Genomic DNA, 248,511 nt, shown 5'->3' with positions numbered 1-248,511 from the left:
AACGTTCAAAATCTCCTGACGCACATTGGTGCTTTTCTCGAATTTTTCCAATGATCTAATAATAATTTGTAGATAACGCGTAGAAGAGAAGCTAGGTGTGAGACGTATGATATATATATACATATATATATATGTATATGTTAATGTTTACTCGACTGGAGGAACAAAACATAGTTTTGTTCCTCCAATCCAATAATCCACTTATCATTGTTTGAAATTAAAACTTTCCAACTCCGCTCAAACGGGCCAAAAAAAAAAAACAAAAAAAAACACAATTTTTTTTTACATATCCTGCATTTTTATTATTACTTTGTCTAAACTATATACACATGGCTACTTACAGGGGGAAACATTCATGATACATTTGTCCAAATTATAATTATAATTAGCACCTAATCTGTGAGCATATCCAATGAAGAAAAATTTTGATTTATTTACAATTATTTACATAGATGTGAGTGAAGTAAAAAAAAATTTTCTAGAGGTATGTTGACCAAAAAAACACATATACGTCTCAGGTGGTTTTAGGGTGGGTAAATGGAAAAGAAAAAAACATATCAATGTGATATGGTGAGTAAGTTTATGCTTTATTTTGATGTTAGTATTTTGCGTAGTTGTCATGCCCAGGTAATTAGTTTTTTCCAGTTTTTTGGATGTGTAATTGAAAAATTTATGTGTTTGGTTGTGTATTATTTCCTGGATGGTCTCAATATTTCCGGCTGAACGTAATTTTTTTGATTTCGTGTATCTTGTTTTATCCAGAATGACTCGAAGAAATTTATTTTGTATTATTTGGAGTTTTTTGTAGTTGGTTTTCGATGTGTTGCTCCAAATGGGATTTGCATATAAGTATGCTGGTCTAATGTCTTGTTTTTCCCATTTTTCACTTTTTAAAGAGTTTGTTATACCTCTAATAAGATTAACTGAATATCTATATTCCTGATATAAACCTACACTGTAATTTCTTTGCAGTCTTTTCCTTATCTTCTTTTTCATTTTAATGAGTTAACGCACATACGGGGTAATTCTAAATGGTTATTATCCGGGTGAGTACTCTTGTTTGTCTCTTGTTGTAGACAAAGTTTTATTGTTTTCGTGAGATTCATAATGTTTTTGTTTATGTCATTTTCGGAATTCATGTTCGAATTTAAATTTAGATTTTGATCAACTAATTGTTTGAAAAGTTTCCAGTTTGTGAGATAACTTACTTTTTCTTTATGCAGCTAGGTTGAATTCATTTTGGGAATTGTCGCCAATACCGGAAAATGGTCTGAATCTAATGCCTGAATAGTAAAAGGTTGAGAAATCTGCAGGTTCTTTGTTAACATCAAGTCAATTGTGGAGGGTGAACTTTGATGGGTCGGATAATAAGTGAAAGAATTTCTCGGGAAGTTTAAAATGAAATTTGTTTTGTCTAAGTAATCCTTAATGATGGTGCCATTACGGTTAGAGTTTGTACAATTCTAAGGGTTTCTTTTGTTGAAATCGACCGCTATTATTACTTTGCTACCTAGGCTCATGAGATAGTCAATTTCTGAGGTATCCATGGGTGTTTGATGACCTTTATAAAAATTTATGATGGTAACATTTTCAATTTGAATAGCCTGTGATTCAGAATTTACAGTGTGGGTTGGAATTTCAATAGATTTGAGATGTTTCCTGTAATGAATTAAGAGCCCTCCACTAATTGTTCTCGGCTCATTCATGAAGTAAAAATTTTGAAATTTCAGGTGGTTTCCGTTTATTTAGTCTAGATTCTTTTATGCAAATAATTTCCGATTGTATTTCATTAGTCAAGATTTCCAGTTCGTTAACTTTGTTTGTAATGCCATTATGCCACAAAATTAAGTTGATGTCTTTCTTTTGTGCCTTATAAGCCATATTTTTCAGCCAATTTTTGGAGTATCATGATTCTGTCTAATGGCGAAACGGTGGTTTTAAAATGCTGTTTAATTTCTCTCACGATTGAGATTAAATGAGTTAAATTGCATATTGAGTTCAATTCGCGGATTTCTTTCAGGAGCGTTTGAAATTCATCTACATTATCTAATCTAGATAATGTAGATGAATTTCAAACGCTCCTGAAAGAAATCCGCGGTGAAATTTTTGTTTGTTGAGAATAATATGTTGGCAGGTTTATCTTGACCATGTCTACATGAGATATTTCTTGATTGGGTTTTTTGATAGAATTAATTGAAAGGGATGGCGTTCGCTTTTCAGTAATTTTGGAATTCGATTCCGTATTAATATTAGACGATTTGTTTTCTATTAATTCAACATATCTTAACATTTCGGGACACTTGGAGTAGTTAGCTGTGTGCGGGCCTCCACAATTCGCGCACTGGATTCCATCGTTGGTTCTAGTTTTAATTGAGCAATCTGTTGTCATGTGGTTTTTTCCACATTTAACACATTTCGGTCCGTGGTTGCAGTTTGATCCTTGACCGAACTTCTGGCAGCGGTAGCATTGCGTTATTCTCGTTTTTTTGGAGTATTTTTCCCAATGTACCTTCACATGGTCTATTTCCTTGACTTTTTTCAAATCTTGGATTTGACCGTCCTTAGGTATATTCACTGAAAATGAGTGTGAATTTGGATTTCTTCCTTTCATTTTTGTGCATTGAATGTCTTCGGCTTTAAATTTTCCGTCTCTGGCCAATTCTTGTATGATATAATTATCCATCATGAAACTGGCTGCTTTTAAGACTATTTTTTCCTGATCTGATCTCTAGGATTGTGGGAGAAATACTCCATGTCTTCTTCTTTGAGAGCTGCTAATAATGCTTTGTGATCTCTTTCTTCTAATTTGGTGATTTAAAGTCATTCTTGTTGTACCTTATTGTATATTTATTGTTCAATACTGATTTCAATTTCTGATGAAATTTGGTATAATAGTATATTTTTTGTGTGATAATCACTGGTGGACACTTTTTCACTACTTTTTGGATTATTTTTGGGGCTGGAACTGAAGCCGAGATTACAACTTCCCTTCCATTTCTGATTCGGGTTCCAGTACCCCAAATGAATTTGTCACTTTTGTTGATATAATTTTATCTGGTTTAGGAGGTTTTGCCGTTTTAGTTGGAGTTTGCAACTCCGAAATTTCATTCCAGTTCACCGTCAAAGACGTCATGTTATCCATTTAGGTTGTCTTGTTAATACGCGCTAGGCGTTCAACAGAGCTTTTTGTGAGGGCGGCCCCTCGATATACGGATTGTAACGTATATCACTAATTCTGATCACTACTTGAAACTTCACTTAGTCGAACTCTACGACACCAATATACCTACTGATCAATCGCTCAAGCGTGCTACTATACGTGTATTATTAGATCTAGGAATTTTTCTGATATCGCCTAAATATGTATAATACATAAATAAGGTGTTCAAAGGGAAATGAGAGATTCCTTGAATAATTTTAAGAAAAGAAGTCCTATAAACATGGACCCGCGAACGCTTTGTTTTCGAGCACAGGGCGATTCTTGTAGTCCTACTTTTTTGGGATCATTATACTAGTTTGCCCAAGATAGGGAGTCCTGGTTGCAGCTCGTTCAAAGAGTCGCGACATGATGTCACTACACCCTTACGAGGGTTAGATTAAGAGAGAGAGAGATACTAGTTTATCGAATTTTTATTAATCTTCGCTAAATATAGGTTAAATAAATATCAGAACTTTTAATTAATTTATTCATCACACCTCGTGAAATCTCACTAACTGGATCTTCATAATAATTTGGATTCTCTTGAGGATTACTAGAAAATTGTTTGAAATTTTTTTATAAACTACCAGTGGTCCACAAAGTAAAAAGTTCTGTAGGAAAAAAGCGGGCACTGTTCCAGAAAAAATATCACCTTGTTAATCCGCATTCAAAATTAGCATATCACATGAAAACTTTAATAATGAAAGAAAATAAATAAAAACACTTGACTATATACGTTTCACAATTTATTTTCTTTTATTATTATTGAAAGAATGTTTCACCAAGGGATATGCGAGGAATCAATTTCGAATATGAAAACTTTAAATTGGAAATCAACTTAAATTTAAGTTGATTATCTTGTGAGGGGAACGCACTATGAGAAAAGAAAATAAAACTTAAACACCCGAAAACAAAGCATTTGCTTCTTTAATTTTTCTCAAAATGATCCGAAGAATCAACATTTTTGTTGTTGTACCTCCAATTTAAGAAAATCTGTATAGTTTGTATAAGTGCTACCTAACTTAAAAACACAAGTTGCTGAAAGAACATCAATAAATAGAAACAATGTTATTTTGAAATCTACCATTGTGTTTTATGACCCACATATAAGGTTCCTCTAAATAGTCTAAATAATGGTTGAAGGATGTACCGGGGTTTTCACTATAATTTGACCCCCCTTTCAAAGAGGAAAAAAAAAATTTTTCTACAATAGTTTCACGAAATCGACTAGTGTTTTTTAAAATGATTTCACAAAACGAAATATACATAGGGTGGGCAACATATTGAAAGCTACTTCATTTCTTCAAATGGAACACCCTGTATGTTTTTCTATATTTGACTAGCTCTTTTTCCCCTAATTTCGAAGGAAAGAAAATCTGTTGAACAATCCTATCCAGCACTATATTTTATTTATTTGCTTTGTATAGATTTCATACAAAGATGGTAATTTGAATTGAGAACACAACTGTTTTATAAAAATTATGGAATTTATTTAAATATATTACAATATTTAAATCAGACAGAAATGTCTATTTACCATTCCTTTAAAATAAAAAAAAATAAATGTCTTTCTAAATATCTTGAACAGTCTTCAACATGGCAAACTCTTGAAAAAAAAACACATAAATACAACTTAAATTACACAACTATTTGAAAACAATATGGCAAAAGATCACAAAAATTTTTGTTCACAATCTTAAACTAGGGACTAAGTAAAAAAATTTCTATTTAATTAGATGACTAGATAAATGACAAAATTGTATGAACTACCTGTAATATAATTTTTGAACAGGTCTAACATTGGAATGTAAAGTAATAAGTAGAGATGATTTTCAGTGATATGTATGAAAAAGAAATTTCCAACGATGAAAATTCTATTTTGGTTTCAAAGAGAAGGAAAGAAATCGGAAGTTGGTAAAAATACCATGTTTTTAAAGTTGTAATTTTGACAGTTGCTGCGGCATAGTAAGATTATTGATAGATCAAATAATGGAAAATTTTACATCAACAAATACATCTAAGTAATTCTTAAGAACTCGATTGATTCAAGTTTCAAAGTTCACAATATGCTTCCTACAGCAGACTCAATTTCTCCATCATTCAAAGCAGTGCCCATCGATAATTCACAATATTCTATATCCGAATCTTCTTTAACCTGTGTCCCACACTCTAGACTGATACTTTTCACCGCCGAATCTAACTCTTCTGTTTTAAAACCTAACAAACCACTATCATCAAATGGTAAAGAATCACCCATGGAATTCACTACAATTGCATTACTACTAGAATTAGTAAAACCGTTAACTATTAGGACTTCATTAGAGGATGTAGTATTAGATCTCTCCTCATTTCCTCCAACTGTATCTTCATCTTCACTGCTGCAACTTTCAGAACTTGAATTGTCACTTTCAGTACTTTGGAATTCCGTTGTAACCTGAGAACATTCATTATTTTTATTTATCATATCTCCTTCTCCATAGTTTTCAGAGGAATTGTTTCGATAGTGTTGTTTAGTATCGTTTTGATTCCTGTTAGAATCTTCAGAGATAGAATCGCTGTCACTATCATTTATTTCTGAACTACTTGAATCATCGTTACCCTCTTTTTCTACTTTATGCTCATCTTCTGTTTCTTCATCTTCGTTCGAAGAACACTCTACTTGTTCTATCAAGCTCTCAAAGTATGTTTCGTTATCTTCAGTTCTTTGTAACATCTTTTCACCATCATTTGTAGTTTCTAATATAGACCAATTGAAATTTTCATGTATTGCCATGTGTAATTTCAACTTGGAGCTTGCATTATGGTATCTTCCGCAAACTCTACATATAAAGTTCGAGCCAAAACCTTGTCCATGAAGCAAGGTGGGATGGTTCTGTTTAAGATGTTCCTGTAAAGTTACATAGTCCACGTTGGTTTTCAAACAAATACCACAAACTGTAGCAGCAACGCTTTTGTGACAACGAATATAATGTTGCCAAAGATGCTTTTTCGCCGGCCATGTTTTGAAACAAATCTCACAAAGTGATGGAACATCACTATTGACATAAACCGTTCTCTTTGAACTGCTTTGTTGAGCAACGTCATATTCATATCTCGGCGAATTTGCAGATTTCTTTGTTGTCGCAAGTTTTGATTTTATTGAAAGGAACTTAGGTTGTTCTTCACTGGTTTTGTTTTCTTCCAATTTTGGGCAAGTGTCTTCTTTTTCTATTTTTTTACCCATCAACCTCTTTTCTAGCATTGATATCTTTACTGCAGATATGTCTGGGGTGAAATTATTGAACGTTTCATCACTGGGCTGATCAATTTCTTCCACTCCTTCCATTTCTTCTTTGCAACTTTCCGATTCGTCAATCTCTTCTGCTTCTTGCTTCACATAAGTGCTTTGTTTGATGCTGGATATATTTTGATTATTCAAAGAATGCATTTCTTCACAATGTAAGTTCAACTCCTCTTCCGAATTAAATACCTCCAAACAGGTTTTGCAAACCTTGAAGATGCGGCCGTGAGACTTATTCAAATGGTCATAGGTTTTCCATTTTGAGCCATAGTTTTTACCGCATACAGTACAAGAGGTCAAAGGTCTGAGATCATTTTTATGTACTAACTGAACGTGGTCTTTCAGGATGTGTTGGTTTTCGAACAACTTCAAACAAATACCACAGCTTAAACTCAAGATTTTCCTATGTAGACTTAAAATATGCATTTTCAGTTTAATTTTGGAAGGTAAAGAGTCTCCACAAAATTGACAAACATAAGAATTCGAGTGATCATTAATGTGATCTGCTAGATTTTGCTGGGAACGTAAAATGGTTCCGCAGATCTTACAGAAGAGCTTACATTTAGGGTGAGTGAATCTTATGTGAGACACTATCTCACATTTACTCTGAGTTTTTTGTGAGCAAATTTCACAAGTATATTCAGAGTGGTAATTGACCAGATGTTTTGCCAGACTTTGTCTGTCTTTGAATATCCTAGCGCAGGATTTGCAACGGGTCAGAAGGTCTTTTTGCAGCTTGGGCCTACAGTTTTTTTTGTGTTTCTTCAGTAATATTTTCTTAGAGAATCCCTTAGAACATTTCGGACATTTGAAATCTCCCCCATTTGGAGGAGGTGTATAATTTGTTATAATATTTGTGTACAGATGACTAGAAGCATCAACCTCTTTAGGAACTGGGACATTTGCTGCGAAAACCTCATCCAACATATCTTGATCTGAGGCTGCATTATTTGAGATATCATCGAATTCTGAAGAAGTACTTTTCTTTTCCCTTTTCATAAAATCGTACTTTCCGAACACAGAATGATCATTCCCCAATTCAAAATTCATGTCATCAGTGTTAAGCATATCGTTAGTGTTTTTTGTGTGTTTAGAAGAATGAATTTTGGAGAAATGTTGTCCCAAATGGTATTTTGAAGCACTGGTTTTTTGGCAAATTTGACAGGTGATGCTTGGATGGTTTTTGTGCAGTCGATTGACATGTTTCCAGAGGTGAGAGTTTCTTCCATAAAATTTGTTGCATAAGTCGCAATGGAATTTACTGTGCTGCTTGCGTCTATGGTTGCTGAAGTCTTCAAATGACTGGAAGTTTGACTGAAAACATAAGCTGCAGCTTAGGTTTTTAGATGATGGGGAAACGGGTCCTGAAATGAAACAAGAATTCATTTCTGATATACCTCTACAAAAAGTATTTAGAAATTTTACTTTTTATTGATGTTGTTATAATTGTCTTCTTCTTGTCCTTAGATTAAATTGGAATAATGGGTTTATGGCTTGAGGACCAGGCAAATCAAACAAATCCTTATTGAATTGTCAAAGTTTCGATCCTAAGTTTGCTTTTTTAAGACCTTTTAAATGGATTTTTGTAGTAGTTCACTGTGAATATGATGTTAAATTCAGATTTCCACTATTTTTGAGTTTATATGACAGTGATTAGTTTTATATGAAATAACTTATGGGTTTCATATCCACAGTGTACTAAATCAGAAATCCATTTGAATTAACTTGGAGAGGATCCAAACTTGGTACCAAAACGTCGACAATTCAATAGAAGAAAAGAAAAAGAAGTTCTATTTCCAAGTGTGTAAATATCTTATCTATCTGGTTAATGTTTCGGCAAAATGCCATCTACATAACCATTGTCAAACAGAAGATTTCCACACTATTACGTAGGAATCAAAATCGAAAGTTACCCAAGGAGAATGCACGCCATCGTAGCGATATTTTGACGAAACATTAACCAGATAGATAAGATATTTACACACTTGGAAATAGTACTTCTTTTTCTTTTCTTCATTCATTACCATCAGCCATTTTTATTTATTATATTTCGCGCTGTAAGTCGATTCCTAGTTGACGTGGGAGTCTACTTTTTCGAGGTGCCCGTGGAGGAAGTAGTTAGGTTTTTGTCCGCTGGGTGGCGCATCGCAGTAATCCTACTTACAGTGACTGTGTATACTACAGTGACGATACGGCTCGTCAGCGTTTTGATTGGTTGGAGCCCTGCCCGCCATTAAATGTCGAACTTTCACCGGAGATCTCTGATTTTCACTATTTAAATTCGAGTGCCGGGCTGTTTCACATGCTTTGAAGTATTCTGGTTTGTCTTGTTAGTGATTGTGACTGGTTTAGGGGCTTCAAACTCCCCCAAAATGTGAAAATGTTATCAAAAGAAACAACAAGAAACGAGCGGTCAATCAACCTTCACGCATGCGCAGTCGATCATATGAATCTTGAAACACCGGTTAACGTTTGAATCTATCGTTTTCCGCCGACATTTAATGGCGGATGGCCGAAGCTGTCGTCACTGTAGTATATAGAGTCACTGTCATCCTACTGCTATGCGTCTGCCAGCGTTCAATAAGGTGCCTGCTATTTCGTTTGTTCGTCATCTTGGGTTGAGTTATGCGGTACTGATGATCCCTATCAAGGGTGAAACCGGTATATCGCTACTCTCCTTCGATGGCGTGCATTCTCCTTGGGTAACTTTCGATTTTGATTCCTATGTTATATTGTGTGGAAATCTTCTTTTTGACAATAGTTATATCGATGGCATTTTGCCGAAACATTAACCAGATAGATAAGTTATTTACACACTTGGAAATAGTAATTCTTTTTCTTTTCTTCATTCATTACCAAGTGTCAGCCATTTTTATTTATTATAATTCAATAAAGATTTGTTTGATATCTCTGGCCTCAAGCCACAAATCTATATGTTGTAGTTATATACAGGAAACAATAATGTTAGGAAAAAACTGAACATTTCAACAAAAATTTGATAAAATGAAACGTAATAGTAGCACATACCTTTATATAAAAAAAAAATTGAAACTTACTTTACTTATATGATTGACATTCTTGATCTTAGTTAATTCGTGCATTCTCTAGTTTGAAGTTTGAAAACAATTTCATTTAATCAATTTATTGGAATTGTAATCCCCTATAAATTGATTAAATTAAATCATCCACTTTGAGGTTAGGTTAGGCCAAAAGTTTTCTATGTGCACAGACAGTTTGGAATAATTGATCAGAAACTTTTCAGGCAACTGCCACAAAATTTTTGGAGATTTGCTATAAGAACAAACCTTATACCGATAAGGTAACCAAACCGCTACAAAAAATTCATTTTCGAGGTTACGTTAGGTTTCCTGTTCATACAAACAGTTTGGTATTATCAGAATATAGACATGCCAATTCGAACCAGTTTGGCAACTGCCATAAACTTGTTGGAAATTAGCTTCAAAAACAAACCTTGTGCCGATAAGGTAACCAAACTTCCACACAAATATTTTATTATATTATAAATAAAAAAAAAATTACTACTCGAATATACTAATGATGATCTGTGCAGGAATCTTTCGTATTTCTGGAAGATAGAAGTAATACTTTTGGAACAAAACCCTGCTTTCCTCCAGCTTGTAAAATTAATTTTTTTTCGAGAGATTTCAATATATCATTTGTTATCATGAAGGATAAATATTCGTACTGAATTTTATATTACATACATTACTGATATAAAGTATAACTGATCAAATAATGAACCGAACATTGTAATAATAAACATTTCATTGGTTTAAGGGAAGTTGTTCCTTGATTCAATGAAAACAATTCATCAATATTATGAACGAGTTTTCATTTTATTATTACTGATTTTTCTATTAACTGGTTGGAAAATGATGACTGAATTCATCAATATAATCAACTCTTTCATGTAATTTATGTATACTTTTAGTTCATGCTATCAATTGTAATTTGCGATTCAAAACATTAATTTCTTGTTTAACAACGGTACCAAATAAAATGATGTCATTTCTATCAAAATAAAGATATCGTGATAAATTTAAAAAAATGTTCAGAAAAATGAGGCAACATCTGACTCTTCTAACAACAAACCACTCCACAGGTTATTCTGAATAAAACCTTACTTTTCATGTTTTTTGTTCACCCCTGTTAATAACAAAAAAGGAAGTAAATGAGGACGGAAACTGAACAGTTATGTTCCCGAGGATTCAAGCTACAATTAAAAAATAACTTCTAAAATCGGCCAAAGGGTTCAAAAGAAAATGAACTACAAACTTCCTTGATATTTTGTCTGTTTCCCTAATTTTGCTGGTATGTATGTATAAAACTTTTCTATTTCATTTTATGGTCAAATCTTTGTTTTATAAAATGTGATGAAGTCTTCCAAAAGCTGATTTTCTTTTCCTAATGCCGTCCTATACATATAATAATCTTCATTATTGAAAATTAGTACAATATAAAATAAATACTTAACAATGAATACAATTCACAAGATGAAAGCAAAAGAAAAATACTCACCAAATTCACAAGAATAATTAAGCTCAACATAATCTGCCGGATCAAACATCCTCACCTCCTTGTTGCATCTGTCCTTTAGAAATTCATGTATCAAAACATGATTTTCCATTTCTCTCATTCCATCCTCACCATACTTACATATAGTGCAGAAATACCTTGTTTTTACAGGATACTCGATAGCACAGATCTTTAGATGGTTTCTTAAATTTACGAGAGATGTCATGGGTTGGAAACATATCCCACACATAAGTGGAACTTCTGCAGAATGTTCTGATTGACAATGATGGTATAAATCTTTTTTGGTCAAAGACGAATAGGTACAAATATGACAGGAGAAGTCAGCTTGATGATTTTGGGGAGAACTTGAATCATATGGATTGTCATCTGTATGAGAAAATAAATCAAATAAAGCTAAAGAAACATAAGATTGAGTTATTTCATATAAATATTGAAACTGTTTTCATGAAATATACATACCAGAACTGCTATTCCTCTTGATATCTGATATTTTCAAAAGATTAGGAATCTTTTTCTTTTTATCAGAGAAATTTTCCATTGTTTTATTGAGATCCAAATTGTGTATTTCGAAAACGTGTGTTGCTAGTTCTGCAGGTCCACATAATTTTTCATCACATAAAAGGCAATTTTGGGGTAGTATTGGATCTAGTGTCGTAATACTCTGAAAGTAAATGTTAAAATCTTATTCTGAAATAAATGAATAGCCATTAGTTCACCTGGGAGCTAGCAATTCCTAGGTGATTTCCAATTTTTTTGTCATTGATTTCAGCTTGATTTGATTCTTGTACAAAGTCAGAAATTCCATTATTTTGGAAACTAATATTGCTGGGAAATTTTTTTGGTACTTTATTTTTCCTGCGATTTCCACTATCAACTTTAAAAATTTTCATTGGATCGTTCTCAATCGTTTCTAACTTTCTTTTTACTGCCCTTCTGTGGGTTATTTCATTTATAATATTATTTTCAAAGTTATCGAAATACTGTTTAGTGAAAGGTGTCTTATTTAAGAGATCACTTAGTAAATCATCAATTTTCTTATTATTTCTCCTATTTACAAGAACAACTCCTCTATTGGGAGAATCATTTTCAGGTTCTGAATTATCAGAATCAACCTCATAAGCAACTAAATTTTTATCACAACCATGAATTGGTAACTTAACATTTTTTGAATTTTCTTCATATTTTGTAAATAATATATCGTATGTATCATCAGTTTGAGTTTCTTTAGCTTTATTATGTTCAGAAATATTCACCAGGCAACTTTTATCATGCTTTCTTCTTGACTTTAAGCAAGATTCTGTGACATCGTACTGAGATTCCAAAATTATGATATTTTGTAGGCAGTTTTTGATGAAATGATAGAACTTTGTGATATTTTCCAAGCATTCGTCGCATATAGTATCTGGTAAGAGGCAATGCTGTGTCACCTGAAAAATACCTTGTAATTCTTACTCAAAAACAAAGATTTGAACTTACAAATATTGGAAGGCAAGTTTCTATTTTGTGTATCAAACCTTCTAATTTGAATATATCTTGATGGGTTGTACCTAGTCGCCCACATATTCTGCATAATTTGGTCTCCATTTTTCCTATTCATTTTATTCAATCGAGTACTTGTACATATGAACTTTTTGAGAAACAAAACGGATATTCAACGATTGGAAAACAACTTTTGGCACTATTCAGAACACCATTTCACACAAAACGAAAGTTAAATAATAATACATCTTTTGAATAATCAGAGTCAATAGTTTCACGTTCTAGTTAAATAATATGCAGTTTCATTTATTTTATATTTGATATTGCGATAATTGGTTGCCGAATTCATAGCAAAAAGACGCCATTTCTTTGTTTGATTTTATATTTGGCGGATTTGCCGATAGGTGGAAATAGTGGTATACATTGCGAAATTTAAAAAAAATTATTTTATTTTTAAATCTAGAAGAAATCGTTAGTTAATATGCAACAAAATATTATGTATTATTAGAGTAAGACTTCCAATTTTCGTGTTAAGTCTTATATTAATTGATGATTTATTGAATACATTCAGCAAATAAACCCTTTTCATCACCGGACGTCCTCAATGTGACGTTTGATTAACCTTGATTTGTTTGGATCTATTTCCGCTTATTTTATTGTTGTTTACCTTTTAAATTTCCCAAGGAAGTGGTTCTCCTCTAAAGTTCTACCTTCTACATAAGAATGGCTCTTAACAACTTTTTGGATTTCTTTCAGATCCAGAAGGAGAAGGTGAGGCTACATCACTATATTATTACAAAACATTCAATTGTTTTATTCATTTGCAGACCTTCAGACCAAAAAAAAAATTTGCTCATGGCACTATACGGTACAGTTTGCACAAACAAGCTTGTGCTAGCTTAAATTCTGGCATAAATTTGAGAAATGCTGTGAAATTACCTTCAGGAGAAGATCTGAATGATTGGGTTGCAGTCCATGGTATTTTTCTCATAAAATTTCATAAAAACTTGTTATCATTTTTTTTTCAGTTGTGGATTTTTTCAACAGAATAAATCTCATTTATGGTACAATTTCCGAATATTGTACAGACCAAACATGTCCTACAATGTCAGGTGGTCCCCGATTTGAGTACTTGTGGGCTGATGGGGCGAAATACAAAAGACCTACACCCTTACCAGCAAGAGAGTACATTAGCAATCTAATGGATTGGATTGAGATACAAATAAATAATCAAGCGTTATTTCCTTGTACATCAGACCTACCTTTTCCGAAGAATTTCCTAACCCATTGCAGTAAAATCTTGGCTAGACTACACCGAGTTTTTGTCCATGTGTATATACATCATTTTCAAAACATCGTAACAATAGCCGCTGTAAGTAGTTATTGTTAACTTGTCGAATTAATGCGGAGACTGTTTGAAATTATATACTGACTGAATTTTTTTAGGAAGCTCATGTCAACACCTGCTATAAACATTTCTACTACTTTGTGACTGAATTTGATTTGGTTAGTACCAAAGAATTGGAGCCATTGAGTGAGATGGCTTCTAAAATATGTAAGGATTCTCCCGAGTAAACTAGATCTTATTGCTACAGAATACTAAGTTTTAAATTTTTAAGAAGTTCTCAGTTAAAAATTACTTAAGTTTAAAATCTTGGAGTATATAATCAATAACCATTTAATTTGAATTGCCATATTATGATTTATGCTTTGATCGAATTTTATTAGTTTTACAATGAATCAATATTTTCAAATTTATCAAAAAAAAAATAAAGTGAAAAATTTGGAGTTTGTCTCAAAAACTAACTGTAGATTAATAGTTTAGCACTTTTGCTTGTATTATTTATGTTTGTTTCATATTGATCATATTCTGTGATTTATTTAGTTGTATGTATATATTGGGTTCTACTGATTTCTATTAGACTGATGAAACCCAACAGTTATAGATAATACCGAATTATTTTGATTCATTTCAAAAATAATATTCAGCAAATATGTTTTATGTTTGCTCGTTCAAGGTCAGTTTTTTAGTGTAGTTCAATTCCACTAACATTTTTTCCAGCCTGTGTACTAATAATAAAGCTTTTGGTTTGTTTAATAGGAATAAATAAATATTCAGAAGAATTGTGAAATTTATAAGCATATTTTGGGAATATTGTAATCTCTGTACCAAAGACTATTAAAAATAATGATATTAATAAAGGATTTTCATTTTTTAGTTTCAATCAGAATATTCAATATCTTTGATATCAATTCAATGAGTAATATAAGCTAATATTTCAATGAATTTGGTTTAATTAGGAAACAGAATTGGATATGAGATACAAATTAAAGTTTAAAAAACATATCGTAAAAAAAATTAACTTAAAATATTATTTTGCGGTTTTTTATTTTTTTGGATGAAACAACCAAAAATCAAATTTTCGGTCTCTTGTAATATATTCATATCAAACTTCGTTTTCGAGAAAAAAATAATCTCAACACATTCTGAAAACCAACCAGGTGTTAATGATATGCAATAGGAGTGGCTTCAATTTTTTTTCTCGAAAACGAAGCTAGATATGAAGAAAACACAGGAGACCAAGAAGTTGTATTATCAATTTATAAATTAAAAAAACACAAACTAGTCAGTGCCGCACTCTTCCAATTAATTCCCCCTTGTGGATGACTAAAATGTAAATGACTAATGCAAGGGATACATATTGGAGTTGTTAAGACGGAAAATTCAAACTCGATTACAGAGCCATCTGTGACGATTCGTGAAAAATTGTTCGTACAACATTTTTGTATGTTTTGTCGTAGAATATGAATCTACAATAAAAAACAGTGGTTCCCATTTGTGAAATTCACCCTAAAAACCATCAAACTTTTATTTGAAACAATTTTCCGTAACATGTTTCCTTTTCAGAGGTTTTTTTTTGATCGATTCAACTCAAAAAAATCCCACGGTATAACTGTATATATACAGTTATACCGTGGGATTTTTTTGAGTTGAATCATTTTTACACTATTTTATATGCAGGGCCGGTGTTAGGGGTGAAACAGTGAAGGGACCGCTTCAGGCGCCTCTATTTGAGGGGCGGCAATTCGGCCCAGTTTGCTGACCGTTTTCTCATATTTCATATATACTTGATTCTTGAAAACAACATAAAGGTTGTTCTACTTCGTTAAGTTTGTCAACATTCTCTGTAATAAAAATCTCTAAACCAACTTTACGAAACCGCCTTAAAATAATTAACACATGGCAGCCCAACCGCAATATAAAAACATTTTGAAAAATGTGATTCTTTTTGAGCGCTCGTTCTCCAAATTGATTTTTGATATACCGGGTCACATCCATTTGAAAAGATCTTCTGAAACAACTCCGTGAAAAATGCAAAATGAAAAAATGGTTCAAATGAAAATTTCTTAGTCTTCATATAGTTACATCGAATACAGCAATAAGAATTTCCCATAATGGAAAGCTCCTTCCTGGGAACTGGGTTGGACATATGAGGATACTGAATCAACTAGATTCAAACCTCCTCGCAAAACCATCAGATATTATGCCAACCACCTACGATTTTGAAACGCCCTTTGAAACGGTTATAAATGACCGTCATAGTGCAATAAGTCTCATAAATCGTCAGGACAAAAAGTCATCCATATGATTTACAGATGGATCAAAAACAGAGAAGGGCACCGGCATTAGGATATATGGACCTAGACTGAGGATCTTTAAAGCCCTGGGAAGTGAGCCCTCGATTCTACAGACCGAGATAATGGCTGTTTATGTATGCGCCCAGGAGTGTCTCAAAATGAACCTCAAAGGGGCGCATATCTACATCACCACGGACAGCCAAACCACGCTGAGATCCCTGGAATTGTGCTGTCAGGGGTCTCTGCTGACTTGGGAGTGCCGTAACACCATAAAGCAACTGGCCAGAGGAAATAAGGTGACTCTACTATGGGTACCAGGGCACTGTGGGGTTGAAGGAAATGAGAGAGCGGATGAGCTTGCAAAAAGTGCATCAAGGTTAAGACCTGCTGGACCTGAGCCTTTCTGTGGGATAGGAAAAGACCAATACAAAGCTGCGGTCCAGCTATGGGAGTTGAACAGTAGGACAATCCACTGGACTAACACTCCTAGACTTGCTCAGGCAAAGAAATTCGTGAAGATTTCACCTACTTACTCCAGAAAGCTCCTGAAGCTGTCGCGAGCAGAGCTTCGGGTGATGGTGGGACTGCTGACGGGGCACTGTCGGTACAAACATCATTTGTATCGTATGGGTAAGTCAGCAGACGAGATTTGCAGGCTCTGTGGATCGGAAGTAGAAACGGCTGAACACTTGATATGCAATTGTCCAGAGCTGGCTGGCCTAAGAATCATTCACATGGGCAAGCCGGTCCTGGATACCAGAGAGGTAATGGCCAAGGCCCCTAGGGAGGTTGTCAATTTTATTAACGTCGTTGACGACCTCCCTGGGTTTCTATGAATGAGTAGGGTAGTGAACAAAAGATCTGCATGGTCGCAGTTACCGGAAGGCTTACCGAAGCAAAACGACCCCAGTTCAAATAATAATAATAATAATACATCGAATACAAATATTCATTGTGATCTCGGAATTTGATTTGAAGGTCAGGTAAATTTTTTATATACGGAATATACATTTTACTTTGCACAATATCAAACTGTAAATGTTTTGTCCCCTTTTTGCCATAAAATGAATTTATTTGGAGATTTGAAGTGTTTCATGCTTAAGGATGGTTATTATACCAAAATACTTCAAAGTTATTTATCATATAATCATTTTGTTTAATGTATTTCGAATAAACATATTCGAAAATAAAAACTAGATTGTTTTCTGATTTTTTTTTCAACCGCACACCGCGATAATAAAATCTCACCGCATGCCGAATTTTGAAATTTTACGTTATCACTACAAAAATATGCATTTGTACATAATTGTGAATTTTATATTGAGCGTTATTTCAGATAATATTTTTAGTATTATATTTTCCTATATTAATTCATTTTTATACTAACTAATTTTTCTCTAATGCTTTGAACAGAGGATAGATTTTCATAGGGAATTTTTGAATATTTAATTAGGAGAAATGCGCTATTAATTTAATTTTCGTTCGCATCTTTTGATTGAAAATTTTATTTTTGATTTGTCATTTGTCTCTTGATCCTTGAATAATCTTTTCATGAAATATGGTTAGAAGTTAGTGTGATAGAAAAAAAAAATTAAATTATTCAGTATATTCCTATTAACAAAATTTACTTGACCTCGAAATAATTACCTTGAAATCAAAATCCAGGGTCACATTGAATTTCTGCATTCGATGTCCCCCCTGGAGTCTATAAGGAACTGTCATTTGAAAGCTTTTTTGATCCAGGCTTTTCCCGAAGAGTTATTTCATTAGATTATTTTTCAAATTGGGTCACCCTGTATACGTATGGGTCAGTTTTTGCTACCATTAAAAATCAATATCAAGCATTTATAGCATTATGATTAATCAATAATTAATTCCTATCATGACTGGTTTGTAAGATTACTAATTATGCAATAACAATCAAAAATTATCATTGAAGTTTTCCTCAACTTCATAAACTGTAAATAGAGTGAATAAAAATATTAATGACTGTGCATAATAACAAGAAGTAATTGGGCAATGTTTCACCTAATATTGAAATAGCTTCTTTGCGTTAGTTCTTCTATGGAATCTTGGGTGAAAGTATAGTATAGTGTACCTAATTTGTCGTTCTAAAAATGCTTTGGATTTTATAGTAAGTACATTTAATTTTGAATGTTAACATTTTTTGTATCATTAGGATGATCTTGTCACCATGTCAAAAAAGTAACGGGAATTGGTTAGAGTGTTTCCGAAACAAAATACCTACTTACTGCCAATAATAATCTTTAAGTAGGTACATTAGATTATTTTTCAATTGATTTTCAGCATTGATGGTGGATCTAGGGTCTAGTTTTTCGGGGGGCATAATTAACGGGTGTTTTTTTTCGAGGTATATAACTTTAAGTTGGCATTACTGTTCAAGATGGCGACCGATTTAACAGCTGTCAAGAGATTTATTCTCAGTTTGGCTTTGGTTTGGCAATTCATCATAAATAGACTCACGCCTGAACAACGCTTGCAAATAGTGCAATTTTATTTCGAAAATAATGGTTCTGTGCGGAATACGTTCCCGATTTTCATAAGCGAATTTTGTTTAGCGAGGAAGCGCCCTTCTGGTTGAATGGCTACGTCAACAAACAAAACTGCCGCATTTGGAGTGAAGCTAATCCTCAACTGTATGTCGAAACACCCAGGGCCGTCGCTAGGGGGTAGGCAGGGGAGGCGACCGCCTAGGGCGGCAAAATTCTGGGGCGGCATTTCAATCTTGATCAACAAAAATCATATGTGTAAAAATTCAAAGTAAGAAATGAGATTTAAATCGGTTAGAAACAACACGAAAATATACAGACAATTTAAAAAACAATTTAAACCATCAAAGGTGCCGCATTATACACAACAACTCATAAATATCCAGATGTCATCTAAACCCCCTGAAAAAAAACAAAATGTTCAAACGTTTTATTAAGTGGAACTCAGCAGAAGAACCTGAAATCGCAGAGCCTATTCTAGAGGGGCGGCAAAGATTGAGGGAAGGTATTTTCTACTTTTTCCGAGAAATCTAGGTACTAAATTACTAGAAGAATGTATTGAATAGATTTCTTTTTACTTTCACCATGATTTTTTTTTCGGATTAATAACTTGATTTTTCAATGCTGATTGGAAATTGGAATATTATTTCAAATTTTATAAATCAATTACCTATATTTTAAAATAAAGTTGACAAAGCCGTCAAATTTACTTTATATGAGTATCTAGATACAAAATAAGATACTTTTTTGCAAAGGTATCTTAAGATACTTAAAAAAAAAGAATTCAAATAACTATCTGAAGATTCTTTTTCAGATACTTGATAAGGTACTTTGTCAGGTGTTAAAATGCTAGGTACAATTCTGAAATTCGGAGGGTCTTGCAATTTTGTTTTCGGTAGTAGGCATAGCATAAGAGCGATATTAACGGAACTGAAATAGTTATCATTCGAACATTTGTAATAGATTCCATTTTTAACATCTTGAAAACATTACGGACCGTGACGTACCTTTATGAGAAATCGTCCTTGCTTCCTTTCATAACTAGCAATTGGTTTCTAGCACAGTTTTATCACTTTATTGCCGCTGTCGAAGATCGGTTTTGTTTACGTTATACCAGCTGCTGAAATCGAGGGTAGATTTTTGTGACCTAATACGGGTTTACGAACAATTCATGGAAAAAACCAAATATATTCAAGAAATGGAATTTTTATCTGTTTCGTCCAACAATTTTTATTAATTTCTTTAGTAGTTTATCAATTAATAATAATCTTTCCTGATTAAATTTGAATTCATAAGAAATAATTACACTCAATACATATTACATCCATAAAACCTTTTTAACTTTTTATAAAAAAATCTTATCACGAATTTGCAAGGGCGTCGACTTGTATTTTTGCCGGGGCGGCAGAAACGCTAGAGCGGGTCCTCATTGAATATTATTATGAAATATGAAAGGACGAAAGGTATTGGTAGCGAACTCCATCTTTTTGATTCTTTACAATTTACGGCATAATTTGATGAAAACTTAGAAATGTCGGCAAAAAAACGTACCGAATTCGTTATATTTAATTCGTTTTCTTTTCTCTTTGGTTCAAAAAATGGAAATAATGTATAACTTCGATCATTTTTTCCAATGATCGAAAAGTTAATTTCTAAAAAATTCGTTGAATATTTTTTCCGGACAGATAGGTACTTTCATTTTTTGTTCTAGTCATTCATGTGTTCCTATTATTATTGTTACTTACCAATCCTAAAATGAATTTTATTTTTTGTATAAGTTTGAACTTGTTGGTTTTGTTTATGTTTTTTCTATGTTATTATTATTAAAATTTCCCAAACAGTCACCTTCAATTTTTCCATATTTCGGTAGAAGACCCCGATAAGCCAAAATAATTTTTTTGCATTTCGCAGAGTTGACTGTTAGGGCGGCAAATTGGGAATTTGCCTAGGGCGGCAATTTGGCTAGCGACGGCCCTGGAAACACCGTTACATCCAGAAAAACTGACTGTTTGGTGCGCTTTATGGGCTGGTGGAATCAATGGTCCGTACTTCTTCAAAAACGATGATGGCCAGAACGTTACAGTCAATGGTGATCGGTATAGAGCTATGATTACTAACTTTTTCATTCCTGAATTGAACAACCATGATGTCCAGGAGCTATGGTTCCAACAAGACGGCGCAAAATGTCACACAGCTCGTGCCACAATCGATTTATTGAAAGACACGTTTGGTGACCGCCTAATTTCACGTTTTGGACCTGTGAATTGGCCTCCAAGATCTTGTGATTTAACACCGCTAGACTACTTTCTGTGGGGCCATGTAAAGTCATTGGTCTATGCGGATAAGCCACAAACCCTTGACCATTTGGAAGACAACATTCGTCGTGTTATTGCCGATGTACGGCCACAAATGTTGGAAAAAGTCATCGAAATTTGGACGTCCAGATTGGACTACATCCGAGCCAGCCGTGGCGGTCATATGCCAGAAATCATATTTAAAATGTAATGCCACAAGTTTATCTTGCGGATAAATAAAATTCATGTCAATCGAATAATCCATCGTTGTTTTATTGCAATTTAAAGTTCTATAGCTCTAAAAGAAACACCTTTATATGTGTTGCTACAAACGAATGATATTTTTTCTGAGATCTGACTCTACCGAAGGTAGTGGGTTTGGTAGAGGGAACAGGAAAGCCTTATTAACATTGCGACCACATTGTCATTTAAAGAACATTCTAGACTATTTATGAAAAACATTAATTTCTTGTAGGACTGTCAGTTGTCACTCTACATCCTTGCAAATCCCTGGCCAACCTCATTATTCTACTATAGGGTTTTCCAATAAGAGGTTTCATTTTGAATAGCCCGCTATATCTGGGCAGCGTCATCTTTTGACATTTGACAAGTAAACACTATCTCATTACTAGAAATGGAATGATACACGTTTCAAAGAGCATTGAAATTTTAGAAATTCCCTACAAATGTGGTGAAAACTGTGGAGGGTACTTGGGTCAACTTTGCAATTTCAAATAGGAACCTTTGTTTCTTATAGCAAAACTGTATTCTACGGCAAAAAATACAAAAGGTTTGTACGACCAATTCATCACGAATCTTCACAAGTTTTTTTGATTTATACACTTTCCAAGGAGTTGTTTCAGCAGATCTTTTGAAATACCCATTTCAAAAGATCCCATGGGGAAAGAGCGCTCCAAATGAATAAAATTTTTCAAAATGTCAAATGAATAATATGCCCGGGCGCAAATACTCTTATATTAATTGTGTCAGTCTTTATAGGCACAGAAGAACGAGCGCTCTCAAGAAATGAGGAAACCAATGACACGTTTCAATAGCTTTTGATCATTCATTCATTCATACGCCAATGCTGCCCTTGAAGACAACATATAAAGTAGATATATATCTATATTCAGATATACCGAGTGATCTTTTTAAGTTGAATCAGTCAAAAATTCCGAAATGGAAACTTCTTACGGAAAATTGTTTCGAATAAAAAGTTGATGGTTTTGAGGTCCACTTAGAGCAGAACCTCTTTAATTCAATACACCCTTACGGGGGGTACGGGGGGACAACTTTAGAATTTCAAATGGGAACCCCTTTTTTAATTGCAGATGCGTATTCTACGGCAAAACATACAAAAGTAATGTACGAACAATCTTTTATTCAATATATATTTTTTTGTAAAATATTTCCTTTTCGAGATTTTCGACAAATTTAACTTAAAAAAGTTACAAGTTATAGAAAATAACCATTTTAAATTTTAAGCTCTGTGCAAAATTTAATATTGAAAAGCAAAAACCTATATGTACGGAGTGGGCAAATAAGCGAGGTAAGCGGCTATATCTCAGGATCCACTCATCGTAGAGGCTTGCGGTAAAAAATTTTACCACTAAAGTGTACAAGAGAACACAATGGAGATTGTTTTTAAGTTCATACCTCTACCGCTAGGGGGCGTAATAACTAGAGTCGAGTAGAAAAATGAATTTTACTCGAAAATGTTTCATATGAAGTTGAAGAAAAAATATCATCACTATAATCCTTGGAAAATTCTCTATCTTTTTGAATTGTCACTTTCGATTTTACGACATCGAATAAGGGTAGGGGAAAGGGAGAAATCTGACTGGTTGAAATGCCTGTGAGAGATAATATTTTGTTGATTGGGGACAAAATATACTCATGATAAATTTATTTTTGCTGCTTTCGATAGGGGGCGCTAAGTCAGAATTTCATTGTTTTGTTCATTTCACTCCGAAATTTCAAATGTAATGATAGGATTTTCTTAACAGAAACAGAAGTTCCATCAAATTTGCATGGAAAAACCTGAAGGTCTCAAAGCGATAGTTTCAGGCGTTCTGAAGTTATGGCCGAAAGAAGATATTCTTCAACTGATGCACTGAAAAACCAAATTGTGTCTTTAAGTTCTGACAGAAACAGAATTCCCATCAAATTTGTATGATAAAACCAAAAGTTCGCAAAGCGATAGCTTCAGGCGTTCTGGAGTTATGGCCGAAAGAAGATACAATTTATTTTTTCAGTGCATTAGTTGAATAATATCTTTTTTCGGCCATAACTCCAGAACACCTGAAGCTATCGCTTTGCGACCTTTTGGTTTTTTTCATACAAATTTGTTGGGATTTCTGTTTCTGTCACAAACAATTTGGTTCAAGTTTTTTCTCATACCACCTTCCCTTCACAAGATATTTACTTGAATTGGCATAGATATTTCAATTTAAAGTGTTCATTTCAGATATGCTTATTTTGTATGTAAATCTACAAAGAGATATTTTTTCTGGGAGGGTACCCGTTTCTTTCCTCCAGAACTATTTTATGGTGAAGCACTGGTACTTTAGAAAAATGTGAATATAACTAAAAATTTTTTTCGATTACCCCAAGAAAAAAAAAGATCCACGCCCTTGCATCGAATGAAAAAAATGTTTAATTTTATTCAATATTATGAAATTGAATATAATCATCTTTTACCACAAATTGCTACTTTTATACTGGTTTCAAAATTAATATCCTTAAGTTCAAATCTCGTAGCATGATGTACATACAGGGTGGTCCAGATTTTAGTTCAATAGATAGAACAACTCTCTTCATGAAAAAAAGTTCATATAAACATATGACCTTTCAGCGAAGCTCTGTTGGTTTCAGAAATGAAATAATTTTCTCGAAAAAAGAAAGTGCGGTGTTGATTTTCAATAGGAAAAGGATCATCGCAGCATTATTTTTACGCCACTGGATAATGTTGGTCGGAGTCAATTACCTGATTCAAAACAATTAATGTAATAACACTAGAGTTATAAGTAAAGAACTGATTATTTTTCTAAACTTTAACACCTTGTTTCTCTAAAACGAACTTGTTAGGATAATATATTTATGACAACTTTTTTCATGAAAAGAGTTGTTCTATCCGACGCCAAAGTTATTGAACTAAAATCTGGACCACCCTGTTTCTTATCAGTTATCAGTTAAGATATCCTTAGAGATAGAAGGAAATAATGAATTATGCTGTGCAAGTTATATAGTCTTTTACTTCATTAAAGAAATATTTATAAAGATTTCTTCTAATATCGAAGGTGTTTAAAAACAAGAGGTGTTTTCAAAAGACTCAAATACATACCACGACACTTTTTTGAAGGAAAAAGCTGGTCATTATACTCTAATCTTCTGATGCCATTTAATTCTAAAGGCATAAAAATGACTTTAATACCTACTAAAATTGTTTCAATTTAGTAGTTTTCGCGTCATCCACTTCTATGAAAATCACCAAGAACTTCAGAAAGGTATGAATGACTACACTCATGTCATTAAAATGTCAACCTTGTGAATAAATAAGGTGTAATGGAAATTATTTTAGAAAGTTCTTTGCGTTTATTGCTGAATTACTGTTTGATCTGATTCATTGCAGAAATTGGAAGTGAAGGATCGCAGTACTAGTAGTGCGTGTATGTTGTGTTGCTAGATTTTGGTAGAAGTGAACAGTTTCTTCTTTTGGGAGTAAAATGAAAATGCCGAAATGTTGGAAAACAGGAGGAAATTGGCGTGAGTAATATTTTTTCGTCTTATCTATGGAACCTATATATTTGTATTGTATTTTTCATTAAATTTCACAGTACACTTTTTGGAATGAGTAGGAAACATTCCCAAGAAAAAAGAACAATATGCGTTTCACAAAATCCCCTTTCCAAATACTGATTTTTTCCACACAAGTTGCCATCTATCAAGTAAAATGCCAATGCTTCAAATCACTATACAGTATGACCAATTTCCTGATCAATATTACCTACGCAAAATTTAATTTTTTAGAAAATATAGTGGAAGTAGCTATTAGAAGTAATATCATATTGCTATTTTGCAATATATCTTTTTGTTACTTTGTAGGGTTTTTTAGAAACTACATAGGCTTACAACTTTGCTTCCACCGTTTTTTTTTTCCGAAATTCGAAGCTTTATTGTAAAAAACTGGTTACACATTAATGATTCAAAATATTGTCCATCGCTGGCCACCACTTTCTCCAATTTTTCGGGCAGCGTACAAATCCCGCGTTGAAAAAACTGGTCATCCTTTGAAAAATTCACGAATCGATCCAATTTTTTACTTCTTCCTAAAACCGGAAGTGCTGGCCAGTCAGGCCGTGTGCCATTGATCGAAACAAGTGATAGTCAGAGGGGAAACGTCTGGAGAATAAGGCAGGTGGGTAGGACCTCCCATTTCAACGTTTCCAAGTATGTCTTTCGCAACATGAGGTCTAGCATTGTCATCCTGTAAAATCACACTATGTTTATTGTTGTATTGCGGCTGTTTTACTAATGTTCGGCTCAAACGCATTAATTGCATTCGATAACGATCGCCTGTCATTGTTTAAGTCAGTTTCAAATATTGAGCATGACCTTGGAACCGTGAATGTTAGGTTGGCCGTCGACGTGGAAGCACGGCCGGGATATCCCCATGATTTTCTGCGCTTGGGACGGGATTTTCGCCTCAAGTCACAAGCGATGCAGAAATCCCTTCTGTCTTCGCCTTGAAAGTAGCTGTTCACAAGCAAACAAACGCCGTTTAACATATCTCGGCTTCATCTCGTACGGCCCCATTTTCCTTGTTTCTGAATCATTCCCATGACTTTCAAGCGTTTTGAAATGACCTGTTACGTTAATGATCCTGCCAATTCTTGTTGCGTTTGACACTAGTCTTGATCAAGTAATGCCTCCAATTCCGCATCTTCGAAAACCGTTTTTTCTTCCACCGCCAGGCTGGTCTTCGACGTCAAAATCACCGTTCTTGAAGCGTTGAAACCACTCTTAGCATGCTTTCACTAATAGCAGCCTCATCATAGGTATTTGAGAGCATTCGATGAGCCTCAGCGCAGATTTCTTCATATTGAAGCAGAAAATTAAAACCTCCAGCAAATGACAAGATTGGCTCGTAAGCTGACATGTTTAATCGAAAGTAACTTTATGATGCAGACATAAATCGACTATTATTTCGATGGCGTTATGTTTCCAAAAACCTTAGCTCATTGTATGACATCTACGATCTATTTATTACGACTACCACTTAACGCTACAGCTATATATTGCAAAACGTCGGAAGCAAAGTTGTACACCTAAAAATTTTTGAATATGGAAGTTTAGGACTTCAATATTAAGGAAAACTTGACTTCCTTGTAAGTCAGAAACGGTTGTGTCGCCAAAAATTTCGATTTGTGTTTTTAGTTATTTAGAAATCATACCCAAAATTTAACCCCCCCCCATGAGCTTTTCTCCTTCTATTATATTTGTGATGGATCTCTGCCAGCCCGAGAGATAGCTTCGTACGCTACGAAATACTCGACAGAATCGCACCGTTATTGAGGTGGCAGGTGTTTATGGCAGGGACCACCTAGTGCCAAACTGATGATTTCAAAAGTGGTGCCAGGACGAACACCTCAATACCCCGGCAGAAGGCGCACCTCATCGAACCTCTGTATTTTTTTCTCGAAATTATGCGTTCAATGTTGAAAGTTTAGTTTGCTGTCAAAATTTGATCTCATAGAAATTGTTTGTTAATTTCCTAAATCAAATAAATGATAACGAGAGCGAATATTTTTCCTGAGCAAAACGATATACATCGAATGAAGCAATTTGGAAAACATTTTAGAGTTAATGGATGGACAAGTTATCTTTTTAATGATGAATCATTCGACCCTCATGCCATTGAAAAAATTTAAAAGGCACTAATGTGAAGTCAGGAGCTTTGAAGTGCTATTTCTTTATGCGGCAATTGCACCTTTGTAAAATACATACAGGATGATTCATCGCGAAAGCCTATTAGACGTTTATGAAAAACTAATCATAATTTTGTGCTGAAAATTTGCATAGTGGGGTTTGAGACAATGATCTTTCTCACTGAAATATTTTCAGACCTCTATAACTTTCGTTTGTACCGGACACAGACCACTACTTTCTTATTTCAAATAGTATACACATCATATAATTGCATCATCAGATACAGCTTATTCGATGACGACAATTTCAGCAATATGCCATATCTGGGTAAAATCCAACGGTTCCTGAGTAAATGGGATTCTTATGAAAAAAAAATGGTGACGAGTACTCACAATGTTTTGAATATTTCTGCAGAAAAAGATCTTTTCGAAAAAACCTTCTTCATTTCCGATACTGCAAATATGGAGTATATACCTATAATAAGACTGTTTTGCGTTTGGACCAAAAATTTACAGGGTGTTTATCAGAAGATCATGAATTTATGTTCTAATTTGAAAATCTTGAGTTTTGACGAATTTGAGTTGTCCATGTTCATGATTTTCAAATAAACATCCTGTAAATTTTTAGTCCAAATCGAAAATAGTCTCATAATACTGCACATCTGCATAATCGAAAATGAAAAAATGCGAGTTCCCGCCGCAATCTTATTTTAATAAGAATCTCATTAACTCATGAACCGTTGAGTTTATACCCAAGTTTTGGCATATTACTGAAATTATCATCAATAAGCCACCTATTTAAGATGCAATAAAAGACTGGGAGTACCATTTGAAATAAGAAAGTAGTAGTCTGTCCTGATGGAGATACATCTACTTCGTCAACACTTCATATAGTGCCTGCTTTGGCAGCAATCTCTCCAAATAATGACAAAACAGATGTACCTAATCAGGATCAGGATATTTGGTATCAACAAAATGAGGCACCTCCTCACTTTAGAATAAATGTTGGTCAATATTTTGACGCTACATTTCCTAGAAGGACCCATCCATTGAGTGGCCACTACGTTCTCCAGACTCGACTCCCATAGACTTTTTTGTGAGGTCATTCAAAATCGAAGGTTCATTTTAATAGGCCGAATTATTTCGAAGAGTTTCATCAAGGAATTCTCGTTGAAATAGAGCAGATCACTCCAAAAGTCCCTGATCGAAGTGTTTACACTCGTATCGATCAGTGCCAATTGGTTGACGAAGCACAATTTAAACATTTGCTTTAAATTTCGTTTATTTTTTGGGTTGAATAAAGATTTTCTTCGATGAAAGTTCACTTTTCAACTCACACAGTGAATTATTTCAATGGCCAATCCGATCTTTTTTCCATAATGCTCAATTTCGTTGAAAATAAAGTTTTAACATTACTGATTTTCGTGTGATCAATTTCAAAGGTTATTCAAATGTATTAGTTTTATGAAATATTCAAATGGAAAAATGGAATGGAAGAATGCAGCAAAAAGTGGTGAACTTTATTCATAACATTTTCTATATCAACATCATTCATTCCTATCTTAAACATAAACAGTAGATATTTCAGGGATTTCCCTGTAGTTTTAATTTTCACATTTAAAAGTAATAAAAATAGTGTTCATTAAATTGAAGTTACCTGTATGCTATATGTATACATTTTCATTTGAATGTCCAAATCACAAGCTCAAATTTGTTCCACTCATAATAACGCAAAAATATAATTAATAACGGTTATTATTATTTTTGTACTATACTCGGAAGAGTTCTTTATTGGTAATTTGTAGAACATTATCTCCATTACAATTATGTGTTTGGGTATTTTTGTACCTATTCATTTATACTTAATTGAAGTTATTAAACAAGAATAACATGAAACTCATTTTTGAAGTTGAAGACATTTTTTTGAGATTTTGTAAAATTCGCTGAAACGACATAACAAATAGTGTTTTCTTTCCTTTTTTTGTTGAAGCAGGGGGAAACCTCATTCCTCATGGATAACTATCTTATGAAAGGTCGAATAGTGTAAGACTCACAAAACCTAACTTTCCATTATCCAGATCTTGGCACGCCTACTCTCAACTTGTTGAATTTAAAATGACAATTTTTTGTGTTTGTGGAATATCCACTATCTTATCACTTAAATGAAAACAATAAACCACCAAAAAATATTCCTTCTTCGGGAAAATAAAGGTGTAATTGAAGTTAATCAGTTTTCAACGAATAACGGTAGTTGTAATATTGAGAATATTCCGTGGAAAATGTCAGGACATCCAATTTCTCAGTTTGACCGGGCAAGAATAGTCGTCCCACATCAAGAAGTTTTGTCGAACCACTAGATTGCGCAACGTTTGAATATTCCACGGAATTCAATGAGGCGCATAGTGGCCCTTTTCCTGGAAACCGGCAGCGTTGCCCGGATACCATTATATTGCAAACTTTAACCGAAGGAATCGAACGATATCTGTAACAGCCCTTCGAAATTTTTTTTTGGGGATCTATAGATGGGTAGTCTAAACCAGTGCCATAAAGAGACGGTTGTATTCTCCTAATTCAAGGTCACAAAGACCTTTAAGAGTACCTCGGTCATCATCTGGACGATAGAGCTACCCGTAGGCAATGGGTAGAACACCTCCAAGTCTGGCTTTTACAACAATGGCGCAACGTACTTTTTTCGGATAAGTCCCGATTCGGTTTTCAAAATGATATTTGAAGAGCAAAGGTTTGGAGAGGTCCAGGCAGAAGAGAGCGACTCAATTTTGCACGGGAAGTTGACGGATCAATAATGTGCTGGGGGGTATAATGTTCGGTTGCCGTACCCCTCTTATTATAGTTGAACGAACAATGACTGGTGCCATCTACGTAGAATACATCATTGAACCAATTGTGGGGATAATTTCATTTATCTGGATGATAACGCCCCACCATACTGCACATGAAGGGTTCAAAACATTCTTCAAGATAATATCCAGAGAAGCGAGATCCAAGAACTATCTGGATCTTAGCAAGAATATTCTACACTTTCTCACTGAATTGTCGCGTTAGGACACACCTCATGTGAATGGGTCTAACAGAGACTGACAAGTTCAGATTCTGTCTGAGAAGAAAGAAACTTCGGATCACCTGGTGATTGAATGCCTCGCCATCACCTTCTACCTATTTGGGTGTGAAAATCATCTATGTGTATTCCTTTGTGAATAAATAACATGTGTATCACTAGACAATGAAGCTTTGGATGAGAAACTTGTAAAAGGGAAGAAGTAACTTCCTTGAAACCATCCCAGATACTGGAGCTCATTAGAACTCTGAAACTGGAAGGCGAGCTGTAGATCACGCTATGGCGAGAATATGATGATGGAGGGCACAATAGACCATCAGATCGCAGTGCAATGGAATCCCCTAATTAAATCTTAAAGAGCCTTCAATGCTTTCCGTGAGATTATCCACTGAATCAATGTGGTCTAGGTGAGGAATATATGAATATATTGAAAACATTCTTCAAGATAACAATATCCAGAGAATGAACTGGCCAGCTAACTCACCAAACATGAATCCAATTGACCACGTATGGGCTTACTTAGGGAGGGCAATATCCAATCGCCAAAACCCACCTTCAAATTTTCAGGAATTGAGTTTGGCCCTTCAGAAAGAATGGCACCATATGCCTGAAAATTTCACTGATGACATGATTCGTGGGATGCCTAGACGTATCCGGCAGTTGATTGAAATACGGACTATTGAATTTGGATTCAGTTGTGGAATAACTATAAGAAATAAATAATCGATAAATTCAGATTTTATCTCGTTTTTCCTATTTTGTCTCAGCCTGCAAAAGCAAAGTGTAACAAACAAAGATTTTCTTTCAAATATATTGCAGTTAAAATAGAGGAAAATATTCATCTCATTTCCAGAACGAAGATTGTTCATTTCTTGAGAAACCTAGGGGGGTCAAGGACAAGACTTTTGACGATATGTATAGTTTAAATGGTGGGAATTGAGATTGCGTGTCTCCTTTCGAGATCCTCTTAGAAAGGAAACATTGGCTGAATGGGTCTTTTACGGGGAGATTGAATGAAATAGTGAACCATTCAAAGACTGTCATCGAATGTTCGAAAGATTCGATTTGAAGTGAAATATTTGGACGCTTGTAACTGGTGGAAGATTTGGGTAATGCGAACAAACCAAAACGCGTTGAAGGCAGACCTGAGGAATTTATTCAGAATGATCCGTGACTTATTGAACTTATTTGCGGAGGGCGTGAAAGTCCAACACGTTGAAGCCTAAGTTACAGTGGAACGGACATTAGGTTTTGTTCAGGATAAGGTTGTTTTGGACGGACATGTTGCTGCGACGAGAGAGCAGCGAAGAAAATTCGGCAAGTACCCTTTTAACATTTCGAACGCATAGTCCAGCTGATGGTTGAATGTTAGTTTCTTATCCAAGATGACTCCTGAATATTTTAGTTGAGATTCCCACGGGATATCATGTCGATACCTTTGGACGTGGCCTAACGGATTGTCTAATCTCCGTGACAAGGGAAGAGTAACTCTTTTCTCTGTGTTCATTTTGATTAGACATTTTTCCAGACAGCTTGCGTTGTCTTGAAGGTATTTGGTTTTCAATCGATGGGCTTTCAACCTGGACATGATAGCAGTGTTATCTGCTTACTTATAGGGCTAGAGAAGTTCGAGATGTCGAAAGTGTATGCTGAATATAGAAGAGGGGGACAACACACTACCTTGGGGGACTCCCTATCGAGATATATAGGGTCAGAGATTTTTCTATAGATTTTTGCTCTAGAGGAGCAATATCGAAGAAAAGAGCGGATGAGTTGACACATTGGAAGGGGTACTTTCGCTTCGGAAAGTTTGAGTCGGCAGCCTAAGAAATATTGAGAATAAGAATATTGAGAGCAGCTACTTGCTTCTGTTGTATGGGAAATTGTACCTATATACGGGAAAGATTTTCAGGAGAAGGAAAAAACCGAAAGAGAAACACTCTGGCAGAATCTTCTTAGGTTGGATCATTTCAAAATGTTTCTTCGAAACTTTGACACTGCTAGATCGAAGAAATATCTGGATCTAAGCAAAAATTTACTGCATCTCCTGGCTGGATTCCTGAAATTGAAGGGCAAGAAGACCTTCAAGAGAAACTTGGCTATCACCTGGACATCTCCTCACTGGATACCTGACAGGTCATTGTCGCGTTAGGAAACACCTCATGAAAATGGATCTAGCCTTAGCAGAAAATGACGAGTTCAGATTCTGTGGGGCGAAGAAAGAAACTCTGGATCACCTGGTAACGGAATGCCTCGCCATCTACCTTTTTGGATATAAAATCACCTGTGTGTATTCCTTTCTGAATAAATGATATGTGAATCACTAGCCAACGAAAAATTTGCTTTGGACAAGAAACTTGTATAAAGGAAGAAGTAGCCTTCTTGAAGCTATCTTAGATACTGGAGTTCATTAGAAGTCTGGAACTGGAAGGCGAGCTGTAGATCACGCTATGGCGAAAATAGCTCTGATGTGGAGGACAGTAGACCATGAGGTCGCATGCAACGAAACCCTTAATCAAATATTAAAGAGCCTTCAATGCCACGTTTGTAGGGATTCACGGCTTGGCTTGATTTTCAAGCTACTTGGCTTATGCTTGACTATATTTCTAGTCAGTATTGTCGCCAAACCTATCGCGGGTTTTTGTAACTGTAAGCTCTGGAAAATTGTCTTTCAACAGGAGCATATGCTGGCATTGATAAAAAATCGTTGCCCATTTTGTCCAAGTTTGGAAAGATATTTCAGGAACTACCATAATCTACCAATAGATTTCATAGAAATGTAAGAAAACTACTAATAAATTCACACTGGCTAATGCTTCAGTCTCTCGGCTCTCGAGGAATTACCTTATTCAGTCTAAGCGCGTGCGAGATTGCAGAAATATATGCCGTGTGACGCGTGCATATCAAGCTCAAGTAATATCAAGTAGCTTGACATCAAGTCAAGCAATAAATATCCTTTGTCAAGTCTAGCTCAAGTATGTAATTTTTCACGAGCTTGATTTTCAAGTTAATTAGTTGGTTAAAATGTCAAGCTACTTGGCTTTATGAATCCCTAATTGTCTGGTAACCGTTCAAAAGTTTCATTTTCGATACCACTGGGTCTGAGGGTTTTTGAGTTGAAAAATGATTTTTTGAACTTTCTACTTGGTGGTTGGCTCTGTATAATGTCCTTTTGGTCGGGTGTTTTCCGTGAGATCATCCACTTTATTGATGTAGTCTAGGTGTGCATCAGCAATGTTTGGTCGGCATTGGAGTTGTCAGCGAATGCTTTTGCTTTTTCTACATCTGTGTAGACTCTTTTGTCGATTAAACCTAATAATTCGAGATCTTTCCCGGCTAAAAATTCGAAACTCACAGACATTGTGATGATAGAGAGATCAGATCGCAAAACTATCGCTCAAAAATGAGAAAAGCACTGAAGGATGTCATGAGCAGTTGAGCGTCTGTAAATTTCGTATAGCTACGGCATCACCAGTCCGATTAAAATCATTAACGAACCTAACCGGCAACCGCGGCTTTCGAAATTCGAACAAAGTTTCTGGGTAGGTGTATCCGTTCGGCAGTTCTCGCATTTACGACTAGATGGACAGACATTCTTGTATTTGACCACGAATCCGTAATCAGTAAGTCAAACCTTATGGTTTGAAACCAAAATTCGATAATTACAGACGAAATGAGTGATCTGTTCAAGGAACAAAAAATATAATGAAAAATTTGGTACAAAATCTATTGGAATACCGCATAGACGAAGTATTTCAGTTCTAATCGTTTTGGGATTATTTTGAATATTTGTTGCAGTGGCAATAACATATAAAACTATTATTATTATTATTATTATTAATTATTTTATTGATAAATTGATATTTTTAACATTGTCAGTTTTCGGAGCATTATTAAAATGTTAACATAGTAAGTTGTTTTGCCTTGAATGTATATCGAAATTATTTTCACCTTTTTTTTTCTCTCGAAAAAAATCAATCAATCAATCATTTATTTAACAAAGCATTACAGAACAGAAGGCAATACTTAATAGTCAAGTTTACATGTTAAAATTACAGTGATAAAAAATAATATCAATAATAAATAGTCAATCTTACATATTAAAATTTCCATGATATAAATACAATTGAAAAATACACATACAACAACAAATCAGAAAACAAACGCACAACAATTCAGCTGGACCAGCCGGTTCCATTCAACGGAGGAATTCATCTACGGTGTAAAAAGTACCATCGACTAAAAATTTTCGGAGACTGCTTTTGAAGCTTCTCGCTTTCCTCACAGTTTCTGGTAACAAGTATCTAATGGGAGCTTATTAATAATTGTAATTGTATTTATTTATATTTTGATTAGATTTTTACAGTGTGGTCCAGATTTCAGTTCAACAACTTAGGCGTCGGATCGAACAACTCTTGAAAAAAAATTCCTGACAGGGTGTTAAAATTCCTCTTTCACTTATAAATCTGATATTATTACATTCATTGTTTTAATTTTTAGGTGTCTTGATAATGTAATTATTCGAATTGGCCAAGTTTTTCCTGTCAAAATTATCCAGTGGCGTAGATATAGAGGTGCAATGATTCTTTTCTTATTAAAAATCTACACCACCGTCTTTTTTCGAAAAAATTGTTTCATTCCTAAAATCAGCAGAGCTTCTTCAAAGAAAAGGGTCTTTTGCATTTTTTTCATAAAATATGATATTATCGAGCTAATCGAGTACAAAGCAAACAGTATCCACAAAAATCTACAAAATTTTCTTTTTCAAATTTTCCCAGTGATAAATGAAAGTTCAAAAAATGACGCCAATTTTCTGAGCACCGCATCCGAGGATTACGAGACAACTATTTGAATTTTTTTTCTCGAAATCGTTTACAGATACGATAAAACTAAAAGAAAGCAAAAAGTGCATTACTGGACCTAACATTCTTTTTATATTTTTCTGAACTGCCAGTGGTCTTCCAAATAAAGATTGTGGAGTAAAGAAGCGGTCACTACTACAGAAAGAATATCACCTTGTAGATTTGCATTCAAAATTTGTACATTTCATGATGAGAAATTCAAATTTGAATTGAATGTCTGGTGAAGAGGAGATGCTATGAAAAAAAAATTGGAAAAACATATCAAACTTTAACACTCTATATCTCGAAAATTAAGCGTTTACGCCGGCCCCGATCCGAGGGATCTGTCATTTTCATTTGTACCTCCAATTTAGGAACACCTGCACATATCAGAAATTTGGTTATTTTTTCAATTCTGAATATCATTGTTGAATTGGAAACTTTCAGGGTATTCCAATGATTGTGCAATTCGATCGATTAATTTCTCTTTTACGATGCCTTTCGAAGAGAATCAATGTTCAGGAAATACATCGTTATATTTTGAGTAATGACTCTAAACTATTTTAAATCACGCTCTGTTGGTAATTCACACGTAGGTACATAACTTCATCTAGATTTTATTGCAACTTCTTATGATTTTCTCCTCGGTGGAATTTTGATTATTCTAGTAATTTCCCTGAACAAGTGTCATCTGATAAGTACATATATTAATGACATTCCCAGTCCAGATTTGACCAATATACATACAATGATCTGTATATCATTATGGCATTATTTAAGAGATCTCAAAGGGTATTGTTTCTATTATGAAGAATAATATAATAAAATTACTTAATGAAACTGATTTTTAGACCGGATAGAATTCAAATTCCATCAACTGGATGGCCTAGAGCAATAACTATGCGAACTATTCAATCTCCTTCGAATTTCAAGCCGAAATCAAGGGAATATGAGACAGTGAAAAGTTTTCGAAACGAATTTATCAATCGAATGAATTTACGTTGGTAACAGATAACTATGCGAGGTTAATTATGTTTTTATCATATTTGTTATACCTATCGATAAAATAATTGTTTCAAGTTATCGTAAAAAAACCGAATATATAATTATTTATCGTTGAAATGTCTTTGCAGACGTGCTAGGAAGAATGGAATCAAACAGAAAGTGTGTAAAGTTTCCATTATCGTAGTATTAGAAATTCATACATTCTTCTTATCTTGTATGCTCAAACACAGAAGTCATAAATTTGAATATTCCCCATTACATTACGGTATACAATTTTAGGTGATCGAACTCTATTGGATGTTTAATTATGTAATTGAAAACCTAAAAAAAATTTGGTTGACTAGTTGGTAGAATAATTCGAGGAAGGCACTGTCTAAACATCAGGAACTTTGAGCACTTGTTACTTCATGCACAATGTTGGAAACTACAAAAATGTATGAAGGTATACAGGGTATTTCAAGAAAAAAAGTCCAATAAACATCGGCCCACAAACGCTTTGTTTTCGACATACAGGTTGTTAAAGTTTGATTTTTTCAAGTTTTTTTTCCATATCACTTCCCTTCACAAGAAATTTAACTTAACATTAGCATAGATATTCCAATTTAATTTAAAATTTCATCATGTGATGAGTGCAAATCTACAGGCTGATATTTTGTAACAGAGTGCCTGGCTTCTTTCCTCCAGAACTTTTTTTGGTGGACCACTGTTAGTTAAGAAAAATGTGAAAAGAAACTTTGGTCCAGTACTACACTTTTGGTTCCTTGTAGTTTTGTCGTATCTTCTATGGTATGGTACTTATTTACCCAATCTGTAGCGAATATTGAGAAATATTCGATAAACTGGTATTATAATCACAAGCTCTACAAGAAACACCCGGTATCTCAAAACCAAAGCGTTCATAGGATATTTTTTCTTCAAATTAACCAAGGAATCTCTCATTTTCCTTGTAGCTCCAATTTAGGAACTCCCTGTATATCATATGTGCTTTATCAAGATGTTATTGTTGCCAGTTAGTTTTAATAGATGTGGGGTTGTGATGTTAGGTTCCTCTTTCTATTTTACATATACAAAATAGTCATATTTGTTGTTACGGATTGTTGTAACACAATCAACATGAAGAACTTGAAATCGTTATTGTACAGCCAGATGCACAATTTCAACTCCGAATCTGAGGTTTGGCACCAAATTTTCGTGACGGAAAATTGAAAAAAATATAAGAACAGGTAAAAAATTTAATTTTTTGGCGGTTTTCGCATATAACTCGGAAAATTTCAATTTTTCGCGAATGACCTTCTCATATAAAAATTGCTACAAATTTCTTTCATTACGTTTTTTTGTCCAATAAACCTCTCTTAGTCTAACGATAGTTGAAAATGTGCGTATTCCATCTGTCTCTTCAAAAACCTACTTTTCCCCCTCCAAAACTTAAATTTATTGTTAATGGCATGTCTTCTAGTCAATAATTTCTTCTTTCAATACAATCCAAATGGGTTTAAACTTTAAACTATAAAGCCATCATCAGTTTAGGAAAAAGCATTTTCAAAATCATTTTTTGAAATTTCTTTATATTGATTCCAATGAATACATTGAGGAAATAATACCGTCGTAGCATTTATACAATAAAGTATTGAGATTCAAATTTTTGTTTAAGAAGGTAATTCACGAAAAATTTATATTTTTCGAGTTATATGCAAAAAATAGCCAGTACGAAATTTTTTCACATTTTTCATTTTGTTCAATGTTTCGTCACGAAATTTTTATGACAAACTCAAGATTCAACACCCCAAAAAACATATAAAATCCAAGAAATCAAAACTACCCTAAAACTTTTCCGTGATTGGACCTTGTGAGCACACATTGACTGGACTAACAATATACCTACTAATAATGAACTGATAAGTATATTTACGCTTGTTTCTAAGCATACTTTTTACTTAGACACGAATGAAACTTTCATTTCCTTAAATAATTGAAATCGGACATAATTATGTTTCCATAATGTTTTTTTGTTAAAATTATATGATCTTTCATTTATGGCAAAGTCTGTCAGTAAGCTTATAAATCACCCTGTATATACGAAACGTGTAGCCTCTTAATGAAGATAACCTCGGTATTCAACATCCGAACCTACCCAGAATTTTCAAGTTTTTCAGTTCTTCCGTCCAGAGTTATTTGGTTCACGGCCGGCCACAGCACGAAATGTGAGAACCCTCTCCGTTCGGGGAACGACCACCAAAATACAACTATTGAAGATGTATTATTAAAAACAATTATAATTTGTATACGAACAATACAAAGTGGGCCACGATCAATGGTACGATTTTATTGAAAATTAGGTTTCTTAGGTAGGAAATCTCATAAACTTGTGAATTATAAAAATTCGCGGTTATGAAAGATTTTTTTCTGGAAAATTTACCGCCTTGTACCTCAAAAGTTAGCACGCTTATGACATACGTTCATATGAAGTTTTTTTCTTAAAATGGCTCTTAGAATCACCCTTTCAAATATAAGCATATCATTAAGGAACACCCTGTATGGTAAACAGTTTTTGTACCAAATTTTCATGCTAATATCTCTTTCAGAGAAAACTACGGGACTGTATTCCTCTATTCTACACATTCCAAAAGGTAAGCTGTGAAAATTTAACGATGTTTTCCTTCATTGATTCCAGAAGTTTATCATTCGAAATAATAAACTAGCTTTTTTCGTTCAGGAGTTTACGATCGGACGGACATACAGTGAATCGAAACTTATAGTCCATCCCCGACTCAAAATTCGAAAATTACAGACATTGAGGCGAATTGATAGAGCGGCCTTGTCGGTGAGCGAGAGCTCAAAAATCCTTTCGTCTGCTGTATAGGTTGGGCCAAATTTTACACTTCTGAATGGGAAGTCCTATTTCTATACTAGACAGACGAAAACTGATGTCGATGTCTGAGGGCCAATTTTCATGAGAAACTCATTGGCGAAAACTTCATAGGTGATAGCTATGAAGTTTACATAGTTACAGGTTGTTTTTCGAAAATTTTCATTTTCGAAATATGCTGTGACTTTTTTTCTGTAAAAATGACGTTAATTGATGTTTACGGAAACTGATATTTCATGAGGTATTGCTATGATTTTTTTTTTCAAATGGACACCCCGTATAATTCTACATATTTCGATAGATCTGAAAATTACAATTCCAAAAATATAGCATACTTGATATTTTTCTGAAGTCATGTTGGAAGTCCCAATTGATGGCCGGCTAGGTCGCCTGACCTAATGTTTATGGGGAAGAATACATCTTTCAATCTTCCGTTAGGTCAGGCGACCCAGCCAGCCACCTGTTGGGACTTCGAATATGCCTTCAGAAAAATATCAAGTATGCTACATTTTTGGAATTTTAAATTTCAGCTCTTTCGAAATATGTAGAAATATACGGGGTGTGCCATTGAAAAAAATCATAGCAATATCTCATGAAATATCCGTTTGCGGATAATTTAATAAAAGTAATTGAATTCTACGTAAATAGGAATGTTTCGACAGAAATGAAAAAACAGAAATATTTCGAGAATTAACATTTTCGAAAAACACCACGTAACTAAGTAACGGTGAAAGCTATGGAGTTGCGGTTTTTGCCAATGAGTTTCTCATGAAAATTGGCCATCAGATACCGACATCAGTTTTCGTCTATCTAGTATAGAAATAGGACCCATTCAAAAGTGTCCAATTTGATCCACCTTGTATATCGTTCTTCCCATTGAATATGTTTGTTACCTGGATTCAATTTGGTACAAAAATTAGTTTCTAAGCCACTCAGATTATCGTACGAAAAGAATATTGTTTCAATATTAATATAAAGCCATAAAATTTAGCAATTCAATGAAAAAATGATTTCTTCGAGACTATATGACGGAGAATTATGAAATTATAAACGTTATTCGATGATATTAAATATACAGAGTGTTCCTAAATTGGGAAAACAGAGGAAATTGAAAGATTCCTTGGATAATTTTAAGAAAAAAAAATCCATAAACGCTTTGTTTTCGAGATATAGGATACAGGCTGTTTCTTGTAGTTCTACTTTTTCTGATGATTTATATCAGTTTATCGAATCTTCAGTTGGGTGAATGAATTTCAAAACTTATAATTAATTTATTGATCAGAACAAACTATACTTTATAATAATTTCGATTTTCCTGAGGATTACCCTAGAATTGTTCGAAATTTTTTTCTCGAAATCGGTAGCAGATACGACAAATTTACAAGAGATCAGAAAGTGTAATACTGGACCCAAGTTTCTTTAAACATTTTTCTATACTATCTGTGGTCCACCAAAAAAAAGTTCTGGAATAAAGAAGCGAGGTCTGCTCCAGAAAAAATATCACCCTGTAGATTTGCATTCAAAATTAGCATATCACATGAAAATTTTAAATTGAAATATCTATGCCAAATTTAAGTTGAATATCTCGTGAAGAGGAGGTGTTATAAGAAGAAAATCAAATTTTGACATCCCTGTATCTCGAAAACAAATTTTTTTTTAATTATCCAAGGAATCTTTTATCTTCATTTGTACCTCCAATTTAGGAACGAGTGTATTATGTTTATCGCAAATTTCAAACAAGCTTACGAATTTTTTGAAAATATTGATGAACTTCTGACATATGAACAGAGATCAATAATTACAGAATCACAATGCGAAGTACCTATTTCACTTTCATAATACTTGCCTAGGTAAAACACTTCAATTTCCGCTAAAATGTTTTATTCATTGCAAATCGTGGTCAAGATAAATTTATGTCTGTCAACTCAAGTGAGTATTTGTTTTATATACTTGATTTCACACTTAGAAGATTACTCAGCAAACGAAGAAAATTTCTATAATTACTCAAGAAGTCTTATTGTTTATTTGAAATTTTTTAGTGCAAATCATTATTTTCCATAATTGTAGATGGATAACAAAGTGCAACGGAAAAAACATCGAGAATAGTTGAAATTGAAAGGAAAATATTTTTTTATCGGACGTTTGGTAGGTGATTGAATCTCACAATATTCATAGTTTTTCGGAAACTTTCGAATAGTTTAGGGTGTTCCTAAATTGGAGGTATAAAAGAAAATGAGAGATACCTTGGATAATTTAATGGAAAAACTTCTATAAACATTGGCCCGCAAACGCTTTGTTTTCGAGATACAGGTTGTTTCTTGTAGTGCTACTTTTATAGCAGTTTATCGAATCTTTATTAATCTTAATATAAAAACTAATTAAATAATCACATTTTACTAACTGGATAGATTTCTACCGAATTGTTTGAATCTTTTTCACGAAATCGGTAGGAAATACGATAAAACTATAAGAAACCAAAAAGTTTAGTACTGGACCAAAGTTTCCTTTTATATTTTCTTAACTACCAGTGGCCCACCAAAAGAAAGTTCTGGAGGAAAGGAGCAGGCACTGTTCCAGATTAAATATCACTCTGTAGATCTGCATTCGAGATTAGCATATCACATGATGAAAACTTTTAATTGGAATATCTATACCAAATTAAGCTCTTGAAGGGAAGGTGCTATGAGAAAAAAAACTCGAAAAGAAATCAAACTTCAACATCCTGTATCTCGAAAACAAAGCGTTTGCTTATAGGACTTTTTTTCCTTAAAATGATCCGAGGAATCTGTCATTTTCGTACCTCCAATTTTGGAACATCCTGTACATCGACAGAAGAAATAAGTAAGGTTGATTACATTAAAATAAAACCTCGTGTGATCAATAGCAGTTTCTCTTACAAAAAAAATTACTCATTGATGAACCAATTTTTCTCACATTTAATTTTCATCTTCGGTACATCGATCAACATTAGCATACCTATATAAATGAAATTCAATTGCATACTCCATTCGTATGGATATAAACCATCAAACAGACCATGGTCAACGCTTTACCTCATCTATTCTCCCACCATATCGAATATTTGGTCCGTTAACCAAAGCACCTTCTTGCTGCACCAAGTCTTCAGTGACTTTCCTAGCTCGTAGAAAGCAACTTCGTCCAGCCAGTTGCTCAACACGTCACCTTTTGACAACCTACTTTGGTCTGGACTGTTCTCTCGTGTAAACGCAGCCTTATCAGTGAAATTGAGTGAGTTCGGGAAAGCAGAAGGATCTAAATTACTAGAGGTAAGTAAGGTGATCTGTTTATTTGGAGTGTGTAAACTCGAACAGCTATACCAACTTTGTCGTAATTGCAAAACTTTTTTTTTTTTAATATTACTTAATTCGTTTCTTGTTTTGTTTTTGGGGTCATGGGTGTTTTGTAATGTATCTGAATATCTTCAGGTTCTTTATAGGAGAATTATGCGATTTATTAGTTGTGGAATATTTGTGGCTTTATCCCTCCTATTCCGATTGGGTAATTGTTTCTTTAAGAGTTCGAGGATTTTGTAGAAAGTTGGATAATTGTAATTCCCTAGATCTTTTACGCTCTTTCTCTCGTCAATTTTAAAATTCGATTCAAAACTTGAAATGACAAAAATAGTTCATGAAGAACACGTAGAAATGGGAATTGGAATTGCTTGATATGTTTCTTTAATATTTTTTTATCAGGATCGAATAATATCATATATATAATTATTTAATTTCGCAAATGCACAGTATCTATATCACCTACAGAACGTTATAGATAATCATATAATTTTTAACTTTCTTTTTCTCGAAGTGATTCTTTTACAAGGAAAAATTAAATAATCAAATATAATGATGAATTGAAATTTAAGATTTGATGTATCCGTTACCATCGTTTTTGAATAGAAATTTCATTAGACGGGGTCTGTCAAAGATTATTTTCAATTGATTGAAACGTATAAAAATCTCTATTTCGATGTTGATATAAATCTGAATTAAATAATTTTTTTTCACATTCTAAATGTCGAGTTTTTCAATAATATTCTGATCTCATATATATTATATTTCAATAAAATTTTAGTGATCGGAACATTTATACATTGATTGTAATTATTCTTTGAGTAATCATGTTTTTGTAATTTCAATACTCTTCACAGTGTGAATTAATCGTTTTCTATTAGAACTACAATGAAAAGTCCAATGCATTTGTACCTGTATCAAAGTATAGCGGGGAAAATTCAATTTTTATTTGGTATACTCTTGCAGTTATGTTATTTTATTTTGATAACTAGCAGTTAAATTCAATAATCATTCGGCTATAATCAACTTAAATTTCTATTTTAGAGGTGATGAAATCAAATTGGGCTGGAAATTGAAATTTGTTTTTGCTGTTATAGGTAGATATGGCTTTGATATTAGTGGTGAATCAGTTATTTTGTTTCAAATATTATTATGTCGGTTAACAAGTGTTGCATTAAAATGAACTCAAATTGATTCGTTAAAAGTTAGGATTTACCTACATATACTGTAGATAATTACTCTCGATACACATTGAGTCTGTTTAAAAGAAGTTTTGCAAATTATTCTTACGAAATTCAACCTATTCGATCTTCATAAATGAATATTCGGAGTGAATGTAGTTCTTCGAGACTCATCGAGGTATTTCTTGACATGGTTTGATATAGTTTTGTTTATTGAATTATAAAAGTAAACAAACCCAATAAATATTGTAGTATACTTTTGTATCCAATCATCATGGTTTAAGATCGTTATAGGTTTCTTATATCCAATGGAACCTTTGGAATGCGTTCAATCTGAGAATCGAAAGTAGAATCCATCCGCTATATGACCTGAAATTTGGTCCAAAATCAGTTTATTTGAAACCAAAAAATTGAATTCGAAAAAATTGTATAAAAGAGGTTATTTGGAATTCAGTAATGAAATTAAGAACAGGTGACGATTTTAAGTTCAATAGTCTTAGTTGTGCGAGTTTCTTAGTATTCTTGAATGTCTTAATCATAAACACCGTATTTAAAACCCTATCAGTATCTTATTTATTATGGCATTTTTATAGTGTTGGTATCGGTAATCTATAAGATAGGAGGAAAAAAATTGCAGTGTTTTATAAGTTATCTTTGTCTAGGATATAAAAAAGCCGATTATTTTATTCGACAGGAAATTGAAATTTTTCCTATAAATTATGAGAAATTAGTTTTTAAAATTTCATTAATTAAAAGTTCCGCAATTTATCACTTCACGGTATCCTGAAATACAAGGAAAGGGAAATTCCCAAATTGATTCAAGGCTCTGCATTTGTTGACTTATTTTTCCAGACGAGTATATGGGTTGATTATTTAAACGCGCATTCAAGGGTAACGTCAGCAATTTCGATAAATGGTAAAATTTCAAGGTGATGTACTCGACCATAGTCGAAATATGTATATTTGAATATATCAATTAATTTCACGTTGTGTTTTAAGGACGTTTCATGGGAGAAAACTAAATTAACATATAATACCTTTTATATTTAATTCATACTGAAAAATTCTAAAAATATAATGTCGCAATTAATAATTTTGAAAAAATCGAGGAAATAATTATATTTGGTTTAGCTCTCTTGTTAATTGCTAATATGTCCATTCACGCTTAAATCTACCTTGAAGTTAATTCTTGAACTGAATCTGGAGAAAATATTAATTTTTATTGACTATAATTCTCAACTATGAGGCTGTATGATGATGATAATTCTCAACATTTCGTATCGCTTTGGAATTTTTTATCAAATGAGCATTTAGGCTCTTTCTAGTTTGTCTCATATTTATATTCATTATAGAAAGAAGCTTCTACTTTGACCAATTTTGCATTTATTCTGCAGACTTTATTGGGTATTGAGCGCTGTTAAGTATACAGGATTTAAAGAAAATGATCTGGAGACAATACCTAATAATTTCAATTCAATCTATATCTACATAAGATGAAACCCGAATTTTTGGCTGTTGGGTTGGATCAGCATTAGATTGAAGCATTGCAATATTTGTTTCATAATTCATTAGCTTCACCTTTGAGACATAATATTTAAACTCGTGTGAAAAATGTTTACGTTGAGCAGCACTTTTTAAATGTTGTTTGGTTAAAAGGTTTCATTTTTTTATTATGAAAAAGAGTATTTCTGAAGAGAAATCAATGGATGTTTATTTCATTCTAAAGAGGAGGGTATGCCATTAACAATGGAAAATGAAATCAGCCAAATGGCCGTCAAAGCTGAGGTTAAAACACCATATCCTTTTCATGAAATTTTCCATGAACAATTTGCACATTTGCGGCTGTATGTCCTCGATAACACAACGAGTTCCATTTTTAAGTTCTAGAATCGATTTTTGAGCATTGGCATAGACCTATTATTTCACATGGCCACAAAGAAAAAAGTCTAAAGGGGTTAAATGATCTCGGTGGCCAATTGTGATCACCTCTTCGAAAAAAACACAGCCAGGAAACTTTTCTTGCAGAATTGCGATTGCTCCATTGGTTGTGTGACTCGTAGCGCCTTCTTGTTGAATATTAGCGTTGTTCACATCAATATTTTCGAATTCCGGCTATAAGAAAATCATTAACGCTCGATAGCGCAATAAATTCACCGTAACAGATGCAAAAGCCTCATTTTCGAATAAGTAAGGTCCATTCACAACACTAGCCCAAAACCTCGACCAAACAGTGACGGATTGAGGATAGAGATGCTTTTCAACTATCTTTCTTGGATTTTCCGAGCCCCAAATGCGAGAATTCTGCTTATCAACGTAGCCTCCTAGGTGAAAATAGACCTCATCACTGAAGATTATTTTTCGATGAAAATCCAAATCATTTTGATCCATTTCAAGGACCCAATCAGAGATGATACGACGTTGCTGGGAATGGAACTTTGAAAGCTTCAAGCAATATTCTCATTTGTTTTTGAGCGACACACAAGCATTCGATTCTTCACATCATTAACTTTTTCAACAGCTCAAATTTTTCCACTAGTTTTACTGTTGCCGGTTGAGAAGGTGCTTCACGACGCCCCAAAAGTGCTTTAATTCTACGAATTGTGACCTTTTCACAATTTTTGTGGAGAATTTGAACAATTTCAATGGGTATGGCCGGCGTTAAAGGTGAAACAGTGAAGCGTCCGTTTCAAGCGCCTCTATTTGAGGGGCGGCAATTCGGCCCAGTTTGCTGGCCGCCTTTTCATATTTTATCCTTGCTTCTCAAAAACCACATAAGGTTGTTCCGCTTCGCTGTGGTTTTCAACATTCCTTGCAATAATCTATATAATAAGCAGCCTGTAAAATGAATAACACATGGAAGCCCAACCAATATAAACAGAATTCCATATTACCCTCATTGAAAGAGGGATAAAATCATTATGTATTTCACAAAGACGAAAATCAACTCCACCTTCGCTTTATAATTATTTTGGGGCCGATGTTTACCCATTCACCATCTGAAAAATTCCTAAGATTTTGCATTCGAAACTAGTTTCTATTAAATGCCAAATGTTTTCAGCGGAGCACATGTTTGTAATCCTAATTTTTTTCGAAGCAATACTTTAAGTTTGCATGCCCTACCGCCCTTTCTATCTTGTAGTGTAATAGGTCATTCGTCGATCGTACGCAGTGTCATGTGCATGTGAAAATCAGATATATTAGTTGCTCATTATTCATTTAATTTTTTTAATTGCATTATTATTCATTGGAAGAAGAAAGTTCTGAAGAAAATTATCGGAACACGTGCTGTTGTTATTGCTTTTATACTTTTTGATCAGGGGCGTCGAAAAATTCTCTGCTGACTTTCCAAACGATATGCGAAATAACGGAATACCAACATTACGAATTTTCCGTGTTGACAAGATGAAAAACACCGAATCCCACGTCAAAAACGTCCTCAAATTAGTCCGATTCGCCGAAGGGATAATTTGACAATTCGCCCAATTATTCTATTTGTGAAATTAGAGATAATTAAGTCATGAGGATCCAGTCCGTAAGATGTTGCACATGTAGGTCTGACGGTGACCCCGAAAAGCTCCAGATAGATGCAGTAATGAAGCTTAATCGTCGTAATTTCATTATCCTATTGCCCTATGACATCGTCGACTCGGTTGATAGGTTCGGGGAGGATGAATTATTGAAGGCGTTGTTACCTGCCATCTCCAGATGATGGTGATTCTGAGGCGCGCGGTAGTCCTAATCATTTGGATCTTCGGTATATGAATAAGGTTACCTAATGGGCTGGTAATCATATACATACAGCGTCAAAATTCTTGGTCTCCCTAGGTTTCTTAAGAAATAAACAATCTATGTTCTGGAAGTGAGATGAATATTTTCCTCTTTTCCAACTGCTACCTATATATTTGATAGAAAATCTTTGTTTGTTACTCTTTGCTTTATTCAGGATGAGACAAAATAGGAAAAATGACAAAAATTTCTAAATTTATCGATAATTTATTTTTGATTAATTTTAGTTATTCCACAACTGAAGCCAAATTCAATAGTCCGTATTAACACCTCTTCTTTCAATCAACTGCCTAATACAACTAAGCATCCAATGAATAAAGTCATTAATGAAATTTTCAGGCATATCGTTTCACTCTTCCTGAAGGTCTAATCTCAATTCCTGAAAATTTGAAGGTAGGTTTTGGCAATTGGATATTGCTCTCTCTAATTAATTCCATACTTGTTCAATATGATTCATGTCCGGTGAGTTTGCTGGCCAATTCATTCTCTGATTCTTCTCTTGATTTCATTTCTTTGGAGGAAACCCAAAAGTGACACAGCTCTAATTAATCCCATACGTGTTCAATATGATTCATGTCCGGTGAGTTTGCTGGCCAATTCATTCTCTGATTCTTCTCTTGATTTCATTTCTTTGGAGGAAACCCAAAGGTGACACAGCTCTGATCTCTCCATTTTGTTGATCATATAATTGAATGATTCATAGTCATTGGTCCAACTAATGCACTATAGAGATCGCCACAAACATCGTGTTTCTGGTAATCTCTGGTGATGAATCAGCTTATTGAGCTTCTCGCTCATACATATATCTAGGAATTATAATGAAAATGAAAGAATCAAAAGCTAGGAATCTTCCTTATTTATGACCAACTGATATACATAATGCCTATTATCAATGAACATTTCTTTCAATTGAAGTTCTTGAATGGCTTTATAATACTACATCCGCAATGTATCATACATATTGTATAAACATAATCAGAATCTATTTAATCTCATCCAAGTTAAAAATCCAATTGAATCCACACACATAGTCGAAAGTCTTGGCCCCCCCTAGGTTTCTCAAGTGTTCTTGAAGTGAGATGAATATTTTCCTCTATTTCAACTGCAATATATTTGATAGAAAATCTTTGTTTGTTACTCTTCGCTTTATGCAGGATGAGACAAAATAGGAAAAAATGAGAAAACATTTAAATTTATCGATAATTTATAATTTATCGATAATTTATTTTTGATTAATTATAGTTATTTCACAACTGAATACAAATTCAAAAGTCCGTATTACCATCTCTTTTCTCAATCAACTGCCCAATACGCCTAGGCATCTCACGAATCAAGTCATTAATGAAATTTTGAGGCATTTCATTCCATTCCTCCTGAAGGGCTCAACCCAATTCCTCAAAATATGAAGGTAGGTTTTGGCGATTAGATATTGCTCTCCCTAAGTAATACCAGTAATCCCATCAGTTTGATTGGACAAGAAAAGTAGCCCTACATCAAGGAGCTATGTCGAACCACCAGATTTCGCAACGTTTGAATATTCCACGAACTTCAGTAAGGCGCATAGTGGCCTTTTTCCTGGAAACTGGCAACGTTACCTGGAGACCGGTGCCTGGTAGACCCAGAGTAACTTCTGCAAGGGAAGACCATTATATCGCACATTTTACTCGAAAGAATCGAACGGTATCTGTAACAGCCCATCGAAGTACTTTTGAGGACCTACAGACGGGTACTCTCAACCAGTACCACCTCAAATTCAAGGGCAAGAAGACCTTTGAGAGTATTTCGGCTATCGCCTGGATAGAGAGCTAACCGTCGGCAATGGGCAGAACACCATCAAGACTGGCTTTCACCACAATGTAGCAACGTACTTTTTTTCGGACAAGTCACGATTCGGTTTGCAAAGTGATGGTCGAAGACAAAGGGTTTGGAGAGGTCCAGGCAGACTAGAGCGACTCAATTTCACCTGGGAAGTTTGGCCCTTTCAAGGCGGATCAATAATGTGCCATCTACGTAGAAAACATCATTGAACCGATCGTTGTTCTACTGCGCAACGAATTTGGGGATAATTTAATTTATCAGGATGATAACGTCCCACCATACCGCACATGAAGGGTTCAAAACATTCTCCAGGAAAACAATATCCATAGAATGAACTGCCCAGCAAACTCATCAGACATGATTCCAATTGAGGAAGGAATAGGGAGAGCAATATCCAATTGCCAAAACCCAACTTCAAATTTTCAGGAATTGAGTTTAACCCTTCAGGGAGAATATGCCTGAAAATTTCATTGATTATTTTATTTGTGAGATCCCTAGGTGTATTGGGCAATTGATTGAAAGAAGAGGTGGTAATACGCACTATTGAATTTGGATTCAGTTGTGGAATAACTATAATAAATCAAAAATAAATAATCGATGAATTTAGATTTTTTCTCATTTTTCCTATTTTGTCTCATTCTACATAAAGCAAAGAGTAACAAACAAAGATTTTGTATCAAATATATTGCAGTTGGAATAGAGGAAAATATTCATCTCACTTCCAGAACATAGATTGTTTATTTCTTGAGAAACCTAGGGGGGCCGAGACTTTCGACTATGTGTGTAGATTCAATTGGATTTTTAACTTGGATGAGATTAAATATATTCTGATTATGTTCATACAATATGTATTATACAGGGTGTTTCCTAAACATGCGGCAAAAATTCAGGGGGTTGTTCCTTGGACTATTCTAAGAATATTTTGTCCTTTGATGATTTTTGAAAAACCTATTTGTTTCGAAGATATAGGGGAAACAAAATTTCAGATAATAACATTTTATTATGAAAAATTACATGAAAATTCAACTCAACCTACAAAAACTGTTGAAAATGACCACCTCTAGCCAGCATACAAGCATCCAATCTTCTCCTCATTGACTGCCGAACCCTTTCAAAAACACCAGGATCATTTCTTATTAAGTTACACCCAGCAATGATCCGATTTCGCAAGTCTTCCACATTTTCTACTGGAGTGGTATAAACTAATGATTTTAGATGGCCCCATAGGAAATAATCTAAGGGGTTTAGTAATTGGAATGTTGTTAAACAAATTTAAAAATAAATTGTACCTACTTAGTAAACACAGTGCGGTACGCATTTTTATTTAAACTATTATTAATTTTAAAAATATGAAAAATGTTGTTCGCCCTGTATCTTCGAAACAAAGAGGTTTTTCAAAAATCATCCAAGGACAAAACATGCTTAAAATAGTCCAAGGTACAACCCCCTGAATTTTTGCCGCATGTTTAGGAAACACCCTGTATATTGCGGATGTAGTAATATAAAGCCATTCAAGAACTTCAATTGAAAGAAATGTTCATTGATAATAGGTATTATGTATATCAGTTGGTCATAAAGAAGAAAGATTCCTAGCTTTTGATTCTTTCATTTTCATTATCATTCCTAGATTTATGTATAAGCGAGAAGCTCAATAAGCTGATTCATCACCAGAGATTACCAGAAACACGATGTTTGTGGCGATCTCTAGTGCATTAGTTGGACCAATGACTATGCATACTTGCTTTCGTATCTTATCCATGGTTATCTTTTTGGTACATAGTTTTGCTCTACACTTCAAGTGACGATAGCTATCTCAACGATATCTAGTGCATTTTTGGAGCTACAAGACGAAGAGTGAACTTTTCAAGGATATCACTGTTACCTAACTCCTTCCATACTTCTAATCTAAACTGTCATTAGGCAATTTGAAAACGATGATCACTTCTTTATTTCGAATAGTGTTTGTCGCGTCAGGTAATCAAAATTTTTAGGAACGTGTTTGAAGATTCAAGGTATTTCGACGAGTTATTTGCCCGTTGCTCATTGGTCGAGGTTGGCTATGAACTGGTTTGATATTCCAGTTTTCTCATGACGATACAAATTCGATTTTTTCAAAGGACGATGTCCAAAGACGACTGTAATTATGAAAATTACGAAGATATGTTGTATACTTCTATTAGTCGAGGTCACATGTCCATCGATAAATTAACTATAAAGTATTGTGTGTTATGGGAACATTGGACAAAATTGGCTAATTGAGCAAAATTATTAAAAACTGAAGGGAACTCAAGTTTAGCACCGATTAAATTTCAATCAAGGCAGAATTATAAATGCATAAAAATATTTTGCTTTTGATTCCATTGAAATGAAAAAAAATTAAAATTTCCACTGGTAAATTAAATAAATCAAACCTCTTTGAACTGCTGGTTTCCAGCCTTTTACAGTTTCAATTCTATGTTCATTATAACGAATTTTGATTGAAACTATGGTACCATGATCCTTTTTCTATTGAAAATCCAAACCACTGTTTGTTTTTTGAGAAAATTGTTCCCTTTCTGAAATCAACATGGCTTCATTGAAAAAAAAACGTCTCTTGAACTTTTTTCATAGAATGTACCATTTTCGAAATAATCGACTTCCTACAAACTCAATCAAATACTATCCACAAAATTTAATTTTTCAAATTTTCTTATTAGTGATAAATGGGAGTGCAAAAATTGACGTAGAAGATTATAACGCTTTCATATGGCATTTAAACATTCCTGATAGATACTCAAACAATAAATAAAGTTTGTGAATATTTTTAATTTTTCAAGTGATTGATAAATTTTCTTCGTGAAATGTTCAATTAAATGCTATCTGAAAGCGTTATAATGCTTCACGCTCATTTTTGTAAAGACATTTATCACTAATGGAAAAATTCTAAAAATAAAATTTTGTGGATAATAAACTGCACAAAAAAATTAACGCACATTCTGAAAATCTCAATTTTAATGAAAGTTAACTCTACTTTGACTTTATAACTTATTTTTTATGTTCTCTCGGGAAGGTTTTGAACAAAACAAGACATATTAAATGGAAGAAAAATTCAGGATTTCACCGAATCTTATGTGAAAGAAGAGAAATAAACAATTTTTAAAATACTGGAATGCTGATAAGTGATTTAATACTTGGTATTTCCACCCCTTGCGTTAATTACAGCTCGGCAACGACGGTTCATACTCAAAATGAGTGATCTTAAAATGTTCTGATCTAATCCTTCCCAGATTTCTCTGAGTTGGATTCCTAAGTCATTAAGAGTAGCTGGATGATTTTCTGAACTTCTATTGAGGTTGTCCCAAACCTGCTCAATCGGATTGAGATCTGGACTTCTTGCTTGCCATTCCATTCGAGAGACTTCAACCTCTTCAAGGTACTCCTGAACGATGCGCACACGATGGGGTCTGGCATTATCGTCCATAAAAATGAAATTTTCACCAATGTATGGGGCAAATGGCACTACATGCTCTTCAAGAATGTTCCTTATATACCTATCAGCATTCATAGCTCCATTATCAACGACCACTAGGTCTGTGCGAGCAGTCAAAGATATTCCACCCCATACCATAATCGATCCTCCCCCGAAACCAGTAGTATTCAGGAAATTGCACTGAGCATATCTTTCATGTGGACGTCTGTATACAAGGGAACGTCGATCACAATGGTAGAGACAGAATCTAGACTCATCTGTGAAGAGAACTCTTTCCCAATCAGCCTCTTCCCAATGGGTATGCTCTCTCGCAAAATCCAAACGCGCCCTTCGATGGGCTGGGGTAAGAGCTGGGCCTCTTGCCGCGACACGAGGCCTTAAATCATATCCTCTGAGGCGATTTTTTATTGTCTGAGTGCTAATTTGCACACCAAAAAACTCTCAAGTAACGTTCTTGAATGGAAGTTGTTACCCGTGGTCCAGCCTGTACTGGTCTTCGGACATTCATACCTGTCTCCCTGAATCGCTGCAACATTCTGGACACACTTGTATGGGAAACTCCAAACCTTTCTGCAATTCTTGTGTATGTGCAAAACTACCGCTATATCAAGCCATTGGATAATTTTGGCAGGAGACGCTTACTTATAATTAAAAAACTGATTTTTGTTTCAAAAACGAAGCTGGTTGGATTATATTTTTATAGGAATTTTTTCCTTGAAGAGAGTTGTTCTATCCGACGCCAAAATTATTGAACTAAAATCTGGACTACCCTGTATAATTTCGTTAAGGTGAAGTCAACAGCGCGATTTTATGAAACATGGGATTTCCTTGAAAATATCGTTGTCAGTTTCGCGAAAACAATTTTAATATTGGCACCATATCGCGAGACAAACAGGTAATTTTAAATCACTCGAAAACCGATGATTATTTCGGAGAAAAGCACGTATCAACGTCGAAAACAAGGTTGACAAAATCTCGTTTATCAACTTTTTTTTCCGTTCAAAATATGACGTCTAATTAGAAAACGAGAATGATCTTGAATTTCGAGGTCTTGCCAACCATACAGGAAGAAGATGAAGATGTACCTTGAAGATGTAATGGTCGTATACTGAATGTTGAATAAAGACTAATAACGTGATTAGAGATTAGAAAAAATAAGCTATTGGAATTTCGCAGAATGATTTTCTGTTCCCTTTTCTATCACTGAATGGCACAAATCATATGAATATAATGTTATAATGTTTTTATTTAAAAAAATAATAAGGGTAAATACTTTTTTACCTTTGAGGATCTTAAAGGTATTTTGGCACACATAGAGCTAATTTAGCTATTTAGATTGATCAGTGCTTTTTCGCTCATATTTTTGAGCAGTTGATCTCCTAACAGAGCATAGTTTTTTTTTTGGGAAGATGAATTCTTGGAAAAAAAATTTAGATGAATTCGACTTCCCACTCTATTCTTTTATTCATAATCAGATTACTCATTGAATTCTACATTACTTTAATGTAAAATTTGCATAATTCCCAAGAAAATTTGTGTGAAATCTGAAAAAAACCTCTCTCGGATAGGGCTTCATTTCAAATGTTAGTAATTTTGAGATATTTGCATGGAAATTCTTGATTTTCAAGCTTCTATCAGAAGACATATCAATGCTTCTCCTCTTTAATTAGAAATCCAATTGCATATACAGGGTGTTTCTATTTAAATGTCACAGTCAAACATGGCAAAAACGCCAAAACTCAATTTTTTATTTGGTCATGTGGAATCTACGTGAAAACAATTTGTTTAAGTGTAATTCATACTACTTCTTCGAAATGCTAATTTCCTGAGATAAGGGCAAAATCTCTTTTTTTTGCTGAAGAATTGTCTGATTTCGAGCAAAATATGGAATAGGGGTCCAATAAATATGACCGCTAAAATATTCAATTTCAAGCTTCATGCAGAATTCATGATCGCGTCACCTGAACCATAAAAATTGGTAGAAGAACATCTAAAAAACCTGATATTTCCGGTATCGACCAAGTTGAGAATTTTCGAGCAGATATATAAAATAACGGTTTCAAACTTGTTGTGAAATTTCAATTGAGCTGAAATTTTGCGTGTAAATGATTTCAAGCTGTGTACGTTATTCATATTAAGAACCATAGAAAACTTAATAATTCTCAATCATAGATCTGACAAGGTTAAAATTCAATTTGTTTATGTAATAAAATAACTTATCAAATGTTTATACTAATATAACGTCTATAAAGATTTTTTCTGAGTCTCATAGTTCTTGAGATCGAATTCAGGACACCTGTACAATATTTTTCATTGATGAATTATGAACTTAATGAATTTCATTTTCAATTTGACTGACCCCGTATCTAATAATAGTGTTTATTGAAAACCATCCTTAAAATATTACCTTGTGGGTAGGCAATATTTGTCGCGCAAAAGTGTTTCATTCAAGATGTTTTCTTACGAGAAATGTTACTTTAAATTAAAGAAATGCCATTTTCCAACTTCGACATCCAGTATCTCGAAACCTAGTCATAGGATTGAATTGGACCCATAGACTTTCTTGTTCAGGACGTCATATTCTACAGAAAAATTAACGCGTGAAAATGTTTCCATTAACTGCTGCCTGTTCCTTTGGATTTTTTTTTTGAAAATTAAGAAGCTTAAGGATTTGGTATAAAGAATTTAGTAAAATATACTGAAGGAACGAAACAATTTTTTGAATTTCGTCCCCCAATTTTGAATAGTTTCACAGTTACCATAGCTTATTCCTTCAAGGGAAATACGTTTTGTATAAAATTCCGATTTTTCCAAATTTTCACTTGCACTTTGCGATTGAAATAAGCATTTGGCATCAAACGATAACGAATTGAATATTCTTCCGTTGTCATTCACTTGAGTATTAATCGTAAACTGAAGATGACGTTCACGAGTGGAAAAGAAAGAGAAATTACTTTGTGTTGTAATCAGAAAGACGACTGCAACTATAAGAAAAAGAATAAATAGGAGAAGTGACATGGACAGACGATCTATTCGTCAGTTTTTGCAGACCACTGTTTATATAACACGGTTATATATTGGGAAAGTTACTCTGTCCAATAAAATTGTTTAATCTTCGGAAATTTCTATTAGTTACGTTTCATAACAATGTTATACCAGGTGTCCTAAGTTCGAATGCCTGTTGGAAGTTTCTGGAGGACTGGGCCTATTTGATTTCTGTAAATTGGGATTTTGATATTATTCGGTATTCTATATTTAGCTAAAATATTTCATACGAGCAATGAAAATAATATTTCTAACAATATTCCGATGAAACATATCTAATGAATTCGACTCGTATTACATGAATCAAGAAAATCTAAAATAACTCAGAATTTATGCATTTTATGAACATAATCCACGCAGAATCTTATATTCATGAAAAAAATATGGTTCTTATTTGAAGAAAAAGTTATGGTCGAATTGTTTTGAAATTTACGACACAATATTTTAAACTACCTATAATGACATTCATTGAATTCGACTAAAAAAATATTTATATTATATATAGAGAAGAACTCTAATGTATAAAATACGTAGATACTATTCCCGTTTTTTTCAAACAAGGTACTTAAAATAATTCAACATTTTGAAACAGAGAATACAATTTTCACTGCATGTAAAGGGTGTTTTTTTTTAGAGCTATAGAACTTTAAATTGCAATAAAACAACGATGGATTATTCGATTGACATGAATTTCATTTATCCGCAAGATAATCTTGTGGCATTACATTTTTAATATGATTTTTGGCATATGACCGCCACGGCTGGCTCGGATGTAGTCCAATTTTCGATGACTTTTTCCAACATTTGTGGCCATATATCGGCAATAACACGGCGAATGTTGTCTTCCAAATGGTCAAGGGTTTGTGGCTTATCCGCATAGACCAACTACTTTTCATAGCCCCACAGAAAGTAGTCTAGCGGTGTTAAATCACAAAATCTTGGAGGCCAATTCACAGGTCCAAAACGTGAAATTAGGCGGTCACCAAACGTGTCTTTCAATAAATCGATTGTGGCACGAGCTGTGACACTTGTTGCGTCGTCTTGTTGGAATCACAGCTCCTGGACATCATGGTTGTTCAATTCAGGAATGAAAAAGTTAGTAATCATGGCTCTATACCGATCACCATTGACTGTAACGTTCTGGCCATCATCGTTTTTGAAGAAGTACGGACCAATGATTCCACCAGCCTTACTTGATGATTGTTTGGCTGAATTCGATGAATTGCCAAACCAAACTGAGAATAAATAACTAGACAGCTGTTAAATCGGTCTCCATCTTGAACAGTTATCCCAACTTAAAGTTATATACCTCGAAAAAAAAACACCCTTTATAAACCGAAAGTCGAAAAAGATTTTAGCTTTGTAGATGATATCAAATAATATCATAATCTCAATTTTCAGATTTCAAATAGGCCCAGTTTTCCAGAAACGTCTAACTGGCACTCAACTTGGGACACCCTCCCTGTATATACATACACTTTAGCGAAACATCATACCGAACTGGCGATAACAATTATACGTCATTTGATAATTACTGATATTTTTTAGTGGAACTTATAAGCGATAGAATAATAGTTCTAATTGATTGGAAATATCTGGAAGTGGAAAACTATGTGGTAGTTGAATTTCCACAAGGATATTGGGTAGTCTGGTAAAAATCCTAAAATTCCTAAAATTAACTCAATAAATTCTTCCTATCTTAACGAGAATAAACGTCAATCTTGAACTTTATCCCAATTAGTTAATTCTGATTTGCGTGAAAAACCATTTCATCGGTCTGATGTGTTTTTCTTGGTGGTTTTTATATCCTAATATTAAGCAAAACAAGCTATGAATTTTAGACTTAAGTTTATTATTTCCTGTTATAGCACACACTCACCACGAAAAACTAAATAATAAATATCCCACAACTAAACACTACACTGAAGGATATATTATGTTAAGTTTATTTGCCAAAAAAATTAAATAATTCAAAAGCACAATAAATTCCTCATTAAATTTCAAATAACACAAGTGGACCCAAGATAACCTTTAGGTTGTGTTCATTTGAAATGCCAATGAAAAAAAATTATATTTAAACAAAATAATCATTGATCCTGTGACTATAAGAAAGAAAATGATTCTTCAATTTTGATCATCGATTTTCAGCCCTCAATATCAATGAACCAGGTTCTCGATTTGAGAAGATTAATGCAGAATAATAACATATCGTAATTTGAAATATAAACACCCATGACCGTATTTCATAACCCCATTATTTTATTATGTTTAGAAATTAATTATTCAATTTCTTTCAGAGAGCAAGAAAATCACCGATCCACAAACGTGTCAACAATCTCATTGGGAATAAAATGCAGTGAGATTTCGGTGTATGTGAAGTGACTTGTGTTATTCCTTGTGTTTTTTTTTGTTTTAAAGTTTTCGAGTTTAAAATCTAGCAACATGAAAGGAAGGGAAAAGCTTTGTGCCAAATTGTCCAGTGCTTTCCTGAGGAAGTGGTGTAAGTAGAGTTCAATGATATTTTGAGAAAATGGAAATATTTTAGGTTAATTTTACTGTTTCAAAGAGACGATATATCTAGCTGGTAGATATACATAGATTTTGCATGTGTATTTAACAATGTATTACAATTATATTTCGTATCGACCACCCAAAACCTTCTGACTTCACAGAAGTACATTCCTGATTTTGATGAAATAACTCGAGAAAAAATAAAATCTTTCAAAAAATAAAAGATGCGTTCATAAGGACCTTTTTTCAAAAGCTACTCAAATAAATTTATCTGAGTGTTGCTCAGATAGTTCATGGACATTCACCAACTTGATGGTTTGAAGTCAAAGAACTAAAACATGTTTGCGCACAGAACGCCATTAGAGGTGATTGTAAAATTCAAACTCTTATATCTCAATAGTGTCAGATGATCTAAGATGTCATATGCTTTTGTCTTGTTCTACTCAAGGCTTACTCTGACTCTGCCTTATGACCAGCGAAAGAAAAAAATCAGTACGAAGATTACCTTACCACGTCATGTAACTAGTTCCTAGTCCTTAACGTTTTCCACTATCCCAAGAAAGTGTCACTGGTAACTGAGCAGGAAAGGGAACAAAACCATAGATAGATAGATAGACCATAGATCACGAATAATATTACGACTCCTACAATCTGGATAATGTGCTATGAAAAAAATTGTCGCACTTTATATTCCGATTATAAATATATATTTTTTTGAGATAGAGCAATACAAAAAATTATCAATATCAAACAACAAAGCATGTGTAATTGTAATCTTAGTATTAGCAGAGGAAATGAAAACAAGGCATCAACATTTCAACGTATGATACAAGAGTACAGATAAAAACCTCAGGAAAAACTCTTTCTGCCCGTATAGGTGTAGTGATTGGTTTGTGTATTCGTTTACAGAATAAGCTGACAAATTTATATTGAAGGGCTTTCTCTTCATCCAAACAAAATCTTTTATATCCCTTTTCTTTACCAACGGTTGACGACTTTATAATTAAATCTGAAAACAAAGAAGAAAAGAACCAGAAAAGATTTGATTTCCATTATGTTGATTTGAACTTGTTGACCCATTCTAAAAAAGAATCTGGAACTGAAAGGATAGCTTGGAAACCACTATGAAATTTATAAATTGGACAACTATTCACCAAGTGATCAATGGTTTCTTCTACATCACACTCACATAGTAGGCTTTCAACAGAATGTCATTTGAAGAGCATAGGTACTATTGCAACGAGTATGACCAGTCCTTAGTCGATTTAAAATACTCCAAATTCTCCTAGGAGGATTGAAACCTAGAACTTTCTCTGAAGGATCAGCAATTAGACTTTTGTTGAAGAAATTGCAAAAACTCCATACCAAACGCCAAATTTCCTTGTCACTTCCATTAGATTGAAGAAAAGCTTAACTCATAAAGGTTTGCGAGACTTTAATCTGGCAGTTCTAGTATCTGGGAGGTAAGATACAATTGGAAATAAGTTCGGGTAGAAATGAAATTTATCCCAACATTTCTTGACTGAGACCTGTCTACGAATATGAGGCGGAAGTATATGTGATAGCACTGGTAACCATTGTAAAGGTGTTGATCTAATAGTTCCACTGATAATTCTCATAGAAACGACTAATTGTGCATCAATTTTATGAAGATGAGCACTATCATCAGCACCCCATGAAGAACCGATTAATAGACAATCACTTTTACATAATCATTCCAAAACCATCAGTACCCACATCCACTTCCGATGTGTAGATGCCTAATTGAAGATTTCGTTCCTCATATATGCAATAGATATGAATCAACCAATTTTCGAGAAACAGAAGGAGGAAATAGAGGGAAAGAAATAATGGTGTTGATTCGATTAGTCATCCATTCTTCAAATCGATCTTAACAATGATATTTGAGTTAGTCATGATACGGGTACAGGCATATCATGCAAATGATGTAGTAATGTTTCGACTTCAGCTGAATGAATGCTTCGTTTTGGTATTCATAATATTATATTATCACCTTGATTAGATAGAAGCCAACGATGACTAGATCGTTCCACGGCAATTAAAAATCGACTATCATTTTGACCAAATATCCGCAATTTTCGAATTTTTGATCTAGGAAAGTGGCCTTGAATAGTTTGATGGATTTAATGGTTTCTTAGCCCGATATGTGGCAATTTTGTTTTTTCACCTAGCCACCTAGTGAAAAATATGCCTCGATGAAACTTCGATGCGAAAAATCGCTATTGTTCAAGCATCAAGTAGACATATTATGTTCAACGCATTCCACAATCAGCTAGGGCTTCAGCGTTTGTGTGAACTGAACTTTATAAGGATGGAGATGCAAATCCAGAAGCAAAATACGTCATATAATGCCGTAAGAGAGACCCGAATGTTGGGCGCGCCGCGGAATGGATAAATTTGGATCTTCTCCAACACTTTCACTTACAGCAGCAATATTTTCAGTAGAGCGTGCATTTCGATGATGTATGGGCCTTAAAACATCTGTAAAATATCCAGTCTCTGCGAATTTTTTCACTATTTTACTTTACGCTCAGCTGAACGATTATGTCGACCATATTCTACCTGTAATACACGAATCGTACTACTAGAATAATTATTTTTTTAGTAAGTTATCACAATTTTCACACGTTCAGCAGTAGATAAACGATCTATATTGTTGAATAGCTAACCTTCAACTAAATATAGGGAGTTCGAAATGACTGCATATTTTTAGCTAAAAAAGTCTCATCAATATTTATCGCTCATATGATCTGCTCAGGTGTCTGCAAACTTTTTTCAAATCGAAGTGCGCCTCATCATATCGAATATACTGAGCAGATCATATATGAATATACAGGGTGGCCATTTGAAAACGAAACAGACGAGATTACAGACGAAATAAAGTTTTACGATAGAAATGCTCGGACAGGTCGATTTCTGTTTCGAGGGGGACAACTTAAGATGTAGGTTACGGACGCATAGCGCTTCAACCCTTGCTGCTACAACCCCCACCCCCAATTTTTGAATAGGGAAGATGGGGTGAGTGATACCGCAATTTAAAGGTATTTTTATACTGATTTCAGCACAGTAATTGTTTTTTCATTTTATGCATTAGTTCTCGAAATATTCATTCGTTAGTTAGTTAGGAAGGAAGCCACAGTCATGGTAGTTTTGAAGCTCAAAATGTCGATTTTTCACAAAACACTACAAGTGCCATGAAAACACCACTTCATTTTCAAATACTTAGTTAAGAATATTTCGAGAACTATTGCATAAAATGAAAAACAATTACTGTGCTGAAATCATTATAAAAATACCTTTCAAATGAGGTATCACTCACCCCATCTTCCCTATTCAAAATTTGGGGGTGAGGGTTGTAGTAGCAAGGGTTGAAGCGCTATGCGTCCGTAACCTACATCTTAAGTTGTCCCCTTCGAAACAGAAATCGACCTGTCCGAGCATTTCTATCGAAAAACTTCATTTCGTCTGTAATCTCGTCTGTTTCGTTTTCAAATGGCCACCCTGTAATATATGGATATAATGATATCGAATGTTATTGTGATTAATTTACAAATATCAAACTGGTATGTATATTGGATTCTATAAAATCTTGAAAATCAAAATTCAGAGGCAGGTGGAATTGAAGAAGCATGTCAAGGCAAGAAAAGCACATACCAGCGTTTTTTAAATAAGGATCTGTGAAATTATCCTTGTGCTGTGGTGAATGTGTTTGAATTCCTAATGTCGATGATGTGTTTGAGTAGCTGAAGGTCTTGCATACAGACTGTCTCCTTTGGCGTGAAGTGGAATTTCGAAAGAGGCTCGTGTTCTTGTTTTTTTTTTCGATACATGCGTTGATTATGGAATTATTATGGCTAGAAAAGTATTCACTACATGCATACATCATGTGGAATAACATGTTTTTCCGAATTTGAAGCGTAGTTCTCAGATATGACTCGATTTTATGCTATTTTAAGCAAATTTATTGGAATGTTATATGAATCATAACATTATACCCATATAAAAACATAATTCATCAACAAATGAATGAATCATATTTTCTTCAAGGAAATTTAATGCTTCCTATATTGAAAATAAACATTTTGAAATCTTAACCCCTAATTTTCAGTTCTATATCAGTCTATTACGATTGAGTATCACTAGGTCCATTAGAGCTACATTCTCAAATTGTTTGGAAATACCCAGGATGCACCAAAAAGTGTAATTAACCAAACATAAGTTTCTTCATATAGAGCACCCTATTTTTCAATGAATCACCGTTTTTGAAATATTTCGATTTTTCATAAAATGGAGGATCTTTGGGAAACCTACTCCAAAATAAATGATTTAATTTAAATGAGATTTCGAAAGTGAATCCTGAAGAATGAAGGTAATTGCTGATTTTTAAATATGATTTGGTGCATTCCAAATGGCATAGTAGGTATTTTATCTTGTTAATATTTTATTTTCTACAAAATGAGAAAATGAAATATAGGATTTGGAATTAGCCCAATGTTTACGTTTGGATAAGTCATGTAAATTAACATACAAACTTAAAGTGCCCCATAAGAAAAAACATATATGTTTGGTCATTTACACTTTTTTGGTTCACCCTCTGGGTATGTCCAAACAATTCAAGAATGTAGCTCCAATTTCAGAGCTTAATCGTTATAGAGCTTCGTGTCAAATGTGGAACATCCTGCACAGTGTATATCTCAGTTTTCCTTGAGGTATTCTTTAAGTTATCACTTAAAAATTATTTTTCCACTTCTCTTGATTTTTTCGCCAATCACATAATATTCATATTGTTTCAAGAATCAATCCCTGAGGAATTAGTTTAGGAGTTAGTTGATTGAAGGAAAAATTTCCACAAGTGATCTTAACAGTTATGGAATGGGAAGAAAAACTCATATGATGCAATGAAAGTTCATTAATCTTGGTTCTTCCCAAACGTCATCGCCTTTACCTTCTAAACATGCATTTCTACCGGTACTTCTGTGCCACTTCGCTTCATCTTGGGTGTTGGTACGTGGATATCTACATCTCAATAAGCCGAGATTTGAATTCTACTTGTGTAATAATTATTCATTATATGAATGTTGGTTGGCAGAACTGTTTTTTGTATCACAAATTTGACAGATAATAGATAAATCCATGACAGGAGAGTTACGAGTACCAATATAAAATAATAAAAAATAACTATGAAATCTGTGTGCAACCGAGATATTATTGCACGAATTAGTTCTACAAGGTATGTAGGTGTTTAATCGGGTGACCTAGCAGGTGCTGGAATATTTATCCAAAACTATAGACGTTTTAGAACTAATTGAAATTAAAAAAAAGTGAGAAAAAAGTGCAATTATTATATCGCATTAAGTAATCTACTACCTACACCAATTAGGAGTCGAAATCCATAGAAAATGGCCAGTTTGTCTCGTCATTCGTCAGTCCGTGCCGAATTTCATACATCGCTAGGTTTTTTCATTTAATAGTTGAGGAAGAAAGTTCCACAAAAGTGAAATTTTTTCCTGCTACGATATCCATATACAATCGAAGTTATATGATTTTAATGTATGGTAATCAGTTCAGTTCGTGTGCTGTTATATAAGAGGCTGCGTTTTTAGCTCGAAAAGTGCGGATTTCACGGAAAGTAATAGTATTATTTTGTCTGAATTAATATCGGAACAGAAGTTGTTTTATAAGAACTTGGTATTGCCTGTTTTAATAGTGAATAATGTAATATTATGATGTATATGCGAATATGAGGTTTTATGGAATAATTTTATTTTCCTACTGATAACAATAATGTACGATATATTGAAACTTTCACTCGCATTTTGAAAAAAGTTGATGAAAGGACCAGTCACCTGTTTTTATGAAAAATGGTTACCTGTTAATTTCAAATGTTAGTAGGTATTGTTTCCTGTAGACCTTTATGCCTTTTTAAGAACATCTGATCAGAAGACTCTGGTTAACGCTGGTTCTCAAGTTAAAGGTTGCTCGAATTACATATGGCGACAAAAAAAATTGAAAGTAACTTTCAAGAATTCCGTCTTGAATCATAATTAAACTCCTTGGAGTTCTTGGAGTTGAACTTGATTCTTCCCCGAATTACCTAGTCCTCTCGGAAAATTTGCGTATGAAATTGGAAGTCAAAAAAAAAATGTCTTCAAAAATGGATTGGTTCTTCCAGGGGTGCTGATTCCAGCTTTCTTCGTACAGCAGCTTTGGCCTTGTTTTTTTTTCTGCTGCTCAATACTGTTGTTCTGTTTGGTTCAGTAGTGCTCATGTTCATTAAATTGAGGCACAGCTTAACGTTTCTATGAGAATTATCAATAGAACTATCAAATCTACACCTTTACAAAGGATACCAGTGCTATTACATATACTTCTGCCTAATATCTATTCGTAAACAGGCTGTAGTCAAGAAATCTTAAGATAAAATTCATTTCTTCCCGAACTTATTTCCAATAATTGTATCTTACCTCCCAGATACTAGAACTGCCAGACTAAGGTCAAGCAAACCTTTATGGATTAATACTTTCATTCAATCTAATGAAAGTGACAAGGAAATTTGGTATTCGGATTGGAGTTCTGGTGATGTCTTCCATAAAAGTATAATCGTTGATTCTTCAGAGAAAGTTCAAGGTTTCAATCTTCCTAAGAAAATTTGGTGAATCGACTTGTGACTGCTCATGTATGCTCTTCAAATGGCATTCTATCGAAAGCCCTCAATGTAAGTGTGGTGTAGAAGATACAATTGACCACTTGGTGAATACTTGTCTAATTTATAAATTTCATGGTGATCTCCAAGCTATCCATTCTGTTTCAGATTCTCTTTTAGAATGTGTCGCTATCTTAAAATCAATATTGGAAACTATGATATTTAATACTCTATTCTGGTTCTTTTTTTTTTCGTTTTCAGATTTAATTATAATATATGTATACTTCGTCAACTTTTGATGGAAGAATGGAAAATATTTTGTTTGGATGAAGAAGAAGCCCTTCAATATAAATATGTCAGTTTATTATGTAAACAAATACACAAACCAATCACTGCACCTATACGGGGAGACAGAATTTTTGCTGAGGTTTTTATCTTACATTTCCTCTACTAATAATCTCAAAAGAATATATTCATACATTCCTGGGAACAAATATAGAAAAAAACAAAAATCAGTTTTAAGATTGTTGCGATCCAACTAGTTCAGTGATTTTATTCGTCAATTTAAAAGGTCCCGAGAAAGATCCAGATATCAAATTTAGAGTTAATGTTCAATGTTCAAGACCAGATCAATTAAAGAATACCTCAAAGATGTCTTAAATTTACTGATATTCATTTCCAAACTATATTAAACATTCGTCTTCGTTAATAATTATTCAAAATTAGTTAGAACCACTCTTATTTCTTTATACCTATCATGAGTATTATAAATATAAATATGTATTGGGAGTTTCTAGACGTCATAAACATTTTATATCGACCGATAGAGATATACAATTCGATTGTCCTAATATCAATTGGCTATAACATTGATCAAAAGCCAGCATCTATAAAATTTTAACCATGAAATATAAAAAACCACACATGCGAAGATCACTTGTCACGCACAAACAACAAATCTCTCAATTTATTCACAACTCTGTCATTTAACGGTCAGTTTTTATAACTTTTTCCATCTGTAATTTCCACCTCAATTATACATCGAAAAAAAAAAGGCAACAATTAAAGTTTTCCTGTAATAATTCGAAATGAGCGTCACAGTCGGGTTCAAAACTCAAGGGTATCAACCTGGCAAATAATTTAAACGTCTTGAGAGCAAAATATTATTCGATCATAAAATGAATCACTCACTGCTTATTACACTCTGTGTACTTATACCACATAAATATACGAAATTTATTATGTTATTCGGATTTTTTTCGACCATGGGTCATCTTCCTGCCATTAGAGAATCATGGACCGAATCTGGCATGGTCAAGGATCTTTTCAGATTGTTTTGCCCCATGAAAACATTTATAGCTATCAGATAAATTAGTTGAAACGATAAACAATTTGTTTTTATCGCATAAATTTCAATATTTCATCAAAAACCATTGGGTGTTTCTGTTCCAGATGGGTTGGTTCTTATGTTGCTCTTTTTCATGAAAAGTTCGATAGTATACAGGGTGATTCAATATTGTATCAAGATTTCATAGGAGTATTTTTCCGGTCAAAATGAGACTTTTGTACTCCATCATCATTTCGAAAGAAATAAGAGACTGATGATTCCGCCAGAAATGGCTTTGCACCATATTTTTGCTTCTTGACGAACCCATTTAACTAGAAATGAACTTCATCACTGAACAAAAAAGTCTCCATTAAAAATGCTTATCTTCGGCCAGTTTCAAATTAGATCAATCAGCAAAAAATGCGTCGTAAACGATGGTCATTTGGCAAGATTCTTATGGCTATAGCCTCGGCTATAGCTGAATTTTTCAATAACTGATTTTATTGATGAATTATATATACATATAATTTGAACACAAGTTTTCATCAGTAAATCGAAGCCAATTTTTTTAGACCATTCTCGTTCCGAATTCGAAAATTGCAGATATTCAATATCCAGCTGTTTCTGTAGACTAAAGTTCAATTAGTGATTTGTGTAAGGTCTGAAAATTTCGGGCTAAGGAATGATTTTGGTTAAATTTCACGATTGATCGAAATTACATGGAATATACGAAAAAATAGCAATATACAGGGTGTTTCATTGGTAAATGTACATACGTTAACCTGAGATGGAGTTAGCGTAGACGGGTCCAAAAAACTTATACAGGGTGAGTCGGGAGGAACGGGCCATACTCCAGGAGCGTATTGTACACGTGAAAATAATTAAAAAAACTCATATGTTTTTATACGATTCCTATTTGTTTTCGAGATACAGTGTGATAAAGTTTTTCTCTTATAGTATCTACACTTCACAAGATATTCAACTGAAATTTCACATAAATATTATAATTGATAGTTTACACCATGTGAAATGCCAATTTCGATAGCAAATCCACAGGGTGATATTTGCACTGGAACACTGACCACTGTTTTCCTCCAGAACAAGGAAAACATGGTGGTTTATGAATTCACCCATATTTTCAATTCATTATAACTTTTGAACCATCCAGTATATTTGAATAATTTTTGGAACGCTCAATTCATTTCATTAGGTCCATCGATCAATCTTCAAACAAAAAAAACTTAGGTCCTTATTGGAAAAATATGGGACTTTTCACAAGCTGAGATTCAACACTATGTATAGTGGAATTTGATGGAAATATTCGGAAAGAGCAAAAATTTTCCAATGGGGATCAGAAGATTAAATGTACCGCACGTCAAACAAGAAAATTTGCCAATTCTATCTCAATTTACGATTTCCCTGAGAAGTTAGTGAAATTCCACTATTGAATTGAATTTTTGGTCAAAATTTTCGATCAGTAGAATGAAATTTTCGATGAGTTAAATGACGAGCGGGACAATAAAATCTACTGATCCCCATTGAAAGAATTCTGCTCTTCCCGAATATTTCCATTAAATTCTAATATTCCACTGTATGTACAGTGTGTTGAATCTCAGCTTGTGAAAAGTCCCATATTTTTCTAATATGGACCTGATTTTTTCAATTAGTTTAAAGATTAATCGATGGACCTAATTGAGTGAATCGTGCATTCCAAATATCATTCAAATATACTGTGTGGTTCAAAAGTTATAAGGTATTGAAAATATGGGTGAATTCATAAACCACCCTGTATCTCGGCTATGGAAAGATTAAACCTGTCATGAATAGATTTTTTGGACTCGTCTAGGGTAGCTCTACTTCAGGTTAACGTATATACATTTACCAATGAAACACCCTGTAAAGGAAAAAAAGAAGAAAATTCAACATTGAACTAACTACTGATTGTTACTACTATTGGGAACTCATTGTTCCAAAGTTCATATACGAAAATAATTCGAATTGAGAACATGACTCATGTGCAGTCATGGTTTCAACAATATTTCACTTCAGTTGAAGTAGGTACATTCGTCGTGACATATTTTCTCTCAATGCCATTACAATGTTACACCTGTCTTCTTGCCGTTGCCTCAATATGTGTGTAGAATCTCAAATTTCCTAAAGTAGTTGCGAAATGACTAATATTAAAATATATCATTCAACAACACTGCCAAAAGAGATTGCCGAAATTCTGTTTGTTGATACCTTGGCCCAACTTTTCTCCATACTCGCAAGCAATTTGAGCGTATTCTGTGATTTAGTTTACTCTATTTTCCAGGATCATTTCAAGATGTTTCGAAATTTCAAAATTAATAGAAACTTCTACCGATGAATTTCAATTTTGATAAAATTCGAAATTTCGTGTATCGCTGAGTAATTGAAAAAGAGCAAAATTCCTAGACAAATATACACCAAAATAACGCACATTAATGATTTTTTTTTAAATCAATGGAATATTTCCAAAAATATCGTTTAGAAAATTTTTTATTGAAAAATGTTAGTTGGCAGAACTGTTTTCTGTATCACAAATTTGACAGATAATTGATAAATCTATGACAGTAGACTTCCGAGTACCAAAATATAAAAATGAAATATTTCCATAAAATATATGCGAATCTGAAATATTTTCGTTTTGTTCTACACAGTGTGGCAGAATGAGTTTTCGTTCAGAAAGATCATTCTTACACTCCTTCATTCACTTCGTAGCTAGTTTTTGTGTTTTGAACTTGTGGAAGAATGTCAATGCCTTCTGCACTTGTATTATAAATAAGGGGTTGTCCATTAATCACGTGATCGTTTTTTAGCATTTTTTAAACCCCCCTCCCCCATTGGTGATACGTAGTGAGGTTTAAGACCACCCCCCCATCCCCCTTCTCAACATCACGTGTATTTTTAGTACCTACAACGAATCTTAAAATTTTCTGAATATTATCTTAATTTAAATAAACTATAATCTTTTTTCTGAAATTAAGGACCATAATAAAAATGTCTACAGCAGGTTGCAAGTTTTTTTTGATTGCCATAACAATAATAATAAACGAAAAGTGTAATCATAGGAAAAACATGTATTGTACTAGTACATTAATATATTTAATGTAGTCAAGGTCACTACACGCCGCGCCGTGCCGCTTAATATTTGTTTAAAAATCGCGCGTTTGACGAAAAAATAAATACACGTGATATCTTACTACACCTCCCCTCCCCCTTGTGATATTTTCGTGATTTTTATCAAACCCCTCCCCCCCCTTTCAAGCCTCACGTGATTAATGGACAACCCCTAACTACTTTAGATAGGTATGCATTTTGCAATATACCAATTCCCAATGATTACATTATTCGTTGAAGTAAGTTTATAAGAGTCTTCGAATTCGATATCAAATAAAACGTATAATTGATTTGATAAGTGAATAAGTTTTAGTTCAATTTACATGGCTAGGACCATTCAAATCAGGTAACCAATTGGACAAACCCAACTTGTCTTGGCAAATCGAGGCAAGTTCATTGAGTCGAATAAAGATGATTGTTTTGATTAAAGAGAATATTGGAAATTACCAATAACATGTTTACTCAAGGACGTGAAAACACCGAATCTAAAAGTAAATAAGTTTTCCAACCTATTTGTTTGTTTTTATAATTGACAATAGTTTTCATTTGCGATTATTTCGATTCGAGTGATTTATATTCAACATTTCCAGAACCTCAATGAAGACATGAAGTATTACACGAATTGAAATCCTTGAGAAGGAATGAGACAAAATAATCATCAAATTATTATCGCAACCTTCAACCAGTTCAAACAACTGACAATTTTGGTAGAGATTTAAATTATAAAAACAAAAAACACTGCAAATTTAAAAATTGCTCATTATTATCTCTCTCTGCGCAAAATACATATCTCGAAATGTGACAAAAAATTATATATAATTATCATCGTCAAAACTGTTAATGAATATCCAGCGGCAGGATTTGAACCCAGTCTCATATTTCCGAAACGATGAATCTTAAAATTTTGCGGTGAAAAATGTTCTATTCAGTATCATCGTCTCAATATATTTTCATGGATTGGATTCTCACATTCCAAGATGTAAACTGTGAGATTTTCAGTGTGAGGTTTTAAATGTCTTTTCCTTTATCGATTCCAAAGGTTTATAATTGAAAATAATAAACCAGAAATGGAAAAATCGAATCCAACTAATCACAGCAACTTCTTCAGTTTGCACAGGTGTGAGACTTCAGAGATGCAACTGGTTGAACATAAATATTTCACAAGATGATCTTAAACGAGTTTTTTGTCCTCTTGATATATCAGTATGTTCTTTCTATAATGGAAGCCTTCCTTTAAATAAGTATTCTTCTATTTTCTCTGGGCGATTATTATTGCTTTGTGATTTCATACATTTCAATTGAGTTTATATTTAGAAATTGTGTTTTATCACACTTTTGTCGTTATAGGCAATAAAGAATGAAAGGAAATCTTCAAATGAGTTACAGAGATACCGATTTCTATTTTTCTGCACAAGAACAACAAGTAACGATGAAAATTATCAACGTATCAAAATTGTACTTATCTGCTGTATTCTAAACTTTCTTCTCGTCATGCTCACTTGACTAGAGAGAAGTGAACAGCCGCAAACTTCGATGAACAATATAAGCTTCTAATTGTTAATTGCAGTTCTTCAATCTTGAATCGATTGGAAAGTAAATGGAAGACATCATCGGTGTGGCAATAAGAATAGTTAGAAGAACATTATAGCAACAACTTATACATATACTTTCAAACAATATGTTTGAAGCATAGAATATCGAATGGGATCAAATAGGTTTATAAAGGGGCGCGCTCAACATTTGGGCCTTTATTATGGCACGCTATGACGTATTTTGCAATTGGATTTGAATCTTCATCCTTATGTGGTTCAATTGACACAAGAACTCAAGCCATCCGACCATGTAATGCGTAGAACATATGCCGATTGAGAGCTTGAACAACATTTTAATGACGATTTTTCGCATCAAATTATCTTCAGCCACGAAGCACATTTTTCACTAGGTGGCTATGTAAACATGCGAAATTGTCTGCTGGGAGACCATTGCTCCACAAAAGTCACTGTATTAATTGACTGAAATTGATGATATGGAATTGGAAGAGATAGGCAAAATGGCTACTATCTTTTCTCGAATATTCTAAAATTCTTAAGATTACATGTGTCCAACTAACATAGGTTCTATTCAATATATGTATAGGGAGAATTAGTTTATAAATTATAAATACATATTTCTAGAGACACTGACATCCACAAGAACTAAGCGTTAGAGGTTAAGTGATAGGAACCTATAGATAGTGGAAGACCTCATGGAAGAACTGATTCGAATTGAAAGAGTCAAATTAGGTACCAAGATGAAAAGTTCAACCAATATATGTATGCCCACCAATCTTTATTTATAGATTGCATGAGCGTAACATTGTTTGTGTCACCCTAGGTCTTACGTGAGGTCACGGCTCTAATTGAACTAGATGAGAGTCTGATTAGATGACAAAGACCTGGTGAACATTCATGTGGGTTTGAGAATGCCAGTGCTTTTTCACAGACCATCAAACTGGTGGATTTATGAATGTCGCTGTTACTTTATTGTACCCCTGATTCGATGAATCATATTCATTTCAGTTGCCTTCGATATGTCATTGTCCTCACTAATATGAAATTTATTGACGTGTTTTGTTATTAATATAATATCAGTTTCTCTTTTGAATTTCATGTGATTCTTTTAGATGCTCTACAGCTGCAGGAATGTTAAATATATGGATGTATATGTGTTCAACATTTATATCCGACTGACTGGTCTCAGAAGCTTAGTAGCCCGGAGAACTAGTTGTTTTATGTGTGAACTTTATTACCCTATAATGGTTCATTCAACTTCTAGTTGAAAAACCGCACGCACAGATTATTGCAATTCAAAGGAAAATACTTGAAAACGATAATCTGATAAAATTTTACAAGAATGTTTTCGTGTGGCAAAATAAATGAGATTCTAAAAAAACTAAATAAAGCTTAATGGCCATACATATTTTGTACTGGATTACAGTTTTCACATCTTTGATATGATACGATATTTGTTTTGTTAGCTAACCTAAGAAATTAATGTGATCCTACAAAAAATTTTCAAATGTGATTAATTGAAGTAACACAAAATTAATTCTGTTCTCTGAAATTGATGAACACTTTGTACAGGGTTTTCCAATAAAATGTTCCATTTTCATATTGAAAAAAAAGCCAGTATATTTTAAGAGAAGTCAACTGGTATGACTCACCGAAAACATTAAGGAGCAAATAAACCTATCTACTGACACTGCTGCAATATCTCTGATAAAATGTGGCGTCAAGGTCTGATGTAAAGGGTGTTTTTTTTTAGAGCTATAGAACTTTAAATTGCAATAAAACAACGATGGATTATTCGATTGACATGAATTGTATTTATCCGCAAGATAATCTTGTGGCATTACGCTTTAGATATTATTTCTGACATATGACCGCCACGGCTGGCTCGGATGTAGTCCAATCTGGACATTCAATTTTCGATTACTTTTTCCAACATTTGTGGCCGTATATCGGCAATAACACGGCGAATGTTGTCTTCCAAATGGTCAAGGGATTGTGGCTTATCCGCATAGACCAATGACTTTACATATACCCACAGAAAGTAGTCTAGCAGTGTTAAATCACAAGATCTTGGAGGCCAATTCACAGGTTCAAAACGTGAAATTAGGCGGTCACCAAACGTCTTTCAATAAATCTATTGTGGCACGAGCTGTGTGACATGTTGCGCCGTATTGTTGGAACCATAGCTCCTGGACATCATGGTTATTCAATTCAGGAATGAAAAAGTTAGTAATCATGGCTCTATACCGATCACCATTGACTGTAACGTTCTGGCCATCATTGTTTTTGAAGAAGTACGGACCAATGATTCCACCAGCTAATAAAGCGCACCAAACAGTCAGTTCTTCTGGATCTAACGATGTTTTGACATACACTTGAGGATTAGTTTCACTCCAAATGCGGCAGTTTTGTTTGTTGACGTAGCCATTCAACCAGAAGTGCGCTTCATCGCTGAACAAAATAAAATCGACGTAGTGCGCGATACGTATTCCGCACAGAACCATTATTTTCGAAATAAAATTGCACTATTTGCAAGCGTTGTTCAGGCGTCAGTCTATTCATGATGAATTGCCAAACCAAACCAAACTGAGAATAAATCACTTGACAGCTGTTCAATCGGTCGCCATCTTGAACAGTAATGCCAACTTAAAGTTATATACCTCGAAAAAAACACCCTATATTAGCAACCAACAAATCAAGAAAAATTGAAAATCGAAACTATTGAGGAAATAGTAAACAAACAAATAAAGAAGACAGATGTTGAAAGAGCACGATAATAGAGAATTAAGAGAGATAATACAAATTCCAACAAGATAGACAGACAAGAAAAAAATACATCTTCTAAAGAATCAAATAAAGGAAAATTTTATCATGCAGAAAGGAGAAAATTCTCCCAAATGAACAGTGGAAAATTGGTGAAATTATAGTTGAGGCGTAGGGAATACAATTCCAGCAAAAAAAAAACCTGTGACCATGCGATTGGAAACCTATAATGGTCGAAAGGTGTAGAAGGAAAAATGAACAATTGTGTCGTTTTTAGTGCTTAAAAAATTTTAGTGGAAAATCGCCGAAATGACGGTGGTTAGAAATAGCGAGGATTCAACGTGTTTTTTATTTTTGGATCACCAGAACGAAACTGCACTGGGAATTTCATAATAGGTATTTTCGCACATACTGCATATAGTTATATTATGACACCGCAAGGAATTTGTATTGTGCCGCAATCCATCGTGTTTGTAAACTGGCGTGGGAAAAATTACGAGTCGTAAGTTATTCGCCATTATTCAACGATTATTGTTTAATTACAATAATGAATTGCGATCCGAACCGCGAATGGTCAATTTGAAATTCCGATAGCTTCTAATTTTGCAAATTCGAAACATAACTCATCCGGCTCTATACGCAGACCACAGAAGAAAAAAAAAACGATCGCGTTAAAAGGAAACCAACGGTTTTAACCGTTACCAATTTCGTGGAGTAGTTTTCTATCACGAATTCGAGTGAGGTGTTGTAACGTAGAAAGAGAACCGAAGAAGCCCACGTGAAAGACACGAAATCTGGGTCAACAGTAAAGTCGTCGATCTTGTACTGCGATTATAGGCGTTGATGGAAGTCTAGACCATTTTTGTCGTTTGAACAACTTCTAACGAAGTTTTTTGCTGGAACAAATACGGATATAAATAAACAGTTTAGGATTTTTTCATTCTACTTCCTATTCCACTTTTCTATACAGCCAATTGATTGTTTGATAAGTATATAAAGTATATACCTACGGTGTATATTACAAAATGTTGATTGTCGGATTAACTCGTTGACTGAAGTTCAGGGACAATTAACAAAAAGAAAGTTTGGTGAAACCTGCAATCATACAATTACCTAAAATGCTTCTAGAAAATGGATCTCTCGTTAAAAAGTAAAGTTGAGTAAGTGAATGATGGGACTAGGACATTCCTAGAAAAAGGTAAACGGTATAGCTCTTAGGACGCATTTCAGCAGGTATAGAAACGGCATGATAATAATGACACCAAATAAATTCACGTCAATACTTTTTAAAGATTACAAAATTCAGAGATTCAATAATACCTTGTTTTCTATTCAGAAGCATTGTAATAATGAGTGTTTTAAAAAGTTGAAAACATCTCGTGAATGATATCCTTGGTGTTACCTACTGCCATTTGCAAAATTTTCAACAGCTGCAATGTGGCGGTATTTCGTTGATCTAACGTCTAATTTTGGCTTTGTAGGTCCAACGGCTTTTTTTTTTCAAGTATATTATTATTATCATTTCACAGAATCGAGGTCGTTGCAGCTCTGTTAGTCTTCCAAAAACTGCGAGTAAATAGATCTTTTGTTCTTAACTCTACCTATTCATAAAAACCCAAGGAGGCTATCGATACTGCTAACGTAACCGACAACACCCTTATGAGCCTTGCTTTTACCTTGCGAATATTCGAAGCATGATTTGTCCATATGAGTGCTTCTTAGGACAATCAGCCCCAGGAATTTGCACACTATGTGTTCTGCTGTTTCTACCTCCTTTCCAAACAGCCTGTAAATTTAATCTACTGACTTACCCATGCGGACAAAAAGTATTTGCAACGACACTGTTCTATCAGCCGCCCACCAGCTTCAAGAGCTTTCTGGTACAGGTCGGTGAAAGCACCACAAAATTCTTTGCCTTAGCAACACTCGGAGTATTTCCCCAGATGGTTTTCCTATTGTCCCAATCCGGCACTCCCATTGCTGGATCACTGCATTATCTTGGTCTTTTCAAGTCCACAAAAGGGCTCAGGGACAACAGGTGTTAACCTTGATGTTCTGTTCCAGCAGATCTTATCTACTGACTTACCCATGCTGTGGGGAACGTCTCACGGACGTTTGAAAGGTGGAACAATACTTACTCCACTAAACCTAACTTTCTGTCCTTTCTTCTTCTAAGAACGAGGCAGTTTTCTTCAGTCGAAAGAGGAAATTTCCCTCAGGAAACGTTGTAGAAGGATCGAATGGAAAAACTAGGCCAAGTATCTCTCTCTGTCAAATCCACTATTTGACCAGTCATGACTTATGCATGTCTGGCTTAGGTATACTCCGCAAAGTCCCACCTGCAGATACTTCAAGTCGTGCAGATCACAATCCTGTGACAGCTGTACATGCATCATAGTTTGTCAGCAACGAACGGAAACATGGATACCTGCGAATACCATTTCTAGACGACCCTTATTAGTACTGATTGTGAAGACCTTCAACAAAGTGAAAAATCACGCAAACGCCCTCATAAGGAAGGCTTACGACTACTATGAAAAAGTCCCGAGAGAACACAAGAGACCGAAGATGACATTTCCTTAGGAATTGCGTGTTAAGCCAAAATCGACTCGCACAAAGACTGTGTAATCAGGAGATTCAAAAATGCTTTTTATTGACATTTCGCCACTTGCTAGAACAGAACTCATTATTTCGCCAGATGCGAATAATACCGAGATGAAGCAGTTAAAAGTTTTTCTTTTTCGCAGCGGTGACAATCATGGCTGAACTGAGAACTTGTGATCAATTATTCCTCCGCATGAGCTTAAAGAGAATCAAACCAGAAGACTCTCTGATGCATTAGGAGCAGTAGGTGTTTGGTTTCCTAGTTGCGTTGTTCTTTACTTGGTTAGGTTAGCACAGGCCAACAGAATATTTTCAACTGTTCCATCCATGGTCTTGCACTAGAGGCACAAAGAGCAACCATTTAAAGCCAATCGATTACAAGGTTCATCCCATTCGATTTGCTATTCTTTGGTTCCGAGAATATATTGTCATGCTAATTGATTATTCGTGCTGGAATCTCTCATACGATCTCTGTCGTATAGATTTTGATATTAATCTATGCATTTCATAGATATAGGTGTGCGTTTCTTTGAATTACTGATTATTTCTTTTATGCTTGGCATCATATTGTTGATTGACATGGATCTCATTGAATCTCGGTGAATTCTTCTTCAATAGGCCCTTTATTTTTGCTGTTTACACGAATTGAATGGGGATTTGAACATTCTTTTCTATATTTTGAAATGGTTTTGGTTTTTAGTTTTCCCTTTGTGATCAATTTCCTTTTGCTACTTAGTTTATAGCTGGTTAGATTGTTTTTGCCAGAAAATAAACAAAGTACGTTCAGCTCCTCATTTTATCTTGCTTTCCTACATACATTCGAGCTGAGCATTTTACACATCACTTTTCCATGAATTATCGGTGAACTCTTGAGTCCCAAATGCGGCAATTGCATCTCTCAAACTTGGAATGGGGTTCACCACTCAATATAATGAACGGAAATAAAATTAGTATGCGCTACTTGTTCAAGGATACAATTGGTAGCGTTGTTTCCTGATGTTCACCAACTCCTAATCACCTATCGATCATAACCAAAATGAAAGCGCCATTTAATTCATGCGCTCTTATAGAGAAAACATCCATTAAGAATTTATTATATTGGTGACATAAGTGGACTTTGTTATTGATAGGAGAGAAGCCAACCCTAGAATATACATAATTATCTACTCGTAATTACGAAGAGTTATCAATCACGCTATATCTTTATTGTCTGTTGATCCTTTCTGCAAGCTTCAAATACGTTCACTTAGAAATTATTTCCATGAGTCTTTGAAGAATTTCGATGCTAACAATCTTCCAGATTTTGTTTTATGAATCAAGGTAAAATCTGCCGAGAAATTTATTGATCCACTTGTCTACTGTCCGATAACTCAAAGTCATCTTTCAAGTAGCCTTAACTCCTTTGTCGCCACGTTTTTACACTCAAATATTAATTTTGGTTTGGCTTCATTTCGAATTATTTGATAATAAAAATAAAATAAAAACAATAATGGTAAAATTATTTGGATTAAATTGAATATAAATTCATTCAAAACGATTTTTTAGTATTGATGATGCCTTTTTCTTCGTTTTGTTTTAATATTTTAAATGATAAACGTTTGAAATCGTTGAAAGAAAACAATATCAACTTCACCCTTACCCCTCTTTACCTCGAAAAAATCTTAAAAGCTCAATATCATTTTGTGATAATGATTAGACTATATATTTTTTATTTATGTTTTTATAATTTTTATATATTATCAAAAAAACCCAATTACCATGAAAATGGTCTTATTTTGTTACTTTTCTTTTTCAATAAATAGGGGTCTACTGCAAGCAGCGTCAAATATTTTCCCATGAATAAATCTGCAATATTGAAACGTGGTTCATACCTATTTTTCCATATGATAGATCTCTCGATAGATCTGTTCTTCATATCAACAATGTATAAATTATATTATTCTACAATTATTGGTCTTGAGGGCCTTGAGGGAGTTCTGATTAAACAATGAATTTATCTAAACATGTAAGTACTTAAAATCAAATATGAAATAAAAAGTGAATAAACTGGTAATAGTTTGCTCAAGAAAAATCATATTAATATTTTGGATGACCGGATGTATGTGTTTAAACTCGTATCTTTATTATAGTGATCCTGAAGCTGAAACAAAATTCAATATGAATAATTCGTTTAGCTAACGATAATTCGCTATAATAACAACTATTATATACTCTCGAAGGATTCCATTCAATCGTCACGAGCATCCGATTCGTATTCCTAGTAAAAGTTATGCGCACAAAGCACCTTACTGCAGAACCGCCTTTATCATCATTGGCGTGATCATCTGCATACCATTCAAGGTACCCTTCAACGCCTGATTGCGTATTCCTTGCAGACCACTACAGCGGTTGACCTTTACTGGTTGGCTTTCATCTGACCACAGATACCAATCAGAAACATCTCATGAGGAAGCCATAACCCTATGATTTCAATTATTCATTAACTTTTGTGGCTATTGGCTGCTTAAGATTTCTTAAAATCTTTATTTTTTTTAATCATTCTTGATTAAGCACTAGCATGCCTATGAACCAGAATCTTCTTTGCGGACCACTCCTTTTCCTTGATTGAGGAATTTAAATTATTTGATGTTTGTGTTCTGATTTCCATAACTAGACATCAAAATATTATTTGTACAACTGAACACTAATATTTCAAGTATAAACTACCACCAAGACTTTGGCAGTTATCACATCGTACAAATATTTATCCAATGAATGTGAAAGGTTAAATGATGAACAGTGCAGAAGAGAATTGAAAAATATGGTCACTGAAATGTCTTTTTAATGAATCAATGAATTTCTGCAAATCAATTTGGTGACAACTTAACTTGAGTGGTCTTGTTAACTGGCCCTCTCGTTCGTGTGACTTATCGCCTCTCGATTACTTTTTATGACGTCTATATTAAGTCATTGGTTTATGCCGACAAACCACCAACTCTTCAAGCAAATCACTATTCAAGCCACCATGGACGCCATACGGCCAGATTTATTGGAATGGAGTGAAACATTGGCCTGATCTAATGGACTCGTAGCTGCGGCGGACATATGCCGGAAATCATTCTTAAAAAATAAATGCCATTAAATTATCTACCAGACTGTAATGATAAAAAATTCATTCCAACAAAATGTTTGTCTTGTATTATTATTTAAAGTTCTCAAACTCGTAAGAATACCTGTTACAACGGTAATAGAAAAAAAAATCCCTTGACCAAAGGTGTCGTTACTTTATATTACGAGTGTAGTATCGAGTCCACAGAGAATTCTCTCTTATTATCAAGAGAAATATTAACGCTCTCTTCTTTACATTGAAAAACCAACACTTATTAACAACTCGTGTACCTGTCATATAGAACCAGGCAATTCTAAGAATTTAATAATCAGCAATCAAAATCAAGTATAATAAACTGAAGGTATTCTACTTTTAACAGGATGGACTCACGTGATCGTATAGTTGTTATTCGGCACTTGGTTATCTTGCGTGGATATTGTCAATTGCTTATTATTCATATACCTACCTGTGGTTTGTAATATTTTTCCTCGCATGCCATGATCTTCTGCAAAATTATATATTCATGCATCATCATGATTTTACTGAATGTTAATTTTTTTTCTAGGGTTCGTCGTCGCTGCAGCAGTAGGAACAGTCATCTTCGGTATACTAGTAGTTATATTCTTCCCAAGTTGGGTCAAACTAATCATACATCATGTAAGTTATCAGAAAAACCTGCGTTTTAAAAACATTGTTTTAACCTTGATTATTTCGCAGGAAATCGTCCTGAGAAACGGTTCGCAGGCTTTCGGTTGGTGGGCTAAACCTCCAGTTGAGCCAACGATAAAGGTCTACATCTACAACGTAACCAACGCTGATGAATTCCTCAACAACGGTTCGAAACCCATCGTCGAGGAGCTGGGTCCCTACGTTTATATGTAAGTAAAATTCATAATAAATGGTTTTCCAATAAAAGGTTTTCAATGCGGTGTTAAGGCGTGTATCGTTCCATTTTTAGTAATGACGTAACTTCTACTTGTCAAATGTTAAAAGATGACAGCTTTAAAGTGACAGCTGCCTAGATAGCGGACTATTCGAATTGAAGCCTCTTATTGGAAAGCATTTTAATCGATGTATTCTGGATTGAGTAGTGCTGTACGAAATATGTTTATAGGCCAATTAAAAAAAAAATCAACGAATCAGACTGAAATTTTCAAAAGAATAGAGGGATAAACTGAGGATATATCTTTCGAACTAACATAGGTGTCATTTACGTGATTTGCAAACTATGTAAGGAAAATCCAATCAACATTCTCAAACATAAACTTCGACGTAATTTTAATCTATTCTTCATTCTACGTCTTTGATTATCGTGGATTACCACAAGGTGTTTCATAAATCACATCCCCCCATTATGAAATTTTACTTTCGACGTGATAGTGGTTCACTTTAGGCCATTTTAATATTATGGTGAAAGTTTAAATTGCAAGTTATCTTTAACAAGAAGATAAAAAACAGGCCTAGTGGTTACTTGTCTGGTTGATTGATGTACCCACAATGTAGATGACAAAATACAAGATGGCATAAGTGTTTCCAATATGTTGACAACTATTCTAAACTGATGTTTTTTGGTTGATGATTCGAGTTTTTTGAACTTGATTTTTTCATGAAATTTCAATCAAATTGCAGTTTGAATAAATGAATATAAACTTAAAATCAAACAAAGCAAATTTTATAGTACGCTGCATCATTTCTCTTTTATCATAAAATATTGCAAGAATTATAAGTAAAAAAATCGTACAATAAATATCAATATAAAACACACTGAAAAATTCAAGTACATACAGTATTTCATGTAAGTAGTTCTGATGGTTTTCGAAAAAACACAGATGGATTTTTATATAATTTTGTCACGATGCCTGTATTTTTCTAATTTTGGGCCTAAAATGATCTCAATAACGAACAAAAAAAATTTTTGGAGAGATTCTGATTCTGAAAGCTGAAGTTGGGTTGGTTGATGAGAAATTAGGACTAGGGATTCTGTAAATATAGCCGTTCGAAGTTTTGTCTTCCTCATTATTTCAAAACCACCGGTTTAGGTAAATGAAATTTTGCATTCAGATGAAGAACTTATTGACAGCAATGATGACTCATATCCTATATACTGAATACCTTAAAAAATTTCTATGCAAAAATTAAATTACCCCATGACACTTTTACAATGTAAAATCAATTTTCTCCGAAAATATTCAATGCAAAACCCACTCAAATGAAATTGGTAAAAATATTAAAATTGTTTGTACAGGATGTCCCAAATTCGATGCTCACTAAAAGCATCTCAATAACTATAAGACTTGGAGAAAACATCTTCAAGGACCCCCGAGTTATTTTTTCGAAAAAATCAGAAGTCAGAGAGCAGATCATAGATATCTTGATTCGTTTTCAAGTTACAGGGCGTTTCAGAAAAATGACTGTTTCAAATATTTCGTTATATCATATTTTCTATTCGAGATATTCAAAAGATTCTAAAACGTTTATTTCGTTAATTTTTATAAGAACGAATCAAGATATCTATGATCAGTTTTCTGATATCTGATTTTTTCGGGGATCCTTGAAGATTTTTCTCTGAGTCTTATAGTTATTGATATACTCTAAGTGGGCATCGAATTTGGAATGTGTTACAATGTGTTTCAATGTTTCAATAACAATAAGTAAACGCTAACCTGTCTTTTAGCGTTACTCTGTATGAAATTTTCATTGGATACAACTATTTGACAACTTTGGTCTTATAGTTCTCGAGATGCTTTCAGTTAGTATCGAATTTGGGACACCCTGTATATCAGTGAAAATACAGTGTGATGTAGTGAGATTATTTCATAGAAATATCTGCAAGAGCATCATTGTGATTATAAATAAAAAAAAATTCTGGTAACTTCACCTCGAAAATTAGCATGTTTACGACAAACGTTCATATGAATTTTTTTCTTAAAATGGCTCCAAGAATCGCCCCCTTAAATATTAGCATATCATTAAGAAACACCCTGTACATCTATTATATGTACATACTTCTGTGGTCTTCAAGGTGAATGACGAGATTACCTGACGACAAGACAGTGCTCTTCCAAATTTTAGACTCCTAATGTTAATAAACTTAAAACCCAAGTGAAATGAAAATCAGGCATGTAATTTGTACTTCTCAATGAACATCAAAGTGAACAATACGGCTAATGACATATAATAATGAAGCGAGACTATCTTTACGATTCATCTCAATTTCAACATGGTTTCACTAGATTTTTCCTAATTTTTTTAATATGAAACTATTGTTGTTAGTTCGCGATCTCAAATTGTAACAATATAGCCCAGTTCCCACGTCAACGCGCCAGGTTCAATCTTTTTCCTTTACTTCGTTCAACGTGTTCATTAACTTAGGCTATTACGTAATGCCAATTCTAGTTGAGTAGTTGAACTCTGTCAGTTATTTGCTAATACAAATGCAAATGGTCGATTGCAACCGATTTCTTTCTTCAATTCGCTCCAATTCATTACTTAATTCGAGTCAATTCTAAGGTAACAGCGCAATTTGACGTGAGTTAGTCTGTGTCGACATAAAATAAATCATTGGAAATAATTTCTTCCCTGGTGGAGAGAATCTTCAGAAATTTCTTCTTTTCTTTTCCTTGAAATCTACAAATGTATACGCAATGAAGTGACACAAAAGGAATAACTTTTTCACAACTTGATTACTTATTTGGCATTAATAATTCGAAATAATAAATCAATAATAAACACTAAATAATAACGATAAAATTCACAATGAGTTTTATCAACATGTAGTCAAGTCATTTGGTGCGAAAGAAGGGGTTACCTGTAAAGTTTTCCGGAAGTTTTAAAAATTGGCGAGTTTATTTCGATTTCGATGTGCTCTTTCCATATTTCAACTTTTTCATCTCGTATCTTTGCCGCTCGCGCCACCATCTTGGAATAATGACGCCGGAATAAGTTTTTTGGTTATATCTCCTTTCCTACTTGTTTCCTACTCATTTTTTGGCAAAAACAATTTTACCGGGTGTTAAAAAACAACGTTTCAATATTTTGTGAGCTAATTCTAAACATCAAAATACACACATCTTCAAAAGTCTTGGCTCCCCTATCAAGTCTCAACTTGTTGAATGTAACATGACAATTTTTTGTGTGTGGAAGCTTCACTACCTTATCACTCAAATGAAAACAATAAACCAGTCGGCAATGGGCAGAACATCACCAAGAGTTGCTCTTACCACAATGGCACAATCTCCTTTTTTCCTGACGAGTGACGAGGTGTTCAAAACATTCTTCAAGAGAACAATATCCAGAGAATGAACTGTCCAGCAAACTCGCCAGACATGAACCCAATTGAGCACGTATTGGATTACTTAGGGAGAGAAAAATCCAATTGCCAAAATCCACCTTCAATTTTTCAGGAATTGAGTTTAGCCCTTCAGGAAGAATTAAACGATATGACTTGATTCGTGGGATGCCTGGGGGTATTGGGCAGTTGATTGAAAGAAGAAGTGGTAATAAGGACTATTGAATTCGGATTCAGTTGAGGAATAACTATGAGTAATCGATAAATTTAGATTTTTCCTATTTTGTCCCATCCTGCACAAAGCAAAGAGTAACAAATAAAGATTTTCTATCAAATATAATGCAGTTGAAATAGAGGAACAGAGGAAAATATTCATCTCATTTACAGAACATAGATTGTTTATTTCTTGGGAAACTAAGAGGGGCCAAAACTTATGACAATGTGTGTAAGTAAAAAAATCATATGGGTCCGCAAATGAGCCGTTTTGGAGATATAAGCGATTTTTGGTTTTCAAATTGACTAACTTAATATCGCAGTGAAAAGTAAAACTAAACAAAAATATGATATGATAAAATGTGATTTTCCTATCCATATCTGTCTGTTTTCATATTGAACATACATAAAATGCATCCATATATTTATGGTTACAACTACTCGAAGGAAATTTCAAGAGCAACAGTGTCGATATCTACTTCTTCGAAGCATCGGTAGCAGCTTGACTCTGACTCCTAGCGAGGTTCGACTGAGAGGTGAACAACTGCGAGAACCTCCTCTTGCTCTCCACCACGGGAGGCGGTTTCTCGGCTTCGATCCTGTCAGCCAACACAAATATATCTTCCTCCCCCTTCGGACGATACCACAGCTTATTCACGAACTCCTCGTAGTGCACTATCTTGTCGAAACCGTCGTACGCCACTTCCAGCATCTCCTCCATCTCCTCCTCGTCCAAAGGTTCGCCGTATTGGGTCATGAACGTCTTCAACTGCTCCCTGGTGAGATACCCGTTGTTTTCGGGGTCCAACTTTTGGAAAGCCCGCAAAATATCGTCTACGGGTCTTGGTTTGTACTTGCCCTTTTGAATCTCCTTGGCTATGTGGGGGAGGAAACTCACCAGGTGAACCGTACCAGGCTGCTTCTTCTTCTGGGTCTTCTCCACGATGACCCTGATTTCTTCGTTGGTGGGAAAGAGGCCCAGGGCCCTTATTATTATGGCCAGGGTTTCGGCGTCTGCTGTCTTATTACCTGAGGGATCATGAGCCATGAAAGTGTCGTGAATCCTGAGTTCCAACTCGTTATCAATTGGAACTGGTATTTCTGAGTCTTCTTCTTCGTAGGGCGCTTGCATTTTGGGATTAAATGCAGAGAATTTGAGAATTTTTCATCAAACTTCAAGTGATTGACGTGTTGGCAGGAAATGATTACTGAAGCTTCGAGGATGCGTTCCGTATCTCTCAGAAATCCTTGCGTTTGGTGTAAGTTGGTATTGAAAATTTTGTATGTTCTCAGTTTTTTCATAATGTTAGATATATATCTCAGGTTTTTCATTAAATTGAGCATTATTGATGGACCTGAAAGACTTCAGAGATTCAGAGATGTGTCACCTTTGGGTTTTCTTCAAACAAATGAAATCAAACCAAGCCAAACGTATCGCATCAATAAAGCTTATAACCCAACTGTTACATGCCAGATCTTTTTTGAAAGAATATTTCATCGAGTCTTATTCTTCCTTAAAAGACGAAACCGTTGTAAGTGACTTCCAGCATGTCTTCCATCTCCTCTTCTTCTAAAGGTTTACCGTACTGGGTCATACATTTTATTGGATATTTGGGGTTTTGAAATACAGAGTATTCACTAATATACAGATGATGATTTTAATAGTTTATTCTCAAACACTCTAGTAACACTCTATCTCTAAGCAAGTTCAATTCAGAAGGCTGAACGGAAGGGAGCTCAACCCAGAAGGGAGCTCAACCCAGTTCAGATGTCAGAACAGAAGGCTTGACAGAAGGACTAAAACACTCAGGTTATGTCCCTGACGTTTGCTCTCGATTATCGAAGATCTATTCTTGTTTTCTCTGTCGATGGCCTCGCCACGCGCAGACTCGCAGCGCCACCGTACGACATGAAGTAAAACTTCAAGTGTAGGGTTGGTTGTCTCTCTCGTAATTTGTTCGGATGAAGTAATATTCTAACACATTTCTTCAACTGCTCTTTATTAAGGAACCCTTGGGTATCGAGATTCAACTTTTTCAAAGAGAGCAGAATGAAACACGCCATGAAAAGCCTTTGTCAAATCAAGGTATAAAAAAAGGGGAAAAGTATGATCAACAAAATGGAGAGATCGGAGATGTGTCACCTTTGGGTTTCCTTCAAAGAAATGAAATCAAGAGAAGAATTAGAGAATGAATTGGCCAGCAAACTCACCGGACATGAATCATATTGAACACGTATGGGATTACTTAGAGAGAGCAATATCCAATTGCCAAAACCTACCTTCAAATTTTCAGGAATTGAGATTAGAGAGATAGGAAGAGTGAAACGATATGCCTGAAAATTTCATTAATGTCTTGATTCGTTGGATGCCTTGTTGTATTGGGTGGTTGATTGAAAGAAGGGGTGGTAATACGGACTATTGAATTTGTATTCAGTTGTGAAATAACTAAAATTAATCAAAAAAAAAATCGATAAATTTAGATTATATCTCCTTTTTCCTTTTTGTCTCATTCCACATAAAGCGAAGAGTTACAAACAAATATTTTTTCATCAAATGTATTGCCGTAGAAATAGAGGAAAATATTTGTCTTATTTCCACATAGGTTTATTATTTCTTGAGAAACCTAATATAATATAATAATATATTGCCGAACTGAAAATTTATTAATGATGAAAATGAATGATGATTCATTCTGATGATAATTGATCAGAAATTATCTATCAGACTCTTCTGATTCAACACAAAGAATTCGAAATTCTACAAATCGAAGATAAAGGTTTCCGAAATGCTCAGTTAGAATTAAACAAACTGATGATGATAAAACGTTGTACATCTTTAGGCACTTTAGTAATCCTGACGTCAAGTTTCAATATGAAAAATTTAAATTTTTTTCACGAAACCGTTCAAAATCATTATGTTGCACACTTATAGATATTAATTCATATAATGTGAGTTTCCGGTAGATAAACCTGATGTCTAATGTGGTTACTATCTTCTATGATCTCACTTGCATTCTTGCATTTTTTGTTATCTTGTTAACTCGGATATGCATTCGATTTATCACTGTTCCATTCAATTCGAATGGTCAAATGAAAATAATAATAGAGAAACGATTAATTCATTCCTTCGTAATATTTTCCCAACGAAAAAAATATAGAAAAAAGGAAAAACTACGGATTTCCATTAAACTAACAGGTAACACTGACCAGTCCTTCGTCTAAAGGTAATTACGTAAAAGTACGACTAGCCAGCTGAAGTCCACGACCAGTTCTGCTTATGAAAGGTCTCCACATAACTCTTGTGCAAATATCCGGAAATTCGAATGGGATATTCCGCAAGTGGCACTTTTGAACCTTTCCAAGCACCAGCTAAGGTAAACCTCTCAAGATGTTATTAAGGCATGAGATGAAAAATGTAAAATATTAACGCTATATTTGTTGAAGATTTTTCTGCAAATTGGTGTTTGGTAGACTGTGTATTATAGAAAATTTTAATGGATCAGTTTACAAGTTACAGTTAAAACAAGTTGCAGAATGGGCTCCTATTCTAACACGAATGCGAAATTCGAAAACGAGCGACGAAAGAGCGAGTTTTCGAAAGCAAGAGTGTTGGAATTGCCTTCTGCAACGAGTATTAGACGATATTTTCTCTATTTCAGTCAAGTTCAGTGTAATATTGTCGAAATTCAATGAAAAATTCAGATTATACATCCTAGTGACTTTTGTATTGCACCTTGGCAATTGGTGTGACTGTTACGATAATTGACAGATTACGGAATTTGAATTTGAATCATACGTTTCGAATTCTGAAATAGTTAATAGTTACGCATTAAATTCGTAAATTATGTCAGACGAAATCGATTCAACACCAACAGAATTAAGAGAAATTGCGAATAATGTCACAAATCATTTCACTAAATCCAAATTATATTATATTATATTGACAATTGACGTGTGTTGAATTTTGATAGGATTGGAAGTCTATATAGACGACCACAAAAAGAAAAAACAATGAAAACAATGCTATAATGAGTTCTTTGCAGCACTGTTTTTAGAACTGTAATGAACTAATTACGATACTAAAAAAGAGAAACAAATTTAAGGTAGTGTTCGTTGCCAAAAAAATTTGACGCTTACAGATTAACGCTCTAAATGTGTTGGTAAGCTTGAAATTACCCAACAAACTTAAAATAAAATATTTTGAGTAGACCCTGATTTTACTGAAATACATGAACAACTATCACCTTGATTCTTGGGACCAATATTTGGAAAGTTATCAATTCGGTGGCCATATGAAACATAAGATCAATTATTTAATTCTTGTTAATTTCACCATGACTCCTGAGGATGGATGAAACTTCAATAATTATGCAAACGAGAATTAGAATGAGATTTTGCCCGATATGAGTGCAATACATACACTTATACACTATTTATTGACGTAGATTCCACCTGGCCATTTAAAAAAATGAGTTCTCATCAGAAAAAAATAGTTTCAATATTTTTGTCATGGCTAGTTTTAACATTGAAATCGAAACACACTGTATTTTCAATTGAATTTTTAATAAGTAATTAACATTGTATTGAAGTCCTATTTGGGAATTTTTTTTTCAAATTTCAGACAAATTTTCTGGGAAAAATATGCAAATGATACATTGAAGCTATGTCGAATTCAATGAGTGATCTGATTATAAATTAAAAAACTGGATGTTACGTTTAAAAAATGAAAGTTGGTATCATTTCCGATAAAACCGAATCTGTTCGTCCGAACAAAGCTTAACTATAAAAATATAAAGTTTTTATCTCAAAATATGATAAAATCGCATGTTCACAAAACTTGATAAGTATTTTGCATTTTTCGAATGCAAGATATATCCTAAAAGTATCTTAAATAAAATACAAAATGCTTGTTCGAAAAAATTATTTGAATAGAAAATGTAAATATGGATTTTGTATTTCGCATTTTAAGTTATTTGTATATGTTATGTATTTTGAAAGAAAATATCGCATCTATTTTCCACAAACAATGTTTTCTTCTAGGAGCTGCCATTCTGATACATTTTCAGGCTGAATAGAAGCAACTATACTTATTTTTCGATATATTAGGTACACCGATTTACAGTGTGTGTTCCATTGACGCGACGCTCTATTACGGTTAAGCGCTGAAATATTTGGATTCTTTTTTCGAAACAGTATCATTAGACTCCATTAGAGTCTCTTTTTGGTAATATTCAGGGTGTACCAAAAAAGTTTTCAAATTGCTTGGAATTGATAAACACAAGTTGGTTCGAAGTTTCATATGTTCAAAACTTGTTTTGAGATTCGCAATAATTATTAAAAGGTAGGTATTTACCTCCATTCTTTTAGTATACACTTTCAAAATCTCATTTAAATAAATTAAATCATTTCGAACTTTTTACACTTTTTTGGTAAGCTATGTATTTTCAAATAATTTGAAATTGTAGATAATGGAGAATAGAGCTTAATGATACTGTGTAAAAAAAAGTTCGAAAATTTCACCATGTAGACGCAGTATGAGGATTACTCTACAGTAACGTATTATCTTGATTTGTTTGTTCTCGATTGTCTTATTTTTATGGTCTAGTTTACTCGATTCTTTCCCATACGAACGTAAAATTTATAAAAGTATAGAAATACTCTCAGTTATTCGAGTATTCCAAACACTGAAATTAACTCTAATGCGTATTGTCGTCAATAAACCAGTTCATTATAAACTCTGAAGATTCCAGATGAGAATATAATGACACACTATTCCCAGTTTTTCGGAATAATTCCTAAATTCCAACGAAGAGCATCCAGAAAATTTCTCTCGGATTCCGACCATCGCACAGACATGGAATCAGTCCATCGCAGGTTATTGGCAACTTTCTACGGCTCCGATCGTCACTTTCTTTTTACGTAACATCCAACAAGAATGTAGGTAGATGGGACTGAAGTCATCCGCGAGATCTACGACCGAATTAATTCTGTAAATATTGTCGAACGCCGACGTAATCTGCGATCCAGTTAGGCACCTCATATTGTCGAGATTGTTGGAAAAAACCAAAGAAGACGGCAAGCAACCGGAATCGCTACTGAAAAGCAATTTCACGGTTCTGCAATCACTCGAGTTCCAGTTACATACTAAGTCTATCACGTAATGCTTATTATTTCTCGATGTGTCAATATGGGATTGAACAATAAGGTGTCGCAGGATTTGCTGGCCTTCGAAATCAACCCTTTGAGTTAATGTTGGTGGCATTGCCAGAACCATAGACAAAAAAATAAGAATTAAGATCTGTATCTGTGTTGTGGTGGGGCGTTATCATCCTGATAAAAGAAATCATTCCCAAATTCGTTGACCAGAGGAAAAATCATCAATCATCTTTATTGGCGTTAAAATATACAATAGTATTTACACAAGTCAAGCGCATAAGCGAATATATGACAAAAAAAAGCAAAAGACGTCTAAGACAAAATTATAAATTACACAAGAAACTTGCTCAAAAGCAACCAATCAAACTTTAAATTAAAGAACTCGTGAGAATTATAAGGAGCCTTATCCAGTAACAATGCTTCAATTTTATCCTTGAAATGGCTAAGAGCAGCGATCGCCAACCTACAGGCAGAGTATTACAATAAAACCTTTACATAAAAAAGGTGATGTCAATGATATAGCTAATTATAGACCTATTAGCATACTGAGTACTTTCTCTTAGTTTTTCGAGATTGCAGCATGCCAGCAGTTGATGGACTTTTTCCACAAATTTAATTTGTTCGCTCACTCTCAACATGGCTACATGAAGGGTCGCTCTACTACACAGACTGCAATTTATGATTCCATCAGGACAATTATAAATGCACTTGAATCCTCTGAGATGATTCTTGGACTTTTTGTTGACCTTAGTAGGGCATTCGACAGCCTCGATCACAGATTGGCCTTTTAACAGCAGCAGCCATACATATCCAAGAATGCCTACTTTTTCTGTTTAAGAATAGGAGGAATTTCGCTGAACTATCCACTGGAGCTTATAACACGAGAACAACTCAACTGGAATATCCAAGCATAGATTGACTTTGATGGAGAGAAATGCAGAGTACTGTTGTATAAAATATTTTAATAAACTTCTAGCTTGTATAAGAACAGAATTCATTCTGCGATCTCCTCAGTTTGTGATATTGGACACGTATATCATGCTTGGCTCTACTGTCATGACCGTGAAAATCGCCACCCAACTGTCTCTCCCCAAGGTTTGAGTGAGCATATAACAAACACTTCAGAAGGAAGACGCCAGGCAAAGTGGGAATCCTCAGATTGGTGAAATATTTCCTACAATCCTCACTATATTTAAGTTTATCTAAAATTCTGTGATAGCTTCACGTTGTAATCCAATGATTGGTTCAATGATGTTTTCTACGTAGATGACAAAAAAAAGCAAAAGACGTCTAAGACAAAATTATAAATTACACAAGAAACTTGCTCAAAAGCAACCAATCAAACTTTAAATTAAAGAACTCGTGAGAATTATAAGGAGCCTTATCCAGTAACAATGCTTCAATTTTATCCTTGAAATGGCTAAGAGCAGCGATCGCCAACCTACAGGCAGAGTATTACAATAAAACCTTTACATAAAAAAGGTGATGTCAATGATATAGCTAATTATAGACCTATTAGCATACTGAGTACTTTCTCTTAGTTTTTCGAGATTGCAGCATGCCAGCAGTTGATGGACTTTTTCCACAAATTTAATTTGTTCGCTCACTCTCAACATGGCTACATGAAGGGTCGCTCTACTACACAGACTGCAATTTATGATTCCATCAGGACAATTATAAATGCACTTGAATCCTCTGAGATGATTCTTGGACTTTTTGTTGACCTTAGTAGGGCATTCGACAGCCTCGATCACAGATTGGCCTTTTAACAGCAGCAGCCATACATATCCAAGAATGCCTACTTTTTCTGTTTAAGAATAGGAGGAATTTCGCTGAACTATCCACTGGAGCTTATAACACGAGAACAACTCAACTGGAATATCCAAGCATAGATTGACTTTGATGGAGAGAAATGCAGAGTACTGTTGTATAAAATATTTTAATAAACTTCTAGCTTGTATAAGAACAGAATTCATTCTGCGATCTCCTCAGTTTGTGATATTGGACACGTATATCATGCTTGGCTCTACTGTCATGACCGTGAAAATCGCCACCCAACTGTCTCTCCCCAAGGTTTGAGTGAGCATATAACAAACACTTCAGAAGGAAGACGCCAGGCAAAGTGGGAATCCTCAGATTGGTGAAATATTTCCTACAATCCTCACTATATTTAAGTTTATCTAAAATTCTGTGATAGCTTCACGTTGTAATCCAATGATTGGTTCAATGATGTTTTCTACGTAGATGACATCAGTCATTGTTCGTTCAGCGATAATAAGAGGGGTAAGGCGACCGAACATTATACCTCCAGCACATTATTGATCCGCCTTGAAAGGACACAATTTTCCAAGCAAAATTGAGTTGCTCTAGTCTGCCTGCACCTCTCCAAACCTTTTCTCAACGACTATAACTTTGTAAACCGAATCGTGACTCGTCCGAAAAAAGTACGCTGCGCTATTCTGCTGAAGCCAGTCTTGGTGATGTTCTGCCCATTGGAGGGCAGAAGAAGAAGAAGGGAGGCTTTATGTCCAGGTGATAGCTGAGGTACTCTCAAAGGTCTTCTTGTCCTTAAATTTGAGGAATGAAACCATCTCCTCATGATACTGGTTGAGAGTACCCGTATATAGTTCCTCAAAAAATGACTTCCAAGGGTTGCTACAGATACCGTTCGATTTCTTAGAGTAAAATTTGCGATATAATGGTCCCTTGCAGATGTTACTCTGGGTCGACCAGGCACCAGTCTTCGGGCAACGCTGCCGGTTTCCAGGGAAAAGGCCACTATGCGCCTTATTGAAGTGGAATATTAAAACGTTGCTCAATCTGGTGGTTTGACAAAGCTTCTCGATGAAGGGCTACTCTTCTTACTAGGTCAAACTGAGAAGTTGGATATCCCGGCATTTTCCACGGAATATTCTCAATATTACAACTCTCGTTATTCGCTGAAAACTCCGAATACACCTGTATTCTCCCGAATAAGAAATATTTTTTGCTGGTTCATTGTTTTCATTGAAGTGAAGATTCCAACATAAAAAAATTGTCATGTTATATTCAGCAAGTTGAGAGTTGATTATGGGGGACCAAGACTTTTGTCGATGTGTGTATATGCCTATTTCAACGCGATTGGATCTGTAATCAGGGAAATATTGGGTTTTTATCTTTCAATATTCTTCTTTGATTTTCTATGGCTCTGATGATATGATCAGCTTGAAATGAAAAATGACAATAAAAGTTCTGTTCCATGTAGTTCCTTTCCTACTAGGATATCTTTTGCATTTACCTTCAAAATGTCCTCTGTATGCAAAAAAAAAATGAGAAAAACTGGACAAAATTATCCAGCAACCATGATTAATAAGACCAGAAATTCACAGATTCTTTTAGTGTCTTAGCATAGACTCATAAATTTGAATGCTCTTCATCAGAGCATCAAGTTATTTAATCACTGTTTATATTTTGTCTTAGATGTAAGCTTCTATTATTATGCATATTTTCTTCTTGTTGACTATCTTATATACCTTTTGTATGGCATAGTTATAAAGGATGAATAAAATTATTATTATTGTCAAGAATTCCTGTTTTGATCGTCGCATTTTTATTTTTTCAGTGAAACATGGGAGAAGAAAAACCTCAGATTCCACGACAACGGTACAGTAACATTCAACCAAGAAAAAATATACATATTCGACGAAAGCCAATCAGCTGGATCTGAAGACGATGTAGTGGTAGTGCCCAACATTCCTATGCTGGTGAGTATTCGGAATTCTCAATGAAAGACAAAATTCAACCCAATCGACTAGAATGTATTATGTAGTTGCGTATTCATTACCTAATACGCCAGAGCATAAAGTCGGCCAAAAAATAACAAACAGTTATGACAGCATACATTCAAGTTGTTGGGAGAAAGCAATATATCTCTATTTCCCATTCCGTAAGTATCGATGTTGAGGAATAGCCAGAGGCTATATTTTATCGAGGTATCGATTCGATTCGCGTAATTGGACTTCCGTCTACCGAATGACTAGAGAACGTACCTTCTTCAGTAGTTATGAAGATGCTCAAACGAACAATTTATCTGAATAATTATTAGTCCAGTCATTTCGTGCAAAAAAGAGGGTTACCTGAAAAGTTCCGGGAGTTTTTGAAAATTGGTGATTTTATAGATTTCGATATGCTCTTCCTGAATTTCATTTTTGTCGCCTCGTATATTTGCTGCCTCGCTACCATCTTGGAATAAGGATGACCAAATTAGTTTTTTTTATCCCCTTTTCGATTCGTTTTATGATGAAAACAGTACAGGGTGGTCCAGATTTTAGTTCAATACTTTGGCGTCGAATAGAACCACTTTTTTCATTAAATAAATTTAATATAGACATATATCATAACATGCTTTGTTTTCGGGATACAGATTTATCAGACACAAACCATTAAAAGTATTTACAAAAATTTTTATGTTTGAATGTCTGACAAATATTTTTTTCTGAAATGTTATAATACACAACGATGAAGGCCTTCCATTTAAATTTGAAGTCAAGATGAGATTGATGGGAAAAGGCCAAAAAGAAGGACTATCAAACTGATATCATGCCGACGTTTCGGTTTATTTGAAACCTTCCTCAGGGCTCTGGAAGAGCGATACAAATCAAATTAGGAGCTAATATTAATTTGTCTCAAGTTAAATGATAAAAACATAATAAAATATAAAACAACAAGAGTCATATTAGAAGCATCACATTTCAGTTGACGACAAAAAGAGAGCATCTCTGTGTGATGTCAGAGGATGTTTTTTTTTAATTGGTATTTCACCCTCAGACATCACACAGATATGGTCTTTTTTTGTTATCAACTGAAATTATGTTTGTTATGTTTATTATGACTCTTGTCGTTTTATATTTTATTATGTTTTCATTATTTATCTTAGGACAAATTAATATTTGCTCCTCATTTAATTTGTATCGCTCTTCAGCCTTGAGGAAGGTTTTAAATAAACCGAAACGTCGGCATGATATCAGTTTGATAGTCCATTTTTCTGGCCTTTTCCCATCAATCTCATCATAACTTCAAATATAATTCATGTACTTTGATTCCTCACTAATGGGAAAATTAGAAAAATTAATTTTTGAAAATTTTCGTGGATAGTGTACAGGGCGTTTCACGTAAGCGGGACACTGGATTTTGTGGCTTATCCTTTGAGAAATATTGAGAAGTGACTCATCACAATGATAGTATTTTATCGGGTTATCCAAATATGTTATCGGAAAAACTATCGAACCAACGCATGGAAAGATATTGAGGAAAAACCATTTTTCAATAGGAAAAGGATTATCGCACCCCTTTATCTACGCCACTGAATAATTTTGGCAAGGAACAGTTACCTAATTCGAAACATTACATCATCTAGACTTCAATACCTAAAAATTGAAACAATGATATAAGATATAAGTAAAACACTGATGTTTTTTTCAAACTTTTCCACAATGTATCTCGAAAACGAACTTGTTAGGATATAAGTTTATATGAACTTTTTTCATGAAAAAAGATCTTCTATCTGACGTCAAAGTTATTGAACTAAAATCTAGACCACCCTGTATATATCTTATTATTTAATTGTAAAAGTAAAACGCCTAATTTTCCATGGCTGCTAATTAATTTGAACAAAATTTTCACAACCTTTAAGTCGTCAAATGTTTCAGCCATGTTTGTTCGAAAAACGCCTTCTTGGTGTTAAATTTTTCAAGTCTCGGAGTATATTAACGCGTACAATTAAAAACCTCCAAAAGCAAGGATGTAGGTAGGTATGTGTGTAGCTTAAGTTTTCCTCGAAACATTTATTATCGAAAACAAAAAGATAAGAGGTATTTAAATATCACGTTGGGTCAGATATTCTTCAATTGATACAAGTCTGAATTGTCGAGTATAAAGCTTGTAGATAATTCTTGAATAGCCAAGTAACAGACCATTATTGTAGCAGAAAGCGCACATTAGAAGTTTGATAATGGTTAAAGAATAATTCAGCGTGTTAAGGTCTGCTTTGTGGCCGCATAAGTTGAACTCCTATGCAGGCATTCGCTGGAACTTTATTTTATCTGAAAATTAATTCACAAGAAAATTACCACAGACTAACAGATACTATTGAGTTTGTTATATTCAAAATCCAATCAGTAAATAAGATTAGTTAGTCAAGAAATATACCACTTACATCGTGAAATAAGTGTAATATCTTGTAATTTCTTCGGAATTATATCTCTTTGACCAAAAAAAAATTATTTTCAATAATTTAGATCCTTATTATTTTGGAATGTGTAGAAGCCAAAAATCGAATAAGAATTATTTCAAATTTTGCACTGTATGGTTCATCAGTTTCTCTACATGCATGAGGAAAAAATATTGATGAAAAAATTCCAATGAATTTTCAGTTATAGTTATATAAGTTGTTCCGAAATTGGAAGTATAAAATAAAATAAGAGATTTCTCAGATAAATTCAATAAAAAACGTCGGGACTCACAAACGCTTTGCTTTCGAGATACATGGTATTATATTTTAATTTTTTTCTGTTATCATTTGCACTTTAGAAGGTATTCAACTGAAATTTGACATAGATACTGCAAGTTAAAGTTCACAAGAATGCAAATTCACAGGGTGATATTTTTTCTGGAGCATTGACCTCTTGTTTCCTCCAGAATTTTTTTTTTTGGTGGATATCTTTCAAAAAAAAGGGGAAAAAAAATTTGGTTCGAAACTGAACTTTAATGTGCCTTATATTATTGTCGTATTTGCTGCTACCAATTTCGAGGAATAAAATCAAACACTTTTCTCGAAATCCTTAGGAAAATTCAAATTATCAAACAAATCCAGTTAGTAAGCTGTTATGAATAAATAAATTATAAGTTTTGGTGTTTATTTTGCCAAACTGCATAAATGATTCGATAAACTCGTATATTCTTATAAAAACTAGCTCTACAAGAAAAATTTACATTTCCAATGTTTATCGGACATTTTGATCCTAAAATTATCCAAAGAATCTCCCACTTACTATTGAATATCTATGAAATCGGTTTCGAGCCAATTTAAACATACGTGATAAATTTCATCAAAATTGGACTAGCAGAACGCAAGATATATAAATTGCGGAAATTTCACGTTTGCGCATGTCCAATGCGTACTGTAGCTGTAGTTGAAAATTTTATTTATTTATTACAAACGTCAGAGCCAATTTTCCAAGATAGGTATACAATATTATACATATATGATACCATCTACAGCCCAAATGAGATATCCACAGCAAACTACGTTGAAATCGGATGAGTTTAGGATGTCACACAGAGACCGACAGACAGACAGACATATATTCAGAATAGTCTGGTATACGCATTTTGCATGAACTTTTTCAAATCAAAAACCAAAAGGACCACGTAGAATGGGTATAAGATCGCTTATTACCCAAGAATTTGGCAACAATAATGATGAAATTAAAAACATATCTTGCTACGATGGTAACTGATTTTTTTATTCAGATTTCGGAATGAATTACCTTGGGTTCCAATAGTGCCGCTGGCTAATTAATTATTTTCTTGTTTATTACTCCTGTTTTTTACACGTGTCGTGATATTTTGAGTTATGAGAGGAAATAATAAACTATAAGATTTGCAGTATTCTTCAGAATTCTTTCAAATATATTCACATTAATTTTTATTATGTTTTTTATAATTCCTTATATCTCACATAACCATCAAACATTTCAAAAGATATTTTTATTGAAATGTTCGAAAATTGTTCTCTATTGAAATGTTATATTGAATGTTGACGTGTTTCCAAACGTTATGGTATAAGCAATATTTCTACTAGAATACCTTTTTTATGTAAATCTAATCCAACATTAATATAAAAAACTCCATCATTGAGCCATTTTTATTTTATAGATATATACCTAGATAGATATTTCAGGAAAACCTATGCAAAACTAAGATACAAATATGTCTGGATCAGACATCTTAGCTGGACTTATGTAGCTTGATCCAAATTTAATGTAGTTGAAAAGGTTATGAGGTAATCCATTCAATATCCACAATAAAAAAATAATATAACAAAAAAAAATCCAATGCAGAAATTTAGTTAGTAGGCATATATGTAGGCTTGGTTAATCGATCGTCTAGATGTATGATTCGATTACCTGGCCTTTCGTCTTTTTCTCCGTGACTTTGTTGGATTTGTAATAATTAAACTCTTTTGAATTATTTACATCTATTTACAAAGCCACAATTATACAGTACAAACTCAGTATTGAGAAGATCTTAATTACGTCTTAATTACAAGTTTCTCACTACGGTACAGAATTTCGTCTTTAACTCTAGTTTTAATTACTCGAAACGTCTTGGATTATCACATCTTCGTCGTACTTCAAGTTTTCGGTCGTCTCGTCTTAATTTAGTCCGCGAACCGTCTTTTCGTCTTACTCTTAAGTTAACCGACCGAACTTGACTCGTCTTCGGCTTGAGTTGAACTGTACCCGGCTTCGGCTTAATTTGAACTGTCCTCTCTGCCGATTGAAACAACCCTCTCTCGAATATCGACCTCCCTTCCTTCGGCTTGACCACACCCTTAGGGGAAAGTACCATCCCCTAGTCCAATAAGAGCTTTGCCGTACCGCCCACAAAGATCTTCGCGGATTCCTGGAAATCGAATATTCCCGAAGGACTAGAACCTGATACACAGATGTAACACATCTGGTACGACCGTATTGTCTTCGAACTTTCTCAACTCCCCAATAAATCTCTTCAAGATTTACCACTCCATGACATATCTTCGACACCTCGAAGAATTACACATCCTTCTTACATTATATGTACAATAACAATTCGTTCCCTGTAAATTCATTGAAACTGTCATGGCTTCGACACTAGAAGAAAATAATAGGTCTCCAAGCATCCGGTTGACCATCTCAATTATTTACAGGGAACAATAACTGGATCCTACATATATACGCACAAAAAAGCTCATAGAAAATAATACTGAAGAGGGGCCTGAGACAAAGTGAGAAAAGCAGAGCAACAGCTACGAAAATTGAAAAAAAAAGAAAAACACAAAAAGCAATACAGAAAATACCTAAAACAAATCCTCAAAAACACTGAAATTTTCAACAATAAATAGTCTTAATGCCAGATATCTTCTATTACCTATGATATTGCGCGAATGAGTTGTTAACAAATTGAATAACCTAGGTCCTAGATATGGGAAAAAACGTTGTATATTTATTTTCTACACAGTGGTACCATCATTTTCATGTTGAATCCTAAGATGCCTAAGATATCTAATGAGATCGAAAACTCTAATGAATTATATCATATTTTTCATAAAAACTATGCCTATCTTCATAATTTCATGAAGATATTCAGATTACAGATAGGAATTTCTCAAATCACCTCAAATTCCTTATTAGCATGGTAACATTAAAAACTTGATTTTTTCTTTATAGAGTGCCACTTCACAATCGAAACACGCAGCTAGATTCCTTAGACTGGCTATGGCAAGTATAATGGACATTTTGAAAATAAAACCCTTCGTTGAAGTGACAGTAGGACAACTCCTATGGGGATACGAAGATCCGTTGTTGAAACTGGCCAAAGATGTCGTTCCAAAGGAACAAAAACTTCCTTACGAGGAATTTGGACTTTTATACAATGTAAGAAAAAGGTTTCAACATTTTTGAACGTCATTCTTACCACAATCTCTCCACAGAAAAACGGAACATCTAAGGACAACGTTACAGTGTTCACCGGAGCTAACGATATCACCCAGTATGGATTGATTGACAAATTCAACGGAATATCTCACTTGAGCCATTACAAGACTGACAAATGTAACAGCCTGAAGGGTTCTGACGGTTCAATCTTTCCTCCTGACATTACTAAAAATACCACACTTTATGTGTACGACAAGGACTTGTGCAGAAAATTGCCTCTTGTGTAAGTATAAGGTGTAGTAAAAAAAATTCATAATTTTTGCAAAAAACAAGGCTTTAATTACCATAGTTAGAATGATTCAATTTAGGTCAAATGTGCGCCGTTTTGTTCGATAACTTGTTGCCATTTTGAAGGTAATATAATTATGCTTCTCTCAGAGAAGCCCTCGTCCTTATTTGCAAAAAATTGAGTTAGTCGATTTTCACAAGCCTCTGTTGAAGCGAATTTTTCACCAGCAAAATTATTTGCCATATGCAGGAACAGATGGTAATCACTTGGTGCAAGGTCTGAACTAACTATAAGGTGGTTGCATAAGAACCTCCCAACCAAGCTCCCGAAGCATCTGGCGAGTCACTTTCGATGTTGTGTGGCCTGGCTTTGTCCTAATGAAACACAATTCCTCTCCTATTGGCCAAAGTTGGCCGCTTCTGGACGATTACTTCCTTAAAACGGTCCAATTGTTGACAGTACAGTTCCGAGTTAACAGTTGTGTGTCGTAGGGGAGCAGCTCATAGTAGATAATTCTCCTTCCTATCCCACCAAACATACAGAAAAACTTTCCTGGCCGTCAATCCTAGCTTGGCCACCGTTTCCGCCGGCTCACCGCGTTTCGACCACGACCGTTTTCGCTTGACGTTGTCGTAAGTAATTCACTTTTCATCACCAGTCAACAACGGCTTCAAAAATGGGGCCCTTCTGTTACAATTCAGCAACGATTCGCAGATGGAAATTCGGTCCATGAGTTTTTTTGCATCAACTCGTGTGGTACCGATACATCGAGCTTCTTCTTGAGACCATCCTTATGAAAATGGTTCCAGACGGTTTTTTTGTGCAATCCTCGGCTTTTGTTCAATTAAAAGAGTGCTTACATGAGGGTCGGACTCGACAAGGTTCATGATGCAATCGAAATTTTCGAAACCAAAATTGCGCGTGATTGGCTGTTACAGTATCAGGATCATAATTTTATTTATATTTTCAGCTGCCTGGCTTGCATTTTCGCCTTCATCGAAGAATAACTGTAAAATATAGAATATTTTCTCTCTGCTTATATCAATCTTTGACGCGCGCTCAAACTAAACTGAGTCAACTAATCACAAAACTGTCAGAAAAGTTTTTGTAGTACGAAATTTCTATAGTGACTTAATTAAGTCACTGTAGAAATCTTATCTTTTTAACGCCATCTAGTGTTACCCAATCGGATTTATAAAACGCGAGCTACAGATTACTTAAGCCATCTATTGGAAAAATTATGGATTTCTTTTTATAACACCTAAGATATGTTGCGCTCATGTTCCTATCGCGCTTTATTGTGAAGAGACGTCAATCTTCTCCTTATTTTCCAGATATGTTGAAGATATAGTAGGAAGCGATAATGTGCCTGGATACAGGTTCTCTCCACCTAAGAATGTATTCGCTGGCGTCGACGAAAACCCAGAAAACGACTGTTTCTGTCCCCATGGACCTCCTTGTACACCAGCTGGTTTCTTTAACGTTTCATTATGCCAATACGGTATGCTTACTCTTGTCTCAATTTTCCACGAAATAACACCCATTGTTTTTAGATTCTCCTGTCCTGCTATCATTCCCACACTTCTATTTGGCTGATGACAAATATAGAACGGCAGTGGAAGGAATTTCCCCACCAGACCCAGAAAAACATATGTTCTTCTTGGACGTTCAACCTGTAAGTATGTCTTGATCTACACTGTGTCCGTAAAGTATGGAACAAATTCATTTTTAGCTAAACAGACCATTTTAAGAAATAATCCGGAAACACGTCAATTTTTTATTTCAATTTACCGTATTTTAAAATAATAATCTAATATACAGGGTGAATTACTTTCGAGTAATGACGTCACCGTAATTTTTTTTCAATAGAACACCCCCATTTGGTCTCAATTTTCCGATTACTCTAGCTGAGCTGATCCCAAAAATGTATCACATGTTGATTTCAATTGGTTCAACTTTGCTTCCGACGAACTGGTTATACATTTATGATTCAAAGTATTGTCCATCGCTGGCCACTACTTTCACTCATCTTCCGGGCAGCGTACGAATCCCGCGTTGAAAAAACTGGTCATCTTTTGAAGCGATCCACGAATCGAACCAATTTTTTACTTCTTCATAAGATCGGAAGTGCTGGTTAGCCAGGTCGTGTGTTATTGATCGAAACAAGTGAAAGTCCGAGGGAGCAACGTCTGGAGAATACGGCGGGTAGGGTAGGACTTCCCATTTCAACGTTTCAAAGTATGTGTTGACCACTCGCAACATGTGGTCGAGCATTGTCATGCTGTAAAATCACTTTATCATGTGTCTCGTTGTATTGCGGCCGTTTGTCTTTCAATGCTAGGCTCAAACGCATTAATTGCGTTCAATAACGATCGCCAATGATTGTTTCAGTCGGTTTCAATAATTCATAATACACTAGGTCGAGCTGGTCTCACCAAATACTGAGCATGATCTTGGAACCGTGAATATTTGGTTTTACCGTTGACGTGGAAGTATGACCACTATATCCCCATTATTTTCTGCGCTTGGGATTATTGTAATGAACCCATTATTCGTCTCCAGCCACAATGCGATGCAGAAATCCCTTCCTGTTCACAATCAAACAAACGCCGTTCAACATATCTCGGCTTCAACTCGTACGGCACCCAATTTCCTTGTTTCTGAATCTTTCCCATGACTTTCAAGCGTTTCGAAATGACAGGCGTTTTGACATTGCTTGTTTCGTCACTCTCAATGATCCTACCAATTTATGTTGCGTTTGCCACGAGTCTTGATCAAGTAATGCTTCCAATTCTGCATCTTCGAAAACCTTCCTTCTTCTACCCTCTTCTGATCTTCGACGTCAAAATCATCGTTCTTAAAGCGTTGAAACCACTCTCGACACGTTCTTTCACTAAAAGCGGCCTCACCATAGGTATTACAGAGCATTCGATGAGTATCAGCCGCAAATTTCTTCGTATTAAAGCAGAAAATTAATACCTCCCGTAAATGACGAGAATTTGGCTCATAAGCTGACATGTTCAATCGAGAATAACTATGATGCAAGCACAAATGAACTAATATCTCGATGGCGTTTTGCTTACAAATACCTGAGCTTATCGTATGACATTTACGATCTATCTATTTCGACTATCCTTTACCGCTACAGCTATCTATTGCAAAACGGCAGAAGCAAAGTTGTACACCACTAATATAGCGGATGAATAACGTATAGATTGTACGTTTCACTACCAAAGTGGCATTGCGCAAATATTTATAATTTAATTCTTTTTCAGCTCATGGGTGCCCCATTAAGAGCCAAGGCTAGAATTCAACTGAACTTGGCAGTATCACAAGTTGTGGACATCAAACAAGTAGCAACTTTCCCTGACATCATCTTCCCCATCATGTGGTTTGAAGAGGTGAGATAACTGAAATTTTGAAATTATTACTTCTAGTGTTAGAGATAAGTTATGACAATACTATCAATACTGAATTGCTTAATTTTTCAGGGTTTGAATGGTCTTCCAAAACAAATGACGAACCTTATGGGCTTGGCTACCACAGTTCCTCCTGTAGCTCATGTAGCTCTATCGGTAGGAGTAATAGTAGTGGGATTGCTCCTTCTTCTCGTAGCTGTATGGAGGTTGGTGAGAGGAGCACACAGGCTGAGTTCTCTGCAATTAGCACCTGGGCACGTTGGATCGCAAACTAAGAAGGAGAAAGACGTTCCCATGAACAACGTCAATAAAAATTAAGAGAAACGAATACATATTGTTTGAATCGACATCAGGGTGGACGGAAAATTTTCTCTTATTTGACTACTTAAAATAATGCATGAACCAGACGATTTTTCGACTTTCAGGAATCAAATTCAGGCTAGGAGTATCAAAAAAATGTATATCGCTAGTAATCGCCGATTGGTTTGAGAGTTGAAGCCATAAAAAACCATCCATCACGACAAATGAACAATTTCGATTTTTGAAAAACGAAGATTTCCTGAAAATTTATGAAAATATCGACAAATATAGGTGCTACTGTGATAACGTCTACTTCTTTCTATGAGACAAGATCATTTTCTTTTCATTTGATCCTCTTGTTACATGAAATTTGCTAAATCCGATTCCAACTGAATGAAAAAAAAAACAAAATAAAATGCAGAAATTTTCAAAAACTGTAAATTTTCACGGAACACAGTATTTAATTTTGCTCATTGTATATATTTTCAAGTTTTGTGAACAGTTTCTACGATTTTTAGATAGGTATTTTTTTAAGGTTAGGTAATATTTGTGCATATTAGTGTTAAGTACAAAATCTATCCTTATTGAATTGAAGGTTTTGGGGCCATATTAAGGTCAAATCTCGGTAATAATGTGATTTTAGTAATTTAGATCATTTCGAATGGAGGTATTGAAAAATTATTCAAAATCATGAATTATAATACCTCTATCATACCATCAAAATATTGGAAAGTTTATTATTTGTTCTAGATTTTTGTTAATATGTTTTTATCCATTTTTTATAGATTGATTATAAAATACCAACCTTATTAGTCAATAAATATTTATAGAAAATATAATAGTTTTTATTACTACCAAATCTTCAGCAGACAAAAATTATTTTAAGTATGCGTATTATTTTACAGACGTAAACAGACCAATTGCACAGTAGTGAATGTCCGAATAGTATTAGTAAACTCAGCAGTTTTTGTCATGATGCAGACTTGTCTGCACACAATTCAAAACACCGAATAACAACTTAAAAATCCTCCGCTGTCCAACGATGCCGCTGGGCCCATAACCTGTTAGTTTATTAGATTCCAGAGGGCATATACCTATCTTGAAATAGTTTATATTTCATGCAAACAGCTTATGAATAGGTAATTGACAAAATTATATCTGTTTGAAAATGTAATTCAAAAACAACTGACATTAAATTGAACTAGAAGATAGTTCAAAAATTTTCTTAGAAGAAAATTCTGTTTCTTGCTCTCGTTATTTATTTCAATTGTTGAGAGATAGTAAACAAGAATGAAAGTCATTATGTAATATTAACAAAATATATTTCATCTCTTAGATACAATACAATGGAATATAACAAGATAAATAGGCATAAAATTTGACATATTCCAGTTCTCCAAAAATGAATTATGACAAAATGAAAGAACTTTGATTAATTAAATCAATTAACAGGAATAATATCAGTTAATAACTTTAACAACATGAAACATTTCTTGGTCCCTCACAAAACTCCAATTTCAATTTTGAAAAATACCAGTATGAAACTCAATTCGTTCGTCGTGGATTGCGGTAGTTCACTAAGTTGGATAACTCAATAGCACTATATCCAAGTAGGTGCTTCAAATCACAGACAAATTTATATACAAATCTTTTCCCACTCACTTTAGATATCATATCACCATCATAATAATATCGAAGAGCTCTTGATAGTTTTTCATAGTTCATCTTTGGCTTATTTTTTCTTTCGCCCCATAATTTGGCAACACTATCTGGGTTTGTCAATTTGAATTCTCCTTCATTTCCTAGGAAAATTTATAGAATGTACTAACTATATTAAATAAACTCCATAAGTGAACGTCTATAAACAAGCAGTTTGAAAATCTAAAATAAAAAAAGGAATGCACACGGCCGAGCATGCTAATGAGATCTCAACTGATGTATTTCAATGAGTACAGGGTGTTCCATTTTTGATGCTCACTAAAAGCATCTCGAGAACTTAGACTTGGAGAAAAAATCTTCAAGGACCCCCGATCTATTTTGGAGATTTTTTGTTCGAGTCTCATAGTTTTGAGCATCGAATTTGGGACACCCTGTACGTCAATTATAAATCATCGCGAACCAAGGGCAAATCCACAGTGTTTCTACATACGCGTCCACATTGTTTTTGAAGAGCACCGCTCGGTAGTGGGTATCCGCCTTTAGGCTTAGTATGAAGTGAACAAATTTTTCTTACCTATCCATCTAATAATGTTTTTGTATTCACTGGAGGTGAGTAATTCTAGGAGAAACTGCCACAACTGTATTTGTCCATGGAATATGTTCTTGCTATGGATAGTGCTGTCAAAGTATTTGTAAATGGTTGGTATGAAGTTCTTTCCCCTAGTTATCTATATTGAATTTGAAAATAATCAAAAAAAACATACAATGAATGTTAATATTATCAATGAATTTAGTATTTGAAGATAACGTCTCGATATTCTAGGACTGCTTTTGTCCGTATAAAAAAATTAAATTTTCTTTGAACGCTTTGTTGATACTTAGATAAAGAAGGAACAACAACAATGATACAGAAGGGAAACATATTATCTAGTATGGACATCTACAGCGAATAGATGAGCAGACACTTCGAAAAAAGGTTTTGGAATGGGAACCTACATAATGCCGAAAAAGGAGGACGACCAAAGAAGTCTTGAACAAAACACAATATGCTATGAAGGCCATCAGAAATGAAACCAGTGGAATAGTAGAAAGGAAGTGGGGAGCAGTTTTTTTTCTGAAATCGTCCAAAAATTACAATCCTAAAACGAGACGATATTCTGAAACACCGCAATGTATACAGGGTGAGTCAATAGTGATTGATCGGTCGATACCTGTTGGGCTAGAAGAACGATTCAAATTTTGTCGGAATTGACAGTACTCATCGCATAAGCTTAAATTATTGACTCACCCTGTATATAGATATATGGTTGTTATTAAGATATTGGTATGTTCACTGATTAGATTTTGTTTGAGATTATTCTGGCGACTCGACTCGGAATGGGTCCCTATTCTTCCTTAAAGTGGCGCTATGCAAAGAATACGCTCTATTAGTGATGACGTCACACACCGTCATTTTGGTTCTCCTGTCAGTGTTCGGAATCCAAACAAACAAATTGTCATTCAAATTAGTAAGTTGTCGTTGAAGAAATTGGCTTATTTTGATAAATACGATTATTCAAGGAACGATTTTACTATTAATTGATAGACAGAAGGCACGAGATTAATACCAGTAAGTTCGAACTTGAAGTTCAATTAATAAACACGGCTTTTTACAAAATCTAGGGAATGATACAGGATTCAAACCTACTGGTATTTACCTCGTTCCTCATGTCTATCAATTAATACTGAAATCGTTCCTCAAATACTCTTATTTATGAAAATAAGCCAATTCCTTCAACGACGCCGTACTAATTTGAATCTGTCTCTTGTTTGAATTAATTCTTGATTAATTGATCTGATTTGTTTTCCTCTACGATTTCGTGCCAACCAATGAATGACAATTTATTTGTTTGGATTCCGAACACTGACAAGAGAACCAGAAATGGCGGTGTGTAACGTCACACTAATAGAGCGTATTAACCAATCAATGGCATCATTTCAGGATTTTCATTTGTTCTGTCAAATGTAATTTATTATTGATTTAACCTCAAAACGACATTGACAGAAAGACGACGTGAGCGCCGCCATGAGAAACGATGCGGAAATCAAGTGAAATGGGACTAAGATGCATAGAATACCTGGTGTGTGTACTGATTCAATTTTGTTTCAGACTTTTTGAGATATTCCACTTTTTGCTGTGGTGTTCTGCTTCTAAGAGTTCTATAAGGTGGAGCTCTTCAGAATTGTTCGAATTCCCGTTATCTACCTGGCACCGTTAAAAAAAGGAAATAATGAATTGAGACATTGCAAACTTCCACAATAAATTAAAATTCAGTTCATATCGAATTTTTAATGAAATAAATGGAATATGACAGATGGCTATTGGCCTATTCAGAGTAAAGAAGATTGTCACTAGCATACAATATAATAGTTATTTATAATACAAGTGCAGAAGGCATTGATATTCTTCCACGAGTTCAAAATTCAAAAACGAGCCACGAAGTGGCGAGTTTTGGAATGAACGAGTGGTAGAATGAGCCTTCTGTACGAGTATTATACATTATTTTCTCTAATTCATTGCATTTTCATTGAAATTAATGAAATATTTCCATAAATATAATTTAGTGATTTTTGCATTGAAAAATGTTGGTTGGCAGAACTGATTTCTTTAAGGCAAATTGATGAATTGACAGATAAAGCCGTGGCGGAAAGTTCGGAGTACCAACATAGAATAATAAAATATAACCATGAAAACTGTGCGTTTCTGATATATTCCCGCACGATTTTGTTCTACAAGATGTGGAAGAATGAACGGAATAACCACAGAATTAGAGAAAATATTATTATTCTATATTCAAAGGTCACGAGTCGAGAATCGCGAGAAATATCAAATATAAACGCTGTATGCGCCAACTGAAACAGACGGGAACTCTCGAAATCAAGTAGTTATAAATCTGAAAAACCTCCCGTTTTGTCTGAAAGTTTTACAGGTTTAAGTATACACACCAGCTTTTCTATGCAAATTAAAAGGGACTAATACCATCAAAATCCAAGAAAGCTGATCCCTCCAAAAGTCGTCACTTTAATCTTAAGGTTTTTCAAGAGTAAGTGAGAACACCAGTGTTTTATTCTAAAACGTTCGGCAACACTGGTTTTAGACATATTATTAGGCCAACTGAAAAGTTCCCGGTCTGATGCACAGATGGCGGTGCTAGTATTAGATCCATATGATTTTTAGTTAGTACCAACCTTCAAACGATACGTGTCAAAATGTAATAGCAGTCCGACCAATAGTTTGTGAGATATTGCGTTTTGAGTGTAGCTACTTTTTTATTTGGAAAAAGATGGAAAAAAAGAATTTCGTGTGATGATAAAATATTTCTTTTTGAAGGGAAAAAACACATTTGATGGCTTGATGAAGAGTTTCCGGGGTCTGCACCAGGCAAATCAACCATCATTGATTGGTATGCTAAGTTTAAACGTGGTGAAATGAGTACCGAAGACGGCGAACGTAGTTGACGCCCAAAAGAGGCTGTCACCGACGAAAAAATCAAAAAAGTTCACAAAATAATTTTGAATGACCGTAAAGTGAAGTTACTCGAGATAGCAGACATTGTGAAGATATCATCTGAACGTGTACATCATATTATTCACGAATATTTGTACATGAGAAAGCTGTGTGCAAAATGGGTGCCGTGTGAGTTCACAATCGATCAAAAGCAACAACGTGTTAATGATTCTGAGCAGTGTTTGAAGCTGTTTAAGTGCAATAAATCTGAATTTTTGCGTCGATATGTGACAATGAATGAAACATGGCTCCATCATTTCACTCCGGAGTCCAATCGACAGTCAACTTAGTGGACTGCACATGATCAACGGAATCCAAAGCGAGGAAAAACACAATGTCAGGTTATGGCATTAGTATTCTGAGATGAGCAAGATATAATATTCATTGATTACCTCCAAAAGGGCCAGACTATCAACAGCGATTATTATATAGCATTACTGGATCGTTTAAAGGATGAAACCGTTAAAAAACGGTACCATTTGAAGAAATAAAAGGTGCTGTTTCATCAAGACAATGCGCCGTGTCACAAATGGATAAAAAAATAGCAAAATTGTATGAATTGGGCTTCAAATTGCTTCTGCATCCACCGTATTCGCAAGATCTGGCCCCCAGCAACTTTTTCCTGTTCTCAGACCTCAAAAAAATGCTCGCTGGAAAAAAAATTTAGCGCCAATGAAGAAGTAATCGCCGAAACTGAGGCCTATTTTGAAGCGGAACACAAATCATACTACAAAAATGGTACCGAAAATTTGGAAGATCACTATAATCGCTGCATCGCCCTCAAAGGCAACTATGTTGAATAATAAAATCGAATTTTACCAAAAAAAATGTGTTTTACTATGGTAGACCGGAGACTTTTCAATCGGCCTGTTAGTTGTTATAAAACGCACTCACCTTAGTTTGCTCCATTAATTTGGGTTTTCTTTTAGGTGGTGATGACAAATCCAAATCGTCCTCTTTGATGATTGCTTTATAAAAAAATTTATTGTAGTCTTCTTGAAACAATTTTTCAAACCTGGTATTTCAATTTGTAGAAATCAACTAATACTATTTTTGTAAGAACTAGAGAATGAACTATATCAAATTGAAAAACAAATTTTAACTAATCTCCTTTGTTAAATATTTTTGTTTCTTATTGATTTTTCTGTTTTTCAGTATCAATTAGAGACCTGATGTATATTTCATTCAGTAATAGTTAACACTAACAGTTCGCAACTGATGACATACATGTCGATTTACTTCTTTACCCATTCAAAAATATGTAAATATGGGACCGCCACTTAGTTAACCTACAATTATATAGTCCTCAGCATTCTTTAGTGAGGAAAAAAGCTTGTTTTCATGAAAATAAAATAACGCAATTGGGTGAATAGGTATAGGTTTTTGGTCACAAACAGTTTTGATGCCTTCAGCATTGCTGAATGATATATGAAAAATGTGCAAAATCAGAAAACTAATTTCATGACTCCATTATCGATTTTAACATTTCAATGGTAATTCTTTTGTTATCTGAAAATATTTAACTTAAAGTGTTCTGAAAATATGAGGAATCCATTGTATACATTTTGACCTCAGATTAGGTATTTTTTTTTACAATAAGGAATGCAATTTAATTAATGTCATAGGTTCCAAAACTAATGAACCGATTTGTTAATAAAAAATTAACTTTACCGATAATCTTACCTACAACTTTCATTTTCCTCAACAGTTCCAAGTGGGTCCAGAATATGTCAGATGGATCAGATGGCACAATCTTTTGAAAGTCCTGAATCGTTAATTTATATAGTTCCTCTCCATTCATGCACCAATCTGAAAGTTTGATGTTAGGGAGGTTGAAATGACGAACTGCCCACTGAAGCCAATGCCTAACATGAATAACGCCCCTGAAAAATTAATTCTTCTAGAAGATAAACCAACAAACTGATTTCAAAAAGAGATCATAAAAAATTAAATAAAAGGCCTTACCAATCTATTGGGTCCAAAGGCATTTTCAATCTCTCCTGTTCCTTTCTGAAATTAAGGTCAACTTGCCATTGTACTATATTCTTAGATTTAGAGGAATTCTCTTCTCCTGTTTCTCTGGAGGATTTCTCTGACGAGTCATCTTAACAAGAAAGAATAATTTCAGTTTGAAGAGTTTATGAAAGACTCATTCTGTTTCAGACAATTTACTATCGTTATCATTTTATGCCAAAAAATTATAGACTTATTAGTGTGTATGGATGAAGAACAATCATAGTTGAAAACTGTACATTTAGTCTACTATCAACTATCAAAATTTCGGTAATTTAACACTGATAAAGGTCATGTAGTGCTACTGAGAACATATACTTCATATGAATTCATAAATTAGGACACCTAAACTCTACATAAGTATAGAAATCTCTTGTGTCGACCTAGCAAAAAAAAATGAATGTGAATAATCAACCCCAGTACTACTTACTCGTAATAGAATATGTATTTGTGATAATACCTGCAATGGAATCCTCTGTTGGCTTCAAGACATCAATAATATTAATTCTCTTAAGTGCAACCTGAATTTGAACATTTATCTGCACAATACCTTTTCCTTGAACACATTGTTCCACTAAATTTCTGTGACCTTCTAGCTGAAATTTTTTTTTAATTAAACGTTTTATCTCAAAATCTAGTTATTTGTTTTTGAATTTTTCATGGATAAGAAAAGAGATGCTGAAGAAAGATGACTTACTTCTTGAACTCCTTGTAAGAAAAACTTATAATTTTCTAAATTCATTTGTAATTTCTCTTCAAGTAGGCTTCTTAATTTAAATAAAGGCTCCTGAATGTCCATAAGCTGCATAATATAATGAGAGGTACTATCCCCCACCATTGTCAGTAATCCGGAATCCAGTTCGTGCATTAAATTGTTTTCAAAATCGCTTTCTAAAGTACTCATTAAACCAAGATGGGTAGCATCTTCTAATTGATCAACATCCATTTCATTAGAGTCCTCATCTTCATTGATGTGTATTGTTTGAGAATCAATATCATTGGTACTCATATCAGGGTTATATTCTAGCAAATTGCCTTCTTCGTCTATTATATAACTGAAAATATATATCATAAATACTTTACCCCGTAAATTCTAATAGTTAATGATTTCTGATGAATTAATAATTTACAATGAAGCTTCAAACAAGTAGAATCTTGTTTATTACCTTTTAGAAGGGTTAGTTTGAGATGTATATATTTTTTGACCATACTCATTCAAAGTAACTAAAAACGTTTGTGTACTGTACTGTGTAAGTCTCTGCTTATCCATTTTGAATTCCTGTGAATGAATGTTTAATATTTATAAATAATACTCAGTAATACTGCATAGGCCACAAATGAATGTAACGTTTTCGAAATCTATTTGTTTTATAAAAAAATGAACTACAGAAATCTAACCTCTTTAAAGTTTTTAGCATAGACCTAATAACGATATTAGATCTATGGTTTTTAGTTCTATTTGCATATCCGTGTGAAGTTTTCTGCCTGCCAGAGATGCCGAAGTTACCCGAACACAGATTACTAGTCATTGCCGGACGAAAGACTTGGCCCAGTGGCGTGCATTGAGGTTTTACTACAGAGTACAGATGTGAACAAATAGATGACGAACTCTCGGGATTATAGGTACATAATAGGTATAGGTAAAAACAAAAAGTGAAACCTCTAATAGACGTACTAGTCAGGATACTACTGAAGTTTGATCTGAATTCTATTGAAAATACCACCAAGAAATTTGAAGCTATTTCAAGAATTTGATAATGATTAATTGATGCTATGAAAAAGTAGTCACTCAAGTCACTGGTAATAATTTTTTTTATAAATATTCATAAAAATGTCACCTATATCAGCTTCATGTCTAGTGTTGAATCCAGGGGGTCCCCGGAGGGGTTTACCCCCCTGGAGTATGCCGGCCTGAAACCACCCCGAAGAAAAAGACTACCTCTCAAAATCAAGACGAATTTTTTATTATCCCCCTAGATGTTGAAATTGCCCCCCAGAGAAAATTGTTTGGATTTAGCACTGGTCATGTCACAAAATTTCTCATTAACCGAACTCGCAATATTTACGACATTTCTTTATATTCTTCATCAGAGTAAAATTAGGAATTATTCGTTGAAGCTTTATTGAAAAAATCTGTTATTTTTGCGTGTAGTAAATTCTTTCTGCTTTATCACAATAATATATTGTATCATTATATATTTACATTTGTATGATTATCTGATGGATGAACGAAATTATTAATTAATAACAGACCAGGAATTACAGCAAGAACTTTTTTTACGAACTAGAATGAATCGGTTTTCCCAAATTCGTTGTCCAGTGAGGTGTTCTCAGAATCTCTTTGAGCTAGAAAAAATTAATGGCTCATAAATGGGCTCGATTTTTGAGAGAATTTTAATTTGGTGAAAACCTTATATAGGTTCAACGGTTTTCAAGCTATAAGAGAAAATTGAAAAATGACGTGAAATGGAAAGTTCTCATAACTTTTTTTATTACTGGTGCTCTCAACATGAAACAAAAACATTCTATAGACACTTTTTCCGATAGAGTCCATTGATGTAATTATTTGTTTTTTATTGCAATTAGTTTCGAAATTATAATACAAATATCTGCTTTTTTAAATGTAAATCATAAAAATTTCTGTGACAAATGAAATCAGTTTTTTTTCTTCTTCAAAAAATGTATCTAACATAATATGTATAAAGATCTTATCAAATTATATAAATAATCAAAATTTTTAATTTCACATAGCAAATCAATCAATTATTGAACAAAACTCAATAAAATGAGTAAAGAAATCTTAGCAGGATACACACGTCCGAAACGCGCGCTATCATAAAGTAGTATTTCAACATTTTCAAATTGATAAATGATTTTTCAAAGTTGGGAAATATCGGTCTAAGGAACAGTTATTCTTTAAGTGTGCCAAAAAAAATCTAAAGGTGGTAAATCCGGAGGCCTTAGAGGCCACCGAATATTTTAATTATCTGAAGTTCACAGATTATTACCTGTTGATTTGCCGTGTAAAACCGAAAATTTTGATGATTTTTATAGTTTGATAAGAAATTTATGCATCATGTTATACAAGGTGTAAGTGAGTGGTAGGCCATAGCCTAGTGGTGAATGACCATCCAGGCCTCTTGAAGATTCATGAAAATTGTTCTAAATTTCAGATATCCATAATTTGGAAATCAGCAATCCGATTTTATTTAAATTTTGCGGGTGTGTCCACTTCAGTTCATACAAAACTTAAAAACATTTCATGTAATTTCAATATTTCCAGGGCAATAGTCAGATTATTGAATTTATTCCTTCAGACTTCAAAATCTATATTTTTACATGTTTTAGAAGCATGCCGTTATTGCCATGAAAAAATACATAATTCAGAGTAATGAATTAAATTTTTATTTTGAATGGCACTTATTCAACTATACTTGAATACAATTTGAGAAAACACATAATTTAAAATGAATGTGAATCTATTAGAAATTAAATTACTTGAGTACTACCTCAAATTATTTATCATTATGAAGTTGATTATAATGTGAGGACTGTTCAATGCTTCAGATGAAAGAGAGGAATTTTTTCAAAGAATGACCTTCATATTTTATCAAATGAAATGAAAACTATAAAAAATAAAACAAATGAATAAATATTTTGAATTCCTTTATTCATTAAAAAATTAATCGTGATAACCTTAAACTTAAGTATTCAATCCATTCGTGTCTTCAATTCTTTAATAGTAACTTTATCTTTTTCACTGAAAAAAAAATTTTTTTTTAAAAAATTCATCATTTGATCCATGAAATTCTTACATGATATAAACAGTTGCACCCCATCCAGAAATAGCATCCCTATCAAATGCATTCATCAGAGCTTGTGCAGTAGTCTCAAAAAGATCATCAGGACCTAAATTGGGTTCCCAAACTGATTCACACATTCCATATAATTGTGCACTAGCTGTTCCACCTACTACAAACTCTTCAGGCTTATTTATGCAACCTATCAGGTCCATATTGCAGATGAATGGCTCAAATGTTACAGGGTCTAAACCTATTACAAATTGGAACTAGATAAAGATTAACTCCTTTGATGCAGTCTTTTCTTTTACCTGCAATGATGGGTTCAACAAAGAAAGGTCCAAATCTTTTTTCATACAACATATTAGATATCATGGAAGCCATAACTTTAGGTGATATCCTTCTATTTTCTTTGAGTTCATAAATATTTTTACGAAACCTAAGTTTTTCCATAACAGTTTGCGTGTCTGTGGCTAATCCTGGTAGACCTACATAGAGGTGAGGACCCATTTCAAAGATTTTCTGGAAATTTGTACTGACGGTCTGCATTTGAATACCATAACGCTTGTCAGCTGCTATAGATACACATCCATCCCCCTTCATGGCTAGCATAGCCCCACCATTATATGCCATAATACTCTGAAATGGTATTATGACAAAATCATTATATTGTTTTTCAGGGTATTCGAAAAACAATACATTCGAATAACAAGCAAAGTAATTTAGTAATTAAAAAAGGTAAATTAGTATTTATCGCATAGTCATCTAGTTTAACCTACAGGTTTCTATGAGAACCCCGGTTTATCTAGTAAAATTTCGGCTTACCATTCTGACAAATTATTTTTTAGCAGGACTTTTTCTAAGGAAATAGATATATTAGTAAATATAACGACTTATGAACTCAGCAAAGTAGACGAAAATTTGATTTGTTGTATTACTTGCTATTTTACACCGACAACCGTAAACTGACAAGAGTGACAAGTGACTCAAGTCAATTTTCCATAGAGAAATTCTGGAAGAATAAATTTGAATTCCAAAATAAAAAGATAGGGTCTTCAACGTCGACAATTTATTTAAATACAACATAAGGGAATGCAAACTAAGAATAAAAAAATAAATTGTTCATCATAATAAACTATAAAGTTATAGATTTGTTCAAGAAAGAATTCTTCATTCGGGTCCCCATCCCATTTGTTTGTCCCATATTATAATGAAAAGAATCCATGGGGCCCACCAAGCTGGCAAAAAGAATAAAGTGAAGACTAGTGTAGTTCTGTACTGATTTCCAGCCATGTATCGTAATCCGGGTACAGTATGTCCCAACTTATATTCATGTGCGCCTGAACCTCCACTAGAATTTCTGATTGCACTTTTCAAGATATTTCGATATTCTTCTGATTCAACAATATTTTTCTTGGCAATAAGGGAATAATCACGAGTATCATTCAAAATTTGAGGTTCTGGTGATGTTTTTTTCGCCACTTTCGAAATCATCTTTTCAGAAACATTTTTATTTAATTGTTTTTTATTTAAGAGGTTTTTAAACGCTCTTGGTACAATTTTCTGGAAATTCATTCTGAAATATTTTCATAAGATATTCTATTTTTTGAAAGTACAGTTTCCCAGGAAACTGAAAACGAAATTCTAACAGAGGCGCCTATTAAGATGTCTAAAAACAGACATCTTAGCGTCTATATACCATTCAATTGTTCATTGAAATGAATAGAATTTCATAATCTAAAATGTCTAACTTATTTTAGATTTCTATCTGCTCCTTCTACTCTGTACTTTTTTATGTTGGCGGTACTTAATCGGCGTTTTCGAAAAATAATATGGCGGCTAAAAATCTCTTCAGATCTGCATTATCATCCATTCGGTCGAAAATAATCAGCTAAAAATAAACAAGTATTCCCATCAATTGTTCTAGCTTGTTTGATACTGAAATAATTATTATTTTGTTGTTTTATTTGAATGAAGATGAAGATCACTTTGAAAAATCTGCAACAACAATCATTCGTGATTGAAATGGAACCTACGATAACGGTACGTATTTTCCTCAATTTTCATCCGAAATAATATGATTTTTCCCCTTTGTCGTAGGTCAAGCAACTCAAAGAGAAAATTGAAAAGGATGCAGGTGCCGAGTATCCTTCAGAAAATCTTAAACTTATCTATGCTGGTTAGTTCTTATTTTTGATTAAGGTTCAAAGAACTGATGAATCATTTGGAATTTCAGGAAAGATTCTTAACGATGAGAGTCCTTTGTCTGAATATAACATTGATGAGAAGAAATTCATTGTAGTGATGGTCACTAAGCCAAAACCTCCAGAGAAGGCTAAAAGTGGAGATGGAAATTCTGATCAGAAAAGGTAATTTTCTTTTGTTGATCTACTTATCATTAGTTTTTTAGCCGTCTTTTCTTATTATTTTTATTTTCAGTGTTCTAAAAATTGGTACTTATATTATCATTTACTTCATCATTATATTTCGATTTTGAATAAATTAGCTTAAATTTGGTTGGTTTTTGTAATTTCTTTCGTTTTGACAAATTAGTCATTGATTGATTTTTCATAATTTACTTCAAACATTAGTATTCTGAGTATTGCCTGATGTGAGTTTCATTTTAGCTCTCAGTCATCTACCCCCCCCACAGCGGCTCCGCAGGCTCAGTCTGCCACCTCCGCAACCCCTGCGGTTGCTGCAACAGAGACACCCTCCACAGCAGCCATCACTCCAACCACTGGAGACACCACACAATTGAGTAATACAGCTGAATCTGCTCTTTTGATGGGTGATGAATATGAAAAAATGGTCAAAAACATCACAGACATGGGTTATGCTAGGGACCAGGTTGAGCAAGCTCTAAGAGCAAGCTTCAATAACCCAGATCGGGCCGTAGAGTATCTTATCAATGGGATACCTGCAAATTTGGATGAACAGGAGGCTGTAAGTGATTTCGTTTGTTTTCATATTAATGTATTTTGTAAAGTATATACCATCCACAAAAATTAAATGCTTGAGCAGGTGTTTATGAAAACATATAATCAACCCCCAAGTATTGAAGAATAAAGAAGATCATTATACAAATATATTTCAACAAGATATTGAACGACCTCATTTAGTAGAGATGAAAATTTACTTCCCACCTTGATTAGCGGAAAGTCTGCTCAAGTCCTATGATCTGAAACCAATTGATTATATTCTAAAGGGACATCTCAAAGTTTAATGCTAAGGTTCTAGGTTATATGTAAAAAAAATTAATGAACAACATGAAATTACACTTAAATGTTGAGTAATGTATGGAAATATTTCAATAAAAAATTATTCAAGCATAAAAAAAAATAATTAGTAGCCTTCTTGCTGGTTTTTAATAATTTTTTTTTTCAATTTGTTTTTTCCCTATTTTAACTGTTATTAGGTTATTCTTGAAATTTTGACAAAAATGATCGTATAGTATTTCAGTAAGAGGTTCAATTGTTGCAGAAATCTACATATCCTATTTTTTTTTTCATATTCTTTTCGAGAAAAACCCGTAAAAAAAGTTTTCATTGGCCCACTTTTGCATAAGATTTCATGATATTATAATAAAAAAATATTGATTTTTAATATTTTTACATCTGGTGCATGAATTATCTTATATCTGAGGAAAGTGAATTTTTATTATGATTTTAAAAACCTTTTTTGCATTCTTTAGTTTACAACCTTTCGTAGTAATACACTGCGCAAAAAAATTAACGCATATTATGGAAATCTCAAATTTATTGTACAACTGTAGGTGTTCTCAATGATAATTATTTTCATCAGAATTATGCATACATATGTTATCCACTTTCAACGTTTTTCTTCAATACAGATGTTTTATCCCAGCAGGAATAAAAAAAAAAGATGAGATTATCAGATTTTGAATGTATTGGCTCCATTCTGAAATCAGTTGTTCACGATCAATTTTAGTGATCAATAATTTTTCTTTTGTTTCATTTTCTATACTTGATCGCTATCCAACGCGAAACACGCATTTTGACCCAAGAGGAATGTGCCCAAGCGGTAGTTTTGCGAGAAGAAGGGTGGACATACACAAGAATTTCAGAAAGGTTTGGAGTTTCCCATACAAGTGTGTCCAGAATGTTGCAGCGATTCAGGGAGACAGGTATGAATGTCCGAAGACCAAGACAGAGTAGACCACGGGTAACAACTGCCATTCAAGAACAACGGTTTGCAACCGCTCGCCTCTTTCAAAATCAGCTTGAGCAAACTCATGGGGTGCAAATTAGCACTCAAACAAAAAGAAATCGCCTCATAGAATATGATTTAAGGCCTCGTGTCGCGGCAAGAGGCCAAGCTCTTACCCCAGCCCATCGAAGGGCGCGTTTGGATTTTGCGAGAGAGCATATCCATTGGGAAGAGGCTGATTGGGAAAGAGTTCTCTTCACAGATGAGTCTAGATTCTGCCTCTACCATTGTGATCGACGTTCCCTTGTATACAGACGTCCACATGAAAGATATGCTCAGTGCAATTTCCTGAATAATAATAATAATAATAATAAAAATATGACTACTGGTTTCGGGGGAGGATCGATTATGGTATGGGGTGGAATATCTTTGACTACTCGCACAGACCTAGTGTTCGTTGATAATGGAGCTATGAATGCTGATATGTATATAAGGAACATTCTTGAAGAGCATGTAGTGCCATTTGCCCCATACATTGGTAAAAATTTCATTTTTATGGACGACCCCATCGTGCACGCATCGTTCAGGAATACCTCAAAGAGGTTGAAGTCTCTCGAATGGAATGGCCAGCAAGAAGTCCAGATCTCAATCCGATTGAGCAGGTTTGGGACAACCTCAATAGAAGGCTGAGAAGTTCAGAAAATCATCCAGCTACTCTTAATGACTTAGGAATCCAACTCAGAGAAATCTGGGAATTATTAGATCAGAACATTTTAAGATCACTCATTTTGCTTGTGAACCGTCGTTGCCGAGATGTAATTAACGCAAGGGGTGGAAATACCAAGTATTAAATCACTTATCAGCATTCCAGTATTTTGAAAATTGTTTATTTCTCTTCTTTCACATAAGATTCGGTGAAATCCTGACTTTTTCTTCCATTTAATGTGTCTTGTTTTGTTCAAAACCTTCCCGAGAGAACATAAAAAATAAGTTATGAAGTCAATGTAGAGTTAACTTTCATTAAAATTGAGATTTTCAGAATGTGCGTTAATTTTTTTGCGCAGTGTATTTCAAATTATCGAAAAATTACGGTTACCTTATCTTTTCTCTAGCAGGTAAGTGCCGATATGTCTGGAGTAGATGAAAGACAGTCCGAAGCAGGAGACCCCCTGGCCTTCCTGAGGACCCAACCTCAGTTCCAACAGATGAGACTTGTCATTCAACAGAATCCCCAGCTGTTAAATGCGGTTCTTCAGCAGATTGGTCAAACGAATCCTGCTCTGCTTCAGCTAATATCCCAAAATCAGGAATCTTTTGTCAGGATGTTGAACGAACCAACACCAGCTCAAGGGAGTGCAGCAACACCAGCTAACACAACTACAGGTAAGGGTCGGACTTTCACAGGCTACACAGGGTGGGCCACGGTCGATGATACCATAGACTTTTACGGAAAAGGGACGGTACGAGTTTAATGAAAATTTGGTTTTTTTTTGGTAGAAACCACTGTTCTGTCGATTTGGAATATTTTCAGCGTTGCCGCTTATATAAAAAAATAATAACAACTTCGATATTTCAAATAGAACACCGTGTATATTATTACTTTTTTCGGTTTACTGTAACCTCTTGATTAATTATGTATTAACTTCCTTGTTCCTATCTCTATCAGTTTTCGAGCAATTGACTGATTTACTTCTGTTTTTGTGCAAAACATAGCTTCAATGAAACATACATCACTGCGGTACTTGAAATCCTAGAAAGCTGAAATTTTGAGTATGGATTATATTCAGAGTATCATTTACGTGTAATGAAATACGTCCCGAATCATACATTCGACGAGACATAGTAAAATGATGATAAGTGCGTTTTTCAAATGGAGTGAACTGCATATCATAAGATGTATTGGAAGAAAATGAAATGTCCTTTCAGAAGATCTAACATACACCTAAATTGTAAGGTTTCCTAATCAAAGACAAGCTTTCATCGCTATGCCAATATTAAGCTTCATTTATTTTAGATATCCGTGAAATGTCATAAGCTTCATAATTGACTATTGCAGTGATCAAATTATCATAATTTAAACGATCTAAAAAAAAGGAACACTCGAACTTACTACTTATAAAGGGTATTTCTAAATTGCAGGAATAAAGAAAGATGAGAGAATCCTTGGATAATTAAAAAAAAATTCTTATAAACATGGGTTTGCAAACGCTTTGTCCAACTAACACTTTGGGTATGGTCCGTATATCACCTTGGTTACAATGGTTAGTAAGTAGGCGGTCCGTATATATCAAATTCCTCAAAAAGCGGCGATTATTTTCTCAAACTTCTCTCACTGTCACCAGAGCAACCGTACTTTTATTCTGGTGAGGTTTGGTAACTACACCCACTCTTTTGTCATTTTATTTTTCTTATTATTGTTTTTGAACATTTCTCATGACATCTGACACTCAATCTTTTATTACTAATTTTTTCAATTAGAAAACAAATACCTTTCAGAGCAATTGAAAACTTTTAGTTGTTTACAAATTACAGGAGATTAACCATTTAACCTGCAAAATTCTGTAAAAAAAAATTTTGTTGACCAATAGCAAGTGTCGAGCGCTCCGTATATACGAAACAGGTTACCTAAAACTGCTCTGGAATTCTCGTCGATATGCAAACCATACTCATAGGAAATATTTAATGACAAAAAATATTGAGCTAACAAAATTCGAATTTCTGTTTAAATGCATAAAAACTTATTGCCGAAGCAATAAATGATGCTGGGTTATGAATAATAAACGAAAATTCATTAGAAGTGTTTCCAGTGACACACTTTCTCTATGGGTATTCCCCATCCCACAGATGAAGCATGTTTCAATATGCAAGTAGCAAGCTTGGAGATTTAGAATCAGGTGATGGATATTTACATCGGGATAGATTCTAAGTAAATATGACATGTAAACTTACTAGTAGTCAACATGTAAGAGAATACAGAATCCCTCCTAACTCAATATGCCGATGACACAAACATCTTATCCTGGAAAAAGTCAGTAGAAAATACCATAAGCAAGGCAAGTCAACATTTCATCAAGATTGAGAAATTGTTCAACACAAATCAACTCATATTAAATAAGGAGAAAAGAACAGCTATTTTTTTCAGGACAAAAAAAGGCGGAAATACCATAACAGATTACCCTTGGAAACAGCATACAACAGCTAGAAAGTTCCTCAAAATTCCTTGGAGTTTACCTGGACGAGTTCCTAGATTGGGGGAACACGTGAGGTATGCGTCGAGAAAATTAAACTCAACAACATATGCTCTAAGAAGTATATCATTCCACATCAATGAGGCAACAACAAAGACTTTCACTATGCATGCTTTGAAGCCAAATACGGTATCGTATTTTGGGGGTCCAGCTCAGATATCCAGCATATTTTTGTGATTCAAAAGCGAGCAATAAGATCCATTACAAAAATGAAAGCTAAAGAAAGTTGTAGAGGAGTCTTCAAGAAACACAAAATCCTCACAATATACGCTTTATACATCTATGAGTGCTTGATATTTGTCTCGCAAAATACCAGCGAATTCCAAACTGACAAAAGCCATTGTTATCCAACGAGAACCAACGACATCATGTACCCAATTCATAGACTTACACTCTCAGAAAAGGGAACACACTATAGATGTATCAAGTTTTTCAATAATCTACCAAACAAGCTACAAAGACTAAGATCCCACAAAACCTTCAAGCGAGAACTCAGGAAGTACCTTATTGACTTAGAACCCTATACAATACAAGAATTTCTGGATTCAAATTAAATTAAAGATCTATGTTTCTTTTGACACAATTTCATGTAACCCTTAGAAATAAAGAAGCTTATTTATTTATTTAAGAACTCGGAGGGGACTTCAACCTCAATGCCCCCTGACTGCGCTTGTGTATTAGGTAAAAAATAGATAGTTTTCTATTTGTACCTATTATAATCAGTCCTATATTATAAGTGGTATGAATTCAGACCTAAATACAGAATTGTGATTCCAGGTCCTGTGCCTCCTTTAACACAACCAGCCTCAGCTGTTCCAACATCTGGGATGATCCAGGTCACACCTCAAGATAAAGATGCCATCGAAAGGCTTAAAGCACTGGGCTTTCCTGAACATTTAGTGGTGCAGGCATACTTTGCATGCGATAAAAATGAAAATTTGGCGGCCAATTTTTTGCTGTCGCAAAATTTTGACGATTAATACATTTCACGAATATAAAATAGGCTGAAAAATCTGACAAATAATGAAGTTTTACATGGTACAAAGATTCGGAAGTTGAAAATCGTTTTCGCCAACGGTTTTGTTCATATCGTATACTTTGTACATCCCTAGTTGTTTCCCAGTTATCTGTTCATACATGGTTTTTTCCCAATTTCTCATAATGTATTTTTGCTGTAAATAAAACTAGCTGGATATTAGTATGAATATATATATTGAAGCTCATAAGTTTTTCTTTGTTGATTTTGTTTTTTTTTTTTGTAAAATAGTGCAGGCTGGATTCGAGTTTGCTATTTCAGTTTGCTTGCATGAGTATCGAGTTATTTCAAATCATAAATTTGAACTCTGAATTATTTTTGTAGATTTGTCGAAATGAAATGACTGTTTTACCAGAAAGGCTTTTCTTATGTATTGTAATTCATTTAGGATAATTATATTGATAAAATAGAAAACTAATTTTTTTTTAATCCACACTGCGTTAGCCACTTCTCCACACAAGAAACCCTGAATCATGGAGATTCATACATGTTTGAACAATATTAATGGTAGTTTTAATTTTAAAAATGCAAAATGGTTATGTTGAGAGAACTACATTTACCATTGCTCTATTTTGGAGTCCTAAGACGAAAAATGTTAATAAATAGCAAGATATCTATTAAAGTTTGTGCAGTAAAAATTCAGATTTTTGTGATAAATTTGGTGAGAGTGCTACCCAGATTCTATCCCCAAAAGCCGTACTATCAATATGATTAAAGTTTGGTACATTTGAGCCCATAAAGAATGCCTAATTCTCCATTCATGGCAACTTGTTGCTGAAGTTTATCATTTTTTGATGTTTGCTAAGATGCTAGCCAAACTGCTACCTTAAGAGGTAATGGTACCACGTGCGTTTCACCGCAACTACCAAAGTTTACCTATTCAGCTCCCCCCAGCCCAGAAGTGAACACTACAGAATGCAAAACATGTATATTTAGTAATCACGGTTTTCTACCGAGAGATGGTAAAATTGAAGGCATCTCTTTGAAAAATGTTGATACTAACATAGGGGAAATATTCATTAACAAAAAACCAACAATTTTAAACCTGTACAAAAAATTTAATTCATTTTGGATTGATAGGAGAAAAATAAACATTTGTCCTTTCCCTTCATATTACTCTCATAATTATATCCCTGTACTTTCATTTATTGGGATCTTTTTTCTAGTTTGCTGACTAAATTTTTTCAGTCAGCTCCAGCCATTTTTCCTAAATTTACAAATCCTGAAAGATATTCCTGGATTCTTATAATTCATTTTTCGCCATTATTAACAAAATGATCTGTGGAACAGATCTATCAATCTTTTTATAAATGACATCTATTCTGCCGTACTAACATTGTAAGTATTACCCAGGATTGATAAAATTGTTGAAAATGAAACATTTGGGCAAAATGATAAAGTGTAAATAAAAATTCGTCCATGATCAATATCACAGTTGCTTCAGTATAATTAATACAGAAATCAAATATAAGTTCTCTTCTTATATAAACTATATTTAAACCCAAAATATATCTTTATAAATCTAAATCATCATCTGGATCTTCTTCGTCCCAATCATCTTCATCGTCGAAGTTATAAATTATACCCTCAGCAGATTCTGAGTCTCTGAAAAATTAAATTAGATTTTTATTTGGTTAGGATAAATGGCTCAATTTCTTACTTTGGTAGATACGGTAATGTCAGTTCATCTCGTGCTTTTTTATCAGCTTCGGACAGTCCAATTTTGAAAGTCGAGAGGTTTTCGGGAGAAACTTCATTTATTTTCTCTAATATTAATTCTTGGACATCTTGTTTTTTTAAAACTTCAGTTACAAATTGACCCTGTTCAAACTTATATGCTTCTATCTAGAAAGTATGAAGTAGTTTTGAATGATCACCATAAACTTAAGAATGAAATAATATATGTTTACCTGTTTAAAAACTCTCCCTCTTATTTTTTTGTATGTATAATTAACCCTCGAGATCCTAGGATCAAAGGTTAAACTCAAGGTTGCTAAATGTTCCAAATATTTCGCCGTTTTCTTACTATTTTTCAATAAGTCAATGTGTAATATTGTTATTATTTGTTGGCCATCTTAAAAATAATACACATTAAAAATTACATCTACTGTAATACTATTTATGACTAATTTCAATACCTTTCATTTCCCTTATTAATGAATTTAGTAATTTGCAAGTTTCATCAAAACCATATAAGTATATAAGATGAACTAAAGAATCTATAATAATGACACTATCGTGTGTTAACTCCTTTTCGAATGTTTTTTTAATATCATCCAATGTTATCTCCTTACTCTTTGTGAAATCATAACTTATAATGTTGTGAGAAGTCAACACATCACTTATCTTGGTGAAATTTCCCTCAAATACAAAACATTTCACTTTGTTATTCAATTTTTGATGGTGTTCATTGAGGTTATAAACAAGAGGTAGACCTTTTTCTTGAAGACAATCTGAAAAGTACGGTATAAACAAAATCATTGAAGTTTTATGTATACTCACCATTGATTAGAATGAATTTTGAAGGTGGGGTTGCTTTTAAATATGAATTTAACATTTTTGTTAAACAACAACGAACAAATTTGTTTAACCTAACCTACAATGTACAATGTTATTGTGATCCTTTCAATCATAGACCAACAAAGCACAGGCCATAGATTATGGCAAAATAAAATTTTGCCGTTCCCCCTGTACCCTCGCATTGACTCTTTTTTCCTATTAAATTGATATGTTTTGTTATTTACCAGCCGAGGGCTCCATACAACAATAATTTATTACTGAATATTTCGATTTAATAAATGATATGTATATTTGAGCGCCATCATCAAGTATTTTTTCAAACATCGAGTTCGTGAATTTTCTTTGAAGGAGTCACTATTATTCCTCTCAGACATCTTTTCAATTTCACATGAAAACGTATTTTTGAAATTGAATTCACTTTGTCAAATTTATCAGACGTTTTGTCGATTCCATTAAAACAACGTTTTGCGAATTGTTCAAAAGTACGATGCTCCTCAAAGATGCATTTTAGTACCATTATTATTTTTTAGAGCGCTTATTCGATTTCAATAAAACTGGCGCTTGGCATTTTTTTATTTTACTACTTCTTCTTAGTACGCCGTCTCCTAACGAAGGTTGGCGATCCATCTGGCAATCAAAACTCTAGATGTAGCTGCCCTAAAAATGTCGGTGGAGGTGCAACCAAACCATCTTCTCAAATCCTTCAGCCAAGAATTTTGTCTTCTACCCACCGATCTTCTGCCCTGTATCTTTCCTTCTTTCATCAACCTAAGAAGCTCATATTTCGCACCCTTCATCACATGCCCTATGTATCTAGTCTTTCTTTCTTTGATACTGAAAAGGAGCTCAAGTGGTTTACGCAGAGAGAGTAGTAGAGTACTCTCTCATTGTCATTTTGTGCACCCAAGATATCCGCAACATGCGTCTATAAAGGAACATCTCAAATGCCTGCAGTTTCTTCTCTGTAGTTGGATCGAGAGTCCATCCTTCACACCGATATAACAAAATGAAGAACACATAGCATCTTACCATTCGCATGTCCAGTGCTATCTCAGGTTTTGTAAAGAACTGTTTCATGTTCATAAAGGCCTTTCTGGCTGGCGTGATCTTATTTCAATTTTACTACAAGGAGTGGTATTATCACTAAGAAAACATTTTTGTGTCAAAAAGTATGTTTTATCAACATACTTCCCCATCCCCACAATTTGGCGCATCGGCAAATACTATAGTGTAGTACTTTAGTCTGTTTTTTGGGCTAAATGATGAATATTTTGATTATATGAAAACAAATTTATTTATGTAAAAATTAATATATTTACAGTTTACAATACACTATTTACAAGTTTATAATAAATAAAACAATATAATTCAATAAAAGTTTTACAAATTAACTGGTACTGGTAGTTTTCAAGTGTTCGTTATATCCCTTGATATCATGCATGTTTGAATTTTTAAACATTAAAACAATATCACCCTTAATAAGGTGTCTGTAGGAACTTCTTGCTGTGAAAACATTTTTCTTCTTCATCCATGGTGGCATTCTTCCAAAATTGGCGTATTTGAATTTCAACTTGCAATCGCCATTTGGTAAAAGTTCATTTTCACCATCAGGATCACCAACTTCTCCTACCATTACCTGCATTTTGGCCTCATTCAAGTCATTTTCAACTTCTGCCTGATAATCGTCCAGTTGTTTGTTCAAAGTATCCAAACTTTCTTCAATACGATTTCCTAAAAAAATTTTAATATGAATATGGAGAAAAATCATAGAGGATATCACATTCTTAGCAGTACTGGAATAGTTATTCATAATACAAGTGCAGAAGGCTCTGATATTCTTTCATGAGCATAATGAATGTGAGTTTGAATTCACTGAATTTTAATTGAAACTAATGAAATATTTACATAAATATAGTTTTTGCATTGAAAATATTGGTTGGCAGAACTGTTTTCTGTGTCATAAATTTGACAAATAGATAATTCTGTGACAGGAGAGTTCCGAGTACCAACATAAAATAATTAAATATAACTATCAAATCTGTGTGAAACTGATTCTCTTCTACAAGATATGGCAGAATGAACAGATATGCGCCACAGAATTAGATAATTATATTCATGGACCAAAGGAATGTTGTGGTAGAAAGGGAAAAAATTGCTTACCAAATTGATCATAACCAGCATTGTCGAAAGCTCCACCACCATTTTTCCTCAAATTAGCAGGACTATCCGTATTATCAATAATTATACTATGATTCACATCGCTGAATCTCACACTCTTCCTTCTTTGCAATTTTGCATTATCGCCCTTTTTTATTATGGGAGTGCAAACAACGTTCAACATAAGACTGTTATCATCTATAATAGGCATATCCTCTATCAAAGTTTCTTCTTTCTTGTCATTGGGAGGTGTGGGACTTGTCAAATCCAAACCTGGATTAACGATTCCCAAATTCCCATTTTTCTTGCTACGTTTCACTTCGTATTTATTTGGAGTAGCTTCTAAACTGACCAGCGAATCGTCAGAAACAAAACAAGGGTTTTCAACAGAAAGTAACTCCTTTTTCTTTTTAGTTGGTTCAACTACGCTTTGCTCTGATCCACTAGGTTCTACTTCTTCAACAATCTAGAAACCATTTAATGAATGAATGAATTTGTGAAATGAACTATTTTAATTCATAAATGAATTGGAAATATGTAAGATCCCAATGATAGCATGAAATAAAGGAAATCAATTTTTCAAGAAATTATCAATTCTTTTTATTTTTTCTGATGAATGTCATAGACATAAAGGTTTATAGAAAAAAATATACAAAATTATTTCATATTTCCATTTCCTTTAATTAAAATACTACTATTATTTTACAAAAAATTTTTTTTTTACAAAAACATCATACCTTATTTTTTTTATTTTTCTTCTTTTTCTTATTTTCTTCATCACCTACAGCTGGAACCTTATCTTCTTGTTTTATCTTTTTTTTCAATTCAAATTTATTATCTTCTGTATTGCATTGATAATTTTCATTGAATGCAGAGTTTTCAATACCATTTGTGAGGGGTTTTTGTTCCTTTTTTGATTTCTTCTTTTCTTTCTTTTGTGTCTTGGATTCGGCAATAGAATCATCAATTGATTGTAAAGATACATCTAATCCAGAAGTCTCTTCCACACATGACTTATCACTACCTTCAATATTTTTCAACTTCTTCTTTTTTTGTTTCTTGGATTCCTCATTTATTTCATGAATTGATTGTGTAGATTCATCAAGTCTAGAAGCATCTTCAGCACATGGATTATCAATACCTTCAGTATTTTTCGATTTCTTCTTATTTTTCTTTTGCGTCTTTGATTCCACAGTAGAATCATCAATTGATTGTAAAGATAAATCAAATCCAGAAGTCTCTTCGACACATGGATTATCAATACCTACAATTTTTTTCGATTTCTTCTTCTTTTGTTTTTTAGAATCTCCAATTGATTCTACAGATTCATTAAGTCTAGAAATATCTTCTACACATGGATTATCAATACCTTCAATATTTTTCGATTTCTTCTTCTTTTGTTTTTTAGAATCTCCAATTGATTCTAGAGATTCATTAAGTCTAGAAGTATCTTCTACGCATGGATTATCAATACCTTCAATATTTTTGGATTTCTTCTTTTTCTTTTCAGATTTACCTGAAATAAAAACTATATTAAGTAAAATTCACACAAAATACAAATTAAATGGTAATATCAACACTTAATACCCATTACACATAACCAAAGATATATGTGAGCTACTCTCTGAAGAAATTTAAAGTTTAGGCACCAGAAAAGTATATTTCAAGGTATTTATATTTTACAAATAGCTTTCTTGTTAATGGTGCTAGTATGGTATGAAGTGATATGAAGAAAGTCATCATTATTTGAGCTTGCCATTCCATATTTCATTGCATAAATAGGGTATTGAATTGAAAAAAGTGTAACTTCGGACTATATTTTTGTTTTCGAACATCATGTATATATGAAAATAATTTTAAATTCCGCTTTGGATTACCCTATACAGATCACAAAAAAAGATTTTCGGTATATAAAAAGAGAGTGTTACATACTTCAAGAGATATGTATCAGAGTTAAAAAGTCAGCCGACTTCCATAGTGCAGTCAATGAGTTTAGGATACTATTGAAGAGAGATGATATATTCACACATAATATCTATGGATTTGCTAATCCAAAATAATGCTAAGATAATTCCAACATAATGTTAATATCACATTGAATTAAATGAACTGCTATTTGAAAATCAACTTAAATACTTAAGTGATAAGTTTTTATCGGGTAGTCTTAGAAAAAAACTTACTTGGTAATGAGGTATCTCCTTTTTCACTTTTCTGCTTTCTCACTTCGTCATCAGGACTAACAGCCAAATTTTCTGGTTCTTCTACAATAGCATCCAAATTATGTTTTTGAATAGATATTTCATTATATAAAGGATCAAATGCTGGATTAGCTAAACCATTCTCATTGTTAGCATCTTTAATTTTCTTGTCGTTTTTATTTTTCTTTGATTTTTTATTAGGTGTCTCAACAATTTTTTCCTCATCCTGAAGTGTGTGCAAATCTTCAAAGTTTTTGAATTTTTTCTTCACTGGTGTAAAAGCAATGTCAAGTTCGGACTCTGATTTCCTTTTTTTACCTTTTTTAGAAGGTATATCTGAAACATGATATGATTAATATACAAACGAAAAATTTTTTATACGCAAATACATACCTTCATTCACATTACTAGTTTCTAGAGTTTCATCAGACTTGACTTGTTCACGTTTCTTCTTCTTTTTTTTTTCTAAACCATTCTCAACGATTTCATTATCCTTCTCTTCAGTTTTACATTCATCTGGAATATCATTCTTCTTGTTTTTATTCTTTTTCTTTTTAGTCTTACAATCGTCTCCAGCATTCTCATGTTCTGCAGTACTATTTTCCTGAATGAAAGACACGAAGGATGGTTTAATAGTTGAGATTTTAGATTCATTGGTTTTTAGTTTCTTTGCTCTTTTATCCTCTTTCTCACCATCATCAGCAAAAGTTTTACGTTTCTTATTTACTTTGATAATATCTTCATCACCTTTTAATTGATCACTTCCCTTGACAAAAGACTTAAAGGACGACTGAATTTTACTTAGATTAGAATTAGTTTTAAAACCAAATCCAACAGTCTGTCTTTCATTATCAGAATTTTCAACATCCTTATCATCATTTTTTTTTATTTCACTTATTCCAAACTTCAAGGGTTTTTTGACTTCTGTTTCAGTCGCTTTTACAAAGGACATAAATTTACTCTTGGTTTTTGATTCATTTTTATTATATCGATCATATCCCAAACCAAAACACGATTTGCGAAAATTATCTACCTGATCATTTTTTTTGTGCATTGGTTTCTCTCCATTTTGTTCTGAAACAAATTCTTGATTTTCTTCCTTTAGATTTCCACTGCCACTGAATCCTAAACCAAAACTAGGTTTCCCAATATCTACATCATATTCATTATTTGTACTTTTTAATACACTATCACTCGAAATATTCTTCAAATTTCCTAGTTTATTTTTGAAGTAATCCAACATATTTCCGCCATTGTGAGTTACAACACCAAAACTTTTGGTTTCCACATTTTCCTTTTCATTATTTTCCTCTTCAGTTTTAGTTTGTGGTTTTAACAAGTCTGTCAAACTTTTTTTACCAAAAATATTAGCCAAATCCTTTTCACTATATCTAGATAAATCTTTACCTCTAGTGAATTTATGATAATGTACTCTGGCCTTAGAAGTTTGTGACTTTTTTTCTAAAGATTCAATCTTAGAATCGTTCATACTTTCATTTTTAGCTCCACCTAATGAGTTTAACAATTCAGTGAAGTTAGATTCATGTTCTGACCACTGATCATCTTTTATTTTGAATCCCATTCCTGAAATTAAAGATAATGTTTAATTTTGAATGCTAAAACGGTAAGAACTAATCTAAAAATACTTGAATATAAATCTAACCTTTTGTATCATTTTTATAAGCCACTCTGATATGATCGGTCATTCCATCTTCATTAGCACCAAGACCTTTACCAGCACTCCATCCCATTTTTTGTAATAACTTTTGACCAAAACTGTTTGGATCTAAAACAACAATATATTAAAAACAAGATCAAAAGAAGAATTATAGTTAAATTACCATCACTCCAACTTTTTCCTCGAGGATTCAAGGACCATTTTTGTTTTCTTTTACGTTCGGACATCATTTTAACGGCGAAACTTTAAAAAAACTTCTCTTACGAACAATTTAAAACTCCACTTTTAAATACCGCATTGTGGGAATGCGGTTTTATATAAGTGAGGTTAACATTTCGCACATAGACATAGCCCACAGAATACAATAATTTTTTTTATTTTCTTTTCTTCTTCTTCAACCCCGACAGTGGCTACTACATTAGTGAATCTTAAATTCGCCCTCTGGAGGCTAAATTTCGAACCACCCTATGAGCAAATGTGTTGAGAAAAAAAAGAGAAATGTTCCTTGAGTAAGTTCTGCACCATTGTTAGAATAATTTTTATTGAGTTATTGGGTATAGGTGACCGAATTTATTCCACTGCAATACTCTTCATTTTTCCCAAAAGAGAAATGTGCTATTCAGCTTCTTATTTTTATTCTCTATTATGGTATTTGCGGAGTACTTTAGAAGTCTTTATCATTTCATAAGCATATTAATTAGTATTAAAAATATACAGGGTGTTCCTTAATGATATGCTTATATTAAAGAGGGCCAGGCGCGGATCCAGGCCCCACTTTTGGGGGGGGAACTTTGAAAACTGAAAATGTGGAACCTAGACACTTCCGCCATTTTGTGACGTTATTTTTTGCCGTTCATTAATTTGGGTTTTCACAAAATGTATTGAAGGTGAAATTTTTGCTGATTTTGTAATTATTTGAGCCTTAGTATGTCAAATTCTAGGAGGACCGGCGAAATTTAAGAGGTGCCCGGGCTATTTGGGGGGGGGGGGACGTTCCTCCATTTCCCCCCCCCCCCCTTGGATCCGCGCCTGAATAGGGCGGTTCTTGGAGCCGTTTTGAAAAGAAAACTTCATATGGATGTATATCGTAAACGTGCCAACTTTGAGATACAGGGTGGTAAAGTTTCCAGAAATAAAATAATTTTTTTATAACCACAATGATGCTATTTGGTATGAGCAAGATATGTTTTCTGACGTCCAAATTTATTATTTTTACCAATGGCGTTTGTATGGGTTTTGCAGTGAATATTTTTGAAGGAAAAATGATAAGACATTGCTCTTTATAAAATTAAGAATTTTTTTTGAAATTATCAATTTCTGAACAAATTAGGTCTTATAATTCCACTTTGTTCGGAGCATGATATTCGCTAGAAAAAATAAAATCATTTTACTTCAGAGACAAATTGCAAAAAGTGCCATGGGCTGATTGTACTATGGAAATCGTGTTTTTTTTTTATGGTATTCAGTTTCGTTCAATATGAAATGATAATTCATTCAGAAACATAGTGTAAAATCTAAAGTCGAAAATGTATTTTTAGAATTCTCATTCGTTTTTGAATCAGTTTCAGCTTTTAATTTGATTTTAGTCCATACACAATCAATTTCCATGGAATGATCAACCCATGACACTTTTGGCAATTTGTATCTGAAGTAAAACGATCTCTATTTTTTCAAACGAAAACTATTTGACGGAAAAAATAGAATCACGAGGTCAAATTTATTTGTAAATGAATGAGAATTTCAAAAATAATTTTTAATTTGAGAAAAAGCAGTGTCTTACAGACGCCACTGGTAAAATAATTAAATGATTTGTACATCAGAAAATGTATCATGATGTAGTGAAAACGTGTACAAAATTTTATTGAAATATCTGCGAAAGCATCGCAGTTGCAAAAAGCAGTCAATCAATACAATTAATGCGAAAGAAATTCAATGCCTCCATTATTTTAATGATTGTTGAACGAACGTCATTTGTTTATTATTTTCGCTCTATTAGTTAATGACTTTCTAATGGAATCATTAAATTAGGGACGATACTTCTATTGCTATTCATCTAGTTATTAGTGAACTTATTTTAAAGGCTTTGTCTATAGGTTGCCTCGTAACTTTCAATTTGAATGGGGATACGTTCTATTAGTGTGACGGCACACACCGCCATTTTTGGTTCTCCTGTCAGTGTTCGGAATCCAAACAAATAAATTGTCATTCAAATTAGTACGGTGTCTTTGAAGGAATTGGCTTATTTTCATAAATAAGAGTATTTGAGGAACGATTTCAGTATTAATTGATAGATAGAAGGAACGAGGTTAATACCAGTAAGTTTGAATCCTGTATCATTTCCCTGATTTTGTAAAAAGCCGTGTTTATTAGTTGAACTTGATAGACTTGATTACTGGCAGTAATCTCGTGCCTTCTGTCTATCAATTAATAGTAAAATCGTTCCCTAAATAACCTTAATTAACAAAATAAGCCGATTTCTTCAACGACAACGTACTAATTTGGATGACAATTAGTTTGTTTGGATTCCGAATACTGACAGAAGAACTAAAATGGCGGTGTGTGACGTCATCACTAATAGAGCGTATATCGTGTACGTCCAATATCTCCTAAACTCTTAGAACATTAATAATCTATCTATATTCTAAGCCTAGACTAGACTGGTTTCTAGGAGGTATTGGTACGTCACGAATGGTTGAAGCTGATTGGTTGAGGTTACGAGGCAACGTCTGATCATAGAAATATAATATATAAAAGTTTTCCATATTCGACAACCATGTTTTCTATTCACCGTGGAGTTGAGCATGCGCATTTTGATTTTAAAATTCAATTTGCATCACTTTTTGGACAAGCCGATGAGAGAGTTGGCATTCTAGTTATATTATATTTCTATGCGTCTGATGACACTGTGTCCGTAAAGTATGGAACAAATTCATTTTCAGCTAAACAGACCATTTTAAGAAATAATATTGAAACACGTTAATTTTTTATTTTAATTTACCGTATTTTGAAATAATAATCTAATATATAGGGTGAATTATTTTCGAGTAATGACGTCACCGTCATTTTTTTCTTAAATGGAACACCCCCATTTTGTCTCAATTTTCCGATTACTCTAGCTGAGCGGATTCCAAAAATGTGTCACATGTTGTTTCCAATTGGTACAGGGTGGACAAAAATACAATAGTTTTGTGTGTGCTCATAAAGTAACGCGTAACATTCTTCATTAGTTAAATTAACAATATTATCAAAAATACTTATTGTCTAGCGGCAATTGGTTTGAATGTAACACCCTGTAGTTTAGTGAATTTTTAGATTAATAAAAATGTATAAATATAAGAAATAATTTCTTTCATATTCTGTCTGCTATAGAACACAAGTACCAAACATGTTTGGAAACAGCTCATTTTTATTAATCTAAAAATGTAACAAACTACAGGGTGTTACATTCAAACCAATTGCCGCTAGACAATAAGTACTTTTGCTAATATTGTTAATTTAACTAATAAAGAATGTTACGCGTTACTTTATGAGCACACACAAAACTATTGTATTTTTGTCCACCCTGTACCAATTGGAAACAACATGTGACACATTTTTGAAATCAGCTCAACTAGAGTAATCGGAAAATTGAGACAAAATGGGGGTGTTCCATTAAAAAAAATGACGGTGACGTCATTACTCGAAAGTAATTCAGCCTGTATAATAGACTATTACTTTAAAATACGGTAAATTTGAATAAAAAATCGACGTGTTTCAGGGTTACTTCTTAAAATGGTCTGTTCAGGTAAAGATGAATTTGTTCCATACTTTACGTATAGACCTTGGCCAATGACGATATGGATATTAGATGACGCCTTACCCACACTCTTTAGATTTTAGATAATATGAATCCTTTTGAGCTAGAAAAAAAAGGATGACACATTTTCGGGCTCGATTTTTGAGATAATGAATTTGATGAAAACTGCAACCTTATAACATCAACTGTTTTCAAGCTATAAGAGAAAATTGGAAAATTTCGGAAAATGAAAAGTTCTCATAACTTATTCTTTACTGGTGCTATAAACATGGAACAGAAACATTCTAGAGGAATTTTTTTTCGGTAGAAGCCATTAGTGTTATCATTTGTTTTATATTGCCATTATTTTTGAAGTTATTAAACAAACTTGTGTTTTTTCAAATGTAAACCATAGAAATTTTTATGTTCTATATACTTACATTTCAAAGTGAAAAAGAACTCGAGGAACGTTACCCCCGAAATACCCCCTCCCAAACAATTTTCTGGCACCCCCTAGAATTTGACATAGTAAGGCTTGAATAATTACAAGATTAGCAAAAATTTAATTTGACTCAATATCTGAAACAAAGATATTGAAAGTACGAATACGTAATACTATTGCCCAAAATGCCAGTACCTTTTGGCTTTTGAATTTCCAGAAGTTTCTTAATATATAAAAAGTTATGGATAAATGAAATAGCAATAGTGCTATAAAAATATATATTTAGTCAACGAATACAGCATCTTTATAGTGAACAACCCTGTGGTTCATCACTCGAGTCTAAACAGTGTGCTATACCATCACAAAAATATTCTTGGGTAATGCACTGACCATTAAGGCAACTATAGTGTTGTGGAGGGCATCCTGTAAAAAATAATCGAAAGTAGTTTTATATAAGAACATAAATGTAGGAAAAACCTAGAAGTACCACTTATTTATTCAGGCCAATAAACATTATTACCATTTTGTATTATATTTTATTATTTACCTTCGTGGCAAAGATTTTCGTCCGATCGATCCCAGCAGTCCACAATTCCATCACATTTTTTGCTTTTAGGAAGACATTTGGTTGAATTTGTACATTGGAAATTTTCTTTAAGATTACAATCTGTAAAATAAATATGGATTCTTCACTCTTAGTCTCTTTACCTCAGGGAATGCCTGAAAACTCCTAATTTCTATCAAGAATATCTGACTACATGATTTAAATCTGAAGGTAAGTATTTTTTTTCGACAATTAGATTAGATTATATTTAATTAAGGATGTTACGTTTCACTACGACCTAATGGTCTATTGTGCCCCCCCTCAGAGCTATTCTCTTCATAACGTGATCTACAGCTCGCCTTCCAGTTCCAGAATTCTAATGAACTCCAGTATCTGGGATGGCTTCAAGGAGGCTAATTCCTCACTTCTACAAGTTTCTTGTCCAAAGCAGGTTTTGCGTTGGCTAGCGATGGCGAGGTTTTCCGTCACCAGGTGATCCGGAGTTTCTTCCTCCTCCTCACATAATCTGCACTCGTCATTTTCTGTTAGAGCCATTCTCATGAGGTGTTTTCTAAGGCGGCAATGCCCTGTGACGAATCCAGTGAGGAGGTGTAGCATATTCTTACTAAGATTCTTCTTGGATCTTGTAGAGTCAAAGTTTCGAAAAAACTTTTTAGAGTGATTCAGACCAGGAAGATTCCGCCAGAGTTTTTCTCTTTCGGTTACCCCCTTCCTGAAACTTTTTCTTGTAGGTGCGTTTCTACACCACAGAAAGGTTCCGGCCGATGAAAGGAGTTTGTGCTCCTTTTCTGGCAAGTGTGTTGTCCTCATTCTCTCTGATTCTCGAGTGGCCGGGAACCCAGTATAAAATGGCCCTGTTATTCTTACCCATTTCATCAAGTTTTCTTCGGCACCCCAATACCATATTAAAATCGATTTTTCCTCAATGAATAGTAACAAATTTATACTCCTAATATTGGAAAGATTAGAACTTTGAGGAAAAAATAATGTTTTCAATATTATCATTCAATTAAAATGTTCGATTCGGCCGTATCCTAGATCCTTGATTTTTAGTCTTTTAAAGATATGGATTTCATTAATATTTTAAGGATCAATATGGCTCTTTCGTGCCACTGTGTTTTTCCTCAAAATAAAATTCATTTTTGAAATTCTCATTAATTTCTGAACGAATTAGATCTCATGTTTCTACTTTGTGGTTTTCGCTTGAAAAAATTGTTTTACATCAGGGTCAAATTTCTAAAAGTGACATGGGGGGATTTTGGTATGATATTAGTCAATACCTCCTAGAAAAGAAGGCCAATACCTCCTATAGAAGGTAGGTATTGTTTCTGGGTGCAGAAAATCTACCTTAGCTGATGGCAAACGAAAGGCAAAAAAAATTAATATTCAATTCTTAATGTGAACATAATCATGATAGTGAAAACAAAATAGTATTATTCTGAAAAAATTTTAAAACTAAAAATAAAATTCCGAAATATGATATAAAGGAGTAGAATTAGAAAAAATTTTGAATATTAAATATCAATTTATTCTTATTTCCACCATCTTATTATGTACATGACAATTATTAATCTGAAAATTCCATTGTACAAAGAAAAATGAGAATCTTTGCAAAATTTTGAGAAAGAAAGTCCTATAAAAATGGGCTGCAAACGCTTTGTTTTCGAGATGCAGGGTGTTTCTCGTAGACCTACTTTTTTGTGATGATTATAACAGTTTATTGAATCTATTAAATCCTCGCTACAGATTGGGTAAATAAGTACCAAAACTTATAATTAATTCATTCATCATTGCTTGCGAACTGGATCTTTATAATAATTTGGATTTTCCGGAGGATTACTAGAGAATTGTTTGAAATTTTTCTCGAAATCTGGAGCAGATATATGACAAAACTACTAGAAACCAAAAAGCGCAGTACCTACTGGACCGAAGTTTATTCTCAAATTTTTTTAAATCACCAGTGGTCCCCCAAAAATATGTTGTGGAGGAAAGAAGCGGATACTCTGCAGAAAAAATATCACCCTGCAGATTTGCATTAAAAATAAGCATATCTCGTGATGAAAACTTCGAATTGGAATATCTATACCAAATTCAAGTTAAATATCTTGTGAAGGGAAGGTGCTATGAGAAAGAAACTTGAATAAATTGAACTTTAACACCTTGTATTTCGAAAAGAAGAAAAGAAGAAATTTTTTTTTAAATGAGGAATCTGTCATCTACGTTTGTATCTCCAATTTAGGAACACCCTGTAAGTTAGTACTAGTAGATATTTTCACCCTTACCACAAAATCTTTCGTCCTGCATATTCGTGCAATGAATAATTCCATCGCATACTTTACTTCTGGCTATACACTGCTCGCCACAATTGAAGGTATCCTCAGGACATTTGAGCAGATTCTTCAATGGCGAACACTCGTAGACTTTACGTTGTCTATCCAGAATGGCACAAAATTCTATATTCAATATACAGAGTCCTCCACAACCGGTTGGGTCATGTTTGTCCGAAATTTCTACACACTTCGGCTTTTCAGTTTCTTCAGTTTTGAAACACACGTGGTTTTCTGTGCAGTTTGTACAGTAGGAAATCCCACTGGCGCCCTCTGTAGAGCTGGAGGAGTCCTGAAATTTTGGCATTAAATTTTGAAATTTGGCATTTGCGTGACTTGAAGGCAAATACATATCTTCATGGGGTTTTTATTTTACCTATAACGGGTGTTTTTTAGCTGCATGAGAAGTTTCTATAGTAGTAGGTATGTAGACGTTAGGTCAGGCGACCTAGCAGGCCACTTGTTGGGTCTTCGAACATGACTTCATTAAAATATCAAATATGTTTTATTTTTTGAGTTGTTGTTTTCAACTCTATCGAATTATGTAGAAATATACCTACGGGGTGTCCCATTTGAAAAAAATTTCAAAGCGATATCTCATGAAATATCAGTTTGCGAAAAATTCAATGAACGTAATTGAATTGTACGAAAAAACACGAATGTTTTATTAGAAATTGAAAATTTTCAACAGAAAAAAGTTATAGCAATATTTCGAAAATGAACATTTTCGAAAAACACCCGGTAACTATGTAACTGTGATAGCTATGGAGTTTGTCATGAAAATTGGTCCTAAGTTTTCGTCTATCTAGTATAAAAATATGACTTCTCTTTCAAAAGTGTCCAATTGGGCCCACCCTGTACAATGATGATGTACAAGGGATTAAACAAAAATCGTGCCGTCTGAAATAAGTTTTGATGATTTAATTATTGGTTGCTCTACTATTTCACAAGGAACCTACATTGTAGGCGATACAATAAATTTGAGTATCTATTATCTACATATTTCTTTGAGTTTCATGAGCAAATTATTTTTAGGTAGGTACACTTCTGAACATTATTGAGGGTTTTAAGATCTTCAAATCGATTTGAAAAACATATCTCTAACCTATCAATTATGATTAGTAATAAGGTTTTTGAAAAGTCCAATTTTTGATATCACACATTTTGTAATAATCTTGAAATTTTTATTTATTTATTGTCATTAACGAAGAAAAATGTTTGATAGTGAATAAATCAACTTACATTTGTAAATTTTTCTGCAACAGTTTCATTTACTTTCCTTAAATTTAGTCCTAACGTACTGAAACTTTCTTCTGCATTTTGATCTACATGTTTTCCAATGTTTTTCAGTATATCTTCGGTGCTCCTTACTGCCGTCGATATACTCTGGTTGCCGAAATTACATAAACTATTATTGAACAACTTCTTTTCTGGAAATAATAGATAATTTGTAAAATTTGCCAAAAAAATTTGCACTATCATGATAATATACAAACCAGCAAAATTAGGGGGATGGATAAAATGTCTAGTTCATTTTTTCTTGAACCCTGGGACTGATTTTATCAATTATTTTTTCGAATGGAAGCTTGACTCCTCGAAGACATAACTGTTCAGATATTGAACTCATTTACTTCCTTTTTTGTTATATACATAAATGAACAAAAAAAAAATTAAGTAAGGTTTTATTCAGAACATCCTGTGTTTTTTAAAATGATTTCACAAAACGAAATATATACAGAGTGGGCAACATATTGATAGCAACTTCATTTTTTCAAATGGAACACCCTGTATATCTTTCTATATTTGACTAGCTCTTTTTCACCTGATTTCAAATATAAAACATATGTTTGGCCTATCTCTCTTATTCTGAGTACCACAGAGTTTCAAATTTTAAGAACCACCTGGCAAGCTAAGTAGGTAATCTGTTTTCAATTGGAAAACTGCAATAATTCAGAATGCCATTTTTTGAGTTATCTCGTTACCAACGATACTTAACAACGTTTGTCATTGAATAAAACCATTCATCGAATATGCTCTACACAGAAGCGGAAAAATTTGAAATATTTTCGCTTTATGTGGAGAACAATAAAAAAAAGAAAGCTACAAGGAGATAATATATGGAGTTGAATCCAAATCACCCAATTCCAATTCAAAGTGAAAAACGTATGTCAAATTGTTGGCAAAGAGTTAACTCAAAAAAGGACATTTTGAGTTATCACAGTCTTCCACTTGAAAACTGATTACTGAGCATGCCAGGTGGTTCTTAAAATTTGAAACTCTGTGGTACTCAGAATAAGAGAGATAGGCCAAACATATGTTATATATTTGAAATCAGGTGAAAAAGAGCTAGTCAAATATAGAAAAATATACAGGGTGTTCCATTTGAAAAAATGAAGTTGATATCAATATGTTGCCCACTCTGTATATATTTCGTTTTGTGAAATCATCTCAAAAACCACTACTCGATTTCGTGAAACTTTCGTGGAAAACATTTATTTGTACCTCTTCTAGTAACAAAGTTAAAGGGGGGTCAAATTATAGTGAAAAACCCGTTACATTCGTTAACAGACGAATAGTTTAAGAACACTCAGATGTTGCCTCATCTTTTCTTAATATTTCCTCATTTTTATTATTGTGATAACTTAATTCTGAGATAAATTGCAGCACTTCATATGGTACCGTTTATCGAGTGTCCCAAATTCGTTGTCTAGTGAGTGGATCTCAGAACCCATTTGAGCTAAAAAAATGAATGGTACATTTTCAGGCTCGATTTTTTAGAGAATTAATTTGGCGAAACCCGCAACCTCATAAATTCAACTGTTTCCAAGTTATAAAAGAAAATTGGAAAATGGAGCAAAATGAAAAGTTCTCATAACTTCTTTTTATTTGTGCTATAAACATGAAACAAAAACATTCTACAAGCACTTCTTTAATTTGTCCAATCATTTGTTTCTTATTGCAATCAGTTTTGAAGTTATAATACAAACTTGTGTTTTTTTGAATGTGAGCCATATACCACTATTTTATCTGTCATTTCGTTACTCGATAATATTTTCAAAATGAGGTATCGCAACCCCTCATCCCTATTCAAAATCAAGGGGTTTTTACGGGGCTGCGAAGAGCGAAAAAGTTGTTACCCCTCGAATCAGAAATTGAAGGGTCCGAGCGATTTTCCACATTTTCATTTTGAGGCCGGAAAATCGAGGTGTTAAGCTTCATTTGGACCACACTGTATATAACATGATGTACACATTTCTTATCAAACTATGTGTTTTTTCAAATGTAAATCATAAAATTTTCTATAACAAATAAAATCGCTGTTTTTCTATTTCTTTTCTCTTCTATCCAATGAATAATTCAACGAAATAACAAAGAAGAAGCATTCAAAATCAGTTGCAGAATCATGATACTGATGACCATAGGGATTCATAATATCAATGATATTAGAGGTATGGGTTCGTTAAAAAAATGAAATTTCAATATGCCTATTGATGAAAAAGAACATTGTATTTATGAAATCAAGTTAATGATTGTATTTTTTTGATACGCTGAACAATTTTCTTCAGCGTACTGAATCCTTTCGAAGTGTTGTATAATTTCTCTCAAAACTAAGATATCGCAATTTCCGAAATGAGGAAATGTTTAAAAAAGATTAGGCAATATCTAAACATTCTCTTCTCTCAAAGATTCATTTCACAGGGTATACTTTTTGTTCACCCCTGCATATAATAACAAAACACAAAGTAACTGGAGGCGGCATTTGAAAAATTATGTTACTGAGGAATAAAGCTACAATTAAAAAAAATTACAAGTTGGTTGAGATTTGGTATAATTTTGCCGGTGTGTACTTACAAATATTACAATTAATTTCAGGGTATTGAAATACTCACCCAACTCAAATGCGAAGAAAGCACCACTTGCAATCGCCAATAAAATAGAAGAAAAAACAATGCAATAAACTAAACACTTAACAGTTCTACTCTTCTTGATGTCACCCTCGTCATGTTCGTTTATTTTCAGCACCCACTTATGCCCAAACACATTTTTTTTGATGATGAGATTTCTGTTGAAGGTGTTTTGAAAAACTTCCCGACTCACAGTGGGCACCTCGATGTTTCTGTGATGTCTTGAGGCATCGAAATAGTGTACTTTCGTCAATTCGACGTTTCTCACCGGCAACATTTTTTTTTTGGTCAGATTGATTCTTCCGGCATGTTTTCGACGCGAGGTTTGATCAATACAAACAAATTCAGAGCGTGGTGGCTAATACCGGCTTTTTGTACACTTGAACACATTTCATAATTTTTTAACATCGAAAAAACGCACGACTTGTACGAAACACATTGTCGAATTCAGTGGAAATTCGTAAACGTGTGTGTTTCTGTCCACGAAGAGCTGTCAATTGATATGGTCTGTTTGGTTTCAGGAGTACCTAAAGGGGAAAGGTTAATTATAACATATAGGTAAAGGTATCATGCTTCAACTGACACATGCTCTCCAAATTAGAAGAGGAAATAAAATAGTTGAATATATTATGTTGTAACATCTGCTCGTTCTGCACAGTTTAAAGGTCTCTGTTATATTGTTGTTCATTCGGTTGGAACAGTGTCCAAAACTTGCGTTCGAATTATTTATCCAAGGCAGGGGCGCATCCATAGATTGGACATTTGGAGGGAGAAATATTAGAATTTTACAAACAAAATTGTAATTTAAATTCTGCATCCAATTAACAGCGAGTTATTGTGTGTTCAAATTTTTGATTGTCCACCATCTATATAATATTTCAAGAATAGGGGGGCCAGGATTTTTTAAGGGGGGCCAAGATTTCCTGGTCCACCTAGTTTAATTTAAATTCATTCTGTATTTCATTGCTTATGCGATATTTCAGTGGGGTGGCAGTAAAAATTTAGGGGGGTTTGCGCCCCCTACAACCCAATATAAATCCAATATGATTAAAATGAAATTAATGCAGAAAGTGGTGGTCAAAACTCGGAACTATAGGGTTGTGAAAAGGTAATAAAAATATTTAAAATGGTGACAAAGAAAATTGGCTCACATATGGAAAAGGTCTCAAATGATAAGGTTCGAGTCAATTTTGTCCGTCCGTAAACATGACAACTCAGAAATATTTTGATGTTTGAAATTTTTAAGGTAGGTTTATGTTCAAGTTCGTTGATAAGCAAAATTTCACTAGGTGATTCGGAAATATAGCGCCTGAAGATTTTGTTTTCTGATAATTTCAAAACCGTGTTTAAGTCGATATTCAGACCTGTTCTGTCGTATGGATGTGAAACTTGGAACACAACAAGGAGAATGAGGAGTAAACTACAGGCAGTAGAAATGAAATTTTTGAGAGGAGTGAAGGGGGTTACAAGGATGGACAGAAGGAGAAATGAGGACATAAGAGGTGAATTGGGGATAAAATCATTGGAAAGGTTTGTGGGTGAGAGGCAGTTGGGATGGTGGGGACACTTACATCGTATGGAGGAGGAGAGACCAATCAAACAAATATGGGAGGCAAAAGTCGAGAAAAAGGCAAAAAGGGGGAGACCGCAACAAACATGGGAGGATATGGTAGAGGAGGAAATAAAGAAAAGAGGGAAAAGCGTCAGGGAAGCGGAGATGATGACATCAAATAGGACAGAATGGAAGAAATTCATTGAATCAAATTAGAATTATTCTTAAGTTATTGTTAAGTTGGAAAATGTAGATAATGAAACCCATACACCGAAAGGTATCAAATGGGATACAGATTATATATACTAATCTCATATATAGGAAGCAACCTTAGAATATGCAATTCAAACAGCATGCAATTTATGCTATCTTCAACAAGACAATGGCAAAAACTAATATTTGTTGGAAAAATGTTTTTTTATTACGCTATTAAAATTTAAGGAGGGACTGAGGCAGGGTGGAGTACTGAGTCCGACATTGTTTATACTGTTTTTGGATGAGATAATCAGAGAAGCAAAGGAGAGAACAGAGAAGCTTACAATTGGTTTTAAGAACTTAAGAAGAGTTGTAATATCAGAATGTGCCTTTGCGGATGACATCGTATTGATGGCGGGAACAAGGAGGAGTATACAGGGAAATTTGGATATATGGAATGGAATACTGAGAAAATATGGGATGGAAATAAATAGAAGAAAGACAAAAGTGATGGAAGTGAACGATGAACGGGAGGATGATTGGAGATTGGAAATTGAGGGAGAGGAAGTTGAAAAGGTGAAATGTTTCAGATATTTAGGAGTGAACATAGAAAATACGGGAAGCCAAGAAAGGGAGATTAACGAGAGAATTGAAAAAGCCGGCAGATTATACCACACAATTAATAGGAAATTCCTAAGAAGAACTGAAGTCGAAGAGAAAACTAAAATGACCGTGTTTAAGTCGATATTCAGACCTGTTCTGTCGTATGGATGTGAAACTTGGAACACAACAAGGAGAATGAGGAGTAAACTACAGGCAGTAGAAATGAAATTTTTGAGAGGAGTGAAGGGGGTTACAAGGATGGACAGAAGGAGAAATGACGACATAAGAGGTGAATTGGGGATAAAATCATTGGAAAGGTTTGTGGGTGAGAGGCAGTTGGGATGGTGGGGACACTTACATCGTATGGAGGAGGAGAGACCAATCAAACAAATATGGGAGGCAAAAGTCGAGAAAAAGGCAAAAAGGGGGAGACCGCAACAAACATGGGAGGATATGGTAGAGGAGGAAATAAAGAAAAGAGGGAAAAGCGTCAGGGAAGCTGAGATGATGACATCAAATAGGACAGAATGGAAGAAATTCATTGAATCAAATTAGAATTATTCTTAAGTTATTGTTAAGTTGGAAAATGTAGATAATGAAACCCATACACCGAAAGGTATCAAATGGGATACAGATTATATATATATATATATAATTTCAAAACTATAGATTCGATTGAATTCAATGGAATATTGTATTCAGATTGTAGAATAATAATTTCAAGTTTCATGTCAAATCCAATTTTTATTGCGTCATCAGAATCGCAGAAAATTCAAGAAGAATATTACAAACGAATTACCTAATACATATAGGGTTCTTCAATAAGAAATTTTGTTATTCAAAAAAGGGTATACGGGGTGTTTCACAAATGATTGTATCGGCTTTCAGGGCAGATGTGAGACATTTTGGTGAGTCTGAATCAGTGTTCGAAATATGTCCAAGCTATATTCGTTTAAGAGATACAGGCTGTATGTATTTTATCGAAAACTTTCAATCGGCATAACTTTTGAACGCCTGCATGGATCTTCATGAAAATTTAAGGGAATGAGTATAGGTCAATGCCTAATATTTGCACCTATTTACAATCACCGATTTTCATGGGGTTTTCACATAATTCCTGGAAACAATAATCTTTATTGTAAAATGACAATATTTCTGATTTGTGGAAGAAAAAAGAATGTTGGTAACTTTTCGTTTTTCGCAAAATAATTATTGATATGTTCAATGCTAAAAACACTGATATATTTTTAAATATTCGTGAAAAAAAATCATTACAAAAGAGGTAGGTTATATTATAATTTTGTGAGAAAAATATTCGACCTTGGTACAGTGCTACACTTTACTAATACAGGATGTTTCATTGGGAAACGGAAATACTTCACAGGTGCATAAGTGGCGCCAAGGCGGTTCTGGAGATACACCATTTATTGGGTCTTACTGTCTTCGAAACGGAGATACAGGGTGTTTTATGAATTTTGCCAGTTTTTTTCTTAGGCCATATCAAACGAACCACCCGGTATATTTTCTTCATATTTGGAAAATATATTCCTAAGTGGGAGCCCAAACGTATCATGTAATCACCGCCTTGAAAATGCAGGTCCGGGTTAACAAAAAAATTATGAATCGTTTGAATCCTCGAAACAACACCCTGTACATCGGAATTTTCAAAATCTCTTTTATTATTCGGAACCATCACTAAAATCTGAACTGACACGTTTACTTCAAATTTTCGCGCAGACAGTTTTACTACACAAATTTTCAACGTAAAAGTGAAGTTTTTAAGAATTTGGATACCTGAAAGTGGTTTGAAGTGACTTTTAAATTTAAATTATCAAAAATATTGAATCCATAATTATTTCAACATTACTTTGTAATTCATTTTTACATTGGTTTTCCTTTTTATTGAAGGAATTAAAGCTCTGAAATACCTCAAGGACAGTCCCCAGCAAACACTGGGAGGTAACTGTGAAGTACCATGGAAGTAACTTTGCAACTAAAAGCTCGCATGCGATGTATTAAAAACATTGCCTCCTGCTCGCATTTGCAGCGAAATGTCCGCGACATCATGTACGCATTTCAAGTCGTTGTGTTGTTCAAATTGAGACATGAAAAAATATCCCCAAAAAAACATTCATTTGTTGTCACTTTTATGGAAGTTTTTAAGTCAATAAATGTCTTTTTAATAACCACATTGGGTCGTTTCATGCGAGGTCTCTATATTCCATTCCCTTTTTCACCACACATAGAGAACATTATATCAATTTCAATAGGAAGTTCGATTATGATTTCATTATGTGTTTTTATTGAGATATTCATCTGAGTAGTCCCATAAATATCCACATTCAGTCTTTTCAGGCGAGGTTTCTTTGAGACTACTCAATTCTATTCTTTTTTTCACTACACATAGAGTACACATACTGACTTCCATATAAGATAAAATTTTGAACTAAATAAAACATCACTTTTGTGATATTCATAAAATAGTCCCTTTGGCACTATACACTGTGTTTCTAAATTGTATGTATGACTTTGTACAAGATATTCTACCCATTGAATAAATGATATTTAATATAGGTCAAATACCTTGTATTGCTCAAATTCGGACAAGGATTCCTATATAAAATATCATTTATTCAATGTGTAGAATATCTTGTACAAAGTCATACATACAAATTGGAAACACACTGTATAGTGCCAAAGGGACTATTTTATGAATATCACTAAAGTAGAACCTGTAGAAATTTGTACATACAATTTAGAAATGGGTAATGAAGTAATGAAACATCCATATAATGAATAATTATTTAATCTAATATAAAAAAACATAAAATAATAAAATTAACAAACAGAGCCGGTCTTCATTTGACCACCTATACAAAAATACTATATATATTTTAATTTATTGGTTTTTTTCAACATCCTCTCCTTCCGTTGTTTGGCATGTCGGAGCCAATCCTTGACATATATCTCGAAGTCCTTTTCGGACACTCCAGTTGTCTTCTTTACTGCACCTGAAATAAAATATTGTTTTTTCATCAAAGGTAAAAAATATCTTTTGTATGGTTAGCATAAAAATTGATAGACTACCAATGGCCACCCATGGACTAACATTTCTATGAACTTATAATTAAGAAATCCCAAGATCTGGTTGATTTTTCAAACTTGTAGAATGAAAGGCGGCAGTGGGAAATACATGTAAGGAATTTCCTCGATCAGATTGAATTACGCGAGTAGTCAGGTCAATGAATCAGATTGCTTAATACCAATACGGAACGTTGTTAAATTCGCAAACGTATCATCAGTATGATCGACGAATTCATTCCGAATACAGTGAGTTGCAATATTGTGAAATTTATCTAACGACAAATTAGTGAATAAGAACATTGAATGTTGTTTCTTTGTTATTTACAGGTAGGATTAATATTCTAGATCATGTATGTAAGTGTAAATAGTGTATATAATAATAAAAGCTTTGTTATTTACAGAGAAACACAGCTGTTTTTATTACAACCAGAAAGATACTTAATAACATTATAAAACAACATTCTGGTTTTAAATCACTATGGAAAAGTTGAAGTTCACATTCAAAATGCTGGCTGCTTCAGATGGAAAGTCAAATGTGCTTTGTGTGACCAGAATAACTACAACGGATGGAAATACATTCAAAATCCCAAATGAGTATTCAAATGCATTATTACATGTAGAATTACTAAAAACTGCGGCATATACAAAAATCAAGAAAACTTGCTCACAAAGAGGCCAAACAAGGAGAGTGTGGGTGAGTTTAACAAAAGAAATGAGAAATACTTATTTCGATGAGGATGGAAATATCCAGTTTGAAAGCGTATACTTAGAGGAAGTGAGTGAAGAAAGCAGTGACACAACTACAAGTACTAGTGCTCCAGAACATTCATTAGACAAAATTGATAGAGAAAAAATAGTAAAATCTGAAGATCTACATAATGAATTGAATAAATTAGAACATTTAACCATGAAAAAAAATTCAGAAGTCAAAAAGTTTAAGCCCGACTTTAAAGGAAAAACGGAAAAAATACCTTGTAAAATATGCAAAGATAATAACAAAGGAACAAGATTTCATCCCGAAATGGAATGCTGGTTTAGAGACCCAGAAAAGAAAGGTAACAAACTGAGACAAGTAAATAACTTAACTTTAGATGTAGAATTAAGTACCGATGATACAAAAAACTAATCGTACCACCATTAATTGAACTCAAAATTAGGTTGAATGATATTTTGGAAATACCTGCAATTTATGATCCAGGATCAAATGTATCATTGATAAATGCTAAATTGATTAATGTAAAGACAAAAAATGGCTATAAAAAGAAAACTAATTTGAGAACGATTAATGGTGTTCATGAAACAGATGGTATGGTAAAATTAAAAATAAAAATATTAAATATAGAAAAATATGTAAACGTGTTCATAATCAATAATGAAAATTTCAAGTACAATTTCCTTATAGGCCTAGATTGTATTCAAAAATTTAAGTTGATACAAAATGAAAGATTAGAGATAGAACAAAAAGATTCCGAATCTAATATATTAATGAATGAGTATCAAATTAATTTTAATGAACATGTAGAGATAAATACTTTTAATATTTCAATGAATCATTTGAATAATATTGAAAAAAAAGTTATAACAGATTTAGTAAACAAATATAAAAATATTTTTGCTAAAGATAAGTACGATATAGGTACCGTAAAAGACTATGAAGCAAGAATTGATCTCATAGTAGATAAATATTGTAGTAAAAGGCCCTATAGATGTACAATTGATGACAAGAAAGAAATAGAAGTACAAATATCTCAATTACTTGAAAAAAATTTGATAGAAGAATCATATAGCCCTTTTGCTGCCCCGGTAACTTTAGCCTTTAAAAAAGATGAAAATAGAAGATCAAGATTATGCATAGATTTTAGAGATTTAAACAGAATAATAGTCCCTCAATCACAACCGTTCCCATTAATAGAAGACCTAGTAATCAAAACAAGAAACTGCAAATTTTTTTCAAAGCTTGATATTAATTCTGCTTTTTGGTCAATCCCTTTACGAATTGAAGATAGAAGAAAAACGGGATTTGTAACCCAAGAAGGTCACTTCCAATGGACTTGCCTACCATTCGGATTAAAAACATCTCCGGCCATTTTCCAAAGAATTCTTAGTAATATAATAAGAAAACACAAATTATCAGAGTTCACAGTTAACTATATAGACGACATTTTAATATTTTCAAAATCCTTTGAAGAACACATAGATCATTTGACACAGTTATTAGAAGCAATCATGAAAGAAGGATTTCGATTAAAACTCTCGAAATGCACATTCGCACTCGACTCAGTACAATATTTAGGCCACATAATAAAACATAACACGATCTCGCCAATGAAGGATAATTTAATATCGATAAGAAATTTTCCTGTGCCAAAAAATAGAAAAAATGTTCGACAATTTTTGGGTAAAATTAATTTTTACAACGAATACATACCAAAAAATTCAATAACTTTAGACCCACTACATAATTTACTGAGAAAAGGACAGGAATTCATTTGGTCAGAAAAATGTCAAAATGTATTTGATTATATGAAAAATTTTCTTTGCACCCAACCAGTTTTAGCCATTTTCGATCCAGGCTTACCGATTCATATATATACAGATGCAAGCTTGCAAGGCATAGGTGCCGTTTTGAAACAACCACAACTGAACGAAAATAGTAAAACAGAAAAACCAGTAGCATATTTTTCCAAGAAATTGAACGAATCACAGAAAAAGAAAAAAGCAATTTATTTGGAATGTATAGCAATAAAAGAATCCGTAAAGTATTGGCAACATTGGCTTATAGGTAAACACTTCAAAGTATTTTCAGATCACAAACCTCTAGAAAAGATGAATATAAAAGCTAGAACTGACGAAGAACTAGGAGATCTCACTTATTACTTGTCGCAATTTGACTTTGAGATAATTTATCGCCCGGGCAAGGATAACTTAGAAGCAGATTGCTTAAGCAGAAACCCGGTGCTAGACGCTGAAGAAGAAGAAGAAGACAAGATAAAAGTGGTGAACTTAATAAAATTAGAAGATATTTTAGAAGACCAGAAGCAGAATAAAGATATAAAAATCAATAAAAATGGACTGAGAATGGACAGTGAAAATAATTTGTGTTATAAAAAAGCAAGAAATAAAGAGAAAATTTTCCTGTCAGAAGAATTCAGTGAAAAAATAATTAAGGACACACACAATGAATTTGGTCATATTGGAATAAATCAAATGAAAAACAAAATACTCACTCATTATACAGCAGCAAATATATCAGAAAACATAAGAAAAATATGTAGATATTGTGAGGTTTGGATAAAAAATAAAACAAGAGGACAAAACAAAATTGGCTTAATGTCACATCTTGGGCCCGCAAAAAAACCATTCGAAATAGTCTCCATAGACACAATAGGTGGATTTGGTGGCTCAAGATCCACGAAAAAATATTTACACCTCCTAGTAGATCACTTTTCAAGGTATGCTTACATATTAACATCGAAAACACAAAATGCAAATGATTTTGTTAAACTAACAGAAAATGTACTAAAAGATCACGATATTCAAATACTTTTGACAGATCAATATCCAGGTATAAACTCTAAAGATTTCAAAAATTTTTTAGTGAAAAAAGGGATTACAATGATTTTTACAGGAGTTAATGCACCATTTTCGAATGGTTTAAATGAAAGACTCAACCAAACCTTAGTAAATAAGATAAGATGTACAACGAACGAAGGAAAAAATAAGCATGCATGGACAACTGTAGCTCATAACTGCATAGATCAATACAATGAAACTGAGCATACAGTGACGAAATTTAGTCCAAAATATTTATTAGAGGGCGAAGATACATCAATATTACCGAATGAACTGAAAAAAAAATAAAAATTATAATCAACTAGAAAACGATAGAATGACTGCATATAGGAATAGTATAAAATATCATGAGTATAATAAGAAATTATATGACAAAAATAGGAAGGAGTTCGACTTTAATGTGGGAGATTTAGTGTACATTGAAAATGGCAATAGAATGAACCGGAAGAAATTAGATGAAGTGAGAATCGGGCCATATAAAATTTTGAAGAAGATATCGAATTCAATATATGAAATTGATATAGGACATAAGAAATCAGAATCAAATATATTTCACATTTCGAAGCTCATTCCAAAACCTTGTTAATGAAAACCTTAGCATATACTTAAATATAAATTTATATAATTTTTGCAATATTGTAATTCACGCAAAATTTTCTTGTACCAAAAAAATTTTTGTCTTAAGGGGGGAGATGTAAGGAATTTCCTCGATCAGATTGAATTACGCGAGTAGTCAGGTCAATGAATCAGATTGCTTAATACCAATACGGAACGTTGTTAAATTCGCAAACGTATCATCAGTATGATCGATGAATTCATTCCGAATACAGTGAGTTGCAATATTGTGAAATTTATCTAACGACAAATTAGTGAATAAGAACATTGAATGTTGTTTCTTTGTTATTTACAGGTAGGATTAATATTCTAGATCATGTATGTAAGTGTAAATAGTGTATATAATAATAAAAGCTTTGTTATTTACAGAGAAACACAGCTGTTTTTATTACAACCAGAAAGATACTTAATAACATTATATACAGATAATGAATTCAAAGCATCTTTTTTAAATGATGAAACAAACTGACTACTGAAAATCTAGATGTAAGTTCACTTGACGCAATAACATTTAAGCAGAGCCATAAAAATAATAATATTTGTTTTTTTTACAATTTAAACAAAGCATGAAACTATTCTTTCTTCGTGTACTGTACAGTTAAGGTATTGTACTTACTGTGTAATATTTTCATTACTGGACTGTCAGCTACTTTGTAATTGTCTTTTTGACCAGTCCATGAACACAACTCGGCCATGTCATTTGTGAACGACCTCTTCAGACATCGAATCACAAAATCCCTACTGTCATTTCCTCCTATGGACTCATACGTTTTGTACTAGAATTGAAAAAAAAAAAAGTTAAATTCTGCTAGGAATATGTTTTTTACAATGGGACTCAACCCAAATTGATCCATTTCTGGCCTTCTCATTCCATATGAGAATTTGCAGAAAAGAATAATACTTTCTAGACATTATCCAACTACAAAAGTGATGAAAAAATTACATGATCCACCAAATTTCATTTCAATAGTTCTGGAAAGAGTTGAAGAGGAGTGCTCGTTAATCCATTGACACCTGGTATTTTTTGTTTCTTGTCTTTCAAGAAATATTCAAACAATATGTTAAATAGCAAAAGAGAAATTTACATAAGTGAGAGTTCCATACCTCAAAAATAATGGGAACTCATGTATCCGCGTCTGTCACAGTCCATTTTTTCAGATAGGTACTGTTTGGCATAGAAAGTTCAAATATGATATAATAGAAATGAAAAAAAATATCTAAAAAAAAGTTGATCCTAATTTGTGAGTGCTATTTATGAGGATAACACAATAAACAGATTAAGATTTTGAATATCATAGAAATAAAGGTACTTATAAAAAAATATTTTTACATTTTTTTTCATTTACTTTCTACTGGTATGTCACTGTCTTATTGTTCAAATTATTGTTGATTTGTGAATTCATAACAATCTCAAGAGATAAATTGCATTTGATTTTTTTTTGTTTTGTTTCAGGACAAGAAAATATTTTCCATTATTTTTTCTGTATTTTGAAAAATATGTGTACTTTACTCATGACGACTTATAGAAAAAAACAAACAAACCAAAATCTCAACATGAACCTAGTTTCTTGATGAGAACCATATTTATCATGAAAAACTAAAACTTTTGAAGTGTGAAATAATTACCAGTTTTTTTTTCAACACTGGATCAGTATCCAGTTTCCCTTCGAGACTTTGAAAATCCTCCAAATTTTTTAGTGGTAAGTTTTCCAATATTGGGTCATTTTCTAAATTGAAAAGCCCTTGTTCAGTCAATTTGTTGCTTAGGTTAGCAATTTCCAATTTAATATCCAATAAAAGATTAATTATCTTCTCGTTGGAACAACAGGCTTCGACTGGAAATTGAAAAAAACAGATAATTTAAAGATTCGAATAAACAGCGGAAATGAAAATAACCCATATTTTCAGGAATTTTAGATACAACGCTTCATATCAATACCTTAAACAAAAATATACAATTTTTATAAAGTGTTAAAGAAACTCTAAGTCATCTCCACAATTTTAATATTTTGATGAGGGTTAGTAGAAACCCATCACATCAACGAACGTGTTTCGAACCCATATGGATTCATCTTCAGCTTGAATTTTTTTTTAACAAATTATGGAGGAGAAATGGTATAAAAATCAGTAGTGATTACATTATCAACCAGCAACTAATGTAATATATTGTAAATAAACAAATGTTTATTCATTCTTTTCATTTTAAATGATGGCTTAGAGCCATCAGCCCAAAAGTTGATTTTGATAATCATGTGGATTGAAATGAAACGGATCCACATGATTTCAAAAATCAACTTTTTGGCTAATGGCTCTAAGCCATCGTGTTGGAATCTATCAATGTCAAAAATAGAAAAAGTTACATTTTCAATGTATTATGATAATACCTGATTTAATGGGTGGATCACTGATGAGCTCATTATTGTATCCTGAAGCTTCATCAGCCACAGTCAAATCAGCCACATCATCCTCACTATCAACTGATTTACAATTTGGAGCTGCTGGGAAAAAGTGAGTTCATTAATTCAATATGACCACATTAGCACCCATCCAAATCCCCCCAATTCCAACTATAAAATTGTCCATATCTTCAGTAATGAAAGAGTTTAACCTTGTTACATTTTCACATAAAACAAAGTTGAAAAAATGATATTACCAACTTTTTCACGGTGTTAAATATATATGTTTTTTTATCAAAATACTTCAAAAGCATTAAAGAAACATTTCCATCAATAAAATATAATTATAGTTTTTTTTTCATAATTTGTACTGTGGGGAAAACTTCATGAAAGGGCTACTGGCGCTACTGCGTTGGTAGCTTATATAAAGAGGTTTACAATGAATTGTTTTCATAATACAAAAATAATTACCTTCCAACAACGTGTACACCTTTGGGCTTCCCGGAGAACTTTGACTGCATGATTGCACTGAAAAATATACAACTGAAATGAGTATCTTAAAACCCAAAAAATATATAGTAATTTCACCTCCATTTTTACTGTGTATAGCTACGTCTATATTGGGGGGCAAAGCTGGTCCTAAAATAAAAACAAAGAATTATTTAGCATATTATTATTGTATAAAAAAAATATATAAAAATTCTCCACAATTGAGCCCAATATCGGCCAAAATTGACTCTGAGATCTCTTTTCTACAGGAAGCCCATCAATATTAAAATTCAATTTAATTTTTTCTGGTGCAGCAATATAATATATTTGCATGCTTCTTATAATATTATTTCTCAAACCAAAATGGCAGTAGTTACCCCCTTCCATTGGAACAGTTACCACACCTCTTGGAGTATTCAGAAAACTTCTTGCATCTGTTGGTATATCAATAATTTTATGTTTACGCAATATTCCCAGAAGATGAGACAAATCATTGTGGTTTATATGTCTTTCTATAGCCCATTCTCTTAAATCTGTTGTTAGGGAAGTTCCACAGTTTTTGTTGATATCTTCATCACTTGAGCTGGGTCCTTCATATGAGTCATTTATATCTATTGATGATATTTCCAGTGGTGGTGGATTATAGGAACTTGTGGACGGAAGAGGGGATGATTCTCGAGATGATTTTTTACAAGAAAGCTCTGGATTGAGGGTTGGGTCAGATGGCAATCCAACAACTTCTTTTATTTTTAGTTCACGAGATGGATTCAGATTTTTATGAGATGAAAATTTAACTATTTTCGAAGAGGTCCCTAATAACTGCTGCCTACGACGATGCTTCTGCCTAGAGCTGAGTTCACTAAATTGTTTGGGCATTTTTTTGTTCTGAAAATAAGGAGTACTTTGAATGTATCTGGTTGAACTATTCAATAACACATACATTATTATTCCTAGGGAAAATAGTAATCTATATGAAGATTGTGTTAATGGCCTCATATTAGTTTATATTTGAGAAAACTCCATTATATTGAGATTAACCGGAACATCCAAAATCAGTAAAGGTGAGACCTTGCTCATATAAATACATTATTTTTATGAAGAATATTCAAAATCCATTGGAAGGATTAACATTCATATTCTAAGAAATTACAATCTTTTTTTTCCATTTGTGTTTGAAAATCTATCGGTCCCTATATATTAGGAACTTTTTGTTTTTACATCTCTGAGAACCAGAGTGAGCAAAATATAATCAATATTATTAAAAGTAAGTAAGAGTTTGCTGGGTTAGACAAATCGTATTAATCAAAATATTGTGAAATAGATGATACTTTTTTCTATTGACATATCAGAGGCTTTATCTCTAGCTGTTTTCAACACCTTGTAAATAAGTCTCAATAGTTTATTTATTGAGAAACACTCTAATTATGGACGCTATTTTATATCACTCATCATCATGACCAAAACTGAAGATATAAATTCTATTAATTTCATACATCATACTTATTTGGAACCTAACGACGATAATGAAATAACTTACCTTTGGTCCTGCTGGACGAAACAGAATGTAACAATTTTAATATATTCACTTCACCAACGCACAAATTAAACTGAAAAAACGGGAAGCCTATAGCTATTGTAGTTTTCGAAATATCGCTCGATCAGCCAGAAAACGGACTAAGTGAATACCCAGCAAACACTGGGAGGTAACTGTGAAGTACCATGGAAGTAACTTTGCAACTAAAAGCTCGCATGCGATGTATTAAAAACATTGCCTCCCGCTCGCATTTGCAGCGAAATGTCCGCGACATCATGTACGCATTTCAAGTCGTTGTGTTGTTCAAATTGAGACATGAAAAAAATATCCCCAAAAAAACATCCATTTGTTGTCACTTTTATGGAAGTTTTTGAGTCAATAAATGTCTTTTTAATAACCATATTGGGTCGTTTCATGCGAGGTCTCTTTGATATCTCTATATTCCATTCCCTTTTTTACCACACATAGAGAACATTATATCAATTTCAATAGGAAGTTCGATTATGATTTCATTAGGATATCATTATTAGACTTCTCAATTCTATTCTTTTTTTCACTACACATAGAGTACACATACTGACTTCCATATAAGATAAAATTTTGAACTAAATAAAACATTACTTTTGTGATATTCATAAAATAGTCCCTTTGGCACTATACAGTGTGTTTCCAAATTGTATGTATGACTTTGTACAAGATATTCTACCCATTGAATAAATGATATTTAATATAGGTCAAATGCCTTGTATTGTTCAAATTCGGACAAGGATTCCTATATAGAATATCATTTATTCAATGTGTAGAATATCTTGTACAAAGTCATACATACAATTTGGAAACACACTGTATAGTGCCAAAGGGACTATTTTATGAATATCACAAAAGTAATCCTGTAGAAATTTGTACATACAATTTGGAAATGGGAAATGAAGTAATGAAACATCCATATAATAAATAATTATTCAATCTAATATAAAAAAACAAACGTCACAAAAAAATGAAATATATCTATCATAAAATAATAAAATTAACAAACAGAGTCGCTCTTCATTTGACCACCTATACAAAAATACTATATATATTTTAATTTATTGGTTTTTTTTTCAACATCCTCTCCTTCCGTTGTTTGGCATGTCGGAGCCAATCCTTGACATATATCTCGAAGTCCTTTTCGGACACTCCAGTTGTCTTCTTTACTGCACCTGAAATGAAATATTGTTTTTTCATCGAGGGTAAAAGATATCTTCTGTATGGTTAGCATAAAAATTGATAGACTACCAATGGCCACCCATGGACTAACATTTCTATGATAATTAAGAAATCCCAAGATCTGGTTGATTTTTCAAACTTGTAGAATGAAAGGCGGCAGTGGGAAATACAGATAATGAATTCAAAGCATCTTTTTTAAATGATGAAACAAACTGACTACTGAAAATCTAGATGTAAGTTCACTTGAAGCAATAACATTCAAGCAGAGCCATAAAAATTTTCCCGAAATTTAATAAAATATTTGTTTTTTTTTTACAATTTAAACAAAGCATGAAGCTATTATTTCTTCGTGTACTGTACAGTTAAGGTATTGTACTTACTGTGTAATATTTTCATCACTGGACTGTCAGCTACTTTGTAATTGTCTTTTTGACCAGTCCATGAACACAACTCAGCCATGTCATTTGTGAACGACCTCTTCAGACATCGTATCACAAAATCCCTACTGCCATTTCCTCCTATGGACTCATACGTTTTGTACTAGAAATGAAAAAAAAAAAGTTAAATTCTGCTAGGAATGTGTTTTTTACAATGGGACTCAACCCAAACTGATCCATTTCTGGCCTTCTCATTCCATATGAGAATATGAAATGAAATAACTTACCTTTGGTCCTGCTGGACGAAACAATGTAACAATTTTAATATATTCACTTCTTCTTCCTTTGTTGTTCTTCTTTCCTTTGTTGGAGAGCGACAAATACAAAATCATCAACTGCTTGGACTATATCACCAGCCACATGGCAGACACCAACGCACAAATAAAACTGAAAAAACGGGAAGCCTATAGCTATTGTAGTTTTCGAAATATCGCTCGAGCAGCCAGAAAACGGACCAAGTGAATACGTAATCTGTATTTTGTTTTGTTGCAAAAATGCTTCTATTAGGATCACGTTCTGGTTTCACCGACGACCTCTCGGATTGCTCTGAATCGTTTGTTTTTGTTTATTACATCCAGATGAAGGAGAATAAATAAATATTCGTCGGACTCTTTGAGGGCTGGATATTTCAGTGCCACAGATGGATAATTGAAAATAATAATGTGCAAAGTATTACTATTACATTCACCAGAATAAACAGCCACATTGGGAACATAAAGTGACCCACTCAAAAAGGATTTGAAATATCATCCAATTCATGTTAACATTGTGTAGTTCTCAAAAAGACTTCGTTGCGAAGTCGCTCGATGGTAAACTTTTTAACTACTAATTTACCACTTTCTATGGGGATGGCATTGTGGTTATTTATTAATATACTCAAATTATTATCATTGCATCATCGAATTGTTGTTAACAAAGCAATGTCGCAAAATAAATATGTTTAGAACAAGTATGCGTAATCTGTCAATGTGCAATTTGAGACTTCGCGAAACTGCCAAATGATGTAACGTGTTTGCTGGGTGAGCTTTTCAAACGGATATAACCTACATTATTTTATGGTACTTTATATATTTAGGTCCTTTTTTGCTGTTCTCAAACTGTCTCTTCCTAGATCTTAAGGTCCCTAAATATTAAGCAATATACCTCATATCAATGGCCATGTAGCTGAGACACGTTAATTCAAATAAATAATCAAGATATCTCAAACCGATATTTTATATTCAGTGACTAAACTGGATATTTTAAAATCTGATAGTGGCCAAACTGTTAAGAAGCGATAAATCAATTTTTTCATTTCTCCCGGATTTGATTTCATATAATGAATTTTATACTGGCTATTTCAAATCGGAATAGCGCATAAAAAGTTAGTTTTTTATACGTTTTCAATCAATTATATGGTTTGGTTCATATTAGTAAGGTTTTCAATGAAATATCATCAGGTATGATCTAGTTTTCTTTCAGACATAAGATGATTTCCCTAAAATGTGTTCTAATTCTATCTTTCTTTCTACAAGTTGCTTATTTACTGGTGAGTAACATTGTGGTTGTAGGAATTTACAATCTGAGGATTAGAAACAACATATGCTATATTCCGAACTTTTTACTTCATATACTGCCATATGAATTATAAATGTCCTCTAACTTCTACATATTTCTATTCAGAACGACTATTTCTGGTGGATGCGCATATCACACTGCTTTTCTAGTTAGTGAAATTCAATGTGGTCTTGAACTATATTTTCTTAGAATAATTTCATTGTATTTAAAGATGATTGTAACATCGCAGTTTTCTTTGAATAATTTTTTGCTGCCACTCATTAAGTGTCCCATTTATATATAACTAGCTGCCTAGCTTCGAATCAATGGAAAAAAATAATTTTCTTTTCAATTCAATCATCTTCTTTTTGTCAGGCAACCCAAAATACATCCTTCGAAGTCTCAAATTATACTCTATGATTGTTCGCTCGGTCGGAGGAACGTACGATCTTTTTCGAAAATATTTTGTCTTATAAACCTTCTCATGACAGTAATGAAAACAACAAAAAAAGAATAATACAATTTGGTGCAGTCGTTTGAACGTGATGCCCTTACATAATATCCATAGATCCTCTTTTATATGCAGGTTATATAGAAAGAATTTTGAATTTGTATGAAATCCAGCCAATCGTACTGAAAATTCTCAATTTACATGTGAACAAAGGAGAAAGTGAGGTTATGCTTGTCTTGATCACAGTGGCGACGCCAGCTTTCAAAAACAGGGGTGGCCAAGAGGGAGTTGTTTTTTTGGGGGGGCTGAAGTGAAGCGAAAGTATAGTTCTGCTAATCTTCTAGCCTTAGTATGTCAAATTTAAGATGGGGTCTCCCCTAATTTTAGGGCGGGTCACCCCTGCACCCCCCCTAGCATCGCCACTGCTTGATCACAATTCAATGATCAAATAATACATAGATTGAGCAATCGTGCAGTGCAGAGCATTGACTCCAACATTAGAGAGAGAAAGATGGAGCCCCATAATATAAATAATCTTATAACGTGGCTGAGAGGAAGATAATAAAGATGTTTGAATTTCATTCAATGATAAAGATGACCAAACCACGATATCTGAAATGTTTCAATTGGTTCCACCCATCAAAAAATCGGTTGATTTGTTGAACCTCTTGACTTCTGGGCTCTGATCACGAGTTGTAAAAATCGTGCGTCTCACCTTTCCTTTAGAGTTGATTTGTTTCTTTCCATATGCTAACTATTTATTATTAGATTATTGTGTAGCACTCAGTATGGACTACAAGAAACATATACCAGTATGCTTAGTAATTCCTAATCTTACCATGCTTTCAAAATACCGTTTTGCGATGGTGTTGATGAATTTGTCCTAAGTAGTTATACATCTCAATCTCAAACTGCATGGTCTTCTCCAGAGGTCTGGAGTCCTGGATCTTGTATCCATGTTTACACTGCAGTGCATAAACTTTAAGAATTTTTTTTCCGAAAACTTCTCACAGATCTCTCTCATGTAAACCTAGAATTAGAATCATATCAAAGTCACTAAGTTGGGAAATCTGGATAATTTTTCACACTCTAGGCATTTCGATTAATTGAAAAGGGTCTGGGACAAGCTGTACGTACATAGATTGCGATGCCTATCAGCATAAAAGGAAACAGATAAACTTTTTATGATTTGTTGTTCGTTATGTTTTATCTCGTTATATTTTCGTCATGTGAAAATCTTTAAATCCGAAAATATACAGATGCATATGGAATGGGAATAATAGATAAAATAAAACAAAGTAATTTCTTATATATTACTTTGTTTGATGTGAATTAATTATTTTTTATTGAATTTATAAATCTACCATGGAGAGAATTAAAATTTATTGGTTTATACTGGGAGGCTCGAAATTTAAAAAAATGCAATTACACCAATTCGAAAGCAAATATTTCTGACATATTTTTTAATTTGCAATATTTCCTTTATATTTTCAGACAAAAGAAGAGGTTTTAGAGCAATGTTTGAAAAAATACGGTTTGAAACTTGAAACTTACATGAAATACAAAGATGTAACACCAGTACCCGATGAACTGAACGAAATGCTAGAGGACAAAGAGTTCTTCAGATGCCAGCTATTGAAGATCCTCGAGTCAGAAAAACAGATATTGGACAAATTAATGGTTACTTCTTTATACTCATGAAACTTTATTTCAAAAGTGGTATAATAAAAAGGCAATGCATCAATTTTTTGTTTTATTTCTATAACTCTGATTATTCTTGTCTATTATTGGTTCGCCGTTATTTCTGATGTTTTCTTCTTATAGTTCTCTTCAATTTCGGCGAAGGTTTTGTTTCTTGTTTCGGGTAAGAAGAAGAACAAATAAACGGTGCCTAACATGGCTATTATACCGTAAGTTAAGAAGGTTCCATCGGATCCTAAATTGCTGAACATATACGGAAGGGAATTTACTACGACGAAGGCTGCTAGATAAGAAATTGTTGATGATATTCCAGCACCCAGCCCCTTGTTATCAGCTGAAAACAATTCCCCTAGCATGCACCAAGGTAAAGGCATGAAACCAAACGACATAAAACATATATAGGTCACGACAGAACATAAAGGAACCAAATAGTTGATGTCGTAACCGAAACTATTACAAACCATGCTGTAGATACTCATTAGGAGTAAGGAGAAAGTGACGCCACCGCCACTTATCAGCGCTTGTACTCTCCTGGAGATGTACTGCATAAGAACAATGGTAACCAGAGAACAGACCAGACGTAAAGTATCAACGGTGATCATTGCAACCTCACCGGGAAATTCTGGACCAAGTACTTCTTGGAAAATGGTCATGCTGTAGAAAGTTATCGAACTTATACCGGAGAACTGGGAGATTAAAAAGAACATACTGGATATGGTTAGAGGCTTGTAGAATTCAGGCCTTAAGAAACAATTCATGTAGTACTTGAAACCTTTTTGCATCGATTTCATGTATTCGGCTTTCTTCTTTAGACCTTCGAACTCTGGACTTGTCGTATCTTCTTCCGATAAACCTCGGAGCCAAGTGAAGATTTTGGCGCTCCTATCATACTTATCGTTTAAGATTAACCAAAAAGGAGTCTCTGGAGAAAAGAACATAAAGATAGTACCTAAAACTGCATAAGCGAATATTACAATTGAAGAATATTGCCATTCTAGAAGTAAACCAAAGATGTGACATAAAAGAATGCCTAAGTTGATGCAGAAATTCAGCAAGGCTAACAGTATCGACCTGTATTGGATAGACGCTATCTCTGCCACGTAAACGTTCGCTAAGCCAGAGCACATTCCAGCACTCCAGCCTGTTAAGAACCTCCCAGTGTACACCATATAGATGTTTTGTGACAAAGCTATTATTAACCAACCTGGAGCTGGGATTTGAGAGAATATAAGAGCTGGCTTTCTTCCATATTTCTCCATCAAATAACCATTTAGAATGGTACCCAAAGCTAGAGGCAAGGCTGCTATGGAAGCTGTAAGGAAATGAGTGTTAACAAAAGAATTTATTGTTTTTCTGACCAAGATTTTACCAACTAAGGAAATCTCGTGTTGAGATTTGATCTGTACTCTGCTGGTCCTCAGTTGCATTTGTGGGATCAGTACAGATGAATATCCCAAAACTGAGCTCATGCCCATAGTAATAAGATAGCAACCAATGAGGGAACCTACCTAAAAATCGAAATATTATTGACTCCTAATTTTGAAGAAAATGTACTTACTTGTCTGAAGAAGGGGTGTATCATCATAATACTTTTTCTGTTGGATATTGTTTAGTGTGGGTAATGGTTCTTTTGGGCTCGTATCTATAGTAGACAACGATAATGAATAATTCTTATTTGGTAGGGACGACATTTTTGTCAATTGATAATGACATTTCGTTCAACCAACATTTTAAATGTGGATGAAAAAATCCTTTATATTTTTATGGTTTTCACCTCAGAATCTCATATCTCATAGAAATTCATAGAAACATTTTTACGGTCTCATGATCAATATCAATATTTATTTTCTGCTTAATTCCATGACTAATTCGCACATTTCAAGTAGTATGTCCTTGATAACTCAACGATTTCCACCTTTAAGGTCTTGAATCGATTGTGTAGTATTGTCATAGACCTTATGACGGGTGTTTTTTTCGAGGTATATAACTTTAAGTTGGCATTACTGTTCAAGATGGCGATCGATTAAGATGCATAGAATACCTGGTGTGTTTACTGATTCGATTTTGTTTCAGACTTTTTGGGAGACCCACCTGTTGCTTTGGTGGTCTGCTTCACCAGAGTGCTGTAAGGTGGCGCTCTTTAAAATTTTTCGAATTCCCGCATCTGCCTGGTGCATCTTACGATCGATTTAACAGCTGTCAAGTGATTTATTCTCAGTTTGGTTTGACAATTCATCATGAATAGACTCACTCCTGAACAACGCTTGCAAATAAATCAATTTTATTTCGAAAATAATGGTTCTGTGTGGAATACGTATCGCGCACTACGTCCATTAGCGATGAAGCGCATTTCTGGTTGAATGGCTGTGTCAACAAACAAAACTGCCGCATTTGGAGTGAAGCTAATCCTCAAGTGTATATCGAAACACCGTTACATCCAGAAAAACTTACTGTTTGGTGCGCTTTATGGACTGGTGGAATCATTGGTCCGTACTTCTTCAAAAACGATGATGGCCAGAACGTTACAGTCAATGGTGATCGGTATAGAGCCATGATTACTAACTTTTTCATTCCTGAATTGAACAACCATGATGTCCAGGAGGTGTGGTTCCAACAAGACGGCGCAACATGTCACACATCTCGTGCCACAATCGATTTATTGAAAGACACGTTTGGTGACCGCCTAATTTCACGTTTTGGACCTATGAATTGACCTCCAAGATCTTGTGATTTAACACCGCTAGATTACTTTCTGTGGGGCTATGTAAAGTCATTGGTCTATGCGGATAAGCCACAAACCCTTGACCATTTGGAAGACAACATTCAAAGTGTTATTGCCGATATACGACCACAAATGTTGGAAAAAGTCATTGAAAATTGGACGTCCAGATTGGACTATATCCGAACCAGCCGTGGCGGTCATATGCCTGAAATCATATTTAAAATGAAATGCCACAAGATTATCTTGCGGATAAATAAAATTCATGTCAAAGGAATAATCCATCGTTGTTTTATTGCAATTTAAAGTTCTATAGCTCTAAAAAAAACACCCTTCATTTCACGTGACGCTAAAGAAAAAAGTCTAAAGGTGATAAATCATTTGATCTCGGTGGCCACAGGAATTTTTTCTTGGGAAACTGTGATTCGTTGCTTGTGTGAGAATCAACGCCATCCACTCCAATATTTTTCATTTCCGGCAAAAAATATTCCTAATCATAGCCGGATAATTTTGATACATTTCATGAACCCAATCAGTGAAGATATTACATTGCTTGGGATCGACCGACTTGAGTTCTGATGTTAACTGAACATTTAAAGCCTTAAGACCTAAGCCATCATGTACAATACGCTATAATTTCCAAGATTGAATATAGCAATCGACAAACTTATGGTTTTTCAACACTACGGGCTACAGCAACAATATTCTCAATTTCTTGAATGACACACTCAGTTTAGATTCTTCACATTAATAATAACTTGTCACAACAGCTCAAGTTTTGCTACTGCCGCTGAGAAGGTTCTCTAAGATTTCCGAAATGTGCTTTAGTTATGCAAACTGTTAGTAAATTTTTACGATTTTTGTAGTGAATTATAACAATTTCAATACTTTGTGGAAGGGTGTATCTGTCCATTTGTAGTAATTGCGTAGTTTTCACATGTCAAATGTCAAAATATGACAGCTTCAAAAGTGACAGCTGCCCAGCTAGCGGGCTTTTCAAAATGAAACCTCTCATTGGAAAACTACGTCATTACTGAAAAGCGAACGATACACGCTTCAACTACGTAATGAAATTGTTAAAATTCACTACAAAAATGGTGAAAATTTTGCAGTCACTGGTCGCAAAATCAAAGCACTTTTGGGTCATCGTGGAGCACCTTTTCGGCCTTAAATCGTGAAACTTGTACAGAAATTTGAGGTGTTGGGACAACTTAGTGATGTGAAGAATCAAAATTGTGTGCGTCGCTCAAGAACAACTGTGAATATTGCTGATCGTCTGATTAAACTGTTACGGTGAATTGATTGCTCTACCGATATATGATTAACGATTTTTTTTGGTAGGAATCGGAAGATATTGATTTAGACGACAATTATTTTGCAACAAGACGGCGCTACGTGCCACACAAGCCACGAAACAATCGCAACAGTGCAAGAAAAGTTTCCTGGCCGTGTTTTAATTATCGAAGAGGTGATCACAATTGGCCACCGAGATCTGGTGATTTAACACCTTTAGATTTTCTTCTTTTGGTCCACGTGAGAGATAAGGTCTATAACAAAATATACTCAACAATTGATTCAAAACCTTTAAGATGGAATTCGAGAAGTTATCGAAAATATACAGTCGCTATACCTTACTCTTTACAAAGAAATAAACATCTATTGCTTTCTCTTAAAATATACTCGTTTTTTTATTTCAAAATGAAACTTCTTTTTGGAAAACATTCTATCAAGTAAGGAACGAATCCATTTATTAAGATTGAGATTATGATATTTTAATTAGTTGTCAGAAGAGTAGTACTAGTTTTCCAAAATAGAAAATAATTAGTTATCCGATTATTCAAACCTAGAAACTTAATATCAGAAAACAAAAGTGTTTTTTTTCTTAGAATGGATTACACTAGTTGTAATATTGAAATAGTAGATAGATGTTTTTTCTTCCCTGTCATTCATTGAATGGACTGTGTTCACCCTATTTTTAATATACCCCCTTATTATGGACCATGAAACGCCAATATCAATGAAACAACCCTAACAAACGCATTATACAACTGACCGACTGTATCATGTAGCGAATTTAATTCGATTCAAAATAAATCAAGGGTCAAAGCATTAGCACAACTATTTCATCTTAATTCAACAGACATTTCAATGCGATAATTTCGAATGTGGTGCTTTCCGCGACTATAGGGACATTTCATCTACCAGTATCTACAACAGAATATTGATTTTCTCCACCAAGCCACCCCTACAGTCTTACTTCCAACTTGGCTCTATTTCCCGTGAACCCAATACCAGATATGTAGTAAATTTGACGGTATTCACTGAATTTTACCTATTTCACGCTTCCACAACTGGAAAATTAATCAAAAACGCGAAAATACCGAGTGAAATGTTGAAAACAGATGTAAGGGTCCTGCTGAAGACATCCCCTGTCGAGATTGTCAGATTTTCATGGGGTATAAATCGAAAAAGAACCGTAAACTGGATCTTCAAGGTTTGGTGTGAGAATTAAACTTTTTATCGTTGTAAATAAGATCCGATATAGTGGCCGACATAAAGGGATCTGAAAAATAGAGAAGTGTTATGTGATTTTGGGCGTTCGAGACGGAAGATGGAAAATTATTTGTTTTTGTTGAAAGCTCATGAATTTGTGATGGGTTTCGGTTGGAATTCGTGACGGTGCTGGAGACGTATTTGTGGGAAATCTTCGGAAAATGCAGAATGAAACGAAACAGAACTCCACCCCAGTTCAAGAGGTTCACCAATATGTGGGCCCTTATCGGCTGGAAAAAACATTGGGAAAGGGACAGACAGGTAAGTCTCGAAAAATTATCGTGATTATTCATAAAGGAGTTGAAGAAAACCTTGGCCTAATTCCCTGAAAATTTCAAATATGTAGTGTTTATATAATGATATTTTTAATATATTTTTTTATTTGTTGGTGTTCAAAATATGAATCGAGTCGTGTTATATTCGAGTTATGTATACCTTTTTTGATTCATTTGGAAAATGTGGATACAAATACCTTCATCTCATTTGTTGTTTGTACTATCTACATTATTTTTTCTTCCTTGAATTCACTCGAATTTTTCCTGTCAATTGATTTAATTCAATTTAGTATCCGTAGATAAGAAAAGCAATTTCAGCTTTGACTCAGATTTGCTAATGAAATACAAAATGTGATTAATTATTGTAATTGAGGTATTGTTTTGAAATCCACAGTTTAAATATGTTCAAAATGAAAGGAATTTTTTTTTGCTTTATAGATAGGGCTTTCTTCTTTCATAGGTTAATAATGATGTTTCAATCCATCGAGAACAAATTTTTTTTTATTCTGATTTGAGTATGTATATATCATGTTTATGGTTAACACTTAAATTTGCCCAAAGATTCATTCTTATTGCTAAGGGGAATGGAATGAAAAAAAAATATTAGTTTCTGAATCATTTGTAACAATGTCCGTGATTTGTGAGGAATTAGAATAATGAAGATGAAAAATGCGCATATTCAAATTAGATAATGAGACTTTTTACGATTTCACGATTCAGTCATCATTCCTCTGAAGGTAGTCTATCTATTATTTTTCTTTGTAGATTAACATAATTATTAGTAATGATAAACATAGTTACTTTTTGTGTTTAAGTCATATCCTCAATTCTTATGGGGGATAAAACCCTTTGTTTTGTATTATTCTTTTCAAATATTTTATTTATATATTCCTTAAAATAAATTGATAACAAACACAATTTTTTCATGTAAAACTTCAACTCAAAGATTTGATTCACTTCTAAGACCAGATAACTACCCTCAAAACTCACCTGAAAGAATATAAGGAATTGTATAGTTTATAATATAAAAAATACCAAACTAATTTTTGTCCTTTTCCATTTTATCTACAACTCCCGATATCGATCGAATTTTGCTCTCAGAAATGATGTCTCTCATCATCTTCATATTACGTTTCCTGATTTAGGGATATTGGGAAAGAAATCAGGCTTTGCTGTTCGATTACTTGAAGAATAAAAACATAAAAAAAAAACGAAAAAGTGTGACAGAATAAATTTGATTTGAAAAACTCTATAAATATATGAATTACTTTTTGAATTTTTTAGATTTTCAAATTCCAATTTCAAATTTTGTTCAAAACAAAAAAAAATCTGTAAATCCTACCTAGAAACCGTTTGTTACCACAAACACCATGAAGCAATATTCAATTAATTAATGAAAATTGATACGAATGATGGATCAATTAAATTAATGGTTTTTTGACTAGTTTCTATGCAGTAACTGAGATTTTAATTGTTTATTTTCCAGGTCTCGTGAAGCTTGGTGTACACTGCGTCACTGGGAAAAAAGTAGCAATTAAAATTATCAATAGGGAGAAACTTAGTGAGAGTGTTTTGATGAAGGTTGGTTAATAAGGTTTTAGTAAGATTTTAGTTGATAATTATTTTTTAAAGGTGGAAAGAGAGATTGCAATCATGAAGCTGATTGACCACCCTCATGTTTTGGGACTGACGGATGTTTACGAGAACAAGAAATATTTGTGAGTGGTAAAGGAAAGAAATGATTGAGGATATTAACTTATTTCTTGTAGATATTTGGTACTAGAACACGTATCTGGTGGTGAACTGTTCGACTATTTAGTGAAAAAAGGTAGATTAACACCTAAGGAAGCAAGAAGATTTTTTAGACAGATTATTTCAGCTTTAGATTTTTGCCACAGTCACTCTATTTGGTGAGTTAACGAAGCGGATGTATTTTCTCCATTAACATATTTCTTTTTTCAGTCATAGGGATCTTAAACCTGAAAATTTATTGTTGGACGAGAAGAATAATATAAAAATAGCCGACTTTGGGATGGCATCTCTTCAGCCTATGGGTTCCATGCTTGAAACAAGCTGTGGCTCACCTCATTATGCTTGCCCTGAAGTTATACGAGTGAGTGGATTCTGTAGAAATTCTTTTTTCATATTTAAAAAGTTTTTCCTCTTTATCAACTCTTAAAAATGTGGTTTCTAAGGCTACTCTCCCATAAACATTTTTTTGTATCCCAGAGAACAAAAGTTTCGAAAGCACCAAGTCAGTGCTTTCCTTGAATTTTTAAATTAAAACATCGACACTTGGGTATAGGTATATTAATAACTGTTTACAGTATAGAACAAGGAAGTAATGCATTGAAAAGTTCGTTCAAATAATCCAAACAATAGTTCTAATAAAGATGTGTTAAAATTAAGGATTACAAAAATTAAATTAAAACGAATACCAAATCAAATTAAAAATAATCTCCATACATGGGTAAACTATAGGGCAAGAAAAATATCAAATTATTAAACTTTGAATTTGATATATTATCTTTTGATATACAGGGTGTTTTTAAATTGGAGGTACAAAGGAAAATGAGAGAATTTTTGGATAATTTTAAGAAAAAAAGTCCTATAAACATGGTCCCGCAACTGCTTCGTTTTGGAGATACATAGTCTTTCTTGTAGTCCTACTTTTTGTGATGTTTATACCAGTTTAAAGAATCTTTATTAATCTTCACCATAGATTCAGTATATAAGCCCAAACCTTATAATTAATTTATTCATCACAGCTTACTAAGTGGATCATTATAATAATTCGGATTTTCCTGTGGATTTCTAGAGAATTGTTTGAATTTTTTTTTTTAGGTCAGCAGATACGACAAAACTAAAAGAAACTAAAAAGTGTAGTATAAGAACAAAGATTCTTTTTACATTTTTCTAAACTTTCAGTGGTCTATCAAAAAAAAAAAAAGATCTGGCGGCCAGGAGCAGGCACTTCCCCAGAAAAATAGCATTCATTCAAAATTATGAAAAAAAAAAGATGAAAACTTTGAATTGAAAGATCTACGCCAAATTTAAGTTGAATATCTTGTAAGGAGAAAGTTCTATGAGAAAAAAACTTGAAAACAAAGTATCCCTAAAGCATAGTGTTTGCGGGTCCATATTTATAGGACTTTTTTTCAAAATGATTCGTTTGTTAAAAATTGAATGAAATATAATATATTTTCTTCAATTTTCATAGAGAATGATTATAAATCGAATGAATATGGAAATGAAAAGGATAGCGATAGACTCGTATATGCGTGCATCATTTTGGCACATTCTATGGGCTTCATACTTTCGATTGGTATAGAATTTATCTAATAATCAAACCGGTGAAATGTTTAAAAAAAAATTTTTTATTATTAATTAAACCTACTCTGGACTAAAATTTGTAAGGCAACCCATATGTGATATATTTATTGACATGTTAAATTGAATATAAAATACGTTTTATCAAATGAGCATCTCGGTGAAGGTCGTTTTATATCGGGATCCTATACTAAGACAGAAATGAAGAAATCACCATTATAAAAGTTCTATCAAACCGACCATAAATTTATTATTCTATTTTATATACAGGGTGAAAAATATGATGGGAGAAGAGCTGATGTTTGGTCATGTGGAGTTATCTTATACGCCCTTTTAGTGGGCGCCCTCCCTTTTGACGATGACAACTTAAGGCAACTTTTAGAAAAAGTCAAAAGGGGGGTGTTTCACATACCCCACTTCGTACCTCCAGACTGTCAAAGCCTACTGCGGGGGATGATAGAGGTCAACCCCGAAAAAAGATTAACGGTGAGTTGAACAAGCATAAATCTGACGAAATATTTACTTGCGATGATCTTTCAGCTTTCTGAGATCAACAAACACCCTTGGGTCACAGCTGGAGGTAAAGGAGAATTAGAATTAGAACAACCGATGATGGATGTAGTTCAAACACATGTACTACCATCTATTGAATCAATAGACCCCGATGTCCTTCAGGCTATATGTAGTTTGGGTTGTTTCAAGGAGAAGGAAAAGCTTATTCAGCATCTACTCAGTCCTAGGTAATTCCAATATAATCTTACTCATCTATGCAACTTTGAAAGCACATTAATAAGTTTTCATTCAATATTATATGAAACGAACAGTATCTTATATGCATTCTGGACTACTAATCTATGATCAGCCATAAGCAAATAGGTAGACAAATTTTTGAAGATTTAAGGAGACGGAAGTAATACAATGAAATAGGAATTTAGATCCATTTGTTTTTAATTTGAACGCTTTATGTTCTCATGAAATATAAAATGCAAATTTCATGCTTTGCTAAAACATAGAGGGTGTACAGAAGGAACCTGTCCACTTGAAAATGGTCTAGTTTCTGAATGTACCCAGATCATCTCTGACACGCATTCAAAATTGTACAATAATGAAGAGTTTTTCAAAAAGGGGTTTCATTTTGAACTGGCGGCGATCTAGTCGGCAGTCACTTCTGAAGCTGTCATCTTTTGACATTTGACAAGTAGAAACTACACCATAACACGATACATACATGCTTCAATAAAGCATTGAAATTGAATTTACTACAAAAATGGTGAAGATTTTGCAGTCACAGTTCGCCAAACTAAAGCACTTTTGGGTCGTTGAGAAGGACCTTCCTGGCCGGTAATAGTGAAACTGGTGAAAAAATTCGAGCTATTGGGACAAGCTAGTGATGTGAAGTATCGAAACCGTGTGTGTCGCTCAAGAACAACTGAGAATATTGCTGCTTTAGCCGATAGTGTTGTCGGACATACAGGTTTATCGAATTCTCTTCGATTTTAGGAATAAGGCATTCTTAAAACGACATTTCACCGTATTTTGCATAAAGACTTAGGTCTCAAGGCTTTTAAATTTCAGTTAACACGAAACTCAAGCCGGTCGAACACCAGCAACGTCGTATCTTCGCTGATTGGATCCTTGAAATGCATCACAATGCATCGTAAAATCATCTTCAGTGATGAGGCTCATTTTCATATCGGAGGCTACATTATTGAGCAGATTTGTCGCATTTGGCGCTCGGAAAATCCAAATGATTTTTGGAAAGCCTCACCATCTTCAACGTGTCAAGGTTTGGTACGGTTTTTGGGCTGGTGGCGTCATTAGACCTTACTCATTCGAAAATGAGGCTAGTGCAACTGTTACGATGAATGGATTGCGCTACCTAGCTATGATTAAAGATTTTTTAGCGACGGAATCGGAAGATATTGATTTGGACGACATTTATTTGCTACAAGACGGCTCTACGTGCCACACAAGCCACGAAACAATCTCAATTGTGCAAAAACAGTTTCCTGGCCATGTTATTTCTCGAAGAGGTGATCACAATTGGCCACCGAGATCTTGTGACCGAATTTGTCATGGAAAATTTCATGAGAAGAATATGGTGCTGCAACCGTAGCTGTGAATGATATCTGGCTGATATCGTTATACATCGTTATTGGCACATTTCCCTCTTTACAACGAAATAAACATTCATTAATTTTCCTGCTTAGGCTGCAAAGTGATTATTTTCAATGCGTATAAAATATACAACATTTTCTGACAATCAATATTTTTTTGCTACATTCCTTATTTCTGGATGAGTAATTACTCTAAGTCGCTTTCACTGTCCATATATATAAATATTCCGATATTTAATCCAAAAAACTGTCAGATATTTCATAAGTTGTCAAACTATAATTATCATGGACCTATACATTTCCAACCAATTCAAACAATTGCGATTTCTATCAAATTTCGTTTTAATTTATCACTATAAGAAAAATAAAAAGATTGTGCGAATTGTAATAAATTGCAAATACAATATCGTGTACAATATCATGTATCATTATAAACAATCGAAAAAAAAATTATGTTTAACTCGGCAGCAAAGTAGATTGACTGCTTTGGATGAATTTCTTCACCGAGTGAAAAATGTGCTTCGATACGAAAAATCGTCTTCCAAATGTTGTTGCTCGATCATCCAATCGGTATATGCTCTACGCATTCCATGGTCAACTGGCTTCAGTTCTTGTGTTAACTGAACTTTATAACAATGAATATGCAAAATACGCCATAGCGCGCCTTAAGAGAGGCCCAAATATTTTGCGCAGCGAGGAATGGATAAATTCGGATTTTCTTCAACACTTTCACTTACTGCTGCAATATTTTGGGTCGAGCGTGCATTTCGATTATGTATGAACCTTTAGTCCTTAAGACATCGGTAATAGATCCAACCTATTCGAATTTTTTCACTATCTCACCAATTGTACGCTTAGATTGACGATCATGTCCACCATAATCTGTACGTAATGTATGAAACGTACTTACTACAGAATCATTTTTGTATTAAGTTTTTACAAGTTCAGCAGTAAATAAACGATCTATATTTGTTAAATGCCTAACTTTCAACTAAACATATATGACGCTTCGGTGACAGTTCTGTCTGACATATGTCATTGAAACAAGGCTGTGAAAACAGGGCAATATGAATAATCCAGTATGTTTATTCGATCTTTATCAATTTTTATACTGTTCATCCGATCGCTACGATGCTTAAGGAAGTTGTTGAGTACACTAACGTGAATTATCTCTGGCATAGTGCGAAGCACGAATAAAAAAGTTATTGAAGAAATTCAAATAGACGCACTCGCCATTTTGTTACACCTAACTTCTTGTGCTGAATTCTATTGATTTTTTTTTTCATTTTTACTAAATATATGAATGTGTGAGGAAGTTTATGGTTTCTAGTTCAAACGTTGTCATATCGAAAATATTTTGCAACCTGAAGTGTCATACCTGAGAAATGATCTCAGTTTAAATTTACATATACATAGTTTCTATCTACAGATGCGTCTAATTTCATATTTCCACAGCCACAATACAGAAAAAGTGATATATTTCTTACTTTTGGAGAGGAAGAGAAAAAGGCCAGCTTGCGAAGATGATTCAGACTCCATTCTAAGGATAAGAACCACCGAAAGCCAAGACCCACCAAAGAAAAGAATCGATACATGTCGAGTTAACGGTCAAAATACTCTACAGTTCGGTCAGATAAGTGAAGGATCTCCCTTAACACCAAGACGATCGACATACAAGTAAGTTCCTTTTGGAGTTTTCAAAATATTGCACACTGAAGGAACTTTTTTTTTAGACGCCATCATACGAGAAGAAGCCCCTCCACTGGTAGTACTCATAGTAACTTGAGCATCCATTCTCCTACAAGATCTTCATCTGGTGCCTCTAGTCCAATACATTTCAATAGCACAACAAACAACTCACATTGTAAGTTTTGTGATATTTTGTATGCAGAGTGAGTTATCATATAAGTATAGAACTGGATATTTTTATGCGCGATATCAAATACATAGGTGTACAACTTTGCTTTCAATTTTTTTTTCCGGATTTCGACGCTTAACTCTAAAAAACTGGTTATAAATTCATGATTCAAAGACTATTGTCCATCGCTGGCCACTCGTTTCTCCCATATTTCGGGCAGTGTACGAACACCGCATTGAAAAAACTGGTCATCTTTTGAATCGGTCCAATTTTTTACTTCTTCATGAGACAGGAAGTGCTGGTCAGCCAGGCCGTGTGCCATTGTTCGAAACAAGTAATATTCCGATGGAGCAACGTCAGGAGAATCCGGCGAGTGGGGTAGGATTTCACATTTCAATGTTTCCAAGTATGTCTTGACCACTTTCCCAACATGGGGTTGACCATTGTCGTGCTGTATAATAACTTTATCATGTCTCTCATTGTATTGCTGCCGTTTGTCTTTCAATGCTCGGCTCAAACGCATTGATTGTGTTCGATAACTATCGCCTGTAACGCAAAGTCCAGATATGTATATTAAGAATACAAAAACTGTAAAGAGGAATTGTTTCAGTCGGTTTTAACAACTCATTATACAGTACGCAGAGCTGGTTCCACCAAATACTGGGCATTACCTTGGAACCGTGAATATTCGGTTTAGCCGCCGACTTGTAAGCAGCTGTTCACAAGCAAACATCTCTCGGCTTCAACTCATACGGCACCCAATTTCCTTGTTTCTGAATTATTTCCATGACTTTCAGGACTTTTGAATTGGATTGTTGCGTAACTTCCAATGATCCTGCCAATTCTTGTTGCGTTTACACGAGTCTTGATCGCATTGATAATGCATCAATTCTGGATTTTCTCTCTTCCACCGTCATACTGGTCTTCGACGTCGAAACCACCGTTTTTGAAGCGTTGAGACCACTCTCGGCACGTTCTTTCACAAAAAGTGGCCTCACCATGGTTATTTGAGATCATTCGATGAGCTTCAGCCGCAGATTTCTTCATATTAAAGCAGAAAATTGAATCCTTCCGCAAATGATGAGAATTTGGCTCGTAAGCTGATATGTTGAATCGAGAATAACTTTATGATGCAGACACAAATCGACTAACAAATACAACAAATACAAATATCTAAGCTGATTGTATGACAACTACAATCTATTTATTTTGTATTTTGACTACCATTTACTGGGCTACAGCCATGTATTGCAAAACGGCGGAAGCAAAGTTGTACTCCTAATACTTAAGAAATACTGAGAAACCGAATTATTCACTTGTAAACCAGTCTTTAAATAAACCATATTCCATGAGTAGCAATAAGAAGGTATCTAAAGGGTGTTTTTTTAGAGATATAGAACTTTAAATTGCAATGAAACAACGATGGATTATTCGATTGACATGAATATTATTTATCCGCAATATAATCTTGTGGCATTACATTTTAAATATGATTTTTGGCATATGACCGCCACAGCTGACTCGGATGTAGTCCAATCTGGACGTCCAATTTTCGATGACTTTTTCCAACATTTGTGGCCGTATATCGGCAATAACACGGCGAATGTTGTCTTCCAAATGGTCAAGGGTTTGTGGCTTATCCGCATAGACCAATGACTTTACATAGCCCCACAGAAAGTAGTCTAGCAGTGTTAAATCACAAGATCTTGGAGGCCAATTCACAGGTCCAAAATGTGAAATTAGGTGGTCACCAAACGTGTCTTTCAATAAATCGATTGTGGCACGAGCTTCTGGACATCATGGTTGTTCAATTCAGGAATGAAAAAAACTAGTAATCATGGCTCTATACCGATCACCATTGACTGTAACGTTCTGGCCATCATCGTTTTTGAAGAAGTACGGACCAATGATTCCACCAGCCCATAAAGCGCACCAAACAGTCAGTTTTTCTGGATGTAACGGTGTTTCGACATACACTTGAGGATTAGCTCCACTCCAAATGCGGCAGTTTTGTTTGTTGACGTAGCCGTTCAACCAGAAGTGCGCTTCATCGCTAAACAAAATAAAATGGACGTAGTGCGCGATACGTATTCCGCACAGAACCCTTATTTTCGAAATAAAATTGCACTATTTGCAAGCGTTTTCCAGGCATGAATCTATTCATGATGAATTGCTGAACCAAACTGACAATAAATCACTTGATAGCTGTTAAATCGGTCGCCATCTTGCATAGTAATGCCAACTTAAAGTTATATAAAAAAAAACACCCGTTATAAATATTTATCGCTATCACACTAGACACTATCGGAACTGAACCATTTTTTAGAGACACCTGAACTCATAGTTTAATTAAATATTCATAAAAATCTAAAATAGCAATATTTTTCAAGCTGCTTTATCATCCCCAGTATGCCAAAGAGCAGCTTCTCACCATGGTCACCGTACTATAACCACGACTTCGAGCCACATCTCTCCCAATACTCACGTGACCGTCACTCCAGCCCCCCCAACTCTAACCCACCATAGAGCAAACAGTAGTGGAGGAACTTCAACTTCGTCCATACTGTCCACATTAACTTCCCCTGAAAATGATAACACCAATCTTTTGGCCGGTATGTTTATCATCTCTTATTGTTTCGAATATTTATATTTAAATTATTCTCTATTCAGGATCACCAATTTTATCTCAAATGACGCCACCAGGATCTCCCCACTCTAGCTCAAGTCATCATTGGAAAAGTAGGCTTACGACAATTAAGAACAGTTTTCTAGGATCTCCAAGGTTTCATAGGAGGAAACTACAAAGTAAGGGAATTAAAAAAACTTAAGAGTTCGATGGGTAATTGCTTGATTATTCAGATGTTTCCACTACATCAGATGAGGCCCACTTGACGCCGGAGTCTTCACCTGAGCTTACGAAGAAGTCCTGGTTTGGCAGTTTGATGACAACGGAAAAAGATGAAACGTCCACGATTTTGATCAAAGGAAAGCCGTTAGCTACGGTTAAAGCTGATTTAATTCATGCATTTCTGTCGGTGAGGCTCACGTTAGATTTTTAAATTGTTCCAAAGACTGAACCTTGAAGAACACCGCGTAATCCGCGATTTGATTACAGATAGCCGAGTTGAGTCACTCAGTATCAAGTCCTATGAGCTTCAGGGTAGAGTATAAAAGGGGGACAACAGGTCCGGCAATGTTCCAGAGACACGTTAGATTTCAAGTTGACATTTCAACGATCACCAAACAAGTTGGTGATAATTCGAAAGAGAATCTATTCGCTATAACTTTTACCCTTCTGTCAGGTAATATTCGAGTAACTGAAATTGCAACAAAATTATCTTACGAATATTGTCTTCACAGGGAACATCAGAAGGTTCAGAAGAGTTTGTGAGCATATCCAGGCTCAAGTATGTACAAGAAGACCTCCACCAAGTCCAAGGGCACAGAGAAAGTTCACTACAGAATTGAGCGAGAGTTCTAGTTGCGGATCTGACTCTAGTGAACTCTTTTTGAATACGAGACAGGTAAAGGTACTGATTACTCGATATGACTATAGTACAAATATTCATATAATATAACTTCTGCATATTTCGTTTTAGTATATATTATACTCTAATAGTTTTTTCCGAACCAACATTTGATAATTTATTATTTCTTTTAATATGTGTCTGTTGGCGATATTTATCTAACAATCTTTATTTTATCCATAGTACATTTGGGCGTAATTGAACGGTTTGGCTAATCTCCGTGACAAGAAAAGAGCAAATCTCTTGTCTGAGTTCACTTTGATTAGCCTTTTTTTGCACTATTCTTCCAGACGGCTTACGTCGTCCAGAAGGTATTTGGTTGCCAATCAGGAGTCTTTGATTTGGCCATGATAGCAGGGTCATCTACGTATATGGCTAGAGAAATTTGGTCAGACCTGGCGATGTCGGTTGTGTATACTGAATAGAAAGGAGGAGACAACACACCACCTTGGGGGAGTCCGACCTCGAGTCTCTAGGGTCAGAGAGTCGTTTGGAGATTTTTGCTCTGAGGGAGTGATTTTGAAGAAAAGAACGTATGCCTTAGAAGTTAGAAATATTGGACCAGTTGCCTGCTTCCTTTCGAAACCGGTTGATGCATATTCCATGACTTTGAGCAGCTGATTTGGGGTGGAGTGTTTGAGACAAACTTAAGACTGTACGCCTAGAAGGATGTTCTTGAGCCTAATGAAGTCGGCCATGCAGGAGTGGATAATCCTTTTCGTTACTCTCCCATTTGATGACAGGAAGCTGACAAGGCGGTGGTTTTGAGTTTCTTATCCTTTTATAGCTTCGGGGACAATTAACGGTGGCTCTCTTCATCTGGAAAATATCTATTATATGTTTACACATACCCGTAAGAGCTTCATTTGTTTTATAGCTTCAAGAGAGTTCTGTGACGCAACCAGTAAATCAGAATCCTGGAGAATTGAACCTTCAACTTACATATTTGCTGTTCGTTGAACATGAATGTGTTTTGGTTTAGGTATCAAGAAAATTATATCATTAATAGAATGGTCTCACAAAGAATTTTAATGATAAGAGATTTTGTTTTGATATTAAAAAAAGGGGATATTTTGAGAGAAATCAATACAATCTCACCACCAGCCGAAAATCGCACCAAAAAGTGACACTTTCATGATGGAGTGGCTATTCAGCAATAATTTTTTCGAGCCTGAAATGCAAAAATTGTGCTCATTAAAGTATCCCTCGAGGTGTCATAACCAGAGATGATTTTTCGATGAAAATCCGGTTAATTTTGAGGCATTTCAAGGACCCAATCAGCGAAGATACGAAGTTTCTCGTTATTGAACGACTTTAGTTTTTGTGTTGACTGAACTTTAAAAGCCTTGACACCTATCTTTATTGGTAGTGTAATGTCGTTAGTGGAATGCCTAATCCTGAGATTGACAAACCTGGGTTTTAGTTAATACCCCCGCTACAGCAGCAATATCCAGAATTGTTTTTGAGCGTGGCACACGGTTTTGATTCTTCATTTCAGTAACTTGTCCCAATAGCTCAAATTTTTCCATCAGTCTCACGATTGCCTTTTCTTTAATGGAGGGAAATCCAACTTATGGACACCAAACTAATCACGACAGCTTCTGTCGGCAACTGTTGGGTAGTGTGAAGGGCATACTCACCAAAAACCTCCGCCTAACCCGTAGAGGAAGGTTCCAAGAACGCTCACCAATGGTTTGATATTCTACGGCGGAATATCCTTCTTTTGTCATGCTGTCCTGCATACATGGAGTATGTGATAGGACAGGAACCATTTGTTGAAGGTGGTAGAGTCATGTAGTAGGTAGTCTGAAAAATGTGAGGCATCTACACACCTATGGCCTTCCTCGTTCCGTGGTTTCCCCCATAGCTCTGATTAAGGAACTCAAGCCTGAGGAAGTTCTCCGCAAGGACTTGGTCGGCAAGCTTCCTTCCTTAGAACTTATTACCACGCCTCTTGACCCTGGTTTTGCGACCTTTGCGAACTTGCATAACTAACACAAACCCTCACAACATCAACCATAGTTTGTGCAGGGAAGTTATAAGGAGGAACGTTTTTTAAAGGAAGTACAGTATTTTCACTGTGAGCAGTGGGGTTTAGCAGAGTGCTAACATACCTTTTGTTATATTCGTTTCTAAGATTCAAAGGCATAAGGTCATATTTAATCCTCGAATAGTATATCAAGAATTATACTCTAGGTCCTAAACTGGCACCCTCGGAAACATGAGTAGCCCCTATTCCATTACATACTCTCAACCAAATGTTGGCATCTTCTTGCTTCCTTCTCGGCCTCTTGTGCCTCTTTCTGTTAGACCTGTCAATGATTTTAACCTATCTTTATGGTCTCTGTCTGGTCAGTTCTGCGCCTCTATCTCCACTTTGGTGGACCCAGCCGGCCGTCTGGCTGGCTGCTCTGCTTCTCTTCTCATGTTGCTCGTTCTGCTGAAACTTGTTGGTTGCAAGGGTGGAACTTTGAAGATGTTGAGGAATGGGCGAGGTATACACAAGAATGTGGTGTTTGGGGGAACATGAAATTGTTGAGGTATAGGCAATGTAGCAAGCTGTTATTAGCCATGCCACATTTTCTAGTCATTTTTAGTTTCACTCTCTACTTTACAGCAGCCAGTTACTACAAGCCCTCCCACCACGGCAAGGTGCTGACCTCTGGAGAGCGCCTCACTATTGCTTGCCGAGAAGGTGCTTCACGACGACTCAAAAGTACTTTAGTTTTACGAACTGTTACAGCAAAATTTTCACCATTTTGTTGTGAGTTTTAGCAATTTCAATGCGTTTTTGACGCTTGTATCGTCCAATTTTTAGTAATGGCATAGTTTTCACTTGACAAATATCAAAAGATATTTGGGGATTAATAGGGCTATCGGAATGCTACAGGGTGTTACTCAGGTTGTTGTAGCGGAAAGGCTCCAAGTCAGCCAAAGTGTGATATCTCGACTTTGGAATAGGTTCAGGGAGACAGGTTCCGTGTTGGAAAGACCAAGGCTTGGTGGGCGACGAAAAACAACACCTGCTCAGGATCGTTTCATCACCGTTTCGGCGAGAAGAAACCCTACATCTACGTGCAGAATGCTACGGAATACTCTTCAAAATGCAGATGGGGTCCAAGTTTCCATCGAAACCATCAGACGACGTTTGCGAGAGGTGAATCTAGGTTCTAGACGTCCATTAAGAGGAGTTCCATTAACACGTGACCATAAGCGTCAAATACTGGGCAAGGCAACATATCAATTAGAACATTGGCGTAGTGTCCTTTCCGCTGATGAATCCACTTATGGACGATTTTCAGATTCTCGACGAATAAGGGTATGGACAATCCCACGCATACCCCGTAATCGTCGCTATGTCCAAGAAGTCCATCCATTCCGAGGGGGTAGTGTTAGTGTTACATATTCTGGCCTGTATGGGCCGGGATATTTTTCAACGGGCGCACAGGTCTACACATTTGTCCTGGGAATATGACCGCTTTATACTATAGGGAGCATGTCATTGACAATATTGTGCCAAATTTTCACGCTGCAATTGGTGAAACTTTTCAATTTTTAGACGATAACGCTAGACCGCACCGTGCAGCGATAGTTGAGAATGCACGCGAGGAGCTTGGTATTCCACATTTACCAATACCTCCGCACTCGCCAGATTTGAATTGCATAGAACATGCATGGGATATGCTCCAAAGAAGATAAGATAATCATCAACCTACCCCAGAATATGATCTGAGAGAGCTTCCGCCCCGGAACCAAATTCCTCAAGAAATGTTCAACAACCTCGTGTGCAAAGAAGATGTCAAGCTGTTATTGATGCCCGTAGAGGCCATACATTGTATTGATAGTCTTAAAATGCTTGAATTCTCTGTATACGCTGCTGACTTACAGGCTACAATTACTTTTATTTCCTGCAACTTGAAATTATATTAATATGAATTTTCATCACAAAAATCTCATTTAAACTTTATTTTTTTGCAATTTAAGTCAATATCTCATGTAGAGCAGTTTATCTTCCCGTGTCTGAACACTGCCTGTTGTTTTTTTCAGTTGAACGTTCTTCAGCTAGAAAACAGTGACTTGGAAAGCGAATGCAGCGTCTTCGACGTGAGGACGGCTACGAGAGAGGTGTCAAGAAGGGCGTCAACGAATAACAATACGGAAAACCTTGAACCGAACGTCCCAGGTACCCCAAAGGCCGTCAGGTCAAACTCCGAAAATACTGACTCTTCCTGCGAAAGGACTTGCATCACCACGATGTCTGGCAGTTCGATAGCGTAATACAAAAGTTCCTTCGATTTATTCGAAAGATTTGTCTGAAAAAACGGCCTTCTGCTTAGAGGAACAACGTCGAAAACTCATATTACTTAAGTCACTTGGTCGCGACTCAAACAGTTTATGAGACTTGAGCAGTGGCGTAGAAAATTGAAATTTTAAATTAATTGCGGTTAGTTTTACATTGAACTCCAAGCAATTTTATAGAGAAAGGGCACACGACGGTAAGACCTTCGTCATTTTATATAAGCTGAAAGTTTTTCTGTGGATGTCCCTTGTAGAGGTAAAGACGAACGATTAGAGTTTAGGTGGTGGATGCTTTCGCAGGTAACAGGCAGTAAAATAGTACCTCAAATTCGTTAATATAAGTATAAGACTCAATTTTTTTATATTTTCTTAGATAACTTAAGAAAACTCGTCATCCATAACCAGACTGTAATCATAGTTGCTACCCCTTGTATGACAGGTAAAAGCAACCACCGACTATAGAGTTTGGGTTGTGATTACAAGCAGGTAACAAATAGTAACCCCCTGCCAAACACTCCTAAATTTTAATAAATTAGAAATTTTTGTAGGTCTCCAAATAACATATATAAAATTTAGGTTTTATACTATAACGAAATAAAATTGTAATTATAAAAGTTTAGGGGTGTCTGGCAGGAGGTAGCAATTGTTATAAGTGTCCAGCAATAGATGACGAGTTTTTTTAAGTTATCTCGAAGAAAATATAAAAAAAATTTGAGCTTTATACTTTGACGAATTTCAGGTATTATTTTATACACCTTTACTACCTTCTTTTTCTATTTTTAAATGGAGGAAATCCACCTTATGGACACCTAACAAATCTCGACAAATGTAAAAAACCTATTGGGTAGTGTGAGGCTCTCCTGAAGGGCATACTCACAAAACCTCTAATACACCTCCGCCGAACCCGTAGAGAAAGGTTTCAAGGACGCCAACATTCATCTTACGCTTTCAGCCTCAGTGCGGCCGGCTCACCAAGGGTTTGGTACTCTACGGCGGAATGTCCTTCTTGTTTCAGGCTTTCCTGCCCTAAGGAGTATGGGATAGGGTAGAAGCAACTCGTTGAGGGTGGTAGAGTCATTCAACAGGTAGCCTAAAAAGTGTGAGGCAACTACCCATCAATGATCTCCCTCGTTCCGTGGTTTCCCCCATAGCTCTGATTACGGAACTCAAGCCTGGGGTAGTTCCCTGCAGGGACTTGGTCGGCAAGCCTCCTCCCTTAGAACTTATCACCAAGAGGAGACGCCTCTTGACCCTGGTCTTGCGACCTTTGCGGACTTGCACAACTAACGCAAACCCTAAGTCCTCACAGTAAAGGATCAGCCTCAGTTTGTGCAGGGAAGTTATTAGGATGGGGGTGTTTAGAGGGAGTTTAGTAATTTTGACTGTGAGCAGTGGGGTTGAGCAGAGTACTAACATACTTTTTCGCTATCCTAGTTTTCTAAGATTCGAGGTCATTTAAGGTATAGTTACTCCTCGAATAGTGTATCGAGAATTACACTTAAGGTCCTAAACTGGCACCCGCGGAAACATAAGTAAACCCAATTCTACCAAGTACTCACAGCCAAATGTTGGCATTTTCTTGCTTCCTTCTGGGCCTCTTATGTCTCCTTCTGCTAAAACCTGTTAATAATTTCCACCTATCTGTATGGCCTCTGTCTGGTCGGTTCTGCGGCTCTCTGGTGGACTCTGCTGCTTTACTTCTCTTCTCATGTTGCTAGTTCTGCTTGAACCTGTCGCTTGGAGTGGTAGAGATGAGGGGATATTATTAGGGATGGGTGTGGTATTGGCAGAAATGTGGTGTTTGGGGAACATGGGATTATTGAGGTATGAGGAATATAGCAGGCTGGGATTAGCCACGCCACATTTTTTGGTCAGTCTTAATTCCACTGCCTATTTGACAGCAGGCAGTTACTACAAGCCCTCTCACCACGACAAGGTACTGACCTCGGAAGAGACACCTTTACTATCTGTTACCTGCCAAAGTAACCAGAACCCAAACTCTATAATCGCTGGTTGTCTTTACCTATGTTGAGGAAATGCACAGAAAAACTTTCAGATTTAATAAAATAACTAAGGTCTAGCCGTTGTGGGCTCTTGGGCTATTAGCCAGTTATGCTTGTAAACTTTAAAAGAACTATCATGATTCAAGTAAGAGATTCTGGTTGGGGATTTAGTATGACTAATAATAATATTGTCCTCAGATACATTCCGAAAGTTCTGCCAGTTTTGAATGGGTTACGATATACAGGTGTTCCTAAATTGGAGGTACAAACGGAAATGATAGATTCCTTGGGTAATTTAAGGAAAAAAAGATTTAAAAACATGGACTCGCAAACGCTTCGGTTCCAAGATACAGGGTGTTTATTGTGGTTCTATATTTTTGTGATGATTATACCAGTTTATCGAATCTTTATTCAACAAATGTACATACATTTGCCTCGAAAAGGCTACAGTTGGATAAATAAGTACCAGCTAAGGAACTGGATCTTTACAAAAATTGGGTTTTTCGTAAGGATTACTAGAGAATTCTTTGACATATTTTCATCGAAATCGGTAGCAGATACGACATAACTCAGTAAACCAAATAGTGTATTACTGGACCAAAGTTTCTTTTTACATTTTTCTAAACTACCAGTGGACCACCAAACCAAATTTCTGGAGAAAAGAAGCTGGTACTGTCCCAGAAAAAATATCACCCTGTAGATTTACATTCAAAACAGCATATCACATCATTCAAACTTTAAATCGGAATATCTATGACAAATTCAAGTCAAAAATTTTGAGAAGTGAAAGTGCTAACTTAAAGTATGATTTTTTCAAGTTTTTTTTTTCTCATAGCACTTTCCCTGACAGATTCAAGGTGTACCTCGGAAACAAAACAGTTCGGGGGCCCATGTTTATGGGACTTTTGTTTCTTAAAATGATCCGAGGAATCTGCCATTTTCGTTTGTACCACAAGATACTGCTTTTAATCCGCTTCCAGAATTGTCGACATTCATACATCATTTCGAATAGAAGAAGGATCTTTTGCAATGATAATATCAAATATAAAAATAATGATAAACTCAATTTTCACAGTTTTATGATACCTTTACTTTGGCATTATTCAAGTTCACATTGCAACTGATTATGGATAGAATATACATTAGTTATAATGGTTGAACATGGATTAAAAGAAAAGCATATTATGAAAAAGAGAAAATTGTATTGGAGTTTGGCGCCAAAAATTTCCATAACATCTGGACATCTTCAAAAACGAAGATGTGTATTTCAAGAAATTCTCGTAAGAACTTTTTTCTAGAAATCTCACTTTCGGCATGGAGAAGTTCTAACCAAATTCTTTTATCATGTTGCAGTTCAATATACAATATTAGGATCATTAAAATCAAGTGTCTAATTTGGACCAAACCAACGTTTCATCTATATACATTTCCCCAATACATTACCGCACCACTAAAAACTAGGCAAAATTAAGATACATTTTCATCAGAACTACTTGTCCGATTTGGGCGAATTTTTTCTTGAATGACAAGCTAATTTCTTCTGAACGTTAGTGTGTACGGTTTACACACGGTTTTATAAATACCGGGTGTCGCAATTATAGCCTGTTTTTCATCAAATTTGTAACACTCTGTAGAGTGTAACAGTTACATTATCAAGTTGGAATTAAACTTACACTTCAGCCTTATCTTTCTTTAACATTTTCGTTTTTGATTCAATTCATTATCTTTCTTAACAACGAACAAACGAAACAAAATAAAAAGAAACAAGTTTAACGATAGTGTCAGGAGCGAGTATTTCCATCTCTGGCACAATTGACTTCTTGGCAACGACGTCGACGTCCCATACAATAAGAGATCTTATGTCATTTTGTTCCAGGTCTTCCCAAATTGCAATTAGTCTCTGCCGTACGTCTTCCTAAGTATTCAAGTAACATTCCTCTTGTAATCTTCTACCAAGAATATCCCAGAGATTCGTTATGGTATTTAAATCCTGGCTCCGAGCTGGCCATACCATGGTAATGATACCGACTTTCTCTAGATAATTTCTGAAAACTCGAGCGGCATGAGGCTTGGCATCATCTTGCATAAACAAAAATCCTTGCCCTATACAGGGTGTCCCGTAAAGACCACGTCAAACTGAGGGAAAATGTAGATCAAAGGATAACCTACCTGCTATGACAAAATTCCCATTATAAAAGTCTTACCGTTTTCGAGATATTTTTTTTCTGTTGAAAATAATGAATTTTAATAGAAACAGCCATATAAATTGTGTGATACCTTTTTGAAATCACAATGAAATAACAATTTATTGGTGTAATATGCAGCAGTAGCTTAGTACATTTTGGTTTCACTACGATGGGCTAAACTTCATGAACGAAAGAATCCACTACCAAAATTTTCAATAAAAATATTTCTCACAGCCTTCCTTTAAAATGTTCGGAGAATATTTTTAATGTAAACGTTAAAATCATTCTTCAGCAATATTTTACTGAAAAAATTAACCAAAAAGGTGTGAAATTGTACCAACCGTAAAGACAAAACAATTGAAAGGGGCAAAAATTCATTATTTAAAAAAAAAAAATCTTGAAAATGGAAAGACTTTTATAATGGGAATTTTGTCATAGCAGGTGGGTTATCCTTTGATCTACATTCTCTCTCGGTTTGACGTGGTCTTTACGGGCACCCTGTATATGCCGCAAATGGCATTACATGTGGTTTCAAAATCTCCAATATGTACCTTCCAGTTGTAAGGTGTCAATTAATGATTGTGTGACTAACAAGAAATCTTTCACCAATTCTCGGTAACTCCAAACTTCCTCAAACAATATTGCTGCTTGAGCACATTATTCGCGTGTAAGATTTAGTGTTTCCCGTTGCATATTCGTTAAAAAAGAATTTTCAAACAATACTACACTGACACTAAGCATTTGTTTTCGACAATTACTGATTCTCTTTGTTTTTCCATAGCCTGCTACTAAGTCTAGATGCACTATGCTACTTCCGTGCTGATAAGAATAATTAAATTCAATAAAATCTTGTCATGCTATGGTGTTTCTTGAGTTATAAAAAAGATAATTAAAATCAAGTGAATCAAAAAAAAAATGTTGAAGAAGGATAAGGCTCAAAAGAATTCGGACATAACATCAACGATACCTACGTAAGTTCACAAAACCGAGAATAAGATTATAGATATGAATCTTCAAATATTTTGAAAAGCTCGGCGCCAATCTCTTACATTTTATTATGTCATTTCCTTGTCTCCCTGTTCAAACAAATACTGCAACACCTAATGTATATTCCATTTAGGTTCGGTTGTTTGTTTAACAATATTTTTTACCATTATTTTTTTATATAGAATATATTTTCAAGGAGTTGAGACCCAATCAATAAAATTAATAATAAATAATTCATTTTTAAGATTAATCTAAGATAATACCTAGTCTTGCTGCACTCAGTTTCATCCAGTTTATTCAACCTTACCTACCTCCCAAGGTAGTTTTTGGATTTTATTACAAGTTTCATTATTATTAATTTGATTTTTGAATATTAGATGCTGAACCAGGTGATCGCTGAAGAAATGGCATATTAGTTATAATGCTTACTTTATGAGCTTTTCCTAAAGACCACTAAAATCTTTGTTTGAACAACGTTCTTTTCCACAATTCCAATTGAATCCATTTAAAACTTTCTCTCTTCTTTTGGAAGTTTGTTTAAGTCGTCAAAATGTAGCATTGCCCTTATACATTTCAGCATTTAAAACAAATTCGAGATTTTATACCGAAAATATTGAGTACCGTATAGCTTTTGTACATAGCAAGAGAAGCTTATTGTGATTTTTCGAAAAATCTATGTTGTAAAAATTATATAAAGAATGGAACATGAGTGTCAAAAGGAAAAAATGCTTCAAACGAGAATATGTATAGTAAATATCGTCCAGAACTTTTATTCAGTCGAAAAGAGGAATTTTGACATTTGTTTTGAATTAAGGCATCGTTTCAATCCAAACAATATTCGTTCTGTAGTTTGGTATTTGATCTTGAAAATAAAAAAATAATTGTGAATCAAATACCAATCTTTGAAACGAAAGGTATCGCAATACAGGCAGATTTGCATTAAATGCTGTAGAACCAGTTTATCTTAATGAAAATATTTGTTCGCCTCAAGGCCGCAAAGTATGTAGAAACTGCTAAAAATTTTATCTCCCAAAAAAATTTCCATTCGATAAAATACCAATTATATAAAAAGATTGAGATAGGCTTGTAAAATGTCCATTACATTTAATTTTCTTTTCTGATAACGAAACGATGTCATAGGCAAATTTCCAAAAGTCTTTCTTTAACTAACATCATATTTTGAAATGATGTGGTTTAAGAAATTGTAAAATATCAGCAGAGGTTTCTTATTGAAAGAAACAATATAAATAATTTTGCAAATATAACAGTGAACTTGCCGGCCAGATATACCTAGTTATAAAAGATATCCAATATTATACTTACAAATGACGATATTATACAAATATTATTTCCTTCTGTAGGTACTTATGTGGACATATCAATATTTCAATTAATTAGCTCAATTTTCGAAGATACATATATGTTTGTTTGTATATAATCCATTTTTCCCCCATGATTCTCTTTTTGAATCAGTTAATTTTGAATTTGGATTAAATGATTGAAGAAAAACACTGTATTAAGATTTGAACGAAATTTAATAATGCTTACTCAAACTAGTCAGTTACTTTATTTCTTGAAAATGTACATGAGTATTCCTTATGATTCAAGAACCCATGAAGTGGGTATAGAAACGTGCTATTGAAAAAACTCTGAAAATTTGTTGTTAACATGTTGGGTTTGAACCGTAGTCTGTACTGAAAAAGTCCAAACTTTTTGATGTGATTGTGAATGTTCTTTAATTTGTTACCTGTTAAATTTTCGTTATTGATTTGTACATATTCGTTAGTTCAATATATAAGGTGTTCAAGAAATAATATGAAATACTGGATTATAGGCTTCGACTTTGTATTATTAGTTGAACTCAAATTAAATATAATGATAGTGAAAATATAACAAATTTTGCGAGAAATAAGAGTGTACATTATTTTAATAATTATTGAATTTAACATTGCCCTATGACTGTATTATTGAATTTTTGTTTCGGATGTTGGAATTCTTTAATTGAAAGTGCTATTTGACTTTTTTGTTTGAAAAATATTATATAGTTTGATTACAATATGATATTATATGTATAAGTGCTTGTATATAAAATTGTGATAAATAAAAAAGATTTGCACAATAAAGAAGTGTTGGAATGATTTCAATATTTTTATATAATAACTTTTAGGTTCAGAGAATGGCAGCAAAATATTGATTTATGCCAATATAACGGGTTTTCCAATAAGAGATTTACTTTTGAAGATCCCGCTATCTAGGCAGCTGTCAATTTTGAAGCCGTTATCTTTTGACATTTGACAAGAGAAAACTACGCCATTTCTAAAAATGGAACGATACATTTCAACAACGAATTGAAATTGTTAAAATTCACTACAAAATGGTAAAAATTTTGCAGTCACTGTTCACTAAACTAAAGCACCTTCTTGGTCGGCAATAGTGAAACTGAAAATATTGAGCTGTTGGGACAAGTAAGTGATGGGAATAATCGAAAACGTGTAGGTCGCTCAAGAAAAACTATAGTGTTGACGATAATCCAGATTTGTCGATTCCTCGGAATTAGGCATTCCACAAAGAACATTACTTACACCGTATTTTGCATGAAGACTCAGGTCTTAAGGCTTTTAAAGTTTAATTAACACAGGCTCTCAAGACCCTCGATCACCAGCAACATCGTATCTTCACTGATTGAGTCCTTGAAATGCATCAAAAAGATTCGAATTTTCATCGAAAAATCATCGTCAGTAATAAGGATATTTTCACCTCGAAGGCTACGTTAATAAGCAGAATTTTTGCGTTTGGGGCTTGGAAAATCCAAGAATGATTGTTGAAAAACCGCTCCATCATCAATGTGTCAGTGTTTGGTGCAGTTTTTGGGCTGGTGGTGTGATTGGACCCTACTTATTCGAAAATGAGAGTGGTGGAACTTTAACGGTGAATGGATTAGACTATGATTAATGATTTTTATGGCCGGAATCAGAAGATATTGTGTGTGGATGACGTTTAATTTCAACATGATGGCACTACGTGCTATATAAGCAACAAAACAATTACGATTTTGGAAGAAAAGTTTCCTGGGCAATATTATTTCTCGATGAGGTGATCACAATTGGCCACCGAGATATTGTGATTTAACACCTTTAGAATTTTTTCCTTGGGACCACGAAATAAGGTCAATGCCAATGCTCCACAATCGATTCAAGATCAAAATGAGGAGAATGCAGAATATCGAAAAAATATTTCAGTGAAAACAAAATCAAAGTTATGAAGTTCTTCAGTGATTTCCAGAAAATTTAGCGGTGGATTTTCATTCATTTTCAGTTATTAATTTTAGTATCAATTGCGATTAATGATGTTAACATCTCATGAATTGAAATGACTTATCTGTTTTGAACGTATTTCTTATCAATCTGCATATATCTAGATGCCTGAATTTCCGGAATAGTCGATTACCAACTATAGATCGTTCACGGTGAAAGATCACTTGGCAGTTGAGTGCATAAAATATACAGGGAGGAACAGAATATATGGTTCTTTACTACTTTACTTATAATTTTCCCGAAATGATTACGTTTGACATTTCCACAAATATGGGTTCAACACACATCTGTTGAGAGATTCTGAACAATTTTCTCACAATATTAGGTGTACAACTTTGCTTCTGACATTTTGTAAATGTTGTAGTCGAAATAAATAGATCGTAGATGTCATACAATAAGCTTAGGTATTTGTCAACATAACTCCATCGAAATATTAGTCGATTTGTGTCGGCATCATAAAGTTATTTTCGATTGAACATATCAGCTCACGAACCAAATTCTCATCATTTGCCGGAGTTTTTAATTTTCTGCTCTAATATAAAGAATTCTGCGGCTGAGGCTCATCGAATGCTCTCAAATATCTAAGGAGAGGCCGCTTTTAGTGAAAGAACATGACAATAGTTTTCAATGCTTCGAGAACGGTGATTTTGACATCGAAGACCAGCATGGCGGTGGATGAGAGAAGGTTTTCGAAGTTGCATAATTGGAGGCATTATTTGATCAAGACTCGTGTCAAACGCAACAATATAAATGACACAATCAAATAAATATATCTACGGAAACGCTTCGTTTCCAAGATACAAGGTTTAAATAATTTTCGAATGAGGAAATAGTAAAAGAATAGCTGGCGCCCCTTACAAAAAATCAAAACTACTTCCTCAAACGTCTAATTCATCTCCTGAACATTCTTGTGAATAATGCAAAATAATGATTATAACTTCAACACGCATCGATTAATTATCAGATTTAAAATTATTATTTTTTAGAAGTCCAAATAATTAAAAAAATCTTTGTTTATAGAAATTTGTAACAAGGGTAGCTTTTCCACATAGATATGATGGAGAAATCGATTATTTATTGAAAAATGTTAAAAGTACGCTCGAAAAAATCATGAATCTCAATAAAAAAAGGGGCGAATGAGGGCAATAATAACATCAGGTTCAAATTCGACACCTCAAAAAATATCCCAATACCAATTTTCGTTTAATTAGAATCATTATTTCGAAAGTTATTGAAAAAAACGAAAATAAAAATAAAACTTCAACACCTTGTATCTTAGAAAGAAGCGTTTCCGAACATATATATTTATTTGGATATTTCATATTAGAATATTGTGAAGAATCACCTTCTGAATTTTGTCGAATTACTTTGGAATCACCTTGTATAAAAAATTCAAGCAAATTCACCAAAAGCAAATTTCCCTTTGATGCGAGGCGTGGTACTATAATTTTTGAATTTTCACATTTCAAAAGGCAAATATCACTAGACTTGAAAGAATTTTTTCTCGAACGATTCCTGGTCAATAGTATTATAATCAGACGAAAGATAATCTCCACAATTATTTGTTTCAAAGAAATAATTTCGAGGATAAGACTAAACAACGCCTTAAAGGTGAGAAATTCGTTAGAATACACTGCTACAGTACTCCCTCCTTGGCGTTGGTTCTCCAACGCAAATGTGAACAGGATTGTTGAGTAACAAAACAATACACATTCTTTTTACGTAGTGGATATGAATGTGTTTAGGTGATTGAGTTATGTACGGTTTTTTCAGGAACTTCGCAAATTTGTGAGTAGTTAAAAAATTGTGTTTAATGTGATTAATTTGAAAGAAATTCATTCAAAGACGGTTTGAAGAGTAGGAATGAAGAAGTTAAATCTGGTTGCGTTCATTTGACTATTGGTTTTTATGTTTTTACCTATTTTTCCGAATTAATCTTTAATAAATGAAAACGTACTGCAAATTATTCAATAATATGCTCTATTTTAATCTTCTATGGTACAGACTATCAGAATGTGTTCGAAAAACTTATACAGGGTGATTCAAAATTCAGTATCAAGATTTTTTTCCAAAATCATGTGTCCGCAAACGCGTCGTTATCGAACTACAGAGCGTTAATATTTCAAGATTTTTTTTAGTTTTTTCTATATAGCTCTTTCAGTTCTTGAGATATTAGGATCAAATTTGAAAAATAGCTTCGTTTTTAGGTTTCTTATTTTTCAAGGACACTTGTAATTTAGATCAAAAATCAAATACGTGGAGAGTTTTAGTTTTGTTTTCGTTGTGATAATAGTTTCCTACTTTTTATGAAAATTCTAATTAAATGTAGCGATTCACAAAAAATGATTTCATCTTTTTCTCGATAACGATCGCAAAAAATGTATGAACAAGATGTAGAATTTATTTCGAATGTTAAAATCCACCAGCGGCGTACTACAAAAAAAGTTTATGGGGTGAAAAAGGGCTTGAACCCTGAAAAAATACCTCCCTGTATATCTTGTTACAATCTCTCGTCATACTTTATGATATTAACCCTAAAACGTAACCCATAATCAAATTTCATTATCTTAAAAACTGACAGAGATATGAAAAAAAAACTAAAAAACGGCTAATGATCCTGAATACATCTGAAAAATAAATAAATAATCTTGAAACTTCAACGCTCTGAAGTAGGTAAATAACAACACCTGAAAAGTGAGCCCCTGAAATCTTGATACTGAATTTTGAATCACCCTGTATAATAATTATTACGCTACCGTGTTAGAACTCCAGATTATTCAAAAAATAAACTTCTCTGAATGATATTTATAACAGAATATTTTATATAATTTGAAATTATGTGACATACAACGAAATAATTAAATATTGTTCAAACTTTGCTTGTTTTTCTAACGGATTGTAAGAGAAAGCGATAAATTACCCACAATTTGAAGAGATAGGTAATTCTATAATGATTGCATTGCATTGTTTGGAAGAAGAGAAAGTATGAGGAATTTTCTAATTTTATTTAAGGTTGTTCATTGTTATCAATACTAAAATAATTAATCTAGCTCTAGGTTTTGATAGAAAAATATTAAAATTTGTCACCCAATAGCTGCAAACTTTCATAACATTTTCGATGCATCAGAACTAAAATTCTTATTTGCTGCAAACTCAATCGGTCCAAATTACTTTTGCAATTTGATAACTATATTTACCAGTGTATTTCTAGAGAATAAATTAAAAATGTCAATATTGATCTGTTTGAATTGATCATGATCAAGACAAGTTTAATGTATTCTATATATAGAAAGTATATTAATCTTGTTCTAATAAAAATAACAAGGTCATAAGATACGCGTCCCATCAAGGGAACGGCCCTTTTTATTTTTTATATAAAGAGTAATGTGTTAGAAGCTTATCGTGAAAAACAGGTCATTGAATAACACTTCTGGTTTATTGGCCTACATACATTTTGTAACTTCATTTGAATTTTCCGCATTTTAATTCTCGAAATGTAGTTCAGTCAACTTGTGCTCATAAGGACCCCTCATTACGGAAAAGTTTCGATTTTTTCGATTATATATGTTTTTTGGGGTGCTCAATCCGAATCTGAGTTTTGCCACCAAAAATTTCGTGACGGAACATTGAAAAAATGCAAAAATTAATTAATTTTTCGAATTAATTCGAACTGGTGCAGCCAGTCGAATACGCTATAAGTTTTATGGGGTGCCGAATCTGACGTTGGTCACCAATTTTGTAACGGAACTTCAAAAATCTCAAAAGAAGGCACATATTGATATTTTCCGAGTTAAATACAAAAAACCGCTAAAAAATGACATTTTTCAACTTTTTTTGCATTTGATTCAATTTTCCGTCAAAGTGTTGGTGGCAAATCTTAGATTCGGATTCAGAACCCCGAAAAATATGTAATATCGAAGAAATCAAAAATACTCCATTACTTTCCAGTAACACTTATTGTTAATTTGAAAAGTTACCACCCTTATTATTATTATTATTTGAACTGGGGTCGTTTTGCTTCGGTGAGCCTTCCGGGAACTGCGACCATGCAGATCTTTTGTTCACTACCCTACTCATTCATAGAAACCCAGGGAGGTCGTCAACGACGTTAATAAAATTGACAACCTCCTTAGGGGCCTTGGCCGTTACCTCTCTGGTATACAGGACCGTCTTACCCATGTGAATGGTTCTTAGGCCAGCCAGCTCCGGACACTTGCATACCAAGTTTTCGGCTGTTTCTGCTTCCGATCCACAGAGCCTGCAAATCTCGTCTGCTGACTTTCCCATACGGTACAAATGATGTTTGTACCGACAGTGCCCCGTCAGCAGTCCCACCATCACCCGAAGCTCCGCTCGTGACAGCTTCAGGAGTTTTCTGGTGTAAGTAGGTGAAATCTTCACGAATTTCTTTGCCTGAGCAAGTCTAGGAGTGTTAGTCCAGTGGATTGTCCTACTGTTCAACTCCCATAGCTGGACCGCAGCTTTGTATTGGTCTTTTCCTATCCCACAGAAAGGCTCAGGTCCAGCAGGTCTTAGCCTAGATGCACTTTTTGCAAGCTCGTCCGCTCTCTCATTTCCTTCAACACCACAGTGCCCTGGTACCCATAGTAGAGTCACCTTGTTTCCTCTGGCCAGTTGCTTTATGGTGTTACGGCACTCCCAAGTCAGCAGAGACCCCTGACAACACGATTCCAGGGATCTCAGCGTGGCTTGGCTGTCCGTGGTGATGTAGATATGCGCCCCTTTGAGGTTCATTTTGAGACACTCCTGGGCGCATACATAAACAGCCATTATCTCGGCTTGTAGAATCGAGGGCTCACTTCCCAGGGCTTTAGAGATCCTCAGTCTAGGTCCATATATCCCAATGCCGGTGCCCTTCTCTGTTTTTGATCCATCTGTAAACCATATGGATGACTTTTTGTCTAGACGATTTATGAAACTTATTGCACTATGACGGTCATTTATAACCGTTTCAAAGGGCGTTTCAAAATCGTAGGTGGTTGGCATAATATCTGATGGTTTTGCGAGGAGGTTTGAATCTAGTTGATTCAGTATCCTCATATGTCCAACCCAGTTCCCAGGAAGGAGCTTTCCACTATGGGAAATCTTTATTGCTTCGAGCATGCTACATTTCCTTACATGTAGGTGTAAGGGAGGCAAGTCTAGTATGACCTCCAGCGCTGCCGTAGGAGCTGTGCGCATAGCTCCTGTGACACCAATGCACGCCAGCCTTTGCATTTTCTGCAACCTGATGCGTGTGGTGACCTCCTCGGTTTTTGTCCACCATGCTAGAGATGCATAGGTGACAATAGGGCGTACCACCGCTGTGTATAACCACAGTACCATTTTCGGTTTCACTCCCCATGTCTTTCCAAAGAGTCTTTTGCATGCCCACATAGCCGCCGTGGCTCTGGAAAGAGTCTTATCTATATGTTTCCCCCAGTTCAGTTTACTGTCCAGGGTAACACCTAGATATTTACACTCACTAGAGAAGTGCAGAGTCTGACCATTTAAGACCAGAGCTCTGAGGTCGAGATTCCTTCTTCTAGTGAACGGGATTATTGATGTTTTCGAGGGGTTGACAGTAAGCCCCTCTTCCCCGCACCAATTTTCAATAGTTTTGAGAGCAAGTTGCATTCGGCTACTTATTGGGCCCACATGCTTGCCTCTAACCGTCACCACTATGTCGTCGGCGTAAGCCTGGACGTTAAATCCGCCTGTTGTAAGCCTCTCCAAGAGGCCATCCATGACCAAGCTCCACAGCAGGGGTGATAGAACCCCTCCCTGAGGGCATCCCCTGCACGTCAGCACAGTCACTTCGGTTTCTCCCAGATAGGCTGTAACGGTTCGTCCTTTCAACATAGCTGATATCCACTTAACAGTGGAGGGTTCTATCCCTTTCCTTTTGGCTGCATTGCATATGGAGGTATGTAGGGTATTGTCAAAGGCCCCTCCGATATCACCGAACATTGCAAGCAGAATCTCCTTTGCGTTGAGGGTGCCTTCCACCTCTCTAAGAAGATGATGAAGGGCGTCTACAGTAGATCTACCCGCCCTATAAGCAAACTGTTTGCTGTGGAGTTTTACACTGCCTCGTATGTTGTTGTCAATTATTTTCTCCATGGTCTTCAGGAGAAAGGAGGTGAGGCATATGGGTCGATAGGATTTAGGCTCTGGGGAGCCTTTTCGACCCTCTTTGGGTATGAATACTACCCTCGCCTCCCTCCATGATTTCAGGATATAGCCCCTTGTAAAGCTGGCCTTGAAGAGCTCAGTTATCGGGGCTATAAGTACTTCAACACCTGTCTGAAGCATGGCTGGAAAAATACCATCCATGCCTGCTGATTTGAAGGGCTGAAAGCTCTTTATCGCCCATTCAATTCTTTCTGGTGTGAATAGTCTACCAGCTTTCTGAGAATCCCACCTGGTGGGGTTGTATACTTCCCCAGCGGGGGCCCCATCTTCACTGGTAATCTGCCTGGAGCCAGGAAAGTGAGTCTCTAGTAGAGCTCTTAGGCTCTCTTGAGGATCATTCGTAAATTCCCCACATGGCTTCTTTATTTGGCCAATTGGGTTTGAGTGATCCTTAGATAGTACCTTTTGAAGTCTAGCTGCTGGGGCCGTTTTATCTATTCCCTCACAGAAGCTTCTCCAGGACTGCCTTTTGGCTTTCCTGACCTCTTTGTTGTAGTTGGTCAGGGCTAGTCTGTAAGCATTCCAGCTGCCTTCTCGCTTAGCCTTATTGAAGGCTTTTCTAGCAATTTTCTTGAGGTTTTCAAGATGATTGTTCCACCAGGGGACGTCTCTGGAGATCGTTTTCTTCCTGAGTGGACAACTGTTTTCAAATGCCCTCTTCAGACATGATGTGAAGTGAGCAGAGGCGTTCTCCAGATCCTCATTGGAGCTGATGTTGTATTTCAGGCCCTTCAGATCAGAACTCATGTGGGCTATGTAAAGTTCTCAGTCTGTCTTCCTGGGTATCCTGCACTCAACATCAGCTGAAGCAGTTGCTTCAACGTTGAATTCTATTGCCATATGGTCTGACATGGATGGCTCTTCTGAGACCCTCCAGTTCTTGACCATCCCCGCAATAAAAGGTGTCGCCAGTGTAAGGTCAATTACTTCCCTTCTGATCGCATTCATGAAGGTTGGACTATTACCCACATTTACTATCTCTATGTTAGTAGAAAATAGAAAGTCAAGTAAATCCTCACCTCTATGATTTATATCTGTGCTGCCCCATACTTTGTGGTGTGCGTTCGCATCGCAGCCCAGAATAAGTTGTTTCTTCTCTATGCGGCACCATTCGATGAGGCGTTGTACTTCCTCCGGTGGTGGGCTGATGGCGTCTCCTGGAAAATATCCTGAGGCGATAACAAGCTGCCTCTTGATGTTCTCAGTTCGCACCTCAACCAATGCCGCAGCAAGATCCCTTGTCAGGAACTCTGTAAGTGGAAGACAGGTTAGTCCCCTTCTGAGTATTATTAGGGCTCTTGGACTTACTGCCTTATCGCAGTATATCGTCTGATATACTTTGTTTGGTAGGCCTCTTACTTGGCCTCCATTGATCCAGGGCTCTTGTATCAGCCCTATGTCAACATGCCTTCTAGATGTTCTCCAGCATAAGGCACTAGAGGCTGCCTTCGAGTGCTGGAGGTTTATCTGAAGGCATGTCAGACATCTACTCCTTATGAGGTAGGTTGTCCGCTAGGCTTTTCGGAAGGGACCGCCGGTTTTTCTCCGTCGGACCCCCCCTTATCACGCCCTTGCGGATCAGCCCTCCCCCCAGAGCTGGTGGTCAGTTACCACCCTTAATATATCAGCTGCTCTGCAAATTCCGAAAAAAATTCAAAAAGAAGTAAACTTTTTAATGTTTCACACACGAGATTCTGGTGGCAAACCTCAGATTCGGATTTCGCATCCCAAAAAACATATAAAATCGAAGAAGAAATCAAAATACCCCAAAACTGTGAAACAGATATTGATTAGACTATAACGAAATAGTTATTTATAATACAAGTGCAGAAGGCATTGATATTCTTCCACGAGTTCAAAATTCAAAAACGAGCCACGAAGTGGCGAATTTTTGAATGAACGAGTGGTAGAATGAGCCTTCTGTACAAGTATTATACATTATTTTCTCTAATTCATTGCATTTTCATTGAAATTAATGAAATATTTCCATAAATATCATTTAGTGATTTTTGCATTGAAAAATGTTGGTTGGCAGAACTGATTTCTTTAAGGCAAATTTCAAATTTGAACGATGAATTGACAGATATAAAGCCGTGGCGGAAAGTTCGGAGTAGCAACATATAATAATAAAATATAACCATGAAAACTGTGCGTTTCTGATATATTCTCGCACGATTTTGTTCTAGAAGATGTGGAAGAATGAACGGAATAACCACAGAATTAGAGAAAAATTTATTTTCGAATATTTGGTAAATTGAATATTTCATTATATATAGTCCTATATCCTTGACGAAGAATTTATCTATGATTCAAAACTGATCACATGAATTTGAAATTTGGGACATTTTTGATCGCATCTTCAGAACCATACAAATATCGACAAAACCTAAAATCACAGTATAGGAACTATAGTGTAGTAGAGTTCCTATACTGTGCTAATATTTTCATGGGAACCTAATCTAATATTTCGGTGAGAATAAATGAACGCTTAAACGCTCCTGATGCCAAGGCTGTGCTTTTCTTCAATTTGTGGTAATTTATTTTTCTGTTTTTTTTTAGGATATGGACAAAAAAAAGTATTTCGACAGACGGCTCAGCTGCAGATGAAAAATGGAGGATTACGTTTTATCAGGTAAATTTTGCGTAATTCTATTGATTTTCAATATGATGTCTCCCAGATTTTCATAAGCTTGGGCCCTCTCACCTTTTGCATGGGCGTTGGAGGTATGATGGGATTTTCCGGTATATTTCTTCCCCAACTAAAAGAAGAAAACAAAGAAACGAATGAGCCGGAAAGTGATATTCCATCTTGGATAGGTATGAACATTTTCACAATTAATCTGATAATCTAAGAGTGATTAATCAATCCATGTAAAGAGTTCAGTAATTGTGGGCCAAAATATCTATCTATTGAAAAGCACTGATGTGAAATCAAGAGCTATTGAGCACTCGTCATTTATACGCCAATGGCGCCCTAGGGATTTTATATAGTACGACCTATACTTGCTTTATGTTCTAGAATTTTTGGTACATTAGTATGAAGCACAATGTAACGGGTGCTTTTCTATGTGCATGAAATATTTCAATGGTTGTTGTCTATGGTTTGACAGTTGAGAATGTCAAACTGTGTTGACATTTCTGTTCAGTAAGGTTTGGCAATTCATCATGAATCGTTTAACGCCAGAACAATGCTTCCAAATTGTAAAAATTTACTTTGGAAAAAATAAATCTGTTCGTGAAGTTCATAGCGCACTTCATCCATTTTACGGTCAATATGATCGGCCATGTAAGCAAGCAATTGGTTTTCGCACTAATTTTACTCTTCTCGTTTCAAAATCATCAACAAGACGAAGAAATGTACGTATCAAAGAGATATTGCTGCCGTTGCGCAAAGTGTTGAAGAAGACGCCGAAATTTCGATAGCTCGCCATTTTCAACTTGTTGGCCTTTATCCTACGTGAGGAATTTTACCTAAGGATCTTGCTTACGTGCCTATAAAATACAGCTCGTGCAAAAATTGAAGCCAAATGACCATTGTTTACGTCGCATTTTTGCTGATTGGGCTTATTTGAATCTGGCCGAAGACGAGTAATTTTAGCGAATAATTTTTTTTAGTGATGAAGCTCATTTCTGGTTAAATCGCTTCGTCAATAAGCAATTGCCATGTATGGAACAAAGACAATCCTCAAGCTATTAACGAATCACCTCCATATATGTTTCAAGTGACAGTTTGCTGAGGTTTACACGCTGGCGGCATCATAGGTTCTGATTTCTGTCGAAATGTGGAAGGAGCTGCGGGAGCATTTCTCACTGCAACACTTCAGGTTATACTTGATTTACCTCCCTTACACTTATTATTATTATTATTTGAACTGGGCTCGTTTTGGTTCGGTAAGCCTTCCGGGAACTGCGACCATGCAGATCTTTTGTTCTCTACCCTACTCTTTCATAGAAACCCAAGGAGGTCGTCAATGACGTTAATAAAACTGACAACCTCCTTAGGGGCCTTGGCCGTTACCTCTCTGGTATACAGGACCGTCTTACCCATGTGAATGGTTCTTAGGCCAGCCAGCTCCGGACACTTGCATACCAAGTTTTCGGCTGTTTCTGCTTCCGATCCACAGAGCCTGCAAATCTCGTCTGCTGACTTTCCCATACGGTACAAATGATGTTTGTACTGACAGTGCCCCGTCATCAGTCCCACCATCACCCGAAGCTCGGCTCGCGACAGCTTCAGGAGCTTTTTGGCGTAGGTAGGTGAAATTTTCACGAATTTCTTTGCCTGAACAAGTCTAGGAGTGTTAGTCCAGTTGACTATCCTGCTGTTCAATTCATATAGCTGGACCACAGCTTTATATTGGTCTTTTTCTATCCCACAGAAAGGCTCAGGTCCAGCAGGTGTTAACCTTGATACATTTTTTGCAAGTTCATCAGCTCTTTCATTTCCTTCAACCCCACAGTGCCCTGGTACCCATAGTAGAGTCACCTTATTTCCTCTGGCCAGTTGCTTTATGGTGTTACGTACGGCACTCCCAAGTCAGCAGAGACCCCTGACAACACGATTCCAGCTCCCTTGCACTTACATGTGAGGAAATGTGGCTTTCTGGAAGTAATAACAATATCCCGCAATGAAAATCTCCGTCCGAGACACTGGATTAGACATATGGGGATATTGAATCAATTAGATTCAAACCTCTTGGCAAAAGAGCTTCGATTTCCAAGTACCTTCTCAAACGGTCATAGATGACCGTCTCAGTTCAATGAACTTCGTAAATCGCTTGGACAAAAAGTCCTCCATACGGTATACCGATGGATCAAAATCAGAAAGAGGCACAGGTAATGAGGTATATGGGCCTACAACGAGGATCTATAGATCCCTGGGAAGTGAGCCCTCTACCTTGCAAACCGAGACACAAGCTGTATATACCCGCCTCCAAGAGTGTCGCAAAAGAAGCCTATTTACATCACTACGGACAGCCAGACCAAGCTGAGATCCCTGGAATTATATAACCACTTCTACTGATTGGGAGTGCCGTAATACCATAAAGCAACTGGCCAGAGGGAATAAAGTAACTCTACTATGGGCACCAGGGCATTGTGGTATTGAAGGAAACGAAAAAGCCGATGAACTTGCAAAAAGGGCATCAAGGCTAACATCTGTTGGTCCTGAGCTCTTCTGTGGGCTTGGAGCAGACCAATTTAAGTCAGCGGTCCAACAGTGGGAGTCGGACAATAGAAAAACCCTCAGGAGAAACACTCAGGGTCTTACTCAGGCAAAGAAATTTGTGGTGCTTTCGCCGACCTATACTAGAAAGCTCTTGCAGCTGCTACGAGCTGAGCTTCAGGACTACTGACAGGACACTGTTGATGCAAATAAATTTTGTACGCGTGGGTACGTCAACAGATGAGTGTGGAAAGGAAGTAGAAACAGCCGAACACATAGTGTACAAATGTTAGGGGCTGACTGACCTAAGAACCACTCCCATGTGAAAGTCAGTTCTGGATACTTACAAAGTAATAGCCAAAGCTCCTAAGGATGTCGTTGGTTTCGTTAACCGTCTCGTCGGCCTCCCTGGGTTTGTATGTGTTTGTATGTGCTCGACTGTCTCTACCTCCTTTGCACAGAGTCTGCAGAACTCATCTGCTGACTTACCCATGCGGTACGAACGGCATTTGCACCGACAGTGTCCTCTCAGCAATCCCACCATTACCCAAAGCTCAGCTCGGGGTAGATTCAGAAGCTTCCTGATATAGGTCGGTGAAATCACCAGAAATTTTTTTGCTTGAGCAAGACCAGAAGGGCCCAGGACCAACAGGTGTTATCTTTGATGCCCTTTCGTAAGTTCATCGGCTTTTTCATTTTCTTCAATACCACATTGTCCCGGTACCCATAGTAGAGTTTCTTTATTACCTCTGGCCAGTTGATGTTGATATTAAGGCACTCCCATGTCAGTAGAGACTCCTGGCTATATGATTCCAGAGATCTCAGAGTGCCTGGATGTCCGTAGTGATGTAAATAGGCGCTCTTTTGAAGTTTCTTTTGAGACACTCTGGGGCGCAAGTATAGACAGCTAGTGTTTCGGTTTGCAAGATAAAAGGCTCACTTCCTAGAGACCTAGAGATCCTAATTTTAGGCCGATATACCCCAATATCTCTGCTTCTTTCTGATTTTGATCCATCGGTATACCATATGGAGGACTTTTTGTCCAAGTGATTTACGAAGTTCATTGCACTGAGACGGTCATCAATGACCGTTTCAAAAGATACTTCGATATGGAATATAGTTAGCATCATATCCGAGGGTTTTGCCAAGAGGTTTGAATCTAATTGATTCAATATCCCTATATTTCCAATAGAGATTTCCCAACGGAGATTGCAATTGCGGGATATTCTTATTGCTTCCAGCAAGCCACATTTCCTCACATGTAAGTGTCAGGGTCAAACGGTGACTATGGGCAGATTTATTGGAAATAGTAGTGATAATTTCTACTGATCAAATGAACCATGTAACTCGTAGCTACGGCAGACATATGCCGGAAATCATATTTAAAAAAATGAGCAGATTTTAATAATAAATTAATTAATTCCAACAATATTTCTGTATTTTATCACTGTTCTCAAGCTCTCAAAAAAAACGCCCATTACATCTATATTTCTTTTTATCTTGCTACCTAAAATGATTTGAAGTTCAATTCGAAATGTTTACATTGTTTAATTGATCACTGTGAAAAGAGCTATATTTTATGATTCAAATTAAACAAACTCAAATATGTTTTTTTCCAGCTTCTTCGGCCGTTCTATCAATGACGATTGCTTCAGTGTTTGGTGGTTTCTTTATGGAGAAGTATGGCAGAAAACGTGCCCATGTCATACCAGCCATCCCTGGTATACTCGGGTGGTTGACAATAGCTTTTTCCAACAGCATTGCAACTATTCTGGTAGGCAGGGTTTTAACAGGAATTTCTTGTGGGTTATTCGCCCCAATAACATCATCCTACATAGGAGAGATCACAGCGCCATCTATAAGACCATTTGTTTTAGGGTGTATAACGCTTGCTTTGACTATAGGGACGTTATTGTGTCATTTAGTCGGCACGTTTTACTCTTGGAAAATGGCAGCCCTGTTATGTCTGCTTTTTCCAACCATAGGAGGCCTTTTGACGCTGTTCTCGGAAGAAACCCCCAACTGGTTATTCAGGAAGAATAGGGCCGATGAGGCTTGTGCAGCTTTTGAAAGGATCAGAGGGAAGTCGGATGAAGCCAAGAGGGAGCTCGAAATTATACTGGAAAGACACAAGAATGGTGTAGCGAATCCGGGGAAATCCCTGAAAGATACCGCGAGGGATGTAATGAGTAAACCTGAGATTTACAAACCTCTTCTAGTCGTTGTTTTATATTTTATGTCTGCGCAATTCGCAGGCATTAACGTGGTAACTTTTTATGCTATAGACGTAGTAAAGTTAAGTTTGGGACCGAATTTTCAAAATTCTCATTTGATAATGCTGGCCATGGACTCTGTAAGAGCAGTTACCTCAATAATAGCTTGCATACTTCTTAAGAATCTCAAACGACGACATCTTGTTATAGGAGGCGGTTTAGGTTGTTTGATATGTCTTTTAACATTGAGCGCGTCTAATTTCCTATCAGGCACTATTAAAAATCCAACAATATCGGTTTATATCCCTCTAATTTCCCTTCTTGGTTACGTCTTTTTTATATCGATCAGTCTAGTGCCTTTGCCGTGGTGTTTGGCTGGTGAGTTATTACCTTTAGAAGTCAAAGGGTTAGCCTCCAGTATCCTTTGTTTCACTTCCTTCAGTGCATTTTTCATTGCTATAAAATTTTCCCCGTTCTTGTTCAGTTTTTTGGGATCCGGCTCAACCTACCTTATTTTTAGTGTCTTTACTCTATTTGGAACTGTTTTATGTATGATTTTACTACCTGAAACCAAGAATAAGACTCTCAATGAAATAGCAGACACATATAGAAATAAATGATGTAGTTTATTCAATCTATATTTCTTTCATATTTTTACCATGACTATCCTATAGGTCTTTGTAAAACCTCGAAGATGCTTAGAGCTTGTATACCTTAGGAGAACCTCAGATGAAAAATTGTGAACCGTTTTCCTAAGAGCGAAATGGTTATCAGAAATACCGATTTCAGAGCCAAAAAGAGGTTTCCTTAATTAATGAATTTACACTCATATTTTTTTTGTTTTGAGAAGAAGTGCCAATCACATCACTAACGTCAAGTGTTTGGTCTATATTATGTTAATATAGATATTCAATAAAGATGTCAAAAAAGAATTTTTGCGTATTGTATTTAATTCCATGAATGCACGTTTTTTAGGTTTCAGCTGAATGAGTAGGTATACCTACAATAAGTTTAAAGTAGGTATAATTGATATTTGAATTTCTCCCCCCGCGCACGATCTTTGTCAATTTCGATTATTCAACAGACTGTTTGGCAAAAAGTAGGAAATGTATCTTCTCAGTCATCCCAATTTTTTCTCAAATTCCCTGATTGCAATGATTAACAAGATATTTATATCAATTTTTAACAATTTTAGTGCATTGGCGAAACGTGTGTCGTTCCATTTTTAGTATTGTCGTAGTTTTTACTTGTCAAATGTTAAAAGATGACAGCTCCAAAAGTGAAAGCTGCGCTGCCCAGATAGCTGGCTATTCAAAATGAAACCTCTAGATTTCATGCTATCTACTTTTCAAGAATAGATATTTGATGTTTAAGGGGAAAATGAACAGAAAAAACATTAGAAGGAGATCAAAGTTATTCATAAGATCAGTTGTTTCAATTATTTTTACACTAAAATTTCAAATATTCACTAGTAGTAATTAGGAGAACAATAAATGTATTAATTCCATAACTTCAATTGGAAACCAGCTAATTGAAATTATTTCTACCGGATATTCAGAAGAGTTATGTAAATATTATTTTAGGATATTATCTTTTCCACACAATTATATTCAAATATTGAATCGTTATGTAGATAATTAACTGAAAATATGTTTCAATTACCACACTTTATAAGATTCTACCGAAACAAAACATATTAAAGTTGTTTTGTTGTCCTCATTTACAAAACAAAGAAACGAAAAAATTTTAAATAAACTCTATCCTTTCAAGATAACATGGAATGAATTTGCGATAAGATGAGAGTTGAAAGCAGATATGTTTCGCCTAGGGGGAGTAAACAAATTAAAGTAAGTAAAAGTAAACAAATTAAAAACAAAAATACTTCTATTTATACCATTCTTAATGAACATTCAAAAATAACAGATTATCTATAATAGCAATTACCAAAAATTGCTGCTTTTTCTGGTAGTTCGTTTATCACAATGTTTGTCTTATCCAAATTTTTGGATAGATTTTATGAATCGTAGATCTTTTGTTCTTATGTCTAAATTCCATTTCACTATTTTTACCACAGATGATCGCAACAAACAACAAAATGTCAAAGAAATCTCAAAATTTCAGATATATTTTCAAATAGTATAAATAAGTTGTAAAATAAATATGTCAGATCCAAGTATGAACGTAAGTACATCGATTAATTGCTATTAGTGGTTGAAAGAGTTTTATCTATAATGGACACCTCAAATGGCCAATTCTTTTAGGAATCAACAACTACTAGTGATACTGAAGAGGAGGAAATCGAGCCTAAATTGAAATATGCCAGATTATCCAATGATTTACAGAGTATTTTATTCAAATCTGAAGCAACATGTATTTGTGTTCATCCAAAAGTAAGGATATTATTTAGCAGTTCATGTTCTTAAATTCTTAATTTCATTATTCTAGTTTATTTGTCTTGGATCGCATTGGGGCGTTATTCATCTTCTTGACCACCAAGGAAATAACATTGAAGGAAAAGAACTTAAAGCTCATACGGTTGGGGTCAACCAAATTTCAATAGACTCAAATGGAGAATTTATTGCTACTTGTTCAGATGATGGGAAAATATTTATTCACAGCTTATTCAATAAGGAAAATAATTTTACCTTAAACATTGGTCGCTTAGTGAAAACTGTAGCACTTGATCCCAACTATAATAAGTATGGAAGTACCAAAAGATTTATTTTAGGTAGGATAACTATATATTCATTCGCATCCTCATTGAAATCCTGTATTTACTTTAAGGTGATGATAAGTTAACATTATATGAACGAACTTTTCTTGGAAGTTTAAGACCCACAGTTCTTTGCGAAAGTGAAGGCTTTGTTAGGAGCATGAGTTGGAATGGAAATTTCATAGCATGGTCTAGTAATGTTGGTGTTAGAGTTTATGACATAAATGCTAGGTGCTCATTGGGTCTCATCAAATGGGAGGAGCATAAAACGTAATGATTTCTCATTTTTTACAATTGGAATTGTATGGATTTATAAAGTATTTAAATTTTTCCAGATTATCTATTGAAAAATTCAGATGTAATTTGAGATGGGCTGATGCAAGAACATTGCTTATAGGATGGGTAGATACTGTGAGAGTGTGTATAATCAGAAAAAGAAGTAACATTGAATTAGCTAATAAAAATCTTCCAGAATATTTAGTTGATCCAGGTGAATATATAACTTTAATATTTCTTCTTCTCGTTGAGATTTTGTTGATAATTCCTCTTTTAAATATCAGTTAAGCTCCATTTATCCTTTTTTGTTTTGCGTTTATTGTTACTTTGAATTTTAATGATTTCACTGTTGTTTTACTCATTTTTAAATATTGAATGCGAATATGTTTGAGAATTTTTTAAAATTTATTCTATCTTTTATTTTAAGTTTTGAAATTTACATTATCTTTCAGTTTCTACATTCCAAACTGAATTTTACATCAGCGGAATAGCACCATTAGATCATCAGTTGGTGCTACTGGGATGTTCTAAAGAATTAGATGAAGAACAGAAGAGTTTACGACCCCAATTATATATTGTAGAATATAGGGATAATGATTATACTGACATTTGTACAGATAGTCTGTCTTTAAGAGGTTACAAAGAGTATAGTGTGAATGATTATCACTTAGATGTGTTACTGGAAGAGAATAGGTTCTTTATTGTTGCACCTAAAGATGTTGTGGTAGCCAGTCCTTATGATTTGGATGATAGAATACAGTGGTTTATTCAGCACAGGTATGTATCTTACAATTTATACTTTGAAGTTCTGTAATACTACATGTACAGGGTATTTCTAAATTAGAGGTACAAACTAAAATTACGGATTTCTCAGATCATTTTAAGACAAAAAAAGTCCTATAAATATGGACTTACAACCATTTTTTTTTCAAGATATAGGGTGCTTTTAGTCCTACTTTTCTTTGATGATTATACTGAGGATTATGTCAGTTTATCAAATCTTTATTAATCTTCGCTATAGATTGGGTAAATAACAACCAACTTTGATTTTTCAAGTTTTTTTTTTATAGCACCTTCCCTTCACAAGATATTTAATTTAAATTTTTCTAAGATATTCCAGTCTAAAGTTTGCATCATGTGATATGCTAATTTTGAATGCAAACTACAGGGTGATATTTCTTCTGAAACAGTGCCTGGTCTTTCCTATAGAACTTTTTTTTTGGTGGTTCACTGGTAGTTTAAAAAAAATGTAAAAAGATACTTTGGTCCAGTACTACACTTTTTGGTTTCTTGTAGTTTTGTCATATGTGCTAATGATTTTGAGAAAAATATTTCATACAGTTCTCTCAGTTCTCTAGTAATCCTCAGGAAAATTTGAATTATTATAAAGATCCAGTCATTAAGCTGTGTTGTATAAATCAATTAGTTTTGGTACATATTTACCCAATCTGTAGCAAAAAAGTACCTATAACGATAAGAAAAACCTGTATCTTGAAAACAAAGCATTTGTGGGTCTATATATATAGGACTTTTTTTCATAAAAATTAACCAATTATTCCATCATTTTTCTTTGTACCTCCAATTTAGGAATATCCTGTATGCTAATCTATCCCTCACAACTTGAATTTAAGAATACGTTTCATGAGTCCCATGAAATTTTTGAGTATTATATGAAACTTGTTATATTACAGAAAATTCGAAGATGCTCTAGACATTCTGATTAAAAGTGAAGGAAGGGGAGTTCGAAAGTATAACCTTGAAAATGTAGGGGTTCAATATCTGGACTATTTATTAGCTAATCAAATGTGTGATCAAGCTGGTAAACTATGTTTGAAAATTTTCCAAAATAAGTCTTCTTTGTGGGAAGAGCAAATTTATAAATTTGCAGCTAAACATCAGTTGAGGTAAGAAATATTTTATTTATGAGTTTACTTGATGGATATTTCGCATATAAAAATATAACAATGAACTATTTTCACAATAATTTTCAATAAAACAAAATAACACAGTATGATGAAGCAATTGATAATTTGTTTATATTATTTTATATATCATTACAATTTTTTTAATTCAATCAGAATGAACTGTTAACCCCTTATCATACTAGGCCTTTTTCATGGCTATTTTGATATTTATTTTCATGTCTGTTCCTTGTCTGATTTCCGACAGATGTCTGACACTTGTTTCATGGCTAATTACAGAGCTACAAACTTTTATTTTAGTTATTTTTTGAGATTATATTTACGTTTGTTCATGAATATCTGAGAGAGTATTATCACATTTTTTGTATCATACAAGCAACAAAACATAAAGTGAAATTACCAAACCATTAGATATAAGTGTTATAGACAATGACTGCCCTAGTTTGAGTTGTTAAATAGATAAAAATTATGTTGGTCGACCTGCATTTTGACATTTCAGGGGGGGGGGGGGGTTAATGAATGCTTGATCTAAGGGTCAAGAATAGGTGTAAAGGCAAGCGCATTTTAAGCATGCACTGCAGGCTCAGAAAAAAATACGAAAAAATGCTTAGTGTGATATGGGGTTTATGAATTTCGATATTTTGAAGACGAAAATTTATATTTGATATTGATTTTCCAGATCCGTTAGCCCTTATATCCCAAGATCTTTCAATCACAAATTGAATCCACACATTTACGAAATGATTCTGTATGAATTTTTGAAACTAGATAGCCAGGTATGTTCATGATTTTCAGAATGTAGGATGAATGTTTCATTATTTTATTTGTTAGTCAATAAAAAAAATTCTAATTTGAACCTCAACTTGAAAAGCTTTTAGCTCACTTGCTGATTCTATTTCTAAAAATTAGTTTTGATTTCTTGAAAGATCTCACATTCTAGGAGAGTAGGAGAAAATAAAAATACTGGGTTAATTTTTTTAACTGAATCAGTTAAAATCTCGGAAAAGAAAAATGTTTTGATAAGATTGATGATTTTGAGGGGTATTAGAAAGAATGGACTTCCCCCTCAAAACTATAAACCTTTTACTTGCAACATTTTTCCATAAAATTGAAAATTATTAATCGCGTACAGGCTCTTGCCTCTGCGATCAATGTTTATGTTTAATAAACTATTATTATTATAAGATGTTTCGTTTTTGAGATTTTTGACTGATTCAACTTTGAAAATTCACCTGATGGTGATATACAAAAGTGTTACATTATTTCAGGGATTTTTGAATTTGGTAAAAGAATGGGATCCTAGGCTCTACAATGTAGTTGCTGTAATTAATGCTGTTTTGGAGCATTTACTTATCTGTGACACTGACAAGAGTATGTATCTAGAAGCTTTAGCTATTTTATATAGTTATGAACAGAAATATGACAAAAGTCTCTCTATGTACCTCAAGTGAGTATGGTTTCTTCATATTTAACTCAATGAAGACAGTGGATATTTACAGGTTGAAGCATAAAGACGTTTTTGCTCTGATTCAAAAATATAACTTATATGATGTAATACAAGATATGTTGGTGGACCTTATGGACTTGGACTATAAAAAAACTGTAGCTCTTTTGATGGAAAAGAATAGGTTACCTCCGGAAACAATAGTGGAAAGTTTAAGCAAACATGAATTTCATCTATACAGAGTATGTTTTTTTCATCATTGTCAAAATATCTCGAATCAATGTTCTTTTTCCAGTATTTACATGAATTCGATAAAAAAAATCCAAAGGGAGAATACCATAGAGAACTTGTGAGACTGTATGCCATGTATGATAGAGAAAAATTATTACCATTTTTAAAAAAATCAGAGTATTATCCTATACAAGAGGCGTTGAATATATGCCAGAAGGAAAAGTATTACCCCGAGATGGTTTTTCTTTTAGGTGAGACTTTTTTGCAATAAACCATAAAATTCTCTGCCATTGGTTGTGGGACTTTGCTTCCTTGTCCGTGCTCCTTAAATTAGTTCTCTACAGTATGTTTCTTTGGTTTTCTAAATTTAATCTGCCTAAAGGTTCCGATTTATGCTCACTATACAGGGTGTTTGTAGTTCGACATGATACTTTGAAGTGGTCATATTAGAGGTTATTTGCAACAAATTAAGGTCAACTAGGAATCAAAAGTGGATGGTTATTGAGCTATGGCGGTTTTTTCCTTTTGTAAAAATCTCTGAGTCGTTTTAGAAATAAATTAATTGGGTAGAAACTATTATCCTGTGAAAATTCAGAAATTCCTATGGAACCATCGAAATCAGACTGATAAAACGTGAAAAATTCTTTGGCATTTCTACTTACGTGCACTATATAGGGTGTTTGGTAAATCGTCGAGATACTTTGAAGTTGTTAACTAGAGGTCTTTTGCAACAAATTAAGGTCAACTAGGAATCAAAAATGGATGGCTACTGAGCTATGGCGGTTTTTTCCTTTTGTAAAAATCTCTGAGTCGTTTTAGAAATAAATTAATTGGGTAGAAACTATTATCCTGTGAAAATTCAGAAATTCCTATGGAACCATCGAAATCAGACTGATAAAACGTGAAAAATTCTTTGGCATTTCTACTTACGTGCACTATATAGGGTGTTTGGTAAATCGTCGAGATACTTTGAAGTTGTTAACTAGAGGTCTTTTGCAACAAATTAAGGTCAACTAGGAATCAAAAATGGATGGCTACTGAGCTATGGCGGTTTTTTCCTTTTTCAAAAAATCTCTGAGTCGTTTTTGAGAAAAATTAATTGGGTAGAAACTATTATCCCATGAAAATTCAGAAATTCCTATGGAACCATCTAAATCAGACAAGTAAAACTTGAAAAATTGAGATCTTGGGCATTCCTACTTCTGATATTTTAATATCCATACCAAATTTCATGCACAAAGTGAAAAACAGAAAACTAAAAACTTTAATAGGACTTAAACAAGTGAAAGAATGTCATAGTTATCAGATAAGAAAGCAAGAGGCCCTGAGAAATAGATTTGCCAGAACAACCAAGGCACAAGATTCGCCAGTATATAGGAGTACTGCAGCATATAATAGAATACCAGGGAACATAGTGGAAAATAATGACTATTACAAATTTGTTAAAAACCTTAAAATGTATGTAAAAAAATAACTAGGATCTCATAAAAAATTATGTGTTATATATATTAGAATTTAAAGTTTATTTTTGTAACAATTTACAAAGGCTCTGACACCAACATTTGTTGATTAAGAGTCAGGAATAAAGATTATTATTATTATTATTAAATTTCATACACATTGAAGTTGTAGAACACAATTTTTCTGGAATATCCTCCATCCAAAAAAAGCCCAAACAGGATACCTAAATCACATTCAGATAAGAATTGGCTTCTACAAGGGTTTGAGACACACCGACTAACATACAGACACAAAACCAATATTGTTCAGAATAGTCTGAAAGGCATTTTGAAATTCCTCTACCTTTGGTAGACTCGGAAGCAAAATTACATTCCATAAATTATATATTTTTTTTATTCAAGGTAAAATGGGAGATACAAAAGAGGCGTTAGAGTTAATAATAAGTCAGCTTCAAGACATGCAGCATGCTATAACATTCTGTCAAGAACACGATGATCAGGAGCTTTGGTGCGATCTGATGAATCATTCTGTGGATAAACCTGAGTATATTAATTACCTTTTACAAAGCATAGGAACCTTTGTCGATCCGACAATGCTCATACAAAAAATCAAAGACGATACTGTGATACCTGGTTTGAAAAATTCGTTAGTGAAAATGTTGTATCAATATAATTTACGGGTAAGTTTCAACAATGCTCGTATATTTTAGTAATGGATCTATTTTTTATTTCCAACATCTAACATAAAAGCAAAAAAAAAGTTCGCTTTATTCCATTTATGGGAAAATTTGGAATTATTTTCTAGTTGAACCGCTGAAGTAAAGCTTGATCAACATCCTTGTTTTCGAATTTTTTGTTAATCTCTTCTTGCTTTTCGAATTGTGGAAACACTCAAAGTTGACAAGTTAAAAAAGGTGATCCAATAAGAAGGTTCATTTTGATATTAAAAAAAGAGTATATTTTAAGAGAAATCAATAGATGTTTATTTTATTGTAAATTATATCAGCCAAATGGCCGCTACGACTACGGTTTCAGCACCATATCCTCTTCATGGACCCCGCACGTTTAATATGGGAAATGGCTTTCCGTGAATTTGGCTGAATTTTTGATGTGTTGTAGTTCTTGATGAACTGATCAGAAGTGTCCATAGCCACAAAGCTCAAAAATGGACAGTTTTCGAGATATGGAGCTTTGAAAATGAATTTTTTGCAATTTTCGGGGTTTTTGCTCATCAAAAGAGAGCTCTCATTTCTGGTTGGGATGGAATTTGGATGTTCGACAGCTCGCGGTGCCTGGTTATGAACATTTTGGCTAACATATTTGATATTATTGGACATCAGAAATATGAGGATTCAGTTATTATGGTCTCTTAAAAAATCTCACAATATGTCGTTTCTCAGTCATGTGAATTATTCTGGCCTCATCTTGTGGCATGAAAAGATGTATGGAAGATCTTGGATTTTGTATCTCATTTCATAGCCAATGTGGAGCAGTGTATAAGAAATTATCGATGGCGGTGCCTAATATAACCAAGGAAGATCATTTCTCAGTCGGGTTCTGGCCGCCGAACATCCAAATTCCATCTCAACCAGAAATGAGAGCTCCCTGATTCATGAGCAAAAACCCCGAAAATTGCAAAAAATGCATTTTCAAAGCTCCATATCTCGAAAACTATCCATTTTTGAGCTTTTGGACACTTCTGAACAGTTTATCAAGAACTACAACATATCAAAAATTCAGCCAAATTCACGGAAAGCCATTTCCCATATAAAACGTGCGGGGTCCTTTTCCTTGACAAATTCTCACATTTGAGGCTGTATGTCCTTGGTAACTTCACAAATTCCATCTTCAAGGTCTTCAATCGATTGGCAATATTGGCATAGACCTTATCTCTCTCGTAGCCCCAAAAAGATGTCTAAAGGTTTTAAATCACAAGATCTTGGTAGCCATTTGTGATTACCTCTACAAGAAATAACACGGCCAGGAAACTTTTCTTGCAAAATTGCCATTGTTTCGTTGCTTGTATGGCACGTGGCGCCGTCTTATTGAAAATAAACGTCCATATCAATATCTTCCAATTCCGGCTACAAAAATTATAAATCAATGCCTATTTCTCAAGATGGATGAGGAATTTCACAAACCTGGGTTTTCATTAACACTATGGACTAGAGCAACAATATTCTCAGTTGTTCTTTAACAACGCACACTGTTTCGATTCTCTTGACCCAACAGCTCATATTTTTTCACCAGTTCTAACTAGGGAATTCTTTATATTTCGTCATGATCATACACAACAAGCTTTTGAAACTTATAATTACAATGCATTCTCACTACAAAGCTTTAGTACGTAAAACAAGTTGAAATAAGTTTGTTTGAATAAGACTAGCATTATAGAAGGTATCAGCAGCCCCAAAATAAATATCCTCCTCATTAAGAACCATGAAAATTGTTGCTCATTGCATTCTGGTTATACAGAGAAAAATTGCTTGTAGTAAAGAATCGTTCATTTCATCCAAGAACAAAATGTATTGCTTCAAATGAGTGATTTTTCGTGACCAGACTGTATTTACACTGTTTTTTTTTAGGTTTCGGTTCAGGAAGGTTGCAAGAAAATTCTCATGTCTGATTATTTCAATCTTCAGCAGAAGTTGGTGAGAGTGCAGCAAAAGGGCGTTTCAGTAATAGAAGAGATCGTTTGCGGAGCTTGTCATAGGAAGATAATCGAAAAAGATCCTTCTAGAATGACAAACATAATGTTGTTCAATTGCAAGCACGCTTTTCATGATCAGTGTATACCAGAAGGTACAGCAACTTGTGGAATATGTTATCCATTAAAGAAGACAGCTAGCTAATCTTTGGAGTAATTTTTTCAATGTGGTAAGCAGTATAATTATTGACTTTTCAAAAATCACTGCATATTTCTCCGAGTTGATTGTGTAAATACTGAATTTTAGTTCACCATATAACATTCTTTCTGACTGAGTTACATTCTCATTCGTACTTAAAATTACTACACATGGGATTTTTGTTGATCAAGCTTGAAATGCCGCCCCTGAATTTTGGCGCCCTAAGCGACGGCCCTGTATATCCACATAGACAATCTGTTGTGAAAGTATACCCTGAAGTTATCTTTCAGCATATGCTGAATATTTTTACTTGAATTATTCATACAAAAATTGGAACAAACTGAGAAATTATTATCAAAGATTCTAACTTTTTTTTACTTACCGAATCATGTAAACAATTGTAAAAATCAAGAGTACAATGATCTTATTTCAATATATTCGCAAGTACAATATCAAATATTCATATTGTCATTATTGGAATTTTCTTCATTGTAGAAACATTTATTAACGTCCTGTTCAAAATATTCCGCTCTTGGTAGTAGATAAGGTGCATAGCTCAAAAAGTAGTGTTTAGTGAATTGGATTATATTCTCAGGTTTAATCTGCAGAATATTCTGTACATAATCATTTATGAGGCTTCCAATTTCCTTGTGGTCGTAGAGATAAGATTTCATGTGAGAGGAAGCTGCCAACTAAAATGTAGAGATATTCATTAATTAACATCACACAAATTTTTGATTTTGCTTCAAACTATAGCATGTAATTCTTTTTTGAAATGTCTTACATCCAGTAATTGAAACTTTTTGAATTACATTTATAAGGATACAGAAGAAGATTAGTTATTTATAATACAAAGTGTAGAAGGCTTTGATATGCTTCAACAAGTTCAAATTTCAAAAAAGAGCCTCAAAATGGCAAGTTTTTGAATGAACGAATGTTAGAACGAGTATTATACATTATTTTCTCTAATTCACTGATTTTCATTGAAATTTCCATAAATATCATCGTTCAGTGATTTTTGTATTGAAAAATGTTGGTTAGTAAAATGTTGTTTTCCGTATCAAATATTTGACAGATACTAGATAAATTCGTAACAGGTGAACCAACTTATAATGATGAAATATAACTATGAAATTTGTGTAAAACTGAGATATTCTCGTATGACTTTGTTCTCCAAGGTATGGCAGAATGAACGGATTTGCCATAGAATTAGAGAAACTTCATTATCTTTTATGAAAATTACATAAATTGAGGTTTGAATGAAATGCAGGCAATCATTTTATTTCTAAAATTTCAATTGAAATTGTTTCTGGGTGAAAATCATTTCCAATATCTCAATTAAATATAACTCATCCTTTCGAAAAGACATTCCAAAAATATTCAATATTGTTTTAGAGACCAAATCAAAAATAACCTTTTTATCTAGGTACTTTGAGAACAATTGGAGGTCGTACTTCCATATTTCGTCAAAATGGAGGACCATCGTTGCAGTTTTTTCTTGTGGCGAAAGAATGGGGTTAATCTGAAGTACATAGTCGCATTTCTCCCAATCGTGCTTCATAATCCTTCCTGAAAAAAATCTCGATATTTTCGCTACCAAATATTCTAGAATGAAATTACCATCCAGAGAGAGCAGGGTACAAGATCTTTGAACAATACCGCATTCTTCAACAATTGTTCTATAAACTTTGTACACATCAATTTTTTCGTTGTTTATAAATCCTCCCATTGGTCCTTCACATTGCTTTGAATTTGATGGAAAATCATTATTAGTCATAAAATCCAGGGGCAGTTTAAAAATAATTTTTTGTGATATGATATGATTTTCAAATTCTTCAGCACAATAAATTTGAAAGTATTTTTAGGGGCACTATAACTTGAGCATCTCAAAAGGTTTTTAACTCTGTTGAGCTTGAAAGTTATAAAACCTAGTTATAATGACGAGTGTTTAACCAAAATTCACAATTGAGAAAATGGTATCTAGTGCAGAACAACGAATATTCAGACATTACTAGTAGTATAATGATTATGCTAAGAAATTATTCATGAAGGTGGATTGGATGTAAACAATTGAACACATTAAATTAATCCTTGAGCTATTGAATTCAAAAACTTACATATATATTTCTGCATAAGCCTCCATCGATATGTATGGCAGAAAGTTCAAATTCACCTATGAATTTGGTAATAGCCAAATATCTCAACAAAATGAAATTCACTGCTTCTCCAATAAAATTCTGTGCCCTTCGAAAACTGTAGCAATATTTTTTACATAAGTCCTTGGATGGAACGACTCTGACATCAAAATGCTTCTTTCCAATGTATATGTAAAGTTGTTTCTGATCCAGAATCTGTTCTTCGTTTCTGGTCGTCATTATGTATCTGTAATGGACATTAATAATTTCATTCATAATTACTAGGTTTTTGGGGGTTTTTCAGTTTTCAAGAAACCATGATACTTTTTGATGTATTTATGACATATTTGTTCTAACCCTTATAGTTTCTGTGCTACAGGGTGATTTTGCAGGCTATTGCGGGATATAAAATTAATTTTACGGGAGTCAGACAATTTTTTTCAATTCTGGAAAAAGTACCTCCCCGAGCGGGGCTCGAACCCGCAACCTCCGAATTACTAGTCCGACGCTCTCACCGTTGAGCTATCGAGGAAGCTGAAGATTCTCCGCAATGAGGAACCACTAATCCCAGAATTGACTGTTAATATACCTTACGAATTATATATATAATTCGCAAGGGTTAAGGAAGTTGAAATTGATGGAAAGAACATAATGATAACAACGTCAGTGATTATTACGATTCACCTAACCTTTCCTATATCGAAATATATAATAAATATATCGAAATATTCAAAATGCGTATCATAGGTATTTTTACTTAGAATACAGTGGAGCACTAATTTTGAATCTGGAAGCTAGTTCGATTGATTCATTCAATTTGGAATTCTATAGTATTTTGTGACACATACTCTGTTCTCTTTTCTTCAAGTGTATGTAGATTTTTATCTGCCCAAGCTGTCAATCTAGATCCTGCGTTTTTACCATCCACATTAAATTGTGTGGATAGATGTATAAGGAATTTTTTGTGATATTTTTTCATTTCTTCTTCTAAGAACTTGGAATATTCCTCCAGGTCTTTTTTTGCTTCGTTTTCTACATCTTCCTTATACCTCTCTAGAAAAAGTTGAATGAAAATTTTCCTTTCAAACATAAAATAAAAAAATAACACATCGCTCAATAAGTTCTTGGCCTGACATGTCAGATGGCGCTTCTAATAACATCCATGATTTTTAGGAAGATCCAAGCTTTAAACGACAGTAAAAATTGCATGGAAATTGAAGGTTTTGCTCAAAAGTTACAGTAGTTTCAGAAATTTTTTTTTTTTATTTCATTTTCTTTATTGAACTGATCTGAGCTTTGAATCTTTTTCTAATTAAATAAAATCAGTCTCCATCCACTGTACTCTCCAGATCTGGCGCCCTGAGGTCTAGTTGCTTCCAAATCTCAAAAGAATAGTCCAGGGGAACGAGATCTGTCTCAAATGACAGGGCGGCAAATTGAGTCTGTCTAGGGCGACAGTTTGGCTAGTGACGGCTCTAATTTTGTCTTAAAGTTGTTGTTTTGTTTGTTAGTCCTGAGACTTATTGAGTGATGTATTTAGAGATGGATAAATAGCACATTGATGTCAGAGTAAAACTTTTGAAAATGAAACGATTGATCTCACTTTTGATGTCATTACAAGCATTCAAAAGTGCCGTTGTGAAATCTGGTGATTTTCTTGATTTATCCCACTGCTCTCCATTTGCCGCTTGCACATCAAGACAAAAGCCACCCACGGGTTCTGCTTGACCTTTACTATCGACTTTACTGATTAAAAGAGTTTCTCTAAAAGCCATCATCTCCATTACTTTATCGTCTAAAAAAAAAAAAAACAATTTTCGTTTTCTGTTTCAGGATGAAGAAAAAATATAACTAAGGCAGAATATGTGCTTGAAATGAAACCAGACAATTTGAGGATAATAATAATAACAAGACAAACCTTAGTGATAATATGATTAATCACAAATGTCCATTTTGAACAAAAATCTAATTTTCCATTTATTGGATAAAGCTTTTACTATTATGTTTCCTATTATATTCTACCATGTATTTTTATGGAGTGATGTTTTTGAAATGTTTGTAAACTGCATCAATTACTTCGCTATACTGTGAGCTACCAAGGTTTTTGTAATTTGTATATATGTATCAAAGGTATATATATTTTGCTAAGGTAAGATTAAAAACTGTTTTTTATATTATTTGAAAATGTGATATATCCATAATTTTGTTCTGTAATCAATAAATTAAGTGATGTTTTAAATTGAAATTATGTTCTTTTTTGCATCACTATTCTAATTCCAAAATTTATCGGTAACTTACCAATATGAAAATTTGGTATTATTTTAGTCAAATCGAACAATTCAAACTGATTATTTAGTTGTTTTTTTTCAGCATACGCCTCTTTGAATGATGTTATATTATCTACGTCTGTTAAAAGTTGTGATAAAACATCTTTAGCAGTTTTTTCAACAACTTCTTTAGGTTCAAGCTCTGGATAGTGATCCTCCTCAGGAACATATTGTTCTTGATTCATTAAATATTCCAAAACTTGATCATGATAATCTATTTTCTCGTCACCTTCGCCCATTTTTTCACTTTCTTCATCAATTTTTTCACCATTTTCATCTATTCTTTCACTCCCTTCATCTATTTTTTCACTTCCTTCATCTGTTTTTTCATTTCCTTCTTCTGTATCTTCAATTTTTTCACTTGTTTCCTCTATTTTCTCCAACATGTCATCTACAGCATTTTTTACTTCCAAATTTTCCTCTGCTGGAGTTTCTAACATATCCTCCACTTTTTCAGGTTGGTCCATATTAAAGGCACTTTTTTATTTTTTTTACAAAGTTATTGGAGTCTCATGAGAGAAATATTAACTTTTCATAATTCTGTCAGTTGTGTCAGTTATCAACTGACATGATATTTTAGGTTTAAAAATTGACAAACTTTGAAAAATTTTATTATTTATTAAATAGAAAATTATTTACAAAAAATAAAAATTTGAAATATTTGTATATCTATAAAGTAAATTACATATATGAAATCTATATTCGTCATTCATCAATTAAATTATTTACAAATCACTACAATAGTCAGATAAAAACTCCAATAAATATGTGAATTTTGAGGATTGATATCTCTTTCTATATATCTCAACAAATATTTTCAAAAATGAAATTATTATTTTCAATATAAAACTGTCCAGTTCCTGTTGGAATAATCCCATGCATTGAGATTCAAAACATTCACTCGTTAAAATATTTTCATGGATGAGCTCTACACAAATTGATGCTTTAACATTTATAGATTCCTCCCATGGTCCTGACATGGCAGTAACGGCAAAATTTTTAAGAGAAATAAAATTCTCAAAAAGTTCTTCTGTTGAATCTCTTTGCTGTTTCCATATTTTGAAGAAATATTCCTTTGCCTTCAGAATTTTTGTAGGTTGATAAGCAACTGAAAAATTAAATACAAACCAATGTAGTATTTACACATAATTTAGTTCATAATCAACTGAACAGAAGATTCAAGGTTCAATTCTTACCAAATAGTATCAATAAATCAACCAACTGTGAACATATTGTCTTAATAACCATTTGGCTTAGGTCATTTCTTAAGTTTATAGTTTTATATACATCTTCTAAGACTTCAATCAATAATTCCTCTTGTATTTCTTCTGAATTAGTTAAAACTGATGCAGATAAGAGCTAAAAATTTAAATTATCTATTAACATTATTGAAAATTCATTCATGCAGAAGTATTTTGGTTGAACATTTTGTATAATTAAGATACAATACTACCCTCCCATATAAATATGTAGACCAAGGTGACTTACATATAATACTGGAACTCCATTGGAGATTTTAAAATATAAATTTGTAGAAATTTAAAATTATTTCCCTTTCTTTGATTTTTACCTTTAAACTGATCATATTTTGATTAATGAAAATTAAAAAGTTTGAGTAGTCTTTTATGAAAACGTTTTCTTGCTTCACTAGAGGGATTCACAAAATGTTCTTGCCCACAACAAATTAAGGTCTTGTACCGCCACTGACAATGCTTTCATGGCATATCAATTTGCAGGTTCGTCTTATTATAAAAGTTCATGTGAAGCAATTACATTAATATAAATTTGTTCTTAACTTCACGTCAGAGCATTTCTAATTTTTTATCAGTACAAATATGAATAGAATCTACTTGAAAAGCTTACCCTTATTCTATTTAGAGTATGAGGTCCACTCTTGGTATCGGGATCATGTGTAACATCACTACCACTAGGTGGCAACACATATGAAGGCTTAGGTTTGGTTCCTCTTTGAATTGAATGGAATTGTTTCATTTCTGTTTTAACCTCTTTTGTCAAAAGACCTAAAAAATTAATGAATAATCTAAGTTGTTTGAGTTTGTAACTATACAGAGTGAGCCAGATTCATCTCATTTCATTTTTCAGGAAAAATAATGAAAATGGATCACCCTGTAGATTTTTTCTCTTTTGTTAGAAATACTGAATATTTTCCAAGTAATGTTCACTATACCTAAATGCCTTAATTCAGGAGTTATAGCTACATTTACATTATCTTCGCTGAAGTTAAAATGATACATTGAGATGGCTATGATTGATTACACTTGTTTAATTGGAATAATGTTCAAATGTTTTTTTCATGTTAGAAGTATGTCCGTCCTAGTAGTAAAAAAATTGGGAATTTTAGATAAGGGGTTGTCCATTAATCACGTGAGGCTTGAAAGGGGGGGGAGGGGTTTGATAAAAATCATGAAAATATCACAAGGGGGGAGGGGGGGGGGATGTAGTAAGATATCACGTGTATTTATTTTTTCGTCAAACGCGCGATTTTTAAACAAATATTAAGCGGCACGGCGCGGCGTGTAGTGACCTCGACTACATTAAATATATTCATGTACTAGTACAATACATGTTCTTCCTATGATTACACTCTTCGTTTATCATTATTGTTATGGCAATCAAAAAAAACTTGCAACCTAATGTAGACATTTTTATTATGGTCCTTAATTTCAGAAGAAAGATTATAGTTTATACCTGTATTTAAATTAAGATAATATTCAGAAAATTTTAAGATTCGTTGTAGGTACTAAAAATACACGTGATGTTGAGAAGGGGGAGGGGGGTGGTCTTAAACCTCACTACGTATCACCAATGGGGGAGGGGGGGTTAAAAAATGCTAAAAAAAGATCACGTGATTAATGGACAACCCCTAACATACAGTAAAGACGATAACAGTAGATGATCAAAATGTTGTCACTTTACTTCAATACAATTCATGCGAATTTTAAAACTTTTTTTGATACGTCAAAGTTGTTACTGTAGCAGTCATAGGCATTTGTATTATTTCAACTTGATTTTAAGATAATATAAACGCAGCTATATCTTCTGAGTTATGGCATACACGTATAGGGAATATTAAAATTAAATATTCAGTATTTCTTAAGGATTTCAAAAAACAAAAAATATACAGGGTGATCCATTTGAAATAATAAAGTTCATTATTATTCAAAAAAAAGAAAAGATCTGACAACAGTGGAAATACCACCATAATTTCCAAGATGATTGAGCCGTATTATACTTAAAACTCAATCTGAATGAATTGATATTGATATTAATTGGGAAATTAATATACAAACCTATAACTATATGTGTAGATGCCCACTGTTGAACTTTCTCCCGACACATTCGTTCTGTCACTGAAATGCAAACTGCTTCCATTTGTGGCAAAAAATCGATAGGCAACAAAGCGACCAATGATGCTTTGACTCTATTTTGTATGATATTATTCACTTCTTCATCACACAATTTGCCCAATACTATCATTTCATCTTCTGCCAATTTTGTGCCTCTGTTATTTAATTCGGACTGAAAGAAAAATTATTAATAATTTTAATGTTATTGGGAAAACAGGTAGTACCTCATCTAATTCCTCGTTTGACCATTGTTTCATTTTCATCTGCAACTGATAAATAAATTTTTTCTTATATTCAGGCACCACATTGTAACACAAATGCTTAACGCAGGTTGATGCAATTCTCTCAGCAACAAAATCAACAGTTTTCTTCAGAGAACTTGGATGGCTATGGAAGAAGGCCTCTTCAAGTTGTTGCTGAAATATTGGTTTATAATCAATTTCAGTAATTTCAATGATTTCATTAGTCTTACCTCAATTTTTTTTTTAATTGTTTCTTTAGCAGGTTCAACTTTGCTTAGAGGGGTGATGTGTCTTGAAGTTATACGATTGTTAGTTGTAGTTTCATTAGCTAATAATCTTCTGAATTCTTCAAGAAATGGACAGAAAATGTATAATATATTATTGTCAACAATATTCAACCTATCCAAACCAACAGAGCACTTCAGTTCAGTTTTGAGAATATTTTGATCAATCAAATTTTCAAAGAACAAATTGTGAGGAAAGTTGTTCAGTTCAAAAAACCAACCTAAGGAAAATTTGATCAAAAGAGAGTTGAACGAAGGAAGAAATGAATTAGTTTGAATAATGGATCTGTATAATTTTATCATTGTTTCAATGACTTCGTTGTAGTACTTTGTTCGTAGTGTTACTATATCCAACATTGAGAGGTATTCACATAGCCAAGGAATTAGTAGTGTGAGATATCCTTGTGATGAAGCATCCTCAAGAAGTTTGTGTATGCTCATACTTGGAGATACCTGAAAAATGGATGCTTATGTTAGAAAGTTTCCTTTTGTCTTCATTAAGAAAATATTCACCTGATTGCGGATTTTGACTTGAAAATTCATCAGTTCAGGAGTGTGAGTATTTTCATTTTTATAAGGTATCGATTCAATATAACCTAAGAATTTTGCTAAAGTTTTCAATGATTTCAGACAACCCACAAAAGCCTTCTTTGTATCTAATTCTGCCTCATTTTCTGAAAGATAAAAATTTAATTATTATACAAAAAATATAATCAATTGATATATACATATATACCTATCTCATTTTAAGGGTGTGAATAAAGATACTTTGGAAATCTTTTTTTGCGATGTGTACATAGCGAAGGTAATCCGAAGCACAATTTAAAATTATTTTCATATATACAGGTTCGAAAACAAAGATATAGACCAAAGTTACACTTTTTTCAATGCAACTCAAAAAAGGAAATTCTGAACTAAGTGGAACCTTCTTTTTATTCAAATATGAAGGAACCCAACTCCTTTATCCTTGAGACTGTGTGATAATTATTTAAAATTTGTAAAATGTATAAAACCTTACATCTACTACTAATTAGTTGCTGAATAGATTTAATATAATAAATAAAAAAAAAATAAAAATAACTCTTCACATAATATTGAATATAATAATGAATTTACCCACCATTTGATTCAGTGTTCAAGGTGTCGAAAGTAGTACCATTCAATTCCAAAATTTCAGCAATGAAGACATTGCACAAATGTCTGGTGAAAGTTGGATTATAAGAAGTATCGATGAACTCCTTGAAAAATTCCTGATATCCACAAAAGTCCAGTTCACTATTTATACCATTTGTTGTTTTCTTCATAAGTCTATTTTTCAATCTATCAATTTTATCTTTATCCAAATTAGACAGAGATGAGAGAAGAGCTGAACTATTGTCAGTAGAAATTTCCTGTAAAAAAAAATTATTAGGTATAATAGCTATTTATAAGTGCAGCAGGCATTGATATTCTTCCATTAGTTCAAAATTCAAAAACGAGCTACAAAGTGGCGAGTTTTTGAATGAACAAGTGTTAGAATGAGCCTTCTATATGAGTATTATATATTATTTTCTCTAATTCACTGAATTTTCATTGAAAGCAATGGAATATTCCCATAACTATCGTTTTGTGATTTTTGCCTTGAAAAATGTTGGTTGGAAGAACTGGTTTCTGTATCATAAATTTGACAGATAAAATAGATAAAACCGTTATAGGGGAGTGCCAAGTACCAACATAAAATAATGAAATATGAAATCTGTATTATACCCGCACAATTTTGTTCTACAAGGTATGCCAGAATGAACAGAATTGTCACAGAATTAGAGAAAATTTTATTAATTTACCTTTTTACTGCTTGCATTCAATAACTGTTCCATGAATAATCTGGATAGTCTAACGTAATTTACAGGGTCCTTGTGGTAACTCACTAGACTTTTTATTCGTCTTCCTAAGGCCACCTCAAAGTCCCAATTAGGTTGCATATGGTTAGTTTCCCATAGTTTCAAAATTTCATAGAACATATCTCTCTGTCTTTTGAATCCTTGAAATGAGATGTCTGATGGAAAGTTGCTTAAGTTATCAGTCTCCAATACAAAACAAATATTATTTTTTCCATTTGAATTATATAGATTTAACATACATTCTGCTTTTTGTTCTATTATTTTGTGAAGCTTTTGAATTAATTCAGGTGAATATAATTTTAAATTTTCATTATCACATAAATATCGCAAAGTCATATTATCGAGACATTCGAGTAAATAATCTATTTTTTCCAACATAGAAACAGCAAAAAATGTAATATTGTTTTTTCTATTGAACATCACACCGAACGAAACCACATCGTGAGATATAATTTCCTCATCACATTCATTAGTATCACAGAAATTTTTACTTAAAAGTAAAGTCATAATGAAATATAATTCTCCAATTAAACTGAGAACAAAACCATTGTTAATAAAAAATTCATAAATTCTAACTATTTTCTCAATTTCTGTCTTGTATCGAACAGTCTTTGGATTGGAATTTTTCTGTTTATCAGGTTTCAACTTGGATTCTTCTTCTGATAAATCATTAACTTTCTTGATCTCCAGTTTATTATTAGGAACTGAAATTTCTCTTGTCATAAAATCACATTTTACATTTTCCCGAGAAATTTCTTCTATATTATTCTGAAAACTAAAGGAATTTCCACTCTTCAATTCTATGGAGTTGAATTTACTATCGTTTAAATTGGTTGGTTTTAATTTCCTAACAGTTTTATTTTCTACTATATTAACACTGACATTATTTCCTTTCTTGCTTGATTTTTTCTTTGAGCTACTCTTCTTGTTTTTTACAATAAAATCTCCCAAATTAAAGGTACCATGATTGGAATTTGAGCTTGATTGAATTGGGGAATAATCTTTATCAAAGCTCCCATTATGCAATGATTTTTCATTGTTTGGAGTGCTAGTTGTGCAGCTCAAATTGAAGGTATTTTGTAAAGAATATGTAGTATCATTTGATGAGGAAGATTTTCTGGAGTTGTGTATAGAGGATCCATTAAATAAAGAACTTTTTATTCTAGAATTTTCAGTTGAATTGATTCTATCTTTCAAGCCAATAACTGATTCTGTTTGATTTCTGAAATTTAAATTAGAAATCATGATAAATTGATTATAACCAACAAATTAAAAGTAAATCAAGAATATTACATACCTTACACTTATGTCATGAAGCAAATTGAGAAAGTATGTGATGAAATCTTTTCTCGAACAAAATTCTGAAAAATCTTTACTGCTTTGATTCTGAAATTAAAGAAATAAGTCAATATTTGCATTTGAAGAAACATAAATAAATAAATGATGAAGATGATTTTTTATTCTATTCACTATAAATGAAGAATTAACACATTACAATAACTTTCGACTGTTATGTCATTTTTAAGTAAGAGATGCAGACTTTCTTTGAAGGTATTTTACCGGTAATTATACCCTTTTAGGTTCACTATTGAAGTGAGTAATAAGGGACTATTCAGAACAAATAGAGCCAAATACCTCATCTTTTTTTAATCTTTAATATTGAACCGTTCAAGAGGGTATAATAAAATATAAATACCTGTAAGTAGAATCTCCCGTATCATTTTGGGATATTAATGAACAGCCGATATTATTATAAAATAAAAAAATAGACCAAATTGTTTCATCCTTCATTCAAATATTACCAATTTACCTCTACAAATGTTTCTGCTAGCCACTCCAATAAATCATCCACAATTAATTCACCACATAAAACTTTGTCAATTACGATATCAGCCATTTTTCTCTGTTATGAAATTATTAATTGTTTATTGTTTGAAAAATGTTCATTTGTATAAAAACATTAAAACTTAGGTTATCCATAACCTCAAATAATTCTGTCAGTTTCAACCACAAACCACAGTTTTTAAAATACCGCATGACAGAACGTAATCATTCATTCATTCTCACTTGTTGGGCTCAACCTTTAGTTTTGTACCCAGTCACAAATTTGTTGGATTTCTCCTAATTTTCCCACATGTATTATATATAATTCACACTCGCATTCATCCTTATGCCAACATACAATTTTTATTTTTTCTCAGAGACTTGAACAACCACTAAACATCCTTCACCGGGATTCGAACCCGGGCCTTCGGTGCCGCAGCCGTGAGCCGAGGACTGTCGACTACGCCACTGAGGCGGATTAAAACGTAATCTCTATATCACAGAGTCACAGACCATCTGTCATTCTGTCGTAATCTGTGGTATGATCAATTATTATTATTATTACGGTCAGGTCAGTCAATATTCCAAGTAGAAAAATGGCAAATACACTGCTTGGTTCAATTTTGAGAAAATCTCCTATATCCAATTTGTTATTAAAAAATAGTAGAGCATTCATATCTACCAGGTAATAAAGGATGTATGGTGAAATGTTAAGGTTACTACTAGGTTATATAATATTTCTTATAGTTCTGATAGAAAACATAAATGGTATCCCGACCCCGAATGGATTTCTCAGTTTGATGGACCTTTAATGTACCCTGATGAAGTCACTAAACATTGGAAATTACCTACATATGCAGAAAAATTGTGCCCAACAGAAAAAGAATGCAAGAATATTGTTCTGAATTTTGGTCCTCAACACCCTGCTGCTCATGGTGTACTTCGGTTGGTTTTAGAATTGGATGGAGAGGTTCCAGAACTCAATTTAATCGTAAATAAATAAATCATGAAATGTTTTTAGATTGTCAAGAAAGCAGATCCTCATATTGGCCTTCTACATCGTGGAACAGAGAAATTGATTGAATACAAAACGTATACTCAGGCTCTGCCATATTTTGATCGTCTTGATTATGTATCTATGATGTGTAATGAACAATGTTACAGCTTGGCTGTTGAAAAGTTGCTTAATATTGAAGTTCCCCTTAGGGCCAAATATATAAGAGGTACATGAAAAGTATTTGTATGAATTTAAAATGCAAATATTTCAATTTTGCAGTACTTTTTGCTGAGATTACTAGAATTTTGAACCATTTAATGGCTGTGAGTACACATATTTTGGATGTTGGTGCTATCACTCCTCTCTTTTGGCTGTTTGAAGAGAGAGAAAAACTAATGGAGTTTTATGAAAGAGTATCTGGAGCTAGAATGCATGCAGCTTATATAAGACCTGGGGGAGTATCTTTGGTGAGTATACATTTGATGTTTTTATGATATTTTCAATATACCATTTTTTTGTATTATGTTGATTATTGCTTTTAGGATTTACCAATTGGTATTATGGATGACATTCATGACTGGGCAATGAGATTTAATGAGAGATTAGATGAGGTTGAAGATGTTGTTACAAACAACCGACTTTGGATTCAGAGAACTGAAAATATTGGAACTGTTTCTGCAGAGGATGCATTGAATCTTGGATTCAGGTGATAAGATATATTTATTTATAAACTAACTAAAAATTAATAATATTAATTTTCTAGTGGGGTTATGCTTAGAGGTTCAGGTATCAAATGGGACCTGCGTAAAGTTCAACCATATGATGCCTATGATTTAGTCGAGTTTGATGTACCAATTGGAGTAAAAGGGGATTGTTACGATAGATACTTGTGCAGAGTTGAAGAAATGAGACAGTCTCTTAGAATTATTGATCAGTGTTTGAACAAAATGCCTGCTGGGGAAGTAAAAACGGACGATGCCAAAGTAACACCTCCTAGTAGAGCAGAAATGAAGGTTAGTAAAATTGGCTTTCATTCCTAATTGTACTTCTTCAGCAACTAGTACATTTTTTTTTCTCAAAGTTTTCTTACTTGTTTATGAATTTCTAGTGAAGAAATTATTATATTATAATTATTATTATTATATAATTTCATTATATTTTAGACCTCTATGGAAGCTTTGATTCATCATTTTAAACTGTTCACACAAGGATACCAAGTACCTCCAGGATCAACCTATACAGCTATTGAAGCTCCTAAAGGAGAATTTGCTGTTTATTTAGTATCTGATGGAAGTTCAAGACCATACAGGTGTAAAATTAAAGCGCCAGGATTTGCTCATTTGGCTGCTTTAGAAAAAATTGGAAAGAACCATATGTTAGCTGATATTGTGGCTATTATTGGTACTTTGGATGTTGTGTTTGGTGAAATTGATAGATGAATACAAAAAACATAATAATGCATTATACTTTTTTGAAAGTATCAATAGACAATATTGATGATTAAATTGATTAAATTTCAGTTTGAAATTTATTTTGATTGATTGTATATAATAAATGAATCTTACTTTCGAATATTTCGTTATCACTTTTCTTCAATTGTTGTTATAAAAATGTTCTTCATCATATATTTGGGTTTAATTTCTTTTCTTATTAATAATACTCTTGAACCATTAGGACCCGGCACTCCTAAATTTAAGGTCAGGAGTTTGAGCCCCAGAGTGGGAACCCAGTCTGGTTTCAAGAGAATATATAACCATTAGTTTTTGGTGAGGGAATCTCGAACCAATTTTGCAGGTGCGCGCTCTTTCTCATAAGTTTGGCACTCTGTGATCCCTGCCAAATACACTTCTCATCTCCATACGGGAGTTTATATTCCAAGCGGTGCCGTTAGCTAGAGATACAGTGACTGTTTATACCACAGTGACGACAATTTCTGCCATCCGCCATTAAAGAGTAACAGGAAATAATAGATTCAAACATTATGCGGCGTTTCAAGTTTCAGATTATCGACTGTGCCTGCGCGAAGGTTGGTCGACCGCTCGTTTCTTTTGATAACATCTTTACATTTTGGGGGGTTTGAACCCCCTAAACCAGTCACAATCACTAACAAGTCAAACAAGAATGCTTCAAAGCATGTGAAACAGGCCTGCACTCGAATGTAAATAGTGAAAATCAGAGATCTCTGGTGAAAGTTCGACCTTTAATGGCGGACAGGGCTTCAACCAATCAAAACGCTGACGAGAAGTGTCGTCACTGTAGTATTTAAAGTCACTGTAGAAATGCGCATAGACCTATAATAACAACAGGTCTATGGAAATGCGCAACACACGATGCCATCTCTCGGCCACGCTAAGAGTCACTACCAGGTTTTGGGTGAAGCAAAGATCTAATCTTTGGTCTGAAGTAGTGATGGGATTAGTAATGAAGACTACTAAAAAAAAACTGATTCTCTCAACTCGACAAATCAATATATTTTGATTGATAAATGTAACCTCAAAAATGTTATATGTTCAATCCTTCTACTTTATATGAAACGTGTAACTAGCGTCTTCTATGAGACCCCGACCACAATTCCTTTTAGTTCATCTAGGGGACGAATTTGATGAGGATCCAACAAAGTCATGAAGCAATTGAAAGATTTTCAAGAACCAAATGACGACAAATATGTGTTGTATTAATTTTATATCTGACATCAAGGAAGTGGACTTGACAGTCAATTACCAGGACCAGACGGCATATTTCACCAAACTTTTTTTTTGAAATGGAGGGAACTCCACCCAACAAATCTTAAGTAATGTATTAAGCTCCTTTCGGCACCTGTTGGGTGGTGTGAGGCTCACCTTACGGGTGTACTCACTAAAAACAGTAAAAACCTTTATTGACACCTTGTTGAACACGTAGAAATAGGTTCCAAGGATGCCAACCTTCCCCAGCGTGTTCAGCCTCAGTGTCGCCGGCTCACCAAGGGCAGAATGTCCAGATTTGTGGCACCCTGTCCTGCCCTAATGAAGTATGAGATAGGTAGAATAAATTCGTTTGTGGTGGTACAGCCATCAGGTAGGTAGCCTAAAAACCGTGAGGTATCTACCCAACTATGAGCACCCCCTTTCCGTGGTTTCCCCCATGGCTCTGATTACGGAACTTAAGCCTGAGGTAGTTCCCCGCAGGAATTTGGTAGGCAAATCTCCTTCCTTAGATCTTATATCTCCACAAGGGGACTCCTCTTGACCCTGGTCTTGCGACCTTTGCGAACTAGAACGACTATAACGCAAATCCTAAGACCTCACAGCATATGATTCACTTTAGTTAGTGCTGGGATGTTATGAGAGGGGTGTTTTTTAAAGGGTTTTAGTGAGCAGTGGTGTAGAGCAGAGAGCTGACATACTTTTTGTTAACCCCGTTTCCTAGGATTCGAAGGCATAAAAGTCATAGTTACTTCTCGAATAGTGTAACCAGAATTATTCTCTAGGTCCTAAACTGGCGCCCGCGGATACATAAGTAGCCCCTATTCTACCACGTACTCACAGCCAAATATTGGCATCTTCTTGCTTCCTTCTCGACCTCTTCTGCCTCGTTCTGCTAGACATATCAATAATTTCCACCTACCTTTCTGGCCTCTGTCTGGTCGGTTCTGCGCCCCTACATTCTCCTTGGTGAGCGCTGCTTTGCTTCTCTTCTAGTGTTGCTTGTTTCTAGAACCTGTCACTTGGAGAGCTAGAGATTTGAGGATTTTTTCAGGAGTTGGCGAGGTATTAATAGTTTCATTGTCTATTTTACAGCAAACAGTTACTACAAGCCCTTCCTCCACGGCAAGGTGCTCACATCGGGAAAGTTATTTCACCAACCTGACGTTGCGAAACTTCCCTCGGAAAGCCTTAGTACCGTTGACGAATATAGTCAATGGTATGCTTCGACTAAGGCTTCCTGTTCATAGTCACGATATCCGACGATACGAATATCCAAAAATGCCACTATTGGTTGAATATTTCAAATAAATTATGGCGGACATAACCTAATATAGCGTCATTTTCGGATCATCGTATCGTCGTATATCGTGACTATGAACAGGAATCTAAGGGCATTCTCGAAAGAAGCTCACTTGGAAACAACATGTCACATAAGCTGTGAAGAAGAGAAAGGTCATAGCGTTATTGTTGCAAACACCTACTCTGCAGAAGCAACAAAATGTCTTTTTCCAACAAGCTTCTTCTCTACAAGTCCACCATTCATTTGGTCATCACTTACGAATACCTGGATTGGAGATACGCCGCGAATTCCCATCTGCAGATACTTCAAGTAGTGCTGATCACAATCCTGAGTAAATGCATCATGGTTTCTTATCAACGTACTGTGGGTTGTGGTCCTTACACAGTGACTATCAAGTAGTTCACGGCCAAGGACAATTTAGGGAAATAAAAGAACGGGATAAAATACCTATTCAATTTATTTCCAACCCACTTAAAGAGTTTGAAGAAGTTGCAAGATGATAATTTATCTAATCGATTCTTAGGGTCGCTGGACACTTATGTCGTTGCGGCTCGGTCGCAGGTAGTTTATCGCCGGTCTCGAGAACAGATGTGAAAATCTTTAATCTTCTCGTTGTCAGTGCAAGTGTTGAACATATGTTGTAGTTGTAGACTGGTCTGAACTCAATTGAATTATTCGCCCTGAAATGCCGAGTTTTATGGGCATTCAGGCTGTTTTCCATTCGACCGTTAGCAAAGCCTTTCTACGGATGTGGCTCTGATAATCCTAAATTTGTACACCGAATTCTTCAGTTCTCGGACTTAGAATAATCGATAGATTCCCTACAGTACGAATACATGAAGACCTGTAAATACCATTCTTAGAAGATCATTTGATAGAAATAAGTGTGAAGGAATTCAACAAAATCAAAAATCACTCAAAGGCCCTTATAAGGAAGTAGGGTCGTCGGCCGTCGACAGGTCCAGGGGGATATCAAAACGTGGACCCCTAGGCGCCTCCGCCATTCTGAGTCAGATTCAAAACAAGTACAGGGTTGGCAAATAAGCGAGGTAAGCGGCTATATCTCAGGATCCACTCATCGTAGAGACTTGCGGTAAAAATTGTTATCACTAGAGTGCACAAAAAACACACTGGAAATTATTTTGAAGTTCATACCTCTACATAGGGGGTGTAATAGCTATCGTCTAGTAGAAAAATGCATTTTCTCTATTTCTGTATCGTAATGAGTTCATTACAGTTCTAAAAAACAGTGCTGTAATGAACTCATTACAGCATCGTTTTCAGATATATTTTTCGTTTTTTGGTTGTCTATGCTGACTTCCAATCCTATCACATTTCAACAAACGTCAATAATTGTCAATATTATATAATTTGAGGATATATAGAGAAATGATTTGCTACATATTCGCAAATTCTCATAATTGTGGTAGTGTTCAATCGATTTCGTCAGACATAATTCACGAATTTAATGTGTAATTGTAAATTATGTCTAAATTCGAAACATACGATTCATATTCAAATTCCATAATCTGTCAATTTTCGTAACAGTCACACCAACTGCCAAGATACAATACAAAAGTCACTAGGATATATAATCTGAATTTTTCATTGAATTTCGACAATATTTCGCAAAACTTGACTGAAATAGAGAAAATATCGTCTAATACTCGTTGCAGAAGGCAATTCCAACACTCATGCGTTCCAAAACTCGCTCCTTCGTCGCTCGTTTTCGAATTTCGCATTCGTGTTGGAATAGGAGCCCATTCTGCAACTTGTTTTAGAATATACTATTACTCGAAAATGTTTCATATCAAGCTGAAAAAAAAATATCATCACTGTAATCCTTGGGCAATTCTGTATCTTTTTAAATTGTCAATTTCGATTTTACGACATCAAATAAGGGTAGGGGTAAGAGAGAAATCTTACTGATTGAAATGTCTGTAACTTCAGTTTGTCTCAACATTTTTGAGCAAATTAGATCTCGTTTGAGAGATAACATCTTGTTTATTAAGGAAACAATATACTCATTGCTTCAGGGAGCGCTAAGTCAGAAGTTCATTGTTTTGTTCATTTTTCTCCGAAATTTCAAATGTATCTAATGATAGAATTTTCTCAACAGAAATATAAATTTCTTATATTTTTTTTTATTTTATTGGAATTGTTATTCCTCAAGTCTGGAGTCTGGACATATGGTGTAGCTGAAATGCATAGAAAACCTGGTGTGTCTACTCATACCTGTAAAACTTTCAGACAAAGCGGGAGATTTTTCAGATTTATACCTACTTGATTTCGAAGGATCGCGTTTTTTTCAGATGGCGCATACATCGTTTACATTTGACATTTCTCTCAATTCTCGACTCTTGTGAACCTAGGGCGTAGATCTTTTTTCTTGGGGGGGATAATAGAAAAAAAAATTTTGACGACAACTTTGACTCATATCTGTAATGTTAAAAAAAAAGTTTGATAAAGAGGTTTGAACCAAATTACTCGAAATAATTTTCTTATTACTAATTTGGTTGTTCTTACCTTATACTGGGTGTTCTCAAGTTAGAGTTACGAAGGAAAATGAGAAATTACTTGGATAATTTCGAGAAAAAAAAGTTTAATGAATATGAGCACACAAACGCTTTGCTTTCAATATACAGGTTGTTTCTAGTGTGTCATACTTTTTGTGATGCTATTATCAGTTTATCAAATATTTATTAATCTTCGCTACAGATTGGGTGAATAAATACCAAAATTAATGCATTCATTAGAGCTTACTAGCTGGATCTTTTAGATAATTTGGATTTTCCTGAGGATTACTAGAGATTTTTTCTCGAAATCGATAGCAGATACGACAAAACTAAAACAAACCAAAAATTGTAGTACCGGACAAGAGTTTTTTTCTACATTTTTCTAAACTAACAGCCATTCACCAAAATATAGTTTTGGAGGAAGGAAGCAGGCATCCTTCCAGAAAAGAATCACCCTGTAGATTTGCATTCAAAATTAGCATATCACATGGTGAAAACTTTAAACTGGAATATCTATGGCCAATTCAAATTAAATATCTTGTGAAGGGAAGGTTATACGAGAAAAAAACTTGAACTTTAACACGTGTATCTCAAAACAAAATGTTTAGGGATTCATATTATAGCACTTTTTTCCTTGAAATGATCCGGAAATCTGTCATTTTCATTTGTATCTCCATTTTAGGAACACCGTGTAATTACCCCCAGTATCCCCCCCATTTCTATGCTCTTGTCGTGAACTTTGAGTATAGAACAATAATATTTTATATTCCATGGTCTGTCATTATATTCCATTCATTTGAGTAAAAATTCGATTTGAACTGAATTGTAATTTATTGTGAATGTTTGCAGTGTCTAAAATCAGTATTTCCTTTTTAAACGGCACCTGGCAGATAGCGGGAATTCGAAAAATTTTGAAGAGCGCCACCTTACAGCATTCTGGTTAAGCTGAACACCAAAGTAACAGGTGGATCTCTCAAAAAGTCTGAAACAAAATCGAATCAGTAAACACACCAGGTATTCAATGCATCTTAGGTGCAGCTTTATCAGATAATCAAATTATCGGATAAAACGTCAATTGTTGTCATTTGCCTAATATTGTGTTGAATTATTCTAATTAAAATGCCCATCACTAACGAAGAAGCCGCTGATATGATAGCAGTCTATCACGGTTGTTTTCAAAATGCGACAATTGCTGAAAGAGAATACGCGATGCGGTATCCTGATTGCCACCATTATGGTAGAAGAGTTTTTACACGATTGGCACAACGATTACGGGATACTGGCAGTTTTTGTCGACCAACATTTCGAAGGTGTTGCAAAAGAAGAACTGAAGAAAATATTATAAATGTTCTAGCATCGATACAGCATAATAGCCATATTGGAACTAGAGCATTATCTGCCGACTTGGGTATAGCATGGACTACTGTTCGTAATATTCTAAAAGACAACAGGTGAAATCACTACATTGATAACATTGTTCTTTGACTACTTATTTACGTGTGGTTTCTTGTTTTCAGACTACATGCCTACCATATTTTCTTACATCATTCCCTGAATGATGAAGATTTCGATCATAGATTGAATCATTGTCACTGGATGCTGGGGATGATCAGGGAAGATAGGAATCTTTTAACAAAAATTTTGTGGACCGACGAATCTACCTTTCGTAGTGATGGGGTATTGGTCTGTTGAAAATCCACATTGGATGCGAGAAGTGCAGCCTCAAGGTCACTGGAGCCTGAACGTGTGGTGTGGAATTTCAAAAAATCGTATTATTGTGCCCCACTTTTTTTTATAGACCATTAACTGGTGCTATTTTTTTTTAATTATTATGTAATTAACGATTGGCCAGTCTTATTAGAAGATGTGGCATTGGTAACCAGGAGAAACAGGTTCCTGCAATTGGACAGATGTTCAGCTCATTTTGCAATTCATGTGAGAAACCGCATCAATGGAACTTTTCAGTGGCGCTGGATAGAAAGGGGAAGCTTATCTCCTTGGCCAGCCAAGTCACCCGACCTGACGTGTCTCGATTTGTATTTATGGGGACGCATAAAAGACTTTGTGTATCAAACACAACCCACAACGAAAGTAGACATGCAAAATAGAATCCGAAATGCCAATCAACAACTATCAGCGGCTGAAATCGAAGTGGCAGTTTTATCCACAAAACGAAGATCAGAAAAATATGTGACAGAAGACAATTCGAACACTTAAGACAGTAAATTTTGTGATCATTAAACATGTCATTTATATGGTCCATTAAACATTGTTTTTGGTTATGTGGATATTTTACATATGCCTACTTATGCGTTTCGTCCCTGGCACACACACCGGACTCATCAGTGTGACTTTGGTATATTTGTGTGTGCCGTGTCACAGACGCTTGGGGAATTTATTATTATCGGGAGCCGCCGGGACTCGAACCCGGCACCTTGTCGCATCTCGGTGAGTGAGTCTACAGTCTTAACCACTAGGCTACCGACTGCGGTGTTTATTGTTGCTATGTGGAGCTTTATGAGAAGCCGCCACAGTTATACACTTTTTCTTGAATTCTGGGAAGTGTAGCCATAGAATCTGAAGACACAAATTGGTTTTTAAGTGCATCAGTTGAGGAATAATTTCATTCGGCCTTAACTCCAGAACGCCTGAAGCTATCGCTTTGCGACCTTCAGGTTTTTCCATGCAAATTCAATGAAATTTCTATTTCTGTTGAGAAAATTCTATCATTATATTTGAAATTTCGGAAAAAAATGAACAAAAAAATGAACTTCTGACTTAGCGCTCCCTATCAGAAGAAGCTAAATCAAATTTATTTTGAGTATATTTTTTCCTTAATAAACAACATGTTAAACGAGATCTAATTTGCTCAAAAATGTTGGAACAATTTGAAGTTACAGACATTACAATCAGTCAGATTGCTCTCTTTCCCCTATCCTTATTTGATGTCGTAAAATCGAAAGTGACAATTTTAAAAGAAACAGAATTTCCTAAATTTTACAATGATGATATTTTTTTCAACTTGATATGAAACATTTTCGAGCAAAATGCATTTTTTTACTCGACGATAGCTATTACGCCCCCCAGTGGTAGAGGTGTGAACTTCAAAACAATTTCCAGTGTGTTTCCTTGTACACTTAAGTCATGAAAATTTTTACCGCAAGTCTCTACGATGAGTGGATCCTGAGATATAGCCGCTTACCTCGCTCATTTGCCCACTCTGTACAAAATGGCGAAATACTTATTCATCGTCTTTGCATCTCTGTTGCCGAATCAACTTTTTCTTACGATTTTTGTTACTATTCATGGCGATACATTTTAATATTTTGTATCATCTAATTATTCTTGTCACCTATTAAGTGGAAATCCTTCAATTTTCACTGAGGGAAGAAAAATCATCTCCCAGATCTACTTCGCCAATATTGAGGTATAACAAAAAAAAATTAAGCTATAGCCTTGTTTACAGGCCCGTCGATGAAAAAGCCCCGAGGAAACAGAAGAGACCGAAGATGACACTCCCCTTTTCCCTTTTCTTCCTTGGTGGCGCTATACAAAAAGAATTAACCAATCAACGGCATCATTTCAACATTTTCATCTGTTCTGTCAGAAATAGTTATTACTGATTCAATCTCAAAACGACATTGACAAAAAGACGATGTGAGCATCGCCATAAAAACGATGCAGAAATCAAGTGAAAAAGGACCAATACCATTAAAATCCAAGAAGAATGTTCCCTTCTAAAGTCGCTACTTTAATCTTAAGGTTTTTCGAAAGTAAGTGAGCACACCAGTGTATTAGACATCTTATGTGAGAGCACGGGCGTAGCCAGGTTTCAGTTTCGGGGGGGGGGTTTTACATATTATAAAAAAAATCTTATGTTTTTCTTTTTAAATATATCAACTTTAAAAGAGCCAACCCATTCAGTCTATTTTCACTAGTTTTATTTTTCAAGTATATTTTGAGAAAAAAAGCATTTTCAAAATCACTTTTTGAAATTTAGTTTATTTCTTTACATCGATTCCTATAAATATATTGAGGAAAAAAATACCGTCGTAGTATTTATACAACAGAGTACTCAAATTCAAATTTATGAGTAGAAAGTTTATATGCAAAAAACCGGTAAAAAATGATAGTTATCACCTTTTTTGCATTTTTTTCAATGTTTTATCATGAAATTTTGGTGGCAACTTCAGATTCGAATTCTGTACCCCAGAAACAGAGATAATAAATCGAAGAAATTAAAACTACCCCATCAATTGAGTTTTAGCAGAGATAGATATAATACGCCAATTTTGAACTATCGTTTGAGCCAGGTTTTTCGGACAAAAAACTTTTATTTTTTTTTGCACAGAATTTTGGTGCTAAACCTCAGATTCGGATTCAGAACCCAAAAAAATAAAGGGTGTTATTTTTAGAGCTATAGAACTTTAAATTGCAATAAAACAACGATGGATTATTCGATTGATATGAATTTTATTTATCCGCAAGATAATCTTGTGGCATTACATTTTAAATATGATTTCTGGCATATGACTTACAAGGCTGGCTCGGATGTAGTCCAATCTGGACTAACCTATTTTGGGTTTTTGTAACTGTGAAAGCAGGTCTGGAAAATTGTCTTTCAACAGGAGCTGAAGATGCTGGTGTTGGTGAAAAATCCTTGGCCATTTTGACCGAGTTTGGAATAGTTATTTATAATACAAGTGCAGAAGGCATTGATATTCTTCCACGAGTTCAAAATTCAAAAACGAGCCACGAAGTGGCGAGTTTTGGAATGAACGAGTGGTAGAATGAGCCTTCTGTACGAGTATTATACATTATTTTATCTAATTCATTGCATTTTCATTGAAATTAATGAAATATTTCCATAAATATAATTTAGTGATTTTTGCATTGAAAAATGTTGGTTGGCAGAACTAATTTCTTTTAAGGCAATTTGATGAATTGACAGATAAAGCCGTAGCGGAAAGTTCGGAGTGCCAACATAGAATAATAAAATATAACCATGAAAACTGTGCGTTTCTGATATATTCTCGCACGATTTTGTTCTACAAGATGTGGAAGAATGAACGGAATAACCACAGAATTAGAGAAAGATATTTCTGAAACTACCAAAATCGACCAATAGATTTTATTGAAATGTGAGAAAACTACTGATAAAGTCACACTGGCGAATGCTTCAGTCTCCCGGCACTCGAGGAATCCCCTTATTTAGTCTAAGCGCGCATGAAATATAAGACGTGCGACGCGTGCATATCAATCTTAAGTAATATCAAGTAGCTTGATGTCAAGTCAAGCAATGAATATCTAAAATCAAGTCCAGTCAAGCTCAAGTATGTAATTTTTCACGAGCTTGATTTTCAAGTCAAGTAGTTGGTCAAACTGTCATGCTTCTTGGCTTGGTGAACCTCTAAGCCCACCAGCGATATCGGGACGAAACATCGAAATCCCAAGAGTGAACATTATTTGGCTCGAGAATGATCTCGCCAAACTTTTTATTGGCATATTGCCACCTGATGCTACAGCAGAACTCATCACTTCACCCGAAGTGAATAACATTTAGATGAATCAGTAAAAGGGCATAACTGAAGTTCATACTCTGTCAAACTAATGAATGATGATTCCATCAGTGATCGCCGTATGAATCATCGCGAACCTTCAATAGTGGGTACACCCTCGAATCACGAAAAACAAAGAACCTTTTAGATCAAGAACACTATCAATTGATATACACTGTGTCCGTAAAATATGGAACAAATTAATTTTTAGCTAAACAGACCATTTTAATAATTAATCCTGAAACACGTCGATTTTTGATTTGAATTCATCGTATTTTGAAATAATAATCTGAATTACTTTCGAGTAATGACGACAGCGTAATTTTTTTTAAATGGAACACCTCCATTTTGTCTCAATTTTCCGTTTACTCTAGCTGAGCTGATTCCAAAAATGTATCACATGTTGATTCCAAGTGGTACAGGGTGGACAAAAATACAATAGTTTTGTGTGTGCTAATAAAGTAACGCGTAACATTCTTAATTAGTAAAATCAACAATATTATCAAAAATACTTATTGTCTAGCGCCAATTAGTTTGGATGTAACACCCTGTATTTTGTTACATTTTTTGATTAATAAAAATGAGCTGTTTCCAAACATGTTTGGTACTTGTGGTCTAACAGATAGAATATGAAAGAAATTATTCCTTATCAATTTAAAAAAAAAACATAGTCGTCTAGTTTTTTGTGAAATGTCATTATTTGTTTATTGCCGCAAGACAATAAGTATTTTTGACAATATTGTTAATTTAACTAATAAGGAATGTTACGTGTTACTTTATGAGCACTCACAAAACTATTGTATTTTTGTCCACCCTGTACCAATTGAAATCAACATGTGATACAATTTTTGGAATCAGTTGAGCTAGAGTAATCGGAAAATTGAGACAAAAGGGGGGTTTAAAAAAAAAAATGACGGTGACGTCATTACTCGAAAGTAATTCACCCTGTATATTAGATTATTATTTTGAAATACGGTAAATTGGAATAAAAAATCGACGTGTTTCAGGATTATTTCTTAAAATGGTCTGTTTAGCTAAAAATGAATTAGTTACATAGTTTACGGACGCAGTGTAGAAGTGAAAGTATCATTTTGGTTCAATGTAAATTTTACAGTTTTCAAAACCCAAAGTAATTTTTTAAGCTCCTCGACAACGCGTTGAATAAACCAATTCATTTACAGTCGTGAACGATCAACATCCACCCAACCATTCTTTATGTTCAGCACCAAGCTACGCCCTTATCAGCTTACATAAATTTCATTAGAACAAAGTGGCCTCCCGTTCTTTCGAAATAGATATGAAACTGACTGCACTAACCTCAGGGGTCTAAAACCACCCCTTTCCCTAATCTTTTTCGCTAACTCACCACCATTCGCGTGCCTTAGACGATGATGTCGCGTCCTGCCTTCCACTTCACCTTCTCAGGTGACGGGCCCACCCCTTTGAAATCACCCCCGCATTGACCCCATCAGAAGCTCCCCGGACCCCCGGGGGAGATCGCGTTTTATTATTTCACTGCGGGTTGTCCATTAGATAATGCAAAATCCGTGACTGGGGTGTATTACACCCTTAAAAACCGCCGGAGTTCTTTTCTAAATCGATTGGGGGGCGATGAGGGGCGCAGAAGGTAAGGGGTGGCGAGGTTTTAACGTGGAAAGAGGGCCCCGTGAAGAAGCGATGGGAATCTTTTTTGTCGATCGTCGGTTGTTTTTGGCGTGAGGTTCAGAAATCACCTCAAAATGCTGGAGGTGAAATGAAGGTTCATGAAAAATATTGAATTTCATTGGAAAAATGCCCAGACTATAATAGTAAGGGTATTCTGTGTTAAGGTTAGAATGAAAATCCGATACGAGTGATTTATACCGAGGATGAGCCTGAGGAAGGACGAGCATCGGATTTTCATTAAATAAATTAGAGATGTAATAAAAACCATTATTTTTCCATAAGATGGCTTCAGTTATCTGTATCTCGCGTTATATAAGTCCGATCGGGTTCCACTAGATGGCGCTAGAAAGATGAGGTTTCGTTCTACAAAAACTATTCTGACAGTTTTGTGATTACTTGAATAAGTTTAGTTTGAGTGTGCGTCACAGATGGACACTAGCAGAGAGAAAATACGCTATATTCAACAGTTTTTTTTTGAAAATATAAATGGTGTTTATGGTCCTTATACTGTAACAGCTAATCACGTGCAATTTTGGTTTCGTTGATTCCGTTCCGGTACTTTCGATGATGCACCATATCAAGGTCAATTGTCGAAAAGTCGATGAACACATGGACATTATCAAGTCCGACATCAAGTAAGCACTGTTTAATTTTCCCAATAATGAAAATTGCACAAAAAACCGTTTGGAACCATTTGCGTAAGACTGGTCGAAGAAGGTCGATGAAAGGGTAACACGCGAGTTAACGCTAAAAGCCTAATAGATCTAATTTAAATCTTCGAATCGCTACTCAATCGGAACATCCAAATCGATCCATTTTTGAAGCAGTGAAGTTGATGTTTGGTGCTGAAAAGTGGATGACTTACGAAAACGTCAAGCGAAAACGGTCAAAACGCGGTGAGCCGGCGGAATCGGTGGCCAAACTAGGATTGACGTTCAAGAAGGTTTTGCTGTGTGTTTGGCGGGATTTTCAAAAAATCATTTACTATGGCTGCTCCCCTACAACATAAAAGTTAACTCGGAACTGTACTGTAAACAATTGGACCGCCTGAAGGAAGCAATTATCCAGAAGCGGCCAGCTTTGGCTAATGAGAGAGTGTATTCTATCAGGACAACGGCAGGACACACACATCGATAGTGGTCTGCCAGAGGCTCCGGCAACTTGGTTGGGAGCTTCTTACGCATCAACCATATAGTCCGGACTTGGCACCAAGTGATTACAACCTGTTTTTGTCCATGGCGAACAATTTTGCTGGTGAAAAATCCGCTTTAACAGAGGCTTGTGAAAATCGACTGTTTCAGTTTTTTGCCAATAATCGAAGGCTTCTTGGTTGGGAGCTTCTTATGCATCTACCTTATAGTTCGGACTTGGCACCAAGTGATTACAATCTGTTTTTTTCCATGGCGAACAATTTTGCTGGTGAAAAATCCGCTTTAACAGAAGATTGTGAAGATCGACTGTCTCAGTTTTTTATTGGCACAGAATATGCTATTTAATTATGAGGATTTTTCCAATTACATTCAATATTTGCCATAACCATCCATCTCCAACATGGTGAGGTTGTTTCCGCACCTCACGACAAAAACAACCGACTATCGACAAAAAAGATTCTCATCGCGAATAACGGACTACAATTTTCTCCACAACTGTTGAACTAAAATAAAAAAAATACATATTTACATTTATTTGAGGAACAACAACACAAAATCAAAAACATATTTCAAACGTCAAAACCTACTTCCAAATGCAACTTCTATTTATTGTATTTTAACAATTATCATTGGAATTGAAACCTGGAGCGGAGATATTTGTGAAAAAATTTCTATAACACATGTTTTTCAAAAGATTAACGATGTGTTTCGTGAAACTGATTGACCGATCAACTCGTTGATTATAGTTTAAAATCTAGAAAGTGCCGAAAATAAAGTCGATTATTATTATTAATAAATGAACTGAAATTAAACACAGAAATGATTTGATCGAGCAAATCACAACGATAAAAGTTTCATGAAACCCACCATAAGTTATGTTTGTATGCGTAGTATCAACGTATTTAATATTTTCATTCGATTTCGTATTGATTTTTTTCAATTTATCCTTCCACTTTTTCCGAGAAAAGATATATCTCATTGCACCTTTCCAAACCATGAAAAAAGTACCTATAATATTTTTCATATATATTTTTCGATTTTTGAGGTGAGTAGATAAGCCTTCGGTTATTGTATGAACAGATTCAATAATTTCAAGTTCAGGTCGAGTATTTTGAAATTCCAGCCCTGATTCGCCTTATGCATCTACTTTTTTTTTCACCGCTAAATATTGAATCCTGTAATTAAAAAATGAATATGATGTTTTGAAAACTGCAGTAAATATGGCATTCAATTCGGATCACATATAGATTTTGTTCCCTATGTTATGGAAATAATTTGATAATATGCATTTTATAGCAAGTCATGGAATAAAAATCAGTCAAAAAGCTTACGAAACCAGGTGTTGCAGTATTATTATTACCTATCAAGTGATGGAATACTTACAATTCGTGATCAACTTCAAAATAAAAAGATTTATATATTCTCAGAAGTCGTGGAAAATTACTTACACAAAAATAAGCGAGTATTTTAATCAATAAGTGTTAATCTGTATAACACGGAATAACATCGGAATAACATGTATAACACACAAGTATGGACAGGCGCGGATCCAGGCCCCACTTTTGGGGGGGGAACTTTTAGATACTCAAAATACTGAAAATGTGGACCCCAGACACCTCCGCCATTTTGGGACGTCATTTTTTTGCCGTGGTTTTCCTCAAAATGTATGAAAGTGAAATTTTTGCTGATCTTGTAATTATTCGAACCTTAGTATGTCAAATTCTAAGAGGGCCGGCAAAATTTAAGAGGTGCACGGGCCATTTGGGGGGGAAACGTTCCCCCAGTTCCCCCCCCATGGATCCGCGCCTGAGTATGGAAAATTATATTTTGCGAATATAGGAATGGAAATTGATGATTTGAGAAAACCGTTTGAAATAATTCTTTTTGTAGCTGAGTCAATATAACTAGCCTCTATACCCATGTTATAAAAGCTTCTTTTATTTACCAGTTGCTTATTTTTCAAAAAAATTAAATGAAGCACAAAAAAAGAAGAAGGCAATATATCTCGAATGTTTGGCAATAAAAGAAGCTGTGAAATATTGGCAACATTGGCTGATGGGAAAAGAATTCGTGGTCTACTCAGATCATAAACCATTAGAAAACATGAACATTAAATCTAGAACAGATGATGAACTAGGAGATTTAACATATTATTTATCCCAATATAATTTTAAAGTCAAATATAACCCAGGAAAGACGAACCAAGAAGCTGATAGTTTGAGCAGAAATCCTGTTTTGGAACCAAATGAAAATGATGATGATTTTTTGAAAGTAGTCAATTTAATAAATCTTGAAGATATAAAAAGAGACCAACATAGCAATTTGAATTTACAAAATGGAAAATTCATATTAGAAAATGGAATTTATTTCAAGGGGAATAAGAAAAGAAAAAAAATTATGCTGTCAGAAAAATTTAGTATAACTTTAATTAAAAATGTACATGATCTCTACTGTCACATTGGACGAACTCAGATGCAAAATAAAATAACACCATTTTATTCAGCAAATAATATCATCAGGAACATAAAACTAATTTGTGATGAATGTGAAATCTGTATTAAAAACAAATCGAGGAGAAAACCAAAATATGGGTTAATGTCACAATTAGGTCCAGCAACTCGGCCATTTGAAATTGTGTCTATTGACACCATTGGAGGATTTGGAGGTTTGCGATCAACAAAAAAATATTTGCATCTTTTGGTTGATCATTTCACTAGATATGCCTTCATTTTAACATCGAGAAATCAAAGCTCTGATGATTTCATTAAATTGTTGAAAAATGTGATACAAACTTACAATATTGATATGGTATTAACAGACCAATACCCTGGAATAAATTCGAAAGAATTCAAGAAATTTCTGATGAAAGAAAACATAAAATTGATATTTACTGCTGTGGATGCACCATTTTCAAATGGACTCAATGAGAGACTGAATCAAACTATAGTAAATAAAATAAGATGTAAAATTAATGAAAGTAAAAAAAAAATTGCATGGTCTACTATTGCACAGAAATGTGTAGAAAAATATAATGAAACAGAGCATACAGTCACAAAGTTTGCTCCAAAATATCTCTTGGAGTGGGAAAATGTAAATATTCTACCTAATGAATTAAAATCGACAAGTACCAAGGAAATTCTTGAAAGAGATAGAAAAATAGCTTTTGAAAACACAAAAAAAATCACATGAATATAATAAGAAAATATTCGACTCACATAGGAAGGAATATGAATTCAAAGAGGGAGACATAGTCTACGTAGAAAATGGAAATCGATTGAATAGGAAGAAATTGGACGAATTGAGAATTGGCCCATTTGAAATTCTGAAGAAGATTTCCGGTTCAATCTATGAAGTGGATACTGGACACAGAAAGGAAGAATCAAATTTTTATCATATAACGAAATTATCTCCAGTATTTGTCAGTGAATGATCTATTATGCACATTATCAATTGTAAATTTTCTCTCTTTGAGGAGGGGAGATGTAAAGAAAACCACATTTTATTAGGGTTTCCTTTAGTTTTCTAGTTACCTGGAATGTCAATAACTGACATTTCAGAATTGTCAAAAAGATAATCTGTTTTATTTCATAATTGTGATAGAGGCTTTAAATGTAGTTTCCCTCATTTATTGCAGAGAAACACAATTAAGTCGATATCCAAATAAATTATAATAAGTCCTATTTATTTGGATATCGACTTAATTGTGTTTCTCTGCAATAAATGAGGGATTTTATTAGCAACAATTACATCAACAATATAAAAACAAACCTGCAATAAATGAGGGAAACTACATTTAAAGCCTCTATCACAATTATGAAATAAAACAGATTATCTTTTTGACAATTCTGAAATGTCAGTTATTGACATTCCAGGTAACTAGAAAACTAAAGGAAACCCTAATAAAATGTGGTTTTCTTTACATCTCCCCTCCTCAAAGAGAGAAAATTTACAATTGATAATGTGCATAATAGATCATTCACTGACAAATACTGGAGATAATTTCGTTATATGATAAAAATTTGATTCTGCCTTTCTGTGTCCAGTATCCACTTCATAGATTGAACCGGAAATCTTCTTCAGAATTTCAAATGGGCCAATTCTCAATTCGTCCAATTTCTTCCTATTCAATCGATTTCCATTTTCTACGTAGACTATGTCTCCCTCTTTGAATTCATATTCCTTCCTGTGTGAGTCGAATATTTTCTTATTATATTCATGTGATTTTTTTGTGTTTTCAAAAGCTATTTTTCTATCTCTTTCAAGAATTTCCTTGGTACTTGTCGATTTTAATTCATTAGGTAGAATATTTACATTTTCCCACTCCAAGAGATATTTTGGAGCAAACTTTGTGACTGTATGCTCTGTTTCATTATATTTTTCTACACATTTCTGTGCAATAGTAGACCATGCAATTTTTTTTTTACTTTCATTAATTTTACATCTTATTTTATTTACTATAGTTTGATTCAGTCTCTCATTGAGTCCATTTGAAAATGGTGCATCCACAGCAGTAAATATTAATTTTATGTTTTCTTTCATCAGAAATTTCTTGAATTCTTTCGAATTTATTCCAGGGTATTGGTCTGTTAATACCATATCAATATTGTAAGTTTGTATCACATTTTTCAACAATTTAATGAAATCATCAGAGCTTTGATTTCTCGATGTTAAAATGAAGGCATATCTAGTGAAATGATCAACCAAAAGATGCAAATATTTTTTTGTTGATCGCAAACCTCCAAATCCTCCAATGGTGTCAATAGACACAATTTCAAATGGCCGAGTTGCTGGACCTAATTGTGACATTAACCCATATTTTGGTTTTCTCCTCGATTTGTTTTCAATACAGATTTCACATTCATCACAAATTAGTTTTATGTTCCTGATGATATTATTTGCTGAATAAAATGGTGTTATTTTATTTTGCATCTGAGTTCGTCCAATGTGACAGTAGAGATCATGTACATTTTTAATTAAAGTTATACTAAATTTTTCTGACAGCATAATTTTTTTTCTTTTCTTATTCCGCTTGAAATAAATTCCATTTTCTAATATGAATTTTCCATTTTGTAAATTCAAATTGCTATGTTGGTCTCTTTTTATATCTTCAAGATTTATTAAATTGACTACTTTCAAAAAATCATCATCATTTTCATTTGGTTCCAAAACAGGATTTCTGCTCAAACTATCAGCTTCTTGGTTCGTCTTTCCTGGGTTATATTTGACTTTAAAATTATATTGGGATAAATAATATGTTAAA

The 248,511-nt window shown here is 34.2% G+C and overlaps 20 protein-coding genes, 1 long non-coding RNA gene and 1 other non-coding gene across 35 annotated transcripts; 9 read left to right on the top strand and 13 right to left on the bottom strand.

Moving 5' to 3' along the window:
* Nucleotides 1–5,155: 5,155 nt before the first annotated feature.
* Nucleotides 5,156–12,787, bottom strand: LOC123676897 (zinc finger protein 729-like). Its single transcript, XM_045613184.1, has 5 exons — nucleotides 12,513–12,787; nucleotides 11,753–12,463; nucleotides 11,496–11,697; nucleotides 11,019–11,402; nucleotides 5,156–7,843 (listed from the first exon to the last, which is right to left on the bottom strand). The coding sequence occupies exons 1-5, from the start codon at nucleotides 12,618–12,620 to the stop codon at nucleotides 5,259–5,261; spliced, it is 3,990 nt and encodes a 1,329-aa protein (XP_045469140.1). The 5' UTR covers nucleotides 12,621–12,787; the 3' UTR covers nucleotides 5,156–5,258.
* A 338-nt stretch (nucleotides 12,788–13,125) lies between these two features.
* LOC123676898 (MOB kinase activator-like 3) lies at nucleotides 13,126–14,720 on the top strand. The gene is made up of 4 exons (XM_045613185.1): nucleotides 13,126–13,286; nucleotides 13,343–13,493; nucleotides 13,544–13,887; nucleotides 13,962–14,720. Exons 1-4 carry the CDS (start codon nucleotides 13,239–13,241, stop codon nucleotides 14,088–14,090), a joined length of 672 nt encoding a protein of 223 aa, XP_045469141.1. The 5' UTR covers nucleotides 13,126–13,238; the 3' UTR covers nucleotides 14,091–14,720.
* A 3,457-nt stretch (nucleotides 14,721–18,177) lies between these two features.
* On the top strand, nucleotides 18,178–104,104 carry LOC123674663 (scavenger receptor class B member 1). 4 transcript variants are annotated; one of them, XM_045609624.1, is made up of 12 exons: nucleotides 18,178–18,288; nucleotides 24,590–24,723; nucleotides 38,390–38,434; nucleotides 79,497–79,588; nucleotides 79,649–79,809; nucleotides 93,190–93,331; nucleotides 99,056–99,262; nucleotides 99,319–99,545; nucleotides 100,886–101,052; nucleotides 101,105–101,226; nucleotides 102,827–102,952; nucleotides 103,043–104,104. In XM_045609624.1, exons 2-12 carry the CDS (start codon nucleotides 24,684–24,686, stop codon nucleotides 103,286–103,288), a joined length of 1,575 nt encoding a protein of 524 aa, XP_045465580.1. In that variant the 5' UTR covers nucleotides 18,178–18,288; nucleotides 24,590–24,683; the 3' UTR covers nucleotides 103,289–104,104. The 4 variants fall into 4 exon arrangements, with proteins under 4 accessions (XP_045465580.1, XP_045465582.1, XP_045465578.1 ...); XM_045609622.1 differs by lacking the exon at nucleotides 18,178–18,288 and having other exon boundaries at nucleotides 24,568–24,723; XM_045609625.1 differs by lacking the exons at nucleotides 18,178–18,288; nucleotides 24,590–24,723; nucleotides 38,390–38,434 and adding exons at nucleotides 41,685–41,960; nucleotides 57,581–57,783.
* Nucleotides 83,633–84,621, bottom strand: LOC123674665 (dynein regulatory complex protein 8-like). The gene has a single exon (XM_045609629.1). It carries the CDS (start codon nucleotides 84,562–84,564, stop codon nucleotides 83,908–83,910), a length of 657 nt encoding a protein of 218 aa, XP_045465585.1. The 5' UTR covers nucleotides 84,565–84,621; the 3' UTR covers nucleotides 83,633–83,907.
* Nucleotides 104,105–104,575: 471 nt separating the features above from the next.
* Nucleotides 104,576–111,886, bottom strand: LOC123674664 (DNA-binding protein Ets97D). 2 transcript variants are annotated; one of them, XM_045609627.1, is made up of 8 exons: nucleotides 111,656–111,886; nucleotides 111,187–111,544; nucleotides 110,920–111,085; nucleotides 110,442–110,580; nucleotides 110,160–110,359; nucleotides 109,371–109,444; nucleotides 105,504–105,657; nucleotides 104,576–105,072 (listed from the first exon to the last, which is right to left on the bottom strand). In XM_045609627.1, the coding sequence occupies exons 1-8, from the start codon at nucleotides 111,757–111,759 to the stop codon at nucleotides 104,816–104,818; spliced, it is 1,452 nt and encodes a 483-aa protein (XP_045465583.1). In that variant the 5' UTR covers nucleotides 111,760–111,886; the 3' UTR covers nucleotides 104,576–104,815. The 2 variants fall into 2 exon arrangements, with proteins under 2 accessions (XP_045465583.1, XP_045465584.1); XM_045609628.1 differs by having other exon boundaries at nucleotides 110,950–111,085; nucleotides 111,656–111,884.
* A 138-nt stretch (nucleotides 111,887–112,024) lies between these two features.
* LOC123676136 lies at nucleotides 112,025–112,753 on the top strand. The gene is made up of 2 exons (XR_006746849.1): nucleotides 112,025–112,289; nucleotides 112,349–112,753. It is a non-coding gene; the product is annotated as an uncharacterized LOC123676136 (long non-coding RNA).
* A 1,385-nt stretch (nucleotides 112,754–114,138) lies between these two features.
* On the bottom strand, nucleotides 114,139–115,278 carry LOC123676970 (proteasome subunit beta type-3). The gene is made up of 4 exons (XM_045613326.1): nucleotides 115,115–115,278; nucleotides 114,601–114,928; nucleotides 114,305–114,542; nucleotides 114,139–114,249 (listed from the first exon to the last, which is right to left on the bottom strand). The coding sequence occupies exons 1-4, from the start codon at nucleotides 115,115–115,117 to the stop codon at nucleotides 114,201–114,203; spliced, it is 618 nt and encodes a 205-aa protein (XP_045469282.1). The 5' UTR covers nucleotides 115,118–115,278; the 3' UTR covers nucleotides 114,139–114,200.
* Nucleotides 115,279–116,095: 817 nt separating this feature from the next.
* LOC123676968 (UV excision repair protein RAD23 homolog B) lies at nucleotides 116,096–123,157 on the top strand. 2 transcript variants are annotated; one of them, XM_045613324.1, is made up of 6 exons: nucleotides 116,096–116,332; nucleotides 116,390–116,468; nucleotides 116,526–116,658; nucleotides 116,917–117,235; nucleotides 119,575–119,842; nucleotides 122,485–123,157. In XM_045613324.1, the coding sequence occupies exons 1-6, from the start codon at nucleotides 116,261–116,263 to the stop codon at nucleotides 122,685–122,687; spliced, it is 1,074 nt and encodes a 357-aa protein (XP_045469280.1). In that variant the 5' UTR covers nucleotides 116,096–116,260; the 3' UTR covers nucleotides 122,688–123,157. The 2 variants fall into 2 exon arrangements, with proteins under 2 accessions (XP_045469280.1, XP_045469279.1); XM_045613323.1 differs by having other exon boundaries at nucleotides 116,097–116,332; nucleotides 119,572–119,842.
* Nucleotides 123,158–124,163: 1,006 nt separating this feature from the next.
* On the bottom strand, nucleotides 124,164–125,376 carry LOC123676969 (elongator complex protein 5). The gene is made up of 5 exons (XM_045613325.1): nucleotides 125,246–125,376; nucleotides 124,882–125,196; nucleotides 124,654–124,817; nucleotides 124,404–124,588; nucleotides 124,164–124,348 (listed from the first exon to the last, which is right to left on the bottom strand). Exons 1-5 carry the CDS (start codon nucleotides 125,298–125,300, stop codon nucleotides 124,258–124,260), a joined length of 810 nt encoding a protein of 269 aa, XP_045469281.1. The 5' UTR covers nucleotides 125,301–125,376; the 3' UTR covers nucleotides 124,164–124,257.
* Nucleotides 125,377–126,563: 1,187 nt separating this feature from the next.
* Nucleotides 126,564–131,594, bottom strand: LOC123675474 (interaptin-like). Its single transcript, XM_045610832.1, has 8 exons — nucleotides 131,590–131,594; nucleotides 131,460–131,539; nucleotides 131,282–131,404; nucleotides 130,012–131,202; nucleotides 129,601–129,954; nucleotides 128,158–128,936; nucleotides 127,424–127,886; nucleotides 126,564–126,994 (listed from the first exon to the last, which is right to left on the bottom strand). The coding sequence occupies exons 1-8, from the start codon at nucleotides 131,592–131,594 to the stop codon at nucleotides 126,651–126,653; spliced, it is 3,339 nt and encodes a 1,112-aa protein (XP_045466788.1). The 3' UTR covers nucleotides 126,564–126,650.
* Nucleotides 131,595–135,777: 4,183 nt separating this feature from the next.
* LOC123676967 (sortilin-related receptor-like) lies at nucleotides 135,778–142,904 on the bottom strand. Its single transcript, XM_045613322.1, has 5 exons — nucleotides 142,296–142,904; nucleotides 139,648–139,835; nucleotides 138,361–138,697; nucleotides 136,061–136,180; nucleotides 135,778–135,936 (listed from the first exon to the last, which is right to left on the bottom strand). The coding sequence occupies exons 1-5, from the start codon at nucleotides 142,585–142,587 to the stop codon at nucleotides 135,818–135,820; spliced, it is 1,056 nt and encodes a 351-aa protein (XP_045469278.1). The 5' UTR covers nucleotides 142,588–142,904; the 3' UTR covers nucleotides 135,778–135,817.
* A 4,546-nt stretch (nucleotides 142,905–147,450) lies between these two features.
* LOC123676966 lies at nucleotides 147,451–156,775 on the bottom strand. 4 transcript variants are annotated; one of them, XM_045613320.1, is made up of 8 exons: nucleotides 156,355–156,775; nucleotides 155,195–155,702; nucleotides 154,917–154,967; nucleotides 154,800–154,856; nucleotides 154,317–154,430; nucleotides 153,559–153,767; nucleotides 152,549–152,708; nucleotides 147,451–147,671 (listed from the first exon to the last, which is right to left on the bottom strand). In XM_045613320.1, exons 2-8 carry the CDS (start codon nucleotides 155,691–155,693, stop codon nucleotides 147,544–147,546), a joined length of 1,218 nt encoding a protein of 405 aa, XP_045469276.1. In that variant the 5' UTR covers nucleotides 155,694–155,702; nucleotides 156,355–156,775; the 3' UTR covers nucleotides 147,451–147,543. The 4 variants fall into 4 exon arrangements, with proteins under 4 accessions (XP_045469276.1, XP_045469273.1, XP_045469274.1 ...); XM_045613317.1 differs by having other exon boundaries at nucleotides 155,195–156,775; XM_045613318.1 differs by having other exon boundaries at nucleotides 154,317–154,427; nucleotides 155,195–156,775.
* Nucleotides 156,776–157,299: 524 nt separating this feature from the next.
* LOC123676964 lies at nucleotides 157,300–158,494 on the bottom strand. Of its 2 annotated transcripts, none has more exons than XM_045613315.1 (3): nucleotides 158,225–158,494; nucleotides 157,941–158,100; nucleotides 157,300–157,553 (listed from the first exon to the last, which is right to left on the bottom strand). In XM_045613315.1, the coding sequence occupies exons 1-3, from the start codon at nucleotides 158,327–158,329 to the stop codon at nucleotides 157,435–157,437; spliced, it is 384 nt and encodes a 127-aa protein (XP_045469271.1). In that variant the 5' UTR covers nucleotides 158,330–158,494; the 3' UTR covers nucleotides 157,300–157,434. The 2 variants fall into 2 exon arrangements, with proteins under 2 accessions (XP_045469271.1, XP_045469272.1); XM_045613316.1 differs by having other exon boundaries at nucleotides 157,941–158,078; nucleotides 158,272–158,494.
* A 1,041-nt stretch (nucleotides 158,495–159,535) lies between these two features.
* On the bottom strand, nucleotides 159,536–163,428 carry LOC123676963 (facilitated trehalose transporter Tret1-like). Of its 3 annotated transcripts, XR_006747024.1 has the most exons (5): nucleotides 163,244–163,428; nucleotides 163,055–163,193; nucleotides 162,890–162,997; nucleotides 160,839–161,014; nucleotides 159,536–160,777 (listed from the first exon to the last, which is right to left on the bottom strand). XR_006747024.1 is itself a non-coding variant. In XM_045613314.1 (4 exons), the coding sequence occupies exons 1-4, from the start codon at nucleotides 163,268–163,270 to the stop codon at nucleotides 160,992–160,994; spliced, it is 297 nt and encodes a 98-aa protein (XP_045469270.1). In that variant the 5' UTR covers nucleotides 163,271–163,428; the 3' UTR covers nucleotides 159,536–160,991. The 3 variants fall into 3 exon arrangements, 2 of the variants coding, with proteins under 2 accessions (XP_045469270.1, XP_045469269.1); XM_045613314.1 differs by having other exon boundaries at nucleotides 159,536–161,014; XM_045613313.1 differs by lacking the exons at nucleotides 159,536–160,777; nucleotides 160,839–161,014 and having other exon boundaries at nucleotides 161,724–162,997.
* Nucleotides 163,429–166,437: 3,009 nt separating this feature from the next.
* LOC123676962 (serine/threonine-protein kinase BRSK2) lies at nucleotides 166,438–185,528 on the top strand. 3 transcript variants are annotated; one of them, XM_045613310.1, is made up of 15 exons: nucleotides 166,438–167,218; nucleotides 168,719–168,813; nucleotides 168,865–168,950; nucleotides 169,002–169,142; nucleotides 169,195–169,345; nucleotides 170,833–171,048; nucleotides 171,103–171,302; nucleotides 174,135–174,356; nucleotides 174,413–174,543; nucleotides 176,928–177,149; nucleotides 177,208–177,342; nucleotides 177,397–177,572; nucleotides 177,653–177,839; nucleotides 177,898–178,067; nucleotides 182,112–185,528. In XM_045613310.1, the coding sequence occupies exons 1-15, from the start codon at nucleotides 167,119–167,121 to the stop codon at nucleotides 182,340–182,342; spliced, it is 2,463 nt and encodes an 820-aa protein (XP_045469266.1). In that variant the 5' UTR covers nucleotides 166,438–167,118; the 3' UTR covers nucleotides 182,343–185,528. The 3 variants fall into 3 exon arrangements, with proteins under 3 accessions (XP_045469266.1, XP_045469268.1, XP_045469267.1); XM_045613312.1 differs by having other exon boundaries at nucleotides 166,439–167,218; nucleotides 176,946–177,149; XM_045613311.1 differs by having other exon boundaries at nucleotides 166,440–167,218; nucleotides 177,898–178,061.
* Nucleotides 185,529–192,490: 6,962 nt separating this feature from the next.
* Nucleotides 192,491–205,059, top strand: LOC123676960 (facilitated trehalose transporter Tret1-like). The gene is made up of 4 exons (XM_045613307.1): nucleotides 192,491–192,641; nucleotides 199,608–199,680; nucleotides 199,727–199,865; nucleotides 203,832–205,059. Exons 1-4 carry the CDS (start codon nucleotides 192,610–192,612, stop codon nucleotides 205,043–205,045), a joined length of 1,458 nt encoding a protein of 485 aa, XP_045469263.1. The 5' UTR covers nucleotides 192,491–192,609; the 3' UTR covers nucleotides 205,046–205,059.
* Nucleotides 205,060–206,413: 1,354 nt separating this feature from the next.
* Nucleotides 206,414–219,697, top strand: LOC123676959 (vacuolar protein sorting-associated protein 41 homolog). The gene is made up of 14 exons (XM_045613306.1): nucleotides 206,414–206,606; nucleotides 206,687–206,815; nucleotides 206,871–207,153; nucleotides 207,210–207,408; nucleotides 207,474–207,628; nucleotides 207,867–208,191; nucleotides 209,106–209,318; nucleotides 210,016–210,112; nucleotides 210,605–210,783; nucleotides 210,836–211,022; nucleotides 211,076–211,262; nucleotides 212,874–213,151; nucleotides 215,057–215,348; nucleotides 219,286–219,697. The coding sequence occupies exons 1-13, from the start codon at nucleotides 206,586–206,588 to the stop codon at nucleotides 215,321–215,323; spliced, it is 2,520 nt and encodes an 839-aa protein (XP_045469262.1). The 5' UTR covers nucleotides 206,414–206,585; the 3' UTR covers nucleotides 215,324–215,348; nucleotides 219,286–219,697.
* Nucleotides 215,732–220,246, bottom strand: LOC123675473 (ciliogenesis-associated TTC17-interacting protein). The gene is made up of 7 exons (XM_045610831.1): nucleotides 219,751–220,246; nucleotides 219,056–219,247; nucleotides 218,301–218,505; nucleotides 217,435–217,699; nucleotides 216,938–217,061; nucleotides 216,732–216,886; nucleotides 215,732–216,009 (listed from the first exon to the last, which is right to left on the bottom strand). The coding sequence occupies exons 1-7, from the start codon at nucleotides 220,244–220,246 to the stop codon at nucleotides 215,770–215,772; spliced, it is 1,677 nt and encodes a 558-aa protein (XP_045466787.1). The 3' UTR covers nucleotides 215,732–215,769.
* Nucleotides 217,912–217,984, bottom strand: Trnat-agu. Its single transcript has one exon. It is a non-coding gene; the product is annotated as a tRNA-Thr (tRNA).
* LOC123676958 (codanin-1) lies at nucleotides 220,056–227,844 on the bottom strand. The gene is made up of 11 exons (XM_045613305.1): nucleotides 227,364–227,844; nucleotides 226,851–226,939; nucleotides 225,497–226,775; nucleotides 224,794–225,064; nucleotides 224,187–224,347; nucleotides 223,620–224,126; nucleotides 223,372–223,563; nucleotides 223,091–223,319; nucleotides 221,643–221,800; nucleotides 220,976–221,138; nucleotides 220,056–220,887 (listed from the first exon to the last, which is right to left on the bottom strand). Exons 1-11 carry the CDS (start codon nucleotides 227,448–227,450, stop codon nucleotides 220,505–220,507), a joined length of 3,519 nt encoding a protein of 1,172 aa, XP_045469261.1. The 5' UTR covers nucleotides 227,451–227,844; the 3' UTR covers nucleotides 220,056–220,504.
* Nucleotides 227,845–227,893: 49 nt separating this feature from the next.
* LOC123676961 (NADH-ubiquinone oxidoreductase 49 kDa subunit) lies at nucleotides 227,894–229,946 on the top strand. Its single transcript, XM_045613308.1, has 7 exons — nucleotides 227,894–228,062; nucleotides 228,125–228,347; nucleotides 228,399–228,600; nucleotides 228,654–228,841; nucleotides 228,917–229,080; nucleotides 229,138–229,387; nucleotides 229,538–229,946. Exons 1-7 carry the CDS (start codon nucleotides 227,974–227,976, stop codon nucleotides 229,811–229,813), a joined length of 1,392 nt encoding a protein of 463 aa, XP_045469264.1. The 5' UTR covers nucleotides 227,894–227,973; the 3' UTR covers nucleotides 229,814–229,946.
* Nucleotides 229,947–235,953: 6,007 nt separating this feature from the next.
* On the top strand, nucleotides 235,954–237,094 carry LOC123675472. Its single transcript, XM_045610830.1, has 3 exons — nucleotides 235,954–236,328; nucleotides 236,395–236,554; nucleotides 236,843–237,094. Exons 1-3 carry the CDS (start codon nucleotides 235,997–235,999, stop codon nucleotides 237,092–237,094), a joined length of 744 nt encoding a protein of 247 aa, XP_045466786.1. The 5' UTR covers nucleotides 235,954–235,996.
* Nucleotides 237,095–248,511: the final 11,417 nt, after the last annotated feature.

Source organism: Harmonia axyridis, chromosome 3, assembly GCF_914767665.1.
Source record: "Harmonia axyridis chromosome 3, icHarAxyr1.1, whole genome shotgun sequence".
NCBI classification, from domain to species: Eukaryota; Metazoa; Arthropoda; class Insecta; order Coleoptera; family Coccinellidae; genus Harmonia; species Harmonia axyridis.
The sequence above is the reverse complement of the archived record's forward strand: the minus strand, read 5'-3'. Positions and strand labels throughout refer to the sequence as shown.

Coding starts and splice junctions, on each gene's coding strand:
- LOC123676897 (XM_045613184.1), bottom strand. CDS start 12,620: ATGGAGACCAAATTATGCAGAATATGTGGGCGACTAGGTACAACCCAT. Junction 11,698..11,752: donor TAGGAATTGCTAGCTCCCAG/GTGAACTAATGG, acceptor ATTTACTTTCAG/AGTATTACGACACTAGATCC. Junction 11,403..11,495: donor CAAGAGGAATAGCAGTTCTG/GTATGTATATTT, acceptor TTTCTCATACAG/ATGACAATCCATATGATTCA.
- LOC123676898 (XM_045613185.1), top strand. CDS start 13,239: ATGGCTCTTAACAACTTTTTGGATTTCTTTCAGATCCAGAAGGAGAAG. Junction 13,287..13,342: donor TTCAGATCCAGAAGGAGAAG/GTGAGGCTACAT, acceptor ATTCATTTGCAG/ACCTTCAGACCAAAAAAAAA. Junction 13,494..13,543: donor TGATTGGGTTGCAGTCCATG/GTATTTTTCTCA, acceptor TTTTTTTTTCAG/TTGTGGATTTTTTCAACAGA.
- LOC123674663 (XM_045609624.1), top strand. CDS start 24,684: ATGAAAATGCCGAAATGTTGGAAAACAGGAGGAAATTGGC. Junction 24,724..38,389: donor GAAAACAGGAGGAAATTGGC/GTGAGTAATATT, acceptor TATCTCTTTCAG/AGAAAACTACGGGACTGTAT. Junction 102,953..103,042: donor CCATCATGTGGTTTGAAGAG/GTGAGATAACTG, acceptor TTAATTTTTCAG/GGTTTGAATGGTCTTCCAAA.
- LOC123674665 (XM_045609629.1), bottom strand. CDS start 84,564: ATGCAAGCGCCCTACGAAGAAGAAGACTCAGAAATACCAGTTCCAATT.
- LOC123674664 (XM_045609627.1), bottom strand. CDS start 111,759: ATGGATAAGCAGAGACTTACACAGTACAGTACACAAACGTTTTTAGTT. Junction 111,545..111,655: donor CAAACTAACCCTTCTAAAAG/GTAATAAACAAG, acceptor ATATATTTTCAG/TTATATAATAGACGAAGAAG. Junction 111,086..111,186: donor TCTTACAAGGAGTTCAAGAA/GTAAGTCATCTT, acceptor AAAAAATTTCAG/CTAGAAGGTCACAGAAATTT.
- LOC123676970 (XM_045613326.1), bottom strand. Junction 114,543..114,600: donor TGTTGAACCCATCATTGCAG/GTAAAAGAAAAG, acceptor AATTTGTAATAG/GTTTAGACCCTGTAACATTT. Junction 114,250..114,304: donor GGTGCAACTGTTTATATCAT/GTAAGAATTTCA, acceptor TTTTTTTTTCAG/TGAAAAAGATAAAGTTACTA.
- LOC123676968 (XM_045613323.1), top strand. CDS start 116,261: ATGAAGATGAAGATCACTTTGAAAAATCTGCAACAACAATCATTCGTG. Junction 116,333..116,389: donor AAATGGAACCTACGATAACG/GTACGTATTTTC, acceptor CCTTTGTCGTAG/GTCAAGCAACTCAAAGAGAA. Junction 116,469..116,525: donor TCTTAAACTTATCTATGCTG/GTTAGTTCTTAT, acceptor TTGGAATTTCAG/GAAAGATTCTTAACGATGAG.
- LOC123676969 (XM_045613325.1), bottom strand. CDS start 125,300: ATGTTAAATTCATATTTAAAAGCAACCCCACCTTCAAAATTCATTCTA. Junction 125,197..125,245: donor AAAATTCATTCTAATCAATG/GTGAGTATACAT, acceptor CGTACTTTTCAG/ATTGTCTTCAAGAAAAAGGT. Junction 124,818..124,881: donor ATTAATAAGGGAAATGAAAG/GTATTGAAATTA, acceptor ATTATTTTTAAG/ATGGCCAACAAATAATAACA.
- LOC123675474 (XM_045610832.1), bottom strand. Junction 131,203..131,281: donor TTATAAAAATGATACAAAAG/GTTAGATTTATA, acceptor CTTTAATTTCAG/GAATGGGATTCAAAATAAAA. Junction 128,937..129,600: donor AGGAGATACCTCATTACCAA/GTAAGTTTTTTT, acceptor TTTTTATTTCAG/GTAAATCTGAAAAGAAAAAG.
- LOC123676967 (XM_045613322.1), bottom strand. CDS start 142,587: ATGTTGCCGGTGAGAAACGTCGAATTGACGAAAGTACACTATTTCGAT. Junction 138,698..139,647: donor TTGCAGAAAAATTTACAAAT/GTAAGTTGATTT, acceptor CCAAAATTTCAG/GACTCCTCCAGCTCTACAGA. Junction 135,937..136,060: donor CGAAAATCTTTGCCACGAAG/GTAAATAATAAA, acceptor TATTTTTTACAG/GATGCCCTCCACAACACTAT.
- LOC123676966 (XM_045613317.1), bottom strand. CDS start 155,813: ATGAGGCCATTAACACAATCTTCATATAGATTACTATTTTCCCTAGGA. Junction 154,857..154,916: donor TATACACAGTAAAAATGGAG/GTGAAATTACTA, acceptor TATATTTTTCAG/TGCAATCATGCAGTCAAAGT. Junction 153,768..154,316: donor TGATCCACCCATTAAATCAG/GTATTATCATAA, acceptor TTCAATTTCCAG/TCGAAGCCTGTTGTTCCAAC.
- LOC123676964 (XM_045613315.1), bottom strand. CDS start 158,329: ATGATTTTGTATTTGTCGCTCTCCAACAAAGGAAAGAAGAACAACAAA. Junction 158,101..158,224: donor TTCGTCCAGCAGGACCAAAG/GTAAGTTATTTC, acceptor TTTCATTTCTAG/TACAAAACGTATGAGTCCAT. Junction 157,554..157,940: donor AGTGATGAAAATATTACACA/GTAAGTACAATA, acceptor ATTTCATTTCAG/GTGCAGTAAAGAAGACAACT.
- LOC123676963 (XM_045613313.1), bottom strand. CDS start 163,270: ATGATGATACACCCCTTCTTCAGACAA. Junction 163,194..163,243: donor TACACCCCTTCTTCAGACAA/GTAAGTACATTT, acceptor TTCGATTTTTAG/GTAGGTTCCCTCATTGGTTG. Junction 162,998..163,054: donor ACACGAGATTTCCTTAGTTG/GTAAAATCTTGG, acceptor ATTTCCTTACAG/CTTCCATAGCAGCCTTGCCT.
- LOC123676962 (XM_045613310.1), top strand. CDS start 167,119: ATGCAGAATGAAACGAAACAGAACTCCACCCCAGTTCAAGAGGTTCAC. Junction 169,346..170,832: donor CTTGCCCTGAAGTTATACGA/GTGAGTGGATTC, acceptor TTTTATATACAG/GGTGAAAAATATGATGGGAG. Junction 178,068..182,111: donor TGAATACGAGACAGGTAAAG/GTACTGATTACT, acceptor TGTTTTTTTCAG/TTGAACGTTCTTCAGCTAGA.
- LOC123676960 (XM_045613307.1), top strand. CDS start 192,610: ATGTACGGTTTTTTCAGGAACTTCGCAAATTT. Junction 199,681..199,726: donor GGAGGATTACGTTTTATCAG/GTAAATTTTGCG, acceptor GATGTCTCCCAG/ATTTTCATAAGCTTGGGCCC. Junction 199,866..203,831: donor TGATATTCCATCTTGGATAG/GTATGAACATTT, acceptor GTTTTTTTCCAG/CTTCTTCGGCCGTTCTATCA.
- LOC123676959 (XM_045613306.1), top strand. CDS start 206,586: ATGTCAGATCCAAGTATGAAC. Junction 207,154..207,209: donor TACCAAAAGATTTATTTTAG/GTAGGATAACTA, acceptor ATTTACTTTAAG/GTGATGATAAGTTAACATTA. Junction 209,319..210,015: donor GCAGCTAAACATCAGTTGAG/GTAAGAAATATT, acceptor TTGATTTTCCAG/ATCCGTTAGCCCTTATATCC.
- LOC123675473 (XM_045610831.1), bottom strand. CDS start 220,246: ATGGACCAACCTGAAAAAGTGGAGGATATGTTAGAAACTCCAGCAGAG. Junction 219,248..219,750: donor AATACCAAATTTTCATATTG/GTAAGTTACCGA, acceptor TTTTTTTTTTAG/ACGATAAAGTAATGGAGATG. Junction 217,062..217,434: donor GCTTATGCAGAAATATATAT/GTAAGTTTTTGA, acceptor TCAAATTCAAAG/CAATGTGAAGGACCAATGGG.
- LOC123676958 (XM_045613305.1), bottom strand. CDS start 227,450: ATGGCTGATATCGTAATTGACAAAGTTTTATGTGGTGAATTAATTGTG. Junction 225,065..225,496: donor TGAATGCAAGCAGTAAAAAG/GTAAATTAATAA, acceptor TTTTTTTTACAG/GAAATTTCTACTGACAATAG. Junction 221,139..221,642: donor ATACTCTAAATAGAATAAGG/GTAAGCTTTTCA, acceptor TTAAATTTTTAG/CTCTTATCTGCATCAGTTTT.
- LOC123676961 (XM_045613308.1), top strand. CDS start 227,974: ATGGCAAATACACTGCTTGGTTCAATTTTGAGAAAATCTCCTATATCC. Junction 228,348..228,398: donor TTTTAGAATTGGATGGAGAG/GTTCCAGAACTC, acceptor AAATGTTTTTAG/ATTGTCAAGAAAGCAGATCC. Junction 229,388..229,537: donor CTAGTAGAGCAGAAATGAAG/GTTAGTAAAATT, acceptor ATTATATTTTAG/ACCTCTATGGAAGCTTTGAT.
- LOC123675472 (XM_045610830.1), top strand. CDS start 235,997: ATGCCCATCACTAACGAAGAAGCCGCTGATATGATAGCAGTCTATCAC. Junction 236,329..236,394: donor AATATTCTAAAAGACAACAG/GTGAAATCACTA, acceptor TCTTGTTTTCAG/ACTACATGCCTACCATATTT. Junction 236,555..236,842: donor CTACCTTTCGTAGTGATGGG/GTATTGGTCTGT, acceptor GGAACTTTTCAG/TGGCGCTGGATAGAAAGGGG.